At 41.8% G+C, this 245340-nt stretch overlaps 3 protein-coding genes across 15 annotated transcripts in view; 1 reads left to right on the top strand and 2 right to left on the bottom strand.

The window, feature by feature from the left end:
* The window catches only part of RNMT (RNA guanine-7 methyltransferase), a 19379-nt gene extending 1726 nt beyond the window's left edge, over positions 1–17653 (bottom strand). The window contains exons 1-12 of one of the 8 annotated variants that reach the window (XR_015257666.1): positions 16980–17109; positions 15070–15346; positions 12880–13012; positions 11289–11411; positions 10141–10256; positions 7662–7843; positions 6896–7060; positions 5679–5796; positions 4843–4990; positions 4242–4343; positions 1774–1807; positions 1–99 (exon numbers count right to left, since the gene is read on the bottom strand). The exon at positions 1–99 is cut by the window's left edge and continues 4 nt beyond it. Coding sequence is in view for 6 of the 8 variants with exons in the window: in XM_086740570.1 (XP_086596696.1) it covers positions 1–99; positions 4242–4343; positions 5679–5796; positions 6896–7060; positions 7662–7843; positions 10141–10256; positions 11289–11411; positions 12880–13012; positions 15070–15303 (1272 nt within the window). In the remaining 2 variants the exon portion in view is untranslated. Of the gene's footprint in view, positions 100–1773; positions 1808–4241; positions 4344–4842; positions 4991–5016; positions 5460–5678; positions 5797–6895; positions 7061–7661; positions 7844–10140; positions 10257–11288; positions 11412–12879; positions 13013–15069; positions 15347–16350; positions 16605–16631; positions 16700–16979; positions 17110–17633 lie in introns of those variants that run through there. The other 7 variants (XR_015257667.1, XM_086740571.1, XM_086740570.1 and 4 more) reach the window with 7 other exon arrangements.
* A 14013-nt stretch (positions 17654–31666) lies between these two features.
* MIMS1 (mitochondrial inner membrane scaffold 1) lies at positions 31667–37059 on the top strand. The gene is made up of 3 exons (XM_010124232.2): positions 31667–32134; positions 34326–34437; positions 35729–37059. The coding sequence occupies exons 1-3, from the start codon at positions 31686–31688 to the stop codon at positions 35993–35995; spliced, it is 828 nt and encodes a 275-aa protein (XP_010122534.1). The 5' UTR covers positions 31667–31685; the 3' UTR covers positions 35996–37059.
* Positions 37060–60179: 23120 nt separating this feature from the next.
* LDLRAD4 (low density lipoprotein receptor class A domain containing 4) lies at positions 60180–239525 on the bottom strand. Of its 6 annotated transcripts, XM_086740573.1 has the most exons (5): positions 239067–239525; positions 204640–204780; positions 73194–73348; positions 62136–62189; positions 60180–60856 (listed from the first exon to the last, which is right to left on the bottom strand). In XM_086740573.1, the coding sequence occupies exons 1-5, from the start codon at positions 239104–239106 to the stop codon at positions 60314–60316; spliced, it is 933 nt and encodes a 310-aa protein (XP_086596699.1). In that variant the 5' UTR covers positions 239107–239525; the 3' UTR covers positions 60180–60313. The 6 variants fall into 6 exon arrangements, with proteins under 6 accessions (XP_086596699.1, XP_086596701.1, XP_086596704.1 ...); XM_086740575.1 differs by lacking the exon at positions 62136–62189; XM_086740578.1 differs by lacking the exons at positions 204640–204780; positions 239067–239525 and adding an exon at positions 76995–77098.
* Positions 239526–245340: the final 5815 nt, after the last annotated feature.

Consider the following 245340-nt stretch of genomic DNA (forward strand, 5'->3'; position numbering starts at 1 on the left):
CTGACCATTCCAACTTGCACATGGATATGATCTCTTCTTGCTGCATCCAGTATGTGAAGTTTCACAGTTGCTTCTCAAATGCAAATACCAAGTAAATACCTAAAAAAGAAAATGGAGTATTTAAAGTTTCAGCTTCCTCTGCCACTCAGTTAAGTTTTCAAAATGTAAACAGGTTGACACTTTGCCCAAATAAACTGTTAGTAATTACTGAAATTATAAAAACTGCTGCGGTTTCCCAAGGAATAACTCTATTCCAGTATGATTTTAGACATGTTTTCACAATATATAGTTAAGAATGCACAAAAGCAAAATATTTTAAATGCTGCTGATATGGTTAATGCAACACTAACTTCAGTTAACGATATTACTGAAGTGTGAATGTAATTGATAAATTACTATGCCATACTACACATAATTAACATTCACTGGTGCATAAAAGTCATATGCAACCAAGTTTAAAGACTCCTTCATACCCCCCAGTAATAGACAATTAGGGGTGAAATTATCAACTTCATTATTAATTAATGAACAAAATTATTAATTTTGCTCTTTTAAAATATCACAGACAAAGAAGAAATGTTTACAGACGCCAGATGGCATTTTCTCAACTCCAGAACAGTATGATTCTAGAAATGGATAGTCATACAGTTGACACCAGCACCCTCGGGAAACACTTACTCAGCATATAACCAATGCCAGCTATGTCAGATGTTCTTAAGCTTCATACCAGACAGATAAGTTAAACCAGTTTCTCGAGACCATGAGTCTAATTACACATTTGTGGATTTCTACTTGAACTCAAGTTTTATTTTAATGGATGAGCTGCCATAGCTACATTGCAAATCTTTCAAGATACGCCTATCATACATTCTTCAGCAATAAAGCAAAGTGAAGTTCCACGTAACGAGCAAGCTGTGCTTATACCCTAACTATCAGAAGCTCTGTACTCCAAATCTCTCTGAAAAAAAAGAGACTGCTTGGAAAATACAGTCATCACTGAACTTTTAAAGGTATAAAAAGCCCCCCTCAATTAGACCAGTAGTTTACTATTGACAGTACTTCTACACTGCTGGAATTAAGGTCTACCTTATGATTCGCATCTTAAAAATGAGATAATAATGTACAAAAGCAAACAGCTTAACTAAAAATTTTTTTCATTTGTAACTTGAACAGCATTTTTCATTTGTTTTGAAACCACTAACGCAACCAGTATAACAGTCTGCAAAAATGCAAATGCTGGTTGGCTGCAGTTACACAGAATTAAGTAACAATCTCTCCAAGAATCAATTTTTATCCCTGGAATTCCTAGTTACTTCTATCTGAGTTAATAAAAATCAATACTGGAAAAACCCAATGTCAAGAGTGAGCACATGCTCATGAAATTTCAAAACATATTTAACAAACGCATTGTCCTTTTCAATGTCTCATCATTTTGTAAAACATTCAAATACCTCTTTCCAACCTATGCTTTAATTGCTTCTTCCTGAAACATGCATCACTACAGGCAAAGAGTAAAGCTTCAACGTCTGTCTTCCCAAAACAGATTGGTATTATTTTTTGATTAATCTGTGTCCCAACTGAGCGTGTTTTCTAGTTGATTGGTAACAGTATAACATCCAAGTGTACCAAACAGAAGTATAGCATTTAATCCTCTAACACTAGCAAGTAAAATCTTGTTAAATTTAAAATTTTGATTTTCTTCCATAACCAGACTATTTAACACACTTTCCACAGCAGTCATTCAGTCAATATGGTTTTAAAAAAAATACTTACTTGTTGCTTCCCATTCAGATTTACTCAAAGTTCCCTAGAAAGGGACAAAAAACCAAAAAGTTTAAACAAAAAAAAAAAAAAAAAAATAAGGAAACGATAAAACACCAATTTAACTCAGGATTATCCATCTTTCACAGACCAACTTCTAACCACCCACACCGGCTGGCTATTTAGGGACGAGAAGAGCATTACTGTAGGCCACAGATACAACTCCAATAACTAGGATGGTAGGGAACAGGAACACCCCAGATAACACACCTAAATTACACAGGTATAGGAGAACAGGCCAACGGTCCGTTGAGCTGGATGCTTCCACAATGCAGAGCACGCTGGGTCCATCACCACACAACAGTGTGACCTGACCTGGCTCAAGCTGCTCTCCAGCCAAAGATGCTCAACACTTGTGTAGAAAGGCCCCATATTACAGTGCTGCCACCTTCCCGGGGAATACTGCCTCCCTCCACCTAACACCTCCCTGCAGCCCATAAAAGTTCTATTTGCAGATCAACTCCCAACTGAGCTCCTACACTGTGAAAAAACAGCCTGCTTTGCAGGCTAGGAAACCTACTCCGAGCTCAGTCTTTCAGATGAAAGCAGGGCAACTGCACAACTAAAAAGCTGCTGCCTTTTACCCTACCAATTAAGAAGCATGAGGCAAAAACAAGCTGCTTTTCTGCTCTGCCCACTCCATCCCCACCCTGTGAGTCCTCACTGGGAGTATGATTTAACCCATATGCTACCCACTGACCAATCCTGACCAAATGATTAATCTTTTAAAATGTTAGTGAAAAAAAAGCTTATTCAAACAGATTTCTTTTCTGCCAGTACCTGGCAAAAGAGGTCTTTGGTCTGATTCTACCATTCTCATGTTCTTAAGCTTATTTCTTAAAAGAAACAATTTTCTTTTTAAAATTTTTAGATTTCAAATAAAGAGAGCAAGTCTCTTTCCCTCTTGATGTAAGATTTTTACATATACAGTAAAAGGAATAAATCTTCAAGAATTCAGAATGTGAACAGCAGATAAACCCATGATTTAAAGAAGAAAAATCCAAGCAGAAAAACTTGAAGTTTACCAGCCTCATGCTATATCCACAACAATGAAACAGGATGCCATCTACCAGTAATCACATATTATTTTACTAAAACTACAATAGTTTACTCAAACTAGTCTCCAGTTTTGGTTCTCTCTCACAGAGCCTCAATGCATAAAAAAAAAGACCCGAAGTTCAGACTGAAAGAGCCAACATTGCTTATCAAGGACCAAGCTTCTCCTAGGTTTCCGTCCAGCCTAACTCCCCAGACGCAGAGACAGAAGAAAACACACAGCTATATGCTACCCTGAATAGCTAGCCTGGCCACAGATGGAGAGAAAATAGCCAAATGGCAGCAGCTCCTGGGGAAAAACAACTACAGACATTGCCTGTCTTCCTGCTCACCTCCCAGGAACAGCAGCTGTGCAGGCTGCTGTCCATCACACCCCCAACTTGAGACCAACACAGAAGAACAAAAGGGGACCAGTTGCAGACAACTCCAGCATTGTCATGTACTGCTAGGACAATGGAAGAAAGAAGATCCCTTTATAAAAACATGAGAAAAACAGCAAGCTCAGAATGGCAGCATATGTATTAGAAGACAGGACTAGAAGCAGAAAAAACATACTTAATAGGATCACTGATCTAAAATCTAATCTGACCTCCATTAAAGATAGTTCCATATTCTTTTATTTCTGAAGTCATAAATCAAGCTGCCAAACAAGGAGAAACGCAGAAAAACGTATGACAGGATAGCAGACTAAATTTTGTACAAGGTAAGATTAGGATGATCACAAAGTTTCTTTTCATTCCAGAATGTGAACAGAGTATCATATTTAATAAGATTGAGGACAGAAATGTATGGATTTTGGTTTATGCATATAGGACTAGTCTAATTCTAGAAGCTCTGTTAAAAAAAAAAAGACAGCACAGCAGATTTTTAAAAGTAGCATTTACAGAACTTCATTAAAATTGGCTGAGAAAGGAGTTGGATCTTCTTCACTCAAAAAGACATTAGAAAAAAAATGTTTAAGATTTCAAATACAGATAGTATCATGAAGAAAGTTTTCAACTCTCCTGTCAGAGGATTAAAAGAAGAAATCTAAAGCTTTAAATTGGTAGTGTGAAGATACAGAAAAATAAGAAAATTCTTCAAATTAAGAAAAATTATGTTAGAACAGCTGCCAAGGAAGATGGCAGAATACCCCTTCCATTTTGCATTGTTACAAATTTCTTAATAACTACCAAATTAAGTGAATTTGATTCTTGGAGTAGCTGCAAGCTACTCTTAGCCCTGCAGCTCTATGATTTTTCACATGCACAGAGTCATTTGTACCAACTTCACTGTAGGTGAAATGAAGAAGGCACCACATATCCAAAAGATCAGGACCTCAGTTTTAGACACCGTTTGCTCTAGTGAAGTAAGAAGGAACTTACCAATGGCAACCTTGCCTTGCCATCTTTGATGAACTCTTTTGCATGCTCATAATCCTCAGGTTTATCAGAAACAAGCCTGGAATCACCAAATGTGGAATATGGCTGGAGAACATGGAAAAAAAAAAAAAAAGGGAAAAGATATTAATTGCCAGAGTAAGATACATTAATCACATAAAAAGAGTTTGTCACAACATACCTCAGCACAGAGGTCAGTATTTATTAAGAGGATCTAAAATTTAGCTCTCCTTTACAGCACCTACAAGATCAGGTCTGATATTCCCTATTTTTCAGAAAATCTGACACATAGCATTTATATATTAAATTTTACCCTTATGTCTCCAAAACAGGGGAAACAGAATAACTACAAAAATTATTCTCCGTGTACATGTCATTATGAATATTACCTAGATACACCCTCTCCTAGAACAGCAACTGAACAAACCAGCATCTCTTAAGCAGAAGTACTAAGAAATGAGCAACTGCAAGATTTCAAGCACAATGCTTAAAATGCTGCAGGAGACTCTCCTGCAGCCTCTGGAGAAGACCATGGCGATGCAGGTTGTCCCCCTGCAGCCCATGGAAGACTGGAGCAGATACCCACACTGCAGCTTGTGGAGGATTCCCATGCCATAGTAGGTGGACATGTCCTGAAGGAAGCTGCAGTCTGTGGAGAGCCCACACAGGAGCAAGCTGCTGGTAAGAGCAGTGGCCTGTGAAGAGGAGCAGGTTTTCTGGCAGGAGCTGCAACCCTGTGAGGAATGAACCCACACTGGCACAGTATGCTTTCGAAGGACTGTAACCCATGGAGAGAACCCACACTGGAACAGTTTGTGAAGGACTGCATCCCACGGGAGGGGCCCATGCTGGAGCAGGACAAAAGTGTGAGGAGAAAGGGGTGGCAGAGAAAGTGTTATGGACTGCCCACAACCTCCATTGCACACAGCCCTGTGTTGCTGAGTGGAGAGAGGCGGTAGAAAGGTAAGGAGTGAAGCTGAGCCTGGGAACAAGCAGAGGGTGCAGCAGAACTGTTTTTAGATTTGTCTTTGTTCCTCACCATCCTACTTTCTTCTTTTTTTTTTTTTGTAGCAAATTAAATTAATTTTCTCCAAGTTTAGTCTGTTTTGCCCATGATGGTAATTGCAAAGCAATCTCCCTGTCTTTATCTTGACGCACTTTTTTTTGTTTGTTTGTTTGTTTTTCTTATTTTCTGCCCCCATCCTGTTGTGAAGAGGGAACGACAGAGCAGGTTGGTGGGTATCTGGCAGCTAGTCAAGGTCAATCCACTACAGTGTCACTTTCAGCCACAGAAGTTTAGTTTTTCTATTGATAGCCCTTAACTAATCACACAATGTTCAGAACAGGAATTTCAATTATTGCACAAATAATTAACAAGATGTAAAATACTATTTAAATTAAATAAGTTAACTCCATGTTTACCTCCAAAGCCTGCATTCTCCTTAACAGCATTTTATGCTCCTCATTCTTGATTTTTTCTTCATAGAATTCCCGAAATGTCATTTTGTAGACTAATTTCATACCATGCTTCCTTGCCATTCTGTCAAAACAATAAGCTTAATTAGGGAAGCCACAAAATTATTATAGTTCTATTTTCAAACGAACAATTTTAAGCCACAGTGACATCTTATGGTATACACCAGGATTACACTCTTTCTAGAATTCACTTTTTTTTTAAGTAAAGACATTTAGATGAAAAAAAAACTACACTACCACCACAAACTGTACTTTTTTTTTAATTGGGACAACAAAAATCTACACAGAAGTCACTTACAAACATTTTAACAAAAAACCCTCTCTTCTCCCAACACAAAGAAGTAAGTTTCATTTGAACTTCCAGATAGCCTAGGCTATTTTCTCTGCGGTATCATCACCCTGCCACATCAGATATTCTGGATATATTCAGAGAACCTCTTTCTACTAGATTTAGTGCCTTACATCTCAATTATATGTAGACATTGTGGTCATACAACACTGCAGTTACAGGTGTCAGTGACAGATGCTGATATTTTTCATAGAGAACTACAAATCAAGTGTGTGGAAATATACAGGTTTGAAGGGTAAGATTAATATTGTTTAACAACCACACTGAGCTTGAAAGGCAGGAAAAACCCTGACATAGAAACATTTCTCCGTACCTCAGGAGACAGACTGGGAAAGGCAAATCTGAATTCACACAGAGGTAACAGCAAAAATTAAAGAAGATTTAGAGGAAAAAAAAAAAAAAAAAGTTGTAGGAAAAATCCTACGAACATCCAAAGAAAGTTGAAGAAGACAAGAAAGAGGCACCATGATGAAGATGATATACAAGAAGGCTTGCTGAAGGACTAAAGAAAGGTAGAATGAAACTCCCCAAAAAGCTAAGATTAAGGAAGAAAAATTTGACGGCACTAAAGGTTTGTTGATAGACCCAACATATCAGATACAGAGGTTCCTGTGTGAGACTTAGTTTAAGCCTTCACAGCTCCTGACCAAAAGCATCTTCAACTGAGTGCAATGGAGAGATTACAGCTGTGGATGCAAATGCAAGAAACCTCTTCATTTAGAGCAACAACATAAAATGAAGAACACACAAGCTAAACAAACGCATATTAAGTTTCACAGCTTTCATTGTATAATGAATTCAAAATTTAACTTACTCTTCCAGTAATGGAAAGTAAACCAAGAACTCAGGGACATCAACCACTTCTTCTAAGTGGAAATCATACTTGCAGCCAAACAGGGGATATTCGCCCTTCTTTTCAAATTTTACGTTGTACACCTCATTCCCAAATGAATTTGTTTCTGAAGCTTCAAGTCGCTTTCTACAAAATAAGATATAAACAAAAATTAATTGACCAGTTTTTAATTTAACAGGCAGAGAAAACTATGTGTAAGAGGCCTGAAAGTGTTTCTCCCAGCACTAGAGAATTCAGCGATCTCTGTAGTTTCCCACTTCCCTTATCAAACAAAGCAATGAAACAATGAAATGAAGCAGCATACTAGGTTTTAATAGCTTATCATCCCTATACAACAAACCAAATACTAAATGGATTTAGAAAACTGACCTTTAGCCCAGACCCAGTCCACATGGACAAGTCAGGCTTCTTGGAACAACCACAGCAAAATCCTGACAGTTACTCCTCAGGCTGTGGCTATTTTACCACCATTTAAGTCGCTACAGAGGGTTTATGTGTTAAGATCTATGCTCTGTACCAGAAGAGCCATGGGTGCAAGAGACAAGGATTACTACAGATTTACCGTTTGAGTCAAGTTCATGAGTTAGATTTTCCTGACTAGAATCCCAAATTGTCTCAAAAAACTTGCTTTTGTTTGCGGAAACATAACAGAGCACTGTAAGAATGACTATCACTTAACAATGCTTCACAGACTTTTGAAAGACTAATAGAGTATAAAAGTACTTACACAAGTTCAAAGCTATTTGGAGTTGTGCCAATGAAATACCCTCCAGGAGAGAGGTTCCCACAAGCATTTTTAAGCATCATGTCAGCCTGCTCATATGTCTCAAATGAGTAATGGTAAACAAATTGACAGCTGCAAATGTCAAAGCGCATATCTGGATCACTGTATTTGGAAGACAAGAGATCCTGAAATAAATTGAAAAGAAAAAAAAATGGTAACAAAAGCTACAGAAACAAGCTTGATTCACTTAAATCTTCCAACACAATAGGCTACTTCCACAATTCTTTGAAGTTTTTCCTTTCACCCTCGACTCCTTCACAAGAACAAGATGAAAAAGGTAAGAGTAAGAAAAAGTTCTCTGCTACACAAAAAACCATACATAACATTTGGGAACAACAAGAACACACATACACATTTCAAAGTTATCATGTCCTCAGATTATTTTCATGTTGTCAAGTAAAATCACTACACCTGAAACGCCAAAACCCAAGGTTAGTCACCTAATAGTTTCTAGAAATTTTTTGCTGTTGAGGGTTTACAACAGGCCACCATTTAGCTGAAAAAATTATTATAATAAAATGAATTTTCAGTTTACTAAGTCCCTGCAACAAGAACTGACCCTTTAAACAAGTAATTGAGAGGAGGAGAGGTTGTTTTAAATACGATAAATTGCCTGTCCACCAAGCTGTATTTGTCTGTATTCTCACACAGGTACGTACATGTGTGCCAACATACTGCTCCCCACTCCAGACCAAGTAACCAGTAACTCTGAAGAACTTGGAGCCCTTCAAATTTGTTAGGTTAAAGCTTGCCACATTTTGACCCCGTACTCAAGAGTTCTTCTTGGTTAGGCTTCTTTTATACAATACTAGTAGCCACCATAAATAACACAGGAGCACACAGGTTCTCCCCAAGGCCCATCATATGCTTTCTGTACTAAAATACTTCATACTTAACAATTCGACCTGAGTTTCTCTTCTCTCCCAAACTTCCCATCCACCCACTCACTCCCAGTCTGTACCAATTCATGCTACATACTGACAACGTTCTGTATTTGGCAAGACCAAAATGGACACTTCATATACCCGTAGTAATTTTAGCTGTTCACGTACTCCCACTCTGTATTTTGAGAGAGAGAGAGATCCAGGAAACTGAGAAACAGTGGTGGGCGGAGCTGGGCAAGCTGTGAGAACGAGATTTTGCATTAAACACAACATAGATGATAGAAACACAAAGTCAGGGAGATGAACATTTGTGTGCACAGACAGACAGAACAGTGTGTGCAACAGAAGATACATGTGCACGTAAGACTGAGCTGTAATAGTAACATGAAAATACCCCTCTCTCTCCCAGCCAAGGCTCTCTCCTCTCTCCCCTGACCGTAATTCTGAGCTGAGAGAGATGACCTGGAACCTGCAACACACTGTATTCCTCAGAAGAAGGGGAGGCAACCAAGAATTCAAGAGAACAACCCTTACTGTAAGGCTGGGAAGAACAGTTTCAGCCTTTCCACAGATATGCTGGAAACAGGTAGGCTCTGTCCCTTACCCTGCATCAGCAAGGCACTCTAACCCTGCATTTCTAGGAAGCAAAAGCAGTGACAGTTACAAAACCATCTCCTAAGCCTCAGTGTTCAATATCATCTCCAGACAGTCTAAGAAACCTGCTCTATCACACAAGTTCTGAAGGTATGTATTACAGTACCTCAAAGTAACCTTCCAGTACCTCAAGGGGGCCTACAAGATGAGGAGAGGCTGTTCAGTAGGGCCTGTTGCGACAGGACGAGGGGTAATGGTTTTAAAATAGAGGGAGGTAGATTTAGATTGGATATTAGGAAAATATTTTTTAAACTGACGTTGTAGAACACTGGAACAGGTTGCCCAGAGAGGTGGTGGAAGCCCCATCCCTGGAAACGTTCAAGGCCAGGCTGGATGAGGCTCTGAGCAACCTGATCTGGTTGGGGATGTCCCTGCTCCTTGCAGGGGGGTTGGACTAGATGACCTTTGACGGTCTCTTCCAAACCTAACCATTCTATGATTCTATAGTAATTAAGATGCTGCTAGGAAAAAAAAAAAAAATACCAGGATAAGCAAAATGTACAAGTTGAATCAGAAAATATCCCTTATTCATTCCAGCATAAAAACACATTCACCAAGATAGTTTCCAACATCCCATGCTGGCTCCTGGAGCTCCAGAAATAAGCAGTCATTCCCTTCCCCTTGTCAAGTGAAAGAAACTCAAAGCACCAGATTTATTATCCAAAAAAAAGACATTCTGGCTTCAATAATGTTAAACTGTAAAACAGTAACGGAATGCATTTAAATGCGTCACAGTAACCTCTATTGTTGTACTATCAGGAGAATCAACCATCTGATCTTAAAAATATATATGCCCTAATATTACAGTACTAGCATCACTTCCTATACTTGCTTAACATAAAACCATTAAATCTGCAAAACATGATAATGCATAGGAACTGTACCTTGGTACTATCTGCTTGTATAAATTCTGCATCAAAAATACGTTCATTATAACGACATCGGGCTTTCATGTCTTCATATCGTTGTTTGCACTGTTGCACAGAAATGTCAGCAATATCTATACAGAGAGAGAGAATTTTTTTTAAAGGCGTGTAAACTGCTCCCCAGACAAGAAAACTGGAATGATTACTGGAAAACAGCAGATCCACTATGGCAGGCATAACGTCTAGCATGCATTAGCTAAACTAGCTCGCCTTCCAGAGTTTCTCCAACAGTACTGAAAGCTCTTCATCTTCTTATAAATATACAAGATGTTCAAATGCAATTATTTGTTATATATGTTGATATATTGCATCGTGGCAATTTTTTAATTTTGGTTTTAGGACTCTTCCTCTCTCAGACACAGAGTTTTACTGAATAATACTAAAAACAACAATACAGAATAAATTTACATAAGAACTTTGTGAGCAAATACATTAACTGCATTTGAAAGACAGCCAACTGAAAAAGAAAGGCAAGAAAGAATTGTAAAATGCAGAATACTCAGAATAATTCCCACTAAAGGAATTTTATGAAATTTTTGTATCTGTTAAATCTGAACTTAAGTCATGCTTCCTCTCATAATCCCTGGCACGCTTTTTGGGAGAAGGAAAGATAGTATCTCCTTCCCAACATCTAAGCAAACTATTTAAATGAGAAATTATTTAATCAGACCATTTTTTGTCAAACCACTTTCTCTGATTTTTTAAAAATGTAACTCTTACATGCATATTTTCAGAACAGTTAAAAACACTGCAAGAGATGAGATATGCGAGAAAATACATAAAATATAAAATGACACTCTTTTCCTGAGTGTTAAACTTTGCCTAAGACAATCTGTGGTAATTATGCATTTCTTTATTGACAGTAGTTTTTATTTATGAGTTGAACTGAAAGCTCATTACAGAGAAAATCAGTGGTTCTTCTATTTATGCTACCAATCAACTTGATGTCTTCAGGTTAAAAGACAAACAACAACTTTTTGACAGAAGGTATATCATTGCATTCTTGGGCTTACTAAAAAAAGGAAATAATAAAAGACTGAGGATGTGCTTGTTTTTCCCATAAAACACTTGTGTACTTTTCCTGGAAAGTTATTGTGTCTTCTTACCAGTACAGACAAGTTTTTTAATTCTGCCTTTTTTCCATTTCAGTAAGTCTCCACCTTTGCCACATCCTAGATCCAAAACAGTTATATCACTCTTTTTCCGTCGTACCCGGTCTATAAATTCACCTAGAAAAATAAAAAGAGAGAATGCTTATAAAGGCCTCCCCAATTCACTTGTATTGTACAGAGATCCCTAAAGGACCAAAAGGCTTTGTGAATTTGAGAACATCTCACAACTTACTTTGCCTGTAAGCCTTCTTAACATTACAGACTTAAATCTCTTTTTCTAGAAACCACAAATGATGAAAGCAACCACAAACTTCTAAAACTACAGAGAAGATAATGAGTGTCTTCTGTGCTTAATGTGCTTTGTATGTAACGTGACTGGAGCTCCTAACTATTTCCCTGGCAAAGACAAAAGTGCATATCACTAAAGAACCACTCTGTGTGTGAGTGGGGAAACAGGGTTCCCTTTCATTACCATTATAATGAAGGCAGATGTTATTTGAAAGTATGGGAAAGCCCTTTGCAAAGAGTAAAAGCCAATTAAATGCATCAGCCACAACTTTTCCTTGTGGTCACGTTACAAAAAAGCATGATGCTCTCCACTCACTCTCCTAGGTCTTGCAATAACACTAGCTTGTTTGCTGTCTTTTTAACCAACACATACCGATTTCATTTTCTCTTCTATCTCCACCCTGTCTAGGTTATCTCTGATCTGACTGATGTTGGCATATCAGCATGGTAGCAACTTTTCTTCACAGTAAGAGATGTGAAATATGTTTCGATACAACTCCTATAACATCCCACTATTGAAATTCATCATGACTGAAAGGCTTCAACACAGGCTCCAGGAACAGCTTTATATAAACTGAAATATTGCTTCTAACTGCTCTGACAGAACACAGCAAACAGCAGCATGCTAAGACAAATGGTGCCAATATCTCCTGGTTTGGATCTCTCCATGAATCTGTGGTGCTCTGCTGGTAATTCTCTTCTTTGTTTGGAGATATCTGATGCTTTTGTTACCTCACTTTGGAATTAAGTTGTGGGATAGCAGACTTTGCTTTTTATAAAAAGCTGCTCATTCTTAAATAACTACATCCTCCAGTTTTTAATCTTTTTAAACTGCTGACTATGGGTAATACAGAAAATATTTACATGTTCAAGTTTCCTATAGAATTGCTTAATCTAGACCTGAGGACAGACTGCTTTGGGAAAATGGCTACGCAATTACTTAAGACAGATAACAAGAACAGCTCATTCTAACAAGAACAGATAGATTCTTTATGATTTAAAGCTGTACCTTTCTCTTTAAAAATGGCATGAAGAAGAAAACTTTCCAGTATGAACTTTTCCTATTTTTCAGACCAGCTGATCTTTAAAACTTTACCATATATTTTGCACTTCAACGATATAAAAATTATCACAAAGATGAAAAATAAATACAGATATTTCATTACACTTGAAAATCTTACTGTATATTATGAGACAAAGTGCCATAATCAACACCAGAAAACAAAAAAAGTTACACTTTGATACAAAAATTAGTCACATTTTATTAAAGTCTAAGCAATCAACTAAGGAACCTTACCAATGAGGACACTCTTTGTCCAGTTATTAAAGTTTCGGAGGTAGAATATGCGAGACTGGCTACGTTTTTCCAATCCAACTTCTTGAAGTTCATTATAATGTGCAGCTACAGCTTGCCCATGGCCTGTCTCACTCTGTAGAAATGAGGGAAGGAACAGACTAAAGCAGTGAATTCGTTTTATTACTTTTTCATTTAATCAAAAGACCTGTGTTGTCTATGAGCATTTAAGAAAGTAAACAAGTAATACTATGAAAAGCATCATCATCATATATATAAAAACATTTCTGATACCTGACCTGGTACTGACATCAGTACTTCAATTATCAGAGAGACAACTCTCTTAAAAACTTAATCCTCTTTTCAGTTGGTCCAGGTAATTTCCGAGGGATGATGCCTAGCATCTTTCCTTCACAGAAATACTTAACTCTCAGTTCTTTAATACTCTCACCACTCTCAAAGAATCAGTTTAATTCCCCTTAAGCATGGGACTGAAGAAGAGGATGTTCCTTCTTGAGGAACTTTAAGCTTCTTCAAAAATCTTGTTTCAGAAATTCAATGTTTACATCTAACAGAAGTGTACAAACTGCCAATTCAACCAAAATGCAACTGGCTGGTGTCACATAAAGCCCGAGGTGGATGATCCCACTGACCGAGCTTTAAACAGACCACGGTAAGGAAACATGAGTAACGACTTGACAACGTATCCCATTGAATGCTTAACAGTTAGCCGTAGAAATGTCTCCGGTTTAGCCTTAACTGTCAATACTCCAAGAGATTTCTGTCTCATGCGAGAGAGAGAAGCAGTCTACATCCAGAGGTTATGCTCCTAACATTTCTTCATCTTGAAAATAATCTTCAATTAGATACATAAAATTAAAACAAATTATAAATAAAACACAAACTAACAGAACATGGAGAACAAACACAAATTGTGCGGCACAGAAGTGTCTGAAATAACAGCACAAACAGTTAAAACCCACAAACGTGCTACAAAGCCCCAGACAGTATGAATTCAAATAGCAATTAAAAGCATTCCCAACACTTGACTGCACAAGTCAACATCCTGACATCTTATTATTCAAACAGCAGCTCCCCAAAGGAAAAGAAGCTTTGACTGACTTCAATATACTACATGAATTCTTCAGTGTTCATATAATTTTGGTAACCTTCAGAATTAACACCGACATACTTGTCTGGAATCACTATGACTCCATCATGTTTACTACCACACTCAGCTGATTAATACTAACAAATATTTTGACCATTTCTAGTCTTTTTTAGAGTAAGCACAGATGGCTCCCCGAATGGCCACTGAAGGTGATGTAAGCTAGAACGGCTGACTTTGACAAGTGTGGGGGACATATTCGTACAATTCATTAACACATCTCAGCTGCCGCAAGCACAGTTGCAAACAGCCATCAGCAATAAGATCTAGAGGCTAGCAGCTGCGTTCAGTGTAATCGCCTCCCTTAAGCTATGCAAAACCAATGTACTTCTTGTCCATCTAAACCTTACCCCAGAACTACCTTATTAAAAAGATGAAAGGGTTAATAATGTTTCTACCACAACAAAGGGCACCCTTTATTTTACCAGACTGCTTAGCCATAAATTAGCATCCTGGAAAAATTACGAACAGAGAAACAAAGCATTAGGTCAAAGACATTTTCAAATTATACCGGATATCACAAAATTAGACTGGATATTACAGCATCAGTTTCTACAAGCTCACACATAATAAAGGACAGTGTCATATAAAACATTACTCTTTTCACCCTCTCAGTTCTGCTGTTCTGCTACTTTTGCAGTGTTAAAAAAAAAAAAATCCGTAAACCTTTCAGTACTTCACTCTGCTAACAAATCATACTGAAATTGTATCACAGAGGATGCAGTTTGTAGAGTTTTCTAAATTATACAGTACTTTATTGAGGAAATTAAAGGACAAAATTATCTTACGGAAGAACCTCCCATACACTCAAAACTATACTAACACATAGGATAACAACATACAAAACATACGAATTCAAGATACAGGACTTGGACTAACGTCAGTAAACGCTACACTACACTACCAGATCGCTACCATCCTTTCATGCTGGTTCACACACATTTAGCATAAATACTTTCCATCTTTTCTTGAGCTAAGGCTTTGAAACAAGGATGTGGACAGAGCTGAAACTAAATGATACTCACTACTTTCTTAGGAGGTCCATCTTCAGGATCTAAATTCTTCCTTTTTGCACTGCCATCCTGATTACCACTATCAACTTCCTTTTCATTTCCAGTGGAGTGCACTGTACCTGAAGTTGAACTATCACCTTCACAACCAATATCTGAACCTGCCTCTAAAGTACAAGGTGTTTTCTCCACTTCTTCATCCAAACTCTTCTCTACTTCCTGTTCTTCTGTCTTGGTTAAATCAGCCATTTTTGACAGGTTAATTTCCTTGTCCGTTGATCAGAATGGAAATCTATAGAGGGGAGGAAAAAAAAAAAACAAACCACCAGCTATGGTTATGACTTTCAATTATAATACCGGCACTATCAAAAAAATAACATGCCTTTGCCCTAGACAACATATAGACTTCAAATCTGACTAGTTATTTAATAAAGACAGCACAATAAAATACATGGAATTTCAAAGTACTCTCATTACTATAAGATCAAATTAAGATAAATCTTTATTCTTCATGTCTGAGTCTTTCTTAGCTGCCTTTATTGATTCAACTGCAATATGTCACTGAATCTGTAACCTCCCTCTCCACAAAAAGTAACCCACAAATCACTTTATGTTTAGAAACGCGAGCAGAGTCCCTCAAACTAGTAAACTCATTATTTAATCTCATATGTTTTCAAAGGGATGTCCTCAAGCAAAAAAATCAAGGTGGTTTCTAAGAGCAAATTTTTGTAACAGTTGTGGATTTTCAAGTTTGCCAAGAACACCCACTATGCCTCAAGCTTCACTAATACTGGGCATCTTCAGCTGTAACTGCATTTCCGTACCTCCACTTCACAAACAGATACGCAGTCTGTAGGACTGCAAACCACTGCTACAAAGCCCATTTAGTCTCCAGCGCATCCCAGCCTTCTTTACACCACCAACAGGAAGCGGGGCAGCTACTCTTTAAAAAGGCATAGGAGAGGATGATTTGGCAACTCCTTTTCTAAAACAGCAGCCTGCTTCAGTCTAACAAAAAGCACGCATACTCCGCTGTATCCAGGCTTAAGTCTCCTAACAAGGGCCAAAACGCATGCATTAAGTGGACCACTCCACAGAGACTCCAGAACAGCTTTCCTCCAAACAGATGGCCTCAAAGTATTACTTATGGAAATACTTTTTCCACTACAGTGCGGCGTCTAACTCACGCTGCCAAATAAGTACACCCTTTCTTTCTTCACCTGGCTGTTCCAGCAAATTCACCAAGTGCTTTTCAGGCCTAAATTTAAAAATTATCATAATTTTGTAACCAGTGACAGCAACCAAGTGCCGACGGGGCGGCTCCTTCAGAAGAAAAGGCGGAAAACTCCAAACGCCGGGGGAGCGGGGGACGGGACGGGACGGGACGGGACGGGACAGGACTGCGCTCGCGGCCCAGGAAGAAGCGACAGACGCGGCAGCCCCTCCCCCGAGCCACCCCGTTAACGGCCAGGGCCCCGAGGACTTTCAGCTGCGTCACAGGGGGCTGCACGGAAGGAGAGAGAGAGAGAAGGAAAAAGGAAGGATGGAAGCGCGGCCCGAAGCCGGCGAGCACGGACCCTCCTGCGGGGCGCTCCCGCGGGCAGGCCCCGGTTTCCGAGGGACCCAGGCGCCCGCCGAGGCCCAGCCCCCCTCAGCAACGAACAAAGCGCGCGCCGCCGCACCACCGCCACCCAGCAGCCCCGGCGCGGCCGCAGCCGATTGGCGACGGACGGTGCCGCAGCGCAGCCTCCCGCGCGCACCGCCCCCGCCTCAGGCCCCGCCCACCCCGGCTGCCCGCGAGGACGAGGGCCTAGGGCCCGCCTCCCGCGCGCGGCGGGGCGCGCCCCGCGCCGCCCGCCCAGCTCTGGGCCCTGCGCCTCGCGCCGCCGTCACCGGGCCGCCCGGGAGGGGCGCGCGGCACTCACCCAGCCCAGCACTCCGCCATCCTGTTTGTGGAAGTGACGCCACCTCAGCGGCACGCCAACGGTGTTGGCGTCACGTCCGGGGGAGGCGGAGGGAACGCGGCGCTGCGCTCGCGTAAAACGTGACGGGGCTCTGCCGCTGGGCTCAGCCGGCTGGAGGTGAGGACTACGAGCCCCAGAAGGCCGCGCGGCGGGGTGGGGTCCGTGCGCCTGCGCAGTGGGGCCCCGCCGGGCCTCAAGGTGATGGTGGGGACGGGCGCTGCTGCACGTTGCCCTGCCGCGCGCGCGGGGCGGGTAAGGGGGAGGTGACGGGAGTGGCGCGCGTGGCAGCGGCCGTTGGTCAACCGCCGCCCAGTGAGTCCCTATGGCTCGGGGCCCGTGAGGAGGAGCCGTGGCTTGGCCACAAGGTACCCGCTGCTTGGTGGGGGCCGAGGGGGAGGGACAGCCCCTCGGGAGCCGGCGAAGCGAAGGAACGTGCGGGTGCCTCCCGGAGCGGAGCTCCCCTTGGTGGGCGGCGGCGGGGAGGGAGCGCGGTCGGTGGCCCGCAGGGGGGCGGCGGCTGGTGGGGAGCGGCGGGCGCCCATCAGGTTCCCGCGCCGCGCACGGGTGGCCCCCACTCCCGTTTTTGGCGTGGTAGCCCCAGGGGGTAAGGCTTACAGACGTGCGGCCACCGGTGGCCGGGAGGACGGGCTGCTCAGAGGCGCTGGGGCCGCATGCCTGCTCGGAGCTCCCTGCTTCTTTCCGGGCCGCTTTCTCTTTTGCGAAACTCCGCGGCCGTTTTGGCTGGCATGAAAAATGTCGCCCAGCGGTCCCTGACAGTTGTGCCGTTAAAGGGCCCTGGTTAGGTTATGCTCCTTAGGGTGTTTCTTCCCCGAGACCACCGGTTCTGCGCGCGTCTTGGCTTTTCTAGGCTACTTAAAGTGCCTGTACAGATACCTTCTTGCCTAATAAACGTTTCGCACGTTTTCTGATGACTCGCATGTGGCACGTGACAAATGCGAGCAAAGGGCTGGCTTCCCTCAGTAGCAGAATCTCAAAACTGAGACATCTGATTTTTTTTTTTTTATCCTCTTAGCTGTTCACTAGTAAAATGATGTTTTCTTGCTCATCTTAGGCTTTCAGTGCTTTTTTTCTCTTGCATTTTGTATGAGGTAGCTTTGGAGGCCTCTGAATCCATAGGAGGCAGTGGCTGGCTGAACAAGATGCAACCCTCTTTGCAAATTGCACAGAGTTATGGTTCTCATTAGTAATCTGCTTCTGGTAATTAACTGTGGGAGTTATTCAGAGAGTCAGATTGAGGAGTCGTAAGAATTTTTGTTAAGTCAAATCTGAATTTATGTCAGATATTACAAACTACGTGTTCAGCCTCATACATGTCTGTTTCTGAAATGCCTTCTACAAGCTGGCTCAAAAGAGAAAACGTTAATTTGGACAGTAGTAGATGAAGTGTCCCAGAATTCTTTACCAAAACTAATTCTTAGACTGAAAGCGTTCCTCGATTTACTTAAACCCCGAGATCTTATTGCAGTTATAAGTATAAATGTAAAATGATTTGCCAAAGTTTTGCTCCTCTAGGGAGAGATAAGGAGCAGGTTCCTCGTTTGGAATGTGTCTTGCTGTCTGTGCTGCTAGCTTATATGACTTGCAGCTGTTTCTGTGTGGGAAATGCATGCACAGAGGATAATGTGTCCTCACCATCCATCTCCTCCTGTGGGGCTGGCAGCAGGTGTTTATCTCCTTTCTGTTCAAGGACTGCTTGAGGTAAAAGGGATATGACTGGCCTTTGTGGCAGCATTATTGAATTGCAGTCGCTGCTTGAGAAGCAGTTCCATCAGGGAGGAAAAAAAAATAATTTGATGATTTGGGTAGGTGGCTATCAGTTGGCTTGCACATGGCAAACACTAAGTAGGCAAATTCAGACTGTAAAAGAGTAGGTAAGAAATAAAAGAAGTTGAAGATGTGTCTTGCATGACTGTCTACAGATCTACTTCAGAGGCTGTAGCACTTGATGAGGTTTGATCTGGTTTTGTTTTTTAAAAGAATCTGTGTAATTCTCCTGCTGTAGATGAGCTTTTCTCCAGGTAAACTAGCTTTGTATGTATGCTTAAAGGTATCCCTAAGAAACTGAAGTCAGTTTTTGCAAGAGTTGTTGATGTCTGCTTATCTCAGATAGCAACCCTCAGTTTGCATCTTGACATATTTCTGGATCTGTACAGAGTCCTGACTGGTCTTGAAGATAAGGCCACAACAAATTCAATGACAAAAGCAAAAAAAGAGCACTCATTTTAAAAATGTAAAAATAGTAGCCAAATCTGTAATGTTCCTTGCAATCAATTAGTTTTGTAGATTAGGAAGAAGATCAAGTATAGTTCTTGTTGGTTTTGATACACTGTGAACTCAGATAGTTGAAGCTGAACTTATTTTGAAAACCAGATGCAGAAGTAAATTCAACATCAATCAGCAATATTTCAGTAGTAAGAATGGCATAAAAACACTAGAAGAACCGAGGCCTAGGCCCAAAACATGATTGAAATCTTCCTGGACAGTAAGGTATCATGACAGTAGATAATAAGGATTTTACTTTGATATTCTGATAGGTAATACCTAGTTCCGTAACTTTAGATCAACAACCAGCCTCAGGGTCAGGGGGTTTTAATGACTGTAAAGCAACTCTAGTAGATTTTTTGACTTGAGACAAATGGATTGTGCAGTATGGCAATAACAACAAAAAAAAAAGTAGGTCCTGTAACTTGAGCAGTATTATCTTAATTTTTAAGTCTTGATTCATGATGCCTCCAAAAACCACAGATTATTCTTCATGTCCCCATCATTGTAATAAAATTACAGTATGAGTAGAAAGTTATTATTCAGGTAAAAAATACTTATGATCTGTTGTGATGATAACTTACCTGTATTGGTACATTCAAGACCAACTGAACTTAGGAAGGTAAGTCTAACATACTTTGTTCATATTAACTCAAGAATGTATCCCTTCAAACTGTCACAAAAATTATGTTTAACCAGTTGTTATTAGGCCAGATTGGCATGTCTGGTTATGTCAGTCCTCCCACCTTCTGTCTGTCTTAGTAGGTAAGCAGTTAAGGACAGGAGTAATTTCTCCTTTAAGGTGCTGGGATTATACAATAGGACTTTCTCCTCGTCGGCATCTAGACTCCTGCAGTGCAAATGGTAATGATCTGTGTGCTCGTGAACTTTGTATTTCCTCTAAAGAGCTCCAATCCTTTCTGCCTCAGTGGCTTCCATCACACAGTTCTCCCCATGTCATCTTCAAACTAGCTCCCTGTTGTGTGATTCAACAAAAAAAATCAAAAGTTTTTGTTGTTTTTCCAGATATGACACTGCTTCTTCTAAACAAAGACATCTGAATGGTAAAACTAGGTCTTGCTCTGTTTGTGCACATCAGAAAATGAAAGTGCTGCTTAGCTGGGCTGTAAAGTTTAATTCCATGGATATGCTATTTGATCTTGCCCAAAAACTGACCTTGACTGTGTGCAACAGTTCTTACATAAACAAAAAAAGAAGTTGCATGGCTGTGATTGTGGCCTTGTAGAGCATTGTAGCAGATAAATCCTTGCAGCTCTCTAGAACTTGTGCAGTCTGTCCTTGCAGAGTGGGATGAGGGGAGGGAATGGGGGTTAGTAGTCAGGTGCTCATGAACAAATTATAAAAGACAGCAGTAGGTTTTTCAAATTGATTTTGTTGATTCTAAATAAAAATACATGAGTGGCTTTACAGCACTTCTGGAAGTCTCTTTCAAGAGTGACTGGTGGAAGAGTCAAGTAGAATGTGATGGCACTTATCTTTTAACTGTAGCGGTTAGGACCAACGTATGCCAGTCAGTTAACTATTTGTTCTTAATACTTTGTGGATTTGAAAGCTGATTTTGCTGATGTTAACATTAGATGGCATCTTTTGCTTGCTACTGTCTCAGGCCGTAGAATAGTACTTTCTGACAGAGGGATGTTTCTGTGCTGAAACACAAGCATTGGGCTTTGATTACATCTCACAGAATGCAGTGTGCTTTCAAAGGCTGCAGTGTTGCAGTCACAGGATTCCTTTCTCAGTCTGAATACAACAGTGTACTAAATGCACTATTTCAGACTGTGAGCAGGAACGTTATTAGGGTCCTATTACTGAAGTCCCATCAGAGTTCCTTCTGGTGTGAAAACACAACTCTGAGTCTGATGCTCTTTCGGACACTTTTAGATGGTAGTGTTTGCGTGGTTGGCAACATTAGCAATCATGTCCTCTATATGCAAAAGATGCTGTGTAAGGCATTAAATTGAAAGGTGGGCAAGAAAGTTTATCCACTTGGGTATCAAGACCTTAGTAAAAATAATACTTTTTTCATAAGAACAGTTCACATTCATTTGTAAAGATGCGGGGTGGGGAATAGCATTTACTAAAAATTAGATTAAGAGTGTGGTTTTGAGCATGTGTGTGTTCTGTAAATGTTATGATCAGCCTCTTCACACATAATTTTTCAAGATATTCTGATTGATACTACACGTATTTCCCCATATGGACAAGTTTGAATTCACAACAGAGAATTCAACACTTACTTTGAATATTTAGAAAAGATTATTACTGGAAGTGAATGTCTGCCAACAGTAATTCTGCTGAAAGATGAACGTTCTGTATTTTTTTGCTGGGGAAAAATGACAGCTTTTCAGTGTTTGAAAATGTGAAATAAATGTGGTGAGAGAATAAAAGAAAAAAATCTTGAACCTAATGCTTCCACTGTGAATTCTGCTCTTACTGAAACTGTTTTTTTGGGGGTTTGTTTGTTTGGGGTTTTTTTTTCAGTTTGGGGATGATTTACATTTATTCCTAATTTGTTTCTAATTATAAGATTTCAGAGATGCACATGTGTTTTGAAAGTCTTAGAAGCACTTTGGATTAATTTGATGGATAAAAGATTTGTTACTTTGTGCAGATTGTTGTTTCAAGTGTTTTGTAAAATTGTTACATAATGTAATTTGCATTTAAAATATTATTACAGCCAATACTGTTGATTACAGTTGGGTTATAGAGTGAAGAGGCACAGAACAATGAAGCAAGACCTGCAAAGATCCAAGGTGGCAGAAATGGCATTTATAAAGGCTAGAAAAGAAACAGTTTTGGTAGTCGCAATGCAGGATGAGGCAGAAGGTTGTACAAAGTTGATATTAAGATCTAAGTTTAAGTGTATTCCTAATAAATGTATTTTAGAATTAGTCAAGAGAAAGTATTTGAATACCTTAGCTCTCATTTTGTGGTCTGGTCAAAAAGACTGAACTTTTCTGGGTTAGCACCATTTGTTTTAGTGAAAGTCTCGGTATCTGCAGTGTGTCTCTAGTTGTTTCATTAGACCTTTCAGGAATAAATATTTGATTATAACTCCAAGAGCTGTTTAAATTATGTATTATAATCTAAGTTTTATATGTCACCAAAGTCCTGAGTGACCAGAAAGATTGTAAATTAAAAAAAAATTAGCTTGGCTACTAGAATCCAAATTATGAATAGCAGGAAGTCTTGAGCAAGCTGCAGTTTAGTTTTGTCTGTGACCTTTTGTCTACTATTGATGGCCCTGTTAGTGAAGAGATGTGCACAGCAGCTCTAAACTCTAAAGAGAGGCAGCAGAACTTCATAGAAGGAATATCTGAACCTTGATCATAGAACTAATAGTAATGTTTGTAATGCCTTCCAGCGTGTGTTAAAATGTAGAGTCTGAACTCTTGAGATGCTCAGTGAAAGCTGAAAGAGGTGAGGAGTCTGACAATTAAAATTCAATGAACTGTCGAGAGGGAAGATGCTAAGAGATTCTCAGACTGTTTCAGTGAAGTGTGGAAGACTCATCTGTGTATTTATTTATTTGTTTGTATTTCAGTATCTAGCCCCTCAGCTGTTCAGTTGTGGGTGTCTTTCCAAGGAAGTTCAAGACCATATGCAGAAAACTGCTGACATGAGGCTTGCTTATGTGAATTACCTTTTACAACCCCTTTTAGTTATTTAGTAGAAACTTCCCACTGCTCTGCAAAATGTACTACCACACACACACAGCCGCACCCTCTGTCCCTCCCCATCTCCATGTTAATGGCCCTCTGGTTGAAAACGCTCTGATGGAAAAACACAAGTGTTTTGACGGGAGTCAACTAATGATACGTTGGGAGATGCAAGGACAAAAGAGGCTATCGGGGGTTACTTGGGAAAGTTATTACGTAGGAGTGGAATAGAAAGGAGACAGAAATAGATTTTTACTTTGATCATTAGCTTAAAGTGAAAGGTGATGTGCAGAAGGGCAAAGTAATAAGCAGACGAGTACAATCTCTGCTTTGAACTAACAAAGGACCTTTTTTAGCCTTTTTAGCATAGATGTATGTGCCTGTTTTTAAGCTGAGTTAACCTCTAAAAGCATAACTTTTCTAACTTGTTTATTGCAGACATGTGTCTGTAGAGTGACAAATGGACAAAAAAAGGTTTTTCGCTTACCCTTGACATGTGCCTGTTATTTTGGGGGGCTCTGCAACTGACATAGAAGATGATCTAGCAAATGTACACTTGTTGGAAAGATTATTACCTTTCGTAGTATTAGTATAAGAGGTGTACTTCTGTAAAAATTCAGTAGAGGGCAGAATGAAACTTCTGAATGGAGGAACCCAGTAGCTGTTCAGCACTGCAAAGCAGGAAAACAGTTAAAAGGTGGAATAGCACCTCTTATTAAAAACACAGTTCTGAAGAGCAGAAAGCACTACATATGCTTGTGTTACTTTCTTTTAGAAGAATTTGAGAGAGTACATCCATACTTTTACATAACGCTTAGCCGCTTGAGATCTAATGCCTTCCAACATAGAGGAAGATGAGGATACCACTGTCATTGACTGCATGCAGGTCAGCTGTTAAGCCTCCTGTTTAGCATTGCAGATCAACACACAGGCATTGCATTAGGTTCTCCTGCTTTATTTGCCTTCTGAATCCAATGTTCAGACCCCATAATTGTCTACAAGAACTTTTATTCTTCCTAAAGCTACTTTGTGTTGTGCTTTCTAATACTTAAGTATCAGAAGATTGTAGTAGTGAAAATTGCTGAGTGTGTAAGGACCCTATGAGAGTTTACTCTACTTCCTTGACATCACTAAGTTTGTTTTAGCAAGAACAAGAGTAGTTGTTTTTTAGATAAAAAGGGTAAAAAAAGTTGTTGGCTTGTCTCCCCTTATATCAGTATTGAATTGTAAGAATATGATCAATTTTAAAATTATAGCATAGCATTTACTAAATGAAGACATTATAGAGATTAGACATGATGGAGGTGGGATGGGGCTAATGTTTTAGCATACTTTGTCTACAAGAGTTTACTCTTTCATTTGTTTTAACATTATTATTTTTACCAAGATTTTAATAAATTTCACCATGACTTATTTTGCATTACTCCCTTTAACCTAAGATATGGTGTTATGGTTTTTAGACAGCCCTGAATAGTAAACAGGATTACACAGCTGGTGATGCCAAAACTTCAAATTATAACCAAGTTTCTTAGTTTAGAATGAATAACAGACTGTATCAGGGATACTACAAAAGTAGTAAAGGTCAAAATACTAATTCTAAGTGCTCATTCATACACTTTAAAAGTACTAATACTCTGCCATTTTCCTATCCATTGATAGTGACTGCATGCTATGCTGAATGATTGTAGTTATTAAGAGGTTTAAAGTTATATTTTACATTGAGTTGAGGAAAAACAATGATGCTTTATATATATGGCACTATTACTACAATGATTTTAAAATATGTTCCTAGCTTTTTAGGCAACGCGTATGTTTTCTGTTCAGATGTGTTTTGCTTATTGTGGTTTATTAGCTTGGCAAGATGGGGTTCTTTTACAAAACATACTGTCAATAAGTTCTTGAAAAGAACAATTTAAATCTGAAAGCAAGTTTTGATTTTTTTTTTATTATATTTAGTAAAAATGTAAGCAATGCAGTGGGGCTTTTTATTAAACTGGACTCTTTGGATGAGATCTCTGTACATTTGCTTTTTATGCAATCTGAAAGGTGAGCTGGAAAGGATTTCTGAAAACTTGGCTTGTGTCCTTTCAAACTTCTTCTGTATATACAACACCCAACCCTCAGAATTTGCTTGATTTTTACAGTAAAAATGACAAGAATGTAAATTAATTCTCTGGTTTCATAGAAGGGTGTCTTGGGAGTGGAAAAAGCTCATGGATTTTCACTGGGAACTCTCCTGTGGTATAATTAATGTTCTTTTTTTAAACAGTAACAGAACAAGTAAAAATCCTTTAAATACATCCGTATTTACATATTGTGTCCAGAGTGTTTCTGGTAGAACTGCGAAAATAAGTCAGTCTACTCTACGTATACTATACCCACAGTTCCCTTCCTTCCTGACCTCTTTTTATAAAAGAGCTTACACTAAAGTTTTTGCCATCTTATATTCACCCCCATTTTTGTATTTTAATTTCTCTAGTAGCTCAAAAGAAGTTAATTGTAACAGGGTAACTGTTTTTATACAAATTATCCTGATGAAAGCTTCGTCTGACAGTATCTCTGGCGTGATTTCTCTTTCCAACAGCAGATATCCACAGCAGCCTTTGCTGTATCTATATTGGCCTGACTTGTTACTTCTGTGTTTTGCAAGGATCCGTTTTTACTTTTTTTTGCTTAAAAATACTAGCACACATCCAAAACAATGAATTTGTGGTAATCACATTGACCATCTCTGTGACAGTAAAAGATCATGAACTTTTTATTGTCCTCAGAAACAAAAGCAAGTCTAATCTCTACTTCCTAGTAGTCACTGGAAGGCAAAGATTTAGCAGAGCAAATGCAAGAGATAAGGCACTGCTACAGTGCATCAGGTTTGTGCCAAAGCTGATCTAAATTATAGGAGAACTGCAAAAATTTCCTAAACAAAACCTCTGGCACTGTCATAGGATGCTGATCTATACTTTTACTCGAGAGGCCGCTAGAGCACTCCCTGTATGTCAGAGGGCTTGTTAATAGCTTGCCATGAGACAGACGTGCCTTCAGGAACTAAATGGATGTCCAAGAATCCCAACTAGGACTATGTCCTGAACAGCCAAGATCTCTTCAGCTCAGTTTACAGCCAGCTGGAGATACTAGTAAATAGTTAGCCAGAATATGACAGCACTGAAGAGGTGACCTTATCCCAGAAGTGTCTGTATATCGTTCCATAGTTTGTCCTACTAGTGTCTATTCAGTCACTGACCACATGGAGTCCTTATAGCAGAGAACAGCTATGTTTGTCCTTAGGCATCTCTTTTTTGTGGTTTTTTTTGTTTGTTTGTTTGTTTTTTCCTTCCTTGTGGCATTTTTTAAAGAAAAGAAAGCTAATGTAGGCATCTAAGATGCTTTAAAACACCTTTGGCCTCGCTCCCCACCCCCCCCCCTCACTCCCCCCCCGCATGCCACAGACCAGCTGCTTTTCCTCCTTGATATCTGAAGCTTCTAGCTTCTGTCCTTTTCTGTGCTTTTGCAGCATTGTGCAACAGCATGAAGAAAAAAAAATGAAATACACTCAAATGAAGAAACAACTTTGGAAAAGTCACTAGGTGCAATCGTTGATAATATTTAGGTTGCTGTCTTGACTTCCTTAGAATCTGAAGGGTTTTAATAACTTAAAGTTACAGGGGCAATTGTATAACTTCTATAGCTCTGGTAATTTATTTAAGGAAAGTACTGTACTTGGAGAATAATTTGTGCCTTGAATCCGTAGGCTGACACACTTTCTCTCTCTGCCTGTTGAGTGCACAGAGCACTAGGAGCATCCTTTCACTAATGGCATATTAAAGTACAAATTTCTCTGTACTCATCTTGTGTTTTAGAGGGGTGAAACAACTACAGTTTTATATTTCTTTGAACTTCCAACCACCTTTATTTTGCACTTTGAGTTGTCTGTTTTAAGATTTGTTTGCAATGTTGAGCCAAGTAATTAAAATACTACAATTGAACAGCTGCACCCATCACCCCTTTAACCTTTGTTTCTTTAATACAGCATACACTTTTTGTAACAGATTTTAATCTGTTATTCTTCTGCCTTTCCTACATCCTGCTGTAGCCATTATAAATACAATACTTCCCTCCTTTAGTCCCATAGTGCTGCTGGATAGTAGTGTCATCCTCATCTTACTGACAGTTCAAAAGTCTATCCTTTGTTCATTGAGATAAGTAAAATAAAGCACATACCTCTAAAACACAGTGGGATTGTTAGGAAAATTCCAGCCTTATTTTGAAAACCCTGTTTTCTTTTATTCTCAAATATAAGCACTATTGTATCTAAGCCTTTTCTTACATATCAAGTATCTAGCAAAAAGCTTTTTTTTTAAAGTAGAGAAGCAAAAAATAAGCTATTTCACAGAATATTAGCTAGAACCTGTGTTTATAAGGTTACAGACCTTTTCAGGATCTACTCTAGATGGCTAGACAACCATCCCTTTAATCAGCCAGGTCTTGCATCATGGAAAAAAAAAAAACCAACCCTTTAGTTAATGAGTTCCAAGTCCATCTGAGGATATATGAACAAAAAAAAAGGTATGTCAAGTCTTGTCAGTGGCCCTGGTAATTCCCCTACATCGAAGCTATCTGTGACATTCCGATCAATGGATATCATCTACCTAGACTTGTGCAAAGCAACATCCTTGTCTCTAAACTGGAGAGACATGGGTTTGATGGACGGACCACTCGATGGATGAGGAGTTGGCTGGATGGCCAAACTCAGAGAGGGGTGGTCAACAGCTCGACGTCGAAGTGGAGACTGGTGACAAGTGGTGTTCCTCAGGGGTCCGTGTTGGGCCTGGCCCTGTTCAACATCTTTGCCAGCAACATGGACAGTGGGATAGAGTGCACCCTCAGCAAGTTCGCCAACACCACCAAGCTGTGTGGTGCCGTCGACACGCTGGAAGGGAGGGATGCTACCCAGAGGGACCTTGACAGGCTGGAGAGGTGGACCTGTGCCAACCTCATGAAGTTCAACCAGGCCAAGTGCAAGGTCCTGCACCTGGGTCAGGGCAATCCTGGGCACAAATATAGGCTGGGCGCAGAATGGATTTGGAGCAGCCCTGAGGAGAAGGACTTGGGAGTGCTGATGGGCGAGAAGTTCAACATGAGCCGGCAATGCACACTTGCGGCCCAGAAGGCCAACCGCATCCTGGGCTGCATCAAGAGGAGTGTGGCCAGCAGGTCGAGGGAGGTGATTCTCCCCCTGTACTCTGCCCTGGTGAGACCCCACCTGGAGTACTGTGTCCAGTTCTGGAGCCCCCAACATCAGAAGGACATGGACCAGTTGGAGAGGGTCCAGAGGAGGGCCATGAAGATGATAAGAGGGCTGGAGCACCTCTCCTATGAGGACAGGCTGAGAGAGTTAGGGCTGTTCAGCCTGCAGAAGAGGAGGCTCCAGGGAGACCTTATAGTGGTCTTCCAGTGCCTCAAGGGGGCCTACAAGAAAGATGAGGAGAGGCTGTTCAGTAGGGCCTGTTGCGACAGGACGAGGGGTAATGGTTTTAAAATAGAGGGAGGTAGATTTAGATTGGATATTAGGAAAAAAATTTTTTACCCTGAGGGTTGTAGAGCACTGGAACAGGTTGCCCAGAGAGGTGGTGGAAGCCCCATCCCTGGAAACGTTCAAGGCCAGGCTGGATGAGGCTCTGAGCAACCTGATCTAGTTGGGGATGTCCCTGCTCCTTGCAGGGGGGGTTGGACTAGATGACCTTTGAAGGTCCCTTCCAACCCTAACCATTCTATGATTCTATTTTAAGTCTTATGTGGTGTACTTAACTCTGTGAGCAGAGGCCTTGAAACTCATTTACCAGTCACAACTATTGTTAGCTACTGACTGGTGAGTATTGAACTCGCAGTAGTGACCCCATTGCTTCTTCACTTAAGGTGAACTCTCACCCCTCCCAGAAGCTATTTCATATACTTCAATGTTCTGCAGCCATTGCCATTAATCAGAGGTGTGGGACAGTGTTTCTTTTGTGCTATCAGTAGGTGCTAGGCAGCAAAACCTCAAAATGCTATTCTGATAAATTCTTCTATATACATTATATGTAATGGGAAAACTCATAAATACTTGTTCAGTTTCTTCTTGCTTCTGTACAGAAGAATTATCTCCTTCCAAGGCTGTTGGAATGCAGAATCCTGTTAATTACACTAATGAATCAAAATCAGAGTGCTGAGCAAGGTTTCCTCCATGCAGTATGGTGTCAATTTTCAAAGCTTGTTTGGAGCAGACATTTTTCAATAGAGTACCATCCACTGAAAACAGCAGAAGTCTGACTCAAGTGCTCCCAGAATTCTCCTAGATGGATAGGTATCCTTCGCCGAGTCGGCTGGCTGGGAATTGTGAACATCTCCATAGGTCAGGTGCTCAGTGTTGTGTACCATTAGTGAGAGGGGACAACAGTCCTCTGTGGAGAGTGTTGTCCCTCGGGAAAGGAGTGTAAATGGCAACAGGCAAACAATATAGTTGTCTTCTTCCAGTTTGTTGTTAAAATTTTTAGAAATGAGCAAAGTAGTTGGTATATGACGGAGTGCTGTCTTAACACTTGAGTTTTGCTGAATGTTTTCCCTTTTTTTTTGTTTTGAGAAGCAATTGCATTTGAATCTTAAGAAGTCAGCAAGAATCTCCACTTCTCGTAAAACCAGAGATGCCACAAGCAGTTGCTACTTCCAGTGAATTCTTACAGAAGACTGACTCATTGAGAGGCAGTACGTGTCGCTGATTTACTGCTCTGTACTCGGCAGTACTTCTTGGCTCCTACTGAGTTCATAACTCAACAGGAGTGACTAACTGCTTACTGACATAGAGACGAGAGCTCTCCTTTTCCCCTGTTGATGCAATACCTCCTCTGTTAGTATGAGTTCCACAAAAGTGGATGTGCTTCACATGCAAGGTAGAGGTTCCCAGGGAATTTGAAATCATTCCTCCGATCTTTTCCCCACATCAAACATCGTATTTCTAGTAATTGCAATTAATTCAAGCACAACAATAACATATAAATACCTAGGAGACATATAGGCAGAAATGTTCCAACAGGTGCATTTGGGTTATTAAACTTTTCTCATGGAAGGAAACAGTAGTTCACAGTTGAAGAACTTCTAAGTTACGCAGGAAAAAAAATCTCCCATTAGCCTGTCAGTATCCAAAAGGGAATTTATACCAGTAACTTCGTCAGTAAGTGAGGTTTCAGGCTGACCAAAAGTCTTCATAATACTAGTGTGCTATTGTTGTTATTTCTCTAAATACATCTTTTTTCTACTTTAGCAGAGTCATCAGTATGTTCCGGACATATATTTGAAAGGTGAGGAACGAGTGGAAGATTTGCAACTTTTTGAAGATACAAACTTTATCATACTTTGCTTGTTGTGTATCTGGAATAAAGGGTATGTATGGCTTCATTTCTTCGGAACTTCTGCTTATTTTATGAAGTATTGATCGTTTTCGGCAGCCTAGATAAATTCATTATCTAAACACCTAATTGAAAGATATCTAAGGCTATAGGTTAAGGGGAAGCAGACATGAAGACAACAGTGGAGTTTCAGTTAAACTTGAATGATTTCTAGTTTGGATCAAGAATTGTTATGATAATTAAAAATGTAAAAGCATTGGAAAGATTTTGCGAGTTGTAATATAACTGACAACTGGCATTTGTTACATAAAATCAATTAGTGGCACTTTTTTGGAGGGAAGGAAAATTAGTTCTGTAACTTGCAGTCATTGTATAAAAGGAAAGGAGAGAGTTAGTATTTCATTCACTAGTTCAAAGAATGCGTTTTGGGGAGGGCAAACTACTTCTTGATGTCTATACGTGCCAAACAAAGTTCCTGTCTTCTGTAGGCAATCTCTCACCATTCACAAGTGGAGGTTCTTTTGAACTTTCAGGAGTAACTGTTAAGTATTCAAAATCATAAAGTTAGCTGGATTATCCACAGCTTTAAAGTGCTCTTTGTGTTGTAGTATTTCTGAGATTGCAGTTCAGTTTTCCTCCTGTTAAAACATGGCATTCAACAGTACTGTCCCCTTTCCTAACAGATGTATACTGGTAGGCTGTTGTGGTTAGGTTTTTTACTATCAAGACTATTGATTGATTACTAGTAATTATCAATATTGTTGTTGGTTTTTTTCCTGTATGAACATTTAGTCTTAGTTCAAAATAGTATAGAACATGAAAACTTATACCAAAACTAAGAATGTATTGACACCAGAAACTAATTTTAATTGCACTTCACTAAGTTCAAACTACATGTATGTAGGCTGGAAGTATCACTGAAACTATCAGTTGCTACTAGAAGTGAAGTTTCAAGGGCAGCTTCTCAAAAACTCTGCCAGATTATGCAGATAAAAGCAATAGCTAGCACTAAACTTCTAAAAATGTTTTTAGAGAGTAGAATGAGCATTTTTAGCTGTGAAGAGCAGAGTCTGTTAAGTGAGGGGGCCATTTTAGTTCAGAATGCTAAAGAAGTGAGATTTCAAATGATTTGTGTAATTCTAGAAGGTAATAATTTCTGCAAAGCTAGATAAGGAAAACCTTTGAAAGTAGAATAGAAAGCAATTTAAAATGTTATAATTTCAGGTGGCATTGGAGCAAATAGAAATCAGAATCTTGGAGTGCAATTTGTTTATTCTTTTCTTGTTGTTTCCTCTCTATAGAAACCTCAGCCACACTTCATCAAAATGCAACGGAGTCTGTTACATGCGGCATCTCAGCTGGCGCACGGGACATGTTTGGTTTTTCCTCGCACTAGTATCTTTCAGTGCTTAAAAGGACAATCAGTGTTGTCTGATGTTGGATGCAAAGTGATTTTGGCATTGGACCCTCCTAAACGATGTCTTCATGCAGGTACAGCATGCTTTGCCACAGAGAAAAGTGCTTTTTCATCACAGCCAGCAGACAGGCCTGACAAAGTACCAGAAGAGAGAAATCTTTTGCCTTTGGCCACTGATACACCCAAGCAGAGGCCTGTAGTGTCAGCTTCTTCAGATCCTGATCCGTTGCAAGACAAATCAATTAGTCTCTTTCAGAGATTCAAGAAAACTTTTAAACAGTATGGAAAAGTCATGATTCCAGTGCATCTTCTGACTTCCACTGTGTGGTTTGGATCCTTTTACTATGCAGCCATGAAGTAAGTTGATATTGTGTTGCAGTGCCCAGTACTGCTGTTGAATTGAGACTGACTTTCACAGGTGAAAGAACGTGTAACTTATTACTACACTTTTAAAAGTGCCTCTATATCTAATAGGGAAATTAGGCTGTATTTCTTTAACTGAAGCACAAGATTAATATCGAAAGTATGTAGGATTCACGAGTGTCACATATGTACTATTATCATGCAGTTATTGCTGTATACCAGATAAGTTGCTAACATTTGAAGGAATGCTTATCTCCTCAAAATATGCATGGATGTAAACAGCATTGAAATTATTCGTAACCTCTCACAACGTAAAGACACGGATTTGGAATCCTGATTACTCATTGCTAGGTGAGACCTTTATAGACCTGTTCTTTTTTTACTGTTGGACTTGAAAGATATGTCACTATTTCCTTCCCCCTTCATCCCCAGTCCTCCTTCGTCATTGGACTTTCATGTCATTCACCTCACTCAGAGCTCCTCACAAGCCACGCGTATCTTTTCCTTTTTTATGTCTGTTTTCTGTCTTTCCTGCCTTCCACTGAAAAAAAATGCTACTGTAGACCAGACTTTTGAATTGGAAATTAAATATTTGTGTGGCTAAAAAAAAAAAAGATAAATTACATGTTCTAATTTTAGTTTCTTTCAGCTATAGCACGTGCCAGATACTGGTCTGGAAAATTACATTTGTTAGGAAAAATAAAAGACTATCAGCAATGGGCTCCTAGTTCAGGTGAAAGGTTTTCTCTGTCTGCAGATGGTTTGCTAAATATGAGTAAATGTTTATCTTTGGATTGCTGGTGTTGTATATTTAATAATAGAAAGCATGAAACAACAACAGTTCATGGCGGATGGGGCTTTGACATCAGAATGCCTTACCACACAAGTGTTTGTTTTAGTTACTCTAACCAGCTGGCATAATTGCCCTTTCTAGGAGCTATAGATCCAAATGTCATTCTAAATTTAGCTCATGTCAGAGGAATAAAGGTCTTGAGCTATAAAAATATTTTGCTTTGGATTAATTCAGGTTGATGCTTACATCCAGGCGTTCCAGATTGAGTGAAGATTACTTTTCTTGAAACACTTAAGTTAGCTGCTAAAATAGGTATTTGACAGATGAAAACAACTGAAATATTTAGCTAGAAACTAATTATAACAAGCCTTCAGTTTGTCATGCCACAGGAGCAGCAGCCTGTGGAAAAATAACTTTCAGAATGACTGCTCATGATACAAGGCTAAAACAATGGTGATTTATGAAATAACATGGTTACATGGTTAATGCTGTCTTTCAGATCTTGCTAGGTCTCCATTTTCTACTCTGGGGATAGCCTTTCAGATTGTAGGTTCTAGTAACTCAGTAAATTACTGCCTGTTATTTTTTTGATGCTAAAGTGATCCCATGCACAGAAGAATGCTTAAAATGTTAGGTAGAAGTGGATAATGATACCAATAATACAACATCCCTAAATACTGGAAAGTGAAGTCTTCTATAGCTGCTCGTAGCTTTCTACTGTAATGTAAAGACAGGCTGTCTTTTTTTTCTTTGGTGCTGATGTCAGCTTCCCTGGTTTTCAACTAGAAAGAGATTGTGATAGGAGTTTCCTCCACCCATCTTACCATCTTATATTCACAAGGTAGAACAACTGGGCACAAAACCCCTGAAGACTTGTCGGTATAACATGTTGCTTCCTTTTATTTTGCCACATTCCATTTGTTTTATATATTTAAAAGGGAATGGAGGACACTGCAGTCTGGATTCTCTGCTTCTGGGCATGCTGCAGATTAGTCTGAAATTTTAAAAAGAAAAAAAAAGTAATTTTAGGCAAAATGGAACATGAAGTTGAACATGCACAACTAGAGCCTAATTAGCTTTCTTACCACCATTGTACCTGCTTACTTCCAAAAAAAAGAGGGGTAAACTGGGCCACAGGTAAGTTAGTAGCTGCTCAGCCCAACGGGGATGATAGAAATTAGTCACTTCTTGGTGGAATGCTGAAAATAACATAAATTTGCCTATATGTATAGAAATATAAATCCTCTAAGTATAGTGCTGAGATTAAAAAAATAGTTTGCTATCAAATTACAAAGTTTGTGTAACGGAGTTAAAGAATGGAAATGGTATTGTAAATCACTGTTCAGGTTTCAATTTCCAATTCAAGTTTCAAATGTTTTTTCTCTTTTATAGAGGAGTGAATGTTGTTCCATTCCTAGAGTTAATTGGCTTACCAGACAGCATAGTAAACATCCTGAAAAATTCCCAGAGTGGAAATGCACTAACTGCATATGCATTGTATAAAGTAAGTATAACTATAGTTTGTAAATGAGCTCTAAATCTTGCCTGGTGAACTAAACAGGCTTTATTTGTTTATATCAGAAAGAATTAATGCTGTTTTTTCTCTTTCATAGTTATGTATATTGAGCATTCGTTTTTGTAGTAAAAATAGTCACATGCAAGTTGATTTGGGCTCTGTGTTCCTTCAAGAAGTATATTTCTATTTCTAAAATAACTTTGTTGCAGAATTTTTGTCTGCCCTCAGAGATTTAATTACAATTAAGTTATTCCTCTGTATCCCTGACATAATTAATGGGGATAAAGAGGTGAAGTCTAAATACCCCATGATTTCCTGTTAAAAGTACACTTATTTTTATCCTAGAGGATTCATTAGTTTGTCTTCCTCCCTTAGTTCTCCATCATTGTAAAGTACTACAATTGTCCATTTGAATCAATTGCTTGCACTCAGGTTTGGGTTCCTCTCTCTTGCTTTGTATGTGCACAGTCCATGTTTGGGAAACTTGAAACATGTCAGACTGTGCAAAACTGAAGTACTGTATTCTCTTCGAATGTCACTTATCTGTTTTGTTTCCAAATGTGATGTGCTTCATATGTGTTATTTAAAGGGGTAATTTTCCCAAACAAAATGTAAAAGCCCTACTCTTGCCAATTATTCCTGTGCCTGAAAGAGACCAATAAATAAATGTGGTTAAATGTAAAGATTTTATTATAGCTGGGAGATCTGCCAGTGTGGAAAGAAACTTTCAGGATGTGGAAGCACTAGAATAGGTTGCAAAGGGAAGATTGTGCAGGTTTATCTTTGAAGTTCCGAAAGAACAGGTTATTCTATCCAGAACAGCAAACCTGGTTCATTGTGTCTTGGATTAGCTGACCTCTTAAGGTCGCTTTTAGATCTACACATAGAAAACTAGAGCTGAGTCTTGGACCCAAAGTTAGATGCCTACACTCTTGTGAATTGTAGAATGGAAGGCATATACTGTTGTCAGTATTTCCTCTTTGCTTATAGGGCTCAGTGTTCGCATTCTGGCTGTTCTGAATTGCATTCTGAGATGCCTACTGCTTGTCTCACAAGCTGCAAAGGGAGGTTTAACTCTAGTGTCTGTTTTGTCAGGATGCTTTAAGTAAAAGGTATGCATTTCTGGAGGATGTGCTGTAAATTGGCTTATTTTCTTATAAATATAAGATCTTTTAAGTATCTGACACTGGCCAAAATAAATTCTTAATATTAAAAATACCTTTTGCTAGATAATATTTTCCTATTTTATTGATGTGATGTGTTCTTTGGTTTCTTTAAGATTGCAACTCCTGCTAGGTACACTGTGACTTTGGGAGGAACATCTATCACTGTTAAATACCTGCGTAAGAGTGGCTACATGTCCACACCACCACCAGTAAAGGAATATCTACAAGATAGGATGGAGGAGACAAAGGATAAAATTACGGAGAAGATGGAGGAGACAAAGGATAAAATTACAGAGAAGATGGAGGAGACAAAGGATAAAATTACGGAGAAGATACAAGAAACCAAAGATAAAGTTTCATTTAAAAAAATTAAGGACTAGGAGAGATGCTTAATTTTTTGTTATATCAAACTTAGCACTTTAACCCTTTGTGAGGCAGGAGATACAAAGTGCACTTCTGAGTGCTTTTCTTTTTTTAAATAAAAAATTCTTTCCTTTGTCTGGAGACTACAACTGCTCTGTGGATTTAAGAATTCTGTATATTCGCCAACATTAAAGTTCCCTGGAGGAGAGTAGTTGTGACAAAAATTTCAGTTTACAGAAGGAAGAATGAATCTTGGATAAGAAGTCTGTGTGTCCAGTGGTAATAGTATTAACAGTTACTCTTCCCTCTTTCACTGGCCCCCATCTCAAAATGAAGATGACTTCTTCCAAAAGTCACTGCTTTTATTCTTCTTCTTCCATCTTCGTGCACAGCCATTATTCCATTAGGCTGATTCTTCCATTAAACTAGAATGAAGATTTCTCTACTGGGAAAGGCAAGGTATTTTGGTCTTCAGAGTATGTGGACCCCGGCCTCTTTAATCATGATCATCTCTCAACTTGGAGACAGACCGTTATCACTGATACTGCACATGAAGGAATCAATGGATTAGCTACTCAGTTAGAATGAATGAGAACGGCCACATTGACTTCTACTGAGCTGTGATAGTTTACAGGTTGAGATATGAATCTTTCTTGGACAGTGTGTCTTTTCAGAAATCTTAACAGAACGCTGTAAGAAGATGAGTTAATCACAGTAGCCATACTGTCAAGTATACTTTCTTCTTAAAGATTCTTGATTTACAGTAGAAAGTTATTAAATGAAATTCATAAATAATTGTTAAAAACTAGATTTTTTTTTTTAATTTTGTTGAAGTTTACAAAACTGTTCTATTTCATTTTTGGAACAAAAAATTCTGAAAGAGAAGTTTACTTGAGAAATTGGTATACTAAGGGGCTTTTAAAATACATGCAAAGTTAGAGTTAAACCCAAAAGTTCCTCCTCGTGTTCAGGAATCCCTCAGACTTCAGTAAAACCGTTTAACTAAAATAAGCATAATTTCTGAGGCAGTGATCACAGTCTACCAAACTTTTTTCGCCCTAGATTTTCTTAGCTCAAGTAAATACTTCATCATAGCTGAAGGCTGAAATGCTGTCTCAGAGATGTTGTAAAGGACTAAAGCTGAAACTGTCCTATTTGACTGGGCAGGCAAACTTCTCTCATGATTTTATTCAAATGTAGGCTAAATTGAAGTGGTTTTTTTGGGGTTTTTTTTGTTGTTTTTTTTTGTTTGTTTGGTGTTTTTTTTTTTTCTATTTCTATTACAGATCTCACTTTGTAGCAGCTCTCTGCATGTGTATCTCGTTTAACAAAGGTGGGGTTTTTTGCAGGGGGATATGGGGAAGCAACAGAGTTTGGACCCTGAGCATTGTAATTGACTAAAGTAAAAGAATATGGCTGATACTGTATCGACTCTGACCCACTCTTGCATTTTCAGTCAAATCACTGAGGGCCTCCCCATGTTTAAGTGAGTTGGACTTTGTTAGTGTAATTGTGCAGGATTGGTTACATACTTCTCTGCCTCTGTCCACATGTCAGATAGTAACTGCTATCTAATGCCTACCTCACAGGGATGTTGTGAGGAATAACCATTGTATATTTGGTGCCCTGAAGATGTAAAGTGCCATTTATAATAAATATTATAAAAAAAATAATTCTGTGAACTCTTGTGCTGCTGAGATGTAGGACTGGAGTTAGTAGATGCTTTTCTTTTTTCTGTTTCAGTGTACTTTTCCGTACTGTTTCCTTCTGCTGTTGGCATTTGTTCTGGTTTTCCATTTTTGTGGGCAGTGTTGCCTGTGTCCTGCAGCACCCTGCAAAGCCTGAAGTCTACCCCAGTGCTACTGCATGGTCATCCTCTCAGCCTGGGGCCAGATGTGGGAACCTCTCCGTGCAGCTCACAGGATCCATCTCTTCTTTACACTTGACAGGGGTTGCATCTTGGTGTCCTAGGATGGGTCTGTAGCCCCCAGGCATGTTAGAACTTCTTCATTACACAGACACACCCTTTTGGTACCCCCATCCTCTTGCCCTTCCCCATGTCTGTTTGGCCTGTGACCACTCCAGCATTTACATGATCCATCGCTACTAATGCGAAGTACAAAAAGTCTCTTCTCTTAACTGCGTGCAGTAGACATTTCTAATGTGAGTATTTCTGCATCTGCAGGAACAGCTCATAATGACTGTTGTCAAGTGCCTCATCTGTGCACTGTTTGGTTAATTTTGCAGCATGAGTAACCTCAAGGAGTTTCAGGGACAGCTGCCTCTTCCACCCAGCACAATTATGTGCACCAATCTATACAAAGCAGGAGGGGAAATCTTCAAGACTTTGGAAATCTGACCTGGAGAGCTTTTGTGACAGTTAGGCAAATGGTTGGTTGTACTGGTGACCTTGTCTCAAGTGGGCCTCATCTGGAATCAATGCATTGCCTCACTAGTGCAGAGACCAGCTGGGGAGCTCCTGGGCCACCCAAGGAAGGAATGACGTTAGTCCACTGGGTGCCCAGCACATACACAGCTACACTGCAATTTTAGCTGTAGGATTTCATCTGTCTCTCTCACTTATAACTTAATTTCTACAGCTCTTGCCACAATGCTAGGGTGCAGTTCTCATTATTGACAGTAAGACAGAGTGTGGGTCCACGTGGCTGGAAGACAGCGTCCATCCCCCTTCGGTGATGCTGTGCTCACAGGCTGGGCATTTGCAAGGTGGCACCTGGGGATGGCACAGGGGGGAAGGTGGTAGAGATAATGTTAAGCCTGGGAGGAGGGAGGGGTGGGGGGAGGTTATCTTGCTCTCTGTCTCATTATCCTGCTGGTTTTACTAATAAAGGAATAGTTTTCCCCAAGCCAAGTCTGTTTTGCCCGTAACGGTAACTTTAAGGATTTTTCTCCCTGTCCTTATCTCAAACCTCGAGCCTTTTTCTTATATCATCTCTCCCTATTCTCTTGGAGGGTGGGGGCAGTGAGAGAGAGACTGCGTAGTCTGGCCCTGACTGAGGCTGAACTATGACACCGCAGCACCTAGAGCTGGCATTGAGGCAGCCAACAAGTGACCCAAGCAAGAGAGCACCCAGCAGATCTCCCTGAGCTCTCCCCAGCAGCGTGCCAAGAGTCCTTGGTGAGGTGAAAAGCCCAGGAGCACCCTCCATTGCCCATAGGACCATCCAGTCAGTGCTAGGAGGCCTGCCTTCCTCCCTTGGTAGCTCAGCATCCTCATGCGAAAGGGTTGTCCTTTACCTGTCCTTTAGGCTCTAGGGACCGGGGGCGGGGGGGAGGGGGGCAAGTCTCTTCACTCTGCAAAACCTTCAGAGAGCTGGTGAGACCAGGCATCCACCACCACACAGGCAGCAGAGAAATTGCTGCTTTGCTGACTTACCCTGCTTGTGCCTGCTCCCTGCCTCGCACCTAAGATGACTGCAGGGAACTGCATTGTCTGCTTCTGGTGACGGTGCCAAGTGCCTGCCAGAGTAGAAGCTGGAAATTAAGCTGCAGCCCAAACAAAAGCTTTACAAAAGCTTGTAGCACCCAAGCAGTACCTGCAGCCAAAGTTACAGCCTGAGATGATTGGGCTAGAGCCAGTGTCGCATCCCAGGATGGAGCCAGACACAAAGTAGTGCCCTGAAAAGGAGCCAGAGCAGATGTAGTGGGCCAAGATAAGACTGACGATGCAGCCTGTGTAAAGGCCCAAGGATGGCAAAGTGACCACTCAAGAAGGAGTTCAAGCCGAAGTCATGGTCCGAGGTGATACCAGATCTGAAGTAGCAGCCTGAGCAAGAGCTAGAGACAAGGTCTGGCTGGAGATAAATTAAGAGCCTGAGACAGCGCTGGAGGCAAAATAATGCCCAAATGAGAGTAAAAGCCAAAAAGATAGGACCCAATCAGCGGCAGGAACCAAAATTTCAGCCCAAGCACTGTTTGGTGCTGAAGTCACAGCTGAAGATGAGGCTGGAACTTCAACAGCAACCTGAGGTGGGGCCAGAGCCAAAATTGCTGCCCAAGGTGGGGCAGAAGCTGAAGTCTCATCCCAATATCTTGACAAAGTCGAGGCTTAAGTTGGTGCCAATGCCAAAGCTGCAACCCAAGCATGGGCCAGAGCCAAAGTTGCTTCTTGATGTTGGGCAGGATATAAAGTCACAGCCCAATAGCACTGGAGCAGAAGTCAAGGACCAAGCAGGAGCCAGCGTAGTCATGAGAGCCCAAGCAGAGGCTGGAGCTGAAGTCATGGCCAGTATCAGACTGGAGATGACATTGCAGACATAGATGTGGCCAGAGCTGAAGTCATAGCCCAATATAGGACTGGAGCCCAACTGGTGACCCAATATTAGGCCAGAGCAAAAGTCACAGCTCAAAATGGGGCTGGTCACCACCCAGATTAGGGACCAGAGCTGCAGTAGTCTCTTGTGCAGAGGACTGGAGCCAACGTGTAGTGGTTTAACCCCAGTCAGCAACTGAGTACCATGCAGCGGCTAGCTCACCCTCCTCTTCCCCAGCAGAATGGGGGAGAGAATTGGCAAGGAAGGAAAATTTGTAGATTGAGATAAAGACAGTTTACAAGGATAGCAAAGGAAGATGATGATAATAAAAATAAAATGTAGAGACACTAAAATACACAAAACAAATTATGCACAGTTTATCACCACCCAGCGACCAATACAGCCTGTTCTGAGCAGTGATCACGGAAACTAAACCAAAAACAATCCCGGAACAATCTTGAGTAGCAAGAGCAAGAACAAGTGAGACCTGCCCACCAGCCAGTTTGGTGTCTCTTTGGCCAGTTTGGGTCAACTGTGCTGGCTGTACCCATCCCAGCTTCTTGCACCTGCACATTAGCAAAACCTGGGAAGCTGGAAAAAGTCCTTAATGTCTTTAGCAACAACTAACATCGTCAGTGTATTATCAAGATTCTTCACATGACAAATCCCATACTAAATCCAAAACACAGCAGCTACTGAGAAGACAATTAGCTCCGTCTCAGCCGAAGCCAGGACACAAAATAACAGCCCAATACCTGACTGCAGCCAAAGCAGCAGATTGTCGTAGTTCAGCCCCGATCGGGACCAGACTAAGCAGTCTCTCTCTCTTGCTCCCCCCACCCTCCCAGAGAACAGGGGGAGATGATATAAGAAAAACGGCTCAAGGTTTGAGATAAGGACGGGGAGAAATCCTTAAAGTTACCGTCACGGGCAAAACAGACTCGACTTGGGGAAAACTATTCATTTATTTCTAAAATTAGCAGGAGAATGAGACAGGGAACAAGATAACCTCCCCCCACCCCTCCCTCTTCCCGGGCTTAACATTATCTCTACTACCTTCCCCTCCCGAGCGGCACGGGGGGGGGAAAAGGGAATGGGGGTCGCGGTCAGTTCATCACGCGTTGTTTTACGCCGCTGTATGATCGTCGGGGGAAGAACTCCTCGCATTCCTCCTCTGCTCCAGCGTGGGGTCCCTCCCACGGGCCACAGTCCTTCGTGAAACTGCTCCGGCGTGGGTCATCTCTTCCACGGGGTGCAGTCCCTCTAGAACAGCTGTCCCAGCGGGCCCTCCACGGGCCACAGCCTCCTTCAGGCCTCCACCTGCTCTGGCGTGGGGTCCTCCACGGGCTGCAGGTGGATCTCTGCCCCTCCGTGGACCTCCATGGGCTGCAAGGGGACAACCCGCTCCACCATGGTCTTCACCACGAGTTGCAGAGGAATCTTGGCCAGGAGCCATATTACTCCTCCCCCTCCTTCACTGACCTTGGCGTCTGCAGCCGTTCCTCACAACAGGCTGGCAGACACCTCTCAGGATCCTTTTTACATCTTATTCACTTCTCATCTCCTCTCCACTTCTTGCAGCCAGGCCAGGCCGAGTTGGGCCCAGTTGGCTGCCCGGCGGGAGGCCAGAGGGTGAGGCCTGCAAGGCCCATGAGGCTCGCGCCTCCCCCTCTCTGCCCCCCGCTCAGCTGCTTCACATCTTCTCCTCTTTTTCCTGTTTTCCCCTACTTAAATACGTTATCGCAGAGGCGTTATCACGGAACATTCTGCTACCAATTGGCTCGGCCTTGGCCAGCAGCAGGTCCGCCCTAGGCCCGGCCGAGTCCACTGAACAAAGGGGAGCGACTTCTAGCAGTTTCCTACAGAAGCTACCACCTTAGGCCCCCCCTCACTAACAAAACCAGAACACAGATCAAGATGGCATTACAGTTGAAGGTGCAGCCTCGGATGGGGATGGAGCCAAAGTTGCAAACTGAGATGGGGCTGGACCTGAAATCACGACCTGAAATTGGGACAGCACTGAAGTGGAAACCTGTGCAGGCTAGAGACAAAAGCAGGGCCCACAATTGGACCAGAACCAAAGTCACAGCCCAAGATGAGGCCAGAGTACATACTGTGATCAGAGCAGGGAATCAGTGCTAAAACTGGGGCCCCAAGGTGGGACTAGAGTAGATGTCACAATCTGAGCAGGGCTTAGATCTGAAATCACAACCCAAGATGGGCCTGGTGCCAAAGTGGCAAATCAACACGGGGACAGAGCCAAGATCACAACTCTATATGTGACTGGAGCCTAAGCTGTGTCTCAGGATAGCCAGAGTCAAAATCACAGCCTGCATAATGTTCAGAGCCAAAATCACAGCTGATGATGGGGCGAGAGTCAACATAATGACCCAAGCAGAGACTGAAGCAAAAATCACAGCCCAGTATCAGGCCAGAGCAGCCTGAGGTAGTGCCAGAGCCAAAGTCAAAACACAAGATGGGCTGGAACCAAAGCCACGGTCAGAGATGGAGCCAGAGCCTACATTGCTGCCCAAATAGCAGTCAGAGCTGCAGTAGCTGCCTGAGCATGGACCAGAGCCAAATTTGAGTTGGAGGCAAGTAGCGGCCCAAGACAGGGCAGGAGCTGAAGTCACAGGCCAATATTGGGCCAGAGACAAAATCACGACCAGAGATGCCATTGGAAATGAAGCCAAAGCCTGACGTGGGGCTGGAGGCACAGTCACAACCTCCTATCAAGCCCTAACCAAAGTTGCAGACTGAGCAGGCACTGGACCTGAAAGCAGTGCTTCTGACCTATTAGGCCAGACCTGAGTCAGAGGCCCAAGATGGGTCTGGAGTTTAAATCGCGACCTGAAATTGGAATGGAGCTGACGTCACATATAGACATAAGGCCAGAGCTGAAGCCGTGGCCCAAGATTTCAGCCAGAGGCAAAGTAACAGCCCAAGATGTGGCGAGGGATAAATTCACAATCCAAATAGGGACTGGAGCCAAAGACATGGCCTGTGATTGGGCCAGAGACAAAGATGCAGTACAAACGGTGCTGCTGTTGATGTTGCAGCTCAATATGGGGTTGGAGTTGAAATCACAGCCTGAAATGGGGTTGGAGCCAAACCTGTGGCAGAAAATAGGGCCACAGCCAAAGTCGCAGCCCAAGATGGGACTGGAGCCAAAGTCATGACCCAAATAGGGGCAGGAGCAGGGACCAGAACTGAAGCCCTGATCCAGTACTGGGCCAGAGCCTAGGTCATAGTCTGATACTGGACAGGAGCTGAAGATATGGGCCAAAAACAGCCACCACTGGTCTGAACATGGAACAGGGCTGAAATCACTGCCCAAGAAGGGGTCAAAGCCAAAGTTGCAGCCTGACAGCAGACCAGAGCCAATGCTGCAACCTAAAATGGGCTGGAGCAGAAGTCATGAATCAAGCAGGAGCCAGAGAAAAAATTGCAACCCACTGTTGAACCTGAGACATAGACATGGATGGTGAAGTGGCCAGAGTCAAAGATACAGGTTGGTCTGGGGCTGGAGCACCCAAAATATGGGCCAGAGCTGCAGTAGCCTCTCAAGAAGGGCCAGAGCCAAAGTTGTGATATGACATCAAGCCAATGGCAACGTAGTTCTCTGAGATGGCACCAGAGACAAAATAGCAGGCTCAGCAGGGGCTAATATCAGGCCAGAGATTAAGTCACAGCCCAGCATGGGGCCAGAACCAAAATTGCAATCAGATATCAGGCTGGAGCCACAGTGGAAGCCCAAGATCAGGATGGAGCCAAATTTGTGGCAAGAGCAATGGCTGGAGCTGAAGCTGTGGATGAAGATGTGGCTGGAGACAAAGTCACAACCCAAGATGGGGCCAGAGTCAAAGTTGCTGCCCCATATCAGGCAGGAGCCAAAGACACAGACCAAAATAGGGCAGCACAGACGCTGAGGATCAAGTAGGGGCTGGAGCAGACATTAAAAGCCTGAGCTGGAGCTGAAGTCACAGCCCAATATCAGGCTGATGACAAATTCATGACCCAAGATGGGGCTGAATCAAAGTTGTGGCTCAAGATGGAGACCGGAGCTGAAATCATTGCCAAAGATGGGGCTGGAGCCATGGTAGTGGACCAAGGTGGTGATCATTGCTCACAGCCTGAACAGAGGTCAGAGATGAAGTCACAGCCTGGTATCAGCCTGGAGCTGAAGCCATGGCCCAGGATAGGACCAGAGCAGGGGCTGGAGCTGAACTCAGTGTGATGTGCAGCCAGAGCCAAAGTTGTGACCAACACCAGGCCAGAGCCCAAGTACTGGCGTGAAATAGGCAGGAGCAAAAGTTGCAGAGCGAGATGGAGCCAAACTGAAATTGCAGGCCAATATTGGGCTGGAGCTGAATTCACAACCTGAGCAGGAGCTAGAGTCAAAATCACTGCCCAAGATAGGGTCAGACACAAAGTCATAGCCTGATACGGAGCCAGCACCAAAGTCATGTCCTGGCATCAGGCTGGAGCTGGAGTCTCAGTCCAAGATGAGGCTGGTGCTGTAATCATGGCCTGAGCAATGGCTGGAGCCGAAGCAATGGCTGAAAATGGGGCCACTTAAAATAACACCTGCAACAAGGGTCAGACCCAGTCACAGTTCAAATTAGCACCAGAGCTGAAGGTGCAGCCCAAAGAGGGGCTGGAGCTGCACTAGTATCCCGAGCGGGGCTGGAGCCAAAGTTGAAACACATTTTTCTGATCGTGTTCCCTTCAGGATGTCAGCTGAGAGCATTGCGCTGCATTAATTCTTGTTCATCACTTACCGTCAGCAACAATAATAATTAGAGAATTGTAATTATCCCCTGGCAATTACCTGGCTACTTTGATGAAGATGATCTTCTTAAGTAGAAAGAATACATCTTGATTTCATAAGCCTGCAGGGCAACATGTAGCATTAAGTTTGGGCTGGAGTTTGATTAATTGATTGGACAATCACGGAGAAGGGAACACAGAGGAGGATTCACAGGCTTGTTTAGGAATGAAAAAAACCCCAGACCGAATACAACAGGGCAAGAGTTTCATAAAGAGACATAATTAAAGAAAGATTTTCTAACTGCTTCTGGGTCTGACCAAGCGGCCAGAAAGAGACTAAACTGCAACCAGAGGAGCCCTTATCTGTTAAATTCTCCAGCACTGTTTTTAAAAATTTATTCTTTTTATTTTTTAAAGGTATTGTTTAAAATAAAAAATGTAGTCTGCAAATCTATTACTTTATCTGTGGGAACTGGTATAAATGAAAGCTGCTCAGTGCTTTGCAGGCGCCAGACAGGAGACATCCTTGTGACGCGGGGCAGCTCCACGAGTGCTCAGAGAGCACCATTTCTCTCAACCTTGTCCATTGCCATAAAGAACAGTCCTACACGCGAAAACAGCGGCTCTGTGTCCCAGCGCTCTGAGAAAGCAGCACATGGATGAGCTCAGGGAGACAGCAATGTCTGCTGCTGGCAAGATCTCATTTGCAGCCTCTGGGCTTCAGCATCCCCAGGAGTAACTCACAAACTGCATGGCAATATTGCTGCGTTAGGTGGCTGGAGGTGAAGGGCCAGGCTGCTATGAAGCACTGTTTTGATCGTGTTGGTTCACCAATGGGCTAAATCCAGGTTTAGCATACTTAGGAGCAGATTACATGTGCCATGGCTTCCTAACATGTATGACACAGTATGATCTCATATTGCTCAAACATGCTACAGTTTTTGAGTCAACTCAATTACAGAACCAAATAGTCTGTGTCCTCCTTTTAATCTCATGCTGAATCAAGGATCTTATGCTCTTTTGCAATCAGAATAAAGTCCTAAAACTGACATAATTTCCACCTGAGATATTGTGCTGAAACCATCCAGTTGTGATCCTGCACCTAATCTGAACCAGAACTGTACTGCTGGATGGCTGGTAATGGAACGGATCCAGTGCTGGTAACTTCAGAGGGCTGTCTGGGCTGTCTGGGCAGCCTCTGCGCTGTAAAGCAGATGTGAAGAGACAGCACAGGCTCCTTGTGAGCTCTGCCTTTACCTGGCCCTGTGCCTACCAGTGTCTTCCCAAACAGGATGTCAAAGCAGATGAGGACAAAATGCAGATCCACCATTAGGCTCTAAATGCCCAAGCTGCAAGTTTACCACGTCTTTTTTTAATTATTTCATATAGATTTGCCCATAAGTGCCAAAAGAGTTGCCGGAGAGCTCATAAGGATGTGGATCTGACAGAACACAAGAGAAGTCAGAGATGAGAACTGACACTGTACTTGCCCTTCATGCCCTGCGTAAGCGGTGCCAAGTGCCCTGAGCTGCCATCGACAAGCACTTCCCACCTGTGCATTCGCACCCACAGCGCTGCTCTTCACCCAGGCACCCTGCGAGAGCTGACTCAGAATACCTTTCCCCCAAAAGCAGGTGACTGCACACAGCTGTGACATTCAGCCACCTCCCAGATATGGCAGCCGTGTTTTAACGGGGAAGGAGACTCTTTGGAAGCATTTTAGGGGTAAGGGAAATTCCTCAGCCTTGGCTGACTGATGGCTAACACTTCGGTTCACCAAATACCTGCATTTAATTTTATCCTGGATTAGATTAGAAAAGCCAGGAAAATAAAGATAACACACAATAATTTTATATAAGGAGTACTCCAAGTTCTGCCTAGTGTCACTAACAGCGTGTTTTACGTTGCTGGGTTGCTTTGCAGTAGTCCTCTATTTAAGCAATTTGCACATCTCTGCCCAGTAGGTACCTGTGTGCAGCCAGTCTGCTTTTAAAAAAGTAAAACTGCCAGTGCACAAGCAGCACTTAAATTACAGTTGCACAACTCACTCGAGTACAGTTTTACCACAATCAGGCACTTTCTTTCTTCTGTGTTACCGTCAGATGGTGATTTTAGTGTACCCGATACCATTTTCCTTACAGAGCATAGTTTTACAGTGGAGGAAAGTGTCTGTTTCCCCTAGCATACAGCTGTGCTAGCATGCCTATTTTCTTATCGACAGGTATCACATCAGCAGAATATACGGCTGAATTTTAAAAGATGAGAGGGCTTGCATGTTGAGTAGCTAATGTAGTTATCACTCAGCCGTAGGCTGATGCACCTCTCGCTGAGATGTTGTGACACCTAACACCGCACCAGCGACTGTCCAAAACAAATACAGTTAAAGTAACTATCAGCGCCTCCGATCTGCAGAACAAAGAGGGGCAAAGGAACCAGACTGACTTTGCAGTCAGTCAGTCAAGCCTTACCTGTTGGGCTTTTCCTGACAAAACATTAATGAAAGTCACCAGCTCATCAGCTTTTGCCCCAAGAGCTATGAAGTTTGCAGCTGTAAGCAAATTTCATGGCACTTACAACCCTAACCCCATTGTCAGGAAAGAACTACCTCCTATACATTTTGCTGTTGCCATAAACCCTGCTGAACGGCTATGCAAGCACATTTGTGCTTTTATATTTGACTTACACGGCTTCTTCACCAAGTAAAGCCAACTGGGGCAAACTTGGCTCAGCTTATGAAATATTCACAGCATTGTAACACACTTATGGATGTATGCATAGACACAGAGACATGTAATAAGCTGGAACATTCTCACTGCTTTGAGATGAAAACGACTTTTTTTTTTCTTTTCCCCCTCAAGAGTTTCTTGCTGCCCAGGGTTAAATGTAGGTCAAGCTGTCTGAGCCCATGTCTGTGGCACAGAGAGTGGGATTAAACCAGAATTTTCCACTCAACGTGACTGTCAATCACCGTAATGTCTGCAAATGTTAAATTAATCTGGAGTGATCTGGTGTTGGCATTGAAGGGAGCTTCTGGGGCTCAAGGATGGCATTTTGGCCTCTGTGAAAAAGATGCCCTCTCTCTGGAGGAGGGATGGCTATGTTCTCACTGCTTGCTTAAGCCCCTGCGATGATTAGCCAAACACAGAAAAGTAGCTCTGTACGAGACAGCAGGACTTGCATCTTAGAAGTGAGTGAGGTGAAACTAACACCTCCACACAGGTGGAGGGACGGAGGATGGTGGCAGTGGGAAGGTTATTCCCAGCACCGCCACAGACTGCGCTGAGACCTGCCACGTACTTCTTAATGCACATTTCCTCATCTTTAAAATATTAGCACCTTTCTGCTACTGTTCTGCAAAGCGCTTCACTGTGGGAACCATTAAAGGGTACAAAATATTTTACAGTAAGCATCTTCTGGTTTACACATTAGTTCCTTTATTAAGGAGCGCAAGCTTTGAACGTGCCCCCCTCCAGCTGTAGTTCGTAAGTCCACTGGCATCACAGCAAATCTGCCTTCGGCTTAGCATGTGACGGACATCACCAAGAAAGATCACGCAATCCTGCCAATTTAAATAATATGTTCAGGGCAACTCAGAACACCTAAGGTAAGCAGAAATAGGCAGTTAAATAGTAGCAAGTGCAGCACATAGTTTCTCCCTTATGTTTTGAAACATTCTGGGGACAAGTAATGTTACTGACTCTACAGGATACTGAGAAACTCAGCTCATCGAGTTTTACCACATGCAAAACAATTTGGTACCTCAGCTTTAATCCCCACTCTCAGGACCAATAATTTGGCAGTCAGTCTGGAAAAAAAAAAAAAAAAAAGTAGAAAACAAGCAAAAAAAAAAAAAAATTCATGCAAGTACAAAAGCAGGGCATCACCACAGCAGAAGCAAGCTATTAGAACAGGCTTCAGCAGTAAGGTTTTTTAAATGTGCATTTTAATTAGAACTCATTTAAAGCACAACTGATCAAAACAGTGATAATGAGAGAAGCCTAATTAATTTCTGTCTGAGTAACGAAGTCTCATTACAGAGTGGTCTTGGTAAGAAAAGGGTTTGGGATGTTAAAAACAGGGTGGTTGTAATGAGACGCAATACTGCTGGGAGCCTGGAAGCCAGACCTAGAGGTTTCAGAGGACGGCAGCAGCCACTGAATTAATCTTTTAACAGGAAAAAGTAACCCTACTGAGATGAGACATCCCATTTAGAGCGGAGTTCCGAGTTGCAACCGTTGGCAGAGATATTAAAACACAATCAAACAGAATGGCATATTATAAAACAAATATAAATACAATTAAAACCAGATTAAGTAAAAGATGAAAGCAGGGTAAAAAAAAAAAAAATGCCGTTTCCAGGGAGTTCAGGGTTCAGACAGTAGAGGAGGAGCAGAAGCTTGGAGATTTGGAGCACTTCTAAGGAACTACAATTTTCTGAGTACTAAAGAAGAATTAAAATGCTGTAGATGGAGGCAGAGCTAACTTCTGGTGGTTATAGGAAAAGAAAATGGTTACTTTTGAACCAAAAATAAGTATTGTAACACATAAAGGACCAAGCCATTTGAAAAGAGCAGCAGCAAAGGGAACAACCCCTGGTTCCTATCTGAGGGTAACAGAAAGGCCGCTCCATCAGCAGGGTGTCAGGACCAGGTTGGGACTGTGGCTCCTGCAGCAGACCTCTCTTCCCTGAAAAGCTCTGCAAGAAAGCCCCAGGTTTGAATCAGCACCTTCCTCTCAGCTCTGCATCTCAGAGAGATCAAGCTGCAGCAAGCACAGCTACAAAATGTAATACAAAGGAATGATTTCATTAATAATCATGTTAAATAAAGCATCACTTTATACTTACACATAAACAGAAATTAACTGCTCTGTAAAAAAAATAAACAAACTTCCCAGTTTTGTTAAGCTTTATTATAGCTAAGTGACAGGTACCAGCCATGCATAGTTTGAACTGCCTTCCAAAGATCTGTATTACCAAGGATGAGTGTCTATCAGAGGACCCTTTTGTTCAGTTTCATACCAACTGTATCATCTCTTTCCCCCATACTGTACCTAATTACTCATTTTAATTATCATCCAAAGCAGGCCCCAGGTTTCTTAAACCAGGTTGTGCTTTTCCCCCCCATCCCCCATGAGCCATATCCCATATGTTTGTTTTTTAATCATTTTTTGCAACTCAATGATTTGGGGCAGAAACATCTGAAACCACCCCAGTATTCATCAGCAAAGGTGAAAGTCAGAACACTGATGTAAAATCCTCAATCAGGCACCTGTTTCCCAAGGCCCTCCTCTGTGTTTCAAGGTCTGAGTCCACCCTCCAGTTCCTTAACAATCAGCTACCTGATTGCCAGCAGCAAACCAGCAAGGGAAGACGACAAGTACTTCTTTTACAGATGGCCACGCCAGTGTTTCACTTTTTTGGTTTTGTTGGGTTTTGGTTTTTCACTTCAAAGGGAAAATAAATTCAACAGGAGACAAACGCATTTCATGATTTTTAATAGTTTTGTGCCATGGTTTAACCACAGCATATTAAGAACAAGCATAAAATCTGTATTTAAAACTAACAACAGCACTTAGAGCAACATCTTCCTTTAAAAGTATTGCAATAAACAGACCTTAGGTCTAAAAACTAGGACATCACCATTTGCTCAATTAAAAGAGTCAGATACACAACAGTTGAAATCTTTTCCTGTATATAACTGGGAGTTACGGTGGGGGAAAAAAAAAGCAACAAATTAATTGTGTTAAAAGGAAAATAAAATAAAATAAAAAAGTAAAGCAAGCCAGGTTTGTCATAGCGTCACATGAACAGCTATTGAGAAATTCCAATACAGTTGTAAAAAGACTTACTGTTCTTAATAGCTTTATTTTTACAACAATAAAATTTAAAAGAAAGATTAAATATTGTTGATAGTGCTGTACATATTTCAGAATAGCTTGAAACAAAATGGACAAAAATAAGAGACATGTTGAAAATGTGATCGTGAAAGCCACAATGTTGGAAGTACAAAAAAATCCATACAGCAATAAAGCAGTTTACACTGTAAAATAACTAGCAAGAAACAACAAATAAAGGGTCAACAATCTAAAAACAGGCATTTGATGGTTAATTTTAAGTGTAACAGCCTGACCGGTGTACCTACACAGCAGCATTGGGCAGTTGAGAGCTATACAAAGATAAAACCCCTACCGATGCTTATGCAGTCTTTGCACTCTAAGTAGAAAAGCTTTGTTAAAGAATATTAAGGTGAATTTTTTTTAATTATTACTACTTTTGCTGTCCTTGTCTATGATGCCCGAGGCTCTCATAACTTCTGCTTATACTTCTTTTAAAATCTCGGCTGCCTGCTGTGCTTCGTGGTGAATGGAAAAGCGTGAACGCAGCTGTGAGTACACTTAATGGATAGTCTGCTCTTGCCACTGCAGCTTCAAAGCAAATTAGTGCCTCTAAAAGGAGACATACTCGTGTTTGGTCCACTCAATATGCAAGTTCTGTTACGATAAATCCTACCCTAGATTCCTCCAGCGGGAGGTTTGCTCTGCACAGCCTTCCAAGTCAAGGCCTGGGCTTTTTTTTGTTTGTTTTTCTTCCTTCATGCACAGAAGTGGGACTGCAGTGCAAACAGAAACATGAACGTGGCCAGGCGAGGCATACGTCCCAAACGATCACTCTGTGCCCTGACAAACAATAAATGAGCTGACAAATGACAGTCATGAAATACGTGTATTTCACTATGGTACGTGCTTACTGATCAAACAGCTCAATACACAGAGGGATGGACACAAGCTACCTGTAAGGACTTGATGATGCTCAACTGGCCATAAAAAACTTAAACACTTCTTGAAAACAAACAAACAAACAAAAAAACCAAACCAAAAAACAAACCCAAAACAACCATGATCAACATTCAGACACAGGACTCCTGTGAGGGCTTTTAAAAAGATATTTACAGACAAACGTGTAGCTGAAGTTTCAGATCGACAGAGAAGTTGGGAAGGACTGTGCTCCAAGGCACCATCCTCCAGCATGACGGACCGGATCCAACGCCCCACTGAAAGCAGAGGAAGCCTCACCATTGACTTCACTGGGCCCCGGATAAGGCCCCCTGAGTTTTAGCACAGCATTTAGCTAGTCATCTGAAAACCCAAACAAAAACGCCACCTCAAACATATCCCAACATGTTGCTACCTTACATCTGTCGTTAAAGCCTGACAAGTATAAAAAAGCTACGTACAGACACGAGTATCTATGAAAGATCAGTCGGTATCCATCTGCGAGAGGACTAGTCTGTCTCGGACTGATAAACTTCTGTATCACCTACTGTCCTGGGATAGCTAGAACAAACAGTTTAGAAAAATAAGTACAGCATCTGCAAGTCTCTACACTAAAACTTCATGTTGAGTTTTCCTGAGGTATTTGCTTTACCAAAGAGCCCGCACCAAGAGCGTGCGGGGGCACGGGGACAGACAGCCAAAAGCACGGAGATGCCAGGGGAGAACCAAACCTAGCAGAAAGCTGAAGTGTTGGATCACTTCCCACACCACTTCCCGCGCTGGGTCTGAACAAGTTTAGGCATTTCTCCGATATCTTAAATACGAACATGGGCTGAGCCATTGCTGTCAGCGGCCAACACAGCAGCAGTGCTGCCAACTCAAAGCTCGCACTCAAACCCTGCATTCAGCTCGCTACCAACCGGCAGCTTTTCTTGTCTACCCTAAAGGCTTGCGCTCTGCCGCTACACATGTCATCGGCGAGTCCCAGCTACAGACCTTAAAAGTCTTAAGACAATTTGCAGTGGCAGGATCGCCTACCAGTAGTGGGCACAGAGCAACAGCTGGCTGTTGTCACAAAACTCTCTCGTTGGCCTGGTTTTGATTTTGCAGGGAGGGTTTGGGTCAGTTCCCACTTGTCTGAGCTTCACTTCAGATCTAGGATGTGGATAGAAAGATTCGAAAGGCTTTAGCCCATTTCTAAGGTTTAAAAAAAAAAAGTAATCAAGGATAATAAATAATGTATCTGCTGGGGAAGTAGTAAATAACACTGGTCCAACTCAGCAACAGTGAGGCAACAACCAATACGAGAAGCATCTAGTTGCAAGGTTAAAGCTGTGGAGGTTTTGTTTGTTCTGTTTTGTTTTGTTTTTTTTTTCCTTTTTCTTAAAGTGACACATTTAAAAAAAATAACAAAACAAAACAACAAGTCTTCACAGAAAAGATGCATCAAACAACCAATCACTATACACTGGCTAGTCAAAAAGGATTTGATCAAACTTTCTCCCTTATGATATTATATTGATATTTAATAGGAAAATAAAATACATATACTTTTGTCATTTGTATGCTTTCCTTTGCAAATTTTCTTACAAAAAAAAGGACCAAGCACAGAAGCTGGCATTCACAAAGTCTATGCCATTTTTTTGTGTGTTAAAATTGGTATAATCTATACATTATCTTACAGTATTAACAACATCTGTTTGTTTTTGTATGTTTGTTTGTTCTACCCATTGGGTAGGATATGTGCATAATATATTCAAGTTATACACAGCACCATACAAAGAAAAAAAAAATCCAGAAAAGAAGACAGACAACTGAAAAAGCACCATTTTAAGTGAGGCACAACAAAGGTGGGAGCGTAAGGCCTGATCAAAAGCCCCTTGAAGTTGGCAAGAGTCCTCCTACCAACTTCACCAGGCTTTAGACCAGGCCCTCTTGAGTGCAAGGGGATTCCTATCTGCTCAGACTTGAACATGAGGCACCTTAGTTGCTTACAAACTACCGACATGCAAACCTCCTCAAAATTATACCTAATACAGACATATCATTTATTAATAAACCTACCACGGTGGACAGACAAGCAAACCCAAGGAGAGAAACAAAGAAGAGAAGAGACAGCTTCGTCACCCATGAAATCCTACACGCACCGCGTTGCTTCAGAAAGCTCGCACACCAAACCATTTAAAACAGCAGCAGCAGCAATAGAGCAAGAAACGAGCGAGTCATCTCTGCCAGTAAATCACACGGCTGTCAGGGGGAAGGGGGACATATGAGTTTGTTTCTCCATTGTTAACCAACATAGAAAGGTAAGCTCCTTTACAGCAGGAAAAGTGATGCTAGCAAGACACAGGTTGCTTGTGTTCAGCCTAAAACTGGAAGAGATGACAGCAAGGCGGAAGTAAGAGCCAGGAGAGCTTGCAATGCTTCTCAATACAAAATCGCCCTTCATTTTCCCTTTTGAAAGCAAGAGAAATGCAGTGAGTGGTTACAAAAACTGCAGCAGCCCTGAAATAGCTGTGATTTCAAAGGAACACCAGCAGACTCCTCCACTGCATGCCTGTGTACTTACTGGTGTGGTAAAGCCACATCATCAAAACTGAGCCATCACTTGAGTTCGCTGGGAGTGGCAGTGCAGGTCCGATGTTGGTTTTGGAGGCTGAACTTAGTGGTGCAGCTTCTGCCAGTTCCCCAAGAGGAGTCATACCAAGAAAACGACTCCTTTTCGCTAGTGCAAGTGCGCTCAATGGGGCTTTTGCCAGTATAGCAATGCAAATTCAAGGTGAGTTAAAGGTAATTTACACCCCTAACTAATGAGCACCGACTGGCAAACGATATATTAAGTGTTTTTAAAAAATTAAAAATTTTACCTACCAACATTTTCAGCTGGGACACTCAAAACTTTAAATTTCAGTTTCCTATGAAACATACAGAAGAGAGTCTTTGGACAGGAAACCTCTGCAAGTTCCATATGTCCTCACAAGGGACTTTTCCATGCTCTGAAAGGCCTCAACAGGTCTCAGACAATTCAGTAAGAATGCCTCTTTCCAGGGATTTAAACAATACATTTGGGGTTAGTTTAGGTAAAAACGTTGTAACTGCACTGGTTGGCAAGCAGGCGACACAGTGGGGAAAAGACCAGATATGTGTGGTTAAACTATTTGCATCTCCCGTTATCTAAAAGGCAAATTTGAAATCAAGAGCCCGCCTTCATCTGAAGGCTGGTTCTCTGCAGTGAGGTTTGAAAAAAACATGCTTACGAGATTGAGAGTATACGAAGTACCTTTCCTTCCTGTATGTCAATACATGAGGTCTACATTAGAGTTGTCCCAAAAGCACGAGGATTTTTCAAAGCTCACCCAGAAGAAGAGAGCTGTTGGATGGAACTAGCGCATCAGGTCACAGGCAAGAATTTGCGCAGCAAGAAACTCCCCTACCGATAAGAACAGGGCCACAACATTTACAGGACTGAAAAGCAAATATTCCTCATGCCTCCAGCTGTTTGACAAATGACCTGTTGCTGTTCCTGAGAGCACAACACAGTCATTTAGCACTTCTGGAAGGTGATTATGGAATAGCAGCTAATATATAGATAATCAAGGGGTAGGATACACAGGCACAAGTTCGCATGCAGGTACGTATACACACGCATGTGCATGGACATGACTTAATGGTAATGACCAGAGAGAATTTGTGAATAATCCTGAATACCTTCAAATGCACCAGCAAGCATATTGTTTACCCTTGGGGGAAGGATAAAAAAAAAAGAAAAGATAAAAAGCAAAGCAATTTTGGAGCATATCTATTTTTCACCAGGATACTAGTTTGTTTTTCTTTGCCTGTGAAATCAGGTTACCTTAGTTACCACAAGCATTCAGGGCTCAGAGTCAGAGAAAGGTTAGGCATCAATCTTCTCCAAACCATTCAAACATTCCTTACAGAACTGAGCATCAGTTTTAGGGTCCAATATCTCACTGCCTGGCAGAGTTAGAAACGATCACTTCAGACAGTGCTGTTCCAGACAGCCTATGCACAGGACTCTCCAGCAGGACAAGGCTTTCTTCCCTATCGCAAAGAAAAGTGCATTCTTACAGAAACAATGCCATTTCACTCCTTGCTCTTCCCTGAACTGCATTCACAGAAAAAAAAAACAAACAAAAAAAAAAACCCCAAAAACCAACTCAGCAACACTTTTTTGTTTTTTAAAAAAACTTTCTGCAACAAAAAAAATTCAGAGATGTGGGCTAACAGCAGCAGCTTCCAGCTGGACAAATTGGTGGGAGAAGCGGGCAAGTAGTAACAAAAAGCCAAATGTAGCACAGCTTGACCCATGGTTCCTGCAGATTCCATGACTGCAGGAACATAAATACCACCCTCACTAGGCACCAAAAACTTGCACATGGGGCATGCATCTGAGTTTTCATACTTGCGAGGAAAAAGCATGCTGTAACAAAGTCACATCAGACTGAGACTGGGTTAAGTGCCGAGTTCATCAGCTACAAGACTAGGAGTAGCTTAAAGTAGGTCCTCCCTGACAAAAACAACCTATCACACAAAGTACCATGAATTCTGCACATGCCACAGGAAAGGGCTCTGAAGACTGCTTTGTTGACCAGGCACCAGCCTTCATATTCCTCACTCACATCTTTCAAGCAGTGTCACATACACAGAGCCTGCCTGTACAGCACTGAGATGAACTCAGCCACCATCAGGCTCAACGTACATCCAGAATCAGAGCTGAGTGCTCCCTCAGGCAACTGGGAGAGAAACCTCTTTTCTGTTGCTAAACCCCCTGCCTCTTCTAGCCCTGCAAGATCACAGGAAAATACCAAAGATGGGGCACATTTAGCATCAAGAAGGAAGCCATGTCAAGCCACATAAGGGAAAAACAAACCTTTGCGGTAGGACACAGGTCATAATGCTTTATTTCTTAAAGGTACATTAAAAAAAAAATAATCTTTTAACTTGGAAATTCCTAAAGCATCACTGTATTGAATTTTGGGAAGATGGGTTACTGGGCAAAGGTCAGGAGATGCAACCAGGATTCAGGCTATTATGATCCATCACACAGAAAACTCCACAAGTGTCTTATGTGGGTTTTGTGCATGATATACAAAACCAAAACACCAGTATGGAGGTATAATCTACATGATTAACTCTAGAATGTTTGCAGAAATCTTTCATAATTTACAAAGCTTCATTTGTCTGGTTTTGTAATACAGTTTATTAATTCTGGGTATTTTCAAAGGGAGTTTTCCATAAATGCTTCACAGAATTACCTGTCTTCAGAAATTGCCAGTTCTAAGCCCGTACAGATTGATAGCGCTATCTAATTCTGATATTCCTTCTTTTACTATTCTGTTCTGTTAGCAAGGGTGTATTCTCCCGCACTGCAACAAAAGAAAAAAAACAAAGAGAAAATACACACTGTTGCAACGTTACACTATTGATGGCACCCTCATTGGAGATCTCTAATATCCATCAAAAATACCATATTTGCACCTATGAGGCCTCAAAACAAAAGTGGCAGACTGCAAGCTCAGCTGCAGCAAGCAACAGGTGATCACACTTTCCGAGCTGACAGGTACACTGGCTGCACAATAGCTTTAGAGAGCAGAATAGGAGCAGAAGGTGAAGATGCAAGAGGAAACGCAACCATTAGGTAAGCAAATGTTAAGGTATTTTCAAACAAATATTTTCTACAGAACTGGAACAGGTGACATTTTCCATGCAAAAGAAAAATCTCCTCAGTCAAGAAAAAGGAGACAACAGTGCACATATCATACTGGACAATGTTAACGGGAAGTGCATAAATCCACTGGCATGCAGAGACAGCAAAAGATGGCAAAGGGCTGTCTTTAAAGAAAGCACGTTCCCAAGAGGTGACTTGGAAGGCAACTTCAAGGCTCACTTTGCTGAGAGCTGTGCAAGGGGAAAAGTTGGTACTCAACCAGTCCAAGCTCAGGGCCCAGTCCAGGTGTGCTCTGCCATGGCAAATGAGTTCCAGCTGTTCTGGCCTAAAGGCTTCTCGGCTAAATAACCCTCATTTAAGCAACAGCACAGTGTCTGTGTAGGCACACACGTTCTCCGACTTAAAAGCTCACTTCTGAAGGATGACAAAAGTCACTGAAGACCAAAACCAATATTTTTTGGTTTTGTCTCCCATTTGTTTGGTTTTTAAACTAAGAATCACGTTCATAGGTTGTTTGCAAAAATCTAATTTCACAGCTTTTGTTCCCAGGAACCAGACATGACAAGAGCCCTAGATGACTAACAGCCAGGTAGTCATCTCCTAAACACCTGTCCTGTGAGTCTGAGTGGGGGAGAAATATAAAAGAGTATCCCATCATACAATCTCTCTCTCTCTCTCCCTTCAAATAACACAACTTAAAAGGCAGCTTTACTCTGCATTACCAGTGTGACTCAGACCAAAAAACAATTACGGAGACAAATGAGGCTGCATATTTAGACTAACAGTTACACAAACATGTTCTAAACTAGAATAAAACCAAATTACCTTATGAAGAAAATAATCTACACTGAGGCCCATAAAACACACACACAGACACGCATACTGTTTTGGCATTAAAACTCTGCATAGATCAAAGATGCACTTCAGTCATCAGAGCCCCCGGTGTACAGAAATCCTGCAGAAACCCAGCCTCCAGCCACTGTGCCAGGGCACGGCACTCCTCCACAGCGCCCGCAGGGCACTCAGCGGCTGCTGCCCCTAACCAAGCAGAGGCTTAAGAAAACAGAAAAAGTGAAAGATCTTAAAGTGAAAAGGTCTATGACACGCCCACATACACATATATATTAGAAACCATTCAAGCTAAGACTCTAAAGGTTCTTACTTTACGTCCATTTCCAAAATGCATTTTAAGTGCAAGTTGTGCTTTTTCATGTGCATGTGATGCCGCTACCACCATTTGCCAACTGCCTTCCAGCGCCGCGTGTGCTTCCATGCAGAAACAGCCAGGGCAGAAATATCCCACGTGCCTTTTTACAGGCAGGTAACATTTTCCAACTACTCTTAAAACCAGCATGGCAAAACTAGGGCTTACAGACACACTTAGTTAACATGCAAGTCATCTTTACCCACAAGCGTAGTCCTGCTGGCATCAACCAGATGACACGCACGGAGGAGGGTTTCCGCAACAGGGCCCAGAGCAAAATGGTTTGCAGTGAGAGTAAACCGGTGCTCCCGCGTCACTGCCAGAGATGCCACAGAAGCCAGCACCACCGTCACGAGCGCTCTCGGTACTGCTGCGGAAACTGCACGGGGAGGGGTCAGAGCTACAAGTGCCCCTTCACTTCAACAGGGTGGATCTCCAGGATTGAACATCAGTATCTAAAGGATGAAACGGAGAGCGAAAAGCACAACAGAGTCTCACGTATTTTAACAGCATTGCAGGGGGAAAAAAAAATCCACCTTGCATTTTTAAACAATTTATTGCATAATGTCATGATATGTGACTAAATACATTTCAGGCTACAGTGAAAACAAAAATCTCTAAAACCGTAAGTACTGGCGATACTGCATTATGAAAAGGAAAAGAATGGCAGCACTTAGTTAGAATCAATACAAATTAACACATCTGGGATTTTGTTTTGCCGTTTACAAAACAAATAGTCTACACTGCAAAACAGCTACACCCTAAGTGATGGAAAATGCTGGGATTTCATATTTGCCTTCTTCCATCCAAAAGTCTCCAAGACACTTCACTGATGCACTGCTATTTGAATGCAAATTATTGCAAAGACAAGTTAAGTGTCCCTGTATTTCTTGATTCGTAAAAGTCAAGAGATGTTAGGCTAAGTCCTGTCCCCTCTTTCTAGCAAACCCGGGGGGAGGGGGGCAAACTCCTCCAGATTACTTCTGGGGCTCTATCGTTATTCCACAGGTGAAAAGACAACATATAGAAGAACTTCACATAAAACAGTTCCCTCATATATATTTTTTTTAAAACATTAAGATAGTGCAACTTTTAAAAACACATTTATCACAACACAAATTAATTCCTTGCATTCATCTAAGTTCTCAACTTTATACCTTGGCACACAAAACAGGAATTTTGTTTCATATTAAAAAAATCCACACCCTGGGAGAAAAAAAAAAGCAAACTGGCCAATTCTTCCCCCATTTACCTAGCAAAACCACCTTCTTCCTTCTGCCATTCAGTGAGTACAAAACAGGCTATACAAGCCACATTTCTGTGCTAAGTTAACTTTTAGAATTAAATAATTGAAATAGTTTATTAAAAAAAAATAATATATCCCCCCCCCCCACCCGAAACACTGCTCGTAGACAAACTGAATGGAAGTTTGTATTTTTTTCTATCTGCTTTGCATGCAATTCCCCTGAAAGGAATCAGAAACAAAGAACTGGTTTGCACGTTTGGTTTTACTAAGTTGTACCACGTGAAACGTAACAACATTGTGCACCGGAGCACAGGGCTCTTCCTCCACCACCCTGCTCGAATCTCTTGTCTTCAGTTCAAATGCACCTGGGCGAGTCACTTAGACCAGGTTTCCTGGCTTCCGGTCTTGGCCTTTGCTGGGGACTATTGTGCTCTCTGAATTGTTCTGCTGAAACTGAAGTCTGCTTCCCCTCTGCGAGGAAGGGGGTGCGTTGCTGTGCTGGTGATGGAAAAAAGAGGAGCCTGGGTAATGCCCCATGACCTCGCTGTACGTCGGGGGTGGTCCTTCCATCCTTCCATTACTGCTGTAGTTGGTTGCACTTATGCCCGAATTGCTGCTTGGTGGGCAGGGGCCCCCATTGTACATCGAGATGTCTATCAAATCACTATCAAAAATGGTTCGGTTGGGTGGTGCCCTGACAGACTCCCGGTTGAGCTCCATCTGCTGTTCTGGGTCCCGGAGCTGCAGGGTGCATGGGCCTTGGTACGGAGGTGGCTCTTCCCCATCAGAGAGGGAGATGGTTGGAGGAAGGTCAATCTCATGTTGCATGTAAGGGTAAGTGGGCTGGAAGCGACTGAAACGGTCCCGCTGCATAAAAGACGGGGCAGTAAACCTGTCCCTGGACCTTGGAGCGTACATGATCTGAAATGGGAAGAGAGAGACACGTGATTCCATGTCTGAGCAAAGCAGTGTGGGTGCTCTGTATTTACAAAGAACAAACAAAACAAAAAATACTTCTCTTTGCCACCTATCTTAAAAAAGATTAAACCCAGGAGATATTGTGCATGCATGCTCCCACACATATGCATGTGAAAAGAAGAGGTAGGAGTCGCAGGAAGGATCTAATGCAAGATACCTGAGAACAGCTTCATGAAGAAAGACCAAGACCTCATACAGCTCCTTCTCACATTAAAACATGCAGAGGCGAGAGAAAATAATTGTTTCTGCACATAAGAAACACTTTCTCTATAGACTTTACAATAAACTAGTTCACAAAAATGTCCCAATACTGAATTTCAGCTGCAGTCTGAGCCTCCTCCTCCTACTCAGAGTTAACGTAATACCCTGCATCGTCAAAGAATTCACATGGTCATTTTAGCACATTTTGTAAAGGCCTGGCATGTCTCACGCCTTCACTACCAGAGTGTATCAGGTGTCCTCCTCCCCCTCAGTTCTCAGCCAGAACTCAGCCTCCGGGGAGGACCTGCAAGGCTTCTGCACTGCAAGTGGAAAAAATGTCCCTGGTATATTAAGCCCTTTATAAGGGGAAGAGTTCAAGACACTCTGTGAGAAGCTCTTGCTCCTCTCATTTGGTCCATCTCTAGCGAGACACACCAGCTTCTCAGATCTAGGATCTATCAAACTGTTCTCATTTTTGGTCCACACAGGGTCTTTAGCCTCCAACCCTCCTAGATTCCCTGGTCAGCCACCAGGAAGATTCCCTGTTTGACACAGGTGAGCTGGGCCACACACCCACTCAAAAATTACCACTCAGACCAGGGATCTGTGCTAGCCGGAAGACAGGAGACACTGGTGATAGGATGTGTTTTGTAAATCCAGGAAAAACACAGGGAGAAGAGCAACTGGTCTCGCAAATTCCACTGAATACTCAAATTACTGAGCCATTGCATGAGAGACACCTCCATCACTTAACTGTGAATGCCTGCTATGATACAGGGAGCTGTGGACGGAGATGAGGTGTCAGGTAGGTAGAATTTCATTCTTTTAATGAAAAAGTCTTAAGCATTTATGGAATGGGAGTTAAGGCAGGCAGGCTCAGACGTCCACATGAACCTGGCTCTTCGTTTACACTGGAAAAGCTTTATTTACTAAACAGATGCATGGTTTTGAGAGGAGCCAAATATACACAGCAGGAAAGAGGAAAGCACATTGGTGAACACAACAAGAAATCTGTCTGTACCTCTGAAGCACCCTGGCGTGAAACTGAGCTTTCTGAAGGCCACAAGCACCCTTCCTGGAATGCAGAAAAACACAACAAAAGAGAAAAATTAATAGATCACATCACCATGCTACCTCAAATACCACGACTTTTAGGAGCAGTCAGCTTCTCAGGACTGGCTGTCTCCACCTTGAGAAAAGTGATCAACAAGTAATGTCCAACCCCTTGCTTTCCAGAACTAGAGCAAACAGCAGCTCTGCACCCAAACAAGTCAAGCTTGGTCCATTTTGCAAGTGCCAAGACGTCAGCCACTGCCCAGCTTCACAGGCCCTACGGATGCAGCAAGCCGGTTGCAGCTCTAAGCACGTGGCAACACACAGAGATGACAGGAGACGTTTCAGCACCTGCATGCTGAGTGTGTACCCTTCACCTCTCAACTCGTGACAAGGCTGTGTCAGCACTGTCAGCAGGTCTGATGAAGCCAACCTGCCAGCCAGGATCCAGATGACACACCAGAGCCAAAACAGTTTGCAATGAAACCTGGTGTCTGTAATCTCAGTGAAGCGACAGTCACTCAAAACCCAGGTATATTCTGGTCAAAACTGTCAGTTGCCCAATCCCCACCATAAACAGTAATTAAGCAGCTGAGGTTTCAGCCACCAGTTCCCCTCTTCAACCACTTCCTCAACTACCTTCTCAGGCCAAAGTATTTTCTCTCTCATGCCTTGAAAGGCTGCTCTGACATTGTACCAGCACTCAGGGCAGAATAAAAGAGTAAAGAGCAATATGTGTGTATCATTATTTTTCTTCTCAATTCATTCTTTAGAGTAGTAGTAACTACCACAATGGATTTATTTTATTGGAAAATTTTGAAGCTGAAAGGACACATCAGAGCAGCTATAAAGCACAGAATTTCAATTTAGGTACAAAAAGAGAAAGTCAAGACATTGTATGGTCATGACTATTTTCTTGGTCCTAATTCAAGTTTTATGATTTTACAGACATAAGAAATTTCAGGAACAGGAAGGAAAGTGCATACTGTCCGCAAAAGCATTACCCTATATAGACTACTTTCAAACCTTACTGTACTGCTTTTTCTCTGCGTAGCATCTCTCAACATATTTCAGCTGTAAAAATAGACCTAACTAGACGTTCATCCTAACACTCAGAGACCAAAAGCCGTCTGTGATCTTGTCAGGAGAGTCCACCGAAGAGGAAAGCTGCTCCAAGAGGAATCTCCCACAGGATTCAGCTGTTAAGGGAAATGCTTTGAATAACAAAGCTGGTCAATCACTCCTCTTCTGTAGGTTTAGAGAGCAAACACAGGAGGCGGCTGACAATTGCAATTATTTACAACTTCCCTTTGCAAGTACCCCTATTTGCAAAGGCCTGATACAAAAGACAAATCTTATGTAGATTCATGTATTACAGTGTCTATATAAGGTTTTGTCAACAGGAGAAATTGTAACAGTATAATTGTATAGATACATGTATATACATACTTGTACCCACCTCCTTTCCACCCCTCCATCACCCAGATGCCCTCATTTTGAAATATCTGAGAGTATATTCGCACAATTAAAGACAATCAGGTTATCAACAGCTGACCCAGCAGCCTCCAAGCCTGTTGCAATTGTTAAGTAAAACACATTAGTCAAAGCTAAAGCACTCAATTACATGCCCATGAACTACAGCCCATACACAGCCCAACAGCAGATTCATAAGTGATGGTTTGAAAAATACAATACTGTGTAGCTTTATGCTTAATGCAACTGTGTCAGTCTCTCCTTTAATGTGTTCAGGCTCAGAAAAGAGGCAAAAAAAGGCAAAACCAATGACCCAATCCAGAAAAGAATCCAATCTACCACGACTACTCATGTTATTTAAACTCCCTTATAAAAGAGAGTTTCCAACGTAGAAGGGCAAATGACAGCTCCCATCCTAGGGTCCGTCTCCCCTAAGGCAGGAGGAGAGCAAGAAGAGAGTTGTTCCAGCAAGTTGTCCAGTACTCTCTAGGGCTGAGGCCTGAACCCCAGTACAGTAGAAGACCCCACCTGGAAGCACTGCAGCTGCTACAGGGATCCCACTGAGGGGAACTAGGGTGCTGGGATAGCCAGACCAAGACGATGAGACCAAAGGAGCTCAAAGCTCTCCACACTCTGAACTAACTAGTCGAGGAGGTAGACAGTTTGGGATGCAGCTGAACTCCAAGGCTGTGAGATCCTTAGGGTGCAAGGATGTGTAACAACACGGCCCCTGTGACAGTGTGTCCTACAGCTCACCTTCCCCTAAGGTTTCCTCTGGAGAGAGCAGCAGGCTGAATAAATCATTTGGCAGCAACCAACCTCCAATAAGATCTCTATCCCAAGAGCAAGAGGAACTCCCCAAACAGATATCTGGGGAGTATGTGCTCAGAATGCCCATGCTTGGAAAACACCAGGCTCACACACCACATGCAGACCAACCTGACCATGCATACGTGGTTGGTCCAGTGCCACAGTACAGGATCACCTTATCACCACTAGAATAAGCCCAGACTAACTGGCCCCATGTAGGAAAAGGTGCTACACTCTGACTTAGTGCATGGACAAGTCTTAAAATGGACAGCAAGAGAGGCAAGGAGAAAGGGAAGGAGCTGACTGACAGCTGGATTTCCTGCACTTAGCTATAGAGGAATCCTTGGATCCTTCTAGGACACAAACTCATTATTGTACAGTGACCTGTAAAGGGGCTTCCTACACTTTGAGAGCAGTATGACAACCTGGGAAGAAGAGTACAGAGAGGACGAAAAGAAAGAGAGAGACAATGGACAACACGCCAGTGCTTAATTATGAATGGTTCTGTGGTTCATAAATATAAGTATTTGAGGGATACAACAGAACAGGAAAATAATTCATGCTGAATACCACACACTAGATACCCCTTATCCTTTTACACAGCACATAATTCATTAAATGTGTCTCTGAGCCAGATGCAGTAGCTCGCTACTGAGCTGTACAGCTCCTGCTAAGAGAAAACCTAGGAAATTAATAAAAATTTAACACACTGAAGTACTTTGCTGAATCTTGTTCTGAAAGGCTATAGTTTTCTGCACTTTGCCTTCTATAGATAAACCCCATCTCCTCTACAGAAGGTGGCATGTGTCTGGAACAAGAGAACTGCATCCAAACAGATGCCCGCCCCATCTTCCCAATTTTGGTCTTCTCAGCCATTCTGCCTTCCTGAAATCGCAACATCCACCATGGGATACTTGCTATCTACCTTTCTCAAGGCCTGGTATCAGGGAAATCCTCCCTCTTCTGCACTGGGTAGATACAACCTAACCCAAGGGTCAGCGCACACCTACCCCACTGTTCTTCAGGAGATGACAAGGGGCTGAGAGAAGAAAGGAAAACCCTCAGTGTTGCAGAAGGAAAACATACCCATGAATTGCCCCGCCCCCCCAAGATGTAGATTTAAGAAATAACACATTGGGACTGCTGTGAACAATATGGGGTGACTCACACTGAGGGAAAGGTGTTATTTCTTGCGTTCTCCTTGTCCTACTTACAGATCTTCATTTGACAGCTAAAATGTTTCCTGTGCTCAGACCAGTGAAAATCAGGTAAGAAATGACAGCATTTGTATTTACATTCCCTCATGTTGTTTTTTCCCTTTATTATTTGAAATACCACAGATTAACCTAATAACAAAAAAAAAAAAAAACACAAACCCAAAAAAACGAAAGCCAACAACCTACTTTCAACTTCTTTTCACTCTGTGACTTCTTATCCCATGAGCAAGATGATAGCAGGTGCAAGCAATACAGCTCGGCAGGACAGCTCACCAGCCGCCAGGCCTGGTGCAAGCTTGCAGCCCCAGTACCGCGCTGCCTGGCAACATGCCGACAGGCACTTCCCAGCGCTGGCAGTCCTCCTGGATGCCCCCTCACACCAAATCCCCAGGGATTTGTACAAGTAGTTCTCAGTTACGTGCAATCAAGACTAAACCTGAGCAAATGCAATTTACCCAATTTTTTTTCTTGTGAGCAATATGTCATTTACTTGCTTCTTACAGGTTCTCAACAGCTAGCTGCTTCAACATGCTCCTTCTTAAACAGGCTAAAGGTCTTCAGCTGTGAGCTTCAATACTTAAAAGTAACAGGGCAAAAAAACTTAAGCACTCATTCCCTACGAGGTATTCATTTTTAACATTATTAGGTTTTGGAATGAAAAAGGATGAGTCTCCATGGTAAATCCTAGGCCCTACAAATAACACCAAAGCAAGAAAAATGTAACAGATCCAGCTATGTCTTTTGCTAACCTTAGCCATTCCTGAGTTTCACAATAATTTACAGAAGTTCATTTTGTGATTAGGTTTTGAAATAACAGCATCATTCAATAAATCCAGCTGGGTGATTACTTAATTATCTTACCGTGATTATTATTTAACTAAATATTTAGAGCTTAGGAGACTGGATACGCCTAAGATAATTTGCCTAATTTGTATTTTACAAAGGTTAACAGCCTCTAGAATTAAGCAGTTAAAGAAGATGGCTTTTTGAAGCCATTTTTAAACACTGTGCACTTTCTGGAGCACACCTTAGCTGAACATCAGCACATTGACAGACAGCAGGAAATAAGTTTACCAGAAGATACTTTTTTAACTTAGGATAAATTGCAGGTACAAATTTACACTCAGTAAGAAAAATTCCTCAAACTACAACAAAGCAAAAGCATCCCTGTGCTGGTTTCGGCTGGGATAGAGTTACTTTTCTTTATAGTAGCTAGTATGAAGCTATGTTTTGGATTTGTGCTGAGAACAGTGTTGACAATACAGGGATGTTTTCATTACTGATGAGCAGTGCTTTACAGAGTGTTATGGTGTTTTCTGCTTCTCACATCACCTCACTAGCAAGTGATGGCTGGGGATGCACAAGTTGGAAGGGGACACAGCCAGGACAGCTGATCCCAAATGAGCAAAGGGATATTCCAAACCATACGACGTCACGCTCAGCAATAAAAGCTGAAGGAAGAAGAAGAAAGGAGTGGGACACTCAGAGTTACAGTACTTGTCTTCCCAAGTTACTGATACGTGTGACAGAGTCCTGCTTTCCTGGACATGGCTGAACACCTGTCTGTCAAATGGGAAGTAGCGAATAAACTCCTTGTTTTGCTTTGCTTGGGTGCACAGCTTTTCCTTTAACTTATTAAACTACTTTTGTCTCAACCCACGAGCTCTCACTTTTACTCTTCCAATTCCCTCCCCCATCACACCAGGGAGGAGTGAGCAAGTGGCTGTGGGGAACTTAGCTGCCAGTTGGAGTTAAACCACAACAACCCCATATAATCCAAACTTTGCTTTTTTACTGTCTCTTAAGGAGATTTTCAGCTTTACTCCACTTTTCAGTTTCTGATAAAAGTTCAAGCAGAGGTTTAATTATTTCCTGAGAAACAGAAGTCAGTTTTTCATTTTCTGAAATGTATTACAAGTACTAAGAAGGTCCCTCTTTTCCCTTCGATTAAACTCAGATTTTTTTTAATATTTGTGTATAGATATATACAGACACATTAAAAACATACACACCTTTTGACAAATGAGGTGTTTCAGATAGCCGTGTAGTTTCTGATTTTGGCCCTAGGTGGCAGCAATACATTGCACCACCTTAATGCAGAGCCTTGCTCAAAATGCTCTGGGAAGGCACAGGGGCGCGTTCCTCCCTGCCTCTTCCTGGGTGATATAAAGACCATAGCAGCTCTTAAGATTGCAACATCTTCCCTGTTGAACTCAAGCAAAGCAAGACTATTGTGTTGTCCCGAAGAGACTGACAAATATTCCAGTAGGGCTGTTCTTCCCTTTAAAATCTTTGTTTCCCAAGGGCAGGAAAGGTTACAGCGCCTGGCAGAGCAGTGCCTGGTACCAAGAAGTAGAAGTACTAGAGAGAGATAATTATGGAGAGTGTCAAACCTCTCACTTGTGGTCTGCCTCTCTACGCTCACAGAGATTACTTCTGTTATTTAATGCTTTAAAACTTTTATTTCCCCAATGTCACAGCACTTTAAGTAATCTTCATTTCCTCCAAGTGAAGGAAATAAGTACTATTCTCCTTCCTCCTTAATTTGGAGATTAAGCAAGTTGTCCAAGGTGACACACTGAGTCAGGAGCCACCCGAAGCTGGCGCTCCTCACTTCTAGTCCTACCTGCATATATCCTAGATGATCCTGTACTTATTAAAGATGTTCTGACTTTATTGTGGAAGACTTCAAAGAGCAGCAACCTTCACACACTGTCCCTCCTGGCAGCACAGCCCAAGGAGAGGCAAGCTCGTGTCCCTCACACAGGCAGCAAAGGAGAACACAGTGCACGTCCAGCTCCCGTCAACCAATGCCTGGTGCACAGGAGAAAGCTTGGCAAAGCAGAGTGGTCTACAGCACTCACACTCTCTCCCAGCTATAGACTGGATTCTTGTTCCCACTAGGATTTTCCTTCTTTTGCACATGTCAGTAATAAAATAAGAATGAGTGGGTCAGGGTTGTCAGCAGTGAACCAAAGGAATAATGCTAACACCAGTGGGGAATAAAGGCTAAAAGACAAGAGTAACATTTGAAATCACCGACAAATCACTGGAGTTGTCAGTATTATTGGGTATTTTCTGTCACTCTCCTGATGTTTTCCTTTTATTCTGAAATAGCTGTTCCAAGAAGGAGGGCAGTATTTTTACAGCTGTGCTCCTGGACCTTGGCATTCGAAACGGGCATTACCAATGCAGGTCCTCGTGCAAGCTGACCCACCCCAGCAGCAATGCTGCCTTCAGTGCTGGGAGGCAGGTGCTGGTCAGAGTGAGCATCTTGTGTGATGGATGCAGGGACTTGCCTGCCAAGAGTGCTCAGTACTCCTTCAACATCCACTTCATATGAGAAAAAGACTTAAAGACAGAAGCCACTAGGATGGGGAGAAGGAATCAATTTAGGAACATCAGAAGCTCATTAAGTACCTCCCTGTAAGTCACTTGGTTAATCCCTCTTCCCTCAATGCTCCCCTGGAAATCACTGGTGATGATACTAAGAGTTAATCATCAGAAAGCAAGATTTATCTTGGTTTTATCCCAGCAACCAGCAGACTGCCCTGGCAGCTGCTCAGCCGCAGCCACCTACATTCCAGCAGGATGGTTTTGGTTACCAGCAACACTGCCCTCCTAATACGTCAGTCCTCCCAAGGCACAGCCAGCAACACCGCAACACGTACCTCCCTGGGACATCAGACACATACTCTGTGCGCAGAAGCACCTTTCCAAGGCTGCCACACAGCTCTGCCCTGAAACCACACAGCACTGCCAGTAGCACCAGTTGCTCCCATGGGAGAGGTTGCGTTGTCCTAGTGAAGCGGCACTGGGCATGGCTCCTGGTATACTCCACACCCTACAGCCTTCACATCCCCCTCAGATGCTCTGCAAACCTTGGCTGACTCCTGGCTGCGAAGCCAAAGACTGCTGATGGATTGGCCAGCAGTGGGAAACATTCAGTATTTTATCCATTGTGACACAGACACCATTCAGTACCATGCATGCTCAACTTCAGGGTGCTGCTCATGCCAACATGGTTGTCACTCAGCATCGTTCCACCTCTCACAGTAATGACCCAAAACTCACATTTCTGCTAATGCTAAAACAGAGTTTGAATGTTTTAATACCCACGCTAGGAGAGGGCAGGCAGCATCCTCAACAGCACTGCTGTGGAAGCATCCAGTACTTGTGAGCACTCAAAGGTTATCCTGCCCCTGCTGTGATCTGTTTAAGGCCTCAGCACACTCACCAAGGTAATTAAACAAAGACCAAGGGAAAGACTGGAAGATGAGGCTTGAGACAGGATGAAAGGGAGAGGGAAGGAAAAAAAAAAAAAAAAAGAGAAAAGAAGAAAGATGAACTGGTGGCCACACAGGAAAGCACATCTACAAAACATGAATGTAAAAACTACTTTCAGCACATACCTGTCAAAGAGCAACTTTTTTTTTTTCTAGGACTGGTCCTTTTCTGCCCTTTGAGTGTTACTAATATTTGTGATTCCAGTGGTATTTAATCTTCTTTTTAATACTCTAATCTCCAGACACAGAAGACAATGAGAATTTCAACATGAAGGAAGTTCAGCCAAAGAAGAAACCCAAAAGCACCTTTTATTTCCTTATTTTGGAAGCCTGACCCCATGAGTTTTACACGCGTGAGGCTGGCAACAAAGGCAGGAGATAATTATCTGTTCGTTTTTATTATGCTTTCTAGAAGAACCAGAATAAGAGACATCATCTGTTCGATAGCTGGTCTTTACAGAGCCAGAAATCTGTGCAATTCAGCCACAGCTCAGCTGTTGGAAGGCATGATTACCTAGAAATAGGACAGGCTTGAAGAAAAGGAAAACTGAAGGTAACAAAAGGACAAAAAAAAAAAAGTCTATCTAAATAGGAAACACAGGATTCTGCCTCTTGATACACCTCTGCTACCTCAGTTACACGAGGGGAGGTTCACATCATAGTTCACTACAGGAAGTAGCTAACGCTCAATTAATCTGCTTTACCATTTTCTTTTAATAAATATTGCTGAACTTTGTCTATTTTCACTCACAATTTCTCCATCGATAGAAGGCCTGACTCAGAATTATATTTTTTCAGACACTAGTAGTTAATAAACATTTAAATCTCTTTTCAGAGCATGTATGTACCATTAAAAAAAAAAAACCAAACAAACCAAAACTTTCCCTTGAAAGAGAATCCACTTATCTATAGCATTTGCACATAGAACAAGGCCTGCCTGGTTAAAAATAAATATATTTGAGAAGTGTAAAATCTAACCTGCATCTTCCTGCTCATGCTATCTATTTACCTTGTGCACCTCACTTTGCCATGGACAATGGGAACAAACCAGTTGTTTCCAGTTTCACATCAGAGCAAATCCTTCAGTTTCTCAACTCTCATACACCCCACACTGCTTTTGCGGTTTGCACTGCAAGCAGTGCACACCCAGCTTCTATCAGAATTTCCTTCTAACTAACACCTAAGACAGAAGAATCAAATATATTTGACATCTGACCTCAGAGGCCTCCAAAGTTCCGTTCCCCACAAGTATGACTTTCTTTTAAGAACAACTTCAGCTTATCAGAAATACAGATGAGTAACAGTGATGACAAACCTACAGCAGAGAGTTTTCGGAAGAATTAGTAACCGGGTCTTGCCAACCAAGCATCAATTCCCATGAAGTGCTCACTTGACTATGACTATCATTACTTATAAGGATGCCATCAAACTGAAACTGAGTCAGTGTTTTAAAAATTATGTAAGAGCAGTTCTGGATACTAAAGTGGCTCTCAGGTCCCCGCTGCCAAACTCAATGTTCTCCTTCACAAGAAGGTGATAATTCCTCCCTCACATCCACGGGAAAAGGCAGCACTTGCTCTGATAACAGACAATACTAATGAACCATACAAAGGAAATAATGGGTTACTTCACGCATTTGACAGCTTACTGCAGTTTTAAAAAGATTTGTGAAGATGAAAATTGTTTCTTTTATCTCAAATTATTTCATTTTAGGTACTTCTAGCAATTACAGCTAACATTTTTCAGACGGAAGTGTAGTTCTTGAATTACAGCATCCATTTCAAAGCAACACTCAAATTAATCTAGCCAATTTTTCCATCCCTGAAGTCCACAAGGTTGAGGTTTGACAAGTTCCAGTTTCATCTGCAACCAAATTAGAGCTAAATATTCCTGCACTGCTTAAGTGCTAGGGAATGAGGCAATCTCCCCCTGAGGAGGCAGCTCCTTTCCTCCCTGCACAGACTCAAAGGTAAGAGCTACTCACCAGGTGTATGCAGGTAATGTGCTAAGCAAGAGCTTTGGGAGCCCCGTGTTTGTCACATGTTACAGCTGGCTTTCAGCAGGGAGCTGCCAGTTGCCAGGAGAGCACAGCAGCCACAGAGGTCCAACCCTGGCTGCAGCATCCCTGCCTCCTCCCCTGCCAGCACTGCCTCCCCTGCCCGGGCACTTCGCTCACTGATCTGGCTGAAATCTAACTTGGGGGGGTTGTGTAGTCTGGTTGTTCAGCCAGATCAGCCCCCTGAGGTCTCTCACCATGACCTCGGCACCTCCCTGAAGAGCACTAAGAAGGAAGAAACACAGAACTAGGATGGAAAGGCAAGACTGTAGACTTAAAACTGGTATAAACCATCACGGGACCACGCCTTCCAGTTATAATCAGACAATTTTTTGCCACTGAAATAAACAAAGCTGTGAACCCAATGCTTTTGCCTGAAATTCAATGCATCAAAAGGCTACCATCACAAATTACCCCTTGGCACCACTCTGGAGACATTGAAAGCACATGAGATAAAGCACCTCCCTGCAATATCACAAGATACTGTGTGGCTTGGTGGGGAGGAGCGGGGGATGCTCCTAACCACACAGTGTCCCTGACCTTAACTCTCACAAGGCAGCAGTGCATTCCACCCAGCAAACTCCTGGCTCACAAGGCAAGTTACGTTTGGCTCTGTAACAACACATCTTAACCACTCCAGATCCTTTAAGGGATCATTTTCTTAATATTTTCTTGCTACTTGAGCGAAACAAACATTACATTTTCCTGGGCCCTTACTGGACCAGTGTTTTGGATCCAGTAAACCGTTACTGCAGCTTCACAAAACAGTAATAGTGATAAAGCTCCAGGATATTAGTAGCTATATGGAAAGTCACAACAGTGTTTATTTCAAATCTTCATACCCTATATGATCTCCATTCATTCCCCCTCCACTCCCCTTCAAATTACAGTAGCAGTGAACAAGATGTCACATCTGAACCTCTAAATGCAAACTGAAGATATACCACACAAATTTAAGCTACACTGTATTTGATTATTTTTAGACCCTGTTGTGTTTTATATTCTGACTTTTTTTTTCCTACTGACAAATACAACCTCAGCAAAAGACTTCACTATAGGGAATATTAAAAGTGACATCACAAGTTTTTCCAACAGTTGTCTGCACCAGAGTTCCTCAGGAGGCTTTGCTGGCAGACCCGTACAGCACAAGGAGAAGGAATTTGGTGCAAGGGGCTCATACTCACCGTCTGCAAAGTTTCTTCCTGTCTTCTGCTTTGGCTCTGCCGGTTGATAAAAGAGCGTGTCGAGAGTTTGTAATGGTTCAATAAGCAGATGATCACTACCACCATAACAGTTATAACCACAATTATGATGATTATTTGAACGAACTCCAGTTCAGCTAAAACAAAGGGGAAAAAGAAAAAAGAAAACATGTCAATCACACACAAAATGTTATCCATCAAAGCAATAACCTGAAAAGCCATCAGTATTTCATCAAGACTGATTTGGAGAAAGATGTTCACTGCTGTCCATTTCACAAAGTTTTGCACAGAAAACTGTTCTAAAAAGTACAAAACCTATTCATTTTTCAGCTGTACCGATCAACTGGTATGAGCGGCTGCAGGTCAAAGCTAAGAAACTTCTCAGTGGTCCTTTTCTCTGCAGCCTTCACAGGTAATAAATTCTTCAGCACAAACACCATAGACAAGCCTTTTGGGTAATACAACAATTTCCCTGGGGGAAAGAAAAAAAAAACCAACCAACCAAAGAAACCAACACATACACACACAAAATCCACCCTATTTTAATAGTCCTCTGCAATGCCAACAGAGTTCACAGGGCTCCACAAGCTTTAAAGCAGAGGCCACAGAGAAAGAATCAGGACACTATCTAGTAAACCATCCTCAATTTTTTTTTATCAGCTGAATAGCACAAAAGCTACCTAAATCAAGTGGAAAACAAACTTTTTTCCTATTGCATCTACACAGAATGTCTCTTTCAATTACTTACTTCTCTCCAACTAGAGTAAAATTAACCCATTCAGGTAAAAATCTAAAAAGAGATCTATTAGTCTATAACAAGATATGTTCCACTATGGTTAAAAACGAAAACAGGGCCTTGGCTGTTGCAAGAGATACAATTACAATGAACTCCATCAGAGCCCCTCATCTTATCTCAAGTCTTGCCTATACCACAAGTATTTGGTATATTTAGAAATGAGTCACTCTTGCACTCTTTTGGCTATACCGGAGCAGCAAGGATGAGTGATGTAAGCAGGGAAATTGCCCTTTGGAGTTACACAGTTGCTGATATTTCTATGGAAACTGCATTGCTCACAGGGGATGCTCTCATCATGAAACAGAACTCCAGTTAACGGGAGGAAGTCTTAGGTTGCAAGGCTGGTAGGAAAAAAAAAAAAAGCAAACAAGCAGTGTGAGTTGCTCAGTTTCAGCACTTCCCAAAAATGGCACTACTTTCGGGCACCAAAACACGAGTTTTGCGGAAGCGATATTAGATTTCTGCTTTAAAAAGCCAATGAGGAAATTAAGATAAAAAATATAAAAATAAAGAAACAAAGCAAACAGAGCAAACAAGCTCTTCCCCCTCCTCCTCTTTTCTCTTTCATTTGCAGTCATCCTCAGCCTTCTCGGTAACAGCAGTACGCTGACACAAACACAACATGACAATGAAGTTGAGCTAGAAAAATGCTGTTCAAATAAAACTGAAAGCAACCTGCGGTGGAACTAAAGGAAACTCAAGGCTGTTTCATTATGCTAAGATCTCTTGTGAACAAAACCTCAGACTACAGGAGCTGCAAGTGCACTGATGTCCAGTGGAGACTGGTGCCAAGGTCCAGCTGTTTGTCACAAGTTACCAGTGGGCACGGGCACACCACTATCTAAGTGCCAAAGTTCTGTGATCATCTCAGTAGAAGTAATTGAACTTATTTAAGGCTAAGGAAAGAGCAAAGGGTAACCATATATCTATAATTTAATTTCTCTTTGCTGTTAGGTACCCATCACTCATCAAGACCACTAACACTTTCAAAAAGTTTGGTTAGTCAGTGCTTTGCTCTGCTTTTGCTATTGACCCAATACACAGCAATTTTTCCCCCCTCCTCTCTTGAGTCACTAGAGGCTAGTATTGTCAGCATCAAAAGATCGAAAAGCAGGAAGCATAGAATTAATTAAGACAAATCCACCAAAACTGTGTTTAAGTAAAAACTCAGTTTTTCTTGTCTCAGAAGCACAGAATACAGACTCAATACAACTGACAACTGCTGCAATTCACATTCTACAGCTATTGAGTACTAGAGGGTTTCTTTACCCAAAACTTTTTTTTTGGGTCCACGTAATACTTTAGACTGGAACTTGAGAGACTGTTGCTAAAGGGCAACATGCAAAACAAGCGATGTTGATTTAGGCTTTCCTAGAATGCAAAGATCACTGGAACGACACGTTACTTCTCTATCTGCCAAGGGCAGAGTCTTCTAAATTTATCAAGGCCCCAGCATTTCAGTAGCAGGGGAGAGTACCTCTCCTTTAAAAATGAACGATTGGGTCTGTGAGCACTTCCCTTGGAGGGAATAATTTGGAAGTGTTTGACTAAAACATGGCCGTACAATTTAAAAAATGAAAATCACAGCACACAGGTGTAAGCACACACAACATTCCCAGTCCAGCCCCACACCACAAACACTAAAATGCAACAAAACACTCTATTGATGTTCAAGAGGATTTCCTTGCTAGAAAGTGGAGGGTAAGGAACAGGGAAGGTGATTTTTAATCTCTTCTTCCTCCCGACTGACCCTCCTTACACATTAGGTAACCAACAGGAAAAAGCAAAGAGACAAGAGCAGCAGCAGCCACCGTCTCTGTTTACCAGCACTCTCAAGGCAATTGGAACAGTGTCTGGTGGCCGCTGACCCTCACTGGGTGACTCCAGCCCCGCTGCCCCATGTGTGTGGGCTGCGAAGGGCCCTCGTCGCTGCAGACCTTCCAGATCGGCATCGCCTCCTGCACGCTTTTCTTATAAATTAACTAGAAAAGAGAGCTGGAGGGAGCTTCAGGAGGAGAAATGATTCAGTTTTACCTCCTCAAATCTCTGTGTCACAGTCACATATGCCTGTTTCTTCACACACTGAAAATAATATTTGTACCATACTTTTTCCTAGGAGAATATTCTTCACGGTAAATACACTGTATGAAAAAAAGGCAACTACACATTGAATGAAAACGCCTTCGTGGGAGAGTATGGGGAAAAAAAAATAATTTATAGCCCTATCAACAGCCACGCAAGCAGAAGCGTCTGGACCACCACCCGAAGCCCCCCTTGGCCGGGCAGCCCTCCCCGCGCCCCACGGCCCCGCCAGCCATCGCGCTCCCAGCCAGCCGGGCTGCCGCTCGGGGTTCCCTCCGGTAAGGCGGGGAACCGGGCTGGCACCGGCACCACCCGCCCAAACCGATCGGAGGAGCGGGTACCTCTCTCCAAAAACAGCTCTCCTAGCCGCGCATCCTTCGCCGCTGTCCCGTTACGCTGCCCGCCGGACATACTCGCCGCCGGCGGACGGGGCGGGGGGAAAGGGGGGGGGAGCTCAGGCGGCTCCGCCAGCCCCCCCGGCCGGCACCGCATCACCGGCAGCCCCGGGATCCATCCAGGGAGGGGACGCCGTCCTGCGGCTGCCCGCCCAACCCTAGGCGGGGACGGACGGACGGACCGACAGCCCCCTCCCCAGCGCGCAGGCAGGGCCCGGCCCCGGCGCTCAGACCGCAGCTACCAGCTGCCGCCGGCAGCGCGCACGCACGAGAGACCCCTCCGGGCTCCTAACGGCAGGGTCCCGCCGGGTGTTGTCTGGAGCAACACGAACTTAAAAACCTCCAAAATAATAATTAAAAAAAAAACAAATGAAACGGCGAGAGCAAAAAAAAAAAAAAAAAAAAAAAAAAGGAACGGAAAACAGCCCCCGCGGCACCGCGCTCCTCCCCGAGTCCCGCCGCGGGACCCGGCAGGGCAGGAGGGAAGACAGAGGACAGGACGGTCCCTACCTTACCCGCGCCGCCGCCCCGCCGCTCTTTAAGCCCGGCCCGGCCCGGCGGGCGCTCGGGGCGCCCCGCTTCTTCCGCCTGCCCCGGCTCGCCGCGCCTGCGCGAACGCCGCCGCCAGCCCCGCCCCGCCCCGCCCCCTCGCACGTGCCCGCGCCGCCGCCCCGGCCCGGCCCCGCCCCGCCCCGCCGTCACGCGCCCGCAGCGGGGGGAGCCCGCGCTGCGCGGCGCCGCCAACCGTCAGCCCTGGGGCGGGGGTGGGGGGAGGGGGGCAGAACGCCTTTCCGAGTTATTTAACGATCCAGGCTTGTCTGCTTCTTCGGCAAAACTCCCGGCTCCCGCAGCGCCTGTCCTGCCCGCACCCCCCGCCTCCCTCCCCGCAGCCCCCCCGGCTTCGCAGTTTTTCAGGCAGATGGGTTCCCCATCCCAATCCCATCCGGTATTCACAGTCGAAGCACCACAAGGGAGGCCGGTAGCAGGAGCCTGAAAGCCGCTCAGGCAGCTGCTGACCCACGGGAGCAGCACAGGCCCACGGGAGTCCTGGCCACCCAGGAAGCCCAGTTGGCACCACATTCGGTCCCTCACCTCCCGGGATGTTCCTACTCTACCTGCTTCACCAGCACGGCCAAGCCCTCCTCCCGTTCCTCCTTACTTCTCCGGATTACAGTGGCACCCCCAAAGCACCGTGTAAGACTGATGTGTGTATCTGAGCAGGAAAAGAGATTTCGCCCTCCGGCCCGCACTTAGCCAGGCCTGGGGAGCCGCTGAAGGCGGAGGAGCTGGGCCGCAGCACTGGCCAGGCTCCACATCCCACTTCCAGCGGGCTGGCTGGCTCAGCACAGCCCCACACCAGCACCTCACAGCACAGCCACAACGGCCCAAGCCCCCAGGACACGCTCCGGGGCTGACCACAGAGACAGACCCACTGCTCAGATGCATGAACCCCACGGACCAGCCTCAAAAAAAAAGGAACCCTTGACTCAAAGTCAAGCAGCAAAAGCCAGGAGGGGAAGGAGGCTGAAGAGTGGGCCTGCCTGCGGTCACTCATCAAGCTAGCGCTAGGAAGAGTCAGGGATTTAAATTATTAGTGAGAGGCATCCTGATATATAAACATATATCCACTGCACATAGCAGGGCCCTCTCATTTGGTCAGAGGCTCTCCCCACTCTCTGGATTTATTAAACCGTTGTTGATGTTTAGCTCGATACTGCAAGGTCTAAGGCCTCAATCGAAACAGTACAGTCAGGTTGGGGGACAGTGATTGTGGACTGTAAATAAATATCCTTTCAGAGTTCCTAGTAGAACAGAATGAGTTTAAGTTACATGTTGATGGAATGCTTTTGTGCAAGCAGAGTATTAACTGACTACAGCCCCATACCACCAGAGGGAAATAATTCAGTACAGAGAGCTGATGTGGAGCACCTTGAAAACTACAATCACACCGCCACCAGACTGCTTTGAAAACAATTAATTCAACAGATCGGCCTTTTCAACATGGCTGTTGTATGGGCATGACCGCCTTGTGTGTACAGAGTTGCTGCTGAGGCCGATTATCTTCCTGTTGCAAATTCTCCGTTGTCAAGGACTGAAGTGTAAAACAAAGTTTCTGAGCCAGGGATTGACCCACATACATCATTCCCAAACCTCACTTTTCAAATAGGAAGTTGGTTTCAAATAAGCATAGTATAAACACTATAAGCAGAAAACAAAATAAAATTAATATATTGATATTAACGCTGCTCCTTTACTCTAGTCTCCTACAACTGAAGCCTGAATGTTTAGAGTCTTTTCAGTTCCTAAAGGGCATTACCCTACAGCATTAAGGCAAGACTGGTGATTCGGCACATTGAGAGACTGATACATTACACACTTCACTCCTTCTCTAGCCCACTACTTCCTTACCCTCCAAAGTCCATTCAATACTATTGTACAAGTGGAGGCACAATGACAGCAAAATGGTTACAGACTGCTGTATCCATAAGCAACGCACCTGATAAGCATCCTCAAGAACATTCTCAGAACAATATTTGGCTCACGACCTATTTATTAAGAATTTATCATCAAGTTTTTAATGGGAATCAAGCCCTTTAGGGGCTGAACAACTATGCAACAAGTGCCAGATAGCCCATAAAAGCTGCTCCATCAACAAGGTTAGGGGACTTGCTTCCTTCTAAAAGTCCCCTCTCAGTAGCAGGTTCCACCACAACCTCTGAGCGGGATGGCTGCTCTGGCGACAGGGTTGAAGCTCCCTAAGATGGCTTTGGCACACTGAGTCGTAATGCTCCTCCAAGCCGTTACAAATCTAGCATATTAATGACAAAGCCAAGGGCTAGTTAAACTTGGTAACATTTAGGTGAAATTTTATAAAGGACGTGTTTACTGACCTATCTCTTCAGTCTTGTCTGGGAAAACAAAAAAACTCATTCTGGAACCCACAAGAACAAAACCTGATTTTTTGTTTTACTAATAGTAAAGATGTTCATCGCTTAAGTGTAAGAAAACACAGTCATGCTTTAGTGAGCAACACTGGACAGATGCTGCTTTCTCAATATGAGTTTCGCATTTCCACAAATTACCCTTTTTTTCTCTGCTTTTCTAAAGACATTATTGACTGTGGGTAGGCTCTTGGCCAGGCCTTACTCTGAAGAGTAAGAGAAAAAACCACAGTCTTGAAACTGGAAAATAAGGGGGTGTTTCCTCCTGCCAGCAGTCAACCCCTTGGGGTCACTCACCTGGGGCACCTGGATGGCGGGGGGTGTGCAGAGGGGCTTCCCCCTCCCTGCACTGTGATACAGCTCAGAACCATGCATGTAATTTCAGCCCAGAAAACCATCTGAGATGGGCACACATCTACAACCATTAACACTTCTCACAGGGCCATGTGTCCTTACGTGCCTCTTCCAGGCAACACCAAGACGATGCTTCATGGTCAAAGCCATGCTGGGGCAACACATGCCCATCACGGGGGAGCTGTGCTTTCAGCCCCTCACAGCCAGACAGGCTTGGGAGCCCACACAGCAGCCCTACGGGTCTTTAGGACCACCCAGATAATCACTGCCTGCTGCCATCCCGGCCCTATGTCAAGCTTGTGGCCATGGGAGCATGGCCCCAGCTCCCTCCTGCTGCCTCTCTTGTGCCGGCCCTGGTGCACACACGTATGGCGACACAGCTGAGGCACAGATGAGACTGGACCAGGTCTCTGCTCACAGGGGAAAAAGTTAGATTCCTTGCTGGGTAAACACTGCTGCCAACCCAAAAAAAAGGAGGCAAGAAACTGTCAGTGAGGGACAGAGCAGGAGATACCATCCTGTTTTTAGTAAAGATTTGCACCTGGATGGGCTTCAAGCAACTGCAGATGCACCCACCAAATGTCCCATGCCCCCACCTCTCAAAATACCACCTCCTGGGGTAAATTTTCACCTTTTTGGTTAAATCTGGAGTTTATAGGTTAAGTTTGTCAGAAAAAGATACTGAGGAATGGCACCACCCCAAGGAAAAGAAAAGAAAAGTGCTTTTCTCATTGGCCGTGAATTCAGGTAACTGATTTGCCAGCAGGTGCATATCTAGATGTATTTTGTTGCTGGGTTGAATGTGATTAAGTGCAAGAACAAGCAGACAGGAGCAGTGTGGAGAGATTAGCGACACATCCCAGCAGAAGCAAGTTTGGTGGAGGGATTTAACGCAGAAGCAGACAGTGTTTAAGGCCTCTAAATTAACTCCCTGTTAAAGCTGTTCTTTACTCTGCATTAATAAGAAGGATTGTGAAATTGATTTCTGTATCTTTTTTTTTTTTTTTAAATCACCCTTTGCAATCCTCAGTTAAAGAGCTCCCTCCAAATCCTGTTTCCTAGAAAAACAAAGCGGTCCTTCATGTGCATAGTTAAGTTGCACAGCCAGCATGGTCCATGTGCTGGCCACGCGTGCGGTGGTTTGTTTTCTTGTGCTGGAAGGAGGGTTCAATCTGGGACACTGAATTATACCATGCTGTTTTAAAAGTAATCGCTGTTTCAGACCTGACTAGCCCTAGCTCTGTTTATACCGGTGAGAAAGAAAATCTACTCATGAATTATCCCCACTGCAGTTCTATTAGTCCTCGCGCACCGTCTCGACACAGGCAATTTACAGTCGTCTTCTCCAGCAGGGTTAAGTGGTACAGTGAGAATAATAAACTGGCCCTGCTTACCCTGGAGATTACACTGCTGGTAACTTTGATGCTCCGCTGCCACTGCTGAAAAACAGGTACAGAATTTCCTAGTCCTGATGCATAAGGAATCAGAAACTCTGGGCAGGGAAAGGCAGTTGTAAATCTGAGGGTGATCATCAGCCCAGGCAACTCAGACCATGAAAATATCCCCAAAGGGACAAAGCAATCGGGTGGCTGAGAGCCAGAATTTCATGCAGGTACCCGTTACACGGGACACTGTGGCTTCCAGTTATTTTAATCATTGACTAATTCAATCCTCCATTTAGTTATGTTAAAAACTTGTGAACAAAATCAGCTGCACTGAAAATACTGGAACCCCTTCCATCCTTCATTTTGATCATATTCCATAGCTTTCGGCTTATTTTGAGCTCAAATCTATCCAGTGGTTGTAAAAACGAGCCATTTAAGTATGAGAAAAAGCAAGAAAGGATCACAATGTATTTTTAAAAATTCCGTTGTTATTCAGAGTTCTCCCAGCCGTAGTTGCAATTAGTACCTGGTACTGGACTCTGTGGGGTCTCAGTGGTTGCAGAAGGCCTCCCCTGCCTAGGCTCCCCGTGATTTCCAGGCAATTCCCAGCAAGTACAGAGAGGAATCAGCCCTCATTATTAATATTTTTTTTTTAGCCCATTCAAACAGGAGCTGGAAGAGATGCACCAAGGACCACATTAAAAAGCTGAGAGATCACATCATGCATTATCCTACCGCAGGAACAGATGAAAGTTAAATGAGAGACAGAATTAGCATGGGTGCTAGAATCTATGCATATGCAAGAATCCACCTCTAACACAAAACTGAAAGCCCTGTTGTAGAAATATAGGTTGCTAAATAAGCTATTAGCAGTATTTCACACACAAAAAGGAACATTCATTCTTCCACTAAAGAACACTCTTCGGAGTTAGAGAGAGTCCTGCCAGGTGGATTATTCACTCCATAAATCTCAATTGCCAACAAACTCCCTGGCAGCCAGAAAAAGAAAACAATGGGCACTTGACTGCAGACCAACAGACTATGAAGTTATTTAGTACTTTCTGACTAAGGTGTATGGAAAGACTTCAAAAAGCTGGACAGTGCAGAAACCTTTCAAGATAAGAAGAAAATCCAGCAACCTTGGTCTTAAAAAGAAACCTAAGGGCAAGACGCAGAACAGAGATAAGAAGGGAAAGCAGAATCAGGATTACAATAAGGTACTAAAAATACAAGTAGAATGTGAAGAGCTGTATTTTATTTCTGACATTAATATAATCAGCTGGTTTAAAGATGTGAAGCTCTGCCTCGCTGATGGTGCTGTCTAGTACCTGAAAGTAAAGGATGAAGTGAAGAACATGGAAAAAGTAGGGGGAGGAACAGGAATCAACATAACGCACCTTTTGAGATCAGCGATGACAGAAAAACAATGCTTTTAAAGAACTACAATGCCAATATAAGCTAGTATTAACATTTAAAAGCGGGTAAGGGAAATACATTGATACTGCAAAATGGACCTACAAGCATAACAAAGGAACTTTCTTTGTTTTCTTTCATCCTACAGTTTCCTCACCATTTATCTTGCAGCATTTACATAGATGCTGTCTGGATGTGTAATCATAAGGGAAATTAACCCTGGACAACCCCATGTGCTGCAGCACATTTACAGAAATTGCTCTAGAGAAAACAACTCTAGGAATAAAATGAGGGATGCTCAACCCATCGGAAATCAACTGAGTCACAGACATGATCAGTCTGAAGGATGGGAAAATCTCTTTATGAGAACGTGCCATTAAAAATTACAATCAAGCATAAAATTGCTCTGCCACAGTATTTTGTTTTATTTGCATTGTTAAATTTCTTCTCCTAACAATAATGGATAGTTTATAGCACTAATGATTTATACAAAAGGAGCTGCGTAAATGCATCCCAAATGGGCGGCTTCTTTCTTAAGAATTGTAGACTCAGTTTCCTTCAGCTTGATCGCAAGTCAGTGACTCACACAAATTTCACCTCTGCCTGAGGATACAATGGTGCAGCTTCTAACGAGGTTTCATGATGGATTAAGTTTCTACAGTGCAGGAGAGGTATAAAACCTTGTGCCAATTTAAAAAAGCATGCTACATCTCCATGGTGCAAATTGCCTTGGTGCAAAACCTATAGATGTTTTGCCATTAACAACTTATCACTGAATCCCATATGGGCGGCTGTTTTACTAAGGTCATTAGTTCTGGCTTCTGCAGCCCCACTTAAAATAAAATACATTGTTTGTACACAATTTGTGTATGTCTATGCATACAAACACAAATTTTTCACAATGAGTCAATGTAATTGATCAGGAGAAGGGGGCCACAGTTTAAGAGTATTTTAATTGATCTGCAAAACACACTAACCTCACTTGCAGTGCACCCCGAAAAGAGATGGGGACTGACATGCAAAATTATTTAGATTTGCTACAGTTTATAACCCACTTTATGATAGAACAGAGTATTTTATTCCCAATCCCCAGCATTCCAAAACTGTTAAGTCAGGCTCCCTCAAATCAGAAATCAGAAGAGCGGCATAAAACAACACTTTGAGATACACTTTGATCACATCTTTCTTTGACCTTTACGTCAAAATGAAGGTATTTGTCAGCTCCCTTGATTCCAGCAGCTGACGCATTAAGAAAACCACTGAATTTACGCTAAGATCTTGAGAACTGACAACTCGGGGAATAAGAATCAGAATCTCGTCAAGACTTCTTAGGCCAGCACGAATGAGAATAACTGCAGATATAATGTACTTAGCTCATGAGGAAGCATCAGGAAGTTTCTAATGCACTTCTCTTCTGACTAATGGCCTAAGTGAGCGTGTAGACAATAATCCTCACGTAGGAGATGTGAGGAGGAGACGGGAGAGAAAGTCCACAGAGAATGTCGGTCGTCAGATGCTTCCTGCAGTTCTTCCATAACCACTTATTGGGAGCCAGTTTTAACGCATCATCACAGGCATTCCTGGGCAAGCAGCAGCGTTTCTGCCGCTTCCTTCGGACTGGCAGAGAAGTAAGACTTCCCAAAAATACATCTTCTAGAAAAGAGAGAATTAGGTGAGCGAGCTCAGCGCTCAATGGGAATCGGATGCCTCACTGCTGCTTGTGAAAAGCAGACCTCTGAGTAAACCACCAGCAAAATGACAACCATGTTGCAGAAGCTACCAGGCTATTTTTACCAAAGCAGAATATGTTATCTTTTCATTTTGTATAAAGGCAATACAAATTCATAAGATTCATGCTCTGCATTTAAAAGAGAAAAGCTTGGTAATACGGCATTCAGACCACATGGTTTTTAACATTATCGTGAATGGTCTACGTTCTTCAGTCTTTTGACATGTTCACAGGGATGGTGTTTACACTGACTTGTTCGTAGTACATCATATCACATTTTAATGATTCAGTTCGGCTCTGACAAAAGGAAACATCTGCCATAATTTTTTCTTTCGTGAACTTTAGCACAATTAAGAATGTGACGTTTCACCAGCCTGCGTGCCAACCGAGAAGCACGCCAAGTTCGGCGCTTCCTGATACATACAAATGCGCGCGGCATGAACAACTAGCACCAACAGCACCAAGCCATCACTGACTTGTCAGTTCCCACCACAAAAGAGAAAAAAAAATCACAGTTTGTGGGCAATAATTTCATAATCTTGATCTGGTTTCCATATGACAGAGTGCAAGAGAGAGAAAGCAAAGAAAAAAAAAAAAAAAGAACGCTTCACAGCTCTGTGTGATGACAACATAAGATTTCTATGTCTTGCCCTGTTGCAGCCAGAAAAATATTAAAGCAGCATGTCAAAACTGGCGTAGCTTCTACAAAACGATTTCCAAAAATCACTTGATGGGCAGGATCCTAGCAACTCGATACGAAGCTTAAATCCGCATCTACTTTACATAAAATGAGGCCAATCCCACCCAGAGCAATTACAGTATTCTTGTATTCAGCAGAATTAATGGCATCTACAAACTCAAGCCACTTCTGAGACACTGCACATATGATAGTGTCCTGGTTTCGGCAGGAAAATTAACTCCATCCCTGCCGAAATCAGGACAGATAGGAAGGCAGCTTGACCATTTACCATGAAGACCACTGACCTCTTCTACCCTGAGTAAGGCTGGGGTAACTCTTGTACCTCTAGGCAGTTCCAATGACGCCATCATTTCAGGGTGGAAACCAAGAGGCAGAAATAAAACCAGCAGCCTAGTGACAGAAGCAATGCAGTGCTGCTTCATACGAGGAGCAGCAGAGTCCCACTGCTCGGTGGGCTGCGATGTTACTGAGCCCGGGCAGTCGGGAGGGATGGATGTTTCCGAACAGACTCCAGAACAGAGCTGGGGTCTCAGTGAGGGTTGAGGGGTGCTTTCTAACACTGCTTCTCCACCCACTTTTCTTCCTGTATTACCAGCATAATACTGGATCAGGTAGCGTACAATCTAAACTTGTAGTTTCTCATAGGAGGACTTCAGGGACTGAGAAGGAAAAGGAAAAATGAACATACAGATCTGCCCCAAATGTATGGCACAGGAGATGTTTAAGGAGATGCATGGTCTACTAGCTACGAGATCAGACTGAGATTCAGCTTCTCTCCTCAGCTCTATTGCAGACCTGCTAGTCACGTAAGGGGAGTCCCTTCAGCCCTCCCTGCCTGTCCCCGCTCTTCTCACTCGGTACCACAGCAGCATCTACGCAGTGCTTCCACAGAGCACGGCCTCACTCACTTCATTCTTCACACGCTGCCTGATACCAGTACCATATGAAATTTGGGCTGCTGAGCCACTTCTGAAGATGACATGCGAGCACCTAAATCACAAAGGTGCATTTTCAAAATTTGCCCCTTGGCAAATGGACGGGCACCCTTCCCCAACGAGCAAAAGGCCGGCCCCAGGCAGCTGCAATGGCATTTTCCTGTGTGTGACAGCAAAAACCCAAATTTGCTTGAAATCTCACCAGACACACTGGGAACTGACAGCTAATGCATCTTACAGTTGGTTGGTTGGTATTTTTGGACAGGAGGCTGCATTTCAAATTACTTCATCCCGTGTTCCCACTTTGTACAACTGTACATCCGACACTGTACTGACTCACTGGTAGCATTTTTGTGTAGCCCACTAAAGAGAAACCATCACAGCCCATCTGGGTGGGGTGAGACTTTCTCGGTGAAATCTTGTTGGAGAGGAAGTTTTGAGAGTAAGACATTCATTTTCAGGGCTACCGAGTAACCGCGCTCTCCCATGTGAGCACGCAGACACGGAGCAGGAAAAGCACATTCACTCCCTCTCACTTCTCCATCTTACCCCACTGGGGTAGCAAAACTACTGATGCTTCAAATTTGACACGGTCCTAATTTTTAATAAAAAATATGGTTTTCATTAGGATGAAGATAAAGGGTTAAACAGAACCAAGTTGTTATGCAGCCTCCCTTCCAGACTGCCTCCAGGCAAGCACAGGGCAGACATAGCCTTCTGGAGAAGCAAAGGGCAGACATCTCTCCATCGTCCCTTTCAGCCTGAGGTCAGGGGTCTCTGCCATACTTCTGATCCACCGAGTTTTAAGCCAAAGCTGCAGAGAATCGGCCTGCGCCAGGCAAGCACTGCGCAATGCAGTTTCGTGATCCCCTGCCACCGGGACCACTCTATGCATGCGTGCAACGATTCAAGAAACAGCCTTGCCTGCTCACCCATTAACTGTGGGACGTGAGTCAGGTTTGCAACACTGGGAGACAGGCTATTTTTACTACGCTTAGGATGTGCTGTCACAACGGTAAATCCCAGCTGCAGATTTACCAAAAGCGCTAAGGGGATTTGTCTGGGATTTCAGGATGCCCGGCGTCCTGATCTGCATAGCAGCTCAGACCAGGCTTTTTGCCATTCAGAAGTCCCAGACAAACGACTGGTGAGAGCGTGCAGTTTGCCAGCGCAGCGCATATTCAGCGAGCGCGCAGGGTCTGCGATGAGTCTGACATCGGAGGCGTAGGCTGGCCACCTGCAGACGGTATCTCAGCCTCCCCTACACGCTGCGTGCCGGACCTCATCCAACACCTACGTGCACACACGCACACCTCCTCTCCCGTCCATGATGCCTGGACACACCAGACCACAAGGACCATGCATGCAAGTTCCCCGTGGCATGTGGCAAAGACCGGGCTGCACAGCCCTGCCCTCGGGCGGGGCAGTACATGCTCCCCATACATCCCGCGCCACTCCTATTTCTGCAGTTTCAACCGAGTGCAGCCCAAACTTGCAATTACTTCCCTCACAGCTTACACCCTACAGCAAGAGCTGCCCGGGCCACCTCTGTCCTGAGGAATCTGATCCCCTGGCTGTGGTAGGTACACAAAGGGGTCTCATGGGAGAAATCTCAGTGCAGCCACCACTGATGGCTCATGGATGAAGCCTGAGAAACGTCGCCGTACAACACTAAGGACGGCAAGGCTGCGTTGCTTCTGATACCTTACCTGCCGTTATTTCCTGCCTTGGAAGCTGCATGTCATCATATTAGCACGGTTTTGGTAAATTAATTAGAAAAGGCACACCCTTTCCAGCACCCATCCTGGTTTTTTTAGACACATAAAATAACTTTACCTTATTGTCAATTTATCTGGTTTCTGTTTTACACACAGAAGACGGGAAGAAGGGAATTGCTCAAGCCAAGGTTGTGCATTTAAGGAACATGAATCTGTCATAAAACCCAGACTGACTCTCAGCTTCAATCTGTCCTTTTTGGGGCAGACGGCTTAGACATTTTGAATTCAAAAGGACTCTGGCATTTTTCCTTCATGTCCTCTCATATTTCTTGCTCTGAAAGCTCAGACTAGGACTTTTTGTTCATTGTGCGCGTCTCCCTCAAAGCCAGCTTAAACTTGAACACTTCCAAAAATTTTCAGGAAGGTGGTTTTTTTGTTGTGTTTTTTACTTTTAGAAGTAAGAGTTCTGGTTCCCAGTGTTAAATTGCAAAATTTTGAGGGTCTGTTTTTCTGCTAAAAAAAAAAAATTACTCTTTTATTTTTTTAGCGGAGCGTGAACTTCTGTCACATAAAGAACTGAGTCTCAGTTTCCAAAATGTTCGTATTTTATCTTTTCTGCTATATTTCTTCAGTTAATACTTTACAATTCTGCCTGAAACTGAAGTCGGTTTAGTTTCTCTATTGCCTACAGATTTTGTCATTTCTAACACGACAGTGCTGTAACCCGTTTGTTTTCTCAGTGCATCTTTCAGCATCACTTGTACTTCACAGTGCAGATGTCTAATGCAGATCAAGGCAGGCGCTGCAGTATATTCTGTTCCAAAAGATATCCCCACCTCCTCACTTGTTTTGCAACATGGCTATCAAGGCATTAAATGAGTAACATAATAGTTAGCATATACCCATTGTTTTACATGTTCTGAATGGTTTATAGATGCTACTTAATTTCTTCACGTGCTGCTCCTATGAAATAGGTACTGAGGTGATAATTTTATATGAATTGCAGCTACAAAGCACATCTACAGCTAAATTAAATAATCAGATCGACAGCCCTTTCTCAATTTTCGAGGCCAGAATAAATCCCATTTATGAGAAAGAATCAACAGAAAAAAAATGACAAAAGACCTCCTGCAAACAAATGAAATGTAGGTTAGACTTCAATCGCAGCTTTTTCTCCGTGAGCCTCTAGCCCAAATCTGAAGCATGATTTCTCTCCCTTAGAGCTCACACCTAGAGGCACAGCTCACTGGTCAACGCAATCTTCAAAGTCTCCCATCTTGAACAATTTATTTTCAGGAACAAAGCCTGGAAAAGGTCCAAAAACCCCGTGTGGGTTGGCAGCAGCTCAGGATGCTGTCTAGGTGTGTCTGGCTTGCCCAACTAACAACTCTTTCCACCTCCTCCATTCAGAGCACACTGGTCTTTCACTGTATTGCAGCAAGCCAGCCATTAACTTATAACTTGTATTCCTTAATTTCTAAAATTTCTCCCACTAGATCCCCAGCTTTTTGGGCTGTCAGACACTTTGGGTTTGAGCTGGTGGCTGAGAATTTGACAGCGAACGTACAGTTTAGGCTTTATGGCTAGGAAAACAATTTCCCAAAATATCTGTATGAATGCAGTGCAGAAATACGCCACATTGTAAGGGTGAGTATTCTTTCTCAAAATGGAAGTGTTAAACTTTAAGCACAGCTCTGTGCCCAAGATGAACCAAGAAACTTCTGAAATGAGTAACAGGCCTTTCTCAGCACCCTACGGGCAAAGCAGCCCCCTCCTTCCCGCTCCTCTTCGCCCTCAAGTTACCCTCAGCGCAGTAAAGATTTTGTTCTCAGCTGTGCTTTTAAGCCAAACCCCCCTCAATAATGATACAAGGTCAGGGTTTCCCAGCTGCTACCCTCAAATTGTTAACTCCTGGAACAGGTCCCTCTGAAGATGATTAGACTCATAGAGTAGTTGAGGTTGGAAAAGACCTTTAAGATCATTGAGTCCAAAGCTGAACTAATATTTCACGTGCAGAAACACCGAGGGATATAAACACTAGTATTAACTCATTCAAACAGCAAGAAATCTCCCCCTTTCCCCCTCCCCTCTGCTTAAAGCTACAAAAATTAAATCCATATGGGCATTTATAGAAAATGTCTTACTTAGGGAAGAAAAGAAAAGGGACAGACACAGTTATTTGTCACTGCCGGTAAATAAATTTGTGCGGCTTACGGTGTTTACCCTGGAGTACAGCTGAAAGATCCATTCGTGCTGATCAGAAACCCGCCTCCGTGACAAACTTCAGCTCCCTGCTCCAGCAAAGCTGATGTATTGACTAGACAGGTAGATATTAGGTGCTCCGACTGTCTGGATGCTATGGAAATCACGCCGCGTGCATCTGACCCGTTGTCAGCGGCGGAAGACAAGCGCCGGCCTCATTCTTATTCCAGCCAGGAAAAAGGCCTCGTCTGCATTAGCCTTTTTACTGAAAGGCTGCCATATTTGTCAGCTCAGACGCGTGTAAGATAAGCTCTGTCCCTGTTATCTAATATTTCACCAGGCAGTGGAAACGAAGGATAAGCAGAACCTAATAGTCTACGTGGGCAGGAGATCTTGAATGCTGTCAAGCTCTGCGCAAGGCCTGGGTGCCCTAGACAAGGGGAAGTTTACAGCAGAAGTTAATCACTTCATTTTGAAGAAAAACTCGCAGGGATTTGGAGAAACGGTTACGACTTATCCTGGCTGCACAGCAAGCAAGGAGACAAGTGTAAAACCCTTAGTGCAGCATCATACGCTGTGCCTCTCCCTCCCTATAATGTAGGTACTGCTTGGCTAAAATTGCAGTCCAGCCAAAGGGGATTAAAGAAGGCAGCTGTAAAACCGCTGCTTTCCATAAGCAGCGGAGGAAACAGAAGGACAGGCAGGGAGAAGCAAAATGAAAAAACAAATTCTGTGTTCCTGAGATGTCCTGGGCCGATTGTCCCTTGCACAGCAGCTGGCAGTGAAGCTGAAAGTACCACTGCAGCCTGGTTTACCTGTACTCCTCCCCTCTAAAACTGCCCAAGTCTCATGCAGGGTTGGTAGCAACCTGGCAAACAGATCAGAAAGGCTCTTGCTCAGTCGCAGGGCTCCCAGATGAGCACGTTACCCTTTATGTGCTTTTATGTGCTTAATGTGGATACAATGGCGCAAAGCGAATTCTGAACAAAATTAAGATAGCCTGTTTCAAAGCTCACAGAGTTAAGTCTGATTTAACGGCATGTTTGCTTAACAGATATACCATTTTAAACAGTAGTGACTATACAGTCATGCTACTCAATTTCAGTGTGCTGACATGAGAATCAAACCGTATTTGCACAGCAGCCCCTGGTATAAGCTTTCAACATTGTTTTGGCCCACCCAGAATAGCCAAGCTATCCCAAATGTATGTTTTTTTTTTTTATCTGGCAAAAGTGGATTTTTTGGGGCATAGCTGTTAACAGGTGCGCCACCAAAACGTAAGTGACAGCCTCTGAGGGAAGGGTTACAACACGCACGTGGGATGTGGCATCCAGCATCCCTCTGCTGCCCGTTCCTGATCCACTGCCCACATTTTAAACCACTGTGTAAGTGACACGGTGAATTGTGTTGTGTGCATGGACTCCTAACGTCAACTCTGCACTTAATACCTCATCTGGTTGCCAATATTAATTTTGATCCTCCTTGTAGTCAACAACGCTTTGGCCGTCAATAGCAACGGTCCCAGGATAGCTGCTGTCAGCAGCACTGCACCACGTGTGTCCGCACATGACGGCAGCTCTGCCGTGTTGCTCGCCTGCTCCCATCGTGTGACGACAGGGAGTATAGAAAGTCACAAGAACCCTATTCCCAGGGAGTCAAGTGCTCCTCAGCGTCAGCACTCATCGTCCTCGCAGAGTAGGCCAACTGGAGCAAGATGCATGTGGCATGTGAGCCTGCAAGGAAAACAAAGCCTACCCTGCATCTAATTTTAGGCTTGGCAGCCTTAAGGATGTTCTGGGCTGTCTTTATCTTTGGCTTTTCCAACTCCTCTTCCTTTAAGGTCATACCCTTAAAAGCAGTTGTGCTGCCTCTCGGCGCAGGTCTCCTCCCTTCCCCACACGAGCCCGGTCAGAGCGTGCAGCAGTGTGAAAGCCTTGACCTTCCCAGAAAGCCTTCCTTTCAGGGACCCAGCAGGACACTCTGCCTGACAAAGACCTCCCAACCTGCCGGCATAGGTGTGACAGAGAAGGGATGACCCCTTGCGCTTTATCTCACCACAAGCCAGCTGCACGGCTTTCTGAATCGCCCTTGCCTTTGGGTCAGTCAAGAGCTCCTCTGCCTTTTCTCACATCAAGCTTGCAGTGTATTTTTTCTTTTTTTTTTTTTTTAAATCATGTACATTAACCACTTAATTTAAGAGGATCAGTTTCACATTATTAAGAAAGAAAAGGGAACGGGAAGGTGCCAGGAGCTGATGGCACATGAAGTCTTCCAGCTGGCCAACCTCCTTTTTCCCTTATTGACCCCTCAAACCCCAAAGCCTGTCCAGTGGGACTCAGATACCCACTGCTCACACAGGGGCAAGATGTCACAGGCTAGCTGCCTTCCAGAAATTGCCCGGAGGTACAGGCAGGATAATGCCAAGTATCCTCCTGCTCTCCGCAAGCCGCAAGCTCCTCGCTGTGGCATGTCAGGGGCAAGGAGAGGACACTGGACTGTGTCCTCCGGATGCCTCAGTCCAAGGCTGGTCCCACCATCTAGGCACGGGCCTTCTCCAAATCACAGCTGCAAAGAGCAAGGACACGTCAACGACACTGCCAAGCCCGTGCTCCCAGCCCCAACGTCCAGCGAAGCGGCACCCCGTGTTTAGGGAATGCAGAAATGTAAATGGAGAGAAAGGCTGCAGCACCTTCCTGAAATATTTTTGTTTCTTTGTTGATTTCTTATAATGCAGCAGGTTTTTACTTAAAATATAATAACCTAATGGTACCCCTTCACCTTTTACAGTATTCCACCTCTGCTGGCGTTTTCCACACCCACACCTGGAGAACGCAGCAGGTTACCCACAGTGACACTACTGTTGGGTCCCAGCCCCGGGGATTCTGTACAGCCTCCTCCCGACCTATGGTAAATGGCAAAAATACCAGCTTTGGGAGGAAAGTGTATTTTGTGCAGTCATACAACATGACCTCTTCCTTTTACTTCGTATTCCAGCTGCCACTCCAAAGCTTGCACAGAAATGAATAATCTTTGCTTTTTAATATGCTTTTTTTTTTTTCCAGGGGGAAGGAGGAAACCTTGATTAGGCAGACGTGGCTACTTAAAAGCAGTTTCTAGCAAGTCCATTCTCCAATGAAACAATTGGGGCAGAATGACTCTCTGTTAATGTTACATTTAGTCATTAAAAATGTGCATTTGTGATTCTAAAAGCTGCTAGAGGCAAAACACAACAGAGAGATACATACTCAGATTTACATTCAGTTTCCAGCCTGCTAGACTCAGTGAAACTAAAATTAACAACTCTACCTTTCATATGCGTTTATGAACAAACATACATTGAGTAATAACCGCCACTGCTGTACGAATTCGAGTCCTCTTCCAGCAGAGGACCAAATGTCTTTTGAAAAACCCACATCATTTAGCACCACAATAGCATGAAGTGTGTAAAGACACTTTTAGATACGACTGCATCTAGCTCTGGGGTACAGCACAGGGGATGCCGTCATCTTAAAGCAACAACACGATGGCCTTGGGCAGGAAATACACACGGCTAAGAGCTAAAAGGAACAAAAATACTTGAACTGGACTGGAAACCATCACTCAATAGTAATAAGTGATAATTCAAATTAAAAGAATAACAAAAAATAATACAAACTATACAGTGCGATCTTTAGTTACAAGCATCTGCAAAGATGTTGGTTTAACATTTCATCTATGCTTGTTAAACAACATCTTGGTAAAATTAGTTCATTTCCAGCATTTATTTGTATTACAGGAACATAAAGATCCTTCAATCAAGAATCACAACTGCAGTGGCCTAAGCACTGCATGCTTAAAAAAAAAAGACAGTCCTTATATCTATGATCTTGAGATCTGGAACTACAACAGAAAAGATGAATTGCTTAGGAAACAGGAGGTGAGACTAAGCAGTAAAATGCTCACATCCACTGTACAAAATTCTGGGTATTCTTAGCTCAAGAGCTGCCTAGCAAAAAAAAAAACCAAAACACCCCCCCCCCCCCAAAAAAAAAAAAAACAAAAAACCCACCCTGATTGAAGCCTATTCAGGATTTTCCCATCTATCAGGGACCTAAATCAGGTCTAAATCAGGATTTAGATTGGATATTAGGAAAAAATTTTTTACAATGAGGATTGCAGAACACTGGAACAGGTTGTCCAGAGAGGTGGTGGATGCCCCATCCCTGGAAACGTTCAAGGCCAGGCTGGGTGAGGCTCTGAGCAACCTGATCTAGTCGGGGATGTCTCTTCTCCTTGCAGGGGGGTTGGACTAGATGACCTTTGAAGGTCCCTTCCAACCCTAACCATTCCGTGATTCTATGACCATCTACTGAATCACCAAGACAGCTTTCTGTTGCACCAGGACAATCTCCCACTGAGCCACACACAGTAAATGCACAGCGAGACTAAGGGGGGTAGCAAGAGAAAATAGCACCCATTGTATTTCCTGTATTCCAAATGTTTTCTGCTCTTTTTTTTTTTTCCCTCGAGCAGTAAAAGAAACAGTGAAAACAAGATCCAGATACTAACAGAAATAAAGCCGTTTCCTATCTTCCTATTACCTATTATCTTTTAGTATTTTGATGTCTCAAAAAACAACACACACTGGGAAATAATTAAAGGTTAAAAAACCAAAAAGGCAATCTGAAAGGTTCAACTTAAGTAAAAGCAAATGAACTAGACGGACACACAGTTCAAATGCTGCAGCCATACTACACAAGAGGCTCCTCCACGACCAGCAGCTGAAAAAAAATAAATCTCAAAGCTGTTTAATTTTTGCTCTGTCATGTGAACTTTGCTTTCCTTCCAGGCTATGGAGACCAGGGACAGAAAACTATACCTATACTATACCTGGTTTTCCCGTAACAGTTTGCAAATCTCACAGTCCGCTTCAAATAACTTTTGGCTTTTTTTTTTTTTCTTTTCCCCAGAGCTCCTTGGAGCAGGGAACCTTGAGTAATTTGCTCCTGCAGTTTCAAGCAGAATGCCAAAAGGAAAAAAAAAAAAAAAAAAAAAGCCATAGAGGTATGCAGAAATGAATCAATAACAAACTGTGCTTCAATGTAAAGTGGAAAAAAAAAAAAACCCCAACAAATTAAGGTGAGGGACTTTATGAAAGTAAGCGGGTGAGATGAAACAGGCACCCACGCAGGTGCTCAGAAGTGATGATCTAACGGTCTCTTCTGATTTCACAGTTCAGGAGCTGCCGGCACACCGCTGCCCTATCTGCAGCATCTCTGCCCTGGAAAGAAAAGTCTCCATCTACAACTCAGTTGCTAAAAAGTGGCTCTTTAGGCTACAGTAAGACAATAATTTACAATGCTTAGATTCACTCTGTGCTTTGTTGCCGAGGAGAGCAGAAAAAAACCTTACTGTTCCTCTTCTACGGTGGTTTAAAAGCACAGCGCAATTTCAAGGGCAGATCAAAGTTAGACTAATTATTTCCTTTCTGCATATCCTATAACTAAACGTAACAGGTCACTAGGGAAGGGTGAAACAAAAGATGAATGTATTTGCACACACTAACAACAAACACTAAGAAACAAGGACGTTGTTTATATAATAAAAAGATGCATAAGGGAAAACATCAAAGCCTATATTAAATATATAAACCCACAAATATATCACCAATGGTGCCTAAATAACTAGGGAAATAAACTGGCTGCTCTCTTTCTCCACTTAAATTAAACTTAACTGCTGAGGCAGTTAAATCCTTCGAGAGCCTTTAGCACTACTGATCATGAAGGTTTGGTAAGTCTAGTATTGCCCACTTAAAGTTAATCCCAAGTTATAAAAAAATAAATTTCCATTGTTTTCTGTTGTTTAGAAACATTTGAGTGTACTAAATCTTAAAGATTTAGACTGTAGTCAGGAAAGCTAGAAACATGCTTTATTATATCTTTTTAATGAAACTTAACATTCTTATTTATACAGTTCCAGGAATCTGAGCTTTTAAATACTCCAACTGGAGAACTGAATCTCCCATCAGGAGAACTGAAGAGTGGTCAAGAATATAATTTGCCCGTAGAAACTTGCAGAAGCAAACAGCTCTAAATTCCTCTCTAGGAAACCTCAACAGGGATATTTTGCTTTTGTTACTCCTCCTTTGTCCTTTTTATTTCACCTGCTAGTTGAGAAATCACAAGTTTTTTGGGGAGAAAAACTGTGTAACTCCAGTGTTTTGTCCATCGGTCAGCAACTGTAAAACCATTCTCCATGGCGTATCCTTAAGCATTCCTACCTCAACCACTGCTTCAAAGCACCTACACAAGGTAAGATGACCCCAGCACACTGGGACTCCTCCAGAGAGCACACAACAGGCAGCAGCATCTGTCAAGGCTCAGGCAACTGCCCAGCTTCCCTTAAGACCCGTTAAAGTCACCACGATTCAAGAGAGTTTTTGGTATAGGAGCAGGACTGCTTCTTGCTTCGAGATCTTCCCCTGTTCTTGGACAATATGCTTTTTTCCCCTCAAAGGGCAGAAGAGGTTCAGTGGAACAGGAGGAGAAAAGCGAACAGGCCTTTTCAAGGCAGAGAACTGGGGGTCTTCAGAGAAAGCCCTCTTGAACAGAAAGATGGCACACAGGCAAGGCACGTGAGCAGGATGGAGGGATGGCCACGGATGCACGGAGCACGCGACCACCACCGTCAGGAAGCCCTCCAGAAGCGGCAAAGCGTGCAGTCCTGCGGGAACAATACTTTGCATAATGATTGCTCTTCTCTTTCATTCCCGAAGCCTTAGGGAAGGCTGTCGCCTGGCTCACATCCAGGGAAGGCTGCACGGATCGGACCGAATGCTGACAAGAGGACTACAGCCAGGCATGCAGAGGTCTGAACGGCACACCTAAGTTTCTACAGCAAAGCTAGGAGCAACCCCAAACTCCTTCTCCATTTCTACACGCAAATAAAAGGCCTTTTATTTGCTTGACAGTGCTCTTTATTTTTTCAATGCGTGCCCTTTTACTGTTCCTTGACTAAGAGTACAGATACAGGCATTTCTCACCCACACAGTACTCAAATGACTTTCAAACCTTTGTGTTAGCTTGTCATTTTTGGTAGCTTTCACACCCCTGTTGAAACAAAGCTTAGACAAACCCTGAAAAGTAAGGATCTCTCCAGACATGTCTAGACTCACAGTTCAACAAGGCACAATATTTCTGAACTCTCTAACCTTTATGGGAGGTGACCAAAGCCAGCTCAGACAGACTAAACTGACACACCGCCAGCTAATACCCTGAACACCTTAAAATGCAAATAGCTCTAATCTTATTAAAAATGATGCAATTCACCCTACCGCAACAGCAAGAGGGGGAAGGGAAGCAAAAAATACCGTTGATAGCTTAGCCTACTGTTCTCATCAGACAAACAAATATGAATTATTTCCATTTGCAGTTAAAGAAGACAAAAAATTAGGTGTTTTTTGTTTGGTTTTTTTAAAATTCATATTGAGTCCGGTAAAAGACTGTATCTAGGGTATGCGTGGGAAGTGAAGAACTGCCACCATCTCCCAAAGACATGACTAATACAAGATTTGGTAAGTCAGGAAGACAATGCCAAGTCTTTCCTCATACTGTACAACTTGGATGAAAGCAAGTATGTAGGAAGGTAGCTAGAGCATGCCGATGTAAGCTCATACTGTACCTGCCACTATGAAACAGGTACCTCACTAACTTAGATGCAGCAAACAATATAGAAACACAGCAGAAAAGTAGCTCTTTGCAAGGCAGAGCCGCCGTGCTATCCCGCCTCCTACCTCCCGTGTGGGACAGCAGGAAAGCCACGCTCCGTATAATGGAGGAGCTGGGCAGCTGTGAGTCAGTTCTACGTGGAAGAGGGATCATGCCACCGGTGCGATGAGCCGCGCGCACCATCCGATTCAAATTGCCTAAAACCTGCTCATTGATAACCTCTTAAATTACGCTCTCGATTTCCACTCCAACAGGGCACATGCTCTGAACGTAAGGTAAATAAGGACTGGTGAAAAGTTCTGTATTCTGATGGGCTACTTGTATCCAGTATCCTGGAAAAATAATGCTGTCTTGGATTTCCCCATGCCCTTCCAGCAAAGGATTTCTGGAATTCTTCCAGAAATTCCTCCCAAAGACTGCTGAGTCCTGAGTTTGGCCCTCAGTGGAAATGCCTGAAGTGAAACTGCAAGACTCCAAGCTCACCTTTCTGGATATCCAGTTTACTCAGCTTCCAAGAAAGAAACATATGACGAGTCAGGGCTATCAAAGTGTCAAAAAGGACACTGATAATAAACTGGTTTCTACCACACAGTATCAGTGGACGAGATGGGCTGCAGGAGCACAAAAGCCTTTCAGCCACGCTAGTGAGCAAAGGCATATGGGAGAAAGGACTGCTGGAGTTCTGGAAGCAATTTACTGTGGTAATCTGCAACTGGTGTAGAGCAGCATGTACAGGAGTCTGGCAAGTTGACAGAAAGCAAGAAGCAAGCTTCTTCTCTTTTATGGAGGCTTTGCTCAGCTGGCTTGCCTTATGCAACCACCATGGGAACAAATTCACCATGGGAGGCAAGAGGAAAAAGATTGATTTATCTTAAACCCTGTAGAGCATCTTCATTCTCAGTTTTGCAAGGAGTGCAGCCCCAAAGCACAGATCCTATCACATGAAAATAAAAACATAATCATTCTATAAACACTAGGGCATCATCAAACATACATTTGCCTCCAGATCACAGATTATTGTTAAATTAGGACAAATCTCTTTTCAAGTGACATCTGAAAGTAAAAAAACCAACCACATCACCCAAAACCAAATGAACCAAAAGCCCTATGACCTACCATCCCAACCAGATGCAGACTGACACATATTTCTGTCTTACTTGGATCATAAGAGCATAACTATGAACCTATCCTCAGACAAGCATTCCCGTGCCATTAAAAAAAAAAAAGCTAACCAATCTTCAATACTGAAAACCCTGGTTTAAGTCAGGTCACAAAAGAAAGGATGGAACAGTCCCTATAAGTGAGTTGGGTTTTGCCGTTCCGCTGATGGACGTGACATGAGGGATGTGGTGACAGTCTGTCAGTCATTGGACAAAGGCCCAGCAAGAATGTGAGCAATTTGGGAAAACTTGCAGGGAATAGGCAGAATCTGGAAGAAACCTCCTGGATGCAAGTAGGAAAGAGGGCAGTCTGCCTGAGCCACGCTAGCTGGAAAATGCTCCCTGTAGTGGCTGGTGGTCTTGTAAAGAGTTTCAAAAAGAGCAGGCAGCACAGCTAGCTCGCTCTCTAAGTTGCACTGGATGACAAAACAGATCAGTTCCACGAACAAAAAATTAAAATCTGCCACTGTGAGGCACGTTGAGCAATACCTACACCATGGTTTGTTTTTCCAGCTTACACAAGGGTCCAGCTGGCCAGTATTGCAACTCTGCAGAGAACCTTGTGTGGCTACTGCTAGTTCAGCGCTATCGATTCCAGGCTTTCATAGTCTCCAAATTACCGCTGAGTGTCTTTGAAGTCCAAAAATAAGTCATCATTCCTGTTACCATTCCAATTGCTTTGCAGAACTTTTTCCTGCAGGATCTGAGTGTTCATGTGGAACATGCTGGGTCTTTACGCTGGTTTTAGTCTCAGAACGAGTTGGCAAACAAAATGGGAAATCTGAGTGTGCGGTGGAGCACCGGGACAGCGTGACGGAGTTCCAGGATTTTCTTCACAGCCCTGCAGACTCCACAGAATTTAAACCCAACTCAAATGGCAACACCGTTGAAATAGGATAGTGTAAAAAAGAGCGGACAGGAGGGCTTCCAGTTACAAGCCCCACCTTCAAATTGCTAGAAAGACTTGGGTCAGTCATTCCCCGTCAATAACCTAAGAGCCCTAGCACAGAGCTTCACCCAAGGAAAGAATTTTGCTCACGTCTTTTGCTCTTCTTCTTTGGCTCCGGCCCCAGTACAGTGCTGCTGACTGTCTAGCTCCCATGATGTGGCATGTAGAGACAGGAAATTGGAGAGGCATCACGCTACTGGGAACATAAGTGGTTCCAGTGTGGTGACAAGGAGGCAGGAGATGAGATATCTCCTCCATGACCATGTTCAGTAAATCCATGTGGACAATAACCTCTGTGCCACATGAAAGGAAAAGACCCTTAAACAACCAATCTTTTGAAAGAGCAATTGGGAAATTTTGTACCATCGTCCTTCACACTGCTAGCTCATTGAGGTTATTGAGTGCAAAGGAGGGATGGTAGACGGAGCACAGCTGTTCTACATGGCATGCACAGTTGCATGTCAAAGATATAAAACCAAAAAATCAACAGGAACCGTAATGACACTTAAGAGTTTAACAGTGCTGTTACTGCTAGCCTTTCACCTTTGAAACCTGCCGGGGATGGCAAAATGCAGAGGAACCATAGCGATCACCAGATGAAGCAGAGGAGAGATCCAGGCATTCAGAAAACATCTATGATAAAAAAAGATCTTTTTTTTTTTTTTGTCCATTTGGGCGATTTTCTGGGATCACTTTGCCAGCACCTATGAAGACTACATAAGTCATTCTTACGCATATGGCACGTGCTGCACCATTGTCTAGGAGCTGGCACAGCCCTACCCTGTGCCACAGAATCCTTCAGGCTGGAGGGACCCTGGGAGGTGCTTCATCCGACACTGTGCCCAAAGCCAGGTCAGCACTGAATTCAGATCAGGTTGCAACTTACATTCTGCTGATGAGATTGACTGTAAGAAATGCCCTTTAACTCATCAGGACAAGGAGGAAAATTGCACTAATTTAAATGAATTAATTTCTAAAAAGACATTAAATCAGTATTGCTTGGGTCTAGGTGAGGCTGGCAAGGGTTTCTGAAAAGAGGTCATCTTGGCAAGAGGAAATATTTCTCCTAGCATGAGAGCACTTAATGGAGTTCATAAAGTTATGTAGGTAACTGTCGCTTACCCCTATACAGCCTATACAAACAAAGAACCCCTCAGACAGCATAGTCCAAACCTATCTCTTGGAAGGAACAAGCTACACTAGCAAAATAATCTTCTTTTTTTTTTAAAGAAAAAAAAAAAAAAAGAATTCCATCTACCCTCCAGTTTCTGCTGGCACAGCTGAACGTGTTAGGAGAGTGATTTACGCACAGCCCTCGCTGACGTACCATTTTCCAGTGCAGACTAAGCTGCAGTCATTAACCAAGAGAACTTCAGAGTACGACGAGTTTAAAGGAGCTCCCCAACCAGTTCACAAACACGTCCAGCAATTTTTAGAAGTATAGCCAACCAGTCACTGATAATCTTTCCTTTACAAAAGTCTTTCGAAAGGTTCAACGCAATCATTGTGGTCAATTTTGGAAAAGCACCTTGTGGCATTTAAGACTACCCAAACCAAACAGTGCTGGAGGAGGGAGACAGAATTTTAGCAGTAAACCACACAGCTTTATAGTCTGAGGAATGCCAAGTACATATGTTTTACCCTTGAGTTTGCTTTAACACAGTGTGGGAATTAGCAGTGTGAGCCAATCTGACACCTGAAGAACTCTCCAGGTAACACAAAAGCATGTTTTCAGAGGTGCCAGCACTGTTAACACTTCTGCTTATGGCCCACAAGCGGACAGTGACAAAACAGTGAATAGGAAAGCTTTCTCCTTAATTTAAACAGAAAAGTTCTCAGATCAGCCAACGAGTTATGCTTGTGCTACCAAGGTAAGCAATTTTCACAACGCACTAGTTCAAAGCTGCAAGTGTCCGACACGCAGGATTCCTGAAACCTCACTGAAGCACTACATTTTTTAAGGAAATAATCACATGTGCTTTCATTATTTTCCTTATTCTGCTCTCACTTCTGACTCCAGAGAGTTTGTTTTCCCTTGCCCCAAATGACCCATTGCCGCTACCACAAGCTAAAATTACACATCGCTGGCACATACACTGAGAAATATGAAGAATCATTTTTAATGTGATTTGCTTTTGAAGGCAAACCAGCAGTCACTAATCGGTTGACCTATTTCTACTCTAATTTACCATACTTAAACACACAACCCAAAAAACCCTCTTCAGAAATGAAAAACCACCTCAAATACTTAACTAGGGTAGGGAAGAGGTGAAGATGCCATTACCTACTAAATTCCTTGAGGGAAAGAAAATTGGCATTAGCAATAAGATTAACTATAATAAAAAGAAGAAAAGAAAGGAAAAGCTTAGGGAAAAGATCCAGGTCATGAGGCTGGTATTTCCAAATTTTTTAAAGCTGCAACGCAACATTCCCAAGCTAAGAAAAACATGTTCCCTACCCTCACAGCAACCCTGCCACAGAAATGCCAGTGGCCGTCTATCTCCTCTTCCAGTTCTTTGTGTTCCGCACCTCTAAACCCAGAGACCAACTCCTCCGGCCAGGCGTCAAGCTTCCCGCATGCCTGAAGGAAGACTGGCAGAACTAAAGACATTGCTTACAAAACATGTTCCTATGGGTATTAGCAAAAGCGTCTATTTTAAACAGTATTGCTTATTTTCACCTATTAGTGCTTTTTTTTTTTTTTTAAAATACTTTCTCTTTGAGCAGGGCACAGAAAGACCCTAATTGGTTTCCCTTTTCTTTGCTGGCACAAATCCTGGTCCCAGTGCCGGGGCTGGCGAGATGCCTATTGATTTCAGCGAGAAGAGGGTCAGGCCCAGTCCTGCAGATGTTACTCACGCAAGTACTCAGCTCCACCCTTCATTTCTCACATCGCTCCACGCTACACTACTTAAAAAACAGGGACAGACTGGAACAACGGAGCCCAGTGCGCAGCGCTTGGCCTTTCATGTCTTCTCACTGTTACTATGTGCTGCCCCTCAAAGCCCTTTGTCACCGCTCAGCCAGCATTTTGCACCCATGACGGCCAACATCAGGCCGTTCGCAAAGGGATCTTGGTGGAAGCCATGCACTGTCATCTTTGTTTGTCAAGGACCATGGCTCTTCTGGCCTGTGGGAAAGTAGAAAGTCAACCAAGCCATCTCAAATACTGCGGCATTTGCTCTTTTTCTTAAAGTCCCACTTCCCGGAGTCATGTTTCTTCTTGAGAAACTTGGCTTTCGTGTAAAAATTAATCCTTCCGGGTTCCCATCATTGCATAGGATAGCCTGAAAATTTGGCTTCAGAATTTCCCAAGAGGAAATAAGCAGCCAGTAAACAAATAAAAAGAACTGGAAGTTTTTCTTGGTTTTATGTCATTTGTTGATTTTTCATAACATCACTATTTTAAGCATTTTTTTTTAAAGTCTTGGCAAATTATTTTTAAATGCTTTAGAATGGCAATTTGCTCTGAGCTAAATCCTGATTCAGACTGCCATCACTGAAGAGTAAAAAAAAACCATTTCTTCACTTGTTTGTCAGCATTATCCATTAATTATATTTTTATATCTATTCTTTTACAGTAATGCTTTAAACCTCTTTATTGGATTAGAGACAAACTTGGGAAACAAAGTCCGTTTCCAATCTAGAAAACCCTCAAGGCAACTAAGAGACTTGGATCTCATTTATGCTTATGAAGCTGGTGTAGGAATTGTAAATATATACCTATGAGACACCCTAGATTGGGCAAGAAAAGCTGACTGCTGCCCCTTTGCAGTTGGACAATTTACAAATAAGTATGTAATTGGGCTTTAGTTGCTGACCTGTGTAATGTGCACTATTTCAGCATTTCCGACTCAAATAAAATGATGCTCATTAGAAAAATGTTCAGCTTGCATTATTTCAATACTCAAAACTGCTCCTCTCTAAGCAAAGGAAAGAAAATAGGGATATATTTTATTTATACATCTCTCTCTCTCTACACATACAAAACCACTTTTTTTTTTTGAACCACACTTTCTGCCTTTAGGGGAGCAAGATACGCAGCTTGGATGACTGCAGATGTTTAAGAAGAAACCCTTAAAATGCTTAAAGAAAAGGAAAGAAAGGAGAGAATTGTGTTTGCTTAATGTCTACGTATTTTATGCACATGGGTGCAAGAGCTTATTAGCTCTAACCCTCACTTTGCATTGTTGATTTAAAAAAATGACAGAGAAAAGAATGAGACTTTCAGTGCAGCTGGGTCAGCTCGTACCATGGGACTCGTATCTGGCACCGGCGTGGCCCAGCTGCACAGAGTATCTTATGCCAATGTCACGACCCAGCTACTACAAACGAAGGCTATTGCGCAGTGGTAGCAATCTCCAGCAACAGGCTGTCAGGGCTGTAAATACCCAGCCCTGTCTCGTCCCCGGCCACCTGGAACCGTGCCTGGCTGAGAAAAGTTCCTGCTCATGGACTGGCACCGACTGAGACGTTGATGCATCTCAGAATTTATGACCGTGTACACTTCAACTGCTTACAATAACCTTCCTCATGAAGCTGCCTCAGACAGGCTGGGCTGTCGGTGCCGAGCTCACCAGGGTGGAAACACTTCCCTCACTCCAAGAAAGAAACCTCATGGGTTTCCCCCTGCTTACCCAGCCCCTCCAGCCATCCTTCTCCATGACCTGCTGTAATAAAACAAACTGCCTACAGAGAAATGCTCACCAGGAGCAATTTCATATGATTTTTTTTTTACAGGAATTTGAGCCTGGGCTCCCCAAAACACACCCATGAAGGTCTCTGGATTAACCTCTAACAAATTTTATCACCATCCCAAAATGAAAAGGCCATTTATTTGAATTCTTCGACACCAGAAGTGAGGGGCAGGAGGTTGCAGAGGCGATTTTTAGCAGCAAGTAATTAAACAAACTGACAAAAAAAAAAAAAAACCCACAACAACAGTGCACCAAGCTTTGAGGCAACTTCAGTATAATACATTTGACTCCAGGTCTAGTCCTGCCAGCCAAATAGGAAAACTACAAGTTATGTTGAGGGAGTCAAGCTTGGAAATCTAGGCTGGACTGTTCACCCCACCTGTTCCAGCATTCTGGGGTTTTGCTGAAGCTTTATGAATTTTAGGGAAAAAATTAGCAAGCGGGTATTCTGGACCTCTGTGGGAAAGGTCATGATGACTGAACAAAATGTTCTTTGGTTTTCGTGCACAGACAAGTGAGTGAGACTTGAGGACGTATTTCTGAGAAAAACAGCAGCAATAAGCACTGCGCTAACCCTTCAGGTGATGGAAGATCCAGCAAGAGAGGCTTGAGGAACTGCCACTGCCATGCAAATATTAAGATGTTCCAGGCTTGGGGAAGAGATGGGACAAGATAAAAGTACCGGAAGAATACAGTGCTACCAGGACTGACTCCAAGTTTCTACACTGCAAAACATTCTCATGTGTCAACAGTAAAGCACGGACTTTTACTTAGGATTTTAATACAGACCAAACAACTCCAAGAATAATTAATGTAGAAATTTAAAATTAACAAGCCCTTTCCTTCTCAACTCTCCCTCAAGGATTTGAGGTCTAAGACATTTGAGACATTGAGACTATTTCTCAATGATAAAACTATATTTTGGGGGCAAAACAAAGACCACCAATTCTTCCGGAAAATATCTGTTCCCTTTTAAAATGGTAACAAAAAGTAGCTGTTTGGGGTATACACACACCCCAGAAGACCGATGTGTTTACAATGCAAAAAAAAATAACATCTCAGTCCATGCTGAGAAGTCAGGAACTGCCAGTTGACCTCATTGTGACTGCACAAGGAGCATTTTTCCCAAAGGCAGACTTCAAAGAATTTTCAGATACTGAATGTGAGTCTTTTTTTTTTGTTGTTGTTGTTATGATGACTTATTATGATGCATGAAGATCTGAATAATCTTTTCCTGGCTTGTTCTTGAATTTTAAACTTAATGAGATCAGAAAAAATCAAATCAGTCATTTTTTCCGTTCCCACAGAGGACGTTTTCATGGGATCTCTGGAAAATGCTTACATTTAACCAAGTTCAGCCTTTCGACCAAACATTCCTTAGGATTAAGCTAGTATTCACAAGAACAGAGAGAAAATTTTGCAGTGAGTACAGATCCTTCCTCTTCTAAATTGCTCAGCCTTCAGTAGGTTCAAGTAATAACAGCCCTGAGGACCTGAGGAACTGCAGGACTGTGCAGTTCTGCAAAACCCAGCAAAAATCCCCAACCAAACATGAGATAAAATCCTTCAAACCCTCGTCCCATTCTGTTTTTCTCCTTTTCAGATCATCCTGATTTTCTCCAAGTAGAAAAATCTGAGAGTGTGTTCTCCCACACTTCCGTATCTTCTTTCAGAATTTTTTTTCTACTCTAGATGTTTTTCTGGGGATACAGACATAACTAAGGAAAGGAGAACTCTTTATATGCGCATGGAAAATTGGACTCCAGTTCTGATTTCTCCCACAGTGGCTGGAGTTAACAAAAATCTCAGTGAAAACAACTGAGTTAGTCTGGTGGAAACGTCAGAGAAAAAAAAAGAATTAGGCTATCACCTCACTACAGAAATAGATCAGTGATGTATGTTTAGGCAGAGGCATTTTTCAACCATGCACTAATAAGAATACTGAGCTTGAATATTCCACAGATTCCTTAAGATCTTGATGCCTCTTCCTGGGACTAGCTCTTCATTAAATTTAATGACTTCTTGAAACAGAAAAGAGAAAATGTCAATACCACCTGCTAGCATGACTGAAAGCTATCTAGGTAAACTTGGTCAAAAAAAAATTTATACTGGAAACTTCCATGATATTTAGTGGGATAGTGAGTATTATCTTGCACGCACAAAGGGAAAAAAAAAACCCCAACTTGTTTAAAGATAAATTCCTGTCTTTCCCTTACAGTCCTCCCCAACCCCCAGCCCAAAAATGTGATTTACCAGAAGGAGCTCACAATGCTGCTCTGGCTGAGAAAGTACACTGAGAACTTCACAGCAAGCCCAAAATAGCCTGAAAAGAGGAAATGGGTGGGGGTGAGGTTCTTTCTTCTGCTCACAAAGGACTTCACCAGCCGATATAGATCAAGCAAAAACAGTCCTGACATGCGGAGCGGCACTTAGTGACAGTCCTCCCCTCTTTTCCCAGTCTGGTCTATTTTAAGATCACATCACAGGAAACTTGGCAGCTACATGTTTCCGAAAGTTGCCCCTGCCACTTCCACAAGTTCAAATCATTTGTAAGGGCATGGCTCACAGCACAGAAAATTCTGAGGGAACAGAAAAGGTACTGTCAGGCTACCAAAGGCAAGTCATTCAAAGAAATAAGGTAATTATTGTTAATTAAATAAAGCTCAAAACATGTTTGCTTTTCAGTACTCTATTACTGTTTTTCAAAGAAATGCCATATTTATGTGAGCCGTCCAAGCACGGATAGTACTTGTGATGGACACCGTGTGTCTGCTCAAAGAAAGAAGCCCGCTGCATTAACACATTTAGTTGTGTGGGCTGTACCCTCGTCATTTTGTCACGGACTTTCTCTCACCTTCTTAGTGTTTTTCCAGAAAAATTTAACACTGTTAATTACAAATTTAAAAAGGGCGTATGTGTGTGTTACACAGAACCAGGAACAACGGACAATATGGTTGACGTACGTGAAACCTCAAATCTGATTCCCCTTAAGCATGGAATAGGAGAAATGTTAATGGCATGGTCTGATTAGAGAAACTGATGATAATTAAAATACTAACAAAAAACGAAAAAGCATATAAACATTGCTAATGCTTTCACCCTGCATTATAAAATCATCCATATGTACAGAAGCAGCAATGGGAGATGAAACAGTTTTCTGAAACTAGGAAAATTAACAGCAATTGTAAGTGAGTAAAATTCTTTTAAAATCCCATGTTTTTAATATTTCATAACTGTATCTTTTACAAATGCCACAGCTTCACAGTCCCCCTTGTGCAGAGAACTAAATTTCTGAGTAATCTGAGCTCAAAAAAATGGCTGAAAACAAAATTCTGCGGGGGAAAGACATAAAGGAAGAGCATTCCCATTCCCAAAAGTCAATCCTGAGATACCTGTAAATAACTTAAAATACAGGTCCTCAAGTTCAGTCTGTACACTAATGTGACTACTGGGACATTATAGATCTTGACCAGCAACCAAAAGTTATTAAAAAAAAAAAGACTAATATTGCCTATGAAGAAAGAGGCGATGCGCAAGCCCTTGCCTCTTTATGATGTGTAAAACTACACGAAAACTTTAAGAGAATTTAATGTGGTTGGTATTTTGTAATTTAGTGACATCTGCTTCAAAAGGAAGGCCACCAGAGGAAAGGCGTATTAGATACCTTCTTGCAGAGCTCACTCACTGCTCGCGTGCTGAATATCACTGTCCCCTGACGCGAAGGCTCTCTGTTCAGCTTCCACACACAGTCAGATAGATGGCCTTAAATTGCTGTAAATAACTCTCACTTTATTCTTGAGCCCTTTATTCCAGGCTGCTCTACGTTCTTAAACTGTACCTGAGTCACCTTCATGCGTTATCCTCGGTGCTCTGGGAAACTCAGGGTTTAGTAAACAGGTTAAGCAAATGAAAAGGTCAGTCACTATTGTGCTTCAGATGGATGCAAGATGAAATTACACTGAAAGCAAGTATATTAACAAAACTAAGAAATAAATGTTTCCAGAATCTTTGCACTAATCTAAATAAGCATATACTGCGCAAAAAGAAACCACTCCCAAGTCTTGTGCTTGAGACTTTTTAACCCTGGTATTGAAGACCATTACCGATACTAGCAGCTTATGGGGCAAAATGGGTTTTTTGGTTGTCATATGGGCTAGATGACATGGACATTATGAGTTCCCTATGATTGAAAGTAAAGAAATTGGAAGCAATAGAGATTAAGGTGGCAAATAGATAATAATGCGTTATAGAAGACGGAATAGCATGGTATACTTACATTTACTCCTCACCATGTGTTAATGTGTATCTCTACAGCAAACAGCATGAAATTCAATATACTTAAATACTCTTTTCACTACAGAAAAGAAGAACTAAGGCAAGTTAAAACAAGCTTAATTAAGAATGAATACTGACATTTACAAAAGGCTTGAGATAACATTTCTTCATTCTTTTTTTCTGGGTTCCTTCCCCTCAAACAAACATGCTAGTGAGACGAGGGCATGACAAGCCATCACCAGTTCAAACTAAAAGCTTACCAGGGAGAAAAACGTTAGGTGGGAAGCAACGTGATCCAACTGGTATGGCAACGGAGAGAAAACCTACAGAGGCCTGGAAGCAATCCAGTCTCTTCCACTCTTCTCTGTACCTCTGTCACACATCAGTCCAACCCTCATACCTCCACTTTCCACTGGCCATGAGATAGGCCATGATAGTTATTTCTCTGTAAAAGCACTTCACAGACAATTGTAGAAAAATTATTTACAAGAACTTCTTATTCCAAGAACTTCTTATTCTTATGTCCTAAAAATAATTCTTAACACGAGCTGGTTTTCCAGTCTTAGTTTCTCCATGTTATATGGTCCCTCAGCATGAACGCGTTCAGGTTCTGGTAAGTATACCATCATTTCAATATTAGAGGCATCGTCCATCATCTTGGCTCATTAACAAATCAGCATCCTCAGAAATGAAAAGGGGAAAGGATAGAATGATTTCTCCCCTGAAAATTACTTCTTCTGAATAATAGTGAAAATATCTTGAACGTAAATTTGATCAAGCAGAACAGAAACTGGTGAAGTTTTCAGGCTGAGGAACTGCAAACCAACAGAAAACGTCTGCTGCCACTACCCCCAACAACCCAGCCCTCTAACAGTTTTCTGGTGCAGTCCTTCAGCTGTGAGATAAGGTGATTATTACAATAACCCTCTACCTATACAGAACCCACACAGCCACACACAGAGCTGAAAAAGTTTTTCCAATTTAGTGTCATCAAAGTAACGAAACCCCCACACCGGTACTGCTGCACGTAGCAGCAGGGCACCTAGGAGTCCCTGCGGTGCCACATGCAGCCCACGCGCATCAGGCGACCGTAACGAATTAAAGTTTCAGTAGATGTAAAAGGCAAAGGGTAAGCAGAGAAGTAGGCATAGCGAGATGAACTCACTGGCCTGGGCACTGGCTGAAGGCAAGTAGCAAAGTCAAGAAGAAAACCCACGGCCATGTCTACGTGGTTGTAGAAGCCTGACTTCAGGGTGTACTCCTTGCCTTCAATATACAACACTCATTCCTTGGCTATCCTTTCTCCAAGCCGCGCAGAACGCCATAATATCTTCTCAGCTACCTGGAGTGTCATTTCATTATTTATTTCCTTTTTTTAAAAAAAATTATGCACAATACTTTCATGCAGTGGGTCACATTTTCAGAAGTCCTTGGCATCCAGAAATGTTTAGCCTTAGAAAAGCTCAGCATTTCACATTTCCTGAATATGTAATGACATATTTACAGATCTGTCTTGTTCAAAAATTTAACCTCAGTGACCTCTCTAAAGGTCATCAATACACACAATCAGAAGAAGTCAAGAGTTGTTGAAACCCTCCCTCTCCTATTAAAAAAGAAAAAAAAAATAAAGAAGAACAGGCTTAAAATACTGTTCTAGTTTTTAATAACAACTAAAAGTTAAAAAGCAAAACCTAAATCTCTCCTGGAACTCAAACAAGTGCCCCTTCACAGTAAGCGCCAGTGAAATTCTCGCAGGGATGCCACCGACTCTGTGTAACTAACTTCTACGGTGTCTCTAACCTTCTGAGCCCCTCGGCTAGCTCGAGGCACGCTCAGAGCCATGTACCTTATCTGTCTAGTGTTCACACATGTACACTTCTTTTTTTTTTTTTTAATATCAAATTTTCTATAGTATAAGGCTGCTTTTCAGAGATGCTCATCACTCTGTTTCCTGTTGACTACTCAGGAAACAGTGGATCCTCATCACCTCCAAAAACTAGGCCATAGATGACTTTAGAGCTGAGCTGACACTCGATGAGATGACATCTCTGCACAGTTACAGAAGTCAAAGTCTTCCAAAACCAAACAACGGATCAAGTAAAGCACAGTTCATAATGTTCAAATGTCTACACAATGTCTACAAAGTCTACTCTGTCTACACAAAAACATTAACAGAAAAAATCCTAACTATCTGGCTAATTTTAATGTATTAGCTGTCGCACTTTAAAATATAGTCTATTTTCCTAACGGAGCTATGTCTTGATGAGGCGAAGGACCTGCCTGTTCTGCACCTAGGAACGGTTTATCAAGAAGAAAATAGACACTGTGATAAATGATGAGGAACGCAGCCTTCATGCCACCGTCTCAGCCCTAGCATACGCTGGCAGGCGTTGCGGAAGCGGTTGTTAGCCAGGGAGGAGCACCTGAGGCACTGCCAAGAGAAGGGGGAAGGTAGGTCCTGGAGGACACCTGCACCAGGAGGCTCAGCTCTTGGCAGGGATGAGAAGGTGCTGTGGGCAACCCAGTGAGCAGGAACACGCCTCGCTGAATGGGGACTGAAACAGTCAAACACAAACAACGCTGGCGAACAAGGAATGAAGAAGAAAATCTGGCAAGCTAGGATAGATACCACCAGCATTTTGCTTTGGTGATGTCTGTCCGCTCCTCTTTAGCCTCTCCTGTTTGGATTACAGGATGCCGGTCTCCTGCTCGTGGAAGATGGTTGGTGGAACTGCGTCCTCACCGCAGGCTCAACTGATGGGGACCTTCTCTACTTTTTCCCCTCGAGTTACGGGAGGTGGGAGGGGGGAAAGAAGTAGGTTTAGGCAGCTTCGAAGAGCTGGTTGGAAGGCTTTGATATGGGGAGTAGAGAAACACCTTAGTTATGAAATACCTAAGTTTAAATCAAATTATTAATTAAATTTCTTTATTAAACCACTAGGGGAATTTGGTTTATGTTTATTTATCGCCAAGGGGATGGTTCACCTCCCCTCCCCTCTTTCTCTGAACCCAGAGAACAATTTTTGTTTGTTTGTTTGTTTGTTTGTTTTCCCGGTTTCATCAGGCAGGCCCTCGCCAGACCAGCCGGCGGGAGGCGTGGAGGCCGGGAACCCTCGGGGGGGTCAGGGGCAGCCCGGCGGCCACGCCCGGGCGAGGGAGGGAACCAAGGGCGGCGGGGTCGGGGTTGAAACTCGCCGGTGGCTGAAACTCGCCCGGGGCCACCTGCCGGCCAACGGCCGCCAGGGCGGGAGGGCCCCGCGGCCCCGGCCCGGCCCCCGCCGGGGCTGGGCTTTTTCTGGAAACATGACAGCCGGCCTCGGGGAGCCGGGGGCGGGCCGGGGGGGCCCGGCAGGCCGCGAAAGCGCGACGTGGCGACGGTTGTTAAGGGAGTGACAACAGTGCGATCAACAGAGGGGCTGGTGCGCGGGGAGGTGCGATGGCCCCGGGTTTTTATAGCCGCCTCATGATGTCAGCGAGCCGCGCTGGCCGCCGCGCACGGAAATAGCTGGGCCCTGCAAACGCGCGGCCATAAATCCGTCGGCAGGCCTACGGTGAGGGGTTATTTTTGAACAGCCCGAGCAAGATAAAACTTGAATCAGGGGAAGAGTGGCTGATTTACAGCCGCTTTAAGGTCAATTTGCTTCGCTGCGGAAGGGTAAAAAAAGGTTTTTTAGCCTGCGCAGGAACATTTCAAACTAGGGAGCCTGACCCCACTACCAGAAGCGCAGCCGGCGTGGGCCTCTCCATCATCGCCCAGCCTGCGGGCCCCCACCCAGCTCCGCGGGCAATGGGTGCAGCTTTTGGGCAAAGCAGGGGATCCAGCTTCCTACGCGCACCGTCCTGGCCGCAGAGCAGCCCCTGCCATCCCCCAAGTCAGCGCATTCTGCCCCGTGGGCCACTCGCCATCCTACAGCACTGGCCCTGCATAGGCCTCTCACGAGAGGAGGTGGGAGGCCGATTGGGCCACAAAACCAGCTTTGGGCTTTCCAGCGTCACTCCAGAAATTCAGTGCTACATCCGCTCCGAAAGCAGCTTTGCCTGTTTGAATAGGGGCTTCTGGCCAAAGCCTCCTTACCTGGACCACAAGGATGCATGAGAAAGCCCAATTTGCTTAAGCTCACACTGCCGCACTGTGTCTTAGAAAACAAAGAAGATGTGGAATCCCCCAATCGCAAAAATTAATGTGCTGAACGACAGCAAAAGCCTTGACAATCTAACTTCTGTTCCAACAAAACAGTAACGGTAATCTACACTGCTGTGGCAAGGCCCTGTTGTCATGTTAGATTTACTCTTTTTTTGTCTTGTTAAAAAGGAAAAAGAAAAGAATTAGGAACATTTACTAAGCTTTCAGAAGAGCAAAAGACTGGGTACCTTTAAAAAATAACAGTATTTCAATGCAAATATAAACTTATCATAAGCTTCCTGAAGCACACACAGCATAAAGGCAGTATGACTGCAGAGAAGGTATCTGCTTTCAAGGGGATTTGCATTCTCATCGAATGCTGGACCAGGTCCAGACCAGCCGGAGGATAACCACCCTCCAACCTCCCTGCGGAGACTTACAGAGACGAGACTGAAGCAGTATCATTTCTGACAGAAATCAAATCCTGGCTACTGCACTGCTGGGAACACTACAGACAGGAAGGGAAAAAAAAAACAAAAACCAAAAAACAGGGAGGAATTGGAATTAAAACAATTCTGTGGAGCTCATTTAGATAATACCTTGTCAAAGGACTTGATAAGGGAACATATTATATAGTCACTAAATGCATGCAAAAGTTAAGTGTCTGCTAGCATAAAATATAATTTTTAACAAATGAGAACATACAAATGTTAAAGCTGACCACTTAGAAACTCAGCTCCGTTACATGCCCAGGTTAACCAAGCTAAATAATACGTCTAGTCAAATCGTACATAAAACCATGAAGAGCATTCAAAAAATAGTTTGTTCAAATTCCCATCAATTCATATTTCAGCACTAGCATCTCAGAGGACAGGATAATTCCTAGTAATATGCCTCCAAAGATTCAAAACCAAATGACCTTAATGGAAGCTTACAAATACTAGGATATTGCACTACGGGTGCTGGGTACGTTTTCAGTACTTCCTTCTTGATGTAATGCACCCAGGGACATATACAGCAAAATCCTAGGACAGACTGATGAAGAGCTTCTAGGTATTCCCTATCTTGCCATACTAATTCTGCTGTAGTGGTAGCAACCTGTGAGCAGCCACACACAGCAAACTGGATCAGAAAAATGATAAGCAATACTTGGGCGCCAGCAAAGCACTGGAGGCAGCACAAGAATGGAAGCAACTGCTCAAACAGTTTTGCCAGTAGGGCCAATAAGTGAGTAATCTTCGTATCTTGTTTTCAGGGCCAGTGTGCTCTAAGATTGTCCCAAAAGTACCGGCATCTGAATTGTGCTGGACCTAAGAGACCCTTAGCCATGACTGGACTGTTTGTGAAAATATGTCTAGACTACAAGAAAATGGACTGTTTTAGAATGTCCTAGTTGGCCTGCTTTACCTGTAATACTGGCAACTCAAATTATGGAAACGCAAATGACCATCAGATATAAAATCACAACATTACAAAAATATTGGATACAATTTATTTTTCAACTGATACCTTCATTTGTACTTCTTTAACTCATAGTTTAAAACACTTCCCACTAGAATCTTATTTTTGCTGTTTTGTAGCATTTCCAGCAGAAATATGAAGATTGGTCTGAAGAACATATGAACAGTAATGTCAGTAAAAGCACCAGGAAAGGCAATAGAGCAAAGTTAAAAAAAAAAACAAACCCAGAACATTTTGATAACCATGGACATGACTGACAGCAATCAAACAGGCAAGCACCAAGGAATGTGGTGTTTGCATCAGGAGCAAAAGGCCTGTGCCGTAGGAAGCCCACAGCGTGGATTAGCAGAAGCCCTGTGCTGTGACAGAAGGAGGATGGCAGCGAGGTTGCACCATGCTACAGGTGCGGTTCCTCTTCCTGTTATCCCAACAGGGAAGCTGACTGCAGCCATAAAGACGTTCACAGCAGGGACACCCAGGAAACAGGCAGCAAACTAAGATTCACCTAGGCTGAAGTAAGCAAGATTCAGGAGTGAAAGGAAACACCATAATAATGTGCTTGGACTCCCAAAAGACAAAGATCTACCCCAAAAATAGGGCATCACAGATGCAGAAGTCAAGCGACGTGGTGAGAACTTGGTGGGTGATGTTTCTTGTCCTCCAGGTGCACACAACTGATCCTGGCCAGATTACTTCTTGGGCATGCATCTGTTTGAGCTTGAAATCATGGGGGTTGTGAGAGTGGGCGTGAAATTGATAAAAGAACAAGTGTGGGAGGAATCAGTTTTGTTTAAAACAGGTATTACCTTCCCTTTCCATCATGTCTCACTGAGGGGTTTTTTTTTTTGCATTAATTTCCTTGTCGCTATGTGTTACGATTAAAGCTGAGATTCTCAGATAATCACTAGAACCTCAGAGTTGAAACTTGCAGAAAACTGGAATATGCGATAAAATTGCAAGCAGGCAATACTGCAAATAAAACATTTTAACATGCTAGCACATAAAAAGAGGCAAGCCAGTTACAGAGAATCCCACTGCTATTTATTTTACCTAGTTAACAATTTTTAAAGTACAGTTTGGTCTGTTAGAGTGTTTTAAAGAGTGTTTTCTAAGGAAAAAAAAAACAATTTCTTCCCAGTTTTTAAATGCCCTCCTGGTGCTCCAGGAGAAGCTGTGGCAGCACTGCGAGTTAGACTAGGTTTAGGGTCTGAATGTACTTTAATATTTGCATAGAGACAAACTTTGTTGAAGAGAGAGGGGAAGGAGTATACAGTTATTGTTACCTGCCCCTAAAAATGTGAGAGATTTACCAGAGGGGGCAGTACTAATAACATCGAGAGACCTGCCAGTGTCAGTGCTTTGCCATCTCATGTCTGTGTGCGTTCTTGCTCTGCCACCACATCCACACAAATCTAGGGATGTTTGCCTAGGGAAGGCAACTCTTCATCTGACCCAGAATTCAGGAGGTAATGCAGTTTATTATCAGTATTTGAGCCAAACATTAGGAAGGGCAAGAAAAGGAAAAATTGAAAAGAACAGGGGAATCTTGTAGGAGAGACAACCTGAAGCTATTCTAGATACGCAGTTCCCTCCCAGCATTAAAGCAAACACGTGAAAATAAATGGATTTTTATGCTGAAATGAATTGCTCTCACTGATTTGGGGCAGTGAGTGTCACATCAATACAGGTACAGCCGGGTAACTACTCTGCTAACGCTATACTGGGAATCCTCCCAGTACAGACCAGCTCTAAGATTTGGTCTGTTCTTTCTGCGCAGGTACGCTTGATTCAGTTACAGGTGTGATTCTTACCTAAACAGTTTATACCGGCACAGTCTGTAATACAGACACGTTTGTAGTGGTACAGAAGTTTCTCCGTGATGCTGCTATAGCTATCCCTGCATGGGAATACTCTGAGACTGGACAGAGTACACCCATACTGAAATCAAACTATTTCACATTGTTTTCAAAAGAATTTGTTGCCGCAGTGCTGCAGAGTGCCTGCTTCTGAATGCTGGTTGCTCTTCAAGCACCAGTTGCTGTTTTGTGGGATTTATGGCTGAAAGGATTAAAAACAAAGAAAACTAAAATAGATCTCCAAAGGATATTAATAGCTCCTTCGAGTTCTGTTACATTCCAGATCTTATTATTACAGAAAAATATTCTTAAGGTAATAGATAAAACTTCCTCAATTTAAATGTTTGGTTTTTTTTTTTCCAAAAGAGTAAATTTTAATTGATTATACAAGTATAACAACCATCCATGCAAATGATAACTGAGTGATCATTTGCCCCATTTGCACATATATTTAAAGGGCAGCTGAAAAATTTGGGGCATTGTAAATGTGAGTGCCACTGTTTTGCAAACATAGAGCTAATGCCCTGGAAACACTGAAATGCCCAACGGCATCAGTGGGAATTGAGGGCTCTCAGAATTTGGCAGAACGGAGCCCTTCTTACGTGTGGGTATAAAAAACATTTGCTCACACATAGAGAGGTTTTGAATAAAACACAGATGGCAGACAATAATTTCCTATTCATCTGGACATTCTGTGAGATGACATTCCTGACTATGGTTTTAACATTATAAATTAAGATTTGGTAATTCATTTAAACATAGTTCATTTATTTTCTAAAGATTCTGGTTCTCAGCAAATGAAGAAAACACATTCCCACAAAGCAAGCAGACCAATGATTATATTAACTCTCTCACACTTGCAGGTAACCTTTAAAGAAGCTTTACCTATTTATATCACAGCCATGGAAACATCCAAGAAGCATATTAATTAATAGTGATAATAAAAGATAAAGTCTTCAGTCATGTGTTCCATTCAATCACACCATATATTTTTAAAATGAACAAAATACATTTGCAGTTTGCTGGGGAATTATTTTAAGGTCCTGGTGTCCCTTAGAATCTCTTCTCACGTCTTTAGATGTCTGCCTTTCGCTCGCGCGGACTGAAATGTCTAGACATCCAAATTAAGGAGTGACCAATCACCGACAAACTGATCCCCTCTGCGTACAAGGTCAGCGCTACAGAGGCACACACACACATGTACACGCGCGCGCGCACACACACGCTTGCAGCAGGCACTGTGCAGGAGACCTTTATTTGTGCACAAAAATATTGATGTTGCTAAGTGATACGCAGGCGGTCACTAGCCCAAGTCTTTGTGTTTGTTTGTTACTGTGTCTTCTTCCCCGAGTAAACAATGCAACGGTGATGCAGAGATAGAAGAAGCCGTCTAAATTAAAACAGCTATGGGACCTAATTTATTATGTCTGAATGATATCAACCTATTGCTTTTTCTCTCAATTTTGGTCTGTTAAGTCAGAAGGAAAAAATTTAGGAGGAACTTGAAAACACAGATGTCCTGAATGGTCCCAATCATCCTACTTCCCTTCAGTTAAATAATAAAAAATTATTTGCAGAGGTCCCTCTGCATCTTAAGCTTTAAGGAAGTTTTTTTGAAGTTAAAATACTGGTCCTGTATTAAATTCATATGTCTAGTCAATTGGAATAAGGGGCAACCTGGAAATAGTATCTTATGATACCACATAATAAACATGGATATGCTTTCCTTATCTAAAAATTCAGTCCAGCTCCATTCACTTCTAGAATCCAAGTTTCTATTAAAAAAAAAAATCTTTAAAAAATTCCTCCCAAACCAAATATCACACACCTCCTTTTTTGATTCATCCCAAATTTTAAAAACTGTATCTTAGGTCGTACTAGGAGTAGGTTTCTGGAAATAAAAGTGTTCACAACAGTTTGGAGTTTTCAAAATAAATTTGCTTTCTTGACTTCAGGGAAGGCAGAGCATGCAGAAGCCGAGTTTCCATAATCATCTCCCCTGGCTAGCCTTCAAGACTTCTGAGGTGCTCTGGAAGTGCTGCAGACCCCAACCTTGTCAGCCCTTCTGCTCAGACGCAGCCCCCCAGGTAAGGTGCCCAGGTGCAATCCCGGGGAGCCCTGCAAACACAGGTCCCCAGAGGCCACTGCCCTGTCTGCAAGCATGCTGGGAAGAAATCAGCCCGATCTCCTCCTGGAAGCTTCCAGATTTCCAGAATTTTTTACGGCCAACATGGCAGACCATTAGATTGCAAATAATTTTTTTCAACATGAAAATATTTCTTAGAGCTTTGCCATGTCAAAACAGAGACACCACTGGAGCGAGGCCACTCCCCTTCACCTACAAGTACCACTGCTGACACCTGAACTACTACTTACACAGAACATATTATTGGGAAAATAGTGAGTGTATTTTGACTATTTGATTTTATTTTAGCAGCAAGATACAAAGATGACTACCAGTGGCAACTGGCTGTGGCAGGCACAGCTTGAGGAGCATTTCAGGAAATCTTACACCCTACCCGAATAGCAAAAGCCTGCACTGCAATATACAGATGAAAATGAACTGGGAACTAACATAACACAGTAAGTCAGGTAACTTGGTTTTGCTCTAGGTTACTACAAGTCCTGTAATAAATCACAAGACAGGTGTAAACTTCTGGTTTTAATTGTCATGTACATACAAGCTCTTCCCAAACTCTGTGTCTCTCTCTCCCACTGGAACAACAGTGAGTTTACAAAAGCAATATTCTGCCGAGTGACTACATTTTGGAAGTCTCGTTACAATAACTATACTCAAAGCAGCATTGCTCCAAATCATCTTCCATTCAGTCAGCCGAATCAGACACGGCAGCCATCGGCCCAGCAGGAAACTGAAGGGACAGGACAGCTCGGTCCTTTCCTCTCTACATCAGTAACTTGCTGGATGAGTCACTGGCCCTCTCTGTCTCAGCTTGTCCATCTGTACAATGTTAATAGTAACGAGACCTTCCAAGCAAAAAGTGCTGCTTCAAATTGCTGACATCAAAGACTAGAAATGTTCCCATTCCGGACAAAAGGAATACTTTGCCTTATTCTCAAGCTGCTTGGATGGCCAGCACTGGGAGCAGACCATTCCTGCAGTAATCATGAGGTAAACGTATTAACCCTTATGCACCAAATCAATACTTTCCATTAAAACGTTATTTCTGCAGATGTACTCTGGACAAATACTTGAGTTGTGGGCTGGGGAAAGAAGAAGGAAATGAGGACATAAACAGAACATGTTTTCCTCAGAAAGGCTGTATGTTAATTAAAAATATTCTTTTCCAACAGACTTCTATTTGTAGAAAGAATGAGACACTGCAGACAACAGGCCTTTATAGTAAGGCACTACTTTGAAGGACCTGACTGGCCTTCAGCTACAACATGACCTCCCAGGCAATCAACACACTTATATATACCTTACTGACATGTAAACTTATTTATTTTACTACTTCTTCCTCTTCTCTTAAAAAACATTTTACATCTCACTAAAATCCTAATTGTCCTGCTGAAAGTTCACGCTTCTGATTTTGCCTGTCTGGAGGAGAAAGCTTATTCACAAATAAACCTTGTAGAATGGTAAAATGACGAGGAAGAAAATATCAAGTCAGACAAGTATGACTGGAAACTCAGATGTAAAGAATTCAAATATTTCAAAAGATGTCTTGATAGGTATATTCCCACCTCATTCCAAGCAAATAAGTTTAGAACATATTACTGAGAATTTTTATGCCTCAGAAGGTGGCCCTAATTGTATTTCACACTGCTCTGAAGATTCCTGTAATATGCACACATCTTTAATGTGGAATTTTATACCCTATTTATAGCATATAGGCTCTTTTTGATATTATTACTTTTCTATGAAAGTTCCTTTGAAGTCTGATAATTACCTTAAGTGAAATATGTAGCCTGTTGTGAGAACTGAACTATGAGATTTGTGTAGAACAAATAAGTCATCATGTAGCCCAGTATAAAGGTTTCCAAGACACAAGTGGGGATGGAAACATTAATTATGAAGACAAAGCCAAAAATGCATTTAAAATGAGAGCCGATAAATCTGTATAGTACTACATCTTGCTTCATGCATGCCCCTAAAAACTATTTGAGCTAAGCCCCAAAGAGCACAAAATTATTTCATTACTAGTTACTATACTTAGTAAAGCCACAACTTTAGGTTGCCACAGACCTGGCCAGAGTGAGGCTATAACTGTGAAGAGATCAGGAGGAGTTGCTAAAATGGCTAATAACGATCTGCAGTAACTTCTCTCCAACCAGAAATACCACATCAGTAAAGACTTTAAAATCTGGATTCTTCCCATGCTAGAAGAAAGTGTCTCTCTCTGAAAAGCTATGAATCTCTTTAGTGGCATAAATGACCTATTGATACCATATATCAATATACAAAGTTATGTCACTTTTACATTGCATTCTGATCTAGGACTGAACCATAACCATTCTGTGTCTGACAGTAGCATTTGCAAGAAAAGTCACTTGTAATGAGAAGTCACCAGTGGGTCTCCTCTTCACCTTCTCAGACACAGTTCCTTGAAGCTACCTAAAAGTACAGGATGTTAAAACACCATGCCATATGGATCCACAATTTGTGAAACCCAACACGTGAAACCAAAACTTCAAGATGTAAGAGAGCTATACGTACACATGCACACACACAAGAGGTGAGTCAGCCAATGCAGGACTGCAAAATCAATTAATTACCATTTATCACAGATGGAGCAAATTCACGTAGTTTACTGCATCCAGACAGGTTTCCCCAATTGCATGCACTTTGATAACTTGAGAATTGAAACTGCTGTTTCTACGATATTTTTTACCTAAGAAAAAGTCTAGCTTCTTACTAAGAATGCTTAATAAAACCAACATACATTAAAAATGGTCAGCAGAGAGCACTGCAATTAGATGCTTGCACAGTGCTTCTTCCCTCTGTGCCTACATGCAATTATTTTTTGATCTTATACAGACTTTCAGAAACTTCATGATGTTGCTGCATAAGAGAGACCGCCTCCCTCTGTCTTCATGTGAGGTGTTAGGCCATCAGTTGCATATCACCATTACTTTATAGAATAAAACAAAATTACTTCCAAATTACCTAAAAATCTAAAGTTCTCCCCCACCCCCCACCCTGTGTGGGAACTCATTACAGCCTAACTGAAGACACTGATACTGCAGTTTCATCCCCCAAAAATCAGGGGCAGAGGAGAGACTAGTACTAAAAAGGCAGATGAGATATGCATCAATAAGGAGGTAAAAAGCAGGAAGAACCAATTCTGACATGACTGAACTATCTATATCAATTATATGAAACATTTTCCTTCACAGAATATAGAAATGGTGTTGAATATATTCTTTTTTTGGAAGGAAAAAATGTTTGGACTAATAAGAGCAATCACAGGGAAGACAGACTTACAATTCATCTGAGTTAGTCAGATGCAAAATTCACTCTGCTGTAGGATTCTCTATTATAAAGCCAAAGTCTACAGAGTGCTGTATGCTCGCAGCATAATTCCTTCCATCTCAGTGAACAACGCTCAGCGGTTTGTAGGAGGCACTGCTTCGTCTTGTAAAATTGGCTGCACATAACTTCATAACAATGTCTGCAATTCTCTGTCTTCATAGTTTTCCTTCTCAGAATAACCTACTGAAGGAACTACAGCGTATACATGAAAGAAATCAAATGAGCAGGAGGAAACTGTAGGAGAAAATGGGAGGAAGAGGAGGAAGGCTCCAAATCACAGGCTCACAGAAGGGTTGAGGTGGGAAGGGAACCTCTGGAGGTCATCTAATTCTGCCTGCTCAGGCAGGGCCACCCAGAGGTGGCTGCTCAGGACCAGGTCTGGCATGGTCCAGCCTTCCAGCCTCGCTCTGGAGAGTGAGAGGTTCTGTTCGAGGGGAGTAACTGTGGCTGTCTAACCTCACCCCAGGGATGCCACAGGACATAGTTCTTCTCCAAAATAATCCCACCACTGTGGTTGAATGTAAACCTATGTTTTATGAAATGTTCAGTCTTTTTGTAAAGGCTTCCAATCGGTGCCTGGTGGTGACATCAGGTCTTCTGACACCACAGTCTGACAAAGGAGGCTTCCATTTTGTCACAGCTTTGTTCCCCACTGCCATATCCTCACCTGCAAGCGTAGCAAAATGTCTCTACCTGAAGAGAGTATGCAAACAAACAAAAAAATGTTGCAAAAATATTCAGTGTGAAGGAAAGCTACACATCATCTAGGTCTGTCCAAGTCTGTCTTTTCACTGTATTTATATCCTATTTTTTTCACGTTTGTTGGTTTATTAATTGCAAATTTGTCTGTGCAAGTCTCTTGCACATTCATTATGGTCTTTATAAAGATATTCCTTGTAAATGCCTTGAGGTCACACTCAAAACCTGGTGTGAACTGCGCCAGACATCCAGTTTGTCAAAGACCTTCTTCCAGGGCCATGCGTGATGTCTGCCTCTCTGTGCAGAACAATTCAGAAACGAGGTGCAACTACAGCAGGCCCTTCCCTGCCGCTTAGCAGCTGCCACGTCTTCTCTCGGTCACGGCCAGTTCCCACAAGATGGCATGGCACAACTTAATCTGAGCTTAATCTGAGATTTTAAGTGATGACTCCTTTACTGACGCAAAAGTCTGCCAGTGCACTGCCTCGCTACACATCTCTCATGAACCACATCTCTCACAGAGCGTCTTTGCAATTTTCCCTGAATCAAAATATTGTCTGTCTCTCCTCACTGACAGGAGAGCACCGGTTCTTTACAGCTCTTCTGCAAAACAAAGTTGCAATAACCTGAAAATAAACATAGTTTTAGGTTGTGCGATCTACCTGAAACACCACTCAGGCAGCAAATGATCAAAACAGGAAGGAGTTGTTAAAAAAAAGAAAAAGAAAAAAAGAAAAAGCAAAGCATAAATGAAGAGCTTGTTTTGGTTTTGGTTTAAGATTTTTCAGCTCTGATGGCTGTCAGTCCTAATACTGTTTTGCTTTAAATCAGTCCTAAAACAGACTTTGCCTAAATCTTTAGGTAGAAATTTAAACTGCAGTGGAAAATTAACACTGGTTCAATCAGTGTAACCCCTCAGTTTCACAAAATCTCCATTATCAAATTGGAAAAGAAGAAAAAAAAAAAAAGACATTTCTGGTAGCCATGCATGAAGTCGGAGAGAAAAACAATCTTTTGCCAAAAGCTGAGTAAAGACAGATCTTCCCCTTCTTTTCACTACCTTCATGGTTTCTACCACTTTGCCCAAGCTGATATTTCAGCTCCATACCCAGGAGCGTTCTCCGCAGAAGCTCCCGTGCTGCCGGGTGCGTCCCTACCTGTCCGTGGCCAGGGAAAAAACAGTTAAGTTGAGCAGCAAAACGACAAGAGAGGCAGCAGCCTCCGGCAGCCAAGGGAACAACAATTTCTACAGACTAAAGGCTGAAATTTCAGAGGGAAATAATCCCAACTGCTGTAGCCAGGTCAGAGAGGGGGGCCCCAATGGCACTGGCTTGAGTTTTAAGGCAAAATGTTACCACAGACGTGCATGGACCTGACTTTACCATCCTCTAAAGGGCCATAATAATGACAGCCACATACCTGCAAGAGGTAATAAAGCAAGGCAGGAATTGTGCCTGCACAAAATGTAAACATCAAAACAGATGGCGCAGTTATGTTAATCAGTTAATGTTTGCAGAGTGCTTTGAAGATGCAAAGCACCATAAAGGTACTAAATACTCACAGTCTTGTCTAGACATCATCAGGCTCATTTTTAGACTGCAACCTTTTCAGGCCAATCAGTGCCTCTCTGTATGTGTTTGCACTGCACCTTCTGTAATGGGCTCAGATCTCTGGACATATAACAGGGAGGAATAACAGAGGAGCAGCTCCTGGACATGAAAAGCACAAGCCAACAGCTCCTGCTAAAGCAGCACGAAGTAGCACAGCAGAGAATCGGGCTAAATATCATCAGGGAATTAGATGGAAGTTAAAATGTATTATACCAGAATCAAAATAAACACATCGCTTTTGTGCGGTGCAATACGTAAAAGACATATTCAAATACAAAGATTATTTTCTAGATTTTTCGCCAGAGAAACAGGTAAAGATTGACGCTGTCACAACAGATAACCCTTTACAAATCAGTTTGCCATAATGCTGAAAACTGTTTACTGCACTAACAAGCCAGAATCAGAAAAAAACCATCTTTGACAGAATAAACTACGTACACAGACTTAACAGAGCTGTGAGAAGTGCAGTGGCAATCATCGTCATGCATTGTCCAAGTATGGTATTTAACAAAGCAAGTCACGAACAATGAGATCACAGATTTTGGTGAGGTTCAGGAAAAATCCATCTAAATAATTTCAAAACTTGCACTTTTTATTTGCTCTAAGGAATGTGGCATGCAAAGAAAATTAAACTCCAGAGACTTATTCTGCAATAAGTGAGCCTTCTGTGTCAGACCGCCTTGCAGCCTAAACCAAACCTTACTATTCTGATGTTAAGAAACCACAGATTTCAGAAACCTTTTCCACTCATGTTTCCCAGTCAGCTCAGACTGTAAACAGGGAAAGAAGTCTGGTGTTACACAAAAGGTGCAGACAGCTGGAACACATAATCCTTATTTGTACCCTAAAAATAGACCCAAACTGACCACCCAGTGCATAACCAGTGCTACTGACTGCAGAATCAGAGTTCGAGATTTCAGCTCAGCCGCTGGCTCCTGGCTAGGAGCAGTGCAAACTCAGCCTGTTGGAGGCCTGAGGGCGAAGCAGCTTCCAGTCCCTGTGAAACGGTCCCTCTGAGGCAGCACCAACCAGACCCACAGGGAAATGGCATTCCTTTCCCGTTACCTTGAACGGAAGCTCAGTTTTGGTCAGGGGCCTTGTAGTCAGGATAGAAAAGACTGAAGGAAGAAAGGGGTGTTTGTGATAAGAAAATTGATCCCTTTCACCCTAAAACACCTTTTTTTTTTTTTTTTTTTCTTAGATCAGAAAGGTACAGTTTGACAAGTGGGGGGAAAGATGGTTTTATTCCCATTTCCACTTTTGGAGCATCCCCTAAAATCTACCTTCCTGTTATGCTGGGGGAGTGTGCGAAGGGTCTGCTGCTAACTCACTATTTCCATAAACAGCTGTATGACAAAGGTCTTATGCTGTAGATTCACTTGAATACTAATGAGAGGTAAGGTTATATTCTTGCTTTTGAGGTTTTGCTTTACTTATTTTCCAGCCTCTTCACTTCAGCTGTTAAGCATTCATTTCTAAGCAGAAGAAAAGCCTTAATATCATTACAGTTCTTATTTCTCAATTTGTTCTCAAATCATTTGTCACTGTCCCGAAAACAAAACTTTAATTGGAAAAGGATTAAAATAATAATAATAAAAAAGCAGCCCTTTGTACTGGCAAAGCACATTAAACAGCAATGCCAACACCATACGGACTTCTTTCTTTCCAGGGAAAGTGTTGCCTCTTCCTCTCTGTTGCAAGAAGCATGTATATATAATAAGCCCAATTTTCAGTCTCATCTTAACTGCGTTACCCTTTCCTTGCTCCGTAATTTTGCATATGCTCACATACTTATGGCCTAAAATTTGCAGATACAATTACTTGCTGATACACTTTGCTATTTGAATGATGAAGTATTTGATTGCATCCAATGAAAACAAGATTACGATGTGGAAGAAAACGTGTTTTAGCAAACCTAAAGTACTAACTTCAGCTTCTGTTGTTTTATGGAAACATGATCCTCTAACAGCATGTCTACACCCTGTAGTGACATTTTGTCTAGAGACTTTGCATTAAGAGCAGGATAGCCGTATCACTGCATTACCGCATTTGCACCTGCCTGGTAAGATATACAGAAGGTGATAGGAACAATCACCTTCTTTTTTTTTTTTTTTTTAAAAAAAGGAAAGTTTGCTTGCATAAAAATAATGAAGTTAACTGGCATATTGATGGAGTCACAAAATAACTAACAGAAAGGTGCTGCTAAATGAAACTAATTTAGAATTCATATTACATTTTGATGTTTGTAAGTTCATTACATGTAATAAAACTTTCTGATTTCTCTCTCACAGAGAAAATTTCCAAGAAGTGTTAAATTAGAACTTGTGACAAGAAGAGTGGCTGTCAAGACACCGAACTACAGTTTAGCAAAACTAAGAGGGTTTTGACTGAGTTTACTTAGTTCATTAATGACTTTTGAAGCTACATTTATTTCTCATTACTTCAAAGTTAGCAAAAATTTTATTAACAGAATTCCATAGTAAATCCTTAAAATTGCACACTGGGTCTATCTGGGGGCTGACTCCCTCTCACCGCAGACTTGTAGAATTCTTACAGCAGCTGGATTTCCTACTGCTCACCATAAATGCGAACTACAAATCAGAAAATCCAGATGGGGTTCAACTGTGTTTCAAGAGCAGTTATGACATAAGATTTTCTTGATAGGGAGCACAGGCATGAAGCTAGGGAGATCACGCTAACAACTCATTTTGGTTAGCATCTTTCAGGAGAGAATGCGAAGTAGGGGTAAGTAGCCTACTAATTACATTTGAAGACATTATTCAGAAAAATCTAAGGACAGCAAAAAAGTTACCAATATACTTAGAGGCATTATCAATAAGATGAGGAAGAAAAAAAAATTATTATTAAATACATTACATTAATACAGTACATTAAAGACATAAATATTATTATTAATATGTTTGTCTATGATTTGATATACTGTCATCAAAGGAAAAAAAAACCACTCAGAGCCTGTAGTCGTTCATTGTAGGTCTTGAAACTGGCACTGAATGAGAGTGCAGGTAAACACATAAGAGAGAGTTAACAGATGCATATTATATGGAATCAATCACTACAACATGAGTTGCCACTTCAAACTATTCAGAAATTATGGCAGCACTGATATCAGGAGAGCTTAAAGATTCCTACATCTTTTTTTTATTTAATTTTCTAGCTTCAAAGCCTTCAGGGATCATGTGTTTAAGATTTTCTTTCAACTGAAAGAGCAGATTTTAGAGACCAAAATTCTTCAGTATTTCTACAACCAGTAGCCTTGGAAAGCAGGTTTTAAAAAAAAAATGCAAATCAATGCATGACTATAGAGGAAGATCGCAAGAGTTGGTAACTATAATCCAGCAATGACAACACACCACAAATGGGATAGTAACTTCAGGAAGAACCAAACAGCAAAATTCCAGTGAAGACTTGAGCCGCATCAACTTCAAGTTGTAAGCCAGGATGTCTCCACCATGCTGGCCAAACCACGGATAAAGCATCGTACAAGTGTGCAGTCAGAGGACAGGCAGCCACTGAGAGCAGCTCTGTATTTACTGCTGCATTCAGCACAAGTGTTTATATTTGAGCGTGAACCTGACTTGTGTTTCAAAACCCCTAGGTGACCATATGCAGTTATCCATACATAAATACTCCAGCAGTCCGGAAGGAAGCCTACACTTCATCAGACATATTTACAGGACACATCCTACCGGCACGCAATCCGTCGCCACCAGAGAGAAGCACAAGACTTTTCTGCATGAGCTGCCAAGCGTTGCTCCTAAAACCGACCTCAACTCGTGTTTGTATTCCAGACTTTTATTCCCACTGGAGCTACAAGGGATCAAAAGCTGTTTACTCCTGTGGCTTGTAGGTTCTACACCAACAAGGTTTCAGGAAAAAGTGCCAAAACCGCCAATCAGGGCTTTCATGTTGTTGTTGGAGCCTAAGGAGGGATGACACAGTGTGTTTACAGCTTACGCAGCTCTGAACTCTCCAGCTCTCTGGGCAGGAGAGAGACAGTGTGATCGCAGTCCCCTGATTACGGCTTGCATTTTTTAAATGTTCAAATCTTTGCAGTCTATTCATAGTATTCAATGCATTTTGACCATAAACTGCTCTGGAGTGCAGGCAGAAACAGCTGGAAAAATATTAAACCTCTCCTTTTAAGGTGAGAATAAAAATGAGAAAATATAGGCTGCATTCAATGTGATAAATGTCTAAGAAATTCCTCTTTGAGTGAATTCCCTGACTCTACCTTCTACATTCACAGAAGACAAATTATTATGGCATCCAGAGATAAGAAATTGTGTCAGCTTAATTTTGTACCATCATTACCAGAAAGTGCTGGTTTGACCTATTAAAAAACCCATAGTATTTTCAGACTTTCACCCACTCTTAAAACTTAATTATAAGGTGCTGCACAACAGTTCTTGCAAGTTAGACAAGTATTTTTATTTTGCAGACGAGGAAACAAGATAAAATTAAGTGACTTCCCAAAGTCCTTATTAAACCTGGAGAAAATTTCTGAAGACTTGATCCTGTATCCTGCGTTGTGCATGAATCAACATTCCTGATAGAGTACCTAAGTATAAGCTATCGCCACTACAGATGTTTGCATTATATCTATCAAATGGCTACATCAGTTGACTAAATTACATTAAACTAATCTCTCTTACTGGGTTGCTTTCCTGTTGGGTCAGCATTGCCGTCTAGGTCACCACACAGCTGTAGGAGAACTGTCACAAGGAAGTGGGCAAGAGCATGTGGCCGGAGATAGAGCAAGACCAAGTGCAGACAGAGATAAAATTAGACACGGAAAGCAGACGGTGATCTAACAAAGCCCTCTGCTTTAGCCACAGGGTGCTGTAGGTTTTTTTAATTCATGCATAAAACCATAGAAATACAGAGCTGAAGAATTCAGAGATTAACTCGTCCGACCTCCTACTCTAAGGTAGGATCAAGCGCACACAGACTGCCTATGACTGATGATTATCTAAGCTGTTCTAACCTCTAGTGAGGACACGGCATTGAGTAACCCTCAGGTAGCCACTGACGAGCTTTTACCAGCTCAGCAATGGAAAGGTCTTCCAGACTTATAGCCTAAATCACCCTGTGGCACATTAGATTGAATTCTTTGCTTCCTCGGGAAATTATGGCAAGCCATCGGTCATTGTCACTTAAATACTGACATTTTGCACATCAAAGACTTATGTCCCTTCTGGTCTCCTTTGTTGTAGACTAAGCAAGCCAATTTTTTTCAATCTTTTCTCTGTGACTACCTATTTGAACTCTCTTCTCACTCAGAACCTCTTGAGTTTTGTCTCTCTCAAAGTGAGGGAACTCAGACCAAACACAGTATCCCACTGATGAGGACTGGCACCAAACATAGAAGAAAAATTACTTCCATTGTCCAACTGTTAATTTATCCTTACATGCAATGGGAAACTAAAACAGCACTGAAGACGCTGAGTGAATTCCAACAATATATTTTTATGTGGAGAATAAAATTAAATATGATGCAAGGAAAGTCCCTGCCCTGCTAGCTCATCTTTTGAAACAACATAATTACACACATATTCGCTCACACACTATAATCTGGCTAGCTGCCTGTATGAGCTACAATTCTACCTGTTGTTATGAACTTTTATTTATTCAACAATCTTTGTTTTTCAGAAATGCTGTGTGCCATGACCTTGGCACTAAAGTCACCAGACCGAGTAGGAATGTCCTGGATGTGACAATAGTTGCACCTATCAATAACTGCAAGGACTGTCCTTTCAGACAAACGTACCCAGAGGAAAGAGTTGCTGGCAAACTACTCTTTCTAGTTTGGGCACCAACTCTATGCTGGGCAAGTAACCAGTCACCTGAAGGTGCTCTTTGCCTCTCAGGCCACTTCAGAGCAGAGAAATTAAAAAGCAGACAACAAGGCTCCCAGTGAACAGAAAAGATGTGGACAAAAAGTGCCAAAGGATCACTGCTGCAGTGAGGGAACATAAGCAGGCATTCGGGAGCAAGTCTTTCTATTTTCATAGGGCTTTCCATATTGCATACTGCCTGTGGCCAGAGGGACTCGTATGCAAATCTTTTTTTGCCAACTTCATATATTTTTTTCAAAGATGAACCTGAAAGAATTGACTGAAAACTGCAAGCTGCCAGAAGAATGGGAATCTAGGGAAGCACCTGCTTAAACTACTGGGTACACAGTTCAATACTGGCTCTAATACTCTTTGCTTCTTTCCCAAATTATTCTTCTGACAGGTAAGTTCTTGGAAATAGTTTACAATAGTGGAAAACAGCTGTATTTGCACAGCTCTGGGCAAGAAAAAGTGGCTGGAAGACACCAGGTGAAGTCACCACCATTGACTCAAACGTAAAACCAGAGTCTTCAGTCCCTTTGGCCAGGCCTGAGAAATCACAAAATAAATTGAGAAATCAGTTATAACAAGACTACTTTTATATCTTAAGAAACTGTAGATCCATTCATATTGATTATCTGAATATTGCAAACTATGTGTTTTCTCCTGACATGCTACAGCTACCAACATGTGTTGGGCTTCACTCAAATTGCCTCTCATAACTCATCGTAAGACAAGCAATCTATAATGTTTTTGCAAATCATGGCAATAGATTTTCTTTAATGTCAACCAGCAGCTGTTGAAGCAGACCAATAAATAACCACAGCACAGTTCCCACTGAGCTCCCAAAACCGGCTGTAAATACATTTCACAACCTGCAGCATAAACACATCTTCTGCTTTCCACCATGGCTGAACACCTTTCAGAAAATGTTTTTGTTATGAGTGTATTTGAAAAGAAAGGCTTTAAAGGACACAACTGAAATGCCTCTTTTTCCAAGGGGTGGATCCAGACTCCCTCCTGCGTTGCATCTCCCAGATGAATCAGCAATCCACAAATACCAGCAGCTAACCATCTTTCTGAAAATGAATGCAGTAATCAGTCTGATTAATTTAACATGTACTTATTTTAACATGAAAACTTTAACTTGGGGAATACGTGACAACTGATGGAACTCACAGAAGCCTGTAGCTGTGTCTTGGTTGGCTTACGATATTTCCATAATACACTCCCACCATTAGTGCTCAAACTAACTCAGATGTCTGAGTAGCAGGCATGTGGCATTTGAAAAACTGCTGGCTCTGGCACTGAGCTGAGGTTTAAAGGAACCCACTCACCTGGACCCACACCACAGCTAGCCACCACAACTGTTTGTGCCACCATCCTTCAAAACACATCGTTGAATTAATCCAGCGTAACAGCATCCAGTACTTTTTCTTTCCCTGTAGAGTTGTTTTTCCACACAGATACTTTCAGTGATGGCTCAGCAGTCTGGCCCTGCCAACAGTCATACTGCCAGAACCTCAGTGGTGGCAGGCAGATGCACAGAGCCAGAAGGCTCTTGCTCTGACTTTGCCGGCGAGCCACTGTCTTACTGAGTTACGCTCTCAGGAGGCAGCAACCTCTAAAACTTCCCTTGAGCTTAGCTAAGAAATGCCACGACAGTAGCAAATGTAACATGCTGAGGCAGCTTCCAACTTGAAAACTAAACAAATAAAAACTAGGCAGAAAAATCAACTTCAAATACTAAAAAAGTGTTATTGAATGAAACTTGAATTAAAAAATATTTTCTGTTTCTTTACAGCATCAGGGCACCTGATGCTTCAGCAAATATGGAATTAACCAGAGTCACACTGCATTTGTATAAAATGAAACCAATTACAGTCTCCCCCATCTTTACCAAAAGTGATGGTCTTTGGTAAACATAAAATCTGGTGCTCGGAAGAAGAGTGCTTCAGGGGACATCTCTAGGAGAGATTCGATGCAAGCCGAGAGAGCTGGTGATGCAGGCCCCACCGCCTCCTTGCCCTGAGATCAGCCTACCACAGTCTCTGGTTACAGTAAAGCAAAGCCAGGCCCTTACTGTTGCTGGTGCTGAACATCTCACATTCATCCCAAATGTCAACTGCACCTTAAACTGAATTTCTGAAAAGACAGAATATACAGGGGAAGAACTGGTGCACATCTGCCTGCCATTTCAGCTCCACCTCCAGCTGGGGTAAGCAGGAGTTACTGGGGAGGTACTAACACTGTATTTCAGCCAGGACCATCCCATCAAGGATACGTAAGAAATGACTATCAAAGGAGACACCAGTTTATGTGGTGTGCTGTGTTACTGGGAAAATCATGTGTTTGCCTGAGTACAATGATATCTTTCTAAATAGACAGCTCTTGGGTATACTGCAGGACTTAAATTCAGAGCAGGGTTAAATTCAAGGTGGTTCAATCAGATAGGGAGGTTCTGGCATTAATGCTCAGGTAGCTTGTGATAAAGTAATTTCACTCTCAACCTGTTTCCCTCCCTTGCTGCTTTCCTCCTTTTCTGTTTTTTTTTTTTCATTTCAACACTTGGAGGGAGAGACTGAAGGCTTCTGCGCAGCTGTATGGCATGCAGATTGCCCAGCCATTTTACGACTTGCTGTCTGTTCTACCTTGCCTTGTTTCTCAGTTTCTACTATGGCACAGTACTCTAGTTTCTAGAGAGTTTCTGTTCCTATTTCTAATTGCAGCGGATGTAAAAAGTGCTCAGTTTTCAATAACAACACCACTATCAGACCCAGAAAGAAATGTTCTTCCTTTAAGCAGAAGTAAATGACTGGAGGAGGAGCAAAGGATGATCAGAGAAAGCTAAGAAGAACTCTTTCCAAAACAAGACAGTACTTACCTGGAGTAAGGAAAACTACCTGTGCTGGCTTTGAAGAAAATACTTGACCTTGGGCCTCCCTGAGCGTATCTGCAAGGCTACAGAAGCAGACTGCTTGCCTCTGCTGACACCTGTAAGCACCTGCTGAAAGCAGAAACTCCACCAAGCAAGCACGAGACACGCACTTGGGGGTGGGCAGCAGCTCCCTACGTGAGGCTCCGGTGAGGGATGTGGAAGATTCAATGAACTGGGAATAACCTGATTTATCTCCAGTTCCACCTCTGTCTAGGAAAAAAAACCTTCTGACAGGCACTTCACTGCAACTCATGTTTTCTTTGGTTTCCGTAAGTTTTCTGTAGGCTCAACTACTCTCGACTCAAACCCAAGCCTCCTAAAGGACATTACAACGTACTACAGCAGAATACCTTGTACTACCCTGAATGTTTAACATGGTCTGAAAGTGCCATGCAAAGGTAATCAATCTTGCAATTATTGTTACACTGTAACTGAGAAAAAAGATACCTGGAAAGGAAGGATTTCCTTACAGTTTGATAAGGGCATCAAACAGTGCCTTAAAAGGGAGCAGCATGACTTTAAACGGCATTTGCCTAGTAACTTACGCTATTCTCAGTGCAAGGGAGCGGAAGCAGAACCATGCGCAGCTGCAAAAAAAGTGATGCGCTTTGCTGCTGTCAGAAAACCTTCCAGCAAATGCTCTGGACGCTGGCGAGGAAGTCCTTTGGTTCTGCTTCCGCCAAAGGATTCTATACTGTGAAACAGTCCCAATTAATGCTCCTAAAGCAATGACAGGAGGAAATGTGAAGAAAAAAAAAAAGAGTTTGCGACAATGTTTCCTGATTTTATCAGCTTAGACATTCAGCTTTTGGAAAAGATGTACAAACAGCTATCCACAGTGACATTATCTCAGCAACATTATTTGTTAGAGAAGCTGAGCAGCGGAGTCTGGGAAACGTGCAAACTGTTTCTCAAAGTAACCTCTTGTCCGTCTGGCACATTTCAGGGGACAGAACGTCTGGGTCACATCGGAAAGAAGCTGGAGCCTCTGTGAACCTTGACAGAGCCATGTTGCAAGATGTGTGAACTGCTTCAAATGAGGCAGCTAAAGGGCGGGGGGGAGGAGGAGTGCCACTCTACATGTCTCACAAAAGCCCTTAAAACACTGTAAAGCTTCTAGAATAAGAAATGGCGATGCCAACGCTTGCGATTTTATTGCAAGTCTCATGATGCTCTAGTTAAAGTCAGAGCTTTTGAAAACAACTGACTACCTTGGAGTCAGCTGCCACTGAAGACGGCCTCCAGCAGAGGTTACACAGAAAAGCCTGAAAAGCCCAAGGAGGCTGCAAAGCCTCCAGACAGCAACCTGCTTATTAAAGGCTCGTAATCTTTCTGCTAATCATGATTTTGACAGACTGGCTCACGACTGTTTGATAGTCAGTGTTAACAACATCAGAGAGGTGAAAAAAAAACCAAAAACCAACAAACCCTGCCTCAAAATTAAGCCTAAATGAATTCCTCAACAGCACGAGAAAATTGGCAGCAAGGACGGAAAGCTATCTCCGCATTGCCTTGCCTTTGAAAGTCTGTCAACAAACGAAAACAAAACAAAACCTCATACTTCTCTAAATCAAAGGGTAATAACCAAAACCAGCAGAACTCCAGAAATACGTTGGGCTTATGGAGCCGTTCTTCAAAGGAAAGGTAATAAAAAGTGGCAGAGAATCGTGTTGATTCCAGCACGATAGCTGGAGCCTGGCAGTCAGCTGCAAAATAGGTGCAGCAACTTCAGAAACAGGAGATGTGGGAGCTGGTGGAAAACAGATGGATGGTTTGCCTGCTATGCCAGGGAAGGTTATTTTTTGCTGCTTCTACTTCCATCCACATGAATTATCATATACATCCTGGGGATGCTGATTGTGAGGGAAGTGGGGCGAGAGGATCGGGCCACGGCCACAGCAGTGGGAGAGAACTATCAACACCCATCAAAGGAGCTCGGATGGGAAAAGAAACAGTCTTCAAGTAGGCCAGATCAAGATAACAGAGATGTAACACCATGAATAAACTATCACTTCCACCTTTGCTACATTTATCTCTTCCTTCATCTCTATTTCTCCACTCCCCCCCCACCACTCCTTCAGATTTCAATTTCCAAGTAAGACAGATGATCAAAATGTGTGCTTTGATTTAAAAGGGAAGGCACAGAAGAAGACACAAAGATATTAAAGCAATCAGACTTATTTCTCACTTGAAAGTTTTGTTTTTATAGGGAGGAGGCTGGTCTGAGTAAACAGTGTTTTGTCAGGGTATCGTTGCCACAAGCAGTGGAGCATCTCCAGCCAAGAGAGCAGCTGAGCCCGGTGGCAAGACCCATGCTGGAGGTGGGAGCAAAGAACAGGGCAGGGAACTTCTTCCCTTTCAGCCCATTTGGCAGATCACCCCGGAAGAACGGAAACACTGTTTTTCCCTGCAGGAAGGGGAACCTCTATCAGACACACAGATACGTATATTCTTTTCACAGTCCCCTTGTCTCCAAAGCAGCTTCTCTTTAAAGCTGCTACCATGCCCAAACACTGTTAACAATAAAAAGCATACTTTTTCTATCGAAGATGGAAACTAAAAATAGTTACAATCATACAAAGAATTCCTGGAGACTCCCAACCAATGCCTGTTGGGTCTATCCCCGCTAAACTTGCCACATGGAAATAATTTAGAGGTGGAAAGCCAGCCAGGCAACACACAGGAGATTTGTAGCCCATATTTTTTGAGATTTTGGTCAAAGTCTTGTTTCCCATTTCTTTTTAATATACTCAGGATTCCTTACAGACCTGCTAAGCTCTGAACTGCTTTTGTTCATTCCATTTAAAATCTGTTCCACAGACACCAGAAACAAACAAACAGGGGAAAAAAAAGCTTTGGGGAATGGAGCACAGCTGCCATTAAAACTGCATTAAGCTTTCCAAAAGAAAGTTTCACTGGCCCAACACATCTCTAGACAACGACCACAAAGCAGAGGTCAGCAAGCCCAGTCTCCCTCATCAAAGCGACTGTATGTTTAAATGGCTGGAGGGAAACATGGATGGTTTCCTTAAAGTAAGGCCATGGATGCATGTGAATGTCAGCCTTGCTCCCAAAAGCAGGGCCTGACTTTGGCAGGGAAAACAGAGCAGGAAGGAGCAGTGGAATTTAATCCGACCTTTCATCCGCGTGTCCTATGGTGAGGAAAGCAGAGCGGCTCCATTAAGAAGGGCTCGTGCCCCCTGCAAAACCCGTATAAGGCAGCTACTGCCTTGTACTGCTGTGGCTAACTATTTCTGAAGCTTTGGCGGATGTTTTCACTTTGGGCAATCCTCGTCCCAGGTCACACCCAGTCGCCCTCCAAGAGCTGAGCTGGTCAGGGCTGGAGGGAAGGTTGCAGACGCAGCGGTTTGCAGCAGCTTCTGCAGACTTGTCAGTTGGTTTGCCCACGCTGCAGAGATGTGTCTGCTGTTTGAGCGCAGCTTCGTAAGGCTTCTGAAAGATATTTTTGCTTTGCTAGCAATTGATCGAGTTGGTTGCTGATCAAGGATGGAGAACTTTCCACTGTGGAGACATCAGATAAATTGTTCGTTTACTGGACTCTGTGGCCATTTGGAAGAACTGGGATGGTGCCACATTTAAGCTCTGAAGTCAGGCTGACATGTTACTTGTATAGTGTACACTTAGGCAATAACACTGGATAGACTGATAAATCACTGCATGGAATGTATTTATATCTGTCTGCTGGGATATATATACTGCCACAGTGAAGGGATATACGCTACCACGGTGAAGCCTTGCATATAAATGTAAATATTTAGCAGCAAAATAGGGGTAAGTCTCTGTGCGTATCAAAATATTTTTCACTCAAGGATTTTATTTAAAACTTACTTGCAACATGTCAAATAAATACCGCTCGCTGTTTTACAGAATCTGCGGTTTGTTGGTGATTAGTATTTGTTCACTAAGAGCCTGTATGTACTATTTGAAGCTGACAGTTGCCAACATCTCTATATACACACGCTAGTCCTCAGAGGAATGCACTACCCTCTTTGTCTTTCCTGCAGAGTCACAGCTCTGCCCTGTGCTCCAGAAGAGCGAAGATGAGGTGGAGGTAGGACAGAACGTAGGGCAGGCACACACGGTACATACAGACACGTCATGCCAAGAACAGATAAGGCAGAAAACAATTTTCATGTACGTAGCTCAATACTACAGATAAAAGTATACAAACGCATGTGTTGCACAAAACTTCTCAGAGACCGTGTGTAGCTAGATATTAAATCCAATTAATGGCCAACATGATATTGTGTAAGCATAATTATCAAGATGATGGGATGTCTTAAGTTAATTTAAGGAATATTAACAAGTTCATAAATCTTGTCAGATAGATTATCAGATTGGAATATTTTGAAAACCTCACCAAACAAGCTCTGACTTTAGAAAGAGGAAGATTAAACTCCGCTGTTGCATATCTCCTACAAAAACAAAACAGAAAGGTCAAAGCAGCGTGCCTGACATAAATTGCACTTGGAAATTTCATTACGGATTGGCATGCACTCTGTTCACAGCATCATCTAAAGTTACCTTCAGCCAGGAAGCAAAAGATAAAAGGTTCCTCAATATTCAGCAGAATATCAAAAGAGGAAAACCGTATCTCAAGTGCAAAGCCCTCCAACATGCTCAGTAAAACATATTCCATCTATGAAAATTAGGCTCAAGTCAAAGGAATATTTAAGGACTATTCTGCTTCCTAGCCTTCCCACAGGACCCAGCCACGCTTCCCAGGCACAGATCATGTCCAAACTCAGCACATACCTTCAGCTCCCGTAACATATCTGCAACTCCTTCTAGTCTGAGCTACACAGACAAAATGAAGCATGCCATAACTTAAGAGATAATGGCATCAAATTAATTCTCCAGCATAATTGTAACTGCAGTTGATACACAATTCAATTTTGTCAGTGAAGTACCAAAGGAATTTTAGCATATCCTAGAGAATGATTCACCCGTCTAGTAAGCAGAGACCGTGTATCACAGACAGTTTAGGTTAACATCCACACATACTATACGAGGACCTCTCTGACGCAACAGATTTTATTCCACTCCGTGTTATGCTGTCAACAAAAATGTTTCAAGCCTTACTGTTTACAACATTCTAAACCAAAAAATAACTGAATACATCATAGTTGCTACAGAATCACGAAAGTTAGGAGGAACATCTATACCAATGCTTTTCTTCTAAATCAAAGCTGAGTACACTTTCTCCTGCGTTGATTAATTTGAAACAACAGGATGTCTATAACACGTTAGATGAAACTTCTGCAGTCAGGGTAAGGGACCTTCTCTTGATTTAACTCTTTCAATTGATTTTACTTCCAACCATGTACTTTTGTTCACCTGAGATATTCAATAGGTCATTAATAATTAGAAATAATCCTCTGTGAAATAGCTTGAGCCAGGTGTTTTGCGTCATTTTGAAGAGTCCTCTGATTTGAAATCTGGCCACATCATTTAACAGATCAACAACCCTAGCTGAAAGGTGGAACTCTCTTCCAGGTTCTGCTGATCACCCCCATGCTTCCTCAGCTTCACAGATTCAATACAGAGGAGTGTCCTGCCTTTCCATGCATTGTGAGGATTAATATTTGTTTACAATTTTAGGCATTAAAAAAAACCCAACATACAAGCATTTGTCTTTTATTGCAGGTGCACAGAGCCATGCCATTCTAGGACTCTGTCTGCAGTTTTTACGAACCCTGACACCAAGCAATTTACAACTTGATCAAATCTAAACCTTGGCTTACCAGAACTTGAGAAATAGTGTTGACTACTGTCATTAAAGGGAACACTTTTCACTGCAATATGCAGATGATGGTAGAAGTGGCTTTTATAGGCTGCCGAGGGTAAGAATTTCACAAAGCGTATGATGACATCTATACAGATCAGACGGCTGTCCAGAGTTACAACAGTTAACGACTCAGCAAGAATTTTAAGCATCTGACTTCTGGGGTTTAAGCCAATCATGATGAGAAATCAAGCTGAAGCTTAATATGGAGCAATTAATTTACTTTTTTTTTCCTTTAAACATTCCTCTAAAACCAGAATGGTTCACTTATGGATAATTAGGGGGTATTTCCCCTCTCATCCAGCTGTTTAGTAACCAAATGACTACATAAATGATGAGAAAGGTGAGTGCAATTGGGCCGAGATGTTCCAGGAAGAGTTTTCATCTCTACAAGACCAATGAAACACCACTCCAAGTTGTGCTAGGATGCTAAAACTGACATGACATAAGGGCAGTGTGACAAGTGCTCATCACCTCTCCAGTGACGGGACGAGCTCACAGTGGGAGCACGACATCCCATGGCCCTGGCACCCACTAGAGAGGGTCCCCACTAAACTCGCAGTGGGAAGGTGGAGCACATGCCACGGATCATGCTGGGCTATCACAGCTTATCAGCTCCTGCTCAGCGTAAGCCCTTCAGAACACCGCGGTGCAAACTGAGCAAGAGAGGCAGCTTGGTTCAGGCACAGAGGCCAGCCCTGAGCTAAGCAACCGTGCCTTCAAGGTACCAGAGCACGGGGAGTTCATTGCACCAACGCCCATGTGCGTCTGCATGGAGTCAGCCCAAGGGCCACCAGGGAGTACAAGCCAGCTCAGTGCTGATGACAAGGGCTCACACTGTTGAAATAATCTGGAAGAGAGTTCAGCTATTCCTATACAGTGATGCCTGCGAGCTGAAAAAATCTTTTCAAGCCAGAAGTGGCTCTGCAGGGGAAGAAAGTTCTAGGATTCTTGATTTCTCTTAATCTGCCACACAGGTAGTTGAGATTGACTGTCTTTCTCAAGGTGCAGGACTCCAGTATTCCTTGTCCACAACCTATTCTCACTGCCTCATTGCATACCCCCTCCTCCTGCATCCATTGACTCTACTGTGTACTGAAATCTCCATCTTTCGTCTTCCTTTATATGCTTATGAAAGAGCTGTAAAACAAGCAGTGCACCAAATGATTTACATGACCCACCAGGGATGGAGAGGGATTTACAAGGAAAAAAGTGTCATCGAGCTCGGCAGATGGCTGTACTGCAGGGGTTATGGCTAAGGAAAAGGCTGTGGAGACTGATCCGAAAAAGGAGGTCCAGACTTCACAACAGACTGCCAAGCAAAGGGTTGGTAGGGACTGCTGGACTATGGCAAGATGTATGTAAGAGGCCATCCAGTTAATTTTAAGGCTGGGTCACTAGGCAAACATAGTAGGCAAAGGATCGGAGGGGTTGCTCATTAGATAGGGGTTAACAGTTCCAGTAGGCAAAGTGTGATGAATAAGCCTTGTTGCAGAAAGGACTGCTAGCAAAGGCGCCCTTCTCCACGAGAAGGCACAAGCAGATGAACAGTAAAAAAGAGCAAGAGTGCAAGGAAACTATCGGGTGGTGTAAGTCAGAATAATACCCTAACTCCATCATTGCCAAGTTTCTGCAGACACAACAGCAAGGGAGACTTCTGAGAAGGATACTGGGAGTGCCCAGAGAATGTTAACAGGAGCTTGCAAGAAAGAGCATCGGTGCTGAAAGCAAAAGCTAAGGAAGGTTTGCCCATGTCAATCTTTTCTTCTAATCTTTCTACCACTTCCTCTTCCTTTATAACAGAATCTCTAGCACATAATTTGCCTGCCTTTGCTTTCAAGACCTATTCATTTCCTACCTCTCATATCTCATTTCTCACTGAAATATCAGCTCCTGTCTCTGATCAACCAGTGGTGCCAACATTCATCACCAACTTCAGTGACAAGCTGGGACAACAATCTTTGCAGGAGCATTTGCCATGGATATGAGCAAGACTGCATTTGTCAGGGCAAGAGAAAAGTACACAGCAGTAGTTGAAACACGAAACTGAATTTTAGCTAGATGAGAAGGTGGATAGAAACAGAAGATGTTTTGAAAAAATTCTAATTTGCCTGAGACTCTTCTTGCAGCTGTGTGTAATTCCATATACTCTACCCCAAAACCAAAACAAGGTTGTGTTCTGAGGCTCTCGTGACTTTCTGCAGCATTTCCTTGCTATTGGCTTCATGTGAAAAAATTCCATTGTTTTCTAAAGGAAAGCTCAGCTACCCAATTAATTATAATGAAAGGCAGCAAAACAAGCATATAGACAAAACAGAGAATTCAAAAGCTTAATAGGAGCTCCTATTAAAAGAAGGCTACTTATTGTAAATAAAGGGTTGTTTTGGTTTAATTCCTACATTCCTTCACCTTTATTCAGACCCATACTATGTATTAACTTGACCAGGATGAGATACAGACAGTGCACAGAAGCAGAAAACAGAAGACATTAGTACTTGTAAGACTGGATTTCAGGTTTAAAATTAAAAAATATGAGTTTGTGAGTAACTGAGTTATCATGATGCTACTAGTGTGCATCCCAGCATGTCATATTGCATGGATCACAGACTCACAGAGTGGTTGAGGTTGGAAGGGAACTCTGGAGGTCAGCTGGTCCACCTCTCCTGCTCAGGCAGGGCCACCCGGAGCCAGTTGTCCAGGACCATTTTCAGGTAGCTTCAGGAGTATCCAAGGATGGAGAATCCACAATCTCCCTGGGCAACCTGTCCCAGTGCTCGGTCACCCTCCCAGCAGTGATGTTTAGAGGGAACCTCCTGTGTTTCAGGTTTGTGCCCATCGCCTCTGGCCCTGTCACTGGGCACCACTGCAAAGAGCCTGGCTCCGTCCTCTTTGCTGTCCTCAGGCTTCAGAGCCTCACTCAGATCTCAGTCTCCCTCATACTGATAGTTTTGTTTATTTTCACTGTTATACCCATTTCATATCAGTGGTAAGCGAGTCCAAAAGTGACTTTAATTCCTCAAAATTCTTTACTTTACCAGCTACCTCTGTCCACACACAAATGATGAAGCGAAATAAGATGTGATATTTCTGAGTAACACGTAGCCAAATGACAGAGCAGGAGCCATCTCCTGCTGCACGCACGCCCCGTATGTGCCCCATGGCTGAAACACGGCAGCAGCTCCTCTGAGCTGGCCACAGCATTTCCCAACAGCCAGCCGAAGAGCAGAAAACAAGTGGAAGGAGAAAGGCAGATGATGAGACTACATGCCGAAATGGACTGGGCTTGGCTTGGTTACTTCACACACGTGTCAGGATCTGTGGGTTTGCAGAGTTTGCCATGTTATGGATTCCCAGTTTTAATCCAGTCTACAATTTCGAGTACACTGGCTTTTAAGTTCCACCTAGCTCCCACGGTACAGACTTGAACAATTTGTTTGTTCATAAAAGAAATACAATATCACCTCAAAGAGACAGCTCTAGGACTACTGAAGAGATAATATTTGAGAACTTGAGACATCCACAGAGCATTTCATATTTAAAAAGAGAGACGTCAATCACACTACCAAGGACACAATCACACTCTGCAAGGACAAAATATTAACTCGATCCATCATTTTACCAAAAAGTTATAACATATACTAAGTAGAGCTAGCGTGAGGAGCAAGCAAGAAAATTATCATAAGCTCAGTACAAACCACTCTAGGCCAACAGAAGTATTTCACTTGCGGATGAGAAATCATTCGCTGAAACTCTTCATACAGTCAGCAATTTACTGGAGCTTTTTGTCCCCCAAATCATACACATCTCATTATGATAATTAATCTGCCAGCATATCTGCCAGAATGGACCCGACATAGCAGCTATTACCAATGAAGTGCAAAGGCTTTTACAAGATGAAAACCGGCAAAGCTATCAAGTCCTTCAGGACTGGCAAGGTGCCAGGTGATGATGGGTGGCCGCCTAAGTTCTGGAAAGCTCCTCAAGACCAGGTGGGTCCACTCTAACAGGCAGCATTTCAGGAAATTGAGAAAAACAAATTTGTGCAATCCATCTCATAAAACTATCAGTTCTTTGGTAGACTGAGACTCCCAGAAAGGCAATGAGATACCACGGATAATGGATATGCCGTAAGAATTCAGGCAGAACATTCACTGCAAGAATGGCCATCTAATCTTATAGCCCAGTTCGTATTTAAGTGGTATGTTAAAGTACAGGAGAAGACTGTAATATCATATTAAGTGCAAAAAAAGTAAATGCAGATGTAAAATCACCTCTTATTTGACAGAGAAAGGCGGGGATCTGTTGTACATCATGGAAGAGTTGCTGGTTACCAAAAGGGCTTTTGACTGGGTGGAGTGAAAGGACTTTTCAAAACTCCTGAAGGATATGCACTGTCATTTAATTGCAAGTATGCTTTTCTTTTGGATACGCAAATGCAAAAAAAAACCCCAAACATTCAAACTTCTTTTGTGAAATGGTTCTATTTCTCTACCATTTGAAGCACTTGAAAATATTGCTCACTCTTCTATTTAAATTTTAAATTTCTCCTGGGAACAAATGGGAAGAAATATACCAAAAAGGCATTAATATGAGCAATCAAGCCTATAAAAATTATACGATGCTGAAAGAATGCTGCAGCCATTCCAACATTCTGTTATTGATATTTAAAGGTCGGTTTGCTGAATCGTAAGATCTTCAAATTAACCAAGTATTTAATGTCACTGCTCTGCATTCCTGGGTTAACTGAATCTGAATAATAATTTAAACCGAGCAAAATAAAGCATGACCTGATTAGGTAACGGATGATGAGGTACAATTAACATTACTATCCAAAATAATGGGTCAGATTCTCTTCCCTACAGAATTTCTGCTTGGTTCAGTGGGAAGGAGGGTCAGAAAAACAATTACAGCTCCCTACTTATTTGTCCAGCCTTGAAACACAGACAAGCCTCAAGTCCGCTTTAACATGCAGCAGAAGGAAAAACTCCCCAAAACATACTCTGTCAGCTAAAGACAGCTGGAGTACTCAAACCACAGCTTCTCCCTGGCTCCACCACGCTGCCTGAAGATACTTGTGTCCTGGGATATGGCGAGACTCGCGTAAAGAGTAACTGTCTTAGCAGGAGAACTCCCCAAGATGTATCTGAGCAGAGTCCCACATACGTAGATGACAGGCAGAGGACAGGAAAGATGAACAAATTTAAAAAAAAGTCTAATACATTATGTAGACAGAAATTGCATTAAACAGAAATAACTGGCTTTTGTGGTGCTTTGCAAAACAAACACTGAAACTATGTTGCAGTGTAGTCTGGACCCCTTACTCAATAGCACTACAACAACCTAAAAACTGAAAGAAAAATACAAGATTAATTAGGAAATAAAAATCCAAGTTGTTTGAATTCAATATAAAGCAAGTAGCTGCCCAAGAAAACACAAAAAGCTGGATTAAAAACATTAAACTGCAAGCTTTTATATCTTCTTTTGTCCTTTTTCTACTTCCAAACCCAGACAGCAATACCCTTATGGAAAAGTAAGACACATTAGGATATGAGCATGCTTTACACCAGACAAAATTCGGCTCTGGCTGCTAAATCAGAGACAACTCAACAGCCCATAGACAGGTAATGCAGACCTGTGCTCCTTTCCTCCTCAAAAGGTCTTCACATATGACCATGAATAGTTTTACCTGTTAAGCAACCCAAAACCAAGATGTGGCTTTAATAAATTTTTTGTTACTCAGATACAGAGTAGGCAGTGCCTAGCTTCTCAGTGATCTAATAAAGTGTATTGGGCACTTCTAAAGACAACTAGTTTAAATGGAAAAAAAATTAATTCATACACACACAAAGCTATTTTACACTTTTTTTTTTTTTCAGCCTCTATTTGTACAGTAGAAAACCTACAGCATAAGATCTTGGAAAAATCAAAAGACTATGCAACCTACATTTGAATAAGGTTTAGACTTTCAAAGCAAAGCATTTTGTAAATGGTTGTAATGACATATGCGCACACACACGCTTTGCCCCTCTTTCTCTCTCCCCAGCCATTTAGCTTTCATAATATATGTATCAGATGTGTTTCTAATATAGCCCCCTTCTCCAAACAAAAGGAAGACATTTGACTTAAAGTTAAAGTTGAGAGAACATAATCACAGTTTAAAAGGGAAAAAAAAAAAGGGAAAAATATTCTAAGGCATTGTAAACAGCAGCACCTTTAGAAAGCACAGAAATTTAGAGACCAAGTTTGACAGGAAATCTGTGTTTAAAGGCTGTGGAAATGCACAGTGGGTAGAACAGAAACACCTTAATTGTGTTCTGTAGGGACGCCATTTATCCCACCTCCTTTCCCCCCTTCCCCCCAAAACAGACCAACCCCAAGAAACGCATATGGGGGGTGGAGGCTGGTAAAACTACTTTATCTGAACTAGACTCACAGAATTCTTTCTGGAAAAAAGAGTACCTCAAGAGGGAAACTGCCCATGAAAACAAGTACACCATAAGTGTATACACATGGTAAAAGTGGTCAAAAAACTATGTGATGCTATTCCCCCCCTCCCCTCCTTTTTAAAAATTGAGGCTGAATAGCATTTATAATTAAGAGGCAGTAAAGTGGTAACCAGATGAATACTTTGGTATCTACTTTTTTAGATGACAGAAAAGAAACTGTGCTAATTACCTGCATTCATTCTCAGTGCAGAGCTTCTCCTGACCAAAGGCCACACCTCAGAATTAAAGGTAGAGGCATAAGATGCTGTAATCACCACTCCCTCACACTTTCTTAGAGTATAAGTTTTTAACATGAATGGTCTGTATGATGCTGGAAAGCCATGAAGGTTTTTAAAAAAGAAGTCTATAATGCAGGATAACTGGGTAGAACTACACTTTGATTACCTTCCTAGACAGGAAAGGAAACCAAAAATAGGAAATTAACATCCCAAGGAACTTTTTGCATGTCCCAACTTAATACCAAATAAGTTTAACAAATGTTCCATTTGCTTACTCGCAGGCACCATCTGAACAAAGTTGCAGCACAGTAAGTTACACAGGAAGTTTGATGCAGCTCAGGAGACAGCTTGATGCTTCATTTCCACTTGGCAATAACCAGGAACTCCCTGAGTATTCCTGGGAAAAGAGTGCCCTGGAAGGGAACTCAGTGCTGAACCGCTTCTCGGCTTCCACAGCTAATTTATACCTGAAAGGTCCTCAGTTACAGTTACTGAACTGCTCCTGATGTGATTTGCTGCATTTCTCTTTTTGCAGATTTGTTTCTAATAAAAAATGTAAGCCCTTGATTTGCTAGCAGAAACGTGCATCTTTAAGGTTTCGAGTATTAAGAACAACTTTAGAGAAACTCAACAAACATTTTTCTAAACAACACATCCATATCATACTGCTTACTGATGTAGATCTGCAAATGCCTGAATTTCAAATGCACAGGAACCGAGCATACTTTCATCAAGGTGCCATTGCCAATCTGAGAGCTGGTACCTACACATGTCGCTTCTGAAGCAGCTGATCTCCCTGAACCAGCATCAAACACTTTTCTGGCAAAGAGATCCTGTCAACAACATTAGATACCAACCAGCAACCATCCATAGCTGCCTCACCATCACTGCTTACAGGAAACGTCTGGTCTCACAGACAACCAGCAAGGCACTGGCACTACCCCTGCAGCGATTCGGGAGGGGTCATCTGCTGCTGGCTCCTTTGGAGGTTCTGCAACTTGGACCATTCCCGACCATTATTAGGAACCAGCCTTGACCAACTGAGTCTGGTAAGAGGAACTCAAAAGCTGATGAGTGGTCCAAAGGAAGAAGGAAATCCTGCTCCAGACAAAGTCCTGCATATATCATGGACCTTGCTGGAAGCCCAGCATCTGCACTATTCTCTCCCTCAATGCCTCACATGCTTGTCATTCCAGGCTATACATTGCTGTACGATGTTACTGACCCTGGTTTTGCTTTCGACAATGCTTCTGCCTTGTGTTCTCTCCAATACTTGTGTCTGCCAGTGTCTGAATGCCAGCAGGAGACCCAACTGCTAAACCTGATCCACCCAGACACCGAGCACCTTTGTCCCCAGCAGAAGTGCCATGGGGTTATCTCTTACTAGCTCCGATGAGTCCGCACTAAATAACATGTCAGGTCTGGGACTTCCAGAACAGTCCTTGAAACCCATTTGGAAATGTCAAGTTACCAATACCAGGGCTGCACACCCACGTATCCAGACAGAAATGTCTTACAAACATTTGGATCCCAGCTCTACTTGGTAATGAAGTTTCTCTTCCTCTATGAAAAAGCTGGATAATTTAAACCTGAATGGATGGATATAGTAACTCTCAGGGTTAATAGAGTCTGAGCCGTTCATCTGTATCCACGTACAGAGAACACTGATGTACACCACATCATCTTCCAGTGATTTCAAAATTTCATTTTAATGGCTGTATTTAATACCATCTTCTCAGCAAATAAATAAATAAATAAAAATCTGAAATAGCCAGGCACATGTGAATAAACATTTCAACCAAGAAAATCTCAGAAGAAATGTTAAGACTTATTGTTGTATATAGACTCGCATCTTAGCATCTCTCTCTTGTTTTACTAATCTACAGTGTACAAGCCACACCTCTGGACACATGGTAGCGTGATCCTTATGATAATATAAAGGGAGGTTAGTTGTCCTCAGCCTCTCTAAAGTCCTATATCTTACTATGACTTGAGAAGTAGACATTGTTAGAACAGCAAAATCTGGCAACAAAATTCCTCTCTAGAGCACCCTGTTCCCTTCCTTCTGAGAAGGGAAATGCTTCCGGTTAGTCAACAACGGAAGCACGTTAAATCATCTTCACCTTTCATGGTGCATCTAACCCCGCTGGAATGCTTTCAGTGCTAAGATAGTTTTTACCCAGCATGGAGTTATGACAGAGATTACATCACAGTGAGAGAAATGATGCATCACCTCGATTCCGTGGGTGACTGCAGACTAGTATGTATAATATCGTGCCTATGTGACATAATTTTTGTGCAGTATTGCTTTCATGAACAAATAAAAAGGAAAAGGCATGGGATATAAAGGTCTGCTATCAAACACAACTTCCATCCTTCCTCGTAACTTCAGCAATAAGCATAATTCACCATTTTATTGCTTTAGTCATCAAATTTTATTACACTTTCGTAACATGAATGTTTTCACTCTAACACTCTGACACTTGGTGACTTGTAAGGTCTCTTTTGTTCAGCTTTGAGAAAAAAAAAAGGTGCAAACTTTAATACCAGTTACAGTCACTCCCCTCTGCTCCCTCTCCTTATGCCTGAGACTTTCAGAGCCCACAAGACATTTAATAAACTGAAGAAAAGTACTGGCAAGATATGGGTGCTCTGAACAGCCACATGCTTAGAGTATCACATACAAATTCTTGGGGCTACAGTCACAACAATTTGGCCCTACAGTAACAGCACCAGTTTTCTGTTTTCAGATGCAGAACATTTGTTCCTGTTTTTTTTTTTTTCCCAAGTATGATGCTTCTTTTAACTGAACTTACAGAGTGAATCCTTTCAGATTTTCTGCCAAGAGACTTTTTTCAGTTCCAAAGAGCATCACGGGAGTCTTAAGATCCAGTATTCAAACCTGAAATTACTGAAATGCAGGCAGTATGAACCCAACTGCACATCCAGCCACATGGTTTTAATTTCATACGTGTGATCATGCACCACTGTCTCCAGACAAAAAGGAGCACAGGCATTTTGAGAGTAAATTTAAGATGTGGCCCTTCAATTAAACAGATGTGCTAAGTCAAAAGTCAGGTTGGAAAGTAACGTGCCGGTATAAGGTAGCATTTCACCATTCCCTCTATGCAGTCCTTCCCTATTAATGCACTAAAGCTTTATGTAACTGGATTTCAACAGTACGTAACACGTATGAACACATAACAGCGTTCACAGCTCAATCAAGTAAGTGCATGCATTAATAATGGTCTAATAATAATTTTCTAATGGTTTTGGAGTTAAAAGCTCTGGAGCCCAACGTTAGTGATGATTACCTGCAGAATGCAGGAAAACATGCGCTCTCTCCATCTGCCGCTTAAAAAAAAAAGGGGAGGAGGGTATGATGTCAACTCCACTTTAACAGTGTTATCACGGTAGTTAAATTGCTATTTGTGAATTATATTAAGAGCTTCAAGATAAGAAGATTTTTCAATTACACTTGTTAAGCAGTCACATTCAGCACATCATCATTTGTCTGCATGGCTGCTCCGTTACTCACGCAAAGAGCAATGACTTGCACAAGGTCAAGGTGCACAAAAACTCTTTGCCTGAGATCCAAAGGATCTCAGGAGGCTGGAAGTGACTCTTGTTCACATAGATACGCCAAGTCACAGGTATGTATGAGCATCGAAACACATGCATGTACCTGTACCTATTCACATGTGCTTTTTACAACGTTCCTAGCACCACACAAGCACTCCTACCTATTCTCAAACACTGCACAATCCAGAAAAAACCTACTACAGGAAGCAGCTTCATCTTCCAGTGATGCTAAACTGTATGACCCTGGTCTTTGGGGAATTCATTAAATCCTCTTGTAAGCAAACAGTGTTTTATTTGAGCAAGGATAGTGACGGAAGGCATTCCAGATGCAGCTGTGTGTACATGGAGACAGATACACACTGTGAGTAGACCAAGAAATATGAACACTTTTAAGAGTCTGCAAATTATTACTTATTAATTTTCCGTAAGTCAGAAGAGTTTATGAAAAGTAAATTCTTCTCCTTACTTAATCTCCCACTCAACATCCACCTCTTCATATTAATTCAATTTAGACTATTTTTAAGCATCTCTTAAGGTACATTCCATAGCATCTTGCAAGACGATCAGAAAATATAGCCCAAATAATGTCATGAATCACCAGATGTGAAACAACTCAGTGATAAAAATAAAATCAACATTTTGGGCAGCCCTTTAGCAGAGGAAAATTCCCTAAGGCTGATGCCTCTTCTTTTACGCTGTGCTCTTATTACTACTTTTGAAAAATATTGCCCACCTTTGGTTAGAGCCAAGACCAAGGCATGTTTTAGTAACTAAACTGAGCTTTCAGAATTTTCTAATACGGCAACTAAAAACAGGTGTTAAAAAAATATAAATCCTTACATGCACTAACACCACTACCTGAATGGTGAGTAAAAGCTAAAGCATTTAATATACACTTTTTATTTCCTCTTTAGTGTATCTAAGCACATAGGATATTGCAAAACCACTTCAATAAACTCTGTATTTGGTACCATATTTATCCACTCATCCTTTCTAATGATTTTTAAAGCATAAGACAAAAATCCTAGTAATACAACTTTAACCTATTGTCCTTCAGTATCTTACTTTAAAATCCAATCTTTATTTTTAACTACTAGACACAGAAATATGAACAAAAAGAAAAATCTACAATGGATTTTGTGGACTGAAAACCAGTCCACCAGAACTACACCTGAAATGCCTTAATAAGAATAAAGGACCCTTGGAGTCTCACATCATTCCCCACTCCTGCTGCCCCCCAAAACCAAAGTGGCCAGAATACAGTCTTTTCCTCCTGAATTCCCAGATCAAATCCATCTTTAATCGGTAATAACTGAAATCAATTGCCATCCTGAAGACTTTTTGGCTTACGGTAAAGGAATCTGAGGTCCCACCTAGCTCCTGCAGAAAAAAAGGTGCCCACAACACGGCCCATGACAACTGATTCAACTTGCAAGTTCCTTTCCTGGCTGACTGGCAAAGACGAGAAGTAAACACACACAAAAGGGGAAGCACCTTCAAGCTTCTGCAGGCAGCAGCAGCAAACTCAGCTTTGGTGAAGAGCTTTGATTAAATGTGCAGGCAAGCCTTCGTTGCTATTACACAAACTACTTTGCTATTGGAGAGCATACAATTCTGAAGACACCAACGTGGCAGTATTTATCCACCTTACCTGTTCTTCAAAAGAAATGTTAAAATCACACATGGGTCTGTGGACAGCAGAACTAATTACATCTGATTTCCCAGAGTTTTCTGGTCAGGTTGCTCATGTTCAGTAAGGTGCAACCACTAAAAAGGTTCTTCCAGTAGGTAAAGCATCCATACCATCCCTTTCTTGTACAGACTCTGGTGTTGACTAGTCTCTGGGCTCTTCCTGCAGCTTTTCATTCAATGGGCTGACTCAAAAGGTCTTTCTCTTTCACCTGCTTCTCATTTTTGAAGAAACCATCACATCTCCAAGACCTGTTCCTCTTCTGGGCAACCACTGGTTCCAAAGTTGTTGCAGAGGGAGTGGGCGAGAAGAAGGCATGCAGACAGGCAAATGCACATCTACATGTGCATGCATATATGCATGCACACACACAAAAACACACAATGTTCACAGTCACTGAAGCCTTACTTCTTTTTTTTAATTTTAAATAGGGAAGAAATGTTTTGCAATGTTTTTCATGTACAGTAATTCTCATTTACTCCTAAGTGCCTGAACATTAGCAGAGGAAAACATCCAGAGCTTAACAGCATCTGGCAAACACTGCACTCTGCTAAGAAAGTAGTTTGAGCCTTGTGGAGGAAGAAACTCGGCCAGAGCTCCTGGCTTACGGAGATGCACGCTCAGCAGCCCTGTCCCCGGGAAGAGCAGCCCAGCATCTCTCCCTGCAGCTGGAGGAGCCTTCTGACATGGGCTCCCCATCTGTGCTGGACCACAGACAACGCTGCGGAGCACGTGGCACGCCGTGGGCAATGCTGCACCCTCCCACCCCAAACATCAGCACCTCAGCAACTGTGGATCAGCAGAACATTCAGTATGCTGAGGATCCTGCCTCTTCCCATGCAGCCTCCCTGGAGAGCTGGATGCCACTGGCAGAGAGCGTGGTAAGCAGAGATTAAGCAGTCTCCTCACAGATCTGAGCTCTGCCTATTCCAATTCTGTCTGCAAAATACCTGACAATATTTATATTCATGCCATTTAACAATACTCAAAAAGCTTCTTCTCTTACAAAAGACACAGAGAAAACATTTTTGTTTTGTGTTCTAATTTAATGGGCCAAAAGACTTTGATTAATTGGAGTTGAAATTTTATCACTACAACAATAAGGAACTGGCAAAATCAGATTACCAATATCCAAAGTAGTGTATGATCTGAACTGCTGATAGGTGGATGAAAAGTGAGCTAAAGAACTGAAGTTACATTGCCAACCCATCTGACAACTGCTAATGGTACCACTACTTAAAAAAAAAACAAACCCAAAACAAACCAGTCTTTGTATTTTATTTATTTGTTCTTTATTTATTGACTGATCTGTATTTCACCTGTTTATGTAAGTAAAACAGGACAGCTGTTAACATTTTAATGGTATCGTATTCCAGGGTAAATATAATGATGGAGTAAGATCACAGCATTTGTAAGGATGTGGTAAAATAAAAGAAAAAATCTAAGTCAAGAAAATTTAGAGAGATCACAGTTCAGGGCAGAGGTGGAGGCTTAGGAGTTTAGAATCATGATGTGAAAGGATACATCTGCTTAATGCAGAGATCACACCGTTCATTCAGTGGATGTAGGAGTCCAAGGCCATTAAGAATATATATTAAAGAGGAAGTAACTTCATTTGCCACCAGGTACACAGTGCCAGCAGTGTTTTGTCATGTTGACGCAGGCAGAGATTGCTGATAAGATAACGTCCTCTGGAATCTACCTTACCTCCCTGTTAGCAACCTGCCGCATTTCCAATTTAGATGAAGATGTAAATTGTCAGGTCAAAAGATAAGCCACGGGACAACTTTAGATACTTGTCTTTTTCGAGTAGAAACAAAAATGCTTGCTAAAGAAGTGTGTTGTAACCAATGGCTTACACTTTTTTTTTTTTGTCCGAGCCCTGGGATTTAAAAGGAAAAATTAATTGGAGACATAACGAAAAAAATTTTGTTCACCCTTGCACAGTCACTGGCCAAAAAGCAGCACAGGTTGTGCTGGCACTGTACATGACTACTGAAACAACATAATGTTTTCTGTCACGTCTTAAGCAATGATGTTCTTGCTTTTGCCTTAAGTGAGGAAATATTCTGAAAAAAATAAAGATTAAGCTCCGCTTCTGTTTTCCCTTGAGAAAAATGTAGAGAGCAGTGTCATAACCCAATGTCCATTCTTCTCATCTACGGATGACAGAATGGAAAATGCCACTTTATTTCAGAAATGAGCTAGTTTTTTTCTTCTTCTGTTAGTCATTCCTGCCTGCAGGCACAAGGGTTGTGGAGATGACTCCTTCAAACTCATGTTTAGAGTCCAAGTGCTTCTCCTATCCGACAAGCTAATGCTTGCATACTCCGATAACTTCGGCAGCTCAATCTTCCACCACGCTAGCTGGCCCCAATGCTATGACAGATTAAACTCTTAAATCAAGAAGCCCAATGACTTTTATAATTTAACTACAAATTAACATCCAGAAATATCTCAGTGGTCTACTTGTCCCTTCATAAAGAGGACAATCTGACTTTGCAAATCTTTTACCACTTAAATAACCTGTCTGAAACGTGTTCAAGGTCTTCTGCCTATGTCAAACTAGGCCAAATCACTACTGATAGGAGAGTGCCCTATTGGAAGTATTGGAAATAGAGGAATTATGTAGACTTTTATTATCTTTCATACTTCTGAGGAAAAAAAAATCCAATTAGGTCAGAGACCTCCCTCAGATATTTTGATGAAATGCAGAACTTTGGCATAGTTTACTGAGATCAAGCAAACATCCTTTTCCTTCTCTGCTCCGGAGGGCCATAAGCTCCTACTGTTCCCTTGACGAATGTCAGGACACTGCTTCTCTTTTTGCTGATGGCATCACTTTTATGCTACTGCCTCTTCTTTAAGATGGTGCTACTGCTTCAATGAGTGTAATGAAAACAATGACAAAATTCTCATAAGCAAGGTTGAGTGTCTGCATCCCTGTGCCTTTGCGAGCTTTCTTTAACATTTCTATCAGAAATACGAACTGCTACTTAAGCAAAATGATAGCCTTACAAACGAAAACATTCAGCTCTACCAATAATTAGTGAGTGGAGAATCAGCGTCCACTTCTGTGTTTTTACATTCTCTTTATCACTGTGGTTAAAAGAGACGGGATTTTTTAATAGAGGATTTTCTCCTCCTTTAAGACACTTGGGAGACAGCAACTGTCTGGTGTTTACCAACAGAAAACTCCCTTCCTGGAAAATAACTCTGCCATTAAGCAGGACTACTGGTGCAGGACTCCACACCTCCAGTTCCCACATCACTTCCAGGAGAGCAATGCATGTTTCAGTAATACGCTTTCTCAGAATTACAACCAGTAACTGTGAGAACGAGAAGTTGCTTCCAGAACTTGGTCACCTAGAAGAGCAGGTCCGGCAGAAGCAACGTGTGGTTTGGCAGGACAGAAAGTGGATGATACCAATCTGTGCAGGCCTTTTCTCCATGAGGTAACTCCTCACTGTTTTCGACAGCTAAGGAAAGCTGACTGCAGTTTAGAAATACATCCACTGATCAAAACGGATCAGAAATCTACTGTATAAATACCAGCCTGGTGCAGGATGAGTTCAGATTTCTGAACACCAAAACAGAAGAACGGAAAGCTTAATTTCACTGTGACTTTTCTCGTTGTCTTCCTGAAAATATAAGCAACAGAGCAAAAGGAAGAAAAAGCACAGAAGCACCCAGGTGGCCAGCTTCCTGCAGGTATGAAATGGAAATAGATGTATACTCGGGAAAACACTGGTGTGCCAACACAAAGGTAGAGGGGTAACCTATGGACATCCGCGGCTCTTCAATGCACAAAGACATTACTGTGAGGACTTCAACAGTGACACTGCAGCCTGGACTCCTTGAACCTTGCTATGGAAAAAAAAGAGTAGCGGTAGCCAAGAAAGTGGATAGTATGATGCTCTTTTAAAGGTGCTGCAACAAAATCAACCGTTGTTGTGGGAGATTTTTTTTTCCTCCACTTTGTTTTTTTTTTTCCCATTACTATTTTTATTACTACTTGTCAGACTACTTGTCTGAAATACATTCTGAGGCTTAATTTTTTTTTAAGGAATATACAGCATGCTGGGAGTCTGTGATAGAGGACACTCTACACAGGCCAACTATCATAATTACGCTATGATTTTACACCCAGCAGGAAACTTATGATTTGCCACCCAGCAACAAAGCTGAAGAAATGATCTAAGGTAGCCAATTAAAGTTTTCATAAAGAAACCCTCATCTATTCTCAAAATCCAAAATCTCCTTTTATAGCACAATCCTCTTAGCACTTATCTCTCCCTTCCTCATTAATCCAGTTTCACCTAGCTGGCACCGACACATGCAGAGACGAGGAGGGAGATACACTCACATATACACACACTTTACTTTTTTCCTTCTGTTCTTCCTGACCTTTGTGATTTGGTTCAGCATTTTTACTAGCCCACCTGTCTGGCCGATCTCTGCAACGTGCCCTTCAAGATGAAAAACACAGTTTGATAACGCACGGTGACAAACCTTGCAGAGAGCAAGCGGGCGAGCAAAAGAGAGAGAAAGCGCTAAGGGAAATCGCTTCTAACCAGGATCTGCTGCTGCACAGCTAATCAGGCAGGTATTCAGTTGTTCACTCCTGCAGACTTGCTTAGCATAGAAATAGGCTGTCTGCCCAGGAAGATGAGGTAATGTCTAGGTTTAATGCCAATCTCTGTAACTGGCAGGACACATCGGGTAAATATTTCTGCTGCAGGAGACCACATTAATTTGATTTTGCTACCAATTTTCATTATTGTTATTATTTCTAACTCTATGAATATGCATGAGTTTACCTGCTGATGCTGAGGATGGAGAGGGCACAGGGCTCCAGGTGAGGCTGCCTGCGTGCTGTGGCACTGCTCTCCCCCTCACACTCCTCCTCGCCCCTCAGTGCTGCTTCTACTTTGTGCTCTCATCTTCTTTACTGAAGGACCAAGCCTTTGTCTGCTTACTTACCTCTTCTACTCCACGTATGTAGTCTTAGATCCCCTTTTCTACTCACATCATATGTGTTGTCCCTCCTTACCACACCACGAAATCCCCGTTCCATTCAGTACTGCAGTGCTGTGGTCATCCCTAAATGCTCCTTATGCAGGCGTTGCTTTACCTGCATATTAATACAGCTATCATCTCTTCTATCAAACTGCCAAAAATAAACAAAATCCCCAAAACATCAAATAAAACTTCTCACAAAACACTGCCAAGGAAATACGCAGAGGGGTCTTTTCACCCTCTTTGCTCTCTTTACAAGCAGAAGAGATCTTGAAACATCAAAGTGAAAACATAAAGAGAGGTCCAGGTCTGTCTGTCCATCTCGGAGCTTTGTAAACATAACCGGAGCTCTAAAACTTAAGAGATGTTTAAAGGAAGTCAGGAGCACGAGAGCCTGCAAAGAGCAGCAAGAGAGAAGTGGAACAATCCTGCAGGAACACCACCATGACTGAATTCCCCATGACACAGTGGCTCCAAAATGGGCAAAAACTGGGGGGAAAAAGATTTCTCAACAAAGGAGGACATGGACTTACGGTCTGAGAATAGGGTTGCAAACAAGGTTTTCCCTGAAGTGATTCATTCTTGGCCTTAACCACTCTCTTATTTCTCTCTGTTAGAACAAAATCAACTACTTGTGCCTTAAAAAAAAAAATAATTCCCCAAATTTTGCCCAGTATACCACATTTTCAGTTTCTGTATCATTTGCTTTTGAGCTCTACTTGAAAACAATATCCTGAGGATAAAACAGTGCTCGTTGTAGGCTCATTTTGCTTCGAAACTGAGACAAAAATTTGGTGTTGGTAAATATAAAATACATTCGAAGTCTTAGTGTTGCCTTTATTCAATTTTAAAAGCCTCAAATATAAATATAAACTGGTATTTTTTTTCCTCCTTTTTCATGAGGTCTCTCCAGTAAGAGCAGATTCCAACCAGCTAAATACTGTCCACATCAATGTCTTTAAATCTTTGGGTTTCTCAGCGTTATGGGTATGATCACACTTTCAAAGCTACCACACTCTAAGACAGTTGCATGCAAACTTGCTCCAGTCTGGAAAGACTGTGACAGTAAGGCACTTGGGCTGAACACCCCTCTCCTCTCAGGGGGTTTGTCAGCCCCGGTTGCGGGACAGGCTCACACCGCCACCAGCTCCCATGGCAGAACCAGTTTGCAAGTCCCCAGTTCAGGTCCGACGTGCAGATGCCTGCATCCCGCCTTTCAAAATATTAATTTCTATTCAGTTGTTGTGCACAACTGTATGAACGTTGGGTAAAATAAAATATGGTAATTTTCTTCTGTTCAAAAGTTCAGCATACTTAAAACAATCTTCTCAGTAGTAAAACTGAACAAAATCTTTGAAAACTGCTAGTAAGTCTCTTACATTAAAACTACTTCTTTTCCTTGTCTCACCTTTCATCTCTTGAATGTCAGAACATATTTTAAATCATACAGCATCAAAGAAGGTAAGGATATGCTCGTGTTCATTCTTTTCCCTTTGATACCAGTATATAGACGAGCATTTCAGTTTAAAATCTGTTAGCATTTGTGATCAGCATCCACACGCTGAAGCCTGCACTCCAACTCTTCACTTCTTTCCTCCGTGCTTCGGGACACACTGTCTCTTCAAACTGTGCTGTCCCATTTGGTTCCACCATAATCACTCCTTGCACCAGATTTAATATTTAAAATACACGGTCTACCACATGAAAGTAGTATACTAGCTTCCTTGGGGTTCAGTCAGTTCAGGGCGGACATAATACAGACTTACCCACTTTTACTACATTCATGTATTTCAATCAAGTTCTTTGTAGTTTCTGCTGAAGAAACTGCTCATACATCGCAATTACATCACAAATTCATTTCTAGTTCGTCACTACCAGCGATTCAAAACCATGAAAGGAACATTTTATGTAAGGAAAGACTAACATCTGCATGAAAAGGAGAGGCAGAAGATGTCACAGTTTCTTCCAGACAGCTCTTTATGGGAAAGGAGCAAGGAGAACTCAGATTGAGGAAACTGATATAAATCGTCCATCTGAGTAAGGTCTGCCTTCTTTCCTCTCACGTGCGCCGGATACAAGTGGTATCTGACAAACCTGAGACAGAAAATGATCCAGAGACCTTTGTCAGAACTAGAAAGGAACGTGACTCTGTTTGGCAAGAATGTGGTGACTATTCCCAAGCTGACTACAGGCCAGAGCATGAAGAAAGGAGCCCATTTTCAGCATTAGAGATGGGCAGGTACAAAAATCCATCTTGGAAGGAAAAAAATCTCCCCTCACTATGAAGAAAAGGGTAGCTAAAATGACATCCATAGCCTCATTTCTGGGACCAAGAAATGAGACTCTGCCCAGCAAGCCTCAGCCTCTCAGGCTCAAAAGGCAAAGGTAATGGATGTGCTCTGCACACTGCTTCTCCTGACAGCAGCATGTTCTCGTGTTGCGTATTCAACTGAGGCCACGCCCTAGCGAAAAAAAGACCAGCATGGATATGACATATGACACATTAAAATGATTTTTCAATATTTTGTAGTAGAAAAATGTGTCTGTTTAGAGGAAGGCCGGATATGCCTGCTGCAAAACAGTAATGGCATCCAAAGACTGGACATTATCAGATTGCACCATATACCAAAGTGCTAACATGTATCCTCACGTGCTTCCATTTGCTGCCAAAAACCCAACAAAACCAGTTCTCATCTCCAGGTCCCTCAAGTTATTATCTTTCACAAGGGGCAATTTCACTTTAAAATGGAATTAATTCACTGGAATTACTTTTAGCAAGTCCAGTTTTAAGCCATGATGTCACCAATACACAGTAATCACAGACAGCTGCTTTTGAGTGCCAGTACCCTGACAGGTTGATGATACCTCTGGTTTATGCCCTTGAGTCACTCATTCTCTCCTCCTGTATGAAAGCTCCCTCAAGAGGTTCTTAGCAGAGATTTAGCCATGTTCAGTTTCTACCCTGGAAACAAAGTCCAATGACAAGACAAAAAGAAGCCACAAATTCAGTGAGATTCCTCATGCAACACTTGACCTTCCCAAGGATGCCCAACCTCTTTCAATACATTTTCAGAATTATGTCAACAAGAACGTGTTTCTCAGAGTGTTCCTGATTTTACTTTTTAATAAACCATAGCAGCTTTGTATCACTTGAAAAAAAAAAACAACAGGGAGAAAGGAGACGGAAAAATCAATGTCCCAGCCACAAACTGCTCTGCGGAGAGTTAACGCTTTGCACTGGGACAGGCCAAGTTTGAGCTGAAATGTTCCTCTCGGGGTGTCCTGCCAAGCAGAGAAAATTGAGCAGGGCAGATTGGTGGGTATGTCAGATTCTCAGTGACACGAAATACGCGGCATATTGTGAGTGCAAGCCTCAGCAGTCAGAGCCAGAAAGCCATGGTTAGGTCTCTGTGATTGCTGGAGCAGCTGTGACAATCAGACGAGGCGGCAGACACGTGCCTTCAGGATGCAGGGAAGAAAAAGGTCTCTCTTATCTGCCACTACGTGGGAACTCACAGCAGCACTCTGCAACTGGAGAAAGGGGATCAGGCCACTTCGTCACTATCGAGCAAAGGTTTTGTTAACCAGAAGGGAGATCTGGTGGATACAATGAGGGCACAAGGAGAATTTTTTTTTTTTTTTTCTTTTTTCCCTAAAACCAAACTCAAGAAGATTTTGACAACAGGGTGTACTAAGGGCATCTACCAGAAGAGTCACTCACTCAGCAAATCTCACACATACCTCTAGGCTGATGTGAACTTTTCACTCTTCACTCCAATCTGCTGAAGAAATTCTCCCAAATCCCCTCAAGTGGTGACAAGTGCTCTTATTCCTGCTGGCTGCCAAACCTCCTTCCTCCCCCAACCTGTTACAGTAGCAATGCAGGAGGAAGATAAAAGGGGAGGGCATAAAAGAGTCTCTAAAATGGCTTTCCTGAATCCCAGTTATTGAAAACCAGGTTGATAGATCTTTTCCCGAGAGCAAAAAAGCTTCTGTGTAATTGAAATATTTCTTATTTGCCATGTTCTAGTTCTGCATCATAACCGCAGGACTAAAAAGAATATTCAGCTCCCTTCAACTCAAACAGAAATTGGGCAGTTGAGGACAGTGATTAAGTGAATAACAAAGTTTGGGTTTTTTTTTTTTTTGCACTTAGCACTTGAATTTTCTCCAACATAAGTTGTCTGTAAAAAATATGTGAGATTTATAATTTAAAGAAATTCTGAAATGAAATGTTTTGACAACTTAAAAATTGAAATACTTTTCTAAAAAATTATTTACCGAGTTTGACAGAAATTTGTTACAAGATTGAGTTAGCTCTAAACTCTGTTTCTCAGCAAGCTTACACCTCATCTGCTTCGTAGTTCACACCCCTATACTGCTTAGCTTCTCACTCAATCTTTAACAGCAATTTTGCAGCAACTGCAGGTCAGATTGGGAGATCCTTGAGAAAACTTGTATCGAGATTGGCCTGTTGCTTCTCAGAGCATCAAGACATTGTTCAATTCCCACTGGTGTTAGCACAAAAAGTTCAAAATTCAAATTGTTTCTTAATTTGTTAGCTAACTTTGTGGTGATCTCAAATACCAAACACAAGGTATTTCCTAATTACTTCCTTCACGTAAAGCCACATTGTTTAATGCTGAGGTTCTGTGAAAACAAGCAAACTGATTTTCTACCCTTCTTAAAAATACCGCTACCTGATCTGTCCCCATGTATCCTTGATGACAAACTAGTGAGCTGGTTTCTCTGGGACACTCCTGAATCAGCAGCAAGATTCTGATTTTGAAACGGCTTCTTCACATGGCTCTACCACGCACATGTCCAGGACTTCTAGAATTACCATTTATTACTTCTTAAAGGAAATGCTTCCTCGCCATGTACTCCCAGCTCCTCTTTTGTGTTTCTCTGTTGTACCCTCTGAGTAGCAGACAAGCAAGAAAAAGCATTGCAGACATCTTCACATAGCTAATCTTTATGAACCAACAGTGTTTCTGACAAGCCATTACCCACAAACTACGGCTATTACTGGAGGAAGGACATTTTTCAACCACTTACAAGGACACAGCAACAGCTTCAAAAAACTCTGACAAGAACATTGTATGCATCACTTCAAAACTTTACACTAGCCTACATCATCCCCCAGCAAGCTTAACTCTCCAGGGAAGAATTTTTCTTTTTTTTTTTCTGCTTAAATTATTGTAGTTTGCACACACAGGCTGTAAAACCAGGCTCTCTCGAGAAGATGAACAAGTTAACTCATTGGAAGCATCAGCCGGTTTCTTAGGCTGATGAATACTCGACATTTTTTTACTGAAATCCATAAAAAAATCACATAGTATTCTTTTTGTCAACATGGAGCTCTAGTTTTCAAAGGGATTTTGACAGTTACATCTTAATTTTTTTCCTTGCGCTAATCAATTAATTTAAAAGGTGTGATAGAAATTAGTACTGTATTATTTCAGCCCTTTCTGCAACTGCATTCATCCTTCCACAGATCCGTGTGCTCCTCCACTCACCACCTGCAGGCAACGCACATGCAAACGATGGCCGCAGTTGTAAGGCTACCACCAGACAAATAATGCCTTCAGCAAAACCAGACTGACTGATCTGGCACCATTTCAGCTCAGTGAAGATCATCTGAAGAAAAAATGTGAATTACGGTTTCAACCACCCACCCATGCCCACTTGTGACACTGTTTGCTCACACTACCCACGCCGCAATGCACGGATCAGTTCCAAATTACCACCTCTAAGAGAAAAAGCCGAGTGGAAAGTTCCCCAACCTTTCCAGAACAGTACAGTTTAACATCAAAATATCTCTGTATACAACACTGCCTTCCTAATTTCTAACCACATTTCTTTCCTATACGGTTATTGGCTATTTATGTTTTCAGTGACAGCTCATGATACCATCCATCCTCTAGAATCTTTAGTGGAACTTGGCATATGACATGAAGATCAAGGAGATCTGCTATACGAAGGTCTAACAGCCTTGTGAAGTTATTGCCGTTGAGTAGAGATGGCTAAAACAAAGTTAGGCTTTCATCTGCTGGAAATGCACCAAAATTTACTCTTTAAATACAGCACATCCTAGGATGCTGGTAAGCCTCACATCTTTCACTGCTATGATACCTGTTGATTAAACCCGTTTTTAAACACAGTGAGCTCATTAGAAGTTTTCATTTAAAATAAAATGTTTTCCATTGAAAACAGTCTACCTCTGTAATCTTGACACTCAAACTCCAGTAGCCCTTAGGAGCAGAACTGAAGTCCCTCCAGCCTCTCAGATTTGGAAGGCTGCACCTGCAACATCTCCAAATAACACATCACAGTTGGTTGGGGTTTTTTTTCCCCTTCACTATAGGATATCCAGGAGAACATAGACAACACTTTTTATTTCCCATTTTCACTGAATATACATTTTCATGTCAGCCAAAGTGAAAGCTAACACAGTTGGAATATAGTAAATGTCGATATTTAATCTGGCCTTTCCTTTCCAATTTTTTAAACCACAATGCATCATCTCAGCATGATTAATAACAACTCTTTGGTTGCTTTCCCTGAACCGATTTGAGGTATTTTTGTTGCTAGGTAATGTTTTGTTGTGAGCTGTCCTCCCAACATAGGAAAGATTAAGAGATCTCAGATGGAACCAAAGACGGCATGCCAGTAATCACAGCTGAAAGACGCTTGCACTTGACATCTTGAGATGGGAACAACATGTCTATTGTTTGGAGCCATCAGTCCTTTGCTATAATGCATGACAGACAAAACCACCTACCTTGTCAAGAATTGGGAACCTTGTCGAAAAGTCATTTGTACTGATTGGATAAACAAAAGGGCAATCTGGAGAAGCAGGTTCATAAAACAAACAAAATGTCCTAGAAATAGCTCATATTCACCATCACATTCCAGAGAGGAAAGGAGCTCTCAATCCACTTTAACTGGTCCCAGGAGGATCCAGTACTCATAAAGAAATCTTGCATTGACCTCAAGCTTCCACAGCAGCTTTTGTAAGAATACAATGTGGCAATGCCAAGGGAGTGAGCTTAGCCAGAGAAAAAAGAGTTTTGGCCAAGACATTCCTCCATCTGACTAATCCTTGGCTTTTCAAGACCCTGTTGGAGCCAATGGCAGCCGATTCAAAAAAACCTAACACCTTCTTAGTCTCAACCTACATGAGATAATATTTCAGCAGCCCAAATCAGGCAAACCTATACTCATGTTGTATACTTCCTCCAGACTTTAACTATTCCTTTGCCTGACAAGTGCATTTATTCTAAAACACTTTTTCTATGCAAGGACCAACATCCTTATTAGCTTATTTACAAAAGTACATAGCCGTATCTCCAAGTTTTCCAGCAATACCCTTGGCAGAAATAAAGGAAGCCAGACTGACAGAAAAGTTATACTCCAAGATTACTGTGCTGTATTCTTTGCCAAAGGGTAATTTGTCAATGCAGTTGACAAATTGAAAAGGGGGAACACTTTTAGTGCCAGCCCTAGAAAACAATAGAAGTGAAAAACAATGCTCATTCTCTTACTGAAAATATCACTACATAGCCTATAAGATAAGGAGTGGAAATACAAGGGAAGAAAAAGAAGTCACTGCACCGGGGAACCCACCTCCGTAATCTCATATTCTGAAAGACTATCTGAGTAAACAGAAAGACAGTCTACTTTTCCCAGTTAACAAGCTATTTGCGCATTCTGGTGGCACCTAGGCTCCCATCAGGAGTCAGAGATCCTTTTGTGCTAGGCACTGTAAAAACACTTACTAAAAGGACAGACAGCCCCAAAGGCTTTATTATCTAGAATAAATAAATTACCATGAATTAAGACTCAATTTTCTAGCAGTGTGGGTAATTAAAGACTGGAACAGGTTGCCAGGTGGTAGACTCACCATCACATCGAGTCTTGAAGATGGTATTTCTCTGTGAAAAATATGCTTCCAACTAATTTATAGGAAAAACTAAATGGCTAACTCTAACAGGTCAAGTTGAATAATGACAGTGATCAGTTCTGACCCTTGAACCCATGAATCCCCCCATTCAATCTCTTACAAAGGCAAATAATTAACAATATTGCAATCAGCTGCTACTAATACTTAGCGTTCTGCATAAGGCAACAATGACAACCACACTTCAGAGCTTCAGCCTCTGGGCAGGAGATTTTCCCCTGCTGTGCATCACAGTTTTTTCTTCTCCAAACTGCAGCAGTCTTCCAAAATGTGATGCCACAGCAAGAGTCACCAGCTAGGATGGAACGAAATTCTATGGTATATAGAACATATATATACACACAGAGAATTTTACTTCTTTGGTACCTAACCTGGCGGGTGTTGTTTGGCTGTAACTGGTTACGCCGGCAACATCTCCCCAGATCTGGAACCCCCAAGGAATTCTCCTGCAGTGGTCTAATGACACTTTTGCTTTCTTTTTTTAGCACAGTGTGTGAATCCTAGCTTGCAGTGATCTACGACACTTCTGCTTTCTTTTTTAGCATTGTATGTGAATCACAGGGTTCAAGCCTGTATCTCAGCTTATCCAGACGGGCATCTTAAACTTTTGATGTAACCTCCGTTCTGACTTATTTTCTGAATGTGGCATGCAACAATTTAATCCAAATAAAACCCCTGAGGTCAATATTAGGAAGGGCACACGAATTAAATTGCAAGGCCTTTTACACCTTCACATTAGACAATCTAATGAAGTCCTTTGGGCTCTAAATTCCGTTAAGTCGATATAATGGCTTCTCCATGCACAAAAGGCATCTGAAACATTCTTTTCTACCATATATTACTGTTACTTTCAGTTTAATTAATACCAAGCAGCTTAGTCTTCATTGTATATCTCACTGTGTCTATGCAACTGCCTTGGTTACTTGGAAGTATTAAACTACTTTTCCCCAATGACTTCTTAATGAACAGCATTCTTCTACTGCATGTCTGGGAGCTTCTCTCCCTTTATTAGCTGTGTTACAGACCACTGTGCACAGGTGGTCATAAACAGCGTGCTACATCTATACATTATTCATATGAGGTACCATATTAACTAAACTCAGAAACGCAGAGCAACATTAAAATAAAATGGATTTCTTCAAAACAGCGTTCTTCTCCTGGATTAATACAAACCCCTGCGAGATGTTTCACTCCCTTAGGCCCCCAAAACCTCCCTGCATCGCAAGAGAAGAAAGACAGCAGTAAAACCTTCAAGATTATACTGGGGTTTGTTACTGCAGCTTTAAGAAAGCTGGCAGACTGCTTGCCACATCCCACACCCTTCCCACATCCCTGCCAGTTGTCTTGAAGAGTGAAGACAAATTAACCTTAAAAACCTGAGGTAGTCGGCCAGCAGCTGTGGAAACACTAAAAACAAGGAATGGTTGAGCCAGCCAAATCACTTCATTTCCTTAGGCAACAGCAAAGAGAAAAGGGAATGGGCAAAAACTTTTAGGACCCAGGAGACTTTGGGTATACATATATTTGTGCTTCAGGGTAAAGTACTCCCTTCCTTAATCAGAGAACGGAAAGAGATAAGAGAAGTTGGTGTTTCAGGTTAAAAAACCTCAAAACCTAAGAAAATCAACCACACTCAAAATTCAGCAGTTTTTCCTTCCTTGCTTGAAAGCCATTGACCGAGCATGACTTTTATTAAGTTTCCATTCTAGTTTGAATTCCAGACACGATGCAAAGCACAGAGAAAACAAACCCACTCCTATCAAAGAAAAACAAAACCAAACCCCAACAACCCACATAACCACCACTTTTCAAAAAAGCTCTGCTTGTAAAACATTAAGGGAAGAATCATTCGCATCCAAATGCCATTCGATCTGGCATCGCTACCCAGAAACGCTGCCCAGTATAATCAATAAGACAGATTCTAACCTTCAGGGATATTTTAATCATCACAACCATCCTCGGTTATCAGCTCAAATTATGTGTCCACCCCTAAAACATTCTTCAAGGAGAGTTCACTGTACTGGCACTAGTTTTAGGGCATGTATTTTACGATATAACAAGTAACTACAAGTCTAAGAGGACCATGACATTTCCAAAATGGCACAGGCATGCCACCCTCCTATAAAACATAATAAAAATCTATGTCAGATCAGTGCAGAGGCTGAAGTTTTATACGGAGCAGACATGAGCCGGTAATCACCATCAGCACAGAGCATGGTTGAACATCGCAGCAGGAACACCTTAGGTGCTATTTGTCCAGCATGGTTTATGCTGGTTTCAAGCCCGCATAAGCTCCATCAGTGCAAACAGCAGCTTTGCCTCAAAAACAAAAAACCCAACCCAAACCAACGCACCTTACATTACTACCCAGGACAGTTACACCCGAGTTACGCAGCCTCTCTCTCCAGCCTACAGCAAGGACCAAGACCAGACCGCTCCACAAAGGGAGCCTTCAGGACAGCCCAGGCCCTCTCCACAGGAGCACAGTTACCCAGCCCTGACTCATCTCACGTCTGCAGCTGAGCCGCTTGCCCTACACTTCGCGGTGACCGCCATCTTAAAAAAAAAAGCCCCAAACCAAACCCCTTTCAGTCACAGATAGGCATCATCTGCTTCATATAACCATATCACTCCTTTCCAAATTCGAGAGATGAAAGGCTTCTCTTTCAAAAAGCTGTGAGACAGCAAATTAAACATTCTGATAAAGGAAGTTTCTGATCAGCAGGTGCCTCCTGTGCTGGCAGCAGGCGAAAATATTCCTGGCTGTCAGCAAACACGGCGGCCCCCGGACAATGAGGGCTCCCACCTTGGGGGCTCTGCCAGAAACACAATCGCCACCAATATCAAGTAGCTGGCACCGTGTGGCGTTATGCGCAGAGATCGCCTGAAGGTCACTGAACATTTACCTTATGGTTAAAAGCCAAAACGAGATTATCCCCACGGATGCCACCTAATAAACACACACACACCAGGCCATGAGGGATGCCAGCTTGTCTGGAGCGATAACCGCTCGCAAGTGCTTGCGCTGGCTGGCAGGAGGGGAGCGTAAGGAAGGAGCCCACCACCTTCCCCGCTTTGGGAGGAACTCCAGACATCCCCACCGCCCTCTTTATGGCCCACGCGTTGCATTTCGCTCTTTAAAGCCTTGCCCTGTGCACAGGCCAAGCGGTGCCGCCTGAACTGCCTCCGCGTACCCGAAGCAGCGCTGCTCCTTCTCGTCTCTCCGCGGGGATTTCGTTAGGTGGGTATTTCAGCCTAGGTCTGCTGACTGGCACAAGAGTTATTACAAAGCAAATCTATGCAGCAGACACCTCAAATGCGGGCAGGCCTCAGAAGAAGGAAGTTTATGCCAGAGAGAGCAATGCAGAAAAGTCCGCTTGGCACAGACTTCAAAGGTGGTATTAAAAAAAAAAAAAAAGGCAAAATAAATTCTTCAAGCTAAGAGGAAAGACCTACAGAAAGTATGGAAAAGGGGCTGAAACAAGATCCCTTGCTATTTTCTTTGTCACTTGCAAACAGAACTTCTACATTGGTGCACAAATGTAAATAAGTAAACAACAAATGGGCACCATCCTAGGGAGGGATATTGCTTCACGGCAATTCAACAAGGTACAACAGCATGAAAAATAATGCGCTGTGTAAAACTGCTATAGCTAAAACCACCCGGCACTTTGGCAAGGACCAAATGCTCAGGAACTCCAGGCCACAAAACCAGCTGATTTCTGTACAATGCACCATCTTGTTCTGAAACCTCCTTCATCACCCCAATGTGTTGACAACTGAAATTCACCAGGTAGCTGTTGGGCTGTGACTCCACTGCCAGCAAGGAGCAGGATTTGCAGCTTGCCGTTACCTCCGCCCACTCCTCTCACCGCTCCTTCCCATCCCCTCAGGAATGGCCCACCCTGTCACCCCCACCTGCTGCATCCCTGCCAGCCATTTTGGTGGGTAGGACACCAGCCTGTGCCTGGCCTTTAATATGGTCAAGCGCTTGACCCAGGCCAATAGACTGACTCACCAGCGCTGTACTATCGACTAAGTGTGCCTTTAGTAAGAATAATAAGTAATGCAGGGTGCTGCAATGCTCAATATTGGGTCACCTGGACCTGTTGGAGAGGGTCCAGAGGAGGGCCACAAAGATGATGAGAAGGCTGGAGCACCTCTCCTGTAAGAACAGGCTGAGAGAGTTGGGGCTGTTCAGCCTGGAGAAGAGAAGGCTCTGGGGAGACCTTATAGTGGCCTTCCAGTACCTCAAGGGGGCCTACAGGAAAGATGGGGAGAATCTCTTCAGCAGGGCCTGCTGTGACAGGACATGGGATAATGATGTTAAACTGAAAGAGGGTAGATGTAGATGAGATTCTTCACTAGAAGGAATTCTTCACTATGATGCTAGTGAGGCACAGGAACAGGTTGCCCAGAGAAGCTGTGGATGCTCCATCCCTGGAAGTGTTCACGGCGAGGCTGGCAGGGGCTTTGAGTGACCTGGTCTAGTGGAAGGTGTCCCTGCTCCTTGCAGGGGGGTTGGACTAGATGATCTTTAAAGTCCCTTCCAACACAAACCATTCTATGGTTTCTTTCTTTCTCCTCTTCTGCTCTTTCACCATCAGGTCTCCCCTCTTCAAGGGATGCTATAAGGTCTCTTCCTTCAGATGGCTGACTACAGAGCTTGTGTTTAAATAAAAACCAAAAGAAGCCTTTGGTTGAAAATCACGTTATTTGTGGCAGACATTATTTGTCCCTGACACAGACACCACTGATAACGGTTCTACTGTTTGCAATGCCCCATCACAGCACCAGCAACACACACCTGATGCGTATCTTACAACTTCCACAGCCAATATGGGGAAACATCACTAGAAAAACAAATAGTCCTACTCTGGCAGCTAAGGATCAGATCAGTTAAACGTGTCTAACTCCTCCTGGGAAATCCTCTCTCTTTATGAATTATTGAGAGGTAGGTTCTGACTTGTCTAAATAATTTTAGATGTAGCCTCCGGGGTTCTCTACCTCATTGAAGGCAGACAGTACTGGTCCAAAAAAAAGCTTAACACTTTTTAGGATCATGCCCATACTATTAGCAAATGCCTTTTTAAAACAACCGGCACTTTTGAGTTTGTTGCCTTCACAACATCAAGAAAACAAACGTCACACCTCACACCAACTAATAATGAGCTGACTTCACCTAGTCAGTGGACAGACATTTGTGTGGCCCCAAGAATATCCCACTGTTCACCCTACACCAGCTAAAGGCACCATCTGGCCTACTATATTGGTGTCATATCTAATTTCTGAAATTATGTAGGGCACTCTTTCAGAGAAGTAGGTCGCTGTGATATTCTGGATGCAAAGGTCCTCCACTCTTGGAGACCTGAATCAAACTTTCATGTAAGCATAGTGCTTGTTGCTATGACATAATTGCAAGCTTGTTTATGTTATGAATACTGTGTAATGAAGTCTGCATGCAGTCTCCTCTATTCTGGGATTGAAAGTACTTTGACTTATGAGTTATGGCAAACATTTTCAGTCTGGGTATCTGTTGTCACAGGAACTATTTGGAAAGTAGTGTGGCAGAAAGGCGTGCACAAGGGGAAGGTGCTCAAGGACGTGATCAAGGAACAAGAGTACTACTCAAAAAGCAAACCCACCGAAATAAAAAAGTGCATGAGGCAGTATGTTCCTTAGATTCCGCTCTGCTTAACAGAAGGCTATTCCCAGTAACCCCTCGCCCCCTCTCCAAACTAAACTGCTAACTGTGCATGACAGTCACTGATCTGACTCAGTACATACATCAGTCCCTGAATACACATCAACTTAATTTGAGACCAAGTCATCACTATTCCTTCCCTTCCCCACGGCTGGCACAGCCACCCAGCCCTCCCAAAGGAGGGTGGTATTACAGCAGCAGGAAACAATAGCATCACCCTTCACAGTTAATTTGCTCTTAGACCCCGGTGCCAGAAAGAAACACTCATGTTCCTGGGCATGTACCATAACCATAATTTCCCCATCTGAGGTGGCAAAGGGAGTGGCTCTGCTCTACACAAATGCTCTTGAGTACTGACCTGAAGCTTATTGATGTAAGATGGGCTAATATTTTCTTTTCTACCTTGCATGTTCCCAGTCCCAGAATACACATATGAAGAAGCAGCAATTGTCCTTCTGCAGCTGATTCAACCACAAGGGCAGCAAATGTCTCAATGGTTTAGCTTCACCCAGAAGAGTCTTGGCACTGTTATTGCCCTCCCCTGACCAACCCAGTATTCTTCTCTTTACAGAGATGTCTGTGACTTTATTTTAAATGAAGTTTCAAAAATTGTGAACTATTTCAGGTGGGTAATGGAGAAGGACGAATTAAAAAAAAAAAAAAAGACAGAAAAAAGAGATAGATTGAGACAGAGACAATTTAAATTTCATTCCATAGTTTTAAGAGTTACTTCTTCAGAAGCATGGGAAGAACATCAATTCAGAGTGGAGTATTCAGCGCCACAGCATTTATTGCTCTACCTGAGAGCCTAACAATAATTTAGCCAGGTTTCTGCACTCCGAGTGGAGCCAAAAAAATTAACTTCATAAAACTGAGCCATGGTATAAAACTTAATTTCTCCTCACAAGGAAAAAGTACTGATAATTTTTTTTTTCATCCAGAGCTTCAGAAAGGAATTTTTCTTATATTTTCCTTGAGTTTGTAACAAAAGGCAGTGGAACTAAATACATACTCTGTCTAGGAAAAAAAGTTGAGTGTCAGAAAGGCCACCACAGTGTACAAAATAGTTTGCAAAATGGAGGTTACAAAGGGATTAACTGCACAACATGCTCTAGTAGGGAAAAATAATGGAGGGACTAAAGCTACATTCAAAAAGGAAAGAAAAAAATGTCAGATTATCTAAGGGCAGACCATCACTCAGACTTACTTCTGGGTTTGGAAACCAGATCCAAACATTATTGAATGACTCTCTCCCAGATGTAGACAACACCACTGAAACGCCAAACCCCAGTCATTACTTTCTCTCTAATGTTACGCGTGTGTCCTAGCAGTCTCTGCAACTCCGTGAGCCGAGCTTCCCAACGATGCTTCTGCAATCAGCTGTAGAAGAAACCTGGCTGTGTTTCTGGGTGTTCAAGGTAGGGACCCAAAATTGTGAGAAGGCTTTGAAGGATGATCAGCACTCAAGTTGTTTAGCCTGTGTCCTCACTGCAACTCCAAGCAGATTACCCCATTTGAGGACAAAGCATCAACAAACTGCATTGAGAAAGTTGGGGTTTTTTTTATAGATAGGAGCAAAGCTAAGGGCAATACCTGAGAAACCAAGTTAAGACAGAACCTGGAGTGCTGAAAAGGTCGTATTCAAATCAAAAGAAAAAAAACTTTTTCTTGCTAGATACATTTTAATAAGCAGAAAAAAACACACAGAGCACCTTTGACAGTAGCATCAAAATCAAGATAAAATTGTTACAAGAGTGTGAGCAAAATAGAAAGGACGCACCGGCAGAGATTTGCATTCAGCCAGAGGAAAATCGAAACAAAACATAGATGTAGGGCAAGCTGAGCACCAGAGGGGTGCCAGAGGTCCCCACAAGGTACTGAGGTACACTGAGAGAAGTACATTTAAGAGTATAGCCATAGCTTAAATCTACACTATCACACTTTTTCAAAGTCAAACTAGAAAGCTACCTTACTACAGCATTTATCTTCAAGAACAGGGCTCTGTGCCGCCTCTGGTGATTTGCATGTTGTCTGCATTGTTTGCCAAATGCCGTCAACAACCTCTCAAGGCCATTTAAAATCGGTGAGGTGCTATATCTGTTTTAAATTAGCTGAGCAGGTGTATATGGGTTCTTAGGAAAAGTGGTTTGAGTTAAGCAGGAAGAGTAAAAGCCTTTAGTAAAATAATAATAACTGGAAGATAAACATGCATTTGAAAAACCAGCAAGGCAAGAGAATGACCTCGAGTTGCAAGTCAGAGTGAGCTAAGTGAAAAAGCAAAAAAAGCACATTTTGCTGTCAGCCTCTATGGGCCCAATCATGAGAGGTACTGAGTGTTTATTTGCTAGGGACAGCAGTTACACAAGGCACCCTTCCTCTCCTGCTGCCTTACGTAAGCTTCCCCGTCTAGACACAAGCTTGACTTTGACAGAACATGCTGGTCCTACATTTTTCTCGGGACTTTCCTCACCATCTGGAAGCTACACGGGAACAACAATGCACTCGACAGTGACTATGCCTCCCTTCAGCTGCTTATATAAAAAGTCAGGGCTTTTAAAGTATTCAGTGGAGGATGAAGAGAGTAAAAATCCAACTGCTTGGATTTAATTTCTTACTTCAGTGATATTTCCAAGGGGTTGATCTGTCATGCCAACATAGACAAGAATCAATATTCCTCAGTTACTTCTGCAAATAGAAAATAGAATCTGGATCAGCCTAGAAAATAAACACACAGAAAAGGAAAAAAAAGGAAAAGAGAGGTAATAAAGGAGAAGGAAACTACATGTAAGCAGCCTATACATAAACTCTTTTATATAAAACACCTTCTATACCCCACACACTTTTCCAAGGCTTCCTGGCAATAAAAAATGGTATTTTGTTCTCTGGAAAATAACGTAGTCTAAATCAATGACATGTTGAACTCTAACACAGGAATGCACTGAAAGTAACATATGGGTTTGGTTGAGGTCACAATAATACCTTTGCTAGACAAGTTAAAATTGCATCTTTTACTGGAGTTCTGAGAAAATCTGGCATTTTAATAATTCTTAAGGCAAAATAGGGGCAGAGTCTCTGTTAGATGTCAGGAAATGGTAGGAGTTTCTGTACCAAGATCTGTTTTCCTTTTACTAAAAATACAGGTACACACAAAAGGGAAACAACACAGGCAATATTCATAGCCACTGAAAGTTTGTTTTCTGGTAGAAAATAAACAAGAACAAAAGACAATGAAGTTGCTCTCCTGGTGGAAAACACTTAGGCATCCCTTCAACTTTTGTCTGGCCATTGTTTGACCAGTACTTGCCCATCCTGCTCCAGTGGCCAGACAGGAGCCAGCCCGCATGCCAAGAGATGCAGCACACAAGACACAATTTCACGTACCTTAACATATTCCCAAATACTAAGCAAAAACTCAAAACCAAATAGGTTTCTGAAAATTATCCTCTAGAGCCTGTGCAAAGCAAGGCAAATGTCATTTGAGATCAGCTATAAAATTAAAAAAAAAAAGAAGAGGAAAAAAAAGTATGCTGTAGTTATAAATGGCTTGTTCATGGAGTTCAGCAGCAGGGCAGCCTGCGATTGATCAAGCTGGCTGTCACCAGTGGGAACTACTATAAAGGTTTTTGGCAGAGAGACTAGGATGGGATGATGAAGGTATTTGCTCAACTAAGGAAATAATAATGCTTAATAAAATATATATTAAAAGATATTCATAAACATAGTTCATGGTAACCCTATAAACTCAAGAATTTTCTGCAGTGACACAGGAGGACTGAAGGAGCTGCTGAAAGGAGGAACAAAAAGGATTTTATTCTCATGTATATATAATAAAAAATACCTTTGGCTTTTGTAAGAAGTCAGTTAAAAACTGTTTGGCATCTCCCAAGATTCCTCCTCTTTGATCTCACTGCCAACATGATCCATACTAAATGAAGAAGCGGAGCTTACACTGTATATCTGTCAGTAAGAGTCAGCAGAGGCACTGGGAGAGGCATCGGGAACGAACATCACGACATTGTCACCCATGTCATTTTTGCAAATTGAGGCAGAGCTTGCTATAAAAGGGAGAGGAGGACAAAAAGCCATCACCTCTGTGTCAAAGAGTTGGTAAGTAATGGGTGAATAATGCAGAACAATACGATTAAACAAAATGCCACTGCCCACTACATACAAGGGGGTGTGCATACAAACCCACGCACACATCCATGCAACTCTCCTGGTCGCAAAGAAGAAGAAAAGGGTGCGGGTGCCTTGACTGCTGATGTGGAACTTCCATCATCCACCCCAAATTGCCAGCATTCCTAACAGCTGTGATTCTGGGTCCTTATAATCTCTCCATAATAGATTAAATGATATTCTCAGGATAGCAGTCTCAGGAGACTGAGGAAATTAAGGAAAAAAAGAGTAAAAGTGACCCTGTAACAGGAGTATAATCCAGCCAGCCTTGGAGACACTGTCCCATTCATTCTCCCTGGCAGCTTTGCAGCTGCACAGTGGCCAGGGCACAGTTGGTACCTGCCACTGTAAGGAAATGTGGAGAAACATACTTAAGGAACAACAAAACTGAAGTTAAATAAATTGACGGACAGACCTTAATTATTCTGCATTTAGCCGAATAAAACCTTTGGCCATATAGCCGAAAAAAAAAAGTGACGTACGACTGAGATATGAATGTTCATAAGAATTAAAACAGAGAGGCAAAAAGCTGAATATATCCTACATCAGATTCAGTTTGAACAGTGTTAAAATTGTTGCGAGTGGCTAGCTTTTGAACAGCCTGCGTGACATCTCACCTCTGTGTGTATTGTACAAGTGTCCACACCACAAAGCCATCAGCCCAGCTGGCACTCTTACTGGTTCAGAAAAGAAGTCAGTACTCCAACCTGACCTGAAGACCAAATACATAAAAGGTATCTGCTGCTGAGACATAAATGCTGGGCAAGCTCATGGTAGCACTGTCCATATGTTCTACTCATTACAGTACTGCCAACATCAAATACTCAAAAATATGAGTCAGGTACCACAGAATTTCACTTTTGGCATAAAAACAGGCATTTCTTTTAATAAACAATGGACTTCAACATTTTATTTCCTTCGAATTTCTGAGCACTTGCAGCTCCTAAGCATTCGTCAGGAACGTTAGGAAGGCACTCCTCAAACCCAAGAGCTCAAATCCTCATGAAATCCCAGCATGCTAGTAGACAAGCTTTCCAGTAGAAAAGAAGCAAATACAATGAGACAGGAACAAAATCAGAAAATTAGCAATGCTTTTGCATAAGCAACTTCAAGATCATAATCAACGGAAAGGCAAGAGGACAGCGATGCATATCCCTCTTGCCCAAAGTCCAGAGTTCAAAGCCAGTAACTCATTTTAAGTAAGACTATCTTAGGTCTTGTACAATAAGGGACTTACTTGCACTTCTTGCACAATATGTGATTTTCACACTAGAATTTCACATTGCTGTTGCAGGTTTAGAAGGAGGATTGCAGTTCTGCATGTAATCACACAACTGAGTTATATTTACATGCTCTGATAGGGAAAAAAAAAAGTGTTTCTATTTTAAAAGGAACTGCAGCTCACACAGACTTTTTGTTTGGGGAACACATTTCTTATTAAAGTGCCAAACAATCAGAAAGCGACACACCACACCTAGGTGAACATCACCATTCTGGGGATCACCAGATCTCTGTCTGCCAGCCCCACAGCACAACATCGGCTTCCCTGGGTGGACCAAAAGCAGTTCATCCTTCACTGCTAACACTTCTTCAGTCTGACAAACTCAAAACCTTTAAACCTCAGTTAAATCTCCTGCTATTGTAGAGAGCTGACATCTCTCCCCAACTGAAGATGCACTAAGCTTCGGCTACCTTAGATCCCTGTGACTCATCCTTGGGAATTCTACAGTCTCACAGGGTAGTGCCGCTTTAAATAACTGTTTTTCTCTGTTTCATTAAGTTGCGTATTTGCTTTAAGGAACACTTCTTCACTGCAGAGTCAAGGGATTGCAGTGAAGTAATTTATTCCTTGGTGATTTCTCATCGCGCAGACAGAAGTGCTTCCACAAAGAGTGCGGCGAGTGGGCAGCAAGTCCGTAACCTGGCTGATCATCACTGTCCCCGTGGGAGTTGCTCTCGTGTAAGCTCCCTGCCGAGCAGAGTGGACGTGGAGAAACTCCCAAGCAGCGAGGCAGGGGCTCTCTGTTGCTCACCTGTTGATGCTGATGACTTAATTCACAGGCAGACTCACTGAGAGGGACCAATTTGGTTCTCCCTGTCCTTTTCTCAACACTGTTACCACTGTGCAGTAAACAAAAGCCAAACTATGAGATGTTTGATCAGTTACTGACCTCTCTCCCTACTCTCCTCACACAACACAAACTATTCCCTCTATTATTCATTACTCTGTTCTCTGTGGTCAGGCCCAGAATGCACTAAAAATTATATGGGAGATGTAGAAGGCACAGAAGAATCACAGAATCACAGTATTGTTAGAGTTGGAAGGGACCTTCAAAGGTCATCTAGTCCAACCCCCCTGCAAGGAGCAGGGACATCCCCAACTAGATCAGGTTGCTCAGAGCTTCATCCAACCTGGCCTTGAATGTTTCCAGGGACGGGGCTTCCACCACATCTCTGGGCAACCTGTTCCAGTGTTCTACAACTTGCATTGTAAAAAAAATTTTCCCAATATCCAACCTAAATCTACCTCCCTCTATTTTAAAACCATTACCCCTCGTCCTGTCTCAACAGGCCCTACTGAACAGCCTCTCCTCATCTTTCCTGTAGGCCCCCTTGAGGTACTGGAAGGCTGCTATCAGGTCTCCCTGGAGCCTCCTCTTCTCCAGGCTGAACAGCCCCAACTCTCTCAGCCTGTCCTCATAGGAAAGGTGCTCCAGCCCTCTGATCACCTTCGTGGCCCTCCTCTGGACCTTCTCCAACTGGTCCATGTCCTTCTTGTGTTGGGGGCTCCAGAACTGGACACAGTACTCCAGGTGGGGTCTCACCAGGGCAGAGTAGAGAGGCAGAATCACCTCCCTCGACCTGCTGGCCACACTCCTCTTGATGCAGCCCAGGATGCGGTTGGCCTTCTGGGCCGCAAGGGCGCATTGCTGGCTCATGTTGAGCTTCTCGTCCACCATCACTCCCAAGTCCTTCTCCTCAGGGCTGCTCCCAATCCATTCTCCGCCCAGCCTGTATTTGTGCCTGGGATTGCCATGACCCAGGTGCAGGACCTTGCACTTGGCCTGGTTGAACTTCATGAGGCTGGCACAGGCCCACCTCTCCAGCCTGTCAAGGTCCCTCTGGATGGCATCCCTCCCTTCTAGCATGTCAACAGCACCACACAGCTTGGTGTCATCGGTGAACTTGCTGAGGGTGCACTCTATCCCACTGTCCATGTCACCGACAAAGATGTCGAACAGGGCCAGGTCCAACACGGACCCTGAGGGACGCCACTCATGACCAGTCTCCACCTGGACATTGAGCCGTTGACCACCACTCTCTGAGTGCGGCCATCCAGCCAACTCCTTATCCACCGAGTGGCCCGTCCATCAAACCCATGCCTCTCTAGTTTAGAGCAGCGGTGAGAGTGGCCACATTTGGATTACATAAAGGCCTGAGGGATGGCAGGGTCCAGCTATCCTGTGCTTGCTGCTTCCTCCAGACTGCCTTAAGGGTCCTTCCCATTCACCACCTTGCTTGGGCCCACCAAGTGCGAGCCGGCTCTCTGGCCACTGGTCACAGGAGCACTAGCCATCAAGGCTTCCCCAGTGCCCAGCGACCTCGGCAGCTCAGGATCTTCAGGGATGGCTACAGGTGTGACTGCAGGATCCACCAGCACATCCCAGCGAGCCGTAACGCCATAGATTTGAGCACTAACATCACTGCAGCCACAGAAACAGGTTTGAATGTGAGCAGGATTCACGTCTTCAAGCAGCTGGGCTGAAGCCTGTCACTTTTACCAGCGACTCGGCCCACGCAGGTATCTCTGCACCCATCGCAATTAGATCTCTGTCTCTCCGTGCCTTTACACTCCCCTCAGCCTTTGCCAGATCCAGCGGGGCATGTGAGATGCAAATGCTTTCACACCTACGTGTTTTGTTTAATCAACCACAGATGCTCAGATTGATTGAGCAGTGATTTGCATAGATTAGCGAGATGTCAGTATTTATAATACAGGAGGCACGTCATGCCAAAATCCACCCCTGAGGAGGTGTCTACTCCTAACTAAACAATAATAGGATAGATTTTATAGTAGTAAAAGAGATCAAAATTTAAAAATCGAGATCTTCAAGTCAGATTTATGAGATTTCCTCGATTTTCTCCCCTCTTGCAGGCTTCTTTCTTCTTGTCTATCTGGTGACATCGTAAATTTTCCTCCTTACCTTTCCTAGAACAATTACAACAGCTGTCAAGGCTGTCACTGTGACCAGATCTACCTGAAGTGAAGATATATAGTGCAAAGTAGGTATTTCTACACATTGTAATTAGTGTCTTCCTTGGAATTAGTTGTGGGTAAAGATTGTAATTTTTCCTGTGAAAATCTTAGTGTTTTAACAAAAAAAAAGTGAAAAATAAAATGGAAATTATTTCAGAAGCTCAGTTTAAAAGCAGTAAGAGTTGTTCAAAAGAGGTCTGAAATCTGTAGGAGTTTTTTGCTAAGAAAAATTAAATTTTTAAAGACTACTTAATTTCAGACAAATAGAAATTGTCAGCAATTCTAAGCAGCACTAATCATTTTTCTCCTGGCCTAAGTTACAGACAGCAACAAGATTCACTTTTGTATTCCAGTAATTTGCATAGTGACTACCGTTATTTATAATGAATTTTTTTAAAAGGTCTCGAATATGTAACTCAAAAAGATGAACAAGAGAATTAAATTAAGTGCTGCACGCTCTTCTGGAATTCAAGTTAAACATTAATTGAAATATAGTGAAATGCAGTGAATACTGATTGCTTTAGACAGGCAATAATCCCCATTTTATCATATAAGATATTAATACCTATTTCACAGCCAGCCCTAGTAAACATCTATCAAAACAGCAGAGTAAAGAACTTCACTTGCAATGTGACACAGTTTCCATGACCAAAGGATGCAAGTACCATCAGCTGTCATGAGAAGTACTACAAACAGCAACACAAACCCCAGGTACTTCAAAGAAGACATGAGATGGCTTTTTGCAGAACTTGAGAGAGACTGGCAACATTATTATTACTGCACCGACACACAAAACTATGGGGTTTTTTCCCTGAAGTTTCAAAATAACATTAGGTAGATACTTTGCGACTGACTTATCTATTTTACTGCCTGCTTCCAAGGATTAATCTTTTTTTTTTTTCCTCTCAATTCAAAATAACAGCCCAGGACCGCATCCCAGACATCACACCACCAGTAGGCACTAAAATCCAGGACCACTTAATGCACTACTGGCATGGCACATCGGCTGTGGGGTTTTTTCCTCCTTGGTTCACCTCCTCAGAGGATGCCAAATAGTTTCCAGACCACTGAAAACTAGCCTGGGTTTGAGAAAACTCTTTAACTTGTTTTGAAACCTAAATGTAACTTGTACTTTGGCAAGACTGAACAGGAGTCTCAATTCTGCATCAGAGGATTCTTATAATACTACGAGAAATACAGAGAGGTTTTGTTTTCTAAACTGGTCTTTGTTTCACGTATTTTAAATAGCAATCATAGAGAATCAAGAGTAAATTCAGAGAATATTTTAATCAATGCATATTTAAATTTTACTCTGTGAATCTTTGCAATTCAGTGCCCTAACACACAACTAACCTAATCATTCCTGGCAATAAATTACTGTCTTTTAACAGACACTACTCACTGATTTTACTGCCCTTGTTGAAGATGGTTTGTTACCGAGATGTATGCTTCTTTCCTTGCTTTTACACAAAAGTTGGAGGATATTTCTAAGAGTAGCAAATTTCCAAAGGTAGCTTCAGCTGGCAATTAAAATGGACTTTTTGCTCCCATTAATTTTCATTGAACATCTGCACGCACTGATGAACCTCCTGCCTCCCCCCATACTTCCACTAGAAAAAGTAAAGCTATTAACAAATGACAAGTGAAGAAAATAGGAATGAAAAAATTCAGCAGAACAAAATCCCAAAATACACAGTCCTGTCCTTGAACATCACAACAACATTTAGAAGGTGCACAAATTCTGGAGGAAAATGCAGCCCATCTGTAGGAAACAGCTCTGGGTACAGTGATGCTGGCAGCAAAAGCGTGCATTCACTGGCTGTTTCTGAAGTACACGAATATGCACTTTCCTCTCTATAAAATGACCAAATTACCATTCGGAAACTGCAAAGCAATAATTAATGTACAAGGTTAAAGAGAAAGGAAAAGAAAAAAAAAATCTTTCAAGGATGCAGCAAGAGAATTTTCTGCCTGAGGCTACATTAGCCAAAATAAGAACGTCCACTGTACAATATCTAATTTCATGCATGAATGCTGCTTTGGGTCACAGCTCTACGCTCTCTCCTTCTGAAGCTTCCCCATTCACCCCTCTACCCCAGACTAAAATCGTGCTATTTATAAACTGCTTAGAAAACTGGTGTCCCTACAGCCTCATAGGCTTTACAAACAAATGTGTCTGTCTAACCTGATACTGATTTTATAACATTTTTCAACCAAGAGGAGTAAACAAGATGATGCACAAGGCCATTACCTGCAGAGCCAGGCAGAATGGAGAGAAGCCTTACTGACAAATGAAAAATTGCTCCTATTTTTGCCAGCAAAATTAAGAACTCTACTGGAACAAAATGAAAACTCCTTCCAATTTCCATTAAAATAATTTTTTTTTTCCTTAAATAATAGAACTCAGATTCAGTGTAGGGAAACCATCCTCAGAGCCAATTAAGGTACGGTTTATCAGGACAGAAACTGCCATTTTTTCTTCTATTTCAGTTTAGGAACAGCAAAATTGCTCACAGATGTCCTACATTACATCCCAGGGGACTGAAAACTATGCTGAAATAAAATAAGGGCAGATAATCAGGCTCCAGAACAACAGCTTTAGGGCTGGCTTAGACAGGACAGTGTAGTAACATATATGAGCAATAAATTATCTCGGACATAGTTAGCCACATTAGCACGGCATTTTCCTAGGCTAATACAATCATGTTTCTGACACCCAAAAAGTCAGCTTGGGTATCTCAGCAATCAGGGCTGCATCCACACAGACACATCTTCTGATGCTACGCTGTATAAACACACTGATTCACCAGTTGCAGCCACCAGCGGACAGTCTGCCTAGGCAAATCAGGTACAACCTAACAGGGGAGGCAAAATAAATCCAGTCCCAACTTGCTCCATGCACCTGTGGAATTGCAGTGACTGCAAGTGAGATAAGCTGCAAATAACAGTTTTATCTGTCTAGACTAAAGGTTTAGATTGGCTTGCAATCAATGGCTTCAAATACAGCAAATCTCCAGGACAGGAAGATGAAAAAGGAGAGAGGAAAATCAGTATATGAAAACTTATTTCAAGATACGGTGTATCTTCATGGGAACACAAAATGGCTGAGGCTGGAAGGGACCCCTGGAGGTCTTCTGCTCCAATCCCTCTGCTCAAGCAGGGCCACCCACAGCCAGTAGTCTGGACCGTGTCCAAGCAGCTTCTGAATAATCCCAAGGACGGACAGAGACTCCACAACCCCTCTGGGCAACCTCTGCCAGTGCTTGGTCACCCTCCCGGCAGAGAAGTGTTCCCTGATGTTCAGAGGGAATCTCCTCTGCTTCAGTGTGTCGCTGTTGCCTCTGGTCCTGTCACTGGGCACCACTGAAAAGAGCCCGGCTTTGTCCAATTTCCACCCTCACTTCAGGTATTTATAGACATCAGATGAGATTCCCCCTGAGCCTTCTCTTCTCCAGGCTGAGCAGCACCAGCTCCCTCAGCCTGTCCTCATAGGAGAGAGGCTCCAGTCCCTTCATCATCTTTGTGGCCCTTTGTTGTACTCTCTCCTGGATGTCCATGCCTCTCCAGTACTGGTGAGCCCTAAAAGATGCTTCCCAAAAGACACTTTTCCCTAAAGACACTTTCTCTACTGAAAGTGGTAGATTTCTCCAAATTCAAACGAGTAAACAGTGAATATTTACTTCAGAGGGTTCACGTAATCTACTTTCTCACTCAAAGTTGTTGAAGTTTTTCATTTTAAAGGGTCAGTACTTCTATTCAGCCCACAAAAAAACCCACCAAAGTCTCTAAACAACAACCTTTTTGATGCACACCAGGGACAGAATTATACTTATCTTTTTCACACAATTTATAGCTGTCTTCTAGAAAAGGCTTGAAAACGACTAAAAAGGAAAGTTTATTAAATTGTTTACTGCTCAAATACATTCTGAAGCAAAAATAAATTCCTTGCCAGCTGGTGTTCCAGTGCTCTCTGCAAAGAAGAAGTATTCAACACTTACCTCATAGGACCCAAAATTCTTCTTTCTGCCTTTTCCCCCCCCTGTGCTGTCAGTTTTTTTCCTAACATTTTCTCTTTAAAAAAGCAAGATCAATAAATAAATTCTTGACATAGCTGTTTGCATAATGTCATGAACATTGAGGGAGAGCACAAAGTGATCCTTTAACCTATCCCTCACTGCCCGGGGCAGCTCGGGCCGGGAGCAATGCCACCAGAGGGGACAGACCATGGCAGGGCGCTGCTTGCAGCCATCGTCCTGTCCCAGACCTGAACCCCCAGGTGCTCCACCTCTTTAAATGGGAAGCTTCCCTAACCCTTTAAAAGCTGTCATTTCCAAAGCTTGAAAGAAGGAGGAGAGGAGAAACAGGAGGAAAAAAAACCAACACATATGTTAGAGTCCTCTTCTCTATCTGCAAGGAAGTAATTTGATAAATGGTTGTTAAAACCACCATTTTAATTAAGCCAAAGACAGGATATCAACTTTTAAACTGCTCCTCTGCACAAATTTTTCCAGACTATGCTGGGGAAAAATAACAGCAAGAACATGTTAATCTTTTTCTGGCTTACTAGTAAGTTATTTATAACACATTTCAAAATTTTGGAAGGTTATATTACAGACTCTGAGTTGTATTGTCTATTGTTTTACAACCAGGTGCAGGAAACTCATGTAGAGCCAACATGCTTACTTGAAAAAAAAAAACCAACTCAACCAAAACTCTCTGGATTTCAGAACTTGCTTTTTGTACTTTTCTGATATATTTTAGCAAATGTAGGTATCCATAAATTAATATATACTAAGCATAAATGGAGCCCCCTTCATCTTTCTTATGTGTATTATATAAATACCAGTAACTATCAGAGGCTCGTCTTCGAAGAGAAATTCCAAACTTACCTTAATGTTGTTCTGTCTTGCTCCCTGATTTCATATTAAAGAACAGAATTTAAACCAGTTTTCATAGGGAAATGCAAGCTTTTTGCAATAGTCTGGTCTCTGTACTTCAAAGCAGAGACAAAAAGACTTCTTGCTTTTCTGAACAGATCAGTAACAGAAAATTATGTGGACTATTCTTTTTTCTTACTCAGTTCTTGCAGACCAGAAATGAAGTCATCTATTGAAGACAACTCATCTCACGAGGGAGGGCATTCCCCAGGTCTTAAAGAGATGGAGAAATCTAAGAAGCAACAGTACAAACGCCATGAAGAAGAAAGGAGCCTATATTTTAATCTAGACGAAATAATACTAACTTCAACAAACAGATGCCAAATGTCATACCTTTTTCCAGCAGCAGACTGTCTTGAACAACCACAACATAATTATTAGACAGCTGCAAATTCTGAACAGGATGCTTTTCTGATATTGCGCAGTGACAGCCAAAAATTTGCTTAATTTTAGCTTAAGGTCAGGTAGTCCAACACCAAGCCTGTGTCTGGGGAAGTTATATTTATGTACCACTTATCTGTTCTTTCCTTCAGAAAATTCATTACCCAGTTTTCCTTCCTGCTTAACCTTAACCTCAACTTCCAAAAAAGTATCAAATTCTGCCTACACAGTGTTCTTTATAATTAGACATAAATTGTTCAAGAAGTTCAATTATAACATTTTCTGCTGTAGCATCTAAAAATGCTGGATATTAATAAAAGCTTTAATCATCCTGAAAAAAATACTACGCTATCAGTATTCTATTACATGTTTTAAATTCCTCTGAGCAGAAAGAAATATAAAGATTGATGTATTACTTATTACTATGCACACAGCCATCATTTCATGAAGTTGAAAAGTTGGTTTACAACAGTTTCACAGTGTTGAGAATAGAGCTGTCAATTAAGTTTTCATCTATGGTGTTGGATACAGTAAACCTTATTTTATGACACATGAGATTTATATTCTCATCTATTAATTTAAAAATTTAACTACTCTATTACATAATATTATGGTAATATGACTTTCATTGTACGTATAACTTATAAAATACTAATACAATAGGTTTAGTATGTGGGTAGATGAGTTCATGTGCATACATGCACATAAAACAGGCAAAAGAGACGTTCAGATCCCTGGGAGCCTTTGATAGGCAACGTCCACATTACAGCGTAGATCTTCAGAGTATCCAATCTGAGTATTTAAGTACTACTCTAACACAACGATACTGCGACACAAACACATCTATTACCACGTAAAGCTAAAACAACCAACCAATCTGCTGGCTGTTGTTAACAGAGCTTATAAGACACACTAAGTGTCCAGAAACTATTTTAATACTCCTGAAGCTTATTCCATATTAATATACATTTTCAACCTACTATAGACATCAAGGTAGTTTGTCATCTTTACATTTTAAGTACACATCATCTCATTTTTCTCTCTCAATTGTCTCAAATCTTTGTCCTTTAATTCGGCTCTCTGCTAGCAGATCAGCCTCCCATTCTCATTTTCCACATTTTACGTATTTCCTTCTCTGGTCAATCACTGGCACTTGTCAACAAAATTTCCCCACTAACCTGGTTGCTGATGTTGACATTTTCCAGGAATATGTGCGTCAGTATACAAGGAACTTAAATAAAATGAAAAAAATACAGGTTTCCTGGAAGATGCTAAATTAGAAGTCCCTTATGCAAAACCTTTTCAGTTACACAAAGACTGGGCACCCAGTGTGATGTCCTGCCAGATAAAGCTGAGCGCTGCCCTTTGCTCTTTCCCGTCAAGTGGCTTTTTCCATCATCCGTTTCTGCTTCCACAGAGCTGGGTTTAGGAACTTTCTAAGGCGCTGCTAGGATTTGGAAGGATATATTGGTTTGGTAAGCAGTTTTAACGGATAAATACACTAATGGACCACCATATGCTGGAGAGCCCTCTTGATAATAGGGAACTCTTGTTCCCTGGCTTTTACTATTTGCTTCAGGCACTGCTGGGCTTTTTCCTCTTATTTCCCTTCTGTATAGTTTTATTTATTGTTGGCTCTGATCATTAACAAAAGTGGATGGCAGCAACTCTTCAAGAGCCAGCTACGGTTTTTTAAACAATAAAGAGGTAGGATATAGGTCCAAAGCTGGGGACTCAAACAAGCAATAAAACCTAAGTGCTCAGAGAAAGTAGATCCAACAATAATTTGGGGTCACTTCACGTGGAAGGCCCTTGGGGAGAAGATTAGTTTCACTAGTACCATTCTTTTTTGGAAAAGCATACATTGTTTTTTTTCCAGTACACTTGTCCAAAAGTAAAGTTTTGTTCTAATATAAGTGTAAATTTGTCCTTGTTATAGTCAGTAATGAAAAAACCCACAGAAAAAAAAGTAACCTGTAAATACTGAAGTGCAGCTACATTAGCAACAAGTGGAAGATGACACTTTTCTCAGGCAATTAAACTAATCTGTGCGAGGTCGACTTACAAAAAAAATACCACGTTGTATGGCCTTATAATCAGCTGAAGGACGCAGATCTAAAGAGAGAAATGAAATCCAAACTACACAGACGCAACAAACTTTTCCAAGAAAAGAACAAAGGAAGATTGCACTCATTTTATTGAAAATCGTTAAGAAGAAGTCAAAGAAACCAATTCCAAGGGCTTTTTTCTGGACTGAATGACTACAGTCTACTGAATTGGATCACTCTGATCGAGGTATGGTGTAGGAAGTTCAAATCCAGTTCTTCATGAGCAATGAAGAGGACCCACATTGAATTACATGTACAAACAAGAAAATTTACACACAAAAATTAGCTTTGTGAGAAACTTGGGAGCAAATTTCAGCAGAATTAGGAAAACCAGTCCAAAACCTGCTTTTGAAGATCCATGTGGCTTCATTCAACAATGGATTTTAATAATTATTTAATAGTTTGACATTAATAAATATTTAATATTAAATTTTTTCTCACATATAATACATGCTAGCATTAAGTATTAACGTTAATAAATATTAACTTACTTTTATTTAGAATTATTTTATTAGTTTGTTTATAGTAGTATTTAGTTTATCTTCATTGTGTTGTACTTTTGTGTAAATGAAGTTCGTCTAACGCTCTCTAAAATTATTTGGGGTTTTTTTTCCCCCCTCTCATGCCCTCTTCAGCTTAGCAGTTTAATTAATATCTATTTCTAAGAATAAGTGCTGTCCTGGAGAATTTAACTACACATGCAGAATGAACCCTGTTTCTGAGAAGACCTGTAACAACACAGTAAGCTTCAGTGGAGCTTCATTTCCCGGAGCATAAATCTCGTTATTCAGCTCGCTGTAATATTTGACGTATCGCTGGGAATGTACAAAGTTTATACTAAGTTTTGTGGAAAAAATCTGTAGAACTCAGCTCAAGTTAATACAGACTCAAGTGACCTTCTCCAAAAAATCTTCTTAAGCTTCCAGAAAATAGCTCTTTGTGATAAAGCGGGTATTTTCTAAGGCGAGTTCTAGCTCTATAGAGCTCTTAAGTAAACACAGCCCCTTCCAGCACACTGTGGAGACTACCTCTTACAGAGGAGATAATATAAATAAGTTTAAATAAATATAAATATGTTTATAAAGAAGATATACATCTTTTTAGGCTGGAACTGCTCATTAGACAGTGGTGTATTCATGCAAAGCAACTCTGTAACCTAACATGGGTCTACAAAATCCAGACTTTGATCCTCAACTGGTTCCTGAAAACCTACAGCGGACAGGGGGGCGACTTCAAGGAACAGCAGAGCAGAAAGGGAAGGAAAGAGGAGAAGAGGGAGAAGAAGGAGAAGAAACAGAAGAAGGAGAAGGAAAAGAAGAAGGGAGTCAAACTGACAGGTCATTTCTTTCATTTAGCTTCTCTGGGCTCAAAACCTGGCGTACTACACAGGGCAGGATAAAAATCCAGCAGATACATCACTGAATAGTTCTTTGTTCATTTTATACAAACGTATTTTGCCACAAAGAACAGAAGCAATACTGTTAGACTGGAATATGTCACCAAACTTGATTCTTTTATCTGAAACTGAAGTCTAAATGACTCCTTTTATCTGCCTTGCTGGTCCACTGTCCCTCTCCAAGTGCCTGAATGAAAGCAAGGAACCTCAAAGCTGTCACATTTCCAGATGTCAGTGGACATCCCAACACCCATACTTTGAATAGAAGGAAGTGGATTGATTTGGCTAAAAGGATTTTAGGGGCTAAAATATCAAAAGATGGCAGGAAGAAAGAAGAAGGAGGGGAGACCACTGGCTAGTTCCAGCCTTGCTGCTGACTGAAACAAAGGGAGATGAAGCCGGATCTAACGAGCTCCTTTCACTGCTTTCCTCAGCCATGTGCAGCTGAAACAGTGGGTATGATTCAGTGAGAGAAAAGCAGTTTACTGAAGTTTAGTACTTCTACTTAAAATCACAAATTCAACTCCTCTCAGCCCTACTACTTGTTTTCAACATGTTTATTTTCAGCATCAGTTTGAGTTGCCTGTGTATCTGTTCACTAAGGGATACTGAAACGTTATCCTGCAATAAGCAATTCCTTACATCCTTCCCTCCCAACCTGGAATCTACTGAAGCTTATCCAATATATACATTTGCTGTGACATGTTTTAACTACATCAAGAAACACCTTAAAAGAGCCCCCTTTTATGCTACCCGGGATCAGTTTTGCTACTCTGAACGTCCACACTGAAAAGGTCTCCCTGGATGTGTTCTGTGCCTCTAGTTCTCAATTTTTTTTTTACGTTAAAATGAAAAGTAGCAACTCCTTGCACTGTATTTGCTGAAGGAACCGAAGACAGGAAGCAACTTATACTACAAACGCAAATACTATTAAAACCCAGCTTCCTCCACATTCATGCCATTTAACCCTCCCAACCACGAATGGTGGCAATAGCCTCTACTTTCTCTTTTTCCGGTTCCTCAGGCCCATCAGCATGGCCAAGTGAGATGTGGCTAAACCAGAGCCGCGCACTCACTGCCAGGTCCTTGGTATTTAATTTGCCAGCCAACCATAGGTCTGAAATGTACTCGAAAACACTTTCTTCCTTTTTCTTTTCTTTTTAAATTCAGTAATATTGTCTCTATTTAGTACTTATTAAAGTAATAGCCAAGATGAATAATTAGATATCCAGCAGGGCTAAATCAATGAAGCTCCTTTGGACTCAGTTCACAATGCATATAATTTCAGTGCAAGGTTCTTCCCATCTAGCCCTAGCAAAGGGCCCCAAACAACTCCAGTTATAGATCTTTTTAATCATTGCCTAATTTAGAAGTGAAAGGAATGATGCCATGTACAAAAGAATGAAGTCTATTTTCACCACTAACCTGAGCTGAGACACCATATATGAGCAGTCAGTACCCTAATCTTGTACCACTTAATTTCTCAACCATTTTCACTGGTTTTTAAAATGACAGAATCACAGAATTGTTTGGGATGGAAGGGACCTTTAAAGGTCATCTAGTCCAACCCCCTTGCAAGGAGCAGGGACATCTCCAACTAGATCAGGTTGCTCGGAGCCCCGTCCAACCTGGCCTTGAATGTTTCCAGGGATGGGGCATCTACCACTGCTTCTTGTTTTCTTCATGAAAACTCAGCGAGTACAATCAGGTACCCTAAATACCCTGTATCTGAATAAATGAAAATCTGTGGTGCAGCATGAACCATCATCTGCAGGAACCCAGCAGTAAGTTTTACCTACATGATTCCTGCAGAAATAGTAACCAAAAATCCCAAGGAGTTAAAACAAACTGACTTCAAGACAACCAGCAGGAAGGGCGGCCAGGATCATGTGCGCAAACAGTGAGTTTCAGATGGCGATAGCTACGCAAGGCAGGGCGATGTCTTTGGGAAATCCAGCAACTTTTTCTTCCCACAACCTGCCACACCTCCTGCTTTCTTCCCAGCGACTGACTCGTCAGGCAGCCTCGCTCTCCCTACCGCGAATTATCCACCTTCCAGTCTCTCTAACAAACCTCACCCAATCTGTTTGCTCTCAGAGCAGTATTATCCCCGTTTCTCCATCCTTCGTGGACACACCTGGAAATACTGTGTGAAACTGCACACCAAGGTGAGGGCTTCATGTCCATGAAATACAACGTTTTATCCATGCCTACCTTCAACATGCTGTGGCTGCCAAGGGCCGGCAGGTTCAGAAAACAGCCTGCGAAGGAATCAAATGGAGGCTACAAAATCAAGATGCTGCTTTGATTCCAGTTGAAAAAAAAACCTACAAGATTCACAGGCCAGTGGTAGGATTTGGAGACCAGGCTTATGCCTTCAGGAGGCCAAGTGATTCAATCACACGGCAAAGAAACACCTCTGCAATTAAAAGGATTACATTCTTGCTCCTATTTATATCTAAGTACCTTTATAAGACCCTCTTCTATCCCAGCCCTCTACCAAAGAAGGAAAAAACAAACCCCAACACTATGCCAGTCTTCAAACACTTGCATATTTTTAGCTGTTCTCATTTCAGTCAAATTTCACAGTGTTTATGGTCAGCAGCTTCTCCCTGTACTTCGCCGCAGAGCAATGCAGCGTTAGTGTGGAAAAATTGTGCCATGTGGAATACAAGGGCTTTTTAAAGATCAACAGTTTAGGAATTCAGGTTATGTAGGATCATCACCTATACCTGTCCATTTGTAAGTAACACTGAAACCTCTGGTTTCCAACACACAATGCCTGTGCCTTCGTCTTGTTACCCCCAGCGTAATGTTTTATCACTATGAATCACGCATAGACGCAGCTTCATGCACAACACAAGGCAGACAACCCAAAGTATTTTTCAGAATTTTTTTTTTCTTACTGAGATAAGCAGATCACTAAGAAAATCTCGGTAACTGCATTTATTTTTCAGATTCATCTAATAACTTTTAAATCTCAGAAAGCTGTTTCACATCTGCAGATTTCTAGCCACTGGTGGTCCTGCTCTGAAATAAGGTTTTCTCTGGAAAATTACCTCTGGAGTAGTTTCCCCTCCTCCCCCATTGGTTGACAAACTATAATTAATTAGAAGAGAGGTGTCTGTCTGTCTGTCTGTGTGTATGAATAATGGAATGAGACACAGCTGGTAAAACTAGCAAAGCATAAATGTAATGCCTTGACCACTTGTCGCTATTACAAAATCCTATGGCATTTTTCCCTTGTGTATTAGTCTTGCAATGGGGATAATTACATTCTGTCTATTCAAACCCTCAGTTTAAATAGCTACTATGGTCACATATAGAAAGATATTTGTATGTCTAGCTCCTACTTTAGCGACTTAACTGCTGTTGAATTCAGGGACAAACATACCTTTTGAATATGGGTTATGTATGACATAATTAAAGAATTTCTATAAAGAGGCTATGCAGTCTGTAGTTTAGTAAGGTAAATTTTCTATTTAGCTAAAAAAATGTACATTTCCTACAATAACCAGTTATCTGCCTAGATAGAATAAAGTCTATTATTGCTCTTTTTAAGTCAGAGACCATCAGTGTCATGAAAAACACACTCTGCAAGCAGGGTCTTGACAGTCAAACAGTACTTCAGCTTCCTCACTAGAGAGGCAAAAAATTAGAAATATCTCTATTTAAAAAATCTAACTGACAGAGTTCAAACAAGTAATTAAGTTCAGTTAGTCCTGCAGAATGGAGAAAGGAATCCTAATTATTATTATTATTATTACTATTATTACTACTATCTAATCCAGCCCAGTATATTGCAAAGTACTGCAAAGTTTTTTATCTGTGGGTGCAATTCAAACATCTCTGAAATCTGTTTTTATTGTGCATAAACATTTTTGTACACAGTTATTAGCTTGACAAATGATGTCTTTATAGAATCCATAATAGAAAGTGTGGCCAAATATGTAACTGAAGTGTTCCAGGCAATATGGAGAAACAGTTGTGCTCATGCAGAAATTAGGCTTTCCAACAGAGATCTCTAAAGCCCCATTTGTACTTGAAAGACATGTCTCTTGTTTCGCTTTATTTTTTGCTAGCCAACAAATATCTCATCTGTATTCTGCAAAACACACCTTTCAACTGTGGGAGGAAAACAATGTTTTAGCATTCTGTGGGGAGGGAAGATAAGGAGGGGGAGAAGAGGAGGGGGGAAAGAGGGATTATTTCCCCAGTTACCTGGAAGATCAGAAGTGCTCTTTTAATTGACATATGGATATATTCGCTTTTTCATACAGATAAAGAAGGAAGTTGTTTCAGGAAAGTGTGTGAAACATTTTACAAAAGCAGAAACTGCATCAGAAAAATAATCTCTGTGTTTATGTATCGGGAGCAAATTTGGAATTGCTCTTCCTGACCTATAGATGTGCCTTTTACCTGGAATACAGCGCAGCACAGAGTGTAGCAATACTAATAATGCTGTTACTGCCTGGTCCTATAATGATGCACAAGGCTGAAACGTATCTGGACTTCATAAAAGAAAAAACACTGTTCTAGAATATATAAACATGTGTGTGCATGCATGTATGTATTTTTAGGACGTACAGAAATTGGAAATACTAATACTTTGTACTGAAATTCTTAGAGATAATACGATAAAACACAAGCTTTCGATAAGTTGCAATAGTTTTCCTAAGGAGCCGTTCATTATACAGCTGCCATTACCATGTACTTCCCACAGCTATGGCAGTTCAGAAATTGGCTGCTCTTTGGTGACTCTTCACTGAAAGAGGTACAGTGAGAATCATCCAGGGAATAGTTTAAAGTTGACACACTCTGGGTTCATTAGCATGACAGGAAGCAAAAAGGATGAGTCAGGTTTCGTCTCCAGTGTTAACCCAATGCTGTCCCTTCAAGGGTACAAAAAGCTGATGGCCATTCACTTACAGTAATCTACACCAAGAAACTAATCTGTTGTAACAAGGAAGTTCCAGATACCTCACTTTCAGAACAATTTTAATTGAAGCACGTTAGTTATGGTACCACGCAGAGATTAAGACAAGTGTGAAAACGAGATGCAGGACTGCACTCAAGCAATCGTACAAACACCGATGTTATTCAACATCCCGGCCGCTAATTAGCAGATGGATGGTATCTGAGTAATAGCTGGCTGGTGCATGTATGACCACACATCTGTTTCCCACCCCTCTGCATCACTCTGCATGTTCACAGCCTACACACGTTTCTCTCCGAAAGTCCTAATTAACGGCTGGCTTGTGTTGCAATAAGGATAGAAACTGTTATCGCCTCCTGCAAGAAGAGAAGATCTACAAACGTTGTCCACTACTATTGAACATTTACGTATTTATGTTCTGTTTAAGGAGCAGACATTTCTGAAGGTCTGGTTTATTAACTACACAAGCCAAATGGACAGAAGGGCTGTAAGAAGCTTCAAAGAATCAAACACCCATCTATATTGCAACACATTTAATTCTAAACCTTGCTTGCTTAAACCGGCTTCCTCTGCAATTCCCAGTACAGCTCCCCCGTCAGCATGCTCTCCTGCGCTGGGGATGTGCTCAACACCCCTCCCAGGGCCAGAGCCTGGTGTGCAACCGGGAATCCAGCACCGGCTGGCAGCGATATCACAGTTTTCACTTGTTGAACAACTCGTCGTGCCAGCCTCGCTAGTCAATCACCTTCTATGAAAAAGATACACACAAGAAAGTCCAGATTTTTGCTTTATGAGATATGATGGAAGGCTGTTACATGCAATTATCAGTAATTAATTAAATTAGGGAAAGTGCACATAAGGACTTTGAACATGGCTGCACGCAAACATTATTCCAAGCCACTCACTACGGACTTCAGTTTCACACCACACATGGGAACCTGTGCGCTGTCCTCCTGTATGGGAATGTTCAGTGCTCCAAAAGACTGAGGAAATGTCCTCTCAAGCTCTGAACTCAATCTTACAGTTAGAAATAAGCTTAATGCCTGAAACTTCAGCCTTAGACACTTCCTAACTACTCCTCTCTGGATAGATTACACATAAGCGGAGTCGGTGTTCAGAGGCTTCCTTTCTTTAAATACCACTAAATTCTTCCCTCAACGGCACTGCACGGTAATGAGGTCTGCAGCCTGAAGACAGGATGTATGAAAAAATGCCTTTTTTATCAGCTTTGAATTGCACTGAGTGATCTTCTAATCTTACGACACAGCCTAAGTTCCTGACCCACCTTCTGTTTGACACCCATAGTTCTGTGTACCTTTTTATTTCCCCACTCTTTATCTACACTCAAAAGTAAACAGTTCCAAACTTTTTGGTCTCTACTCATATCAAAGTCTGTCCACAAATTCTTTCTGCTGTTTTCTGCATCTGCAGCATGTTCCTGTGCTGCAGCAACATTTGAACACAGCATTCTAGATAAAGCTGAAACGTTGATTTATGTAATGGCATCGTAACATTTCACATCCTATTTTTATTGATTCAAAATATTTTCTCTGACCACAACTATATTCTCTAAAGAGGTCCTCATTCACCCCTTCACAGCGATGCTTTGGTCCTTTTCCTTAAATTACATAATTAATTAGGATCCAATAAACTGTATTAATAGCACATATTTATCCCTCCAATATGAATTACTTTGCATTAATCAAGATTGAATTTCATCCATCAATCTGTTGACTGCTGACCTCATTTGATTAAATCCTTCTGATATTCCTCTTCAGACTTCACTAACACACAACCAAATATCATTACGTTCCACTGCATTCACCATTTTTTAAGGTACTCTGCTGCAATTGTGGAATTACAGTCGACTGCTGAAACTCTCTCCCATTCTTCTGTCTGTAGTCACATTTTAATGCAAATTAACTTTTTATGTATCAATTTAGAAACTACTTACCATATCCATTTCCTTGCTCTTTAGATGTTGACATACAAGTGAAAAATTAAATTTCTTAAAACTAGACAGTATGTGCTAATAAACAACATAAAGCATACACTTTCTAAACTTTTTTTTTAAATTTTCATTGTCAGTTTATCATTATATTTTTTCCAGTATAACACACATTTTTCTGAGGTTATTACAGTTTAACATCTCTTTGCGTGTTTCTTCAACCACGTTAAAATTCCACCTTCTTTTATTACTTCTGCAAAGTAGATGAACTTCATTATCTCCATTTTGTAAAGAAATTAAGGAAGAAAACCAATAAGGATTTCCTCAGGATTACACAAGAGGTCTGTGGCAGAGACGTCAAGTAAACCTGGAATTCTTGGCAAAACCTATTCACTGATCACCAGGTCTTCCATTCTTCGTATCATTTCAGTCCTTCCTCTAGTTTTCTAACATCAGTGGAATTTCCTTTCCCCATATATTATATAGCAGGCTTGTCAAAAGCGGACGTGGTTTGAAACCTGTGTTATACAGCACAGTGAATGCATTTGCTGGAGGAGCACCGCCAGCCCCAAGTACTCCTGGCCAGCTGACGGATCATCTACATAGTAATAGCCTATCAAAAGTGACAGGTATTCACAGAGAGAGCTGCAGCTTATTGCAAACAAAAGCCACACGCACCTTTCATCCTGGTAATTAAAACAAACAAGCCAGTACCTTTGTCAGGGAGAGAAAAAAAAGATCATGTTTTCAACATAATGATTTCCGACATCATCTAGCAATCTTTGACTGGTAAGAATGGTAATTTCTTCTGGAATATCTGAATCTGCTGAAAAGAAGCCAAGATTGTTTCCTACTGAAACAGCTGAAAGGTTCTGCAAGATAGCAATATCATTCTCAGCATTAACTGCAAAGCATTGAACATGAAGAAAGAAACCGAATACGTGAAGCACCATGAGGTGGGTGGCCAGGTTGAGGGACACAGGCCACCGTGACTGCTCTCCCAGAGACTATCGACTCTCCTCTGGAAAAAACTGGGAGATGACCCTTACATCAGACCGTACCTCTATAGTTTCTCAAAGCATATGGTTTATTCTGGCCAGATGAGCTAGGTTTCAAAACCAACAACAATAAAACTACCTGAAATTTAGTAGGAGATGTAGAGCGTGAACTATCCAAGAACTGAGAAATCGATTCCCACCATCACATACAGCAGCGCGCCCATTGTCACAGAATCCCGTTTGAATAAAGACAACCCTACCCCAGGGCTGTCATTGCTTGTCAGCCTTAGTCATACCCATTTGTTTATACACACTTACATTTGTTATCTCAGACCACAAAAAAAAAAAAGAACATTCTAAATCTTGGTGAAATATAAAAGAAAGGAAGGATTGTTTTGAAGGACTGTGCTGCCAAGAACACAATAATATCACCACCAGCCCCCACACATTTGTTATTGCATTCGGCACAAGCGCCGGATGAACATCTGCACTGCAAAAACTCAGCCCATTAGCTCCCTCAGCTTGTTAGTATATTTTAATATTGTGATCACAGCTTTCTATTTCTATCAAGGTGCTACTAGGTGCCAGACTCAGTATTCACGTAGCGCATCGTTATTATCTCTACACCCCCCAGGTCTTTAATCTGTCTTACTTTAATGAAGCTATTACACAGCAATACCGAAACAGAAGGAAAGCAGAGGGAGAAACCTGAGGAGAAGGAAAGAGGATACTACTAGTGTGGCAATACTGCTGGAAAGAGAAGTTGAACCCTCATCTTATCATGCATGCTTGGACTAATGCTGTGGTACATACATCCTTCTCTAGCCTCTTAGTCTGTATTGTAACTTAGAGAGAAGTCATCTACCATATACAAAACGCAATTAAATTAATTTAACAACTCACTCTCTCCTGATCCACTCTTTTTCTTTAGCTCCTTACAAGTGGCTCAGTATGAATAGTTGGTCTACTGCGTCACTTATAGTCTAAATAAATTTCTCAGTGCTAACTAGTCTATATTCACTCCTTATGTTTGTGTAAGGGATACATGTGAATAAAACAAAAATGAGAGCAAGCCTGCTGTAACATGCACATACACACTCCCACAGTATCTGATGCTGGTGTGCTACACAGTCACAGGTGACAACTGTGTTTTCTACATGCAGTAGGCTTTGTGTGTGCATTTTTTCTTAATATCTAAGCCAAATTTAAGCCTGCTTTCATCACAAGATGAACTTGTTTCACCATTAAATATAAAGCTGTCATACAGTCCACAAATCCTGACCAAAAAAAACCCCAACATCACAAACCAAAAAACCCCACTAACCACTCAAAACAGTAGGCTTAGAAAACTTTAAAATACCTGTTCCTCACAAAATAAGTTAAAAGATCCAGGCAAACAATCTTGCAGGTTTACATGAATTCATCACTTTCAGGCCTCAGTCCTGCATTCAAAAAGCCTTAACATGAAAAGCATGCACTGAATAAAGAAGAAACCAATGTGCTCACATATCTACTGGTTAGCAAAGGGCTGACGGATCTTCTCTTGTTCTTACACTTACGAAATTAGACATTTTCTCTTCACCTCAGTTACTCCCCTTTCTAGATGCCAAATTCTCTCAGATGGTCAGAAATCCTATGCTCTTCACTCAGAGCAGGGCAGCATTCCTCCAACGAACCAGGTTTACTGGGAAAAGTACAACTGTTTATCTTACTTGCTTATACTCTTTCACTGAGCATCTGCAACTGGCCATTACCAAATTCAGTGCTGGGCTAGCTGTGCCTTTGATCTGACCCAGGACAGCTGTTCCTATGAACTCATTTAACTAGCTAACATTTAATAACACAACAGTTTCACAGAAATGTTAAACCAGACAAGGACAAAGCACCACTGAACGCAGCTACTTGTACTGCCCTCCACTTTGTGCTGGCAGAAGAGTTTGGACAGTTGAGCTGAGAACGGAATCAAAGACACGACACTGACTGAAATAAAGTGGGAGTTTGCAGAGCTCATCAGAACCAGACCAGGTCTCCAACTCAACTCCCATGTGACTGCACGAGCATTTGCACAGGGATAAGTGAGGAAGCAACTACACGTGGCAACACTAGCTTACATTGGTTTCAAGCACTTGCAAAATTGTGGAGAAAATAAGGTTTCTCAGACTTTCCAGTCTGAGAAAAATAGCTGCACACTAATGGCCAAAGCAACATGGTTTGGTTAAATACTACATGATCTGGAAAAACATAATTTCACACACAATACAGAGCACAGAGAACACTGAAAAGCAAGGATTTCTTTGAGCACCAACATGATGCTATACGTTAAGCTACAAAGTTTAGCTTCAGACAGCAATTTTTCAGTGTGCATTTACTCATACCAGAACATACAAGCAAACTCCCAATTCATCTTCACCTCAGATGTTACTTTAAAACAGAAGGAGAAGATCAGCCTGATTAAGAAAAATAAAGGTGGTTCATTTCATCAGGGAGATGGAAGAGTTCCTGGAGATAAGGGGTCAGTTACGCATCTGCAGAATGAAAACGCAATCAAACATCCGAGTCTGCAGCATTCCTAGAGAAGGAAGGTCATCTAGTTTGACTCTATGTCCCTTTGAGGGTTTTCTAAAAATTATTTATTTCATTAAAAAAAAAAAGCTGCCTCAAAAGCACTCAAAAGTTCTCTAAACACTTTAAACCATATGAAAATATAAGTAATCTCCATATTACCTAAGCACCTGAACAGCTTCCAATGCTGCACAGAAGAAATAGTTTGTGCCTGCTCCTCTAAGCTTCTGTTAGCCAAGTGCACACACAGCACAAATGCAGTGCTCCTAATGAGCATTTACCAGCGATAAATGATGTCAATGAACGAGGGAGAGCAGTGGCTTTAAAATTAACATTGGAGGATTTCAGAACTGCATCTAAAACTTACAGAGATTTAGCCAGGCAGCTGCTACTGCTCTGTACAGTGTGAACCCCTACAAATGAAAATGTAGAGAAGGAGGACAGCAATGAACAATACTTAGTAATGTGGACTGAAAATATAATAAGTTGCCCAGTTCCACTCTGTATGATTTCTGACGTCATGTTTGAGCACCTACTAGTTTTATGTTAAATAATGGCTGAAAAAAACTGTCTTACAGTTTATTCTCCTCCTCTCTCCACGGGGCAAATTGTGCCTGTGGTATGATACTGTGCTGTGGATTTTGTACTTTAGTTTTAGGCCTGCATGTATGAAATATTTTTGCAACCATGCGCTTCTGGTGGAGCTAACAGTTTGAAAAAGGGTGCCCTCAGAGTCTGTGGGAGGCCATTTCCCTGCCTCATACTGGTTCACAAGAAGCTCCTGTCTCTCGCAGAGCCAAGTCTCTTGCATATCTGTAAGCTAGAAAAGTCACATCATAACTGATGTCTGGCACTACTGCTCTGGGACTTCCAGCCGGAAGTTTAGGTACTCTCTCAGATATGTGAAAATCAGTCTTTGAATTAAGATTTTAATATACTGTTCACTTTGAGCACTTGAAATTCTCTTGCATCTGTGAAGAATCAGTAGCAAAAAAAAAGGGGGACAGGAGAAATCAAAAGCATTAGCAGGCACCACTGTACTAAACTGTAATGTTTAGCACTAGATGAAGTTCCCTAAGAGCTAAGAGGAACTGAAGGAGAGGTGAATGAAAGCTTTATGAAGAACAAACACAAACAGTTCTAACAAATGTTGTTTCTAGATCTTGATTAAAAGTGATACAACTGACTTACATACTTTGCAAATTATTAATACAGCATTTCAGAGCTATTTAAATTCCCACATTTTAATCTGCAGGGCACTGTGAGTTTTTATTTCTTTTCTCATTAACTGTGAAAATATGATTAATGTTCAGCTGGAAACTTTGTGAAATGGAAATTCCTTACCAGGAGCTGAGTTCAGCCCTGTTTGTAAGCAGATGCAAATACCTGATGTTGTACCAGCGTATTTCATGGTTGGTTTTAGCCACCTACGTGTGCGTTTGGGTTGTCCAAGTTGCTAATACTGTAAGGCTCTGGTTGAAGAATGGGTAAACTCTAGCATTACTGAATTCCACTGTAGTTTTATTAATGAATTCACGGGATCAGCATTCTACTTCATTTATTAAACACCAGGAAATACAGTATTATTTAAAATACACACAAAATATTAAAGGAAAACACAAAATTCACCTTAATGTTTTGCTTTTTTAAGCTCATATTAATTGCTAATGTTTCATTATGTGCTTCCAAAATATGCAAAGATCAAAATTTTTCAAAACAAAGCACAGAACCTGCTCATAGCACTTCAAGAAACGAGACTGCAGTATAGGCCGAAAACCAACTGGATTTTCTAAATCAAAATATCTGTCTAGGATTTAGTTATGTATACATAGAACTAAAATCTAGAACGCTATGGCTTATTCTGTAATACAAAACCCAGAGAACCTCTTGCTTTTTAAAAAAGTTAGCATATGTATCAAATTAAGGTTTTGTTATAACTCCACCAGTCAAAAAAAAAATTATGGCTCTGTCTGCATCAGAAATTTTCATATTCCGATCATCAATTGGGTTCAGTGACACAGAAAGGACAAGTAACAGCATGAGAGATCACTAAATAGCGCAAGACCTGCCCTAGGCTGCAGGTCTCACCTGGTTAACACAGCTTCTCCTTTCTAAAGTGTGGGCAGCCCCATGTAACCTCATCTCAACAGCCAGGGACATCGGGAGCCTCGGCTAGGGAGAAGAGACAAAGCCTTCTGAACAAGTGGGCCAAATCAAGAAAAAGTAAGCAAGTAAATAAGCATTTTCAAGCATATACTGTGGCTGAACCAATCAATAAATACAGGTGACCCAACAGTTTTGTGCATGTGCTTTATGGCCAGATGAGAGCTCTCCCAACCCACTCCCTCAGAGATCTCTGCTCCCAGCTACATCACCCCATGGTCCCCGGGCAGATGCAGCTGAAATCAATAGCACTGTCATACCATCCCTCTTTTTCCTCCCCTAAAACCCCGCTGTAGCCCAGTATCAGCTATGACCAGCACTGCCGGGCTCCCAGCACCAGCGGGGCAGGATGAGGCCGGATCGCTATCTGATGAGAGGAAAGCGCATCCTGACTTTCCACAGTCACTTAAGCCGGCGTCTCATTGCTTGTCCTTAGAGACCACAGCTCCACTCAGGCAGAGAGCGTCTAGACAGTATTCATGATCCATCTGTCTGGCACAGCCAGGCTGATGACAAACTCTATTAGACCCGAAACAATTTTTTTTTTTTCCCTCCGCTCTTCCCTCCTCCCATCTCCCTTTTCCTCTGAGAAGCAGTAATCTGACACTGAAAATTACTATCATTGTTGCAATGCTCAAAATAGCAGTGCCAGACTTTCATTAACATCAATGCTAGACTGCTAAATATTTAAAGAAATGGATAAATTTCACCTGAAGTGGGACAGCCCGGCACACATGAAAGCCAGAGCACAATCAAAATGTAAATCCAAGCGGTTGTTTTTATCTGCGCAAATTCGGTGTCACAGTCAGAGGGGGATGCCAAAGGTCTCTTAAAACAAAATATTTTCCTTTGATTGAGCTTTTTGTTTTTAAAACAGAATCATTCTCCAACCCCCTGCAGATCCCTGCAAGGCTCTGAGCTGACAGAAGTAGGTGGGGGTGGTGAAAGGGAGAGCTATATATTTGATTTGTTTGGGTTTTTTTACCTTGCGGAGGAAAATGAACTCCTACAGCAAACTCTTCTATGCCAAAACAGCCATGACACATCACCTCCATCAATGCTGACAGCTTGAAATTTGATGTAGACATAATTTTCACATGACAAGAAGGATTTGTTCTCCCTTATTTTATTCTTCTTCAAATTCTCATGCTTGTCAGTATTTGTGTTTCATATGCCCACGAACACAGGCAGCTCACAGCAGAGATAACTACCTGTACTGTTTTCCACCAAACAATTAAAAAACTAGAATCTCCACCGTTGCAAGCCTCAATTAGACATGACTTGGATACTGCCGTCTGCAAACAGACAACAGACTACGCTTCCCATTTCAAAATCTAATTTACTTTTAGCAGGACAAGACAGGCAGATCATTTGTTGCGAAACAAAGGGAAATGCTCGAACAAATGAACTGTGTCCTGCTAGAAGCAGGCACATTGTTTCAATTCCTCGGAGTCCAAATTTTGCAGGTCACGTGGAGTGGCAAGCTGCCACCAAGGCCAAGTCTGCAATGTTTAAAATCCTCTTCATCTCATTTTTCCTATCAGAGCTTTGTGCCGTTAAATACACCCTCGACCTCCAAGTAGCATTAAAAGAACGGTCGTCTCCATTATCTCAATGAGTCAGCCTGTATAGTTGACGAAAAGAAAAACAGCAAGTGGACCTACCGAAAGCTGATACGGGCTGTTTCATATGAGGCTACCTGTAGGGAAATGTGCATTAACCTCAGGTACATTTTAACCTGCATCAGCAAGCCTGTGTTAAAAATCCCCATGTAAACCAAGCAAGCTGTTATCTTAACGTGTTGGCTTCGATGACTTAGCATGTATACTGACCAGCTAACACCTGCACCACTGCAACCAGTGTTAGCTAGAATCAGACTGCACCACACACTAGCTAATGCACCTCATAATTGGTGAGGGGTTTGCCCGGCTGCCCTCTAAATTCACTGTGCCATACAGACCAAATTGCCCACGTAGCGGCATAAGAAAACTCAACCTACAAGTCAGCAGAAGAAAATTATTAATAAAACCAAAGGGCTGCACAAATACACGTTTTGTTTAACTTCGCACATGTGAGACACCTTACTGAGTTCAGTAGCAACAGTTAAAAGACCGAAGTAACAGCCTTCACACTGGAGCCAGATAAGAATAGAGAGGAAGACTAAATCTGGGAGATTTAAACTCCTCTAACACAATGGGATAGCATCTGCTATAATCACGAGATCCTGGGAGCAGGTCACCCACAAAAAATATCTTTCTATACCACTGCTCATGCAACTAAACTAAACTAAACAATAAGCTCCAACAAGACATTCTGGATTTGGCTGCTGGCAAGAACACAAATGAGAAATGCTTCAGTAGCCAGGAAATAGGGCTACCGCTAACATGGCACATACTGCTTAAATAAACTGAAGCAGAACTTCCATATGAAAATTTATTTATTTAGACATCATTTGGGGGCAGTGTATATATTACTGTGAAATGAGATGAGTATTGTTTCCACCATGGGAGGATAGAAGGTCTGCATACAGTAAGAGAATGGGATTCTTTGAAGAAACAGCCGAGGGGGAGGCATACCACAGTAGTGCCAGCGTGCTCTAGGCAAAGACAAGAGGAGTCCCAGGGAGAAACGGGCCACCCTGCTTGGACATAGACCAGCACACACTTACATGTGGCTTCTTTCAACAGTCTCCTCCCCATTCAAGAACTCTGCACAAGCACGAAGATGCAAGAACAGAGCTGGTATCTAACACTGACCGGAAAGAAATTCCTGCTTTAAAACTCCTCCTAACAATTATTTTTTTTAACACTCATTTTCTTCTTATTGAGCTGTATTACTGTCTTGTCACTAATTAGAGGCCAATGAATGTATGTACGTCTGTGTTGGAAGGTAGCCTCGTCAGCAGGGACATCTGACGTGCATATACCCTGGTGTACTCTGGTACGGGTTCCCATTAAAATAATTGAGCAAAAGCATCCACAAGTTTCTTAATTCGACATGTCATCCCTCTAAGGCCTGGGAACCGCACTTCAACAAGTATTCTAGAAACATTTTTTCAAAGCTGGAATAAGCCAACACAACCAACTGCCACATCCATAATAATGCTCTTTCCTATGACCAGCTGGCACTGATTTCTACCATGTAGCAGCCTGTTCAACAGCCAGAACATGATAAATATCACTAATCCTCATTTGTTTTAAATACTGATTATGGTTGTATTATTTTTCTGCCTGGCTTCTATCTTTTTTTTCTTTCTTTCACCTTTAGGACCCTGTTTCACTGGGTTTTGGTTTTTTATTTAAAATAAAAGTCTCGTTATTTAACAGTGCTTGTCGCACAGTCCCTATTGGAAAGAAAAGTACAGTCACTATCAATATCCCCAAACACAACAAATAAAGAACCACTCTCTGCCATAAGGTAAGCAAAAAGTTAAAACAATTCTGAATGCTCATAGCAATAAATCAAATATTTCCTCTACAAACTCCTTATTTGTAATGTTGTTACAAAACCAGCAAATATCATTCTTGAAAGACTTAATAAGACTGTTTACTTAATTATTCCTCTTCACCCAGCACTGGGGAGGTCTGAAGTAGCAGGACCACTGGACACCCTATTTTAGGAGGAGTCACAGAAAATGAACAAATGTAACAGCTTAAGGGAACGCAATTAATGTGAAGGAACTTGTGGTTTGGATTTTTTTTTTCTTCTAAACCCTCCCAGAGGGTTTAAACCCTACCACAGATGAATGGTAACAGTCCTCACATCTGTAAAAGGCTAATTTCAGAAGGAAGCAAACATTCTTTCTCCATGTCCACTGAAAAGTGAGAAAAATGCCACCACTTGGACCCATACAACTTTCCAGAGACAGGATCATGGAACACGTCAACCGAAGTTCCCGTGCAAGCAGTAGGAAACCTGTCACTGAAGGTTTTTGGCAGAGACATTTTATCGTGTTTGGTCCAGATAAATTTTATGCTGGTGGAGGTGAGGATGTCCTGTCAGCTGACCAGCACCGCTCCCTTTCAGGCATGCCTGGCTTGACGTTTTTGATCTACTGCAACGCACGAAGGGAGGGATGTGGCTTAGGGGAAGACCAGGAAGTCTGCAGATTCTGGATCAAGCAAGTGACGATTTTTACAGTCCAAAGGCCTTTTGAGGAAAAGGGCAGCATGCGGTGTCAACGTGACACTGTGATTACAGCACAGTTGCCACAGGGACGAAGGGGTACTGGAAAACCACTGGCAACCCAGCTATCAGACCTTAAGCTGAAGGAGGCTTTTGGAGTTCCACCTAGGATCTCTACCTAGGAACTCATAGAGTGCTGCCATCACACTGCAGCTGTGCAGGGCCACCACCTGCAATGCCCCAACCTGCTTGTCACCAAGGTCCTTCCCTCTATCTCTACCACAGTGGTTTTCACAGCTCCTTTTGGGCAAACAGCTGTGCTGGCCTGATTTGAGAAAAGAGCTGTACAGCATCTCAGTCAAAGAAATTCCTCTATTTGAACTTTAAAGATATGCTGACAGGTTTTACATACGCCAATAATAAGGCATAACTTTTTTACAACTCAAAAGCCAATGTAAATTCATGGGCAAATACATGTGGCATTTTGTTCTGGACCTGTCACCAAAGCCTATGGCTAGTCCTGGGGCTTTGGAAAGAGTTCCACAACAGATCAAAACAACGAAAAAAGAAATAACAGACAAGCATATATAGTTCATTACTATTTCAAAACCTCTGAAATCACTGCAGAGGTACCAAAGTACTGCAAAGTACAAGATTTAAAAAGATTTACAGTACAACATGTAGACACAAGTTCAATTGAAGGTTAGAGGGCAGAGGAGGAAAGCTGTATATCCAACACTTGACTTCTTCTTCTATTATGAATCCACTCCCATGACTCCTAATGGCACGTGGGTTCATTACAAAAATCACAGATAGATGCTGCTTGCAATTCCTGTTATTAATAACAACATAACTAACACAGATACTCCTAAGCAATAGTCACAATCAGAGGTGAAACAGTGCGCTGAGGGATGTCAGTATTGGCAGAGCCAAACCATTTGGAAAGTACTAAGTAATGTAAGAGCATTTCTGTTGTACTTGTACACCAGAGGCAATATTGGAACATTTCTCCGCCATCCAGAAAGCTGTATTGTGGTTTAAAAATAAGTTAATGCAGAAGATGCCAAAAAAAAAAAAAAAAGTTTGCTTTCAGTGTACATCAATTCTGGTGATAAACTCTGGCACGCTATGCGAGATGTTTATGCACCAAAGAATAGAACTAAAGCTATTTTAAATACATACCTACAAAAGCCCTTTGCTTTCTTTCTCAGAAGCCACATACAATCCATATGATTATAACCTCAATATCTGCAGCACAAACTCCCCTTGCGTAACTACAACTTTCCAGGTTTAGAAACCTAGAGAAAGCGTGTTACAAATCACTGCTGGTTCAGAGAAAAAGAGTATTTACTTCCTCTGTCTCATCTCCCCAAGACATCATACTGCAGGCCAAGTTTCTGAACAGACTGATTTCCAAGGTGAACAGACATATTCAACATACATACATACACGGATGCACGCAAGAAGCCAGTACTTACAGCTAAAGATGCCTGGAGGTGGATGCTCTGTTACAAGCAGACAGTTCTCTTCATCACTGTTATCCCCACAGTCATTCTGTTGGTTACAAATCAATGAACCAAGATACAAGCATTTACCACTGGCGCAGGTGAATTTGCACTCTGAAAGGCAAAAAAGAAACCAAAACAAAAATTTGTGAGGTAACTGGTGCTTACCTTCTAGAATGACTGATATTATAGGCAATCTTTTTCATCTAGATGCTCTCATGGTGGACAGGTCTTTGGCACTTTAAGTCCCCAAAATAATATACTATTTGTAAGCTCTGCACACATAAATATATACGTGACACATTCCAGATCACCAGAATCAATCCACTAGTAAACCAGATTTGCCATTTGTGGAAATTCAACAACTTCTTAAAAAACAGGCAATATTTTTTTTGTAGGTCATGTTGATTACAATTCACTTTGGACAAAGACCATGTTCTCCTAAATGTTTGTGTGGCACCTTGCGTATTTGGGGCAAGACAGCACTATGAATAAAAATAGTAATTGTCCCACAATTTTGAAAAAGAAGTCTTGCACAATGTAAAACAGCATCAGCTGTAAGACAACAGTATAGTTTGTAACCAGGAACAATCCTGTCCAGACACAGACAATTATTCCTTAACTATCTTCCCAAAGCCAATTTGCCAGTCTCCCTACTAATTACAATCGAGCACTCAGTCTGCACGTTGAACTCCCACATGCCAGTTTGCTTTACAAAGTCAGTAAACATCTAAAACCTCTATAAAGTGTCTGAACGCTATATGCAAGCATGCTGTATTCTTTATATTTGGTTAATTACAAAGAAATGAACAGTTTCCCCTAAATATGATTCAGCCATGAGAACAATTCCTGTGAGACCAAGTATTTAAAGAAAAAAAAAACTTTGTTATCTCCAGTTTCTCCTTCTTTCTCTGCAAAATGATGCAGGCTGGCTAACTAATACTGTTAGATACTTCACTAGACTGCTACCTAGCTTTTACAAAAAAAAATGTCAAGGAAAAACTCCTAACCTCGTCTCCCACTCAAATTTTACACTGACAACAGAGTTGTGCAGTTACTCCCTCAGACAACGATGGCATTACCTCCATTCTTGGCCTTTTGCTTACTGAAGTGCTAACTAGTGGTAGCTTTTTATGGGAATCATAGTCCAGTGCCTTGTCATCTTGGATGTTTTTTTTCTCTTATTTTCAGAGCCCAGTCAGACAGGGGTTCAGTCTGACTGACTTGACTTTTGCCTGAAGCTGTAATACCTCAATATTTAAATAAGGCTTTATGTACTAAGGATGTCTACTATAGTTCGTAATTAAAATTCCATTGCCCTTCTGCTAAATTGATCATTTAAATGTCACTTCCAGAAACAAAGCTTTATAGTAAGTATTTAAGATGTAATTAGTTCACAAAAATATACGTGCAATTATAAAAAGCTTTCTCACTAGGCTTGTTCCAAAGTTAAATACACTACACAGAGAGAACAGAGGACATACTATATCTAGACAAATTATAATTTAATTATTACACTTCCAGCATGTTGATGAATTTTGGAGACTCTCATTCACAAGTAAAGGCAAAGTAGACAGAATTAAAAACACGGAACACTCCAAGTAGTTTATTAAAGCCGAGCCATTCCCTGAACCCTAGGCTTCCCTAAGGCTGCAGTTTGGGGTGGCTGATTCTGCTTAAGAGACATAATCTCTGGTCCTTCCCAGCAAAAAGACAGCATCTGCTCATCTTCAGCAGTATCAACACGAGACTTTCTTTTAATCTGAACAGCACTTGGACTTACTCTGAACTGAGACAACAGGACCTCAAATTCTAAAAAGCCCCTACAACAGTTACTGAGGTGTGATACTTACCCACATGTATCTGATGTGTAACATAAGCAAGGTAACAGAGAAAGAGGGGAAAAATAAATTGGGAAAGTGAACGAAATAATTTTTCTTTGCTTTGTAGGTAGAAGCGATTTGCGGACTTCACTCTAAACACTTTTCATCAGAAGTATTAATGCCATTTTGGTAAACATACCAGCAAGAATTTGCTGCTGCTGCAAAAATATATGCATCAACATGTGCAACATATAAAATGCTACTTAGGAATATAAATAAAAGCCATAAAATACTGTGCAAGAAAAACAAGCATTTCTTGTCGGGGGGAAAAAAAAAAATCTATCCGTCTATTCCATTTGGTCAGGCTGCACTTAAAAATCAGTGAGCATTTGCCTAAACGAGGTCCTCAAGATTTACACTTTGTCAGTCCAACCCTATAGTACTTGACCTACTCAAACTGTAGAATAAAATACTGTACAAACAAAATCTTTTCCCCGTTCCTTTGTCATCTTGTCCTTCTCTGCTGCAGCAAAGAACTCAAGAGGCATCTAAGGGCTTAGTTTCTCTGGTTTCAGTAAAGAGTATTAAAAAAATAATAACCAGAGTAAGCCTTTGAAACCTAAGGAACTAAGAAGGTCATTAGCAGTTACTTTTTGAAAGGAGACTTAGAAGATCGGTCTCAATATTAACAAACTCATAATTGCAACACTTTAGGACTCACTTCTGCAACTTCATGAAGTAAGAAACTGGAACAAGACAAGAACAAAGCTGCCTTGGAAGATTAGAAAGCTTGGCTTGAAAGGGTTCAAACTTTCCAGGTATCTTAAATGAGGAACATAACACAGGGTGAAATTAGAGTAGTAAAGGACATACTGTTTCTATTTGAAAGACAAATATCAAAGACAATATTGCTTGAAGTTAGAACATTTGGCATGTTACTTTGGCCACAATATTTAATTCTTTCCTGTGTGTTTGTGTTGAGTTCTAATGTAAAGTTTTCCACACTTCCCCTGTGGCTGATATAAAATGCTCAAGCAAGATGTAAATTCAAAAGCAATTAAAGCTAAGAACTTTGGGTTTCTATTTGGCACCAGAGTATACAATCTTCAGACAAAAGACCAAATGAAGCATTAAGTTTTTAGTAGCTGTATTAAAGTCTTAAAGTTCTGGTTTTTAACTAGCATTACCATAAGAGGACCAGAGGAAAGAATGTTTGCTTTAAGGGGTTTTTTTTTGTCCTAGATAATGGATCACATTGAAATTAGAGTTAAAAAAAACAGACTGAGTCAACTTTTCTTATAAAATTTTATGGCTACTTCCTCATTCCCTCAGATATGTGAACACTGCCGTTGTGATGGTGAATTTAAAAATTCATCAGGCCCCTTGTCCTCTATTGATACACCCATGTTGACTGGAAGGTTGCTCACAATATCACAGGAATTCTGTGTTGATTTTAAAATGGTCTCTGTTGCCAAAATAATCTTACTTTGTGATCTCTCACCAAATCTGTTTGCCAGGTAAGTAGTCATCCTGTACTGGGCCTAGCTGGGATGGAGTTAACTTTTTTTCATAATAGCATAATGGTGCTGTGCTCTGGATTTGTGAACAAAACCATGTTGGTAACACACCAGTGCAGTGCCTGCAGAGCATCCAGGTGCTGCTTCCAGGGAGTAGGCAGGAGGTGGGTAAGAGGCCGGGAGGGGACACAGCCAGGACAGCTGACCCCAACTGACCAAAGTGATCCTCCATACTGTGGTAGGTACACCCACGCTAAGCTAGGAAGCTTCTAGAACCATGTAACTGTTGTTAAGTGGAGTCTTCAGCCAAGGAGAATTGACGTGACCAGGTATGGCCACAGATCAGATTCAACTAGGGTATAAATGGAGCCCCCGCTGGCAGGCAAGCTTGAGTCATCCTCCTGGGAGCAGCTGGTCTGCAGTCTGGAACTCTCCCTTTAGGTTGGGATGCCGCTTAAGGAAACTCCTTGAAGCTGAGAGCCCTCCCCCTTTGTTAGGTGAGTGATTGTGCATTTTGGATCACTGGAATTCCTAAGTGCAGTATTAATTCCTGAGTGACATTTCTAATCTGTCAATTGTTAATGATATCGGATACTTCAAACAATTTTGGTTAAAAGCAGAGCTAAGTTTGAATTAATTATCAGTTTGTTACAAATAAATCCCATTTGAGTTTATCACCTCATTGAATTTAATTTTTGTGAGTTTCCGTGACACATGCCATATAGCAATAGAAAACAGGGGGTTTGTCTTCCCGTTGCTCAGAGACTGGCTGGTCATCCGTCTGCTTGTTGAAGGTGGTGAGTGACTGCCTTTGCATGACTTCTTTCCCCTCTTTCCTTCACTTATTAAACTGTCTTTCTGCTGTTACTCTTCCTATTCTCTCCCTTTCCTGTGGGGCGAGAAGGGGCGGTGAGCAGGCAGCCATGCGGCTGCTTAGCTGCTGGCCAGCATCAACCCACCACACGTGCATGTGCAAATGTAACTTCCAAATCTAACAAAATTTAATACACAATGGAGGACACAAAAGTGCAAAACATAGGCTGCATAATCACGTTCTGTTGAAGTCTGAAGGAAATACTCAAAGGAAAAATGTATGAATGGGGCAAATGAATTAAACAGATTATTCAATGAAAATATAGATACTTCCCAAAAGAGAACCTACCTAACATCAGGTATTTGCTACTTGTAAATGAAAGCTCAGTACCTTAAAGTAGCTTGCAAGGTAAATGCATTTAAACAGTGTGTGCTTTTACTAAAACCAGAAGAGAACCCTTCCTTGTAAAGCAAGGTGGATCAAAGTCAGGTTGATGGAGATAGTCGAAAGCAAATATTAAGAGTATCGTCAAACTGAAAGTTGGTAAATAAAGCTGCAGAGGTCTGTACCAGAATAATAGGAGTGACCTCGAAACACAGTGACAGGGAAATCCAGACCAGACCAATGTGCCTAATAACACAGTAGAGAACCTTTTTCAGTCTGAAGTCTTGCACTTGGCTTGTCTAGACAAGAAGAGGGGGGGAAAGCTGCCGTTCTGAAAACAAGCCAGCACAATCCTTCCTTCATGAATAATGTTCCAAAGCTAGACAGTTTTCCTCTTCATTTTCAAGTGGCAATTAGTGAAACATCAGTAGGTTGGTCAGCAGGACTCTGACTAGAGCTAAACTGAAGCAAAATAGCAGATACTGGAGGTTGAAAAAAACAGCCCTTCTTATAATTATGTCTTACTATGTTCGTAATTATGTCTGCAGTATAATTTTAAAATTTGTCTTGCTGATGTACTGATTCTTCAATATAAAGTATTAATAAAAATATTTCCAGGTAGAGCTAGACTACCTTGAAAAAAACAGGAATACTAAGAATACTATTATGAACATTTCCTATTTTTATAAACTGTATGCAAGCAGTATAAATAAGTATACTGCTCATGTGTTCAAGGTAGATGCTTGTATGTGTAAACTCTCTATATACAAATACTCAGTAATATACAACTGCATTTCAAATAGTTAATTGAAGGTTATGTTTCAACTACAAGAGCAAAAGATGGATTTGCCTCATGATATAAAAAATTGCTCTGATCAGTTTTTTTTTTTATTGTGAAATGCAAGATCTGCTGTATTGGGTAGGCTTATTTTACAGTTTCTGTGCCTGCCCAACAAGATAATTTTATCCTTGCATTCAACTTAATTCTTTTAGACTTCATTTACACTTGACTTCATCCATATGAACAGCACTCCCATTGTTTTGTCATCCCACTTACTGTAGGGCATTTTTAATTATAGCTAAGTGCTGTTTGCTTTTGTAATATAAGTCCAACCACAGGCCAAGGAAAAAAAAAAAAGCGACAAAGTGTCATATTGAAAAAATATGGTAGTTTAGGCCACTGTTATGATGCATGTCACAGCTACTTATTTAATGGGTCTGAGAAGATTCTCTGACCCAGGGGCAGAGTTCTATTCCATTCATTCGAATAAAAAATAAGAAAGTATATACACAGCCAGCGATCTCAAATTGTTGTGGCTGAAGTGTAGTAACACAGTTTGAACGCACAAAATGAAATCTTAAGTGATGCCTGGGACATCACTGGAGTGTAAAGGTGCTCTTCCTAAATCCTGTGAACTAGTAGCAGCCCTGGCAGTACAACCAGCAGAAGGTGATCACGTTGCCTGCTGGCATCACGTGCATAGAAGGGGAAAACCTCTTTGCCTCAGAGTGGATCTGGATCTCTAAAATAAAGGTCTAATTTCTTCACATAAAGACTCCATTTTGTCATCATACTTCTTCATACTCCTGTTTATATTGCAACACGTACCAGGCTGAAAGAAAATAGGTCTAAAAGGCATCATCACCTGTTAGAAGGGTAGTAAGAGGCAGAAGTAGTGCATTGGGGAGGGTGGGAGGAAGCACACTTCGCTAGAGATTAAAGAAATATTAACCGCAAATACCAAAGTCAGTACAATAAAACCCTGTTCAACCTCTGATAAACATCTGTCTGCGTATTATTTTTAATATTGTAGATTGTAGCTTTACTGTGGGGAGTAAATCATAAATAGGAGGCAGTGTACACAAGGAACATGTTTATTTGGGAAAAAAGCTTGGTTAATAAGGAAGATGGCAGGCTGCCACGTCATCTAATAAACCTCCATTGGTGCATGGAAGGGAGGGATAAATAGGTCTTTATAAAACAACAACAACAAAAAAACACTTCATAAAAAGAACGCCAAGCAGAATATCAGCAAAAATGAAAGTGGATCAGCTTATGCAGAGTAAGAAGAAGAGCTGTAAGCCACAGCCAAGGCCTGTCCTCACTGCCCGCGGCCCCGCGCAGGACAGGGGTCTGTTCTCAGAGCCACGCACGCAGCACGGAGACCAAGAGGCCTTCTCTGCTTGGGGTGGGGGGGGATTACTGCCTTAAAACTGGGCTGATTGAAAGAAGATTGTTACTGGTTCAAAACTAGCCTCATCTGCTGAGCTGCTACCCTCTTGCAGGCCCTCATGCTCGCTTGTTTATCCAGCAACTATTTTTTCATCTTCTTCTTAAGGCAAAGCCTGAAGCTATGCCCTTCAACGAGTTACTATTTATGCCAGCAGCTAAAGGAAGCAAACACGATATTCTTACACACAGGTAGTGAAATCCGCTGTTCAGTTCACCAGTTCAGGGTGTTAGGACAGTTCACTAAGCTCACCTTAATTAACAGCCTGAATGAAATTACGAGAGATGTTGTGGGGACAACTGAGAGACTTGCTTTATTTTGAGATTTGTCAGCGAGGTTGCTTTTTTGTCTGCGATCTTTCCTCCCTATATGTCCCCCACCTGTCTTCAGTGTGAAAAGAAACAGAAAGGTCTCTTCCTGGAGTCCATTGGGGCATTATGGAAAGAGTTTTTCATCAACACTGCAAACTTTTGCATCTACAGTAAATTCAGGAGACTGGCTGTTGTTTAGCCACCACCCTGCCCACGCCTCCAGCCTCCACAGCCTCGCAGCAGGGACCAGCAGCTCCCCTGGGCAGGTCTCTTCGAGAACGAGGAGGCAACACTTCCCATCACAGCACTTATCTCAAACGGACAAGGCGCTCCAAGGAGATCTCGAATACCATCAGGCTCATCCAAATAGCCCGTTTAGCTACCATAGGGAAAGGCCAATAAAGGAAAGCTTATTTTATTGCCACCTTTATGGATGACCTTTTCTATTTATCAATTATCTTTCTGTAAAACAGCAAGGCAGTATCAAGGTTTGTATTTCCTGCCCTTCTACCCACTTGCTTTTCCTCACCTGACAACAGTCTGCCCGTTTATGCCCAGATAGCACTGAAACACCAGAATTTCTCCACAAAACTTGAGAACTGTGTTCCCTTCTCCGCACTTGCGTAAAGCCTCCTTTACAGTCCCACCAAAGCAGCCTGACACGTTCTCCAGCCACAAAGCTCCTGCAGGAATGTCCTCCCAGCACCACGTGCCCTGCGCTCCCCCACTCAGGGCCTTGCATCAGTGCCAACAACTGAACTGAATCACGGCCTTGGCTTTGACCTGTGGTGCTTGGGTCAGAGCCCACAGAAAGAAGGACACTGAGCGCCACGCATGCAGCTGCCAAGGTGACGGACCAGGAACACCTTCACTCCAGCTCCCGAGAAGGAATGACCTACAAGGGGTGGGTTTCCACGAGCCTTGAGAAGGCCTCATGTTTCTTCCAGTTCAATGCAGTGACAAAGTGGGGTCTGCTATGGCATGCCAGGCACACCCATGGGCCCACATCCCGGCCCATCACCTCACCCCAGGGAGGTGCCCGATGCCCAGGGCTGGGGCTGCCCTGGTGCCCCCCACTGCCCTGCTTCTGGCTGGGGGAGTGGGATGGGCCATGGATGGCTGGCCCTGCCCTGATGGACCCCTGGGGAGCCCCCAGCTCCCCCTGACATTTCTATACGTACTAGCAGAGTTTTCCTAATCAAGTATGAGGAAGGCACATTGGTGACTCAGCTAATGACACTCTCATTTTCAGTTGTGAAATTACATGAGGAGACGATTAAAAATACATTAAATATGTACCTTATAATTTTTGTCAAGTACAATGTCATTATCATGGGCAAGTGCAGATGAGGAGTAAAGGGTATGTGCAAATGAGATTTTTTTAACATCTAGTTCTCCTTAATACAATTCAAAGAATTCCTGAATTATGGTAAATATTTTAAAATTATTTAAGTTGGTTTTCATCTTAAGAAATCTTTAATAATCACAAGCAGCATCACTTACCGGGTTTGTAGAATGCTGCATACATAAAGCAATAGAAAATTAAAAATCATGTACTGTAGCAGCTTCTTGTTTTTTCTGTAGAATACTGTTTGCATAGCAAATAGCTTCAGACCAGACCATTTTATCAGGCAACATCACAACCTTTGAATCCAGAGAAACAGAAACTAAACCATGTCACTTCACAGATGCATCGCTAAGTTTTGAATGCAGTCCTAAAAACGGGCACAGATGAGGACACAATGGTTAACTGCAATAACCAAGGACTGTCTGGGGGTTAGGAAAAATGGGATGACTGGTGGGAAAAAGTGCTGTCTTTATATTCTCTGTTATTAAATTATGACAGATTACTTAATACTGTGACCCCTGTAAGGCAGGAACTGTTTTCAGTTAGCTCTCCTAGGAGGTCCTGAAACACAGAATAAATACCATTTTCATCTGCAATCGTGTAATGTTACTGAAGCAAGGAGGGGTCGGAGAACATACTCGAAAACTTGATTTTCCATACAAGTAATGTACAATGCAGGCAAGAGTGTACCATGTTCCAGGTGGCTGTTCAGAAGATGTCAACCTAATACTGATGACAGTATTTTTTTTACACATCTTCCTATGCATACTGTGCAGAAAATGTAAGAGAAATGAATGTATTTACTAAATGTCAAGATGTAGGACAGTTACGGAGCTTCCCCTGTAATGTGAACTCTAGATTTTAATGGATAAGAGAGTTCTCCTTTCATTTCTCAATGGCATTTGAATTGTACAATGCACACTAATGTGAGTAATGACAAGTTTTTTATTATCTGTAACATATCCTCCAATCTACTTCTGCAGAGATTTGCATATTCATGTAGTAACACTGTTAGTTTTTGTACTTTAAAAGTTATTTTCCCTTTACATTGAATTATCTAAAGAGTGTCTAACTGAGGTCACTGTGCCTCAGTCTTTATGTAACAAAAAAAAAAATATATAAGCAAAATAATACATAGAGTACAGCCAGACTGCTCTCCATGCATCATACAGCATAGAAAATGTTTTTTTTTACAAACTAGTACAGTCTTGTATCATTTGTTATTTAATCCTTCAGTCCTTATTCAGCTTTACCTAAAAAATGAGTCACACATTTTATTCACCTTGCTACCTTTCCCAGAAGGTTAGGTTTTTATGGCTAAACCTTTAAAAAAGTAAGGAAAATAATGGTTTTCTTATTAGAAAATCCCTCTTTTCTACCCCTTGCCTTCTCCTCCAGTCAATTTCATGAACACTCCCTCCAAAATATGTACTGCATTGCAAATGCACACAGGCTCCCACCTATTTGCATTTCCATATAGCAGAGTTAGTAGTCCTTTGGCTTGCCTAACATTTTCCGCTACAAACGTCTTGACGAATCCTTCCCATGCTCACTGCATGCAGCAGGTCTGTGATGCTGAGTGGGAAGAACACCCCTGGGCTACAGAAGTGCCTTTTCTTTGTCCCAGGAAATTATCTTCAATCAACGTAAATGAGCTGGAGTGCCACGTCCCCATAACCAAACACTTTGGGCTGGCACTGCTGCCCAACAGGTGAGCACAGCCTTCCTCTGCCATCGGCTGCGGTTCCCATCCACGTGCAGCCGCTCCTCTGGACGGAGACAGAGAAACTGAGGAGGTTTTCATCAGGTCTGTTTGAATCAGGCAGTCCCCCTGATCTGAGCACCACCCCGGTGACCAAGCAGCAGGGTGGTGAGGGGGGAAGAGATCAGAGCGGGGTGTTGAGGGAGGAAGGATGGTGCCAGGGTACCCAGGTGTGATGTAAGTTCTTATCTTCACAGTTGACATCTGCACATCTGGCTTGCGTGGAGCTGCACAGCCTGGCACCCTGCTGGCACAGCTGGCTTTGAGAGGTTAACTATCCTTGCCTGTTCCTAAAAAGTTTTGCAAAGGGAGGATCACCTGGCTCACACCTGAGGGAATACCAGCCTGTCACGCATGTGTGAATGTGTGAGCTGGGCTTGGGGTACTGCTGATGGATGAAGCTGACTTTACTGACAAAATACACATTGCATTAGAGAGCCAAGCAGCATTTGATCTCCAAACCACACCCCAAAATCCAGACACACTAGCTCAAGCCCAGGGCTCTTCTGGACATTATTTCTGCCTGTGGTTTACCTTAATATGCTGGAATGGAAACTACCATGGTTGACATGCAGATCAGCCAGGCCAGCCCTGAGACAGCAACGTCTGCCAGAGAGACAGGGGAGGCGGCTGACAGCGATAACCATTCCAGCCATGTAATTTTAATCTGCCACTACGTATCTACCAGAAGCCCTACAGAATTTTTTGGGTGGGGACAAGAGATGGGCTAGGACAAATCTCTGGTTACAGCTCAAGTTATCAGTGTATCAATGACAAGTTAAAGCATGTTAAAAACCATAGAAGTGATGTGCTGAACACAGAGAACCACCCAAAACCAGAACAGCCACGAAAGAACAAAAACAGCCAGAGCATCAGTAACTCAAGAGCAGCTAATTGTGTTTTAACTGTGGGCGAGGTAGTTTGTCATATTGTACCAGCTCATTATTGCTAATCTGTTCAAAGATGGGGATAATTTTCTATGTTTTTTATAAGCCAACATAATTAAACTGAGGTCAGTTTCACAGCACTGGTCTCTCCTCAGAAGACTTCAAATAGTCACAGTAAAGAGAAAAGCCAGCTAATACAGCATGCTGCTGATTTTCAAGCAAAAACAAAGGAACAAAATATTTGTTAGAGCTTCCTTGTGTTCCATCACACTCCTCTAATTTAGGGTCCTTCAGGTTAAAAAATTAGGTTCAGATGCTAAGAAACACCATCTGAACAGATTCATTTTCCTTGTTAGAAAATACTTCTTTAAAACATAAAATGTGTTACTATTGAGTGTTATATATAAAAACATACTTCTCCAGAGAGGTGATAATTCCAAAATCCAGACCGCAGATTAAAAACATTTTATGATTTGCAGGCACTGCATTCAGATAGATGAAAATAAAAAGAATGATCACACATCTTCAAGAAAGAAAAAGTAAGTTCAACAGCTACCAAGGTAAGGCACAGAGTAATCTAGCACACAAGTATTTGGGGATCAAATTCAAAGGTGAGTGAAAGTCTACAGTAGCATAGCTACTGTAGGGCTCCCTGATTTTTTTCTTAGCCCAATTAAGCTCTCAGCTATTTACTGAAATATGATGAAGGCTACAATTAAATGAACACTGTGAACATGCTGGCACTTTTTAGTAAGTTTGTGTACCAAACCTGTTTGTAAGGTCTGAGTTGAGATGCAGCTTCCAGTGTGCAAACTTCTTTGCAAAGTTACACAAAAAGCATTCACCTAACGTACTTTAGCAATGGCTTGCGCAAGGCCTCGGTGCTTTGTGTTACAGTGGACTATGAACAAACTATCTGGAGAATTTATAATTAATAACAGTGAGGAAGTAATACTGACATATGTCTTTTTACACTTAATGCAGTAACTCTGTATTTGAGTTGACAGCAAATAATTTAATGTGCTCTACTACCTCAGAGACAAAGACAGAAGCAACGATGGCAGGCCTATACACGCTGATAAAAGGACATTTAGAAGGGCAGGAAGCCCCCTTCATAATAGATCAAGGTTACAGGAAACGTAAGAAAAATTTCCTTAGAAGACTTATGTGTCAGGGGTTTTGAGATTACTGATTTTAAACAAAAAATGCATCCTCTGATACTTACTGGTAAACAGTATGCGGTCGTAAGAGGCTTCAAAATGGGATTAACCAGTTAAAGAAGATGACCATGTTCATTTAAATATAAACAGATATGCATGGTTAACAGTAAGAACTTGCAGTCTTCAGAATATATTGCTGTTGCTAAATGTTTGCTTAAACGGTAGCATATTTGACGGAAAAGAATACAGTTTTGGTTTAAACACATTTTCCAGATTTCCAAACACGACCTCACACGTGCGGTTTTATTTTCGTCAAAGCTTAAGATACAGAATGAAAAAATCTTGTTCTACAAGCACACATTAAAAATACTGTTAATAAAAGAAAAAATATATACTGTCTTATGACTAAAACATCAACATTCACATGATATGACACAGCAAAGCATCTGCTTACTCTTCTTGAAAGGCAAAGTTATGGTAGAGCTGCTATTATCAGACTAGATGGATGCAGTTTTGTGCTGTTCCTCAACATTATTTCTTAAGACATCAAATCATCACTTTTTTATTTCTGTGGTGATTTCTAGGGAATGCAGTTGTAGGATGCTGTTCTTTGCAACACTTAAATTACTAAGTTAGGGCAAACATTTTAAAATGCCAGGTATTACAGAGACACTCACAAAGGAATAACTGAAGAAAAGAATTAATTCTACTTTTAATTTCCAAACAGCCGATGAGGGTTCTTCAGAGAATCACTAGCTTTTTAGAAGTGTAATTATATCAGACAAAACTTGAGTAAAAAAAAAATTTCTATTTTATGACATCAAAGATGGGAGGAATTCACACACTTAAGATTGTCTACAAAACCAGTGTCAAAATTATAAGCATCAAAGAAATGGCCAATATACACAGCAGGCTAGGCGCCTTTCTAATAATACACTTAAGTTCAGTGGGTCTCTCTCATTTTTTACACTTTGGGAGCTAATCATATGTATTTTTAAGGTAACTCTGCTTCACTGAATTAAACTCCTATTTTAAATATTTTAAATATCTTGCTCCCTCTTTTCTTTGACACTAAAGGTGATCTGTATAGACTAAGGCTATGGAGAGATACTATGTGTATAGATAGACATAGGAAGATATTAAAGGAAAACTTAAAAAAAAAAAGAGAGAGAGGAATGCTTTGTCCCTTCTTATTTTTTAAAACATTAAGTATTTCACTCTCTCTCTCTTATGCTATGGAGAGCAAAAGTAAAGAAATATTACAAGTACCTACACGGTGAAAACTAAGTAACTGAAATGAGCATGGACTACCCCTTAAATCACTGTAGAACTCTCTAGATCAGATCTCCAACTTCAATGGGGCTTCACATTTTTTTTTCACTTAAAGCTTATTTATATCAAATGCCTAGCAATCAGCAGCCTACATCTTGCCTTTTGCATAAAGATTTCAGCACGCATCTTCCAAATTTTTTTCTCTCTCAAGTCACGTATCAACAGCAAAACAAGGCATGTATAATCTGATTAATAAAAGAATCATACCAGTGTTTTCTCTTAAAATAATTTCTTTCTTTGCAACATACAGGCAAATACTTCACAAAGAAATAAAATCAAAGAACAAAAAATCCAACCTTTCCATATTCTTGCCTTACAAAGTTCACATTTGAGTCATACTATTATATACAGAGATATATACTGCCACATGAATACATCTAACAGCAAACTCAAAGCATAGGTATTGCAGGTCAAAGTCTGGCCTAAGACGTAGAGGTATTGACCCTGAAATTCCTGCACAAAGTACTCGGCCTGTGAATTATTTCATACTCCTTATATTTAAGGACAATGTAGAGTTCAAAGTCTCAATGCAGAACCATCACAAAAGTACTGGCTTATTTTATATAGAAATTCCTGGAGGTCAACAGGAAACATTTTTTTTTTTATTTTAAACAGAGTATGATCTGGTTTTGAATCTGTATATCAACAATATATTATATAATGTATGATATGCATTAGCCAATGCAAAGTGAAAAAGCACATTCCAAGCACATATGGAATACCCCTGCCAGACTGTACTACAATTTTCCAGCTTCCGTTTTAATACTTGGATGTCTGCACATGAAATCAGCGGGCCAAAAAAGAAGACTGGCCTCAATTACTTTCATATAATGTTCAGCAAAAGAGATTTGCTGGCTATACTGGTTGCCGTCAGAGGGAACAGCCTGCAGTACTGCACTACTACACTTGCAAAGTAGGAGAGATTTAGTCTTGTAAAGTACGGATGCTCTCCCAAGATGGAGCAACATGAAAGGAATGCGTTAAGGCTGAGTACCAAAAGATCCAAGGGGAAAAACTATTATGCTTCTTAAGTAATAGTTCTAGACATTTTTCTTCCTGAAAAGCCATAGAAGATTTTCTAAGATCTTGAAATAAAAAGATTACAATTATTTTCTTAGCTGTAGTTCTCCCCTAGTCTATACGATCCCAAGCTCCAAACAGGCCCAAGCTATTTGGCTTTTCTCAGCAATGAGATTATGATTATGATGATCATGATGATGATGATAATAACAATAATAATAATGTTACCACTACTACTGCTGTGAAATGATCCAGGTATGTAAAGTCTGTGACAACTGTAAGAAGGAAGGTACCAGCAAACTGAGTAACATTATCATGTGTGTCAGTGTTCAGCAGAACCTCTACTGATAAATAATTTCAATAATTTTCTAGTTCCAGTAGTTTTTCTTTTTTAAATCACCAACTATTAATTCATTTCTGTTATCTGTACAGATTTTCTCAATGGAAATTGGCCAGTGTTTCACTTGTGCCAGCCAGCCAGCTATCAGACGAGGTATAATACTCACTTTCATTTAGTCCAAACATTTATCCCTATCAAACAAAAAGTAAAACCAAACATTCCCATGTCTCATCTTGCATGAGAAGTCACTTTTTTGTTCAGCTGTGCTTCTAAGTGTCCCTTTTTAACCATCTACGAAGAACAATTATGTCAGTAAATAACTAGCACTGCTGCACTGGCTGGTGGAGCTTTACCTCGTTTATCTTTCATTTCCTGAGGCAGATACAGAACCTAAGAAGAAACCCGGAGCAATTTTCTCCTAGAAGACTAATCCATATTCCTCCTATATCCTTCACTTCATCCAGGATCTAATCTCTATACTCCATGAAGCCAGTAACAAAGATAATGTTCACTACAAGACTGCAAGGATGAGGATTTCTATGAGGAAGGAAAAATGATTATCAATGTCTTGCACCAATATACAACGATGTCTTTGTCCCCGATGATGTCTTCCCCAACAATTTCAAATTAAAGTAGTTAGATAAAATGAAAATGTTTTATTTCGGCATGAAGGAAAAGAATACCAGCAGGGGATGGGAGGATGGAAAGCTGCCATGAGTGCCATCTAAAATATTGTGCATCACGGGCCGTGTCTATTGTCCATGACCCTAGTACCTCTCCACCTTGGAGGCCATGAAACTGGGCCTGTCCAACACAGTTGTCATTTCATGATGGCTCTGGGATAGTTCAGAATGAAAAAAAAACTAATTGCACTGTTAAATTACCGATTTATGAGAAAGGTGTCAAGGTCTGAAAGAACTGCTGTGAGACTTCTGCTGTAGCCATCATGATTAATATGGTGAGCCCCTAGTACTCTGAGAAAGGTTTTGAAGAGGAATAAAAATAAAATCACAATTAGCAGGCAACTGAATCTAGCTACAGATTGCCTTTGGTTTATTATTCTATTCCCCAGTATGTTAGGGAAGGATAATTTCAAGAGGACTTACAAGTGAACAGAGACCAGTAACTCTTGCTTAAATTGTTATTAAAACCTGAACAACCATTTAAATTTACTGCCAGTTCAGCCACTAGCACCAATGGGTCAAGGGATCAAATCCACTTTCAATTTGACGTTGTGTCTCCAGTTGCTAACACAGTTGTGATATGGCTCTCAACAGCCCCATTTCAATAGGACCGTATTAGGACCACAACCGGACTTTCAATAGGATGCAGAACGACACCTCAAAACAGGGACCACGCGTTTCTGTGACTGCGTGCCAGCCTTATGCCAACTGATGGTCCCCAACTCCAAGAGAGAGCAAGCAGCACCCAATGCTGATGGAAAGGGGTCTCCTCTGCAGTAACAATCATAAATTGTGCAGATGCATTTGCAGCACATGATGGATCCAGGTGCCTCTCCCAGTTCCCCTATTCCAGAAAAATGAACAGGATAATTAAGCACGTCTGGGATTTACTGAGCTGGCAGATTTAGTACTGAAGAACACCTTGTGCAGTAAGCAAAGTCCTGATGCATGCAACATTACCTGCAGGGGCAAAAGGAGACACCTTTATTTGCGTGTCAGCTTCCCCTCCGTCTTGCATCCAGTGATTTTCCTACTTTCTCTCACCATGCAGAAAACATCCTTACGGTACACAGGTTTTCAGACCAAACTGATATTGATAAGGTCATAATTTTGCTGGCAATACCAGTTAGCTTCTGAAAATGAGCTTCATGTCTATGTTTTTCCTTCCTTTTTACCACAGACAGCCAATAGACACTGGTCTTCCAGGATTAAAACTAACTGAAGCTTAAAAATATTCACAACTAATTTTTAAGGATTCATGCACACAGAATTATGACCAAACATAATGAAAAGGAAAAAGTCAGAAGATTTTGTGCCTGAATTGTTGAATTGCCACAGCTGCTTTTTGGATGCCATGATAGAAATAATGCGTATTATATACAAACGTCATACAGAAATCAGCTCCACTGCACTCAGTGTGAAAAAGAAACATTGTTATCATTGATGAAAAGTCTACCATCGACACTAGTAACACTATTTGGCACTGTAATAAATCATTAGATGGAAAATTACACTGAAACATTATTTTTTTTCTTGAAAGTTTGTAAAAGTTCTCAGCCTATCTGTGTTTCACACCTTAGACACATCTGCTTTGTAAGAGATATTACTGGGTTTTCCCTAGGTATTTCCTGCCTACAGTAAATGTGAAATTTACCATGTGTTTGTCTTAGAACTCTTTTTTCAGAAAATCTTCCAAGCTTCCAGGTTATTTGTTTAATACTAAAAGAAAAAAGTAACTACAGGAACAAAAAAAAAATGGAGCAGTAGTGGGAGAATTTTAAGTACAAAATGTGCTTAAGTAGCTGTAAAAAACCAAAACAACAACAACAAAACCCAAACGAAAAACCCTGACATCATGGCTCTTGCAAGTTCTCAATGCATTCTTTATAAAAACAGAATAAATGAGAGAGTAACACATGATGTTAAAGCCCAGGAAATCCAGGATTTCAAGATCCCCAACCCATTTCTGCTCCTAAGTGGTAATGATAAATTTTCTGCCACATTTCTCTTCATCACTTCACACACATTTGAATCACAAATACTTTCATAGCTTCGTACCACACAAGGGAGTGTTAAATGGCATAAGCAGAGCCCCTTTAGACAGTCTGATGACAGAAAGTTTCCAAAGCTAACAAATATGAATCCTGATTTTGTAATAAGGCTCCTTACGCATGATCATCTCTCCTGTAGAAAAAAGAAACAGTGGTCTTAAAAGAAAAAAAAATAATCTTACTGTTCTTTACAATGTGTTGCAATTCAAAGCACACACACCGGTGTGTAGGAGGGATCTTCCAGTCACTTACTCCTTAGAATAGCTCTTCCACAGAGACCGTGATGGTCAGCTTGGTCAAGCCTTGGCAGGACTGTTGGAGCTAGCAGAAGCCAGTCTCTCGGGCTGTCAACTGGAGGAACAGGTGACATTACAGTTTCCAGTAAAGCCTCCAGTTTGACCACTGCTCCCCTCTCGATGGGGAAGAGCCAGAAAGCCACACAGCCAGGTTTCTCAAGCCACCAGCTGGACCATAATCCCTGAGAGGAGGTGGTGAGTCTTCTCTTTTGGATTGGTCATCAGAAAGAGGTGAGAAAGGTGGCACATGCACAGGGCAACCGTGAGGGGACCGGTACTTCGCCCTTGTGTACTGAATCCGTCGTGTGCACTGCTGTTGGTCCCAGAAAAGGTTCTTGTGGTGAAGTTACTAGTGGAGAGTAGGCAAAGCTCTGAGAGGAGCCAGGGATCAGGAGGAAGGAGGTACATTCAAACTGACAGAAAACCGCAAATGCTACAAAGAAGAAAGTGACTTACCTGCTCTAGGAAAATTTCCCTCACAAAGATGAAAAGCTGTATGGTGTACCCCTGAGGCCAAGGCGATTTGACTGAGGAGCATGAAACCGAGCTTTAAACAGATTGTTTGAATCACATATGACAAGCCACAAAATAAATACTCTGGCTACCAATAAGGTCTGCAGTGAAGTCCCAGGGGATGCGAACAACAAAAAACTGAAAAGCAAATCACAAGCTCAACTGCTTCATCAGGTTTTTAGTACAACTTGATTTGAGCTTATGGAGAAGAGTCAGCACTTCTGGCTGTACCCAGAGTGAGAAAATGTGAAGGGAGAACTCAAAAGCAAGATGGCTGAAAGTAACTTTAACACAGGCACTCCAAAGAAAATAAGCGTATGTGTCCTGAACAGCCAAGGCTGACATTACGAAGTTGTGGTTTATTCTAGACATGGCAGTTTAATCAAAGGCAAGCTTCATAAAGAGACAAGTTATCTTTTAATTGATCAACAGATATAAATGGAAAAAACAGGCAATGTTTGGAGTATGCAGACCTGTCATTCAGGATCTTTTTCAAAGACCTGAAGAAGGAGTTGCAATGCACACATTTTGTCTGTTTTCTCCAACTAAATCTGGTCTAATAAAAGAAACTACCACTCCAAAATTTCTGCCTTGTAGAAGTTACTAATACAGGGATGTATAGCTCAACATGATATATTTCACAGCAAATGGAACAGTTCTTCTCAGTAACAAGAGTACCTGTGAGATCATCAGAGATGCAATGTCTTCCAATGTCAGCATAACTCATTACGGGAAAAGTGAATCTCCAAATGTCTAAAATAAAGTCCAGCAGAATAAACCTAAGGATGAATATTACATTTGACACACTATGCAGCCACATACTTGCTGACATCAATATCTGAACTCTAAATCATATGTAATTTACTCTTCATGACACCGACAGCTGTAGGTCAGGAGTAGATGCAGAGGCATTAAGAAAGTAGTAATTCCAAATTTCAACTACGTTGTCACAGGAAGTAAAATCCAGAGTCATCTTTTCTCCCAGGGAAATCATCCTGAGACAAAGCAACTAAGTGTTACTGCTACTGAGAACAGAAAAACAAAGTTATGCCATATGTTCAGTCTGATAATATTCATTGCTTTTTCTATCAGCTTTACTTTAGCCTTTGTTCCTGTAATTTTTATTCTTTTAAAATATCTTATTCTAATACAAAACTATTTGCTATTTTAAGGATGTAGTTTCAATTCTCCTTGATTTGTCCTAGTATACAAACTCTGACAGCTAAACTTGACCGATTATTACCTGTTCAGAATACAGAAATCTAATGACAGATGTTATAAACCCTGTAACTTCTTGTGGGGTCTACTTCTGTTGTAAAACTTGACAGAAGAAAAAAAACTGAACAGTATTAATTTCAACAAAGCTGCAGAACAAACTGAACGTAACAGAGACAGGAAAGGAAAGGAGAGGGTTATTGTCTCAGTTCACACCGAGTGATTTAGTCATCTGTAATCAGCAAAGATAACAGTGGCAGGTAAGAGTATTATCACTACATCAGAACATCTGCACAGCGGTGAGAAAATACATACGTTTATTTTCATGGTGGACCAGAGCAGTCATGTATCTTCCCCTTGTACTAAAGGCATATCTGGTTCTTTTTAACATGATGCGACGTGAAACACTCCTTTCTAAATGAACTGGACATACTGTTCAATTTTGTCTCTTCTGGCAGATGCAATTAGCAAAACTAAGTGTTCTTAACAACTGTTCAAGTGTTATTAAAATGGGATCTCTTGCTCCATCTATACAAAGACTACCTTGTTCTTTATTTAATTTCCAAACTGCAAAGAATAATCTTGAAAGATGCAAGTACAATAAAAGCACGCCTGCTGCAGCAGGGTACACAAATATTCTAGATATTATTCTCACAGTTTAAGTTGCACTTTTTAAACCTGGTAACAGTCATAAGATAGTGACAATATTGCATAATGTCAATCAATAATGGTTTTTTTAAGGTTATCATTTTGGAATGCCTTTTAAAAATAATTTCTATTTTTATATCTCAAGGAGCACTGCTCCACTCCATTTGACAATTCATTATTACCACAGAAGCAAAAAGAACACGAGGTTAACGGCTACAGCTATTAGCTGTAACCTAACCAGCATGGCACTGTATAATTGATCTCTTCTCTCCAAGAATAAAATTCAGAAAAAGATAATTACTACTAGCATCTCTATAAGAAAGTACAGAAAGCCTGGGGGCAAACATGTGGGATAATAGCAAAGACAAGAGGAAGGAAAATGGGAGTGTACCAAGAGTTTATTTATAAATATCTGGGAACTCATTTCTTGGCATCATGTAATGTCTACACAGTCTCACATTGATCTAACTTTTAGGCAGTGGTCCTATATTTAAGAACAGAAAAACTAAGAATCGGCACACTAGACTTACAATACTCTCTTCAAAAATGAGTACAGCTCTTTCCAGATGAAACTGTCTGAAGACTGTCACTTTAAGAATAAGATTTCCAGAGTTTTTTCCCTGAACAAGTATTAAAAGGTTTTTCTAACCCAGTGTTTTCAGAACTTCTATGTGGTTGTAATGACAGTAATTGCTGTTAAGAGAATCACGTTAACCACTATATGCACACCTAATTTTAGCTTCAGCTTTGCCTTCTGCAACCATCACAAGTCAGGCTTTGATGCCTTTATTCTGTCTCTCCATAAACACTCTTTCCAGGTGGCAGGTTCAAGTACGTATTTCCTTCAGGGTGAAATTTTGCAAGTCCCCCTCAACATTAGATATTGTCCCTAGGTCTCACTTCTCTTTCCTTGTTTCTCTCATTAACACATCCAGCATCCCGTTGCCTCTTCATTAGGTCACAAGTACCAAACCAGTTGGAAAAAAAGCTACTTATCTTCTATAGCATTCTGTTAGCAAGTATTGGCTACTCTGGTGGCAACAAAGCTGTCCTGTGAGCTGAACCACAGCGTCACAAATGGAGACAACTGGCAGATTTTGCTCACAGTCGCAATGCTGATTGAAAGCAAAACGCTAACACAGCAACAGTCAACTTCACTTGCACGAGAATTTTCTCCCCATTGGGTGTCCATGACTGGTTTTAATGCTGTTTTGCTTACGTAGCAGAAGATGGCTCTTAGCAAACTGAAGAATCTTGAATGCTTATTTAAAGATTTCCTGGAGGTGAAAGGCTGAGGTGCCTGAATATTTGTGGGGTTTGGTACCGTGTTTGTTTGCCTTCCAAACAAACCACTAGTTGTAGCATGAAATACAATCTTTCCACAAAACTTGCCTTTTTTGCTTCGGAGAAAGAAAGTTACATAAAGAACAGACTTTTCTGAGGCTCTTCAAAATACGTCTTTAAGATACCATGTCTGATCCATACATAAATAAAGCAACAAAGCAATGAGCCTGCCTGCATTACATTAATGAACGTCACATTTTGCATTTAAAGATCCCAAAAAAAGAAGTGAAACTAACATAGACAGCTTTATTTGCGTTCATCTTACTAAATTTTGTTCCCATAAATTTCAATAATCCTACTCTCTAGTTGTCAATTCAATGACGGATATTTTTTTAAGACCTTAAGTAACATCTCATATCCTTCAAGCAGTCTGGTATCCCAGCACCTCCTTCTTCCCAATGCACAATTAATACCTGCAGATGAGAAGGGCTGTTTGTGTCACATATTTTATGGGCAGCTGTAATTCTTCAGAGAAATTCTTTCCAGCAATGCTGGCATAAAGGAAGCCTCCAGTTTCCACAAGAAATTCTACTGACTTACGTTCTCCTCATGGCAGCAAGTAAAAAGAATAAAGATACAACAGAGAAAACAGAAGAAAATAGTGCAGTAGGTGTACTGATGACTTGGAGATAAAAATAAACAGTACTTTAATACTTGTGCTTATAATCTCATCCTTCATACTGGGTTCAAATTCAGAGGCTGTAGCTTTAGTTCTCAGGTCTGCCAAGCTTTCCAGCTCATTTCACATAAATTTTTCATCTGTGCCTTAGCTGCCTATCTGTACATGGAGGACAGCAATACTTGTTCTCTCTGCTTCTATCTCGCTTTTTTCAGATCTTGAGATTTTAAAAGGAGCTGACCTGGCACAGCAGGGTCCTCATCTCAGCTGAAGGTTCTCTGGTGCAACACTGATCGCTACAAGCAAAAGTCATATGTCTGAGAGAACATTAACTTGTTTGTATCAAAAACTAGAATAATATGGTTTTAAAACAGTAACATACTCGAGAAATTGTACAAAAGCCATGAAGTCAATGCTATCTCACTTTTTCCATGCATACACTAGTGAAGGCACTGAATAAAAACATCTTCAAGAACCATACTTGTTGCCTTTATTGTTGGAGCTTATCCCTATTCCTTTTATTACACAGAAACTCTCCAACAATTTCTGTAACAGCACTGGTTTGGGCACAAAAGTTACGATCTCAACAGAACAAAAAAAAGTGTCTTTAGTTCACAGATGCCACCTATATCCTGAGTTAACAGTGAAGTTTTTCCGAACTTACTCTTGCATTGTTGTGGCAGGTCATGTGTCTCTTCAAATTCTCGCTGTGCGCAACGGGAAGCAGATATTATCTTGAGAATGTTTCTTTTGAAATAAACAAATCAAGTATAATAAAGCTCAGAAAGGGGAAAAATGGAGACTCATGCATAAACTGCAATTTTTCCATTTAAATCAAGGACCAACTGAGTGGACTGCCAGGCTGTAAATCTGTCTTCAACCAGTATAAACTACTAGTTTGGACAGTCTAAGCCTCCAATATTAAACAGACAATTCTTGAATAATTCATATCCAAGCAAGTCTTCCAGCCTTTTCTGAAGCCAATACCTTGTCGTGGGTCCTCCTCCCACCACCTCAGCATACGTACACCTACAACACACAGCAGTCAAATGGCACTGAATGAAGCTACTTTACCCGCTAACAACAGAAATGTGCTTATCCTCAGAGGTGTGGATTGAACATGCTGCTTAGATGCTGGCTGTAGGGTACGATTCTTTTGGGGTGTTTTCATCATGAAAAATACTCATTGTTAACTCCTCACTCCTCAAACAAAGCCTCCTCTATTATTGGCCTTAAATCAGAAGGGAGTGACTTTCTAGTGAAGAAAAGAAGGAAGGACACAAAAAGCCCACAACAGGACAGCAGAAGTTTAGAAATAAAATCAAAACTCACAATGTATAGAAGACATACTGCTCAATGAGAGTGCCACCACTTGCTACATGCACACAGACACATTTGCCTCAACCTCCGGGAAACACATCTTCATGGTTTTCAAAGGAAGCTTAGAGATTCAGCTGCACAAACTACTAAGTAAGTTTTATCATCAAATTATAGTGGGGTAACTATGGGAAAGGACTCAAACATGATACAGAAGAATTTTGTTTTCATATGAAAACCAAAGTTTCTGGGCTCCAGATACTGTCAAAGTCCCCCAAAAGTCCTACCCAAAGCCCCCTTGGTTCAGAAATTAGCAGTTTCTCAGTCCTAGAGAGGCACAGCTTTGGAAAAGATTACAGACATCTCAGAGTATCACACCATATTCTCTTCCAGGGAAAAGAGTATCTTTGGGTGTTTGTAAGAGGCTGGTAGGGCTTGAAGGCTACACTCTATTAGCAAGTAATGAACCTACTAGAAACCAAACATTTTGCTTATTCACTGTTGCTGAGGGCTGAGCAGAAACTAAAGAGGGTGGGAGTAACCCTCTGGAAAGGGTTTGGAGCAGGGGCTGGGCAGTCCCCGGGGAGAAAACTTGGGAGAGGTGCAGTGTGGGGTGCGTGCTTGGGTGGATCCATGTTGCTCCATGACGAAGCGCTTCTACGAGGAAAGCCAAGCCCCAGGATGGGAGATGTAGCCGATACAGCCACCAGAACACGTGGATTTGTAGGAAGGCTCAGAAGAAGGACCATGTCCACCCATAAGAAGCTTTTTTTCTGAACAAAAACCAAACCAAACAGCAACAAAAAAAAAAAAAAAAGGCCTGACAAGTAATTAATCCCCATGCATACTGGCCTCTTTTCCTAAAAAAGTAAAGGGGTGTAAATATCAGAGAAGTAAATGTAACATTTAGCTCTGTATACATGGTATTACCTTCTCCTCAATTACCTTTTAGGCTTTTTCACCACAACATTTATCCCGCAATGTCAAATATTTTCACTTCTCTATTTACCCAGACTGCAAGTTCTGATTTCTAACGGCATCGCTACAGCATACAATAAAGAAACATAACATTAATTCATACTATTTATTTTATGGTAGAAGAATTTTTTTTTCACCAAGTGAAATGGCCTGCTTACCATTAAAGAAAAAACGCAGCAAAACATTAGATCAAAACTTCACTTCAAACTATTCACTCAAAACACCACTGCCTGGAGCACATGGGACCATCCTGTATCATTTTTGCATAAATAAAAGTAGGTTTTTGCTAACATCGCTCATGTTTCCACTTGGCCTGGCAACTTCCAGGGGTGTGGGTGGCTGGGTGGCGGGGTTGGATGTGTATCTGCCTCCTGCCCCCTCATTCAGGTTACGGCGTGCCCCATGACAAGGATCTGATCTGTCTGTTAGAAGGAAGCGTGTGCTTCTGCACAGGATTTCTGGCCACCTCCAAGAGCCGCAGACGAAGGCTTGGTTCCCATCCCAAGCGCCAGCAGCAGGAGTGGCACCTTCAGCATGCAGAAGGCCTTGTCAACAGTGAAAATATCCTCAGCCAGCCATGGCCGTGGCCTGGAATGTCAAACCCCATCTCTTCTCTTAACAAAAAAAGCTACCTGATTTATTACAAAAAAAAAGAACAGAAAACATATCCTGCCAATTTAACAATCAATTTTCAGCCCTTTTTATTTTCTGGGTTTTACTTGAGGGACTAAGCATTCATTTTGTCTGTTCAAATAGTCTGCCTTCTTATTACGTTTAAACACTGAAATGTAGCATATTTACAGCTAAATTTAGTGTCATATTCAGTATGGAATTGGCCATTTAGCTGATTAAGTTGTACCATGTGAAGGCACCATGACATGTACTATTAAGAAATGAGAAATGGCAGATGGACATTTCCAAAGAACCATCAGCTTTGCAAATGGTAACGCTACAGACAAGAATATAATCTACTAAAAATTGTTAACAAGTGAGGATCGAGGTTCAACATCCTCCCTGAACAGGCTACAGCATTCCCTTTCACAACTTTGGGAAGGAAAAGTTTGACATTTCCAGCAATGTGCCACTTCATAAAATAATTTTAGTAATAATATTGGCCATGATGTTTGTCCAAATTTGAATCTTCTTTCGCACCAGCCTGCACAATCCACAGCCTTTCACTTGGGCTCTAGACTAATGGCAGAAGAACAAGTGAACCACGTACATATAGCCAAGACTACACCTAGACTCAAAATTAAAGGACTTTTAAATGGAATTTAACATAACTCAATGAAAATTAATGAAAATTTAATTTAAAATTAAAAATCAAAAGAAAATCCTTCCAGATCAGAGTACTAATTTTAGGATAGAGATTGATATGAATGGTGTTTATGTCATGACATAGCCTGCAATATCAGGGGACTGAATGCCAGGTCCATGGCGGATCTTTTCCTCAGCCCAGGGTCTCTCTCCTGTTTCGCAGGACACCACACCCCTGCATTTCCCCTAGAGTCCTCTTGGCTTCCTTTCTGCCTTGTTCTGCCTTCACGTTCATTGAGCTCCAGGTGGTTTCATACAGCAAGGCCACTTTCTGGAAATGACTGCCAGGCAAATTCTCCCATTCTCCCCCTTAGCAAGTGCGCAAGTGTGTAGTACTTCACCAAATCAAACAAACAAGCAAGGAGGTCTTCTACCCCAGTTAAATAAAAATTTGAAAGTAGAAGCATTTAAAATAATAAACCCTTGGCCTGTGTGAAATGCCCCTGTTTGTGTGAAGCCTGCCACAGTTCAATTAGCAAAGGCAGTAACTGTCCAGTTACAGATTAAACAGTCCTTCAACCAGGCGTTTGAAAAGAACTATCTGTTTTCCTGAGGTGAAAGGAAAGAAAGAAGAAAACGCAATGTTTCACCTACACAAAGTTTGGAATCAAAACATAAAAGCTGACCTCCCGGATTTGAAGAGCGACCTAAAGCAGAAAGCATTGCTGTTCTAATCACCAGTCTTAAGGAAAACAGAAAAACTAGGTTGTGGCCAAAAGCTATCGCTCTCACATGGCACCTCCGCTCGTGAATTGATTTTCACAGTTTCTCACTCTCCTCTAATTCTATTAAAGCATTTAACCCTGAAGAGGAGACTTCCAAGCTACGCATTACTATACTTAAAACAGTTTTCACCAAATGCTACTTACTGAGTGTAACACATTTAGGTAGTAAACTCTTAGAGACTGAGGTTATATCTTCTTACATGTAATTCTGCTGCAAACAGTATCTGTACTCCAAAAACTGCAGACTCCAAATAAAATAGCTCAGGGAATACAATGGAATGTGATCTGTTACTGTGTGCTGAGTAAGGGGCATTGCCAAAAGCAATCTGTTTCTCCCAGGAATGTAGAGACAGTAGGAGGTGTCTGTGGGTGACACAGTAACCTTGAAAATTTGTAAAATAAGATACCTTTGTTAAGAAAATAGCAGAGAATTTAGGAAGGCCAGACTGGCTTCAAGAGGCAGATGAAAACAAAACTGGGAGAGAGGGCGATGAGAACGTTCTGCTACATATTCAAGTTGTATTTTTTTAAATGAAATGTTTATCTGTAATTGAAAATCATGCAAATAATGACAGCAGCAATGTGGGAGACCTGTGTTAATGTATAAATGAGTTTTCAACTGCTCTTAATATTAATTACATTATATACTTATTCAAAAACATTTCAAACCTGTTTTGCTGTTTTACATTGAGCCTCAACCATAATTCTGAGGAAGAAGGCCATCTTCAGCAGCAGATACACCAGTTATATATTTGATGCTAAGTAAATCGCACAGTTTTATTCATAACAAAGAAAACAAACTCAAAGGGTGGTTGTTCTGGCTTTGCCATATTTTTTTATTATTCTTAACAATTACTTTTTAAATATACTTACTATCTAAGAGTGGTAAAAGCTTTTCTTAAAATACTTGCATACTGTGAAACAGAAGAATGGATGCAGTATTTCTGTAACATTAAAATATTTCTATACAAGTTACACAGACATAGAAATACAGGTCACACATGCCCCAAAATAAATGTTTAAAGAAAGTGGTCAGACTAGAAGGAATGCAATGGAACAATACTCCAGCAAAAAGAGAGTTAAGACTTTAAACACAGAAGACTCTTAATCTATCCTTTATCAATTATTCCAAGAGCTCAACAGAATCTATGCAAAACATTGAGAAGACAGAGTAGTGCAGGTGGCTTACTAACTTAAAAAATGCACATTTATTATCCAGGGAGCGAGCAATAACAGAATCACAGAAAAGTAAGGCTGGAAGTGCTCTCACAAAGTCCATTCCCCTGCCCTAGGGCAAGATCAACTATACATAAACCGTTCCTGACAGTTATTTGTCTAACTTGTTCTTAAAAACCTTCAGTGACGGAGACTTTGCAACCTCCCTAGGCAATCGGCTGCAGTTCTTAACTACCCTTACCATTAGAGAGATTTTCCTAACGTCTGACCTCAATCTCCCCACCACAGTAAGCCTGCCTGTTACTTTGTGCTCCGTCCCCAGCAGAACTGGAAAACCGTTTCTATTACCTTCCTCTTTACATGAAATTTCCATATACTTTTAAATGATTATCACATCTTCCCTCACTCTTCCATTCTCTAAAATGAGTAATGGCCAACTGGGTCATACGCAATCTGCTGGAGCAATTTATCTGGCCTCCCATGTCATCCCCTCAAGGAGCCTCCCTATTCTGGAACTACCACCTCCATGCCAGAGACAGCTCCACCCAAAACCCTTTTGCTTATTTTAAGCAAAATAAGATGCGAGGAGAGAAGCCAAATTCTGCAGCAGGCTCTCAGATCACTTTCCTGCAAAGAAAGGTCCCACACAAACCAGCAGAAGTCACCATGGAAGAGATGTGAGGTGGGGAAAGGCACTCACCCCAGAGAAGGGAGGATGAGGAGAGGAAGGGTTGAGTCTGGAAAACAGGGGAAGAGGCTTTTAGACAACTTGGAATTAAATTGTAGGGAGTTGGTCTGGAAGGTGAAGGAAAGCAGTGAAAAGCAGGACAATTACCAGAAGGGTAGGAAATCTGGAAGAGAAGCGAGACCACATGTATAGACAAGGGGAAATGGAAGAGCCTCAGTACAGAGAGAGGGGATTCAGGCACTGATGGGGGAAGAGGCGGAGAGAGGTTAGGAAAGCATGAGACGCAGGACGAGAAAAGTAACAGAAGTCCTGAGCGCCAAGGGGATACAGAGCAGAGGTGGAGAGACTGGAGAAACTCCACCAATGTCCGTTCCTATGAGCATGAGGATCTCCTAACAGATGAGTTCAGTTTCTCTGATAAAGCAGGGCCTGGGGGGATATCAGCCAAGCTGAGGAGTTGCTCCTTGGGAATAACATGGCGTCTCTGGAGGTCAAGCTTCAGCAACAACGACCTTGAGAAAAAAGGCTGCAAGGGATTATGGGAAGATTTGACGGTGCCATCACTTCCACAGGGAAAGGTGTGAGGGAGAAGATATGAAGCTATGACAGAATGGGATCAGAAGGTGACAGGAAAAGTTGGTGCTAGACTGAAGAGCAGGGGCCCACTGCACTGAGCAACCTCTTACTATTTATTCTGGTTTCCATAGTGTCAGAGGCAGTAATCCCTCCAGCAGTGCTGAGGGTCACAGGGCAGGAATGCCTCCAAGTCAGCCCAGGTCTGACAGAGCTGGTGCTGAAACCAAGCTAATAAAATCCTCATGGACCTAAGCTGACCTTGCAAGGTCAGGAGGCTTCATACACTGATTCCTAATCCATCCCCTAGTGTTCCCTTATCCTTTGACCATCCTGGATGTCCCTGTGCCACACATTCCCAGTGACGGAGAGCTGATTTCAGAATCACACTGTTCTAAACCAGCATTCAAAACACACACTGGTGAAGAAAGTACGGAATTAAAAAAAAAAAGACCTTAGCTGTCCAGGATCCCCACTACTGTCTCTATCACTGGTGCAGCACTGAGAGTGGTCAAGGCAGAAGCTGTAGTGCTCCATGGCAGCTAATAAGCCTGCAAGCAAGGTGGTCCTGATCGTCACACTAAAGCACCGCTGTACCATGGCCACATCTTGCCATGTAGCTCAGTACATCAAACACATGCCCCGGAACAAATTCCCACTGCTTTGTGAGAGCCTTGAAAAAAACACTTTCAGAAAGGTTGAGAATTACTGCTCTAGTCTGAAAAAGACAGCTTTTTCAGGTCTCAAGGGTCATGTTGTCTAGACCTCTGGCCTTCCCTTTTGCTCTCCTCTGGATGCTTCCAGTGGGCTCAAAGAGCAGAAACAGTACACCAGCCACACAAATGCTAAGTAGAGTGGAAAAAATATTTTGCATGTCTTACACGCAGACTCCTGTCTATATATTCTAGCATAACATTTATGGCATAGTATTGTTGATTCATAGCCATTTTCTGAACTCTTGCAACTGCCCATCTGTTTTCTGCAGACCTGCTGCCTCACCAGTTATTCTACATTTTGATTTACACAGCTGATTATTCCTGCCCAACCACAATTTAGAACTTGTCCTTGATGAACTGCATCATATTTATTTTAGAACAGTTCTCCAATACACCACATTAATTTTGAATCCTAATCCTGTGCTCAGAGGGTTTACATCCTCTCCCTGGTTGGTGTTGTCTGGAAATTCTGCATGCAGATTCTATCATCTTAGTCATTAATTAAAATATTGAATATTTTCAGGCAATCCAGGGCAGAATCCCACTTGACATATCTTTCTAGTTTGACTATGAATCACTACTAATTATTCCAAGAACAGCTTTCCAGCCAACTGTGTACCCACCTCATAGCCCATATAGCCACCTTGTTTATGAAAGGGTGAAAAGCCTTCCAAATACACTATTTCTCTACCTACAAGGAAATTAGGCTCCACTGACGAGGTACTTTCTGGGAAAAAATATGCAAATTCATTATCATAGTATTATCTACAGGCTATTTATTTAAAAAAAAAAAATAAAATTAGTTGATTATTTGATTCAAACTTTTTTGCCCAAGAATTTAAGATAAGTTGTCTACTCCAAAGCAGAAAAAGAAGGACCCAGGAAAGTTTACATGTAGGTGCAGTGTTTGCTACTTCACAGCTTTTTTTGAACATAGACTGTCCTCCAAACGTTCTCCAGTGTAACCACTAATTGCTCAGACATGGCTTCAGCTATTTCACCCTATGTTGCAGAGATAATTTAATAAGCTCTAGTTTGTTCTAAAATACCTGTTATCCTATCTCATTAGTTTATAAATGGTTCTGTTCCTGCTCGAGTTGGAATTCTTACCTTTCTCAAGGTAGCAGTCCTTTTCTTGCCACTTGATTACACCCTTTTCAGCAAAGAACGATACAAAAAAATGTCATGAACTACTTGGTCCTCTCTGCACTATCAGAGTTTTGTCATTGCCTCTCAACTAGTAGTTCAGAAACTCAGTCTTCCTCTTATTACTACTGAGAACATAGCGTATTTCCTTGTTACCAAGTCCTTCATAATTTTTACTTTGTTTTGTGCTGTGGCTTACCTGATTTGGCCCTTGCATCCCTCTAATGTTCTTTTACAGTCATCTCTAGTCATATATCTAGTTTCCACTTTCGGTATGAGTCCTCAATTTTCAGATCATGCAATTTTGTCTGTTCGTACACTTTTTTATTGGAACACTTTCTATTTGTGCTTCTAATATTCTTTATCATGATTGGAAAATAAAAAGTTCGTTGTCAGGCTTCCTGAATTTCTTAGGTTTGTTTCCCAAGAAGTGTTACCTCCCAGTTCTGTGAGCTGAATCCAATCTACTTTCTTGCGTACTATGGCTTTTATTCTCAAGTTCTCTCTTCTCATCTTCTGAACAATGATAAGCTCGCTCCTTCATGATTGCTATCACTCAAATTGCTTTTTACCATCATAGGCTCAGCCATCTCTTTCCTAATCAAGCCTAGGAGCACTTCCCTTCCACTGCCTTTTCTACATTTGGTAATCCTGAACCTATTATACTTACCTGTTCTACTGAAATTAGTATTTAGCCAGTGAAGTGAAAAAGCTCTAACCGTAAGCTATTGTTTGGTAATACATAATAGAGTGATTGGTTGAGCCCATCTCTTGGAACAAGAGTCATGTGCAAAAAAGGGCAGCTGTAGCATCTGTGCCAGTAAAATAAGCGTACAGATAAAATCAATGTATCTCCTCGTCTTAACTGTAAGCTTTTCCAGGTCACAATGATAAGCAAAGTGGAAAGGAGGTTTACTAAATACTCAGAAGGTGACTACACAGAGGTATCATCCTCCCAGGCTTCTTTTGCCAGCACTCTCTGTTCAGCTGTAAATTGAAATGATTACTCTGATTGTTGCAATAGCTGCAACCACTTAGCATGGCTAGATTCAGTGTTGACACTGCACAGGTTTCAGATATCAAAGCTTTTTCTGTACAAATTAGCTCCCTTCTGCATGTGGTCATGCCCCCTCTGCCGCCAGCAGCTACTGTTTTCTCCTGCAGCTAAACTGGCATTCCAATAAAACAAAAGTAGTACAGCAAGGATCAGAGAAGCAACCATATGCACCTGCCATTACACTTTTATTGCAACTTTTAAATTAACATAACACAGTTCAACAAATTTATCTAAGAAATATATACCTACCTACCCACTGTTCACTGCTGAATGCATCATCTAAATCTAATAAGGAACAAGAAAGATCTTCAAAAAGCAAATACGGATATTGATGTGATGTAAGTTGGAAGAAACAGAAGCCCTTGCCTTCTTCTCATATAAAGCAATGACATTTCAACCTGTTTCCTTTACAAGCCTCCTGCCCATTTCCCTTATGAATCTCCTGAACGTATGGTGCAACTTAACTCAGTGTTTAGTAACTCATTAGTACAGCAATCAAGATTTGAAAATGTATATTAACATCCTTACCTGAGGGCAACTCCAAAAGAATGTAACAATTCCTTAGGAGAGACCAAGAAACCTTTGTGCTGTTAAAGTCTACAGAATAGGTCTGCATCTGCTGGGTTGTCACCACAATCTGACTGTTGCCCCTGGGCCTCCAGGGACCCCAGTTTCATCTCCCTGAGTTATATGCAGCCCTATTTGCCAGGTCTCTTCCACCCAGCAGCACTCATGAGGTTACCAGCTTTCTGACACGCTGCTGCCCAAGCACCCTGATCACAGTGCCACTAACCCCTACGTTCTGGGAGCTAAGGGATAGCAGATGCTGTGGCAGAAGACTGTAAGGCTGGAAAGAAAACAATATAATATTGTAAGGGTGCTAAAGGTAGTAAGGTTTTCAGCAAAGGAGAGAACTACAGAAGGCAGGACAGGTCAGGGAAAGAACAGATATCCACACAGTGGGAATTTTGGTGGAGAGCAAAGGAGTGGCAGCAGGGAGATGTAGGAATGTGCCACTGGCCAGGCAGAGGCAGGAGGGCCCTGCAGTGGTCCCAGACTTCACATCTCCCATCAGCGTTGGAGCACATGTGGAGCAAAGCTCCCCGTTTCCTCTCCTTCAAGACACGTCTTGCTGACACGCACGGAAACCACGTTGTAAATCAAAGCAATGTGAGGCAATGGAGACAGTTCAGAACTGCACTACCATTCCAAATCGATGTGCTGGTGTGGACAGTCGGATGCAGAGCTGCCAGCTCCACTGCAGCCAGAAGGGTGGGACCAGCCTCTGAGGGTAGATCTGCTTTGGGAAAGGACAAAGTGGGAACCTGCCCACAGGGAAACGAGCAGTTTTGCTGTTCCCTCCTGGGAAGAGCTCCTAGAACAGCAGGCAGCCCAGGGTAAAGCAGCCCGAGACAGAAAACTATCTTCTTATACATACAACCCACAATCCAGTAAACTTCTAAAGGCAAAAATTTTAAATTGGAAAAATAAATGTCTCGCACATCACTGACTTTCACTGTAGTACTAATCCATTATCTAGAACTACTAAAGCAAGAGGAATATCCAGTTGATTTTCTACCCATTTCTCCCAGTGTGTCAGCTGGCTGGCAGATGTGGAAAGCAAGCAGCAGGCTTTTCTGATCCGCATTTCCTTCTCCCACCTCTCAAATCAGAAATGAGTCCAGACAGGGAAAGCCCTGAATGAATTCCAGCAGACTTTACACTAGAGGGAGCTTTCCTCAGAGAGACATACCACCTTGGCATCCTCTTTCTCAGTATGTTATTTTTGAAGTATCTGCAGGGAAATAAACTGGACTGAAGTGAAACTGTTACCGTTTAAACCCTCTGGTTTTGTCAGTTCAAGCACATGAACAGCACAAGGCAGGAGGGAGTACAAGTAGAAGGTATCTGGCAAATTTTGCCCGGAGATGTGCTCTGGTTGACAAGATAAAGCTCAATGCTGACATGTTTCTGAGAAGCCTCCTGATACGAACTGGGTCCATCCCAAACCCTCATCAAATTCCTATGTTGAATATGAAAGCAACTTAACAGACTACGTTTCGTACTGACCCAGGAGGCCACTCGTCATTAAGCTGTTAATGAGTACTTTAATAAGGAAAGCTGAGATACACCTTCCCTAAGGCTTGTGGCCATCCGTTTTCAGAAGGCCTGAAATAATATATATGGATAATATGAATAATAATAATATGAAATAATATAATATGGATAACTGTGTTACTCACTGTTGATACAAATGTTGAACTGTTCCTCAAGTGAACCATTTTAAAACACTATTTAAACTGAAAGTAGTATAAGGTGCTAATGACAACCAGGACCTATTAAATTTATTTTATGAGCTCCAGTAAACTGTCCCAAAACTATGAGCTGAACTGGAACAGAAGTCCTTACCTGTGAAAGCATTTGTGGCCTGAAAACCAGCTTCCTGCATACTGCTCTCCCAGCGAAGCTTGAGATTCCCGTCTTAACCTGTCCTTACTGGAGACAACTGCTGAGCTTGGAGCTGTCAAGTCACTTCCATCTTAGCTCGTCAGAGTCCATTTCTCTTTCCATTTCCATATTTGGCACCATCCAGTTCCCAGCTGATCCCAGGTCTTTCGATCTGTAGGCAGAGGGGTCCTGCACTGAATCCAAGTAGGAAGTGTTGGACAGTCCCATCAACCAGCCAGCCAGAGGATTTGGGCCATGATGAACATGGAAATGAAGCAAAGTGCCTGCCAAGACTTTATTTTCCTTTTACAATTAAGTTCTAATCCTCTGTTCATCCAGCACCATTTTTTCAGGTCTCGTCCAATGGTGATGTTCAATTGTCTCTCCTCTCTTGTGTTCCTCTCCCCTCAGGCACGCTCACTGAGAAATTAAAAAAGAAGAGATTATGTTTCCTGATGACCTGTAGCAACATTAAAATTAACAGACTCCAGGGAACAAAAACCCAAAACACATTATCAGGGATTGATTGTACACATTAAAGGAGATCTTCAGAAGGCAAATATTGCGATTTTGCTGAGATGCAAAGTGTGACCACACAGCTCTTTGAAGTGCAAAGAGGAACAGTGCTGAGGGTGTCATATGCATCTCTGAGAACATGATATGATTTACATTTCAAAAGCCATATTTAGCAGAGATGGGGGCAGTAATACAATAACAAAATTGCAGTTAAAAGGGAAAAGGAAAAATACTCAAGGCTCTCAAGTCTAGTCTATTCAAAACTGGAGTGAGATTATTAGCATTTCATATAGCTGCTTCTCTTCTTTTCTGGAGCAGGAAAAGAGAGCGCTGTCTGCCGACACTATACATGCCGTTCCAACAGCCTTCTGAGGTTAAAAACCTTTGTATGTCTGTGCTGTTGATTATCTGGGTAAAATCTCAATTCTAACACAGATGACACAATTCGGATGTCTTCAGACATTTGGTAACATTAAAAATACCCACAGGCTAAACAAGAGAAAGGTGGTTGAGTTTTCCTTGATCCTACTACTTTTGCATAGCATGGGTACCTGCAAAGTGACTGAAAACTAGAGATGCTACACATCCAGCTTTTAAATACCAGGACACATTTATTTTTATGGAGTGAAGGCGAACAGCAGACAGGTACATGTTTAGGGAGAAGATTATTTCAGAAAAAAAAGCAAGCAAGGAAAGGCAACCTGGGAGGAGAACCCACTCTCTCCCCAGTCATCCTGCTCCTTCACATAGCAATGCCTGGCTCGCTACCTGCCAGTTCAGTCCCACAGGCAGGTTGAAACTACATCTGTGATGATCTCATGATCTACTAATGGATTTTAGCTCATGAGTCCAGCCAGGGCTTGCAATACTGGATCAGACCTGAGGTCCATCTACTGAAGCAGCGTGTATCAGTGTCACTGTCAGTCCCAGCACAAACAACTTTGGAGAACAGTGCAAGATCCGGCTCAGTGGGCAAGTGCGAATAACCCACCACCCACTCCCCAGCCCCACTTCACCCTTTACTCTGACTTGCAAGATCTAGAGACTAGCACATGGCCTGAAGCGTAAGGCTGCATATCTTAGATGGTTCAAAACTACAGAGAAGATCTCATGCTCCTTTGGGCACCTTCTGTTCTGCAGGCACCGTCAAGTGCACAGCCAGCCAGCCCTCGAGGGCATCAGGAGGGCGTTTTCTTCAGGGACAAAAAGGGTCTCCTCAGGTGTGTCACTGCAGCCAGGCGAGCCTGACACCTGATGAACACACTGAATGAAAGCTAGCTGCTAACAAAGACATATTTGCTATCTTAATGATGTTGCTGCTTTTCTCCCCCCAATTTTGTTACACCTGTATTACTGAAGAACACACGTTTCTGTCTCAAAACACAGCACTGACTGATTAGTTACTTGTATTCAAATCTAGTAATTTGCACTCAAATCAAATAAGGTTACAGAACAGATTTCAGATGTTTTCCCCATTTCTTATCCAAACATCTCAACTTAATAGAGGAGAAAGTAGAAGTTAAGAAGAAAAACCTGAAAACAACGCCTTTACACATAGTATCTTCTGTCAGAAAAAGTTGCATTAAAAATTTCAGAATAGTGTTTAAAATGCTATTATTACTGAATGTCAGATCCTCAGGATGCTTTTTCAGCCCTTCAAAGTGCTCTATACAACTAACAACCATTTCATATGAGGTTATTTTATTCTAAAATACATACAACTGAGCAAGTATAATATACATACGCCGCAGCACATATTTCTTTTGGCTCTTAACATTGTGCTAACTATCCTACAATGACTACAGATGGATCCTGCACTCATTTCCCAAGCTTTTTCTCTAGAGGTCTGAATTTCTTCTATATTTGTAAGAGCAGGTCCATATTTGCATTCACATTTTCAGCCTTTTAACTTTTTATTTTGGTTCATAAGCCCACAATTTTGATGCCTTCTGTTTTCAGCATTTTAATTTCTCTCCCCATCTGAGAGATGCTCAAAAGATGTGCACTAGTGCCTTAGCATCCAGGGATATTCTCTTATTGTTACTTCTTTGCGTTAGATACTACACACTTTGGATTCTTAAAAGAATAAAACACTTCTACTTTCTTGAAAGTTAACTTTTTATTAAAATAATAATTATTTTCCACATCCTCAACATTTCTGCTAAACTAGTTAAGAACCCAACAGCGTTGAAAAAACTCTACAATGCAGGCACTTTCAGCAACCACTGCTTCTTCAGACAGACAGACATAATTTTAACAAAATTACAGGACACCGAAACACTTACAGCGTTCATTCAGACCTTAAAATTTAAAAGATAGTGCACTGCATCAGGTTTAAGTCCTCCCTTCAGGACTCAAGTGAAAGAAGACACCAATATCTCTTGATTGCCCTAAGTGAGCATTTTCTATCACTGCAAAAGCACTCTTCTCTCCGTTGTACTTTATATTACGCAGAAATTTTCCATTAAACCTGAACCAACGTTTAAAGAGAAGAGGTTTGTGTTTGTTTCCTAAGAGACCGGCATGTTTGGCATGCACAGAAGGGGTGGGCACCTCTGCTGGCACGTTTCAGCGTAGCTCAGCCACACCTAGTGAAGGTACGTGTTTACCCTTTTATATTGGTCTGGTAAAGAAATGTTAAAGCAACCTACTTAAGGGACCAAAAAGTGAAAATATGTATCTGCAAAAGAGAGTGGAAAGTAAACAATACTGACAGAACTACAATAAGGCGCAATCTTTGATGCAACTATTGTATTTTTCACAACCTGCAAAAGACCCTGGTGGGAGTATGTCCCATTATACTGATCGGATGGCAGAGAGAAAATGTAGACTAGAAAGACTAGAGATTTTTTCTTTGCTCCATCTGTTACCTCCTTTGCAACAGGAACTCTACTTCCACTTCCGCCTTCATTCACCCACTGCAGTGTAATATATGAGTCTCAGAAGCAAACTGTTGTGTTTTATGAACACAGAATCATAGAATGGTTTGGGTTGGAAGGGACCTTTAAAGGTCATCTAGTCCAACTCCCCTGTAAAAAGCAGGGACATCTTCAACTAGATCGGACTGCTCATATATAGCTGCACTATAAGGATTTTTGGCTACTATGCACTTACGTGATTTAATATCCAGAGAAAAAAAATCAAATCAATTTGTTTTCAGCCTCTCCACTTTTCTCAAATTTGGTCCTGGGAGAGACACCACCATCTGAACCTCACACAAATTGCAAAGAGAAAATATTTTGACTATTTAACACCTTATGTGATTTACATGTTCTCATGGTATATTTAGCTAGTCAACCTGCTATTCCTCATCCTCTAAACATTTCAAGATGCAGCATTAAAGGGCGACTGTAAAAAACAATCTGAGAGAGAAACATATCCAATGAGTGTCATTAAATCCTGCAATAATATCTACATTTTACGAAGCATTGTGCAATAATCAGTCGGGACCAAGCCTGGATGAACTTGCAGTGAAAGAAGAAGTGAAATACTGCTTTCTTCAAGACTCAAATATCTTGGTAATGTCTTGAAAAACTCAAAAGCACTGGCTGACATGTAAATGCTTCAGCTTGGGGTTTTTAGTTTGGTTTTTTTTTTCCATTTCCTTTCACCATAAACACTCTGTTTCTCTGGTCACGTGCAGCTGATTCCCACACAGGCATTAGGAGCTCACTGGATGTGTTGTCAGAAGGGCCACGGCCATGGGAAGCGTTTCCTGTGACAGCCCTTGGCACAAGGCATCCTAAGGGACAGCGTTTCACTAAGGTGTTTAACAAATTTCCTAACAGGAGCATCTGCAGTGGAAGCCCACACGTTTACGTTTCTGAGAAAGTTACTGAACAGCTTGTGAGCTGCGGCTGAATTTAGCTTAACCAAGGGAGGACCTGCTGCTTAAATTTCTAGCTTCCAGGTGAAAGATGTGTAAAAGGGGAGAGACTCTGAGCTAGCCCGCCCCGCTCTTGCTGTGCTCTCCGCAGAAGGCAGGTGCCAAAACAGCGGCAGAGCCCCAGCAGGAGCTCGGCCGCTGCCGGCACCAACTCGCTCTGTGGCTAAAAGGACAGAGGCAGTGCTGGCCGAGTCAGCAGCATGATCACAGCTCAGTGGGAGATTTAAAAGTGTCTCCAAATTCAAGGAAAAAAGTTATCTGACTGAAGCCAGGACACATGCAGAACTACCCACATGCTTAAACGCTTCGCTGAAGTAAGGCCTGTACTTCCTGTACATTAAGGCAGCATAGACTTGGATATATATTTAAGAAGCTTCCGTCTGGAAAAACACTTCCAAAATTTTGCTTTTATAAAACAGTGTTTGTAAAAATATCTTCTGAAGTTTGCTAAAGCAATTTAAAATGAGGCATACGTGCACACACATAGCTCACTTCTCCATCCCCTTTTGGATTCACCAAGTTTTCCAGGCTTTGGTTTTGCTTCTCATAAAAACTTCTAAACTAGATATATTAGTATCTACCAGTTATATCTACTCTTTTTTAGACCTTATGGCCTGTGTTTTACTGTGTGATCCCCATTTATTTTATTTACTTTTATCTATAATTTGTCTTCCTTCCAAGACACCATTGCACCAGTGCTAAGTGAGTCTTGGTTCCTGGGAAATACTATGCTCCATAACTCAAAGCTTGCTTAAAAAAAACTTAAGGCAACTTTCACAGCAGACCATACAGAAATCAAACTGAAAACCAGATGTTTAAAATATGTTTATCTAATTGCATCTTTCTCACATACACATCTACATAATTTCACTTTCTATCTTCAGTATCTGTTTAGGTCAGCTGTGACTTTTTAAACAGCTGCTGTATTTAACTTTATTGATGCATTTCAGTGACATACAAAATGAGTTTGTATGTCAAGTTATGTTGTACATGTTTATATCCTTACAGATACTTTCAGATGCTCTTCAGTTTGTTTTTACCTCCTTTTTGTTACAGGGGCAAATGGGTGACAACCAAAGCAAGCTGTGGTCTTCCTGCACAAGCTGAAGCAGGTAACAGGTCTTTGCAAAGAGGGCATATGGCCAAAACAAAGTATCATTTTTTCTAGCCTGTTAAAAAAAAGTTCTATAAAGCAAAATACACCCCCAACGCCAATGCCAGCACACACTGCAAAAACCACTACAGACAAGACCTAATTTAAAAGAAAAAGGATTAATGTTTTAGTACAGACATTTCTCCTCCTTCTCCCCCTGTTTACTTATTTTTGAAGCGTAGCAGCAAACTGAAGCAATGATATAAAATCAGTCTGTTCAGTACCCTCATACAAAAGTGAATAGCCTCTGGTAATCAGATAGCAAGGAGTATTTCACTTGAAGAAATCCTATAAATAACTGATAACACAAAGGAGCATGCCACATATCCTTCCATTAATCTTGTTAAGTGAAATAATTAATTTGGGTCCTCTATTTTCCATCTCTACAAACAAACTAAAAAGCCATATATTTTACCATAGCTGTGCTGACAGAATGCAGTAAAACCCCAGTGGAAAAGTTTACTAAGATTTCCATGACAAGCTATTGGATTTGGATGAGATAATTATTGGGAGAAATTGTACAAGCTGTGTTATACAGGGCAAATGAGAAGATTGCATTGTTTATTTTTGGACCTTAATAAAACCGTAATTACCAGAAGTTGTCAAGAGAAATCATTAATCTCACTGCTCTATGAACCTGACCAGTCAGAGAAAAACCTGAGCTCTGAATTTTATTTGCC

This window comes from Chlamydotis macqueenii, chromosome 2 (genome assembly GCF_036417535.1).
Source record: "Chlamydotis macqueenii isolate bChlMac1 chromosome 2, bChlMac1.mat, whole genome shotgun sequence".
Lineage (NCBI taxonomy): Eukaryota > Metazoa > Chordata > Aves > Otidiformes > Otididae > Chlamydotis > Chlamydotis macqueenii.

Bases quoted from the DNA above. Each gene is read 5' to 3' on its own strand.
- MIMS1 (XM_010124232.2), top strand. From the start codon at position 31,686: ATGCAACGGAGTCTGTTACATGCGGCATCTCAGCTGGCGCACGGGACA. The intron at 32,135-34,325 runs GTAAGTTGATAT...TCTCTTTTATAG, and splicing joins TTTTACTATGCAGCCATGAA to AGGAGTGAATGTTGTTCCAT. The intron at 34,438-35,728 runs GTAAGTATAACT...GGTTTCTTTAAG, and splicing joins CTGCATATGCATTGTATAAA to ATTGCAACTCCTGCTAGGTA.
- LDLRAD4 (XM_086740573.1), bottom strand. From the start codon at position 239,106: ATGCAGGAAGCTGGTTTTCAGGCCACAAATGCTTTCACAG. The intron at 204,781-239,066 runs GTAAGGACTTCT...TTTGCCTTTCAG, and splicing joins GGCCACAAATGCTTTCACAG to AGTGCAAATTCACCTGCGCC. The intron at 73,349-204,639 runs GTAAGTACTGGC...CCTTTGTTTTAG, and splicing joins ACCTCCAGGCATCTTTAGCT to CTGAACTGGAGTTCGTTCAA.